Consider the following 243,589-nt stretch of genomic DNA (forward strand, 5'->3'; position numbering starts at 1 on the left):
AAACTTCTCACTTGGGGGTACAATTAGCCTCTGGCTCCTTTAGAATGAGTTGCCAGTGACTAATGGTGCCCTCAAGGAAGCATTTGTAAGTACAGTTAATTGTGTGCAAAATTGAACCCACAAATACTTGCGAGCATAAAAATTATTCCCACAAAAACAGTTTGTTCAAAATCCAGCCCTTGGTTTTTAAAGAAGAGCCCTGTGGCTGGTTCCATAGACCCAGGAAGACGTTGGAGGCCTGCGTGGGGGGCCGTCCTCCCCTGCACCAGGGTCACCCGAGGGCAGAGGCTCCAGGAGGCAGAAACTCAGGCAGTCACACAGCAGAGCAGGGTGTTGTGCAGAATCCGTAAGGAATTAATGAGAAGTTATGGGAAAGAGCTGAGCAGGATAAAGCAAGATTTAAGGGCAAACCTCCTGCTTTGTTCTTTCGAACTTCTCAGCCAAAGCCAAAACCCTCCGAAGTCAGGAGACTGGGTACCGGCTTCTTGTTCTCTCCGTCACCTGAAATACCCCTGTCTGTGGATGCTTTCCAGCATCCTGCCACAAAGAGTATGAGATGGGCACTGCACCTGCTCTGGGCACATCACTCTCTTACTCATCAGTGATGCTCCGGGACTCACAGTCATGGTCCTGAGTCCTCAGGTGGTCTCCAAGGAGCAAAAAAACTCAACTCCTCTCACCATCTGTTACCAACACCTCTTGCTCAATATCCCACAATGTCCACTCCCAGCCTTATGCCCACACCACCTGCTGTTTCCTCTGCCCAACATGCCCTCCCAGATACTCACAATGCACACATGTATAGACTGAGCTCACAGACACATATAGATGCACATGAACAGACAGGTCTAAGGCAGTGCACATTTATATGAATGCATGTTCATACATACACGGAAACACACATGCTCATAGTCATACAAGTAGCTACATATTCACAATGCCACATGTATATACTAAACCACAAATAAATGCATATAAACAGACATATGTTTGATGCATGTGTTTGAAACAGTAAACATGTACATACATATTGCATACTCATGCTGTGTGCTCATATACATACATGCCAAGCTCCCAATATACACATACTTATGACACACACATATATACTGAACACAGAGCATATATAAATGCATATGAATAGATATGTATAAGCTAGTGCATACTTATGCATGATCATACAAACATAAACACTTATGCTCATAATAATACTTGCAAACCCTTACATACATATATTTACAATGCACATATATATAAACATAGCATACACATATATATACACACACATAATCTGGTACCCAAATATACGGACACATAAATATGCATTCAGACATCCATTCTTACTACACACACACACCCTGATACACATATGTACAGATACATAAATATGTATTAGCCAGGCAGGACATTTGCACACATGTAAAATAAACAGGGTCACTTGAGTACAGAAGTCACACTTATATACACACATTTGTCACATGTGTGACTTCCTCTTTTCTCAGATGGTACACCAATTTCCAAGGCTGCAAGCTTTTCCTAACCACCCTCTCCCCTTAGATAAGTTCTCTCTCTCCCCTGGGCCACTCTCAGACCCATCTTCCTGTGACCGACTGACTGCCCTCTTGTTTAGAAGCCCTTCATGACAGGGTCTGGGGCCATCCCTTTGTAGCCAGTGGCATCACAGTGCCCAACACGTAGCAAATGTCCCTTATATTTAGGGGCATAAATGACAAGAGAACAAGGAAGGATCTTGGGCCTGTGTGCCTGTGAAGAATCCACGTGGGCTTACTCTAGAACAGTGCCACAGGAAACACCTTGGCAGGAGTCACCTTCTGGAACTGCCCTCTTGAAGGCACAAAGCAAGGGAAACCTTCGTTCGTTCCCCTCATTCAAGGACAGGTCTGCTCATAGTTCTCAGAAGACAGAAGCCACAGCCCTCAGCTCTGAGAATAGAGGAGTTTTTTCAGACAATTCACACTTCCATGAACAGCATCCTAAGCTGTGTGCATAGGGTCTGCCAGGCCAACAGACAGCCCCAGAGAGGGGACAAAACAGAAAGAACGTGGGGGCTGGAGAGATGGCTCAGCGGTTAAGAGCACTGCCTGCTCTTCCAAAGGTCCTGAGTTCAATTCCCAGCAACCACATGGTGGCTCACAACCATCTGTAATGAGGTCTGGTGCCCTCTTCTGACCTTCAGGCATATATACAGAACATTGTATGCATAATAAATATTTTTTTAAAAAAAAGCACCGGATGTTTTCCAGAGGACCCGGCTTCGATTCCCAGCACCTACATGACAGCTCATAACCATCTATAACTCCAGTTCCGAGGGATCTGATACCTTCTGACCACAGAGGGCACCGGGTATACAGGTAAAATACCCATAGACATAAAAATAAACAATTTGTTTAAGGATGGATATGGAGGAAGTAAGAGATGGCAATAGATTCAGGGAGGTCATTATATTGTGTATGGCCTCGACGGCACGTGAGAGAGGTTTTGTCACAGCCTGGTAGAATTGAACTGGGGAGCCAATGCAGACTCCAAAGGAGAGGAACACAGGCCAGAAGTTCCTCAACTCCAGCAGAGAAACTTGGACTCTGTCTGCTAGGGACCAGTAAGTACTTGACATTCTGTGTGTGCTCTTGTTATGCTGTGGAACCCTATCAGCCCTTCCAAATCTCACTCTGATGGCATGGCCTGGAAGAAGCCTATTTCCCACCAGGAACAAACATCACACCACTAGGAGGCATCTTAGAGCCTTTGGCTGTCCTGTCCTCACCTCAGGCACAGATTCCTTCACTATCTGTCCCAGGCCAATCAACATTTGGTGCCAGCAAGGGTAAGGAGAAAATGTGGGGCCCAGGATGGCATTTGCTCTGCCTGCAACCTCATGCCCAAAGAAGTGATAGGCCATTTCACACTCCCAGATGCTTGGTCCTGCTTTTTGTCATGCTGCTTCTGGAAGACAGGCATCCCTGGGGACACAAACATGTGTCCTGGGTCTCTGGTTAGAAGTCTGCATTCCTGGCTGGGCGGTGGTGGCGCACGCCTTTAATCCCAGCACTTGGGAGGCAGAGGCAGGCAGATCTCTGTGAGTTCGAGACCAGCCTGGTCTACAAGAGCTAGTTCCAGGACAGGCTCCAAAACCACAGAGAAACCCTGTCTCAAAAAAAAAAAAAAAAGAAGAAGAAGTCTGCATTCCTTTATCTGTTTTCTTCTTGACAGTTTCTCAGAGTGTTACCCCATTGTCTTCTGATGCGGGGTGGGGGGGGTCCTAAGCATCTAGAAGCCCCTGGGAAGTCACGGCAGGGCAAAGCATCAGCGCTGTCTCTCGGTGGAAGATTCAGAACTTGAAGAAATTTTAATGAGTCCCAAGGAGGGGCTCAATTGCGAAATAAAACCAGTCGCTTAAGAAAGCCTGATACTTGGTCTGGGGGAGTTCTGTCCATTAAAATTTTGCCTTGCAAGCACAAGGAATTGAGTTCAATCTCCTGAGACTATGTGTGGTAATTTGAATGCAATTGGCCCCTCATAAGCTAATAAGGAGTGGTACCTGTTAGGAGGTGTGGCCTTGTTGGAGGAAGTGTGTCACTATGGAGGTGGGCACTGAGGTCTCAAATATGTTCAAGGCACAGCCAGTGAGACAGTTCACTTCCTGTGGATCAAGATGTAGGACTCTCAGCCCCTTCTCCAGCACCATGTCTGCCTGCGTGCCCCCATGTCCCATTATGACAACAATGGGAAAAAAACAACTCTGAGATTGTAAACACCCCATTAAATGTGTTCCTTTATAAGAGCTGCCATGGTCACAGGGTGTCTGCACAGCAATAGAAACCCTAACTAAGGCAAACACACACACACACACAAAGCTAGCCATGGTGGCAAGCCCTAGTAATCCCAGCATCTGTGAGGGACAGAAAGAATGTAAGAGCTGGAGGAGGCTATGAATGGTTGTCTTCTGGATGTGGCATAGCCATTGCATCCTGCACTCACAGCAGCTACGGTTCCCTGCACCAGACCCATGTAATGTCGAGCCAGCCGACATTCCAGGATGGATGGGGAGGGGCTCATATGGCCCCACTCCTAGCTGAGGACCAAACTTGGGTCTTCTGTAAGAACGGGGAAACACTGCTAACCACTGGGCTGCCTCCAGCCCTCTTCTCTACTTTTCATAGCATGTGTTCTACCATCCCTTCCTCACTTAAGATGTCCCACAGCTCTTGTGAACAGAGCAAATGAGGCTTCACGGGCACAGGTGAGCGCCATTTGTCTGTGCCATGCTCCTGGCCTGGGTGACATGGTACAGATCAGTGCATTTTCCTGTCTGACCCTCCACATCTCAATTCTGAGTCTGTGTTGAAAGTCCTCCCTAATTAGGAGTCTCCCTGCTCCCTGTTGGGATGACCTTTTGGGCCATGTTTCTAATTAGAGTCTTGGGCTGGCATTCTATTAACTGTAAAAATGGTGATTCTTAGATTGAGTTAATTGCTGGTATCTGTGTGCAATGGTCCCCGAAGATACTATACATTACAGTAAATAAACCTCGGGTCCGAATCCCGTGCTCACAGGCTTGATAAATGCTCTGTCATACCGATGGAAGCCTCAGTCATCTAGGTCCTCCCAAGCCCCCTCCGGGCAAGCTTTTCCAAAGGAAACTTATTAGAAGTAGCCTCCTGGTTCTCTTTTTTTTGTTTGTTTGTATTATTTTAAATTATGTATAGGGTGTGTGTGTACTCACATATGTGGATATGTGCACCAGAATACAGGTACCCGGGAGGCCAGAGACCATGGATACCTAAGAGTTGGAGCTGCAGACCATTGTGAACAGCCTAACATGTGTGCCAGGTCCTCTGGAAGAGTAGTACATTTTTTTTTTTTATTGCGAGGATGGGGGGTTCAAGACAGGGTTTCTCTGCTGCTTTGGCTCCTGTCCTGCAACTAGCTCTTGTAGACTCTAGGCTGGTCTCGAACTCACAGAGGTCTGCCTGCCTTTGCCTCCCAAGTGCTGGGATTAAAGGCGTGCATCACCACTGCCTGTCTGTTGTACATGGTCTTAACTGCTGAATCATCTGTCTATCTATCCAGCCAGCCTCTCTTTTGATTTTTCAAGAAAATAAACCAGCCAGGCGGATACGGTGATGCACATCTTTAATGCCAGAATATGGGAGTCAGAAACAGAAATAAGTAGATATCTGAATTCAAAGCCAGCTTTATCGGTTAATGAGTTCAAGGCAAGCAAGGGCTACACACACACACACACACACACAATGAGGATGTGTATAAAAAAAATAAGAGAGAGAGAGAGAAGAAAAGCAACCAAAGGAAAAGAAAGAAAGAAAGAAAGAAAGAAAGAAAGAAAGAAAGAAAGAAAGAAAGAAAGAAAGAGAAGAAAAGCAACCATCAGACCTCCCAGCCAAGACTCCTCTTTGCAGACACATGTCAAGAAACCAAGTAAGATATTGCAAATGATTTCCTCTGATCATGATGGAAATGGCCACACATTGATAGTGGAGTGACTCTAACCCATCCAAACCACTGTGAAGTATTTGGTAATAGAGTCAAGAACCTTAAAAATGTCCACCTTGGTTTTTTCATAAAGTAAATGTTGTCTTAGTTACCTTTTGTTTGTTTGTTTGTTTGTTTGTTTTGATTTTTCAAGACAGGGTTTCTCCGTAGCTTTTTGGTTCCTGTCCTGGAACTAGCTCTTGTAGACCAGGCTGGTCTCGAACTCACAGAGATCCACCTGCCTCTGCCTCCCAAGTGCTGGGATTAAAGGCGTGTGCCACCACCGCCCGGCTCTTAGTTACCTTTCTTGTTGTTGCAGAGGATCTGAGTTTGAGTCTCAGCACCCACGTCTTATAATTTACACCCTATAACTCTCTTCTGGCTTCCGAGGGCTCCTGAACTCATGCACATACTCACAAGCAAACATACACATACATACATGTAATTAAAAAATTATAAGCAGGACAGTAGTGGCACATGTCTTTAATCCCAGCACTCAGGAGACAGAGGCAGGTGTATCTCTGTGAGTTGGCCAGCCTGGTTTACAGAACGAGTTCCAGGACATCTAGGGTTGTTACACAGAGAAACATTGTCTTGAAAAACCCAAAATAATAATAAAAGGGCATGGTGGCATACACCTTTAATCCCAGCACTCAGGAGGAAGAGGCAGGTGGATCTCAGTGAGTCAAAGCCAGCCTGGTCTACAGAGTGAGTACCAGGACAGCCAGAGCTGTTACACAGAGAAACCCTGTCTTCACAAAAGAAAGGAAGGAAGGAAAGAAGAAAAAAGAATGAAAGAAAAGATAATGGCATTATGAATTTGATGTGGCAAATTAAACTCCAAGTTAAAAATAGACCTTCCCTGTCTCAAACTTCCTTCAGAATGATCACAGTCATTTTTTCCACAGACTTGAAGTTTCTGCAATATCTACCAGGGGATCCGGGCTCTGTGCTCCATTGTAGAAGCCGGGATTGACTGCTTGTGAGGGAGCAGGCTTCTCTTCAAGTGTGTTGACAATGCAGTTATTCTCAGACAATACAGACGATTCCTTGGGCGCTCTCGGGCAGCACTCCAAGCCCAGTACCTCCTCTGTCAAAGCAGAAGCATCACCCCGCCTTCTCTGCTACTGAATTGAGTCTGGAGTCTGAAAATGGACAGTCGTGCCCACTTGCGGGAGAGGGTTCCCACTCAAGTGCATTGCCCTCTTCTGTCTGAAACATCAGGCACGCTGTCTTTTTGGGCCTCACTCCCCAAGTACGGACTCCAAGAGCCCCTGCTCCTCCTCTGGTCATGAGCTCAGCTCACATCCTCTCTGGCTGTGGGATGGCACGACCAAACACCCTGCATCCCCCAGAGCTAGGGGCTTCAAATGAGAAGGGCTTCCAGCCTGCCCTGCTGATGGGCGCTTCCTATTGATTCTCTTAAAAGCCAGGATCCTAAAAAGACATCTGGTGGGAGTGACTTAGGGAAAGGGTTGACAGTAACTATGCAATTTGCTTTGACTTTGCTCTCCTCTTTCAGTTATAAGAGTAGTATGTGTTAAAGGTTCTTGTTTGTTTGTTTTTAATGAAAAATGGCTGGCAAGATGGCTCAGTATGTAAGTGCAACTGCTGCCAAGACCAATGACCCCAGTTCAGCCCTGGGGACTCGCATAGTAGAAGAAGAGAACTGAGACGCGTGGGTTGTAGTCTGGCCTCCGTAAGCAGGACAAGTGCGCTCACATGTACAGGCTCACACACCCCATCCCAAACACAAAAGTAACATATTATTTTAAAATTGCCGAAAGCTCTGGGAGGTGGTGGCGCACGCCTTTAATCCCAGCACTGGGGAGGCAGAGGCAGGAAGATCTCCGTGAGTTCAAGGCCAGCCTGGTCTACAGAGTGAGTTCCAGGACAGGACAGACTCCAAAGTTACAGAAAAACAAACAAACAAACAAAAGTGGAAGCTACTCAGCTTTCCCAGTGTCACTCGCAGAGTGTGGTGCTGATGGAATCTACTTGAGTATTTGCTTTTATTATTCTCGTTATTCTCTCCTTTAAAGTTTGTTATTTCCGGGGGCTGGAGAGATGGCTCAGAGGTTAAGAGCACTGGCTGCTCTTCCAGAGGTCCTGAGTTCAATTCCCAGCAACCACATGGTGGCTCACAACCATCTGTAATGAGATCTGGCGCCGTCTTCTGATGTGCGGGCATACATCGAGGCAGAATGTTGTATACATAATAAATAAATCTTTAAAAAAAAAAAAGTTTGTTATTTCCTGGCTGGGTATGATGGGTCATGTCATGTCTACAGTATCAGCGCTCACGAAGCAGAGGCAGGAGGATCTCAAATTTGAAGACACCTTGCCATGGCTTCATAGCGAATTTTGAGGCCAGGCTAGATAGTGAGGCCTTGTCTGGGGAAAAAAAAAATAGAAAAAAAAAAAACATTGCTTTATGGTCAGCAAGATGGTTCAGCAAGGTAAAGTACCTATCACCGAGTCTGACCATCTGAGTTTGACTGTTGGGATGTACATGGTAAAAGGAAAGAAAAGACTCCCAGAAACTGTCAACTGATGCACACACATGCACACACACAACTGTGACAATAACTTAATCACTTATTTACATTACAAAACTGGTATGAATTTATCTTAGAAAATAGAGACAAACACACAAGAATATATAAAGCTTAGTTCTAACCTGGATGCCCTTGTTCGTTTTCCATATAAGCCTTCCAGTTTTCACTCTGTATGCACACACATGAAGCATTCAAAGTTGGAACCACATTAGAATTCTGAGTTCCAATGTGTCTTTTCTTCTTTAATTTTGTTTATCATTTATTTTTATTTTATGTGTGTGAGTGTTTTGCCCACATGCCTGGTACCTTCACAGGTCAGAGGAGGGCATCAGGAACCCCAGGAACTAGAGCTACAGCTGGTTGTGAGGTGCCATGTGGATGCTGGAGACCAAACCCAGGTCCTCAGCAAGAGCATTCGGTGCACTTCACCCCTGAGCCATCCTTCCAGCCCCAAACTTAGCCATCTTTTAGGAATAAATTTATCCCACCGAACATCAGTGATGTTTCTCCTTTTTCCTGTCTTCTGTTAGCGGATGTGTTACGTTTTTTGCTTGTGTAACCTTGAGATGCCTTGTACAAGTAGAATTATATGGTGTTAGTTCCCCTGGGACTGACATATTTCACTTAATGTCTTCTCGGTCCATCCACATTGTCACGAATTACAGTATCTCCTCTTCCTTCTCATCCTTCATCCCTTCTATCTCCCCCTCCTCTAGTCCCATGGTTTTCCTTTTCTCCCTTCTTCTGTCCTCCTCCTCTTTCTCTCCCTCACGCTCCCTTCTCATCTTCTTCTACCTCACCTCCTCTTCTCTTTTTTCCCTGTCCATCCATCTCCTCCCTTTTTACCTCAGCCGTCGCCCCCATCTTTTTTTTTTTTTTTTTTTTTTTTTTTTTCGAGACAGGGTTTCTCCATAGCTTTTGGTTCCTGTCCTGGAACTAGCTCTTGTAGACCAGGCTGGACTCGAACTCACAGAGATCCGCCTGCCTCTGCCTCCCGAGTGCTGGGATTAAAGGCATGCGCCACCACTGCCCGGCTAGCCCCCCATCTTTTCCTTTTCCTCCAGCTCCTCCTCCTCTTCCTCCATCTCCACTTCATCTTTCCTCTCCTCCTTCAACTAGGCTCTGTACAGCCCGAACTGGCCTGAGGTCATGATCTACCTTCTTCTGCCCCCTTCGCAATGCTGTGCCACCATGCCCAGCTTGGATTTCCTACCTTTTAAAGACTTCTTGATCTTTTGTTGCGTGTTTAATACCACATTCTGTTTATCTCTTAATCTGTCCACGGCCATTTGGGTTGTTTCCACTCCCTTGGCTATGGTGGAAAATCCTACAGTGAGCACACACATGTATACAAATAGCTCTTGGAATACTGCTTTGAATTTCCTTAGCTATATACCCAGAAGCTGGAGTTCTGGATCATAACATAATTTTATTTTTAATCTTTTGAGAAGCCTCCATCCTGTTTCTGTGGAGGCTGCACCATTTGGCACTTCCACCCACAGTGCACTGGGGTTCCCTACAGTTTCTCCACATTGTCAGCGCTTTTTCCCCCCTAGTTCTTTTGATGGGTGTTGGGGAAGAAATCTGAGTAGTTTTTTTGTCTCATTGTTTTTAATTTGTGAAACATTCTGTAGCCCTGGGTGATGTGGAACTCTATATATCCCTTACTGGCCTTCATGGTAATCTCCCTGCCTCTACCTCTTGAGTGCCAGGATTATGCTGACCTTACTATAGTTTGCATTTGCATTTTATTGGTGGTTTTTACTGATGCTGAGCATACTTTCATTGGTTGGCTGACCATTTCTCAGCCTCTTTTTTTTTCTTTGCAGGTACATGTGATGTGGGTGTGGGTGTAGTGTCCATATGCATGCTGGAGTGGGGAGGCTCATGTGTGTATGCAGGTATGTGTGGAGGGTGTCCTCCTGGATCACTTGTACACCGAGCTCATCAATTCAACTAGTCTAGCTGGCCAACTTGCTGAGGGGGTTTCCTGTCTCCACTTCCAAGTGCTGGAAGTACAGGTGGGTTGGCACACCTGCTTGGCATTGCCATGGGTGCTAGACTAGAACTCAGGTCCTCAACAAGTGTTGTGCAAATGGAGCCATCTCCCCAGCCCTGAGCTCTTACTGTTTTTCTTCTCTTGTTGTTCTTTCCTGAGACAGGGTCTTATGGACCACCCCCGTGCCTGATTATAGTTTCCTTTTTAGAAAGAAATTTACTATATTATCCAGGCTGTTCTCTAATTTTTAGGCTCCAGCTATCCTTTTGCCTCTGCCTCCCAAGTGGCTGGGACTGCAAGTGCTCAACATCACCTCAAAACTCAAATGTTTTTTTTGTTTGTTTGTTTGTTTGTTTAATTGGTTTTTTGAGGCGGGGTTTCTCTATGTAGCCCTGGCTATCCCAGAACTCGCTTTGTAGACCAGGCTGGCCTCAAACTCACAGAAACCCACCTGCCTCTGTTTCCCAAGTGTTGAGATGTAAGGCATGTGCCACCAGGCCAGACTATTTTATAGTTTTTCTGTTCTAAATAACTGCCTTGCTTCTGAGTTTTACCGTTAAGATTTAAATGATCTTTGGATCTGGCAGAAGCAAATGGCTGAGGAGCCCTCGTTTCCTTTCTCCATGTTCCTCTGCCTCCAACGAAGCCCATTGTCTTCCTCTGCTATTCCTGCTAGCTCTTCCAGAATACAGTGAGAAACGGACCTTAAGTAATAGGAGGTTATTTGCAAGTGTTGTTCTGTTTCCCTGAGCACAACTGTTTCCTGTGAATAAATGAAACTGATTGAAAACTCTTTGGGAACCCTCAGGAGTAGGCAGAGTTGGACTGTCTGTTCCCAGCCACCAGTGGTGACTAATGAAAGGAAGAAAATGGCCCCTTGTCAGCCTGACAGCCCTCCTAGGGGGCGCTCTTTGAAAAGTGAGGATTTCATCGTTCCTCCATGTGTGCCTGCCCATGAGATGAAAAGTTGTGACCACCTTGAAGCCCAGCCATACACAGAGAGCTGCTTCAACCTTCTCGTCAGTGAGCCACTCTCCAAGCGGAACCACCAGGCCTTCCCTGATGACACTTCAGAAGTGACAAGGACTGGCGAGGTCGCAAGTCCTCATGAGTGGTTCTTTTTACTTTTTTAAATATTTTACTTTTGGTTGGGCGGTGGTGGCACACGCCTTTAATCCCAGCACTTGGGAGGCAGAGGCAGGCGGATTTCTGTGAGTTCGAGACCAGCCTGGTCTACAAGAGCTAGTTCCAGGACAGGCTCCAAAACCCCAGAGAAACCCTGTCTCGGAAAAAAAAAAATTTACTTTTATGTACCGGTGTTTTTTGCCATGAGTGTTAGGTCCCCTGAAACTGGAGTTACAGGCAGGCATGAGCTGTCATGTGGATGCTGGATATTGAACCTAGGCCCTCTGGAAGAGCAGACAGTGCTCTCAATCGCTGAACATTTCTTCAGCCCCTCTTGGTTTTGTTTGTTTGTTTTTAAATGTATGCATTTGGGGGAGGGGCAGACTGCCACAGTGCGTGTGTGGAAGTCAGAAGACAACTTCAACTTATGGGAGTTGGGTTTTTGTTTGTTTGTTTGTTTTTCAAGACAGGGTTATATATATTTTCAAGACAGGGTTATATAGCCCTGAGTGTTCTTCTGGAACTCATTCTGTAGACCAGGCTGGCCTTGAACTCAGTGATCTGCCTGTCTCTGCAGCCCAAGCACTGGGATAAAAGGCTCATGCCACCACTGCTGACCAAGCAATGGGCTTGAGGAGGACCACCCCTCAATGCGTTGTTATTAGCAGACCTACTTCGTGTCTGGTTTAGTCCAAATTTATTATGAAAAAGCATATAAACTGTATTATGGATATTCTTACAAAATATACACCACGTGTGAGGAATTGGGTGTCACGAAGGACCCCAATAGGATACAAAGACAAACCCCAAACGGAATACTCTGAAGAGAAAAAAAATCACCACAAGGTAGCCTGTGGCTATGCTCACTCTTAGGGCCCAAGGGCAAGAAAAGACTTTCCGGGACTCCAGAAAGGCCTGTAGGTAGTGTCAAAAGAATGCCTGAAGGAATGGATTCAGTCTCCTGCAACCAGAGGGGTGAACCTTGAGAACAGGTGAGGAAGTTAAAAGGCCAAGTGTTGTGCTTTCATTCATACAAAAGGCAAAGGGACAGTCGGGCCAGGCAGTGGTGGCGCACGCCTTTAATCCCAGCATTTAGGAGGCAGAGGCAGGCAGATCTCCGTGCGTTCAAGGCCAGCCTGGTCTACAAGAGCTAGTTTCAGGACAGGCTCCAAAGCTATGGAGAAACCCTGTCTCGAAAAAACCAGAAGAAAAAAAAAAGCAAAGGGACAAAAGGTAGATTCATGGATGCTGGGAGATATGGAAAAAGGAAGGCTAGGGACTTCTGACAAGTTCTTTGAGGGTGACAAAAATGTCCTGGAATTGGGACTGGAGAGATGACTTGGTGGTTAAGAGCACTTGCTGCTCTTGCAGAAGACGAGCTCAGTTGCCAGCTTCCACATAGCCGTTCACAACATCAATGCTCAAGTGCCAGGGATTCTGACACCCTCTTCTGACATATAAGGGCACTATACACATACAGCGCCGTTGTGGGTTTGTTTTTTGTTTTGTTTGCATTTTGTTTTTTGTTTTTTCAAGGCAGTGCTACTATGTGTAACAGCCCTAGCTATCCTGGAACTACCTCTGTAGATCAGGCTGGCCTCGAACTCACAGAGATCACCTGCCTCTGCCTCCCGAGTGCTAGGATTAAAGGCATGCGCCACCACTGCCTGACTCCTTTCTTCCTTCTTTTATTTGGTTCAGTTTGGTCTTTTGGGACAAGATCTTGCTATGTGGCCCTAAATGGCCTAGAACTTGCTGTGTAGACCAGGCTGGACTCCTCAAACTTGTAACAATCCTCCTACCTCTCTCTCTAGAGTGTTAGAATTTCAGGGCTGTACTACCATGTTTGATTAAGCTGTAGTTTCTACATCTGTAAAATGGGAACAGTTTTCAGCTGGACATAGCAGTACACATGTTTGATCCCAGCACTTGGGAAGCAGTGGCGGCAGGATCTCTGTGAGTTCAAGGCTATCCTGGTCTACCTAGCAAGTTCGAGAACAGCCACAGTTACATGAGACCCTGTCTCAAAAACAAACAACCAAAAAGAAAAGAAAAGGTCTAGTTTTCTTTTTTAATCTTGGATTTCACGTATCCCAGGTTTGCTTCGAACCCACTATGTAGCCAACCATCGTGTCTCTACCTCCCAGGTGCTTGGATGACAGGCATGCACCACCACACCCAGCTTATGTTTCTATACCAGGTACTGAACCCGAGACCATGCACTGTGAGCAGGCACCCGTCCCCCTGAACTCCATTTCCAATCCCTCCATCCTCTCATTTCATTTGCTCAATTTAAATGTAGTTATTTATTATTATGGTGTCTACATATGCATGCTGTGGGAGGTGGCACACACGAAGGCTCACACGTGGCGGTTAGAAACCACTTCGTGGAATCAGTTCTCTCCTCCCACATTTTCGTGGGTTCTGGCGATTGGTCTCAGGCCACCAGGCATGCACAGCAAATGCTTTCTCCTGCTGAGCCTCATCATTAGCTCATCCTTACAGAGAAAGAGAGGGAGGCCCGCAGGGAGAGCCATGAACCACGTGGTCAGAAGAAAACCGGGTGACTCAGGAAAAGATCTCAGTTTGCCGCCCTAGTGCCCCCACGGAAGCGTTCGGCAGTGGCTCCTGTGTTTATGTCTGCCTTGGGCAGCCCAATCAGATTACAGATGGGACGAGAGCAAAGGCCTCAAAACCAGGTTGTGCTATGCATACAGCAGGTGTTAATAAGTGCTCCTGGGTGCACTTGTGAGTTACTGCCTTTGCCTAATGGACCAGGAGTTCCTCGGGGGCTAAGTCTGTACCGGATTCCTCTTTGCTTTGCCAGTGCCTGGCATAGGCGCCGAGCATAAATAAAGTGTTTAATAAATGTTTTATATGTATTAATAATTAACACCTGAGGCTATTTATAAATATCCCTGTGGGAAAAGCCCAGTTGGGATTGTGGCCTGTATCAAAAGTTAAATTCTCAGCTCATTTACCAAAGGCTGTGTCAACACAGGCTTAGGATCTCCCCGAGAAGCCTAGCTTTGTTTAGAGTGATACAGTAGTGTCAATATTGTCCATTAAGGTAACCATTTTATTTTAAGTAATTTTCATTTTTTATGTCTGGTGAGCAGAATGCGGTGAGGGTCAGGTTCTAACACCTGGCCCATATTTGGAAACAGAGTCTTGGCAGCAGTAACCAAGTTCAGGTGAGGTATTTCTGAATTAGTAGGGAACCTCAAGCTGGAACTGGTGATCATCTAAGGGGAGAAAAACAAGACGCCAACACAAACCCGGGTAAGTGGTCACGTGACACAGGCAGGTACTGGAACAGTGTGTCCACAAGCCGCAAGGGCACGAAGGATGGATGGACGAAGGCAGGAAAAATCTTCCCTGGGCTTTCAAAAGGAGAACCATAGAGACCTCCGACAGTGTTTCTTGCTTCGGGAACTGGGAGATAATAAAGATCTGTTGATTTAGGCACAGGGTTTTGCTAATTCGTTACCCAGGAATAAGCACACGAACCCTAGGGCTAGACTATGCTGAGAGTTCCAAGAAGTGCACAGAACACATTCCAGAACCATCTCTCTAAAGGGCGAGAGCCCCCCAACCCCCCACCTTTTCTCATGGGCTTCCCTCCTATCCATTACCTCCCTGTGCTTCAAGACAGTCAGAGGGGTGAGTGGGTGGCATCATCTGGCACTGGAGGTGGATAAAGCCAAACGGAGAATGTGGGGCTACCCTATGCTACAGGTATCTGCTGAGGTGTGAAGAAGGTGAGCTTCCACCCAGCTGTTCACTGCACCTGCTGCGGAGATCACAAGTAGGCCAGACAGTTACGGAGGGGAGCAGCAGCCACAGAGTTACAGAGTCAACAGCAAAAGAAAATACAAGACTCTTTTAGTAACTATTAATCATTTTTGTCTAGGAGGGAAATATTGAGACAGGCTCTCCCTAAGTAGCCCCGGTTATCCTTCTATTTGCCAGGTAGTCTAGGTTAGCCTCACATTTATGTGCCTGCTTCTGCCTCCCATGTGGGGGAATTACCACCGCCCGACTAAGAATTTCAAGACAGTAGTTGCAGAGCATTAAAGCAAACATGGAGTATGGGGTATTTCTAAGAATGGCGCTCCGTGCACTTACATAGGCAGAGCCCAGGGGAGCTTGCTCTAAGCACCATGCACCCCACGCCATGCTGATGCTTCACACGTGCAGTGAATGGTGGCATTACCAGCTGGAGCCTAGCTTGTACACTGTTCCTCTGCAGTAGGAATGGATTTGGAGAGGTGGATGTTGCTTCTCCGCTAAGGAGACCCCAGACTGACACTGGGACTTGTATGTAATAGCTGAGAATCACCTGGAACCTAAATTATACAGCATTCAAATTATTTTTGTTTTTTTGAGACTCTTTATATAGTCATGGCTGTCTTGGAACTCACTATGCAGACCTGGCTGACCTCAAATTTACTGAGACCCGCTTGCCTCTGCCTCCCAAGTGCTGGCATGAAAGGCGTGGAACACCATGCCCAGCTCACAGTACTCAATTATTGTGCTAGGGGTTTCCCCAAAACCTCAGTTTTGTGTGAACACAGAGGCTCAACCTTCCTGCCCGTCCCCTCTGACATCCATGCTCACAGACCTGACAAGCAGCTGGTATTTAGCATGGGCTCAGCTTCTGCTGCCTTATTCAATACACGTCTGTCCAAATGCTACATTTATCTTATAATGTCTTTTTTCCATTCATAGGAAATTTGAAATGAATGGTCTGGGGACTGGGGCTGTAGCTCAGTGGACAGAATGCATAGCTAGCATGCACCACACAAATCAGACTTAGCAGCATACTCATTGGAATCCCTGCTCTTGGGATGTGGAGGCAGAAGAATCAGAAATCCAGGTCAGTCTATTAAGAAATGTGTTTAAAAATGATGAGGCCAGGGGGCTAGAGAGATGGCTCAGAGGTTAAGAGCACTGGCTGCTCTTCCAGAGGTCCTGAGTTCAATTCCCAGCAACCACATGGTGGCTCACAACCATCTGTACTGAGATCTGGTGCCTGGGCATACATCGAGGCAGAATGTTGTATACATAATAAATAAATAAATCTTAAAAAAAAATGATGAGGCCAAAGAGAAGGCTCAGTGGTTAGGAGCACTTGTTGCTTTCACAGAGGACCAAGGTTCCAGCCACATGGCAGTTTATAAACATCTGTAACTCCACTTCTAGAGGACCTGACACACTCTTTTGACCTCCACAGGCACCAAGCATTTACACGGTGTACTTATATACCTGTAGACATAGGCACCAGACATGCATGTAGTGTGCATGCACACACACAGACAAAACGCTAACAAACAAGGAGAGGAGGACAGGGGAATAAGCTTTCAGATTGCTGACTTTGCATTTTTCCTCTTGCCCAGGCAGTACTTTCTATGGGGCCTGGAGAAGGGCAACTCCATTCCTGAACTCTTGGCTCAGAACTAGAGCCACCTACATCTTGCAAAGAAAAGTAAGAAGAAGGCACAAGGCTGCTCGGCAGTGGTGGCGTATGCCTTTAATCCTAGCACACGGGGGACAGAGGCAGGTGGATCTCTATGAGTTCAAGGCCAGCCTGGTCTACAGAGCAAGTTTCAGGACAGCCAGAGCTATTACACAGAGAAACTTTGTCTCTATGGGACACTGAGAAAGGCATTCAGAAGTCTATTTTATCTAGTATTTAAACTCAATTCTCAAACCAGCTGAGGTGCAAGAACTTGAAAGGATTAAGGACTTCTGTCCATAGCAGGTCTACCCTCTGTGGCTGAGAGATCATAGGCAAAACACTTCACGCTTTAAACCAGACATGGTGGCACAGGCCTGTCATCCCAGTACTCAGAAAGTAGACATGAATAATTCTTCTTCGAACGCATTAAGAACTTTAGGGGTGCCAGGCGGTGGTGGCACATGCCTTTAATCCCAGCACTTGGGAGGCAGAGGCAGGCAGATCCCAGTGAGTTTGACTACAAAGCAAGTTGCAGGACAGCCAGGACTGTAACACAGAGAAATCCTGTCTCAAAAAACAAACAAACAAAACAAAAACAAAAAAATAAATAAATAAAAGGGAAGAAAAAGAAAAGAAAAGAAAAGAAAAGAAAGAAAGAAAGAAAGAAAGAAAGAAAGAAAGAAAGAAAGAATTTTAGGGAGCTGGAGAGATGGCTCTGCAGTTAAGAGCACTGGCTGCCCTTCCAATAGGACCCGGTTCAATTCCCAGCACTCACAAGGTAGCTAACACCTCCTAGGGATCCAGCACCTCTTTCTGGCCCCCATGGAAACCAGTCATATACACGGTATACAGGTAGACATTCAGGCAAAACACTGTACACATAAATACAAATAAATCTTTAAAAATAACAAAACAATTTAGGGGTTAGGAATGTAGCTCAGTTGGTAGACTGTTTGCCCATCATGCATGAAAGCCCGAGTCTAAGCCTCAGCACTGCATAAACTGGTTATGGTGGTTTATGCCTATAATCCCAGCACTAGGGGGTGACAGAGGCAGGAGGATCAGAATTCAGAGTTCATCCTCAGCCACACAAGTTAAAGGCCGGCCTAGGCTACGTGAGACCTTGTCCCGGCAACAGCAGAATCAAATGGGGACCTTCTGAAGCATGCATTACTAGGTCTCACGTGTTAGTATGCATGCAGGCATCTGTACTGGCCTGCCCTTAAGATCTCTTAGTTTGAGGCCAGCATGGTCTACAGAGTGAGTTCCAAGGCAACCAGGGCTGCACAGAGAAACCTTTTCTCTACCCCTCCCCCTGACGAAGGAAAGAAAGAAAGAAAGAAAGAAAGAAAGAAAGAAAGAAAGAAAGAAAGAAAGAAAGAAAGAGCCGGGCGGTGGTGGCGCACGCCTTTAATCCCAGCACTCGGGAGGCAGAGGCAGGCGGATCTCTGTGAGTTCGAGACCAGCCTGGTCTACAAAGGGAGTTCCAGGACAGGCTCCAAAGCTACAGAGAAACCCTGTCTCGAAAAAACCAAAAAAAAAAAAAAAAAAAAAAAGAAAGAAAGAAAGAAAGAGTCCAGCCTGGGTCCGACACAGAGCTGGCAGGCCCGTCAATGTGCTGTGTTATATAGCAGTGTTTAAGTGCGTCTATTTTTCTGCAAGTTACACTACAGATTCATTCATGTCTGTGGATCTGCGTGGTTGTTTTTTGTTTGTTTGTTTGCTTTTGGTTTTTCGAGACAGGGTTTCTCTATGTAATCTTGACTGTTCTAGAACTCACTCTGTAGAACAGGTTGGCCTTGAACTCACAGAGATCCACCTGCCTCTGCCTCCAGAGTGCTGGGACTGAAGACGTGCACCACTGCCACACCTGGCCTGTGTGTTTGTTTTTATTTACAAATGATTTATGTAGTATGTGCTGAATAACTTGAATCTTCTTTCATATATGATTTTTTTTAATAACTTGGTTCTTATGGGTTTTTTTTTTTCTTTTTGTTTTTTTGAGACAGGGTTTCTCAGTAGCTAAGAAGCCAGTCCTGGAACTCACTCTGTAGACCAGGCTGGCCTCGAACTCACAGAGATTCGCTTGCCTCTGCCTATCGAGTTCTGGGATTAAAGGCATGCGCCACCACTGCCTGCCTGGTTTGGATCTCACATTCAATGAGTGATATACCCTTTTACACAATCTATCTTTCCAAACATCCATCTACCCATCCAGCCAGCCCATTCACTCATCCATCCACTTACCCATCTATCTGCCCTCTCCTCTACCCTTCTACCCATGCATCAGCCATCCATCCATCTATCCATCTACTCATCTGTCTATCCCTCTGCCTTTTCTTATACCCACACATCCATCAACCGTCCCACCCACCCACCCATCCAAGCAATATCCCAAGTGCCTCTAAGGGGCCAGACCTGCTAACAGATGAAATCATCATAGTATTTCATGCTTGCAAAACACTGGGAACTGGGAAGAAGGCTCAGTAGGTAAAACACAAGTGTGAAGACATGAGTTCAGATCTCTAGCAGCCACAAAAAACAGCCAGACATGGTAGTGTGTGTCTGTAATCCTGGTGCTGTTATACCAAGAAGAGAAGACACAAGAGTCCCTGGAAGCCATGGGCCAGGCTGCCTAAACAACATGAGATCATACTTTAGTGCTGCCCCCTAAAAATGTTTTTTTTTAATATAATTATATATTACAATGTATATTACAGTTGTATATTTACAATGCCTTTTTTTGGTTTTTCGAGACAGGATTTCTCTGTGGTTTTGGAGCCTGTCCTGGAACTAGCTCTTGTAGACCAGGCTGGTCTCGAACTCACAGAGATCCGCCTGCCTCTGCCTCCCAAGTGCTGGGATTAAAGGTGTGCGCCACCACCGCCCGGCTACAATGCCTTTCCAAATACCACTAACCATCCCTCTCCCACAGCAAGTACAGAAAGGGTTTGTGGCTTCATTGAAAATAGTACTCCACAGAGAAACCCTGTCTCAAAAAACCAAAAGAAAATAGTACTAAGCCGGGCGGTGGTGGCGCACGCCTTTAATCCCAGTACTCGGGAGGCAGAGGCAGGCGGATCTCTGTGAGTTCGAGACCAGCCTGGTCTACAAGAGCTAGTGCCAGGACAGGCTCCAAAACCACAGAGAAACCCTGTCTCGAAAAAACTAAAAAAAAAGAAAAAAAAGAAAATAGTACTAGAAGGCGGGTGGTGGTGGTACATGCCTTTAATTCTGGCACTTGGAGCCGGGCGGTGGTGGCGCACTCCTTTAATCCCAGCACTCGGGAGGCAGAAGCAGGCGGATCTCTGTGAGTTCGAGACCAGCCTGGTCTACAAGAGCTAGTTCCAGGACAGGCTCCAAAACCACAGAGAAACCCTGTCTCGAAAAACCAAAAAAAAAAAAAAAAAAAATTCTGGCACTTGGGAGGCAGAGGCAGACGGATCTCTGATTTCAAAGCCAGCCTGGTCTACAGAGTGAATTCCAGGACAATCAGGGCGAAAAACTAAAACCAAAAGTAATAATAAACAGAAAAGAAAAAGAAAAAGAAAAAGAAAGGATTAAAGACAGACAGATGGAAAGAAAAAGATAGAAAGAAAGAAGGGAGGGAGGGAGGGAGGGAGGGAGGGAGGGAGGGAGGGAGGGAGGGAGGGAGAAAATAGTACTAGAATGGAATGACTGGCATCCTTAAGCACTGAATTTAATTTTGAACTTCCTGTGAGTCCATGTAACAATGAATCTGGGTGAAGGATCTGTTAGAAAGCAAATTCATTAACTCTTCAAGAGAGATGCACTTTGTTTTGTTGGCTTTTGTTTGTGAGACAGGGCCTCTCTCTACATAGATTGGGTTGTCCTGGAACTCACTATGTAGGCTAGACTTGCCTCTGACTCACTGAGATCAGCCTGCTGGTGCCTCTCGACTGCCTGAGTCAACCCCGTCTACACTTTGTTCTCTTGTAGGCAGCAACGCAGAACAGAGGTTACCGACACTCACCAGCAAGTGACTGGTTTTGATTGTTTTGATTTTTTTTTTCCGGACAGGGTTTATCTGTGTAGCTTTGGCGCCTGTCCTGAAACTCGCTCGGTAGGCCAGGCTAGCCTCGAACTTACAGAGATCCACCTGCCTCTGCCTCCCATGTGCTGGGATTAAAGACATGTGCCACCACGGCCCAGCTGGTTGTTTTGATTTTTTTTTTTTTTGGTCAGTGTCTTAGGTAGCCTAGGCTGGGTTTGAACTCCCTATGCAGCTGAAGATGACCTTGAAATTCTGATCCTCCTGGAGGAGGAGTGTGGGATTATGGGTGTGCACCACCTCCTTTTATGCCAGGTGTTGACAAGCCTAGCCTAGTGCTCACTGCCCCTCCTTCCCTTGGATACCAGCAGGGAATGCAAAAGCATGATCTAATGGCAAACCGTGAGAACGTTCCCATCCCCACTCCCTTTCATTGAGGCCAGATGGACCCCAAGGTTGAAAGGAATAGAATAGGCACTGCAGAATAAGAAGATGGCGCCACCAACGGTGTTGGTGACGGCAGCAGGCACAATGCTTCCTTCCACCTAGTCTAGGCACACCTGCCTTCATCTCGGAGCCATGGGCCTCTACCAGACCAGACCTCTTCATGCAAAGCTAGAACCCTTTCTCCTGAGCCCCCAAAAGGAGAGGGAATGGATAGCCCTGTAACAAGGAAAGAAACTTTGGACGGGGAGTCTGAACCACGTGCAACCAACCAAGAAAGGTGGAGGTCAACCAGGAAAGATGGAAGCCAGGGGAATGGAGAGTCCTTGGCAAAAGAGCTGAAGCCCACAGTATAACCAGTGCCCTGTGGGCATTACAAGTTCTCAGAAGCCTGGTTAATGACATGGCCTGAGAAAAAGCAACAGTCTTGATTTAACTCAGACCATTAGGAAAAAGAGAATAGAGAGTCTGCCTACTGAGGTAAGATTTTATTTTCCAGTCCTTGCTTGCCTGGAAGGCCAGGCTGCTCCACAACTTACAGTCACGCCTTGCTCCACTCTCTCAAGCGCTGCACTTACAACTGCGAGCCACCAGGCCTAGCCTGATCATAAATACTACGAGGGGGAAAAAATGTTTGCTGTAACCTTTGTGAACTCATGTTACTTCCTCTTAAATATGAAAGCACACAGAGCCCTTATTTCCAGTCTGTCAGAATTCACCTCTGGCTTTCTCATCAGCATGACTTTGCCAGTATGCAGAAACTGCGCCTCAGGAGCCGCCCTTCCGTACCTAACTTTGTCTCCTCAACTTCTTTTTTCCATTTCACGGCAGTGTCTCACTCTGCCGCTCAGGATGGACTAGAAATCATGGCGAGCCTCCTGTCCCAGCTAGAACTGCACATGTGAGCCATATCTGCCTGTCTTTCCTGCCCTGTAAAAAAAAATATATATATATATTGTAATTATCAGTGGGTATGCATGTGGTACTGGGGCTCCAACCCAGGTCCCCAGGCTTGCAGGGCTGCAAGTGCCTCACATGCTGAACAATAATGCCAACACTCTCTCCCTTCAGTTCCCAGTCGCCACCGCTCTGCTTTTTCTGGTTTTGCTTCTTTACTTACCACATGTAAACGGAGTTAAACATTATTTGTCCTTTGCTTCACTAAGCCTTTTTTTCAACATTCGTCTATACTATGACAATTCAGAATTTCCTTTTTAGTGACGTGCATGCATATGTGTGTGTGTGTGTGTGTGTGTGTGTGTACGGCTGGGCATGCCCACGCCACTGCATAGGCCAGGAGAGGATGAGGGTGTCCAGCTCGGTCACTCTTCACTTTTACTGAACTGGGGGCATTTTTTTTTCTCCTAGACTAGTTGGTTATCAAACTCTAGTGACTCTCTCATCTCTTGCCCCACTATACCCCACTCCAGTGCTAGGCAGCTATGCCTGGCTTTCTATCCGGATGCTTTGGATCTGAACTCAGGTCTTCATGTTTGTGCAGCAAGTGTTCTTACCCACTGAGCCATCTCCCTAGCCCTTCATTCCTTGGTTTGAGACAGGGTCCCACTATGTGTTCCTGGCTGTCCTGGAACTCATTATGTAGACCAGGATAGCCTTGTACTCACTGGGATCCACCTAACTCTGCTTTCCGTGTGCTGAGATTAAAGGTGTGCAGCACCCTGTGCGGCCCTTTATTCGTTTTTAAAGGCTGACTAATAAATAGTCCATATTTCATTTAGTCATCTGTTACTAATAGACACTGTGCTGTTTTCACCTTTTGCTTGTTGGGGATAATGTTACTATGAATATGGGTATATTCACAACCATTTAAGCCTCTACTTTCAGTTCGTTGGGGACATACAGTTAGAGATGACATTGCTGGATCATATAGCAATTCTATGTTAACTTTCTGAGGAGCCGCCACTCCCACAGTGGGGAACCAGTCACACCCCCATCAGCACTTCACAGGGGCTCCCATTTCTCCACATCATTTCCCCTTCTGCTGATGACAGTCATCCCAGTGGATAATTAGTGCTATCTTACTGTGGTTTTCATTTGTAGTTCCCTAATGACTGAGGCTGAACATTTTGAGAGCATGCTTCTTGGCAATTCACACATCATCCTCAGAGAAGTATCTATTAGATTCTCTTTATATTTTTAAAATTTAAAAGGGGCTAGAGAGATGGCTTAGCGGTTAAGAGCATTGGGCTGCTCTTCCAAAGGACCCTGGTTCAATTCCCAGCGCTTACATGGCAGCTCACAACTCAAGTTCCAGTGGATTTGACTCCCTCACACAGACATACACACAGGCCAAAATACCAACACATGTTAATAAATAATTTAACATTTAAAGATTTCTTATTTGAGTGTGTATGTATGCACATACACGTGGGCACCCTTGTAGATCAGAAGAGGGCATCAGATCCCTCAGAGCTGGAGTTGGGAGTGGCTGTGAGCCACCCTATGTGGTTACTGGGAACTGAGATCAGATCCCTCTGGAAGAGCTGCAAGTGCTCTTAGCTGCTTAGCCATCTCTCCAGCACTGGGTTTTTGTTTATTTTTATTTTGTGTGGTGGGCATGTCATTCATGATACATGCATGGTGACCAAGGGACAGCCTGGAGGAGTCAGTTTGCCCTTTCTAGGTCGTCAGGCTTGGGGGCAAGAGCTTTACACACCAAGCCATTGTGCCAGCGCCAAAGTATTACCTGCGTCAACACCATCTCGGTGGCTGCCAGATTCGCCTGTCCCAAGGAGCAAGGGATGAACCTGGGACTTCATCTAAGCCAGTCCAGTGTTCTGCCCATTGCGCTGCTTCCCCCAGCCTGGGCTCCATATTTTAGAAAGCAGGCTGCCAGGCAGAAGTTTGGAATAATTTTTAGCTCTGAAATCTTAAGAAGGTCGCGTTTTCCCTTGGTTGTGTGAATTGTGATACATGTGCAGGGGTCTGAGAGGACAACTTCGTCCACTCTTTCCTTTTCCTAGGCATTGGGGATCGAACTCAGATCCTTGGGCTTGGCAGCTCCTTTGTAGACTCAGCCAGCCCGCAGGGTCCACCATAGTATTTTTTTCTAAAATGGAATTCAAAGTTAGACTGGAGGAAAGCTGAACAAGCAATAGGAAAAGCCAGCTGGCCGCGGTTTCTCAGGAAGAATAAAAGACCACCGAGGGCAAAGATCTGAGAAACAAAGAAGCAGGAGCTTTCACGACCACAGGACCAAGCAACTCATAAGGCAGGAACTGGTGGCACAGAAGCCTGGGGTATGCCGCAAGGTCAGTTTACAAGCAGGTCTTGGGCCCCACAACCTTGAAGTGAAGCTGCTGGAGATAGCAGTGAACTCTTTAGAGGAATCCCTGAGAACACAAAGCCCTGAAAGACGGAGGGGTGAGGGGTGAGTGCACACCTGTGAATTCTCTCACCGAACACTGGGATGGTGAGTTACTTCGTGATTGACCAGCCCCAGGTCTATTAGGAGCACGTAAAACCAAGACAGGTATGTTTAAAAGGGACCGTTCCCGTGCTGCCATTCAGAAAAGGTTTGTAAACTAGTTTTAAAACCAGTAGGACTATAAAACAATCACAGAAACCCTCCACATTGCCGGTCTTGCGGGCGGCATCTGGGTGTGCACTTTAGCAAACAGGTCGAGATAAAGTGCTCTCCAGAACGCACAGCGCTGGGTTCAAGGACTCAGAGGCCTCACTCGGCCCATGTCCGCTATAAATTTCTCCGGTCCGTAAGCCACACCGCTAGAAGTGGTTCTCTGAATTGCGGTCCCTGTGACCTTCAAAGTTGTGACATTAGACCCCTCCTCTCGAACGTACACCCAACACCTCAATCCACTCGCTAGCACCCCAAAAGATTGAAAAACAATTGCACCCAAGGGCTCTGCTCAGCGCCGCAGGGTTTCTTAGAAGCTGCGCGCCTAAAGACTGGGTAGTGTAAGCTTGGGAGGCCCTGGGCGCAAGGAGCTGGCTCCCTTCCGGGGATATCGCTCGGATGTCGCGGGTCACGGCCAAAGAATCCAGCCCAGATGTTGTCTAGGCTCTCGCGGCCGCAGTGTCCCATCCTCGTTGGGAGTCCATATTCCAACCGCAGAAAACCGAGACACTTGTGGACTCGTGAAAGGGCATCGCGCAAAGCGACCCTCGGGACCCCAAGGCCTCAGAGAGGCTGGGGATCCGACCCAAGGCAAGGCTTTCAAAACAGCCCCAGCGACATCCAGACAGCAGAAAGACAAAATTTTTAAATGTGTAAAAACATTTGGCTTCTCGTAGCGAACACACCGCGACAAGTTCCAGCACACAGATCGGTCTCCGCGCGCACCCGCAGCCGGCACGGTCTCCCGGATCTGGGATCGGGGAACGCAAGTGCCCCCTGTGGCCGGCCCGCGCCTGACCTCGCGGGCCTGGGACGGCACCGGTGGCCTGCGCAGGGCCCAAGAGGAAGTTGGAGCCTCGGGGCCGAGTAGAGGGCAGGTCGGCTGCGCGGGCGTGGTGGGGGCCCTACCGAGCCGGGGCCACCCGGGGGACCGCGGCGAGGCCCGCCGGAGCTCGCGTCTCCCCACGTGGCGGGCCCCACGTGGAAGGGGCGGAGGAGGAAGGAAAGCGAGGGCGGGTGGAGTCACCGCACCGGCTTCGGGACCCCCACGCCTCCCCAGAACCTCTAGGGTGGCGTGGGGTTGGGCCGGGGAGTGTCTGCCTTGCCCGGCCCCCTTGGCTGCCCGCTGAGCCAGTGTGCACTTTCGCGTAGCCGCTAATCCCTGGAGAGAGCCGATTTGTAGTGAGAAGTATCTGTAGGGGCGAGACCGGACCATGTGGGGTTGTGTCATTGGTTTGCAAAGAGAGACCCCGCCTTTGAAAAAAAAAAAAAGCGAGCGAGCGGAGACCCTCACCTCGCCTCCCGCCTCGCTCCTGCACAGCCAGAGGGCACCGGAGCAGCGGCCCGCGCAGCTTCCGTCCTTCCCTTTCCTTTTCTCTGCGCTTTCCTCCTCCTTCCCGGGAGGAGAAAACAAATAAAGAAGAGCAAATAGCCGGGAGGCGCTCGGCTTCTAGGACCTTCCCTCCCCGGATCCAAGTTGCAGCCAGCATCCTCTGGGGGGTGAGAGCGGCGCGGCGCGGGCCGGGGACCCCCAGCGCAGCCCCCGCCTGGCCGCGGGGCTGGCGAGAGGACGCGCGGCCGGGATGGGGGGGTGATTGGGAGCCGGTGGGCGGGGGAAGGGGGTGGGGTGGGTGGGGAAGTAGGAAGAGGCTCGGCGGCGACGGGAGGAGGAGGAAGGGAAGGGAAGGAAGGGAGGGAAGGGAAGGGAAAGGAAGGGAGGGGAGGGCGGGAGGGGGTGGGGCGCGGAGCTGGAGAGATTAAGTTTTTGTGTGTGTGTGTCTCTGTGTGCGTGTGTCATTTTAAGGTGGCTCGGGAGCTGACCAGAGGAGCCAGTGGCGGCCGGAGGAGCGGGAGACCGAGCTGGGAGCCATGCCGCGCTGAGGGGGGGCCTCATCGCCAGCGCCACCACCACCACCACCGCCGCCGCCGGGTGGGGTGGGAGGGGCGGGAGCCGCCGCTACCGCCGCCGCCTCCCGGGTGGGCGCCCTTCTCCGTGGACGCCGGCGACCCAGGACGAGGTAAGGGGGGGGGGTGTCCTCGGAGAGGGCTGGGGCTGCTGCCGCCCCCGCCTCACCTGCGGCCGCTGGCCGTGCCCGCGCCTCACTGCGCCACTCCGGGAGGAGGAGGAGGGCGAAGGACACCGGGCCAGCATCCGAGGACATCTTTGGTCAGCGCCCCCGGCCCCGTGTCCGCACGCTGCGCTCGGGGGTGGACGCCCGCCTGGGGGGGTATCGCCCGCCGCCCCTCGCTACCGATTGCGCCTGCTGCCCGCCCTTTGCGCCAGGATTTTTGTTGTTGTGATGAGAGTTGATGAATGCGAAGTAGGCGGTCACCTTCCTTCCCATCAGGATTGGGAAAAAAAAAAAGGAAAGAAAAACCCGGAGCGCAGCGGCGTCCGGAGGGCAGCGGCGGCGGCGTCTGGCGACGGTTTCCTAGGCGCCCCCGGCTTGCTCCTGGAGCCCGGTGGGTACGCGCGCGGGGGCCGCTGGCGATCTTGGACGAGCGCGCGGCGCGCCGCGGGGACAATACGGCCGGATCCCTGGGGACCAGGAGTCCGAGCATACCGGGGTGCGGCAGGCCTTGCGCCTGTGAGGCGGGCGGGGGTGGGGGAGAGGAGAGACCGGGGTCAGCGGGGACAAGTCGGGGCGCGCGTGGCTCTGGGCCCCTGGGGGTGCGGCCCCTGTCGGCCCGGGATCCCGCGCGGCTCCCCGAGAGTGTAAGTGAGAGGCCGGGAAGGAGGCGAAGCGGATCCCTTTTGTTTTGCCGGCCCGGCATTGTTGGCTCGTTGGGGCAGCCGGGGCCACATCTGCCGCCGCCGCCGCCAGTGGCGCGCGGGGCTCGGCCCGCCAAAGTCGCGGCGGGGCGGGGGGCCGGGGCGGGCTGCAAGGGCGGGGGCGGGCGGCGCGGGCATTTCCTCTGCCCGGCCGCGCTCCCGCGGGCACCACTTCCTCCTCGCCCTCCGCGGGCTGTCCTCGGCGCCCTCGCCCGGGCCGCACTTTTCGGGTGGGGCGAAGCAAAAAAGAAACTTTAGTAGAAGGGGCTGACTGGGGCGCGCCTTGGGCACCAGGCACCCAGCGTAGCGTGGGTACGGCCGGGCCGTCGCGGTCGCCTCCTGCTCTTGGTTATGCTCCGCGGAGCCGGACCGACCCGCGGGAAGAGCCTTTCTTCTCCGCCTCGCGCCCTCCCCAGTGCCTCGGGCGACCGGGGCTAGGCAGCGCGGGAGTGCCGGCGCGCCCAGGCCTTGCTCCTGCGGGAGGCCCCGCGGCGTGGCCGGTCGCCTGCAGCCCATGCTGCGCCCAGGGGCTCGGAGGCCGCGGGCCCGAGAGCTTGGCGCGGTCACCGCGGGCACACACTCGCGCGCGCACACTCCCTCCGGTGGCTTGCTTTCCGCTGGCGACGATGGTCGCGGACACCAAGGGTGCGAGTGCGCGCGTGTTTGTGGTATCCCCTACCGAGCCCCCAGCCCCTACTTTTCCCAGAGGCGGTCCAAGCAGCAGTTGGCTCTAGGGAACCCCCACGTTTGGGGTTTTGTAGAGGAGCGGGGAAATAATTTATGAAATCTCTGCGTGCTTGGAGACTGCTGGCCTACGTTGCCACGCCAGGCTCCCCAACCTCTGGCAAACAGATCTTCCTGGATATTTGCCATTTTTTTTTTAAATCAGAAATGGGGGGATCTTCTTAGAGAGTCCTCCCTCGGTTGTGAGTGACTTGAAGGGTAGGTAAGAGAACTCGATACATTGGAAATTTAAAATGCTCAACACCTTTATTTGCGATTCTTTGGGATGTGAGCGTTTTTATCTGAGGTGGGTGATTTTTGAGGGAACATTGCATTGGGGTGGGGGGTTACAAAAGTGGTTCTGCTTTTTTTTTTTTTTAACTTTGTCGGGATGCATCAACTATGGGACCTCTTTTCGAAGGAGATGGATACCGCCTTCTCTCCTCGTGCTGGGTTCAAAGACAGTTTAGAATTACCTCGCGTTCGGCTCCTGGGGCTGCTGTTTGCCTTCAGATAGGTTCTTAAAGAACTAGTTTCCATCTTCTTCGGAGAGTTCTGGTTTGAAACATTTTTCAAAATACATCTTTTACATCTTGAGTAATGGGATTTTAAAAGGATCTTGTTTTTCCAGTCACCTGATTTTAAAGAGTACTTCTTAATAGCAATTACAAAGTAATATTTTAAATTCTAATTCAACATTTTTCAGCCCCAACAACTTTAATGAAAAAACAAGGTTTCCTTTTTACTTTTCTAAATAGCAACTGTATCTTAAAGTTGGAACGTTGAATATCCTTTTGTCTGGCTCTGACACACTCCTGGAAAAACCCCCAGTGCCCTTTTTATAGCCCCCCAAAGAAAAGTTAATGAGCTGGTAGGTTTCAAGCAAGAAGGAGGTCCTCCCTCTTGCAAAATATGCTTATAGTCGCCATTGAAGTTGAATGTTAGCCGTGAATGTACTAGCCTGTAATGAAACCAGTTTAATCGTTCACACTTGATCAAGTATAACATGACCAAACAAAGGAAATAAGCCAGCATATTTCTGTAGAGCATTGAAGGGTTTAGTGTAAGTGTTGATGTTGGGTCGCCCCTCCCCCACCCGCCCCAGTTCAAGAGAGAGAGAGGGTTGAAAGCTAGGGGGATTTATGACACTGATTGGTTTTTCTGTGCCCCAGGGGTTGGGGACCAGGGTACGTCTCTGTGGAAAGCAGCCATTAGAGGGAATTAAAAGATAGCAGGTTTGGAGCTAGTTCCAAACCTGACAAGGTGTGTTTTGGTTTCTTATTTGGGGGAAGATACCTAAGGTCAAGGAGTGTGTATATCCACCCTCCCTCCACACACACCTTGTAATGGCACGTTAATAAGGGGGAGTGGAGGGCAGTGCGGTGTGCCCTGCTGAGGGGAGCTTACTACCACGTGAGTTATTTACGGTTTCACTTGGGAGCTTTGAAACTGGCCCTTGAATGGGTGTTCTTGTGGGGGAGGGGCAGGGTAAATTACCTTTTCTTTGCTGTGATTAAAAAAAAAAAAGCCTTTGTCCCTCACATGCATTTCCTTGCTAAGCTTGAGTTGCAGTTTGTGTGGGATTTAGTCATCAATTTAAGTGAAGAAATTGAAAAATGCAAGAGTGTCACTTTAGAGTTAAGAAAGTTAAAAAGTTTAGACACCAAAAAAATAAAAAACCACTGCCACTGTAAAAAAACAAAACCCAGCACCGGTGACATACTTTGTGAAATATTTTGGCCTTTTAAGACTCAGGCACACCTGTTCCTGTCCCCGCTGAGTGGTTTGCTTTCCCTGGCATTGTTAATCTGTCCCTTGTACACAAGATGAAACAGTAAAACTGGCTAGTGGAATAATTATTAACTTTTCCATCCGTTACCCTTTCAGGGAATAATCAATAACTTCACTCTTGACTTGAAAAACTCCAAACAGAAATTCTACTCCTGTACGTCTAGAAAGTGCTTTAAAGAAAAATTGAATTAGCCAAGCAAACGAGTGGCAGCAGCAAAAACCATGAAAAGCTACACGTACCGTTTTTCCTTGTTCTGAGAAAGCAGTCGGTAAACGTTGGTATACTGAACCAGCAACGTGTTGAATTTAGAAAAATATTGTCACTGGGAAGCTTTAAAGCAGTAAGGAAAGTGAGTCCAGGATGGCTTGTTTTGTTAACCTTTTTTTTTTTTTTTTTTTTTGAGACAAGGTCTCTACATAGCCCTGGGTGTTACGCTGTTACCAGGCTTAGAACTCACAGAGAGACCTGCTGGCTTTTTCCCTCCCACATCCTGGGATTAAAGGCTTGTGCCACCACACCCTGCCTTTCCTATTCTTATTATTGATTTTTTTAAAGGACATCCAAAAGGACACCTTTCAGGGAGGGCTCCTGCTGCATTGTGGGGTGTGTGTGTGACCCTGGCATCTGAGTCATTTTCGAAGGCAAAGTTATCTCCCACCCCCTCCCCCACCCCTGTATTCAGTGCTCTGAGTGGAAAAAGAAATTTAAAGTGTTCACAGCATTGCTAGAATGGTGGCCCCAGCTGTCATTTTTTTTTTTTTTTTAAAACCACCGTCACTTCAGTACAGAGGGACTGTCATGTATGTGAGTTCAATCAGGGTCCCACTGGTAATAATCTATCAGCTGAAAGCAGCAGGCCAAGTGTGGCAGGTGCCTGATGCAGGCCACATGGCAATGTAAGCATTCACACAGCACAGGGTTGGGAAGGGATACTGCCCACCGTGCTGGGTATGAACAACTCAGGTAAATTTCCATGTCCAGCTGATAACACACTTTTTTTAGTCTTCTAGAAAGCATAGTGAGCTGGGCGGTGGTCTTGCACACCTTTAATCCCAGTACTGGACAGAGGCCGGTGGATCTCTGAGTTCAAGGTCAGCCAGGTCCACTTCTAGAAACCCCTGCTCCTCCCAAAAAGAAAACAAATAGTGTACTTTGACCCTTTGCTAAGAAGTCCTTGTCTTTAATAGAGGTGACACCTTTTGGTGACATCTTGGGGTATCTTACTAATAGTCTTTGTGTGGACTAGTAGTTCAGGGATGCTTGGGAAGTTTGTGCTGTAAAGTTTTTGGGGTACAGGAATGCTGGGTGGGTAACTTGTGGATGTGCAGGTGAGCGTGTCCTTATTTACTTCGGCTGCAATTTCAAGTTACAGCCCCCTTGGAAAGCAGGGAAAATTTGAGGCTTTCCCCATCCTTATCTTTTGAAGCTAATTTTTATCCCCGTCTGGATTTAATGGAATATGTGTCATAGAGTCATGAAAGGTTTTTTTTTAAAGCCCTATCTCCTCGTTTAGAAAATTATATTTAATAATCGCCCAAAACTTCAGAGCCATTTTTAAAGGTTTTCAGTGGCTCTTTTGATCATGGTTTAATGAAGAGTATCCAAAAGCCAGCAGTGTGATGCTAATGATGGTCACAAATGAATGTTTGGGCCCAGTCTGGAGTTTGCTCTTAGATGTCATTATTAATGCTGAGGCCTAAATTATGGTTGCAGTTGGGCATTCAGAACCTCTCCTATGAAAAGAAGGGCTGTGCTCATTGTGGAGAGGGGGGATTCACAGATGAATATAGAGTGTACAGTGCGAGAGAGCCAGGCCATTGTTGGTGTGGAATGCTGACAATGGGAGCCAAGGGGCAGTTTTGCCTTCTGCAGGAGAAGGGAACGAGATGGGAACCAGCCTGGCATTCATCTGCCTTGGTCAGGCATGGAAATTTGGCCAGCTTCCCTTCCTGAGTTTTTCTTAGAAGGTGGTCCTACTGGACTCCTAGGGAATGCATGCTTTGGCTTCTTAGCAATCTACATTCTTTTTTAGGAAAGATTACAAAAGCAAATAGCGTTTCCAAGAAAAACGTTAAGAATCCAAACTTTTTCTCCCCCCCCCCCTTTCAGATTTGGTATTAGGAGAACAATATATATGCCAGACACTGAGGCTACTGAAGTCCTAGGAAGGAGCTGTGTTTATTTTTAATTCCTCCCTGTACCTTTAGGGATAGTCACTGTAGGGCCCGTTGGTAGCTCCTATTCTTTCTTAAGGTCTACTTGCGTTCTTCATTTTCAAAGCTTTCCCTCCTCCCACTTCCATGTGGGGCCCATGATGGCTCAGGTGACAGGCATCCCTGGTACCTCGTAAAAGCCTCCATCCAAACTGTAATCGTGTGGGTAATTGTCTATTCCCAGGGCTGCTTCTATTTGGTGTTTAGCAATGCGCCGTCAGAACTTGGAGGCCCCTTGGCAGTTTCCATCCATACCTAACTAGGTCTCTAGTGGGTGCTTAGAAATGCCCTGCTTTAGCTGTGACCTAACTCAGATTGAACAGATGACTCCTAGAGTGGACTGAAATGCCATAGAAATTGTGGTAAAACGGTTGGCTTCTGACTAAAGGGGACAGCAGGCACGTTAGTTTTATAGGAATTATGACTTCTGTCCTAAAGTAATAATAGCACTTTTTTCCCCATCCCCCAAGCTGGGTGGTGGTGGTGGGGATGTTAACCCTGAATACCTGGTGGCTACGTTTTTTGCCTTGGTCAGTGGCCAGGAGAAGCCCTGGTAAAGGGAGGGAGGTGCTTTTTATTCATTCTGCTTATAAAAATTATTTTTACTTGTAAATTACAGAAGGAAATACACTTTATTTACCCTATGCTATATTTTGGGGTCTTGGCTCATGTAGCACAGGCTAGACTTGAATCCACACCTGGTTTATGCTGTTGGTTTTATTTATTTATTTTTCTGGATTCTGGTCAGCAGAAGTGTGCTTCTTGCATTACAACATCCTGACTCAAGACTGAAATTGCCTGGTTTAAAGACTTTGCTAGGAGAGAGAGCGCCCGTGTCTCTGTGTATTATGGGAGGCCCTCCCTCTCAGAGGATGTGGAATACAGCGCCAGGCCTTGTAAGTTCATCCTCATTGTGGCTCTCTGCTCCTCTCATGCTTGAAATTTGGCCTCCAGCTATCTCGCCAAGCTCAGGACAAACAAAACCTTTATTATTGGAGTCATGGAATCCTAGGAAGTTTGTCTGGAAGGAACTAAGAGTCCTGGCTTATGACCTAGTGGGGTACTTTGTTGTACTTCTTGGTCCTATTATGACAGTTTAAAAAAAAGAAACATCTTTATGGAAGCAAGCGGGCATAATAGAACCTGGAAGTGTATTTACTGTGCCTCATCTCAGAGCCCAGAGGAGAGTACTGGGAGGGGTAGGAGGAGCAGGTGAAAATGACTCGCTGGAAAGAGGGTCTCTGCACCTTCCCTTTAAGTGAACCCTAGTTGCTGATGGAGAACTTTAGTGTGGTCTGCCCAGTAGTCCAAACAAAGCGTGCTTCTCCACTGCTAGTTCCGGCCCAGCTGGGCCCGAGGAAAGGTGGGAGTAATGCCCCTCGCACCCTGAAACTCTAGCGTCCCACCTGAAAGCCAGGTGAGCAGGGCCGAGAGAGCTCCGAAAACCAAGTCTCAGGGATGGTTGAAGGAAAGAAGTTAACATTCTGAACCCTCAACCCCCACTTCCAGCCCAACAGTGCCCTCGGCGATCACGTGGCCTGGTATTGCTCAGGAACCCAGCTAATTCCACGAGAGAGGGGGTGCCGTTGTTGGAGCTGGCAGACCAGATGGGACCGGACCGTGGAGGGCTGCCGGCAATGGCAAAACTTCAGTGACCACTGGGGTCCGAGTTTGGCTACTAGTTTCCAAACACCGGAGACCCAGGTGGAGGCCGCGGCTAATAGGATTCCTTAGGAAGATGCCATTTCATTTTCTTGACGAGTGTGGTGGATGACAGGTATTTTCAAAGTTTTGTTTTCCCTGCCTTCTCCAAAAGTTCTATCAGTCTGTGCCGCTGGCTGGATAGCTTGCCTGCCTTTTGGGGGAGGCTGGAGCAGGTGGCTCGTGTGGGTGCCATGGTCAGATACTGGTGATGAAAGTCATTTGAGAAAAGTGGTATGGAGTGCATCGGACATCCATATATGCATATGAGTGTCTACAAGTAAGAATATTTTTTTATCTTAAAAAGTTTACAGCCATTAGTCTTAACGAGGCTTCTGCGAACTGGGTAGATACAGTAATTTCTGTGTATTTGTGAGAAAGGACTACTGAGTCGCTTCCTCCAAGTCACGAAGGGGTTGTTTTGTTTTTTCTTTCTCCCTTAGTTCCTGCTGCGCAGAGTTGGGGAGGTGGGTCGGGCCACCCGGGACTCTGCCTTGTGCCCAGCCGGACACCGGGACGACTTCCGGTGTCCCGCGCGACCTTCCAGGCGTTGAAGAGGGGCTGGGTCTGAGAGAGCAAGGCCTCGGCCACACCTGGCCCCGCCCCTGGGAGGGGGCGGGGTCTGGCTGGGGACCCAGGGGAAGAGGGAGGGAGCCTCTTCACGGTTTGGCTTTCTGGGATCCCAGGACCCGAATCGCACGCAGGTGGCTGCTGGTCCCCGGGGTGCGTGCACCTGGAGGCCCGCCCGCCTGTCTCTGCGCCCGGGATGGGGCGCCTGACACCCGGAAAACTACCTTTGCCCACGCCTTTCACTTGCTAATCCGAACAGCAGGGAAGTCCTTAGGTGATGGACGTGGACTCTGTTTCCCAGCCCCCACTTCCTTCCTGCTGGCTTCCCTCTCACCAGATGGCCTCCCTGGCGGGGATGGAGCTGCCTAGTGACTTTGAGAGACTTTGAGGCGGGGAGGACGCCCAATTGGGCCTCCACCTTCAGCTCTACTGAGCCAGGTGCGTGGCAGGACCCGACCCCACTTCTGCCCACAGTGATCCTGGCCTTTTAATGTCCCGGACTTGGATCGTGGTGTCTCTGGCTCCTCCAGTGGGGTTACAGGGAGGTTCGTTGATAGACTGCTGGAGGGCGAACGCCCCCAGGGGCACTATGCTTACAATGGGCTTGTGGTGTTTTTCAGTGCTGTTTTATTTGTACCACAAACAGGAAAATAGGGCTTGACACAAGTTAACTGCCGGGACCGAGGTCTACCATTACCCCAACATCTGGGGTGTTCATTATGGTGACAGTTCTGGGGCCCCGAGGCTTATGGTTGGAGGTGCCTGGGCATTAAGAGGCAGCAGGATTTTTTTATTTATTTATTTATTTATTTATTTATTTATTTATTTATTGTGTATACAGTATTCTACCTACATGCATGCCTGCAGGCCAGAAGAGGGCACCAGATCTCATTACAGATGGTTGTGAGCCACCATGTGGTTGCTGGGAATTGAACTCAGGACCTTTAGACGAGCAGGTAGTGCTCTTAACCTCTGAGCTATCTCTCCAGCCCCGCAGCAGGATTTTTGAATTGGGGCTTATCCCTGGTGAAACAGTCTGAATGCTTGGCCTTCTGTCTTTGAAGACTTCATAACCTCAGAACTCCTTGCAGCATTGTTTCTTTTGGTAGAGTAACAATTAGATAGTGAACATCTGTTAAATCCTCACTTGTATCTGGCTGTGACTGGTCTACACCAGCCTTTGAGTCTCCCAGGGTGAAATGATGGCTGAGGAAGTGCTTTGAGGTGACTTGCCTGTGATCTGCCCACAGAGCTGGGACCCTGAAGTATGGAAAGTTCACACTTCCTGGTCGGAGGATCTTCCTTCTCCCTGGGTGGAGCCTCCTCCCACCCCCCTTTGCTCTCTGCCTTCAGAGCAGAGGGGAGGAGCAGGTTCTATGTTCTTCCAGAATTCAGACAGACTTCACAGAAATAATTCCATCTCACCCTGCCTCCACCACACAGGTTTCCCAGAGCTCATGGAACTGAGACGATCGGCCTGTTTCCATTTTGTTCTTTGGATGATCTTTTCGTTAGAGAAGCACAGTCTAAAACAGGGGGTGCTTTCTGTAGGCTCTCCAGGCCTTTAAAAGTTTATTGCACTTAAAGACATTTTAAATCATTGTATTTGTGTGGGTGCGGGGTGGGGGAGAATCAAAGTGTGTAAGTGTGCATCACCACCTGCTGGTGGTTCATTGCACTTTTGTGCTGGAGATCTAACCTAGGGCCTCACACCAGCTAGGCAAGCACACCCACCCCTTTTCTCCCTAAGATGCTCAGGCTGGCCGTAATACTCACTCTGCAGCTCGAGTCGGCTGAGTATCTAGGGTTCCAGCTGCTCAGTCTCCTCTGTACTTTATTTTTTTTTGTTGTTTTTTTTTTTTTTTTTTTTTTTTTTTTTGTTTTTCAAGACAGGGTTTCTCTGTAGCTACGGAGCCTATCCTGGAACTAGCTCTGTAGACCAGGCTGGCCTCGAACTCACAGAGATCCGCCTGCCTCTGTCTCCCGAGTGCTGGGATTAAAGGCGTGCGCCACCACCGCCCGGCACTCCTCTGTACTTTAAAAATAACACTTATTTTTATTTCATGTGTATGGGTGTTTTGCCTGCATGAAAGTCTGTGCCCACAATACATGCAGAGGCCAGAAGAGGGCATCTGACCCCCTGGAACTGGAGTTAATGGATGAGGTTTGTAGCTATATATTACCTGTGAGTGCTGGGAATTAAACCTAGGTCCTCTGGAAGAGCAAGCAGCCTCTTAACCATTGAACCATCTCTTCAGCCACTCTTTGCTGTAATTTGAAAGTGACTCTTCAGGCCTGGGAGGTCTCTGGGAGCTTGTGTCTGTGTGGATAGAATTCTCTCTGGATTGTAGACTCACTGTGGACCTGTGTCTGCCCCACTCTGCTAAACATGCCCCCCAGGATGACAACTAACTGCTGGTACTTAAGGACAGGCCTCCCTCTGTCAGTAGTTAAGACTTGAATTCCCATTTTGTAGGCTGGGTTAGGATGGTCTCAAGTCTCCTCAAAGCAGCCACTACCATTCTAGGGAGTACCCTTGGGGGGTGGCTTGATTGGCATGAACCTGACACTCCACTGTTGCTCAATTTCTGCACATAGATACCTGGAAGAAGCTGGGCAGGGGTCTACCCTCTCCCCTCCTGGAGGATGGGATGGTCTTTCTGCTCAACTCCTGTAAAACCAGTGCAAACTTCTTTCAAGGAAGTTCTAGGTTACAGCCTTGGATTTGTGTAAAGCTGGCCTTAGTCAGGAATCTGAGTGAATTCTCCAGAACAAAAGGATTAGTCTTCTTTTCAATGTGGCTACCAGAACTGAAAGGGAATGGCACGAAGTTGGGTGTGTCCTAAAAAAAAAAAAATCCAGAGCCTAGCCCCGCCCCTGTGGTGATGAACTCACCTCAAAGGCACCCAAGGCAGGAGCTCTGGACCTAAGGTCCCCGTATGGTGGGGATTTTCCTGAAAAACAGGCTTTCATTCAAAGAGTACCTTCCTGCTCTGCAGCCCTTTCTACCCTGTGGAGAACAGGTGTGGGCCTGTGAGCCGGGGAAATCCCTTTAGTTATGCTGGGGAGGGGTATGAGCCTCAAAGAGTTGGGGCTGGGGACACAACACATTAGGTTGGACCCTGACTGAGGGTGACCTGTTGGAAGGTGTCTCTTAACAAATTGCTCTCTTACCCTGGTGCCCTGGCTCTGCTCCAGCTTGGGTAATGATTATATTACTGTCTGTTTTAAGGTCCCCTTCCCCCCAGTTTTCAGACAGACCTCCATTGTGCTTTTACAGAAGAGGTCAGTTGCAGGTTGGGAGGAGTGCGGATCCTGTGTTGGCTTTAACTGTACAGGTAGAGGTGATGGATGGGGCGTGAGAGGATAACAGCCCCCTCTTTAGACAGTTTGCCTGGAAGGTGGTTACAGCTGAGTCTGGCAGATAGCTGAGCACGAGTATGTTCCCCTGACTTCTGTGGTTCTCCCAGCCTTTGCTGGCTGGCTACTGCATGTAATTTTGTGGGTGGCCATTCCCCGACAGCCACAGTTTCAGGTGGGTCTGGGGTGCAGGAAGTACGAACCCCTGGCTTGCTTCAAGGCATCAGGAGTCCTTTGCCCTGCAGAAAAGCCACTGAGGCTGGCACCTATGTTAACTCCTTCACCACAGGGGAGGTGCAAGGGGCACCCTAGTCTCCTAGTCCTCTGTCTGGTTTTTCCATCCTGTGTGTGTACAGTTCCTTTTGTTTTCTTTGGTCTTTCACAGTGTTTTTGATTTGGGGATGAAGACCCCTATCCCTTACCCTTGAAGCATCTTTTCATTTCTCAACTAAATGGAGGATTAAGAATGTGATGTAAACCGTGGGCCACACACCTTTATATCCCAGCGTTCAAGAGGCAGAGGCAGGCAAATCTCTATGAGTTCCAAGGCTAGCCTGCTGTACAGAGCAAGTTCAAGGACAGCCAGGGCTGTTACATAGAGAAACCCTGTAATGGTCTGTCCTGTCTCTTTAAGAGACAAGCCCTGCCCACTCCCTCCCAATGAGGCTGGCAGATCTTCCTGCCCTCCCCCAGAAGCAGTTTCTGCCTTGTTCCCTTCTCTCCACTCTTCCCCTCTCCCCCCCCTCCTTTTGCTCTTCCCCACCTCCCTTTCTCCCCTTTTCCCTTACCTGTCCATAACCCACTAAATAAATACCCTCGGGCCTACCCGTCCCGGTCTCTCACCCACCACGCGGCTCCCTGCCTGGGACTTGCTCCCTGCCCTTGACAAGCTGCCTTCGGGGACCTGCTGCCTGGTCTCATGGCCCACTGCCCACTGATGCCCCTTGGGGAACCTGCAGCATTTTACTTAAACCATGACAAACCCTGTCTTCAAACACAGACAAGTGAGATTCTCTCTTCTTGAGTACACCGGTCATTCCTTTCCTTCTTAAAGTGGTCAGGAGTACCACACAAATTACTCTGACAAACTCACTTGAGGCTGCTTCTGTTTTTGTTTTTTGTTCCCACCTTAATGACTGGGAACTTCTCATAGCTGAGTTTGCTGTGGACAGGGATCATGGGGATATAGTAATCCCCAGTTGACTGGGATCTGTTCATGTATGAGAGGCCTGTGAACTTTAAAATGTGAGTTCATAGCTGTTAATGCAAAAGGAAGCTTAGAAAGCGACTCCCTAACTCATATCATCTAGAGCAGGGTCAGGCTTGAAGCTTGCATTCCAGGAGGTTTTCAAACTGGTGATGCATGAACTCGGCCCCCGGGACCCAGCAGCCCACGTGGCGATCACGGCCTTGTACTGTATGGAGGACAGTGGTTCTCAACCTGTGGGTCAGGACCCCTTTGACAAACATTTCTCCAGAAATACTTACGTTAGGATTCATAGCAGTAGCAAAATTACAGTTACGAAGTAGCAACGAAAATAATGGTTGGGGCTCATCACAACGTGAGAAACTGTATTAAAGGGTCGAAGCGTTAGGAAGGTTGAGAACCCCTGAGCTAGCAGGATGGTTTAACTTTCTCTAGAAGACATGCAGTTGGAAAGGAGAGAGACACTCTTCTACAACCTAATAGAAGCATCAAGATACACAGAGGTAGACTGTTCTAGAAGGTGTGGCATAGATGAGACGGAAAATGCTCCAGCCCTTCCGGAATTTACATTTACTGAGCCCTAAAAGGCTTTGGTTTCTGAGTATGTAGACTAGATGTATTGTTACACCACCCCGTGAGGTAATGTTTGTAAGTGCTCAGAACAGACTGGAACGTTGGCTTGTTATATCAAAAAAAAAAAAAAAAATACTGTAAACTAGCGAACCTGAACCTGCTGCTGGTCTTGTGCCAAGGAAGCCCATTGTGCCCTTCAGAGGGTGGATGTTGTCCCCACCAGGTATCCAGGGGGTGGAAAGGTCTGGAACAGCGGAGAGAATCCATGGGCTCAGGACTGACTGGGGGCCATTATAGGAGGATACTGACCAGCCTAGGGAAGGCCCCTTGGTTTGGTTTGCTTCTCATTGATTCCTGGGGTCAAAGTGAAAGAACACGTTTTTAGACAGTGACATGTTACTGTGTATTTGTTAAGTCAAGAAATGCCTAGTAAAATATTCATGTGTAATTGGAGACCGATTCCTTTTCCATGGGAAATAAATTGGCAGTCCCGGACAGTCAACATGGGGGCCATGCCTGGTATAGCCTGCTGAGAGACACGTCCCCGGGTTGGATTGTTTCCCCTGGGAGCCTAGATCCCCACTACATAGAGCTGGCATCCACAGCATGGGCGGGGCAGAAAAAAACTACTTTCTCTGCTCCTTCCCTTGTGGACTGGCCTTTCTTAGCTCATATTCCTGGTCCCCAGGAAGGAGGGTCTGTGCTGCCCGTGGGAAGACAGGTGATGTGGAGGGAAAGGAGAAACACTCTGCTACAACTTAGTAGAAACCACCAAGATACACAGAGGTTCTAGAAGGTGTGGTGCAGATGAGACAGAAAATGCTCAAGTGGTCCTCATGGAGTCTTTTGTGGGTCATCCTCCTGGCACGTGGGAATGGGTTTGGGTTGGTGAGGAACAGCTTTGGTAACTGGATCAGATTTACTGGGGTAGCAGATTGGCTTTGCATGTCTAAGCGGGTTTCTGATCTAGGGCCTTCTGATCTAGGGCCTTCAGACCCTGGACATGGCCCCTAGGGCATCTCTCTGTACACTACCAGGTACTGACAAAGCACCCATTCAGTATGAGCCAGGCTGAGCATGCATGTCTTTATGAAGTGAGTAGTGATAATCCTTTCTCTCTCTCTCTCTCTCGTTTTTTTTTGTTTGTTTGTTTTTTTGTTTTTTAAGACAGAGTCTTGCTGCTTAACCCAGTCTGGCCTTGAACTCTTGACCTGCCTGCCTCAACCTTTTGAATGCCAAGTTCACTAGGCTGATTCCAGTTTTAGCATGAGCTACTCCCTCTAGGCAGTACCACTCCTGTGTTGCCCGTCAGGTTCCAGGTGTGAGCAGTAAGGGTGTGTGTGCATGTGCTACTGTGGAAGACACTCTGTTACCTCCAAGGATCCTTGCCTGGTCATTTCATGGACCGACAGTTTCTTTGTGCTTATCAGTTCATGACATTGAGAATTTCATTTGGAGAGATAGTCCTTGAAGATGAACTTGGAAAACTGGCGTTTGCAGTGCAAGAGTGAGTGTGTGTGTGTTTGTGTGTGTGTTTGTGTGTGTGTGTTTCTCTGTGTATGTGTGTGTGTTTCTCTGTGTGTGTGCTTGTGTGTCTGTGTGTGTTTCTCTCTGTGTGTGTGTGTGTGTGTGTGTGTGTGTGTATTTAAGCCATGCATGAGTCAGAAGGTCCTTCAGCAGATTATGAGAGTGTGGGTAAGCTCCTATGATGCTGATGCCTGTGGCATTTGTATAGTTGGTTCTATTGCCACTGTGGTTTTGGCGGTAGCCCCAGAGGGAGGAACATCGAAGTTACAGCAGCACTAATAGAACTGAGAATGATAAGTTGATTTCTTACCTGCCTTGCTTGGGTTTCATGTAGTATTCTAGTTCCCTTCTCCCTCTGCATTGCAGACTGGCATGGGGGTAGAGTTAGGGGTCTCCCAGGAGCACAGAGAGGCCCCCTGGGTGAGTGTCAGGAGCTTTTAACCAAGGAGCCCTTGCTTTCCAGGTTGACCTATGCATGTTGGGTTAAGAAACTGGCTGTGGGTTTGGTGGTTTTCACATGAGTGACTCCTGCAGTCCCCAGAGAGGACCTGATGGCTGGGTGGTTCCAGAGAGGCCGGCTGCCAGAGCAGGGGGATCCCCGGGGCACCCCTTCTAGGAGTCCGTCTTCCTGGGCCCTGCACGCCATCGTGTTGGACAACCCCCAACATCTGTATTTTTAGCAAACTCCTCCAGGTGGTTCTCCCTGTAGTCAGCCCAGAACCTGCCAACCACACACAGTCTGTCTTTCTTTAAACACAAACCACTCCCCCAGCGCTACACCCACACACTTGAGTCTGGTTATTGAACATTTGGCATGCAAACGTGGTTGAAAGAAGGTTTTATATAGCTTGAATAACCCCCAGATTGAATGAATACATTTGAAGTTTGAAGCATGTATTTGTGCCTTTCTGTCTTCTTTTTAAACGCCTCTAGAACATCACCAGACATTCCTAGGAACCTGAGAGGAAGTTGTGTGTGTGTGTGTGTGTGTGTGTGTGTCAGTCAGTCTGTTACTCTTGGGGCTGGTTTCACAGGCAGATGGACTTGACATTGAACTGTATCTGTGCGCAGCAGTGTTTATTCAGATGAGCCTGCACTGAGAGTCATGCCACAGCATGCCAGCAAGGAAAGAAACTTAAAGGCTTGGCTTGGCAAAGCCCACCACGAGTATCACCCATCAAAGATGGATGCATGAAGTCAGCTTGTTTGTTTTGAGACAGGGTCTCACTAGCCCAGACTGGCCTGGAACTTGTGGCAGTCCTCCTGCCTGCATTACACCCCCACCTCCACCCCAGGATAGATAAAAGCCACCATGCCCTGTTTGGAAGTTGATATGCTTACTCCTAGCTGATGTCAGTGTTAACATGTATGAATTATAGGCACTTTCGCCTCTGCCTACAAACCAAAACTACCTTTACCTACCTACCCGTGCAGATAGCACTGCCTGGTAATAATACCATGCAGTAAGCAGGTTTGGGAACAATACCTTCTATTTAGAAAGGACACCCCAGCACGGGAGGCAGAGGCAGGTAAATCTCTGAGTTTGAGGCCAGCCTGGGTTACACAGAAAATTTTTGTCTCAAATGCATTTTTATTTTTTTATTTTTTTCATGAGACAGTCTCACTGTGTAGGACAGAATTCCTTCTGTAACAGAGACTGAATTTAGTGTTTCCAAGGCTAGTTTGGATCTCCCCCCCCCCCCCCAGCAAGGTCTCATGTAGTCCAAGCTGGCCTTTTAATTCAGTATTTAACTGAGGTTGGCTTTAAACAGATTCTCATAAATGCTGGGTTAAAAACATATCGGTACACCCAGCTGCCTGCCTTGCATCTTTCTTTTCTTCTTTGAAAGATTTATTTATTCTGCTTTATGTGAATGAGTGTTTTGCCTGCCTGCATGTATGTGCATCATGTGTATGCTTTTTAGATCTCCTAGAACTGGGGTTACGGGTGGTTGTGACCCACCATATGAGTGCTGGGAATTGAACCCAGATCCTCTGGAAGAGCAGCCAGTGCTCTTAACTGCTGAGTCTCTGGTCCCTACCTTGCTTTCTGTTTGGACAGTTGGGCAAATGCCTTGTCACCTTATTTTTTACTGACAGCCCTGTGTGACGTAGCAAGGGACGGTGGTTATTTCCCACTTTCCACCCTGTCGAAGCTTCCACCCTGGCCTCACAGTTCTGGAAAAAGTGAGACCTTGAGGTGGGTACTCCACTGGGGCCACGCTGTATAATATAGAGTGGCTGTACTATAGATAATGTGGGTCTAGGCATGGGTTAGTGCATATTTGAAGGCGCGCATATGTGTGTGCATGTGCGCTTGCATGTTGAGTTTATCTAGTTGAGTCTCGAGCCTCTAGTGATAATTTCCTGAATTCGCAGGGGACATGAACTTAATTAAAAGGGTGCTCGTAGGTGTCTTGAGATGAGGGATAGCATAAGGGACCTCAGCTTGCTAGTGTACAAGGTTGGTAACTGGGACCTTGGAGGGAAAGTGCAGGTAGCGGCTTTCTGGGTGCTGACTGAGAGCCGTTGTAGCCATGACCTGAACTCTTGTTGCCTGACTCACTCACTGAGGCTTGGCTACATTAGGGACACCCAAAGAAAAAACAAAGGGCTAGCCTGCTTGATTATCTGGAAAGTGCAATTTTTGGGGCGGGGGCTGCTTTTGTTCCACCAAAACAATGACTTCGTGGTTTATGGTGTTTATGAAGTCTGGCACACCTATCCGCTCTCATCGGGACATCTTAATAGAGATTAAGTACAGAATAAAGCCAATGTGTGAGCAGAGCTACTCTCATAAGCAATATTGTAGTTTTAGATAGTCTAATTATGTTTAGTACACGTCCCACTTAAACAGTTAGGCATCATTGTGGGCAAAGCTTTATAATTTAGTAAATCAGACAAAGATGTCCAGTGTCGGGTGTCACATAAGGTTACTGAACATGCCTATCTGACCCATTGAAAACCAGGCAGAGCTCCTACCGTGTGCTTTAGCTCCAGGAGGGCAGATGGAATTGGGACAAAAGGTTGGGTCATCCCCAGGCCCAGAGCTGTAGGGGGTAGGCACACTGGGAGAAAAGGACATACTTGGTTGTCTTCTGCAGTGTTGTGGCCAGGACCATCATCTCCAGGTGTGTGCTCCAGGTACTTGCAGGCTGGGCCAAAGACCCCACCTCCCTGGCATTAGGTTTCATGCACGGGGTGTGTGAGTCTCTGGAGTGTAAGGAAGGAGCTTTGAGAAGGGATGCCTGGGAATTTTGACTTCATTTGAAGATGATGGCAGGCTGCTGAGACATAACTGTCCCTAGGGCTTGGGAATGTAGCTCAGTTGATAAAGTGCTTGCTTAGCATGCGTGAAGCTCTGGATCCGATCCCCAGCACCACACAAACACCAGAAAGGTTGGCACATGCTTGCTGTTGCAGCACTTGGGAGATGGAGGCAGAAGGATCAATCCTCACCTACATAGCGAGTATGTCAGACAGCCTGGGCTGGCCTCACACCTAGGACTCCTCACTCTGCCTCTACCTCAGTCCTGGAATTAAAGGCATGTGCTTCCAAACCCAGCTGAAGTTATTTCATATAAAAGCCATTGCTGTGCCTGGGAAAATGAATCAGTGGGCTTCCTTACAGGGTGCAAATCTAACGTGGAAAAGCCATAAGTAAGCACTGGTGTGCAGCTTGTTGTCAGGGCAGACAGGGGAAAGAACACTGGGATGCACCTGGCTGTAGTTGTGGGGTGGGCAGAGAGGGTGAACTTGTCTTTTGACTCATTTGTACTTAAGGTGTCTTCCTGCTTACAAGTGGAATTGCAGTGTGAGGTATCTGGAATCCCAGGGGCGATTGGTACCCTTAGGTGCAGGGCATCCCTGGGAGGCTGTGACACTCTTTGGCCATTTTGCTTCTGGAACAGTGGTTGGATTGTGTGGCACAGGACTTCAGGGCATTCTAGTTGTCAGGTGGTGCCTGACTTATGCTCACTGGCCATGATGTTGGATCCATGATGTAGGTCCATGATGTTGGATACTGAGGGTAATGTCTTCTAAGAGAGGACTGCTGTATGTCAGGTGCCATTCTGGGCCTTTTGAGCCGTGTCCTGTGTCAGAGATGAGGACCCTGAGAGCAGAGAGAGGTGTGGTGTGTGGTCCAGTTCAGAACATGGTTAAGTCGTGGCTGAAGATCTCTGAAGCCCAGGTTCATCCCATGGCCCTATTGCATCCTGCCAAGAAAGGGCTGACCTGAGAACCTCCGCTCAGGTAACTCAGGGGCTGGTGGATTTTACCTCTTGCATGCTTTTTCTAGATGTCCACAGAAGGGACATCGTTGGATTTTCCAGTGGAAGTTTACTGAGGGTCCTAATAACAGTCACGCTTTTTTAGTGGAGGGAGTAGGTGGTTCCTGCAGCAACTTGGACCAGCCAAGAAAGTGAGGCTTAACTAGACACCACTGGTTTGGAGTGAGGCTAAAAAGGGGGTGTGGATTCGTGGAGAGTTCTTTTCTCATTTCCCTGGCCATGAAATTACCAGAGTTAGCCAAAAGATTTCCCCCACTAAGTTGTTTGTAGCATCACTGTCAGTCTGCGAAGAATCTGCAAGTGTCTTCCAAACCCCTGCTTCTGTGGTTGGGCTCCCCTTAAGTGCTTTCCAGGGAGCTAGCTGGGCGGGGTTGAGAAGGTGGGGGGGGTTAGATGGTTGCAGGCCCAGACTTCAAGGCCACTGCTGAGTTAATGAGCTTTTAGTTGATCCCACAAAGTCATTGCTGTTACTCATTTTTTTAGAGGGTACCAACTCCCTGCAATGTCATGTAGATATACTTGTAGACAGTAGAACTTACTTGTAGTGTGCAGTTCTGCAAGGTTTGCAAAATGAGATTGGTTGCAAAAATAGTTCTGTGCTTTGGAAAACACTGTTTTTCCCTGTTTGCCTCCCTGCAGACATGTGGAGGTCAGAAGACAATTTTCAGGACTCAGTTCTTGCCTTCCACCATCTGAGATTGAACTAAAGTAGTCAGGCTTGGCTGCAAGCAGGTACCCTTGTCCATTGAGCCATCTTCCTGAGCCAAGTCGCTTCTTTTTGTTAGCAGAAAGGCTTAGGAAGTTAACAGAAGTTGGTAGAGATTCATGCAAAATAGGCTGGAAGTTTCTGGGTCCTTTATAATGACCAAGGATCGTGCATGCCCACAAGGATAGCCCAGGCACAGCAGATGGACATGTCTGGGTGACCTCCCACTGGTGCCATGCCAGGCATGCCTAAGACTTAAGGACAGACTTGTCTCATACTAGACAACTAGTATTAAAGCCTGCCACTGAAACCCGAGTCTTGTGTGCCACATTAAGCCACCTGTCACCTCAGAGTACCCTCCCATCTCAGATGAGCAGTTCTGGGTTCTCACACTTGAGAGCCCGGTGCATCTAAGGCCATGCCATGATCCTTGGGCTCCCTGGGGACACAAAACAGCTGCTCACTGCCTTTCCGCAACCTCTCCACAATGTCCCGCCAGCCCCTCTTGGAAGGGCCCGGGAACACGTGTCTGTTCTGTCTTCCATGGCTGCAGGTCCAGAGGGAACTGCCACTGATTGCCCTCTCCTTTTCTCTTTGTCCTTCCTTGGTTTTGGAGATAGCTGGGTTGTGCCTTGCTCACAGTCCTGGGGCTGCTTGCCTTCCCAGGACTCCCTGGGTGGCTCTCCGGTCATGATTTGTTTATTGACAGTAAAGGCCAGCTGGGCCAGCTGCCTCCTGTGGTCAAGGAGTGTGGTTTGTGAAAAGCCCAGGGAACTGGAGAACTTCCCAGGTGGGAAGGTCAGCCAGCCACATTGATCCTTTGCAGGTAGTAGAGTACTGAGTACCTGAGTCTCCATGAGTCCCCGGTGTCCAGCCCTAAGCCCCTCATCGCTGGTCCCCGTGTGTATACGGACCCATTTTTAAGAAGGAGAAAGGAGTCTGTGCTCTTGAAGCAGGTGCTGGAGGAAGCCAGCACAGCGAGACCCTGGGTCACTTGCCCTGTGCACTCTGGGGTGTGAGATAGTTTTAAATATATTCTCTTACTTCCATCTGTTTGGGAAACATCTCTGGGATTTTTGTTTATTTTTCAAGACAGGGTTTCTTTCTCTGTGTAGTACTTATTGTTCTGGAACTCGACCATGCTGGTCTTAATCACAGAGATCTGCTTGCCTCGGCCTCCTGAATGCTGGGGTTAAAGATATGTGCCACCACTGCTTGGCTATGAGTTTTTTTTTTTTTTAATATTTATTTATTTAGTATACAATATATGCCTTCAGGCCAGAAGAGGGCACCTGACCTCATTATAGATGGTTGTGAGCCACCATGTGGTTGCTGGGAATTGAACTCAGGACCTTTGGAATAGCAGGCAATTCTCTTAACCACTGAGCCATCTCTCCAGCCCTGGCTATGAGTTTTTAAGATGGGTGGGAATCACTGGCTATTGCCGGAGCCGTCTTTTTAAGGCTTGTGACCGTTTCCCCTCTTCACAGGAATCAGACCAGTCCAGGACTGGGTAGCTACCTCTCACTGACCCAGTGTTACCCTTTGATGGGCGGGGAGCTGAGACCAAAAGTGACCTGGACTCCTGCCTTGGACTAATGCCTGTACCTCCTTGAGTTCTTGGGGTGGTCGTTTGAGGCGCTCTGCAGGGAAGGTACAGAGACACGGCTTAGAGAATTCAGGGTTTGGAGCCTGAGACTAAGGTGAAGGGGAATCTGGGTTAGTAGCTAATGGTGGACATGGCACATATAGCTCTCAAGACTCTTAGGCATGGGACAAGGACTGTTCATGAAGCGATGTGCCAGACCCAGCAGGAGTCCGCTTCCTCACAGGCCTTAGCTTGAGAGGGACCGTAGGGAGAAATCAACCCATTGTCTAGCCGAGTCCACACCCCTGCCCACCCCTTCCATGGCAGTTCTGTCCTCCATCCTTGGACAGCCTGAATGTTGGGGTTTCTTATGGGGCAGGTTCAGTACTGGATTTTAATCCAACATAAGGGGCGGCAGCTGGGAGCTTTGGGAGAGGGATGCGTTTATCTCCATAGTTGTGGCAATAGGTTCACAGATGTATACATCTCTTTTTAAATTATACCTTAACTCGGCATGAAGACTTTTGACAAACTTACTTTTTTTGGTTTGTTTCTCTGTCGCTTTGTCCTGGAACTCTAGACCAGACTGGCCCCGAACTCACAATGTAGTGGCATTTCATTTGTATTTGAATAAATAAAGCTTGCCTGAAGATCAGAAAAGTTACACACTGGCCAGCCTTACAGACCAGGCAGCAGTGACACACACCTTAAACCCCAGTAGCCACAGTGGCACACCTTTAATCTTAGTAGTCACACTAGTTTGCCATAGAAACCAGGTGCTAGTGATGCATGCCCTTAATCCCAGCACTAGAGAGGATTATAAAACAGGAGGAGACAGCTCTCAAACTCAGTCTCATTCTGAGATTCCTGGAGGCAGGGTCACCAGTTTCGAATTGAGGTAGAGGTAAGAGCCAGTGACTGGCTGGTCTGCTTTTCTGAACTTGAGGTTGTTCTGTCTCTGGGTTTAATCGTACTTCATTTGGTGCCCAACAAGCGATCCCTCCCGAGTGCTGGAACTAAAGGCGAGCATCACCACCTCCTGGCTTTGACAAACTTATTTAGAACCATCATCTCCAACAGGAAGCAGCCCACAGACCTCATCGGCCAGAATCCTTGTCCTGTGGAAGGGTGGGGGTGGGGCACAGCAAAGCCTCAGGGCTCAGCGGCCACAGGGACAGGGCACAGGCTGTTCTGTCTCCACTTTTGGGTAGGAGTGTTCCTTGTGACTTGGAAAACCCCAGCTGGCTTCTAGGAGAAGGGGGGACAGCTGTGCTCATCAGGGAACCCCAGTGCCTGATCTGGGCTTGTAGCTTCAACTGCAAGTTCCCACCCATTGTGTCTGCAGTGGAGAAAAGCAACAGTGTTAGGTAGAGGATGGAGCCGTCGGAAGGCGCCTCTTCAGAAAGGCCTCTTGTTGGATGTACATTAAGAAATAGCACCAGTTATTGTTTATAGCGAGCTTCCTTCGAGGGAGGAGGTGGAAATGTATTTGGTGGGTCCCTCAGCATAGGTTGAGAACCGCTTATCTGAAATGCTTGGGACAGGAGTGTTTCATTCGGTCTTGGAAATTTTTAATTTGGGGAATATTTGCTTATACATAATGAGATTTTTGTTTGTTTGTTTGTTTGTTTGCTTGTTTTTTCCAGAGACAGGGTTTCAATGTAACAGTCCTAGCTGTCCTGGAACTCACTTTGTAGGCCAGGCTGGCCTTGAACTCAGAGATCCACTTGCCTCTGCCTCTCAAGTGCTGGGATTAAAGCCACCACTGCCTGGCTGATGGAAGGCGTATTAGTCAGGGATCTCTGGAGAAACAGAACCATCTATAAATGAATGAAATCTATAAAATATATTTATTTAAACATTTAATTATATGCCATGTTGAGGTAGTGTGAGTCTTTAATCCCAGCAGATGCTTGGCAGATCTCTGATTTGAAAGCCAGCCTGGTCTACAGGTTTCAGGACAGCCAGTGCTGCAGAGAGAACCCTGTCTTGAAAAAGCTAAAAAGGAAAAATAAAATATTACTTTACTTTATGTTCACAAGTATTTGCATGCATGCAGTGCCTGTGGAGGTCAGAAGAGCATATTGGATCCCCTGGAACTGGGGATGGTACTGGGGATGGTCCTATGGAAGATGGTCCAGGTCCTATGGAAGAGCAGCCAGTGCTTTTAACCACTGCGCCGTCTTTCCAGCTCCTCTCTCCATGAGACCTTTTGCATATACATAGTGAGATCCTGAGTCTAAATGCAGAGCTGATTAATGTTTTACCTCTCCCCGGCGCACATATGTAAGTGGTGAGCTTTTCAGTGTTAGCAGCTTGGCACATAGAACTTTTTACCTGTGCTGTGCCAACATGCAAAAAGATTTTGAAACATTTTCACATTGGTGATGCTCAGCATATAAATGTCACACCCTACAGGCTGGGCTCTATTACCCAGCAGGCATCAGTGAAGCATGGTTAGCTATACAGAGATCACGCTGGGTCTTTTTTTTGGTGTTATGTGGGAGCCTCGGTGGACCCTAAAATTCACTTACTTGTTCAGCTAAGCATGAGGGGAGAGATGTCCACGGACAAGTCTATTCTGCTTGCTGAAGCTGTGCATCTAGCACCCGAGTCAGGGTCTTGAGGTGACTGGTGTGTTGCAGTTTTAAGTCTGAGCCTGGCTGAAAATACATATTTAGTCACTTGTGGATAGTAGTTAGCTGGGCTGAATTTCTTTGTAACCTTTTGGCTTGGAGAACCGTCCCCTTTAGTCATGGTAATTACCCTTCTGTGTGATATGTAAATCGATTACTGCAGCTCTTTCTAGGGTGCAGTTTGATTATCCACCAGGCTTCCTTTTGCCTCTTATTTAAACTTATTTTTAGCACAGTCCTTGGAGCCTCTGTGTGAGACTGTCCATCTTCTTGGGTTCTGAACTTCGAAGGTCATTCTCATCAGACCCACTACAACCTTGCTTCAGGACCTCTCCTATTTCCCAGTTGTTTCCAGAACCTTACCGGTATAAGAACAAGCAAGTGTGTGGTTCTCAGTTTGCTTTGTTTGTAAGTAGTTAAATACAGAGGCAGGAGGGCCAGGAATGTGTGCTGGAGGTGATTGCTCAAGGCCGCCAGGGAGTTATTTACAGATTTTTTTTTTTTTTTTTTTTTTTTTTGCTGACACTCCTTGTTTAAAGGAATTCCCTGTAAGATTTATGAAGCCTTTCCAATTTATTGTCTTCCCAAGTAAGGTAAGCAAATAAATAAGTTATTCTATTTTATTATAAACATAGCCAGTGTAAGATTAAAAAATAAGAGGAAGCAGGGCTCCATTTTTCCATCCAGTGTGTTTCAGGAATTTGGAAAGTGTCCTGGAAAGGCCTTTTGTTTTGTTTTTGGCCCAAGCACATCGTGCATTTAGAAGATAAAGTCTGACCCTTGATGTTGGAATGCACAGCTCCCCATCCGTGAAGAGAACCGGCTGCAGCTAACTGGGGCAGGGCAGGATGGCGAGGGCAGGATGGGGTGTTGGTCCTGAGAATAGCAGCTCACTATAGTCACTGGGCCACAGCAGCCTAAGGGACTAGAGCCTTCGTGCTTGGTTTTTGAAAACTCACCTTCTACACTTCTCTTTCTGTCACCCCGATTTCTTTGTTTTCTCTTCCGTGTAAACTGTTCTTCAGAATTGCTAGTGTTTTCCCTTATATTTTGGTGAATCGTGGTTTGGGTGACCAATGTGTGAAGCCCCAGCTGGAAAATGTAGATTTTTAAGTAAAAGAGTATATAGACATAAATTTAAAAAGGATACATAGACTATAGTAAAGACATGAGGCTGTAATAAATGGACAGTTCTCTTCCTGGTGGCAATGTCAGGCTAAGGGCTTGGCCTTCCCTCTGCCTTCCCAGAGTCCCATCTGAAATCCCCTGGCACTTTTCAAACCAGAGACTACACCATCCGGTTACCATTCTGGGAGGATGTATGCTCTGTCTTTGCTCCTGCTTGTCGCTGGGGGAGGGGGTCTAATAGTGTTCTGGATGACATCTTGGAACACAGATGGGTTCAAGTTCCTCAAGCCCTGGCATGTAGGGTATGCAGCGAGGCCAAGCGAACGCATTCCCTTCAGGAGTTTGTTTTGGAGCAGGTCAGTCCTAAGTGGGAGGCTTGGGAGGTGTTAAGGGCTCAGTGCCCACAAGAGCAGGCTTGTGGGCTTCATTTCTTGTCCTTTCTTCTCTCCTGCGTTAGAGAGGTGGGTCTTTAATTCCTGCTGAGTCATGAGGAAGCGGGTAGCACATCCTTTGCAGGGCTCTGGGGTGGTGGCCTGAGCAAGCCTGACCGAGCCCTGCTGGCAAGGATCCCATCACCCTCCCAGAGGGCAGCTGGCAATCCAAACTCAGCCCCAGGAACTTGGGAGTCCTGTGGGGAGGGGTCCCACCCATATATGACATCGAGGTCACAGACTGCAAGGGTAGGGACGAGGCTACAGCCTCTTTTATTTGATCTTCTGCCCAGGCTGTCTCTCTCACTCCATTCTCCTCACCCTCATCTCCGAGGACCCAAGAATCATCTGGGGAACTTCAAAGACTCGGTCTTAGCCCCGCCCTCTCAAACTGTTAGGGAGAGAGACCTGCCTTGGCTAGTTTAAAAGTTTCAGGTGAGCCTGGCGGTGGTGGCGCACGCCTTTAATCCCAGCACTTGGGAGGCAGAGGCAGGTAGATCTCTGTGAGTTCGAGACCGGCCTGGTCTACTAGAGCTAGTTCCAGGACAGGCTCCAAAACCACAGAGAAACCCTGTCTCGAAAAACCAAAAAAAAAAAAAAAAAAGTTTCAGGTGATTCTAATGGACCTCCAGCACAACCATGGCATTGTTCCACCTGCAACGCTCAGTTTCACCTCGGGGCCGGAAGGCACAATCCCAGAGAAGACTAACTTTGCAGCCTCCAGGCTCGGTGGAGTCTGAGCACAGGGGCTAAGGGCTGCTCTTGGCACACTACTTGAATAAGGTATGGATCTTTTTCTTGGGGCAGGCTACACAGTAGGGCAGGACCGCGGAAACCCCTCCGCTTTACCCTGCAAAGGGATGCCTGGCTTCCCATCAGCAGGGCGAGGGGCATCTTGTGTAGCTTTGTCATTTTGTTACACACCCCGCCCCTCCAACAGGGAGATACTTTCCAGGATGAGATTGTTGTTGATGTCGTAGCCAGGGCCTTGACCCGGGAGTCTCCAAGTGAAGCAGCCATTTCTTCTGTCCTTGTGCAGTGGATCTGCGAGCAGGGACTCCCTGGGAAGCTGAAAAAGAAAGCAGCTGTTGCCTAGGAAACAACTTTAGTGCTGGACTCAGGTCAGGCACCTTAAGGACCTCCAGTGCGCCAGCTTAGGTGGAGGGGGTGAACTTCATAAAGACACAAGTCAAGGGTGATGGGTGGGGGAAGAGTCATGTGCATTCTCATAGCTAAAGGGCCACTTTCCCCAGGCTGGAGTCCCAGGAAGTAATGTTCTTGGGTGGGGAGTAAATGCGGGTACAGATAGCTGGCAAGTAAGTTGGCTGGACCCTGACACTGACGCCCTGCAGACAGGGGTGCTGGGAACATTGTACTAGTGTGTCAGGAAGCTGTTCCTCAGAGGAGTCCTTCAAGTGCAAGCCTAGTAATGTGGTCCCTGCCTGAGCTTACCTGGGTCAGCCCCAAACTCAGTTAAAGCCACTCCCTGATTGCCAGTCTTGGGGGGTGGGGGGATGCAGAGGGTCCTGCATTCCCTGCCATGTGGTCCACTTGGGTTGGGGTACCACTGAGTAAGGCATAGGTGGGCTTTGAGCCTTCAGAGTCACAGCATTTTAGTACTTGGGGACAGTCTCTTTCTCGCAGCAGGTGGGAAATGTTCCGTGACCCAGGGCACAGCTTTGGTGCGACTTTCTAGTCTTACCTAGAAGTGGGGTTTTTAGTTTCTCATTTGATGTCATCGTACCTTTGAACTTCTTCATGGTTTTGCGGCTTTCTCTTTGGAGCCAGACTTCCAGGCATGCAGAATGAGCTCTAGTTTTGAGAATGTGGTGGGTGCTCGCCATCCAGGACAGTTTCTTGGGTATTGCTTTCCATACAGTGGGCTCCACAGGAATGGGGCACCCTTGTCCCCAAGGCTCCCAGGCTGGGCAAGAAATGCTATGCTTCTGTTTTCTGGAAGTGGTCAGGCTTAAGAATTTTTTGTGAAAACAACTGGTGGAATTTGTTACCTTACTTAGAAGGCTGAAAATGTTTCAGTAGATGGGTTTCGTGGTCACATATTGATGGACAGGTGTTGTACGGTCATATTCAGATGTGTTCTGATTAGTCTCTAAACCAAAGCCTCTGTTCTCAGATGGAGGGCCTCAGCTTAAAGAACTTCCAGCCTGCATTCCTCTAACTATAGACTGGAGAGCCTGTGGCAGGACTTCAGTGTTTTTCCCTGGCTCTTGTTTTAATCCAGTCTGCTAATTGCATACTTGTGGTCAGTTTGTTCAGCTCTGGGATTTGAACTTGGGTGCTTTTAGCATAGCAGATACAGCAAGGTGAGTCGTCTGGGGCTACCTTGGCCTTCATCGCAACACCTCCATGTTCTTTGCAACTGCCGTGATGCTGCCCAGCGGTCCTCACTTGATGCTGATGGTCCTAGCGAGGCGGATGCCGTCTGTGTTGATTGGCATGCTGACCCACCTGCTGTGCTCATAGCTACACATACCAGACACCTGTTACCAGAGCATGCCTCAGTCGGGGTCAAGGGGTCTCAGGACTCTGGTGTTGATGTACAAGCACACATCAGACATTCATTCTCCACCTCTTCTGAGACCGGGTCCCTTATTGAACGCGGAGCTCACCGATTGAGAGTGTTAGGATCCACCTATCCTCCCCCCTCCCTTTGAGTGCCCCCATCCAGTTGTACCAAGGTTTTAAGTCTTTTCAAGGGACTCTGAACTCGGATTCCCCTGGCAAGCACTCTACTGTCTGAGGCATCTCCCTCCTCCTGGGTCTCAAAGTCCTTGCGCGTCAGCCACTGTCCAGACAAGCCAGCTCAGAGCCAAGTTCACGTACACAGACCATGAGGGAAACCTTTGAACAGAATCATCCCTTAAAGTTTTTTTTTTGTTGTTGTTTTCTTTGAGCTGGCATTCTGAGTTTCATTTTGCACCGTACCACTGTAATTTTGAGAGTGACTGCTTGATTTGTGTTTATTAGAATGTGAAAATAACACTCAACAGTTTACCAAATTGGATTCTTATTTTTTTGATATTTTTGTACATCATCCATTCTCACTTGAATATCATGGAATTTTGTTGGTGAAGTGTTACGCAGATGAAAACTCATGTTTTAGTGGCTTTTTTTTTAATTCAAGAGTTGATAATAATATTCTCTACAGAAAGAAGTGCTTGGTTTGCCATTGTGGCGGAGTCTGGATTTCTGAGGTCTTGGAGTTTGTGTGGCAGGAGGCAGCTGTGTGGAATATAACCCTGCTCCAGGCACCTATTCAGAGGCTGGCTGGAAACTCCCTCCCACTTCTGCCAGTGGAGTGACAGGCGTGTCGCCTAACTCCGCGCAGCCCCAGGTTTATCTGTGAGCTGGGGATTCCTGTGTTCTTACCCTTATTGGAGGTCTTCAATTAGAGTACTTGTATTTCACTGGTTGGCGACATTTTAACATGTCTGAATCAAATGGTCATTAAATAAATCCCATGCCATATCTTGACAGCGACTTTTCCTTGTTTGTGGTTTATAAAGTAATGCTGGTCTAGGTTTTGTTTTATGGTTGAGTCTCGTGCCAGGCAATTTGGTTCCACTAGATTTCTTTTTTTTTTTTTTTGGAGACAGGGTCTCAACTAAGTTTGTATCCTATCTTAGCCTCCTCAGCTCTCCTGCCATCTCTGGACCACACTGCATAGATAGCCATTTCTCTCTGCCTACCAGGTCCTCTAGCTTCCCCCAGGAGTCAGTTGGTTTGGCTTCTGTGTGTGGAAGAGCCTGCGTCTAACACACATCTGTTTACAATCAAGTGGGTTAGACCGCCCGAGACCAGGAGGCCAGTTCCATCCCTAGGATGCCTCCCTCTAACATGAGCCCCCACCAGGTGATTTCAGGATCTTCCCCGGTGAGTGAGAGCTAACTAGGGTCACGACAGATGAGCTTTTTATCGAAGTGTGTGCTTTTATCCTGCCACCCGGCAATGAAAATGGAACGGATGCCGCCTCGACCTTCTAGAGTGTCTGCACTATATTTTAACTGGGAAGTTAGGTGTATTTTCTCTGCTTAATACTTTAAAAGGCCTCTTGGGTACTAAGAGGCTTGTAAGAACAGCTGCACATGACCTACCCTGGAAAGGGAACTTCAAATTGAAAAGTCACTTTATTTAATGGCCCGCCTCGTTAGAGTCACGTGCTGTCTGGCAGCATCCTTCCAAAGGGCCCCGGCAGAAATAGTTACGCTCTTCCAGAGGTGTCGCGCCAGGAAGGCTGCCCTGTCCTGGACAAGGCTTGGAATGTGAGAGTCAGGTGCCCCGTGGTGTGGGTTGGCTTTCACAAGCCTCAAAGCCATGTGGGAACCTGTGTGTTGCCACGCTCACATTCTGGTCCTTTTCTGGGACGAGATGTCAAGTTTGACTTTTTACCCCATGTATTATGTGTATGTAGGGTGTGTGTGGGGGCGTATGCACATAGGTGAATTCGGGCGCGCGTGCGTGCGTGTGTGTGTGTGTGTGTACACATGAGTGTGTGTGCGCGCGCACGTGTGTGTGTGTACATGAGTGAAGCAGAGTATCTTTCTCCACTGCTTTCCACCCAGTTTCTTGCCAGTTCCGCTGGCTAATCATTTCTCTTGGAGAGAGTCCCTTCTCTGTCTCCCCAGCCCTGGGAACTCGCATTTTACTGGCCTGCATTTGTACGGCCTTCAGCGTTTCTCCAGGAGCCCCTGAGTGAAAGTCATGGGTCTGTTCATCACAGTGTGCTGCTGCTGGCCCTTGATTGTTGCAGGGGTCTTCTTTGTTCTCGAGACAATCCCTGCTCTGATGAGTGAGTGGTTCACCTAGCTGCTGATATTCTTAGTGACTGTTTTTGACCTTTGCCTGCAAGTGTCAATCTACAGCAAGCGCAGCCCAGCCACCTGAGGCTCTCCCACCAGCAGTGCACACACCACCCCTGCTCTCGGTGCCAGCTTTTGGTCTTGGTCACATTAGTCGGGCTGCATTTCAGGGCGCAGCTTCATCTAGAATTGTTCAGCTTCCTGTCATGTAAAGAAAGTATTAGCGGGCTGCAGTGGGGATTGGTTGGGAAAGAACAGTCACATGACCTGTGTTGGTCATCAGTGTGCCAACCATGAGTTCTGGAAGGTGCACTTGCATCTTGGACCCCATTCTAACTGCTCTGTCTGGAAAGTTCCCTCATAGCCTTGTCTGAACCATGTCCTCTACCATCTCCGAGTTCGCCACAGGCAATCACTATCTTTTTGTTTGGTTGATTGGCTGGTTGGTAGGTTTAGCTTGGGTTTCCCTACATGGTTAGTCCTAATTGTTCTAGAATTTTCCATATAATACTGCATATATATATTATATGCAGTGTACACACACATTATGATGTACATTGGCATGGTGTATACTTTATTCTTCAATCAACACATTTTCAAGTTGTAAAACACGTGGGGTGTGACAGCACGTGCCTATAATTACAACATTTGGTAGTGAAGATCACTGTGTGGTCTCAGGCTGAGCTATGATATCAGGATATATCAAAAAAAATCAGGTATTTTGTAACCCACTTACCAAAACTTTGGCTTTCTGCTTGGCTAGACTTGGAGAGCAAGTCCAGGACTCTGACTTACTCCTTGGTTCACCCTTAATAAGATGGTTTTAGGGTTTGCACCCTTTTTTCTGTTGTAACTAGCATGTGAGTCCTGCTGGAGGAGAGCACACTTCACTTCCTCCTTAAAAGTGTGCCATGACGAACCTCCCTGCTGCCCCCACCCCCACCCTCTAGCCTCTTCCAAATGCCAGGCTTCCCAGGGAAACTCCCTAGAGGAAGCGTGACAGTCTTCTTCCTGAGGTCTGTCTGTCTGGGGCCTTTTCTGAGGCGTGTTTTATAGAGTTACCAGAGTGTCCTTGAGTAGATTGATTCCATTTTGCTTATTTATAGCCTTCCTCTTTCCAGAAACCACTTTGAGGACCTAACATCCAATGCTAGGTGGGTGTGGTGGTCCAGACCTGTGATTCCCCACTGAGGTGGAGACGTGTGATTGGTGTTCTGAGGTATTCTCCTGATCGCCGGAACCCCTCCACCCCCAAAGTGTTGCCCCACAGCCCACGACGTTCTTTGCCCCCAGGCACTTATTCATGGGTGCATTTCCACGACTTTGGCTTGTGTCTGGGACCTCAAAAAGTGAGAATCACAATATCGAGGGAAGGAGTGTGGTGAGGAACCCCTCGATTTGAGAATAGTTCAGTTGATGATTCCATTTGCTGTTCCAGCAAGCCAGGTAGGTGCTCCAGCTGCTACCTTAACAGAAGGCTATAGCACGCATCACTGGCCTGGGGAAAGGTCAAGATTCAAGCATTCCAAGCACAGTTTGTTTCCACTGAAGGTGTGTCACACCATGTTAAGGTCAAAGCATCCCATGAACACATGGCTTATGTGCTGTGTGTGAACGTTAGACACCGTCTGATTCGTGAGTTGATATAAGGGTCAAGTATTGGAATGCCTGTGCCTGGGAGGGGAGATGGTGACCTCTGCAGGGCCAAGGCAAGCACTGGAGTCTTCCATAGGGAAGGATCAAATGCAGGGCTTGTGGATTGGGCTGATGGTGCTCGTGCACAACTCTATGCAGCTGCCGATGTACCAAACACCAGTTCAAGCTGTAGTCACCTGTTGTAAAAAGGAGCGGCGGTGGTGCTGCATCCCGCCACCCGGCTAGCTTTATACCCGAAATAATTACACGGAGACTGTATTAAACACTGCCTGGCCCATTAGTTTCAGCCTCTTATTGGCTAGCTCTTACATATTGATCTAACCCATTTTTAATATTTTGTGTAACACCACGAGCTGGCTTATCAGGAAAGATCTTAACCTGCGTCTGTCTGGAGTGAGAGAATCATGGCAACTCCCTGACTCGGCTTCTTTCTCCCAGCATTCTGTTCTGTCTACTCCACCCACCTAAGGGTTGGCCTATCAAATGGGCCTAGGTAGTTTATTAATTAACCAATGAAAGCAACAGATTAGAAAGAAATCACTCCCACATCAGTCACCTTTGCCATGAGAGGGCCTTGCCACCCAGGAAAGGGAATTTGCCTGAATGAGAAAGACAGAGACAGACAGCGCAACCGCCTGACATTTGTACATGCTGGATTTCTTCAAGCCCTAGTGACTGGAATCAGCTCGGATTGTTAAGTTATATGACTGCTGGTTTAGAACCTGAGTAAGAAAGAATTATGGTGGTAGGCGCTCCTGTTCTTTCCTCCCTCATTTCCCCTCCTTTCCTTCCTCCTTGTCCTCCCTCCTTTCTTTTAGAGTAAAAATTCTTACTATTGGTATTCTGATATGTATATACAACCTGATTATCCCATCCCTCCCCCCCCCCCAGCATTGCCACATATCCTGTGAGGTTCTTTGCTACTAGGCAAAGTATATCATTCATATTGACCTCCAATTCTTGATCCTCTTGCCTCAGTCTCTCTCCTGAGTGCTAGCATCACAAGTCTGCGCCACTACTACCAACTAAATCCTGTTATCTTCAAGATGACTGTTTGCTGCTTGTGATTGGTTAGTTCCCATTCAGGGTTGAGTGATTGGTTTCCCCTGGCTCTACCTGAGTTCTATAAGGAAGTGTGTCTACCTGGCTCCTCCCCCTCCAGACTAGTCTATGTGACTGGCTCTTCTGAAGTTGTGCAATCCTGTAAGAGCCACCCCAAGTGCTGCTTTTCCTTAAGAGGTGAAGGTATCTGCTTCTGGGTTGGAGGGTTGGGTGCCTTCCCTGTTTGGTTTTTCAGGCACTCTGCTGGGCCACGTCACATTGCCCATAGGCAATAATCATTTGCCGACTGAGGCCACCTGCGTTCCTGGCGAAACTTGGGGTGGAAAACGCTAAGAGATGGTAGCCCCTGAGCTGTGGTTCCCACCTGGTCTTTCCTCCTTCCGTCTCTTGTGGTACAAGATAACTCAGCTGTGCTGTGCGCTTTTGTGACCGTGCTTGTCACCTGTGTTGAACTAACCTCAAGACGTGTGACCCCCCGAGCACTTAACTCTGAGCCAGGCGCAAGGGAACCTGGTTGCTTTTGCTGATTTTGCGGCGGGAGAGTTGCTGCTTAGGGAAAAGATGGGTCCCGAAACGCTTGGTGCCGACAAGAGGAAGAAGGCCGGAGCATAAGGCTTATTTGTCTCTAAGCATTTTAGAAAAAAAGATATAGCTGTGCTGTGTTTAAATATAGCACGGTGTTTGCTACCGGGATGACAAATAAGCAATTGGATATGTAGGTCATCGACTTAGGAGAATGAGTTGGGAGTTTTCCTTGCATCTGATTAACAGTGTCTTACAATTGGGCCATCAACGCTATGCCAAAATTGGGTTACACAGAGTTCAGCGAGCCATCTGGGTGGGGGAAGAACAGACTCCGCAGAGGACACCTTTGCCCTCTTAAGGTATGAGGAGCGTGGCTTGGTGTCCAGCCCTGTGGTTTGTAGCCAACCGCTGTGGCACTTACCGACAGAGCCTGTCCTGGGGAGGGACGTCTCCGTGGGGCTTCTAAGCACACCCAGCAGAGAAGCCCATCCACCCGGAGAGAGGAGGAAAGGGCGCTACTTAAGTCGGGATAAATGCCAGCAGTGTATTTTAATACAGTCTTGATTCAGAGCACACTGTTTGGAATTGCATATTTAAAAGGAAACTGCCATCTCCTTTTGAAGGTATGTGACATTTAAAAGATCTGTAGCAGAAGATTGGTTTGACAGCTTCGAATTATATTTGAAAGAGTTTTTCTTAAAAAAAAAAAAAGAAAATGATTACTTCTATTTTAAATGTCATCACAAAGACATAAACATGTTTAATCAAATTATATATTTAATTTATGTAGAATGTAATTTTTATTCATGTGGAAGATTCATGAGTGTTTTTCTCCCCCAGCAGCTTTGGAGCCAAGTGATGCTGGTGGCTTGAAAGTGACTCCCTTATTGAAGGAAACAGCCATTTAAGGTTTCATAAAAACCTAAGGGGGGAAGGAGTATTAGTATTGAAATCCTTTTTTGGTCCACACACTGTACGTCACCAAGCATTTTGGGGACAGAGGTATTTTCATGATGTTGCTTGGTGATAGTAAGGATAAACCCTGGAGGGATGGGTTGAGAACAGCACAAGCCCCAAGACAATGAAGGCGGAAATAGCAGGGGCGCTCCTGTGATTTTCTTCTTTTGGATTCTTTGAATCAGCAGGGAAGTTACTGTGAGTGCTAGCTGCAGAGCCAGCGCTCCGCTCCTTAAAAGGGAGGCAGCGAGGATGTGGGAGGACAGACCCAGTGCCTGGTATAAAAGGCCAACAGAGAGTCTAAGGCCACCAACTGGGTCCCCGAGTTGCTTGAGGAACAGGGGCATAACCGTGGGTCTGCTCTGGGCCAGGCAGCTTCACTGACCCTGGCGATCTGTTGGAACACTCCAGTTCCAGAACTTTCTTTGAGCGAGCCGGGCATTGGAAGCCAGCCAGCCCAGCGTACACGACGTGGCTGGGGCAATTGTAGCCCATTCCAGCCTGCTGCCAGTACTTTCGATTCAACCCGGCTGGACCAGGGACTTCTGATCTTCCCCCCACTGGGGGGTTGGGCTTATTCTCTTCCTAGGCCCCAGGTCAGCTGCCTGACCTATCAGGTGTGGCTTGGGGTGCCTGGGAAGTAACATCTGGAGAAAACAAAGCCAGGCTGGGAAGTACCAGCTCTAGCAGAAGGTCAGGGTTTAGGGAGCTGTGTGTTCTTAAGGCCAGGTGCCAGAGGGAGGGTGACTCCCTCATCCAGTGCCTATGTTTGTCAACAGGAACCTCCCTGGTTTCTCCTGTGTCTGCCTCTCATCACAGTCGTCAGAGTAGTAGAATTTAATTCTTGCTACCTCCCTGGCTTTATTTTGCTTCTGGGAATTTAAACTTAGGTCTTCACATGCATGGCAGGATTGTTTTTTTTTTTTAACTCACCGAACCATCTTTCCAGCCCTATTATCTTGTTAGACTTACATAGGTGTAACGGAAGTAATACAATGAGATGTCAAATTACTCCCTCCCTCCTCTTCTCTCTCCTTTGGTAGCAGTAACCTAGCCTGGAGATAGACACAGGTATAACACACATCCTTTGTGGGTTTCTCAGTGGGACTTGCAGGTGCCCAGGGGAACTGGACCATCTTTATAGCCCCTGCACACCATGTCCCATTTCTCGGATGCCCCAGTGGGGCTTTTGTGTCACCAATGATTTGGATGGAAGAGCCCATCAGTCCCCTTGTCAGTTTTCTATCACACAGTGACAAGTAAGAAACAGAGCCCATCAGAAGGATTGTTAGGTTTGGACATCGTGTATTAGTAGTTATGCTCTGAGAATAGCAAGGGTTGCCAGCCCGATGCACAGGTCCAGCAGGGGCTGCTGTGTCTGTTGTGGTTCGTCAAGTAGAAGCCACACCGGCCTCTGGCTTTCACGTGCTTTGGCGAGAATGACAATTCCTGGGAATCTAATTTCACATAAAATATTTGAGTACTGTTTGTTTTGAAACCCTATTATGTATAGCTGAGGCTACTCTTGAATTTGCTATTTGGCTCCAGTTAGTCATTCTGAACTAACCAACCCCTGACAAAGACTCGGACAAATGTTCAAATTACAGGGGTGTACCACCATACCTGGCTCAAGCTGTTTTTGAGACATGCATGCATTGACACATTGCAGAGTGAGGGTAACATTTAGCATTTACAAATGACTGTCCTTATGAATGCCAGTGTCCCAAGGCAGTCTCTCCCTACCTTGGATAATTGTCTGCTGCGATTTTGACTTCTGAACTGAGGTTTTCAAGAGGGTGGCATCGTTTGTAGTAGCTTGAACTCCGTGAAGGCCGCCCTGTTTCTTTTCTAATTTATTCTGTGTGGTAGTGCAGCTATTTTAAGGGCTCACATCCCAAGTCTGGATCCAGGTGACTGGAAAATGAGACAGGGGCAGCCTGGGAAGCATCCCATCTCTGTCCCTAGCTTCAGTCCTGTCCCTCCTGACCTGGCAACTTGCAGAATTTTCCTTATATCAGGAAACACATGTTCTTTGAAGAATATGGAAGCATCATATATTTTAGAAAATCACTTTTAATCGTAGCATGGAGAAATAACGCTTTAGATTTTTTTCTGTCTCACACGTATATGTATACATTAAAAGACAATTCACTAGGGAATATTTTTTTTAAAAAAATTCTGAATGTTTTGTATTTCATTTTCCATTTGGCCTGTAGGTATTACTATGTCTTTTGTATTTTTGGAGTGTTTGAAATCTGTCTCATAACATATGGTATAAGTCACACAGTATCCCTAATGTTACCTAACCCCCATGCAGTGACGTTTTACTGTTCTGTAAGTATTGACCACTTGTCCCATTGTTCCTCAATAACAGGGATAGCGTGTCAAGATTTCAGAGATGGTTCCAGGGACTAAATGACCAGGACTTCCCCAACTGCTGTGCGAAGACTCTGCCCTGCAGACTCTTCAGAGCTGTGAACACCCACTTTCCCATCGTGCCTTCCCATCTTTCAGCCTTAACACTGAAGCTTTTGATGTTGTCCAGGTTCCATCTTGTTATAATACTTGTCTTATCCCAAACATCTGGAGACAGCTGTGCTGACTCCGCCCTGTGCTCCTTGTCCTTTGCTCAGCTGACTGTCGTGGCTGCTGAGGACCCAGGCTCTCGGATAGCATCCCACTGTCTCTGGATAGGGTGCCTAACTGGCTCAGTCACTGCCAGTTTGATCTAGGCTCTTCTTGTATCTACGTTTTTCAGAAAGTTTCCGAATCCCTCAAAAAGGTGCTTGCCCCTCATTGCTCATTTTAGCCTGGATGCAGTTTGAAATGATAGGCCAGAGGGGAGACATTGTTCACTGGTGTTTGGGTGGAGATTGAAAGGTGTCCCGATGAGTTCTTACTGAAGACTTTGGGTGTGAGTAGGTCAGGCTTCTGTGGTTGAGCTGGGCTGGTTCTTGGGGAATCCTGATCTCCTAACTGGCATTCCTCACCTCCCTGTTCCCAGTGAAGGTAGATGTACCATCTATGGACCACCTAGTGCCTATAGACACTGCCTCCCAGCCCGTCCCTGGGAGCCTGTGCTCAGATTGCTCAAGGCAGCTGCCTTCTCTTTCCTTATAAGCTGGGCAGTTTTGGGTGTTTTGGAAACTCAGCTTGAGGTCACAAAATGACATCACTGTGTGTGTTGTTGCTCATGGATCTAACTTTGATTCCTTGTAAAACTTGGCCATCATCAGCCATTGAGTAGCTGTCCCCAAAATCAAGGGACATTTCTTGTTTCCAGTGACGGCCAAAACTCCCCTCCCGTTATCCCCATAACTTCAATTAGCCAATGAGATTGTGGTGCTCCTGCCACCCAGTGTCCACCAACGCTCTCAGGATGGTGCTTCCTGCCACCTAGTCAGTGTAGACACAGCTGAGGTGTGGGCATCTTCTTCCCCTTTTTCCGTTGCTTCCAAAGCTTGCCCGACAGTTTTCTGTAATTGAAAGCAGTTCTCAAGTCATGGCTGTTGAGACTATTCACGTTCTTTTTTCTTTTGGTTTTTCAAGATAGGATTTCTTCTTTGTATAGCTCCCTGTCCTGGAACTTGCTCTGTAGACCAGGCTGACCTCAAACCTGTTTCTGCCTCTAGAGTGCTGAGATTAAAGGTGCACTCCACCACTGCCCAGCTAGCTTTTCACATTCTAAACAACCTAAAGCCTGCTGAACTTCCTGTTCCTTAATTTGCTTACGCCTCCCGAACTGTAAAGTACTTACTGCCCAGAGGGTGTTGGTTGTTCTCACAGCTGACACTGTTGGACCTCCCAGCTAGGATAAGGCCTTGGACCTTACATGTGCTGTGACAGGCAACAGAAGAATTAGGTTTTTTGTTTTTTGTTTTTTTTAGATTTATTTACTTATTGTGTACATAGTGTTCAGCCTCCTTGTATGCCTGCAGGCTAGAAGATGGTTGTGAGCCACCAAGTGGTTGCTGGGAATTGAACTCAGGACCTCTGGAAGATCAGCCAGTTCTCTTAACCTCTGAGCTCTCTCTCCAGACCCGAAGAATTAGTTTTCAAGATCATTTTCATTCTTGGTGAAGGGAGCTTGTTTCCAAGTTAATTAATGTGTTTTATTTATTACAAAGGTAGTAGTCAATGGAATGGAGACCTTCCTTCTCGAAAAGTGACAGCATCCCAGAACCTCCCAGATGGCACATGTTGGCACATGTACCCCATGTCTGATGTGGGTTACTTATTCTGCCATGCAGGGACATTGTTGTGTGCGTGGTTCTCACCATGGAGCAACCAAAGCACGTTTTCCATACCAGTGAGCCAGGCCTTCCTGGAGTAGGCTTGTACTTAGTGGGCCAGCTACATGATACTCAACTGATGCAGGAACCGAGACAGCCCCAGGTCTTAGATCACCATGGGACCCAGAAAGTAGAGCCCGATAGAAGAAGCTGCACCCCTCCAGCTGCTGTCCCTCGTGCTACGTTCATCTTTGAATGTGTGGTCAGACAGCCCCCAGTATGCACATCTCTTCCCCCTGCTTACTCAGCTGGCACGATCTGCACAGTGCCTACTGTTCAGTTTATGTCTGCAGCTCAGTGTGTAGCATCATACGCTGTCCCTGTCCCCAAGGGGAGGAAGAGATGGTAGGTGAGGGTTAGGCTGCCCCTCCCAGGTGACAGACCTTGCTGAGAGTAGACAGCAGAAAAAGAAAAAAAGGCGGAGGACAGGCCGCTAGGCAATTCCGTACTGAGGCTGCTTGGGATCCTGTGGTCCCCGAGTTAGAACCGGTGGTGATCTTAATCAGCTAAGTCATTTCTGTGTCTGCCTGTATACTCCTGGAAGTTCTTAGAGAAACCTGCCAAGACAATTTCCCCTGGTGCATCCTCGGGGCACCGCTCCACGGCACACTGTCAGCAAGTATCTGCTGAGACAAGTATCTGAATTTAAAGTTAGGTGTTCTGTAGCCCCGCGCTCTGTAAGGACCTCCTCCAACCTTGGTTTGCGATTGAGAAACAGTGCAGCCCAAGTGCACATTACCACTCAGTTTCTCTCCCCCCACCCATGTCTAAAAGGGTCAGTTTTGTCAATCATGCGGGCAGGTAATTTTCTTGTCATTTGGGAGTTGTTTTCTTAGGAGACATTTCCACTTTGCAGCCTAGAATTCACAGAGGTCCAGAGAACCACCTGCCTCAGTATCCCGAGTGCTGGGATAAAAAGATACGTACCGCCACACTTGGAAATTTTTTTAATGTGTGTGTCTGTGTTAGAAAGAGAGACAACCATTTTCTTCTACTGAGCAAATCATTGAAAATGGGAAAAGGGATCCTATAACACTTTAGGACAAGCCACCCTACACGGGAGTTCAGCTGTGTTGATAATTAAATCTCAGTTCCTAAGAGTATTGAACGCTCACTAAACGTCAGGAGGGAAGGCACTGGGGAAGGTGCCTATGAGATGGACTTTTAAAAGCTTATAGGAGTTTGTCAGACAAGCACCACTACCTCAGAAGGGTGGCTCTCTGGATGTGCCGTATGCTTCTGCCATTGGAGGCTCTAGACCACTCAGGCTGTGCATGTCCCTCTGTTCCTGACCCTTGAGAGCCTGGAATGTCTGCATTATACCACCTTTCTTACAGTGGGGAGTTTGAGCTGTAAGGTCGCGGAGGCGTGCAGTGGGCAGAGACTTTCTGCCTGTTAGGAAGCTAGGGCATCTTAGATCTGAGTGTCTGGGCCTGGACACTCCTGCCTATATTTAATCCTAGCACTCTGGAGGCAGAGGCGGTGGGAGCTCTGTGACTTCAAGGCCATCCAGGGCTACTCAGTGAGATCCATGTCCCTCTCTGGCTCCTGAAATTGTATGGCTGGAAAAGTCGTGGCTAGTTAGGAAGTTGGGAAGCTAGTAAGCGATTTCATGGCTTTTGTAGGTATGTGGATTTTGTTTTCTTTGGTTGGTTGGTTGGTTGGTTGGTTGGTTGTGGTAATGGTGATGAAGTTTTTTAATTTTTTTGTTTTTATTGAGCCATATGTGTTTCTCTGCTCCTATCCTTTCCTCCCCTCACCCTTTCTGTCCTTTCCCATGATCCCCGTGCTCCCAGTTAACTCAGAAGATCTTATCTTTTTCTCCTTCCTATGTAGTTCTTTGTATACCTCTCTTAAGGTCCTCTTTGTTGTCTGGGTTCTCTGGGGTTTATGGACTGTAGGCTGGGTTTTCTTTGCTTTGTGTCTAAAAGCCACACATGAGTGAGCGTATGTGATATTTGTCTTTCTGGGTCTGGGTTACCTCGCTTGATACTGTTTTTTCTAGATCCATCCATTTGCCTGCAAATTTCATGATGTCATTTTTTTTTAACCACTGTGTAGTACTCAGTTGTATAAATGTACCACATTTTTTAAAAATCCATTCTTCAGTTGAGGGGCATGTAGGTTGTTTCTAGGTTCTGGCTATTATGAATAATACTGCTATGAACATGGCTGAGCACATGTCTGTAGTGGCATTTCAATTGAATTTTTTAGAATAAAGACTGCCTGAAGATCTGAGAGTAAAACAGTCCTACTGGTCAGCCTTACAGGCCAGGTTATGGTAACACACACCTTTAATCCTAGTAGCCACAATGACATGCACTTTTAAGCCCAGTAGCCACACTAGTTGCAATAGAAATTGGGTGGTGCATTCCTTTAATCCTAGCCCTAGAAAGGAATATAAACCGGGGAGGGGCAGGGCCCATCAGGGAAGGGAGGCAGGAGAGACAGCTCTCAGACAGTCTCATTCTGAGATTCTGGGAGACAGAATAGTGATTTCAGACTAAGGTCAAAGTTGAGAACCAGTGGCTGGCTGTTTTGCTTTTCAGATCTTGTTGAACTCCAATTTCTCTCTGAGTTTTATTAATTGTGCTTCATATGTCCTTGTGGAATGATTGAGCATCCTTTGGGTATATACCCAAAAGTGGTTTTACTGGGTCTTGAGGTAGATTGTTTCCTAATTTCCTGGGAAATTACCATATTGACATCCAAAGGGGCTGTACAAGTTTGCACTCCCACCAGCAATGGAGGAGTGTTCCCTTTATCCCACATGGTAAGGATATATGTTAACCAAATGTTGGAATCCAGGTTAACTGGTGAGATTTTGGGAGGGCAGGTTTGTGATGATATTTTGTTTGTGAGCTAACAAATAAAGCTTGCCAGAAAAAGTCAGAGTGCGGAGCTACCTAGTCCAATAGTTAGCCAAAGAGGCCAGGCAGTGGTGGCACACACCTTTCTCTAATCCCAGCAGAGGCAGAGGGATCTCTGAGATCCCTGGGCTCCACGAAACTGATCCAGTCTAAAAGAGAAACAGCCAGGGGGTGATGAATTACAGTACGCGGGAGTCACACACTTTTAATTCCAGTACTAGGGAGGTAGAGACAAGAAGGGCTATAGCTGGGCAGAGAGGAATATAAGGCTGGAGGAGACAGGAGTTGAGGTCATTCATCTGAGGATGTGTAGAATCAGAATACCCCACTCGGTCTGAGGATTTCATAGAGGTGGCTGGCTGCTCTGCTTCTCTGATCTTTAGGCTTTCAAACACCCCCCCCCCCCATATCTGACTCCAGGTTTTTGTTGTTGTTTGTTTTTTTTTTTTGGTTTTGGTTTTAGCTTTGGAGCCTGCCCTGGAACTAGCTCTTGTAGACCAGGCTGATCTTGAACTCACAGAGATCCGCCTGCCTCTGCCTCTGGAGTGCTGGGAATAAAGGCGTCCACCACCACCGCCCGTCGTGACTCCGTGTTTTTATATTATTAAGACCTATCAGAAATTGCACTACACAGATTGGAGGCAGCAGTTCATTAGTGTCAAGTGTGTCTCTCGCCTTCCTAGTGGGGTGTCTTCCTATGTGGGCTCTGTAGTGGCATAGCAATCCCCACTGGTGGAATTCCATCTTCATGGGAAAGCCAAAGAAAGTTGGCTTTCTCTCTCTCGGCCACAGGACTGACTTCACTGCCCAGCTCTGCTGCTGCTCTGCCTCTATGAGAAGCAGGTCAGGTGACTGGAAAGATACCGTCTATTTCCCCCAACCTGGGTTTAAATGAATGTGAGTGCTGTTTAATGCAGTACCTAGCCTCATATTGCATTTGCCAAGAAAGTGCGATTTTTATTGAACATTAGGATTGAATTCTTAACTGGGTAATCAATTTCAGTAGTGAGTTAAAATGCCTTCTATTAATGGATAGCTGCAGCCGTTCCTCAGACTTGCAGGAGACCAGCACTTGTCAGCATTTATGCTAATAGCACGCATAACCCAGGAGCTTATGAAATGCACTTTATAATCCAGTATTTCTTAGAACACTTGCTAATACTTTTTGCTTGAAGGTATTGATTGTTTGGTCTCTTGGTGTGCTGTGTGGCCCTGTGAAAGAAGCCAAGTGACATTTTCACGCCGATGACACTTATCACCTTCCTGGTTTTGCACTCTTGGCTTCATGTCAGAGTGGATGGAAAGGGTCCATTTGTTCTGGTGCTCCGCTGTTTAATTTGATCTGCCGTGCAGCTACAGCAAGACAAATAGTATTTTTAATGAAACCATTTAATAACCTGGTCGCTTCGAGTTGAAAGCATTGGAAAAACGCAATTAAAGGATGGCTGGATGTAAACAGAATCGGCGCTTCATCCTCACTGACTCTGTTCATTGTGTTTCCAGGGTTTCCTCACCGTAAATGGTTGTGAACCGATGAAGCTGCACCCCCTCAAAAAGACGGACATCCCCTCAAGTGAGGTGTAGTGTTTGTGGACGCATTTATATCGGTGAGTTACTGTAAAATATCTCCAGGTAAAAGCTGAGTTTTCTAAAATCCCTTTTGGAAGGTGTTTTCAATTAGCAGATGACTATGGATCGCTGGCAGCCTCTGGATGCTTCCCTGGGATGTCTCATGGCCGGATCATATTGATTGTCTTTCAATTAATTGCATCTGGTATTTTCATTTATCAAAGCAAAATACATGTAATTAACTCTGAAGCAATACAGTCCAGTGGCAAGAGATTCGTGCTGCTGCTGCTCTGGAGATAAGTCAGCAGAAATGATCCTACAAGGAAACGGGAGTCAGGATGGAAATAGTAGTAAGACTTCTCGACATATTAATTAAAAAGAATAAAAATGAATTAGGGAGATGGTTTCTTGCCATTCAGTTACTTTGTAGGATGGTAGATGGCTGTCCTTAAAAAGGAAGCGGCTGGCTGGCAGTGGTGCTTATCCTCCTGGAGTTCCAGCCCTCAGGGATGTCTTGTGAGCTAATGATTTTTTTTTCTTCTCCCCTGAGGGAGTCAATGGGAGACTGTGGGTGGAGGTGGAGGAGGTATGTGGCAAAGAGCATTCTGATTGGGCATGGTTCACTCCTGCACTAGCAGCGAGGTTTGGGGTTCTTTATTCTTAACATGCCTTTTGCCGCCGTACACTAAATATGGGTCTTTCCCGGAAGGCTTCCAATTGTCAACTTCTTTGACGGGATTGATTCCTGCCGGGCCCCACCATCCCTGCGCTTTTAAAAAATACATATTTCCCCCTTGAACTGACAGTGTCGTTCAGAAATGGAGAGTCAGTTGTGAGCCTAGCTTATTCTTCCTGTATAGTTTAGAGATTCGAGCTGTGGTAAAGACGGTCACAGTTGGGCCACAGCTGGCATGCCCTGTGGCCTCTAGCCTGACTTCTCAGCTCCTAGGAACAGAGAGTGGTGGTGACTCTCGGGACCAAGCTGAGTCTCAAGTGGGAACAAAATGGCAGAGGGAGATTATAGGGTTATAGATGGGAATGGTTCTATTTAGGTGGCTCCTTTGCTTTCTCCTGGAGCAAGGTCAGTGGGAGCGAGGTCAGTGGGAGCACAAGGTCAGTGGGAGCGAGGCTTGTGGGTGCCTCCCCTGCTTATTGCCTATCAACAAAGAGCTTCATTTTGGGGTATTGAAGGAAGAGAGTATGTGGGCTGAGATTCACCTCTCTCCCCACCCTGTGTGCCCTCTCAAGGTTCAGTTTCACTGACTGTGGAGACCTTCCCCAGGTTAAGTTGGTGATCACTCACATTGGTGACTTAATGTAGGAGTGCTTTGTGGCTTTTAGACAGTTACCAGTCTTTGTGCGTGTGTAGGGGTTAGTGGTTGGTGGACTTGGAATACCCATGAACCTTCTGTAGGGGAGGACATATGAGGAAAGCCTCTGCTCTGGCTAGCTTTATGTCACCTTGAAACCAGCTAGGGTCCTTTGGAAGGAAAGGACAAGCCTGTGGGATATTTTAATTAGTGATTGATGTGGGAGGGGCTATCAACCTCTGGTTGGTAGTGCTGGATGCAATAAGAAAGCAGGCTAAATAAACCACGAAGAACAAGCCAGTGAACAGCACTCGTCCATGGCCTCTGTGTTGGTTCCTGCCTCCAGGTTCCTGTCCTGCCTGCTTCTGAATGATGGACCGTGATGTGGAAGTGTAAGCTGAGATATTATCTTCCCCAGGTTGCTTATCGTCGGGTTTAAAACAGCAATAGAAACCCTAGCTAAGACAGCCTCTTTCAATTTTTTCTTGACTTCCGCCTTTCAAGTCCTCATTTCACTATTCCCTTAGGGCAGTGGTTTTCAACCTTCCTAATGTTGTGATCCTTTAATATTTCATGCTGTGGTGACTCATCCCTATGAAATTAGTCCAGTGCTACTTCATAACTGAAATTTTGCTACTGTTACTAACTGTAATGTAAATATCTGATGTGAGACCCACAGAGGTTGAGAACCATTACCTAGGGAGGCCTGTGCCAGTGTCTGCTGGCTCAGGAGATCACAGTCCTTATGGGACGGGGCTGGTGTGCAATCAGTTACTACCGAGAGCTTGACTGTGTCTGGTCCTACTACAGATGGACACCCAGCCTTACCTGGGTCAGGGAGCCCCTGGGCTGGGGAGCAGTTCCTCAGAGGGACTCTTGAGAGAAGAAAACACTTTTGTAAATGTCTGTAAAAGAATGGGAGTCACATCAGAGCTCTTACAGATGTTTTTACATGGAACGATGGTGTAATCCTGGAGGTGCAGTTTTGTGGGAAGTGGGTCTGGACCTTAAGCACACTGCTTTTCTCTTGTTTACCCTTTCCTTCCCTTCTTTTCTCTTCTTCCTTTTCTTTCCTTCCTTCCCTCTCTTCCTCTTTTCTGTTCTTTTTTTTTCTTTTCTTTTCCTTTTTGTTTATGGGTGTTTGCCTGGTGGCTTCAGAGGCCAGAAGAGTAAACCTGATCCCCTGGTTCAAGAGTTAAAGATAGTCGTGATTTGCTGTGGGTACTTGGAACACACCCTGGCCCCCTCTACTAGAGCAGAAAGTGCTCACAACCACTGAAGCGTCTCTCCAGCCCCACACTGCATGTAACAGACAGATCTTGATAGAGATTTGGATCCCTGGAGAGTCCATCAGAGGTGATAGTACCCACTGCTGGTCACTCGATGTGGTAGAAGACGGCCTTGCCATGGTCTGTCATGCAAACCAGGCCAGGCTGACGACCTGAGCTGGATTTCAGCTGTCCAATAGAACCAGGTGAGGTTACCATTCTAGACACTGGACTGCTAATCTGTTTCTGGCAGGAAGTTACCTTTCTTTCACGAAAAACAGAAAAGAACAGTCTTGCCTTATTAGAAACGAATGCCCATACTTGGGATCCGATGGTATGGGTTGAGGTGTCAGTGTGTTAGACATCAGGATCCTGACCTTTGACCTCCTGGGGGCTAGTGCTCTTGAAGAGGGCTTGTGATCCTGCTTCAGTTATGTCAGGCTACCGGGGTGAAAAAAGCCAAAAGCCAAAAAGAAAACTGGTTTCTGCTATAACTTGATTTCCCCAGCAGAAGCCAAGCACATGATAACACTCCAGCGTCTTGAGAATAAATGGGAGCGTTAGTGGGCCCACACTTCTTCTCCTGAGAACTTCAGAGTCCAACTGGGACTTGCTCTGGGAGCCCTCTCTGCTTCCTCAAGTGCAGGGCTCCCCACTCCTGCTCCTCCCGGTGGGTTTGGCTGCCTGCTATGTTGTCGGTGCTCTCTACCTCCTGCCCCATCCCATTCTTGGCTTTCTTCAAGACTGAAGAGGATACAAATGAGACAGCCTCAATTTTCACTTGGGCACTCGCGGGACAGTTTGTCTGTTTTCCAGGGTTCTCCGCCAGCGTGGGATTCCTTCTGCAGGGCCCTCCTTTGTAAGATGTCTTCCAGCAGACTTAATTTAGCATTGTCAGAGAACCCACAGTCTTTAGGGTTATATGCAATCTACACTGGTAGATACAGAGATACAGTCACCTCTTTTCCCTAATGACCAGGACTGAGACTCTGCTGTGGGTGGGCTCTGGCCCTCTATATCCAGGTGCTTGGAGACCTGATCAGGCCAGACAGGGTGATTGGTCACACAAGTTCATGATCCACTTGAGGTCTCCCCAGTAAGTAGGTTGAGGAACCACAGACAACCTTCTGGGGGAATGCTAGATGCAAACATCAGTGATGCCGCCTCCCTACCCTTCTGTCTGAGGCATGGAGTAGAAAGGAGAGGGTCTGACTTGTTGGGAGACACGATGCTTTGTTGTCCGAGTCCTTGGCTGTGGTTATGTATGTGTATAGTGAGGAGGCAGGAGGAGGAGCTTTCCTATTAAAATTGTAGCTGGATTTCAAATTAAGATAGAGCATTTAATTTTATGTACATTGGTGTGAGGCTGTCAGATTCTTGAGTTACAGACAGTTGTGAGCTGTCATGTGGGTGCTGGGAATTGAACCTGTGACCTCTGGAAGAACAGTCAGTGCTCTTAACCACTGAGCCATCTCTCCAGCCCCACAAGATTATTTCTCGTGGACAGTTTAACATCTAAGTGTTACCGTTGCTGGCTTTTTGACTATTCATAAATGCGTGAGACTGGTAACACCTACTTTAAAAGCCTGCTTTTATTTTTAATTTTGGATATACATGTGTGTTTTAAGTGTGTGTGGGTTTGTACGGAAGTCAGAAGCGAGTGTAGGATTCCCTGGAGATGGAGTCTCAGGCATTTGTGAGCCACCTGACATGGGTGCCGAGAGCCAAATGGGCTCTTACCTGCGAACCATCTCCCTACCTCTTTCTTTTTTTCCTTCCCTGCCTTAACCATGCCCTCAGGTCAAGTCACTTTGATTTTTATGGCAGGACCTCCTCCATGATATGCTTGGTCGTGCCTGGCTTAGGGAGCAGGAGGGCCGAAATTTGAAGTTGCAGTGCTTGGCAACGCTAATGAAGTCCTAACAGTGGCTCTAGCTTCAGATGGCCTCAGAGATGGTAGCTATGAGGGAGCTTACAGGGTTTTTGTTTGCTTGTTTGTACATCAGTTTTAGGCCCTTCCAAAGCAGTGCTGCAGGAGCCACCAGGAATCCCGTGCCCTCCTAGAGCTGGGCTCCAGCTGGTGTTTTATCAGGGTCCAGAAGAAGGATGCTCTTGGCCCATGGCTCCGCCCTTCCCCTTGGCATTGGTCTAACCCCAGTCTAAAACACTCACTCTCCCTATTGATTGACTCGTTTATTTTTGGCAAACTTGGAGACTCCCACCTGGCCCCAAGCTGCTTCCAAATAAAGTCTGAAAGCATTTTGCAATTCACTCTTTCCACATGGCAATTAAGATAGTTTTCCTAGACTTATATCAGCTAAGGATAAATAGCCAGCTTTTAAAAAGAAAACGCCATGCAGCTTGCCTTTTCGGGGTACAGCAGTCCATGAGACTGTCTTCTGTGAGTGACCATTTGTGAAAGGAAGGGAAGCGGGACCTACCTCTGAACTCTTTCTGAGAAGTAGCGACATTTACACCTCTTTCATAGTGTGGTTTCTTTTAGCACAAGGAGTGGACAAATCAACCTCTCAGCAGTGGACCGTTGAAAAGAAATGGTGACAACATGTGGGGTTAAGTTGCAGAGGCTGTTTTTAATCATATGTCTGAAAAAAAAAAAGAAAAGAACATTAGTGAAAAATGCTAATGGGCAAGGATTAAAAAAAAAAAAAAAGAAAAAGAACCCTTGGCCGGAGAGCCATTTGAGTGCCTGGTAGAGGTATCTGATTCCCATTTTCCATAGATGTATTTGCTGTCAGCAGTGTCTCTCTCATGGGATTCTTCCCGGCCATCCTCCTGTCTGGACTATTGGTTCTGGCATCCCTGTGAGGTTCCCGTTGGATCTGCTTAGAGAAAGACTCTCCCAATGCCCCGTGCTATGTGTTGGTGTTTTTGGGATGAGAATGTAGGTGAAGCTCCCTGCCTCCTGTGTCCTGTAACCATTTGGCTTAGTCTCTCACGGCTCACACTTTAGAGAAGTGTCCCAGAGTCCAAGTTAGGTTTGTTCTTTTCTCGAGCATCCAGTCACATTGTGTCTGGCTCCAGGTGTTGACCAAAGACACAATCCACTTCCGTATAAGTCAGGGATTTGGTAATAAGCTTAGGCAGGAGTCACAGGAGATGGGTGGGACCTTACATCCCATGGAGACCTTGACCATGTGTCTCCAGGAGTGTTGGCTGGCAGCCCTTGGGTTGGCCTTCTTGGGGACATGACTTGGGATGTTCACTGCCGAAGAACCCCTGTCTAAGTACATTGCTTGTATTAGCGATACTTCCTTGAATGCAGGAAGGTAGCCGATTATGTGGCGTGGTCACTGCTGGAGCAGTAGCCAAGGATGCTAGTCTCCTCTGATGGAGCCTCTCTCTGTCCTTTTTGATGATTCTAGTGGGGAGTGAGACTATTCAAAAGGGAGGTAGGGTAGAGAACCTGAGCCCTGTGTGGCTTAGGAGCCTGCCTATGCTCTCCTATCCCTTGGGAGTGCTGGAACCTCACAGATAACAGGGGTTATGATTCCGCTGCCAGGACTAGATCCAAGTAGTGACCATGAGGACAGCACAAGAGCTTAAGTGGCTTTCTCAGTCCCTTGGTAGCCAAACTCAGATGGCTATCAAATTCCTTCAGGGACCAGCATGGCAGCTGCCTGTGTTGCTGCTATCCCCGGCCTGGAAGCTTGTGTTTCCTGTGTAACTGACAGCCCCAGTCGCACAATTGTTTGAAACCTTCCCTTGGATGAGCACACAGTACCCAGGCTTTCTCATGATCCAGTTGCTACCCACTGCCGCTCCCTAATTACAACCAAGGATGACCTCCAAGCCGCAGCGCCGGGCTGCAGCTTCCTCTAGGAACATCCATATTGATTGGTGCCCTGCACTCCCCTGGGCTTCTGGAGCAGCACTGTAGGGCATGATTCAAGCCAGAAAGCCTTCTGTTACACAGAGCAGATTGACGCGGCACTAGACTTGGCCAGGAGACAGCTCAGCGCTTTGTGGAATTGCACCCAAGCAGTCTTTCTCCAGCAGCCTTGGGGACTTTGACTGCTCTCTCTTGTGTTTGCAAAGGAAGGTATAAAATTCCAGGGCCTCGGTGAGGGGTGGAGGGGCAGAGTCCTGATACCTATCCAAGAAACTGGACCTTGACTTGCTCTGATGACAGTGGCCTTTGGGTAAAATTAAGCCATCTTGAGCTTAATTCCTGAGATCCCATTCTGATGTCAAATGGAGTTAATAGTGTTTAATCTCATGCAGTTAGGTTTCCATGAAAGCGTATCAAAGAGGACTTAGTGAGTACCTGGTACACTTAAAGAAATCATTGTCATCGCCAGGAGCAGCCATAGTGCATGCCAGAACCCTGGGTTCATCATGGGAGGGGCTTCCCCATCTAGAGACATAACTCTCCAAGGTGCCACACCTGTGGTCAAATTGTAATGAAAACTCGGCAGACAAAAGAATAATAGAATGCTTATTTTTTTGACTACAACATTTTCAGTGAGTTCATGGCTGTGTGTTTTCTTCCTGGGACTTACTGGATGGGTTGCATCCTCCCTTTGCATCAGCAGAGGCAGGTTCGGGGTGTCCCCAGATTCACGTCTAATTCTTGCTCACTTTTGTGGGGATGTGCGGCAACCGTGTTGCATCCGTCGCCTTAGCCACCTGCTCCTGTGACAACAAGCGTATACAGTAGAGTTGACTCCTACCTGCTAATAACGTGCATTCATTGTGTCCCAGTTGATAGCTTGAGACCCCACAATTTACCTGAAACTTCTGTCTGTCTACTGCAGGCTGTTGGCTTACAAAAAAAGCAATTCCTTGGGGTCCAGGATCTTGGAAACCCAGCCATCTCATGCAGGCCACCTTGTGTGTCATAAGGCCATGAGACATTCACATAGGGCGTGCAGCCATCCACACCATCGCAGGCCTCCGTCCTCACAGACTCAGCAGTTTTTGCTTATCCCCCCAAAGACTACATCTCCAAATACATAAGCACATCTGAATGTGGGGTCAGGCCTCCCAACACTTGAACTACTTGAACTTCATCTCATACATAGCAGGACCCGAGGCCCACTGCAGCCTCTCTCTGTCTCTGTCTCTGTCTCTGTCTGTCTGTCTCTCTCTCTCTCTCTCTCTCTCTCTCTCCAGCCTGGGAGAGAAGTACATGATAGGGCTTTATCTGGGAGCCACGCGGGGAAGAACTGGTGAGCACCCACCACTTCACATGAATGGCTGTTAGATTCAGGTCACTGGGTTTGGACTCCTGCATTTTATGGCAAAGTCTAAAAATGCAGATTTGTAACAACGAACGTTAATGAATTCAGACTGTTTGAATTTCACGCTGAATAATGGCTGGAGTTATCAGAGCCCACAGCTTTTGAGATCTGGGATCATGCAATCTTTTCTCAAGATTAAATTGATAGAATGATGTAATCCCGAGTTACTTTTAACAACGGTATTGGCCGTAAAAAAGAAACACACTTATTAAGAGAAGAATTTAGTAAAAACAGTAATATCTAGACAATCTGGCGTATATAATCTATTCAGTAACTTTGAAAATGCCACATCTCATTTTGAATGCAATGTTGCGCCCATAGGTACCGAATGAAATACCTTGTACCCTAGGGCTTCCTCTTTTCTACATTAAAAATATTCTATTTAAATGCAGATTTTGATTTGCAATCTAGGATGAGAACTCTAGAAGAATACGGAAGGACAACTCTGCATGTAATAACTTAATTTTGGTTTCACATCTTACTCTTGTTCTTTCTTCTTGTCCTCTCCTCCCCCCACTTCCCCCAAAGGGTCATGTCGAAACACACAAGTAAGGAGAGAGCTTGAAGTTTCGGAGAATAATAATGTTATTATACCTTTGTCTGTCTTAGCATTATCCTCTGTCCTTTCTCCCTCCCCCACACACAGTCAAGTTGAGGAAACACAAAAGGCTTTGGATTTTCTCACATGACAGGAGCCTGAGAATTTCTCTTTTTACACTGAGTTAATTGCCACAGTAGGGGATGGACGCACATCCTCGAATCCTGTTAATGTTTATATTCTGTGTGTATTAAAGCCCATTTTAATTTTCAAATTTTATGCTCTGAATTTTGTGTTATTAGCTGCTTACCCTATGCTCCCTCTTTCCTCCCCTCTGTGTGTATGCTCATACATGTTTGTGCAAGCACAGGCACATGTGTGCATGCATGCGTGCTTGCGTTCCAAAAGACAGCCCCTGCTGTTCTACACCTCTTTTCTATTTGTGTGTGAGTCTCTCTCTGTCTGTCTCTGTCTCTCTCTCACTCACTCTCACTCTCAACTTCCCAGGTATGCTAGGCTGGCTGGTCAGCAAGCCCACTGATCTCCCTGTTTCTGCCTCATTGATGCTTACACCCCAGATTACAGACACATGCCACTATGCCCGGTTATTTCCACGTCAATTTGGGGGGTGGGGTCTAACTTTGGTCCTCTTGCTTGGCAAGGCAAACCGCTTACTAGCTGAGCTACTTCCCATTCCCTCCCTTTACTTTTCTATAGACATTCCCAAGAGCTTACCTGGAAAGCCAGTGGAACAGCCTCCAGGCAAATGTTAGGGAGCGTGTCAGGGCTCCCCTTCACACAGCGCAAGTGACTTGTTTGATGTTGAGCTCCAGTAACCAAAGACATGCATGTATAGCTTTTGACATTCTACTCTTAGAATTAATTAGGTGTCTAATCATTATAAATACCGTTTTCTTTCGCTGCTGTCGGCTGCTAATCCTGCCTCTCTTGCTATATACACTTGTCAGTTTCAAACTGAGCATTGTGTTTTGGCTTTTATGATCTGTCAAGGGAAATGGAAGTAAATTCTTTCTAATATGCTAATTGGTCTATTTGGGGATTTTAGAAACAGACATCAGCGTGTGCCAGTAACACAGTTGATAGCCTCTGCTCATCAGCAGGCAAAGCTTTGCTTTGTTCACGTCGTCTCGGGGAGGCTTGCTATGTCTTTTCAGGGCTGCCCTGCCACATTTGAGGTCCCTTCTGCTGGTGCCTAAGACCTGGGCCTATGACCTTGGGGAATATGTTGAAGAGGCTGCTGGCCAGGGTGGGCTGGGTTGTTGGTCCTAAGAAGAACCTCTGGGCTCAGAGCGACTGTGGACCAATGTAGTTCTTGGGATGCGTTCCTTTTCCTCTTATTCTCCGTTATTGATTTAGCTGGGGGCTTTTGGACAATCCAGAAGCCCTTGTTTCATGCAGACCCTTTAATGGCCCCCCTAGGCAGCGAGGCTTGGCCTTCTTTGTTGGAGATGAGGGGCCTCACTGTTGGAGAAGGACATTTTCCTCCTCAGATGGTTGGTATAGGGCTTAGTGGAGATGGTGGTACAGGGGATGGTGTAGAACAGCTCAGTCAGAGTTAGAGATGTGTGTGCTCGTCAATAAAGGTCAAGTGTTGGGTTTCCTTTGCTTTTCTTGGTCCACAAAGCAGAGTAGGAAGGGAAATTTTCAAACTTTCACTTTTTTGCAGGGCCTGAGTGGTCCTACCAGTGGCCCTGGAAAGTCAGTTGTGTGCTCTGTGTGAGCTGGAAACACACGTGGCCAGTGCATGTGGTGCAGCCTGCAAGGCTGGGGTCACAGCCTTATGCAGTCCTGTTAGCCAGCAGAACGCTGAGGCGTGCTGACTCCATGGCACATGGCAGGAGCAGAGGTGGGATTTGAACCAGGTCTAGGTTCGGGCTGAACACCTAGCACATTCTGGTCTTCTACCTTCCTCTGAAAGATGGACTTTGAGTGTGGTATGGGATTGGAAGCTGGGGACCACATGTTTGTGGGTGGTTTTTCTCTAGCCTGCCTCTGAGGTACCCCACATTTGTCAAATGATCTTTTGTGCTTGTGGCTCCTACTGCATGAAGTTTCAACCTTGTTTTTCACAAATTTAGCCTGGTAGGGGTGACGACAAGCCAGGAGAAGCCTTGGATTTGCCTGCTATTGCCAGAGCCTTAGGTGGACCAGTGTAAAAGGACAGCTCACAGGCTGTGCTGTCCCCCACCCCACCCCCATCTACTTCTTAGCTCCAGAACAACTCTGTGGGCATAGCCTCTCTCTTCCTCCAGGTCTTGACTTTCATTACGGGCACCCAGGAGGCACAGTGAGGGTCACCCATCCATAGTCTAACTGCTCAGCCTGTATGCGCGTTCTTCGACTGTTATTAATGTTCAGCCACATTGGGAAGGGGGGTGGAGGGCACATATTGACATATCCCCATGAACACACAAGAGGAAATGGACTACAGGTTCCCAGGCCCAGAACTCAGCATTCTGTGGTTCATAGCAGTGGGTTTTCATCAGTGTGTCTTCCTTAGTGTGGAGTTTGGGGTCCGTTTAAAAGATTGAGATGGGGACTATGGAAATGACTCAGTGGGTAGTAGTAGGATTTACAACCATGAGGACGTGACTTAGATAGAGTCCTCAGCACCTACATTAAAAAAAAAAAAAAAGCCAGGTGTGGTTATGAATGCCTGTGACCCAGTGTTGAAGGACGCACAGAAGGACCAGTTGTGGTATCCAAAATGGTGACATTCTGGTTCAGTGGGAGAGTCTGTATCTCAAAGTAGAAAGTAATAGAGGAAAACCTTGCATGTCCTGCTCTGGCCACTGCATACACACACAAAGGTGCATTCCCACACAAAGGTGCATGCACACACACATACACCACACACATACACCACACACACAAAGACAGTTAAAAAAATAAAGGTTCACATGGCAGGTCTTTTATGAATAGTGACTAGGATTCTCTCCCCCCCCTCCCCAATCCCTTCCTTTCTTTGCATCTAGATCTCTTGGCAGTAACAAGGGAAGCTTGACCGAGATTGGATCTTCAGTGCTTCTGACCTGTTATTTCTGTCTGACTCCCGCAGGCGCATCGAGATTCACTCATGTGTAAACACTCAGACACATATTCAACATGGCTGCATGCTCATATGCCCACGAATGCACATAGCCAAAATTTTGGTTCGACCTCGCTTATGCAGGCAGAGATAACACAGCACGCACGCATGCACACACACACACACACACACACACTCAGTATCAAATAACACGAAACAGACACACATGTGCACACCCCAGCACACCTGGACGTGCCCGGTGTGAACTAGGTGGCATTTGCCTGTGGTAGTGTACCTGAGGAGTTTGTGGTGCTGAACATAGCAGTTCCTATTTCTGGGGCCTTTGCAGCCTCTGAGGGTTGGGTGCAAAGAGCCGCCATGCATTTTGTTTCTGTGCCACAGAGAATTCTTGGACAAGCAGCTGTCCATCCTAACGGTTTACTGAGATGCTTCTAGAAATGGTCCCTGGTGATAATTCCACCAGGCCTCTTGCTTCTCCTCTTCCTCCAGGTTGATGAGTAGGGCCAGTTTAAAATTTTATAATTGGATGTAAACAAGTCAAGTGTAGAACCCTGCTTTACACGTTACCTCCAGCAGCCCGGCCACGGAAGAGATCCGATCTGGAGCAGATGATTTTATTACCCAACGTGAAAATCAGGAGCACACACATAACCAGGGAGTCAGCAGGTTCATACACTACTATCTCATTAAATTTTCAGGCAAAAGCTGCAAAAATTAATTGGAGGCGTGTAATAGTTTAGAATGTGAGCTGGCTTACGGTGATATAAATTACGGGAGGAGAAGACAGCTTTATATACTGAGAGAGGCGAAACTGGTTTCCTTTAATGAGAAGAGATAGGACGCGGAGCTGTTTTTTCATTACCGATGCGCTCTAAAGTGTTTGGACTTCGCTGATGAATAGAGTTAATTCGCCGCTACACTTCCAATAATTCATGTTGCACAGTTTAATGACTTCTAGATAAAAACAGGATTGAAATGTTAATTTCTCTGAAGAAATCGGGGGCACTCTTGTATATCAGACGGCCTCCCTCGCCCCTGTGCGTGCCTTAAAACACTAGTTCATTCCACTAAACAAGTGTCTTGGACATGTTTCTTGCCATAGAGATGTTGGCGTTTCTTAACCGTGTCCGTGCCCCCTTTCTGCAGCTCAGCTGATGTGTAATTGACTGTCTTAGGCAAGAATCTGTCAGAGGAGCTGGGTCAACATAACTTGACCTGTCAGTGACCACAGGCCGCCACCTCCCTTCTCAGGACAGGGAACTTATTTTTAGACTTGATGTGGCTGTTGTTAGCCCTGGGTTTGATCGAATAGATTAGTGTCTCTACTTCCCAGCTGGGAAGTAAGAGGTTGGGATTGGTCGATACTGGACTTGGGGCAGTTTGGTCTCAACGTGAAGAATTATTTTACATTTATTTAATAATTGTGTGTGTGTGTGTGTGTGTGTGTGTGCGCGCGTGTTTGTGCAGGCTTGAGCCACAGCATGTGGCTTGCGGGTGTCCATTCTCTCCTATCCAGGTGGGTTCCTGGGATGAAAAGCTCAGATCATGAGGTTTAGCAGCAACTGCCTTTACCCCCTAAGTCACCCCCGCCAGCTCTGATGGAGAACCGTTTTATCATTGTTGATGATTTTTGTGTCTGTGTGGTTTTCTTCCACCGAGGATAGATGAACACTGAGTCCTGTGTGTCCTTTTCTCAGATGAGAGGGAAATGCCAAGTGTAGCACTGTTAACCTGCTGCTACGGTCAGGCGCTCAGATCTCCTTCCCTCCCTCCCACTATCTGGCCGTTCCTCCTCCCCCTCTATTTTGGAGACAGGGTTTCATGTATCCTAGGCTGGATCCGAAGTTTTGATGTACAGAGGATGACCTTTGAACTCCCAAGGCTCCTCCCATGTGCCACCTCACGGACTGTTACCACGTCCTCTCTCCCTGCCCCTACCACTACAGAAACAGTTGATTCTTTCCTTGGTTTTATCTCCCCTTGCCCTTACCCCCCCCCCCCCCCCCTTTTCCACCAGGCGCCTTCAAGTTAGCACGCCCTGGTGTCCCACATTGAATTCCTTAGGAATTTCATGATTCTCTTAAGGCAACCCTTCTTGACTTTGGGGTCATTGACATTTTGGGACAGACATTATCTCCGTGTGGGTTCTGTTGTGGGCACTGTCCCTAGTTGGCAGCCCCACAATGCAGTCAGTTGTCTATAGACACTGTCCCCTGGGAGAAACTAGCCCCTGCTTGAGTACCACTGGGCTGAGGGCTGTGGGAATGTATCATGAGCCCGTTTTCACACCCTGCTTAAACTTGAGCAGCTCCTTCCACACCGGAACTCACTTTTGTGGCACAGCAGTCAGCTCCCGGCCTTCTGCAGGATGGACTGGTGCTGTGGCCAGAGGCTCACATCTGCTCCCTTACACCTCCATGGCCGACTCAGGCCCCCGTGAGGGAGGAAGCCTCTTCGACAGAGACCCTGCCTCTGACATGGCCTCATGCCTGGTGCCTGGCTCCTTTACTCTCACGAGACTGATCGTGGCAGTGCCTTTGACAGACAGATTTATTTGTCACCTTGTCATGGTGACATGTTGGGATGGCTTCACCGCTCCTGTGCCATTGACACTTGGCTGTCTGAAGCCGGATGCCGCATCCCTCAGCCGGAGTGGAGGCTTATCAGCAGCAGGCATAACCTCACCGCCTGCTTCCCTGTTTCTTTAACTTTTAATTGAAACCGCTTAGTTACCACCCCTGCTGTTAGGAATCTGGGGACAATTAGGAAAGTCCCATCTGTCCTTTGAACCATATTATATTGCTGTTTCCCCCCCTTCACTGTCTCGAAGATGGCGAATCTTTGCAGCAACGTCTTTTCGTGGTCCTCTCGTTTCCCCACTGGCTGGGTTTTATCTCAGTTGAACGAGTTATGGCAACTCTTTAATTCAATTATTTTCTGTCGTAGGCTTGAAGATGATTTAGTCGAATCAAATGCTGGGCTTCTCTACCGCAAAACGGTGACTTCCCACAACGCTGGGGGTGGATTTTCGTTTTCACTTGCAGCCACTGTGGCAGGCGTTTGTGCTGCTTGCCCCCTCCCCCTCCCTTCTTTGGCACAGGCACCTAGTTAGTGTTCCTAAGCATAGATTGGAAACGGCAGATGCCATGGGCTTTGCCAGTCTTTCCCCAAGGCAAGGAATTATCTGTCCAATGATATTAGGTCAGTGAATTCCCGCCCAGCTGTGTTGAGGGGAGGCGGGGGCGGGGCAGCCAGGGTGACCGGAAGGCCCGGTGTAAGCCTCCATGCATGCCATAAACAATCTCTCTTGCTTTGGCATTTGACTCTGCATTTTAAAATGTGTCTGGAATGGCGATCCATTGCTCCAGCATCTTTAACCTTTGTGCCCTTTTAATGCGGGAAGTCTGCTGAAAATAGGACTTGCCACAGTCAGTGGCTGTCCCAAGTACACGGAGGTGGGCCAAATAGTCACCCAGGCAGGAGGTAGGGTTAGAAAGAACATTTAGCCCCTAGCCTTCTTAAGGGTTAAGTACTTTCCTGATAGGCCTGGAACCTTGGGTAAGGACACAGCTAAGATACTTGCAGGCATTTAACAGTTGCAGGTGAAGAACCTGGGCCGAGGCAGGAGAAAGTGGACAGGGGCTACCTGGTGTTTGGTCACCTCAGCTGCTGAGTACCGGGCACCATTCAAGGCCTTTATATGTATATGCTAGTGTTGGTAGCACTGAGGTGACCTGTGAGCCCTGTTAAACTTGGGGAGCACATGCTGTCCCCTGAGGAACAGGTCACACCAACGCTGCCACCCCTTTGGGTGTCACTGACCCCATGTGCTGTGTGAATACCTCTGTCGCTGGAGTATATATAAGGTGAGTTGTTTTGCACGTACCCTGGCTCCTGAGTGTATGTCCATGTTCACATTTGGTGCTTTGCAAAAGAAGCAGCAGCCTCCTCCATCCTCTTGGGACTTACCTGGACATAGATGCTGGCTGCGCAGTGACGAGAGCCATCTCTGTTCTACTCCAGGGCTGTGCTGAACCTGACTTGTACTTACTAGATAAGTCCAGGGGGCTGAGATGGCTGTGCATGACAAGCCTGCGTCTCTGGGTCTAGTCCAGCACTTGCGAGGCAGGCTGGAAGAAGATGAATAAGATGCTATGTCCGGGGGTCAATCCCTCAGAAACTTTAAGCAGACGTGGAAGCTGGTATCCACTTCCAAACAAACTTCTGGTCTAATTTCTCACCCACTCTCAGCCCTTAAAATAAGGAAAGAAGGAGTGCGCCCCCCCCCCCCCCCCGCCCCGGCTTGTTAACTTGTCTGTAGTAAGTCAACTTTGCTTTGCGATAAGGCAGTTGTACAGGGCTATCTTTGGGGTGCTCCCCATTTCCCAAAGGAAGCCATCATCCAGAAGTGGCTGGTTGAGCGTTGAGCATGAGCCGGCAGAGGACAACACTGTCATCTTTTCTGCCACTCGATCCCCTCGCTATGAGCTCCCCCTTAGTAGCTGGATTGCTAGGAGTGGTTTCTCCGGTTGGGCATTTATGAAGAGCTTACTATGTGTCGGGGATTTCACTGGGGGGGGGGGGGGGGGGGGCTTGGCCCTTCTTTAAGTACCCAATTGTTCCTTAGCTGTTCCGCTCCTGGGGCTGTGTCTACATCTGCTCTGGCTTGTCTGGAGTTCACATTGTCCTCTCTAGGTCAGCTACACTGTTCCTTGCAAGGTGTAGCTGTCACTATAGTTGGTCAACTTTTCAGAGAAAAATTCAGGCTTTGTTAGCCCGGTTCGAAGTTTTTATTTCAATTCAGATTCTTTTGTGTCTGCGGGTGTTTAGAAGCAGGATACCGTTAGGAGTGTTTCTTTTCCTTCTCCATCCTTTTGTGGTCAAGTACCGCTTTGGGGTGTTGTGTGTGTGTGCGGATTGTGGAAGATCTGTCAAAGGCAGATCTGTTAAAGCGCTATACGTCATGTTATCAATCAGGCACGGACGTATTCTATGTAGGTTTCAGCCTGTTTTGAGGTGTAGGTAACAGTGCCCCATGAGTGCTGCGACTCACTTGCAGGGAAGCTGCAGTGAGACTGGTCCAACCTTTTATGAAATGTGCAGTTCTGTGTGACGCAGCAGACTGCAGCAGAAAACAAGTTTGGGGCAGGAAAGTGAAGAGGCTCAGTTCAGCATTTTACCATTCAGCTTTTGATAATCAGACTCCTGGGGGGAGAGCTGAGAGGGCTCAGGAGGGCCTCTGCCATCTCCCCTCCGTCTCAAGCAGCTTGTTTGGGTGGCTGGCTTACACAGAACAGTGGTGAAAGTGGGGGTTCTGACCGGGAGAGAGGGGGAGCACGCGTGTGTGCCGGGGCTCAGTTGCTCTTCATTTTGTACAGAGGCAGGGTCTCACTTGAACAGGGAACTTCGCTAACTAGCCAGCGTGCCTTGGGAATTCCCTGTTTTCCCCTTTCATGAGTTGAGTTACAAGTTGGCCCATGGAGGTGCCAGGATTCAATCTCCAGTCTTCCCACTTACGTGGCAAGCAGTTTACCCACTGAGCAGTTTCTGGTTTTACTGCCAGGCAACATTGTGAGGTCATGGGCAGGGCTGCTGACTTCTGGAGACTGGAAGCACTAAGGTATTTCCAGGATAGCCGTTCTGCCACTGTTGACTCATCTCATACAGCGTGGAGACAGTGGGCAGCTCCCGGTCATTGGAGTGACTTAGATATCCCCCACCGAGTCACTTGTAACACCGGTTGTGTGGTGCCAGTCTCAGGAGCTCTCAACTTTGCAACGGAGGGTCCAGAAGGGGCTGCACTCCTGCCCCCAGCCAGTCGTCGGGTGGTAAAGAGACATTATTTGCATGTTTCTCCAAATTATGGTTTATAACTTGCTCCTTCCCTGTTTGTTCTTCATAACCGCACTAGCAGTCCAGCCCACGCCTGTGGCAGGCTGACTTCTTATTCAGCACATCAACGGTTCACTCCTTCTACTAAGTAGCTGTTGCCATTCTGTGTGCTGCATCTCTGACACGTAGTAGGTCCTTCTGTCTTTGTCTCAGTGGCATTTTGTTTCTCTCTTCCAGCTCTTGGGTTTGGTTTTCTTTTCCTCATGGCATCTGGAGCCAAAGGGGAGCACCATGTTGTTCTCAATATTATAGTGCATAGAGTCCAGGGCTGGGTGTCCACAGCACCTGGATCCTTGCAGAGTGAAGAGTTCCCTTAAGGTCTGGTACAGGAATCCCAGAGGAAAGAACACTTGTCCCCAGTAGTACAGCTGGGTGGGGGGCCAGGAAGAATGACTAGTTCAGAGGTAGACACTGAGAGCCATACTAATCTACTCTTGAGATAGCTTCTGGTGTGCTGAAACTGGTGGATTGTGGGACAGGCCACCAGGCCTCACTTGAATGAATCACTGAACATCCTGGAATCTTGTATGGAAGAAACATGGAGGTCTTGAGTATTCAAATGAATTAGGTGTGTTCCTAGGTGGGAGCTCTTAACTTCATCACCAAGCCAAAAGACTCCCGGAGAAATATGTTAAGAAAGGGATTGTGAGAGGCCTGTGGATGGAGAGGTGGTGGATCAGTGGGAGGACCAAAGTGGCCTGCAACAGGGAGTCCCAGTAGGACCTCCTGCCACTGTTCCGTTTCCATAGATTCATCTTGCTGACTGTTTAGGACCAGCCTAGGGTAAGATGGTGACTGGCCCTCATGTCTTTAGGGTGGGTGGAGATTGGGGTTGAAGGACAAAGCTGTGTCCTTACTACATATGCATTCATTCAGAAATGTGTGCGCTCATGCACGTGCACTCATGCTTGCCTGCCTGCCTATGTAGTCCTCTCACAGGCTCATACGTGTTCATGTGCACACAGCTGTGTTCTTGCAGCAGCCGTGGACTAAGCTGTCGTGATTTGGCTTTAGAGGCAAAGCCCTCCTCCAGGGTGCATTGCTTCCCTGCTGGCTTGGTGTCAAGTTGATGATAGGTTGCTTCACTCGGACTTGCTGGGCTCTGATAGGAAACCGTCACAACCACACAGCTTGTAGACAACAGAAATCTGAATGCCTTGGAAGACCAAAGCCAGCGGGATCCTGGCTTGATGGATGGTGCAGGTCTATAGTTATAATCCCTTATCCTCCTGAGGCTGAGGCAGGAGTCTGTAAGATTGAAACCTCTCTGCATTAGAGCGAGTTCAAGCCAAGCCCAAACAATTTACTGTGATCTTGTAAGAAAATAAAAGGGTGGGGGGGAACAGACTGGGAATTTAGTTTAGTGGTTCAGCATTTGCCTAACACTGGGGTTCTGGGTTCAACTCTCAGCGTTGCTAAGTAAATAGGAAATAATAAAGAGATAAGCGGACCCTGTGTCTGCTGAAGACCGCCTTACCATATGCTCAGATAGCGGGCCAAAAGGAGCTCTCTGGGGAGAGCCTTCATCCCATCCTGAGGGCTTCATACCCATCTTGGGGCTAGCGACTGCCACTTGGGCCTGGTACTTTCTCCATTGGAACTTGAGAGTATCTAAGCATGCTTGCCAGGACATACACCTTGGGCCAGGATCATGGGCCTCTGAAGGGAACACTAGATCAGAGCTACAGGAGACATGTTGGACAGATCTGGGGACGGAGCCCCTGGGAAGAGCAGGAAGAGACAGTGAACAGATTGCAGGTGTTTATGGCCCTGCGCAGGGGCGAGCTGGCTGAAAGCATGAGGGTGCCGGACAGCAGACTAAATCTTTATGTTGCCGTCAAGGTGTATCGAGGTGTCTTTAATGAATGGCTAGGTCAGCATGATGGGGGCGGGGCAGGGTCCCTTGTAGGAAATAGAGCAAAGAAAGAGATGATTGATGAGATACATGATAGATTAGGGCCATCTCAGGTCCTAGCACTCTAGGGTTTGAGACAAGAAGCTCTTAGTTCAAAACCAGCCTGGACCACACACACAGCAAGACACTTTAGAGCTAGAATGGGTGAGAGGTAGGGAGGAGAATGAATGAATGAGAAAGAGAATAAGAACAGTACTGGACGGGACCAGTACTGCATCCTGGAGCATTGTTGGTGCCCTCGGAGCAGAGCACTCGATCAATACTGCTATTGGAGGCTCTTTGCCCTGATTTCGGAAGGAAAGCTTCCGCCTCTCCCTGGAGCCTGAGATGGAAATTGTCTCTGGCTAATAGGATCTTTACAAGAGCTAAATCCTCGACTAAACACTTTATGTAACTGCTGTTGCACCCGGGGTAGCTCCCAACCCATATGTCTCGAAGCTCTTTGACTGTCATTAAAGAGAGTCAGCCCTGTGCACGAGGAGACGGGATCCTGCTGGAGTGACTGTCTACACATCTTTTCTCAGCTGCTTAAATTGCCGTCAGGGCAGCGCAGGAATCTTAGAGGAGGGAGCATATATAATTATGCTGTTAGCAAAAATGTTGGTGGCTCTTTGCCCCCCCCCCCAAAAAAAAAAAACCTCTTGATCTCGACTGGGTGTCTGTTTGCGGTCCCCCCCCCCCCCCCCCCGTTGACAGATTAGTGTGAAGGCTTAGGTGATGGGTGGTGGCCTGAGGGCTGAAGGTGCTTTTTGTTGTCTCCAGCCAGGACTTGAGCTGTTGGAGGAGCTCCAGGTTGGGCTGTCATTCCTGGGTCGGATGTCCCTGGTTGTGCCGTTGCTAAGAAGTGGGCTTTGTTTGCATGGATCCTGGGGACTGTCCAAGGACAGATATACTTTGGTGAAGATTTGCTGATGTGGGGGAGACGGAGCTCAGGTGTTGACCAGCAGCAACAGGTGGCCAAGGTCAACATCCCTGGGGTGGCTCGGGGTAGCAGAGAAGGGATCATTAGTGGGGAATCACAAGATACTTGGGTGGGGAAGGATTAACAAGGATCAAGGAGGCCAAAGTGAAGGAAGTGTAGGTGGGGCCCGGAGGGTGAGTACAGCATCCTGAGTGGGTCTGACCTGCCCGATCTACTGTACACGTGGCCAGGGAACAAAGGATGGGTGGGTGAGTATCTGAGGTGCTTCTGAGAGCCTCCCCTAGTGGAGACAGCCAATGAGGGCCTTTGGGCCTGACGTTGAGGGGCCAGGGAGGTTGTTTCCAGAGTACCACTTCTCAATGTCTACCCTTCCCAGATAGGAGGAGTGTGATGGGTTGCTACTGGATGTAGGGGCTCTACTTCAGAAGGTGGCACCTCGGGCAAGCAAGGGTGGCCTCTCCATCACCTCCTGCTGAGTCACACACTTACTCATTCTGTCAGTCACCGTTCCTTGGCTGCTGTGGGCTCAAAATAGAAGGATGACTGGGCCCGTCTCCCCAGCCGCATTGCTCCTATGTCGCAGGAGGTAGCTTCAGAGCTGTGGGCTGGCATGTGTTCTCAGGCTGGAGAATAAGTGCAGCCAGTGGGCCCTGGATCCTGCTCAGAGCACACCACCTTCTATCTCATTAGTCATAGTTTAGATGGCATAGCCTTAGGAACGTGGCGTCGTTTTCTTCCTGCGGATGAGGAAACTGAGTATGGGCTGGGCCCAGCTCTTGTCCAGCTTGGTACAAGTGTGTTGAGTATGTGTACCGCCCTGACTGCCTCGTGGGTGGATTTGGTGTCAGAGTTAGACTTAGAACCTGATAGGTAAAATATTAGGCCTACATTATTTAGACTTAAGGGTGCCGAGTATCAACAGAAGTAATCAGGGGAATCCCCTGGGCCCCTTGACCATCTTAGAGGTGCCCTCCAGTCTAGCTCAGCCTGACACCAAGCCGACCTCTCCCGGTTCACTGACCTCTGAGCTAAATATTGTAGTAGAGGCTAACTAAATCACCTGACTGGGGCACAGCGATCACGGAGGCGGTCTGCAGATGTGACTTGAGCAGTCACCATAGTCTAATCACAGGGAACTGCCCGAATTAACCGGAAATGGTATCTTGAGACGAAGGACATTTTATTAATTCTTATAAGGATCAATTATATTGCAAAATTAAAAATAGAGAAGAAGGAAGTCCTCCACAGGGTGCTACTGTTTCCATCTGCTTACTTGACCAAAGGGGCTGAGGTTTTTGTTTGTGTGCTTGGCTGTTTGGTTTGATGAGGATTTTGTTTTGTTTTGAGACAGGGTCTCACTATGCAGCTCTGACTGTCTAGGAACTCACTTTGTAGACCAGGCTGGCCTCGAACTCACAGAGATCTGTCTCCCAAACGCTGGGATTAAAAGGCATGTGACCTATTTCCCTAAATTCCCAAACCCCTCTAGGACCTGAATTTGAATAGGGAAAAGGTGTTGGGCAAGCCTTGTCCCTGGTTCCACCTTGTAAGCTGTGTGTTCCACTTGGTCTGATTACTGGAGAGCTTGACTTGGATCACATGGTAAATATGATGTCTCACTGTTTTCTCGGCTGTAGAGCTCTGGGACTGTACCACAATTTTACAGGACGTCCCTCAGCCTCCAGCACACCAGTCTCAACATTGGTCCTGCTTGTTCTGTAGTTACGGTGATTGCTAAATGGATGGATATTGCTATGCTGTTTGGTCTACTTTTATTTTTTCCTTTAACTGGGGCACACACTTTATCTGTGGGGATTCCTGGCATCTCTGTCTAGTTGGTGTTTTATATCTAGGTCTTGTCATTCTGTTTTGGCTTTCAGATTGGTTCGGATTTGACCAATGGCTTTCTTCAGATGGGCTGTGTTGTCCTGAGTCTTTGTCATGCCTTAACTCTTTAACCAGAGAGGAAGAAGATGTGCAGTGCCCCTCGTTGCTGTCATCTGTTGTGTCACACTGCAGCATCCGGATAGGGAGGGGATGCATGGATGGAGAAGGCCGTGTTGAGTGTTTCTTGCGGGTGGGCGTGACACACATGGGATCGCCTGCTGTGGACACAGCAAGCCATAGTTAGCAGTGAATTCAGAGGGTCTTCACTTCTCAGACTGGAGCCCCTGCTGTGTCGACCTTTGGGCCGCAGCTTGAGACCCACGTCAGGCCCCTTCCAGATGGGCCATGGCTAACATTCCCTCATTCTGTGAATAATTTATGACTTCAGCTGCTGTGGGCATGAATTTCTTCTTTTGCCTTCTTTATCCCTTTCTATATCGCTTGTGTGCATCTGGGGACCTTTTGGCTTTAGGGCATTGAGTTCACTTTAGAAAAAGCCAGAGGGGATTGTGTTTCCAAATGGGACAGACACTCAAGACAGCCCAGATGTCTGCCCTCGGTGATGCTGGGATGTCTCCAGGCCCCTGTGATCAATCAGTCCACATCATTCTCTAGTGAGGAGGACAGTACTCAGACGGGTAGGGAGAGGAGAGGTGTGCTGTGAAGACCCAGGCGCGCGCGCGCGCGCGCACACACACACACACACACACACACGTCCTGCTGGACCGCTCTGTGCTTGGTTAGAGTCTCTTGGTGGAGGATTCCGGGCACATGTTTGCTTCCTAATCCACAGAGACTGGTATATTTCTAAGTTTTGACTTCTGTTTCCTTAAGTAGACTTTTGGAAGCCTGATTTACCTGCCCCTTAGTGAAGTTAAGCAGAGTGTAAAATGCCTTCATGGTAGTTGAATTTACACTCTGTTAAAATGATTTGTGCACTTTGCAGAAAGCTGTGATATTAGATGCATAAATACTCAGCGATGTTAACTTGGGGGAAGATTTTATTTGACAGGATCATGGCAAGTGCTGAGGTACCGTTTAGTGTGGTGACCAGCAATGGACATACATACTGCCAGCTCGGGTTTTAAAATTCTGCCTGTACATTCGAAATCAACAGCAACAGAAAGAGGGTCTAAGAGTGCGTTCACTGGTGTCCCGTCCCCCCCACCCCCCATGGTGGAAGCAGTTTTCAGCAAGAAGGAGCTTGTGGTTTCTAGGCTGGTCTCACTGTTTCATTCGGGAGAATGCCCAGTTAATAAAATCATCGCTGTGATAGTCCCTTGCCCTGATTTTGGAGCTGATTCTATGCAGATGAGGAACATTGACAGTTATTTGGATCTTTGTCAATGGGAAGACACGATCTTCTGTGGATGGGCCAGTAAGTCCTTACTGGGACATTTTAGGAAAATTAATGGTTAATAGACTACTGTTCTTAACCCATCTTGGTGTTCACATCTAAATATGATTTTTTTAAAAATTTTTTTTTTTTTTGTGGACTGTTTCAAGAAGGCATTTTCTTGTTTTTTTTTTTTGTTTTTTTTTTTTTTTTTTTTTTTGGTTTTTCGAGACAGGGTTTCTCTGTGGTTTTGGAGCCTGTCCTGGAACTAGCTCTTGTAGACCAGGCTGGTCTCGAACTCACAGAGATCCGCCTGCCTCTGCCTCCCAAGTGCTGGGATTAAAGGCGTGCGTCACCACGCCCGGCTTCCTGTTTCTTTATCTCGAGAAAAGCCAGTCACTGTTTGTGCATCTCAGACTGGGTAAATGTAACCTGTTGGCATAGCGTCCTCGGTCCTGAGAGGACTATAGCTTTAAACCAGGAAGGTCACCCAAGTAGATAAGAGACCATTTGACAGTAGTTGCAAGCATGCTTCTCTGTCCTGGAGGTGCACATGCCCTACTAGCCTCAGAGTCGAAAGGTGTGCAAGGTGAACTTACGATTACTGCAGGCCAAGTGATCAGATGAACCAGGAACCTGCCCAGAGCGCCAGGGACGTTTAAGAGGACTCAGTCACTGAGGGCAGGTGCCTAGCGCATGCTATCTCCCCCAGTCTCCTCTTTTACTTATTTATTTTTAATAATGAATTTATTATTACTTTATGTGCATTGGTGTTTTGTCTGTGTGAGGATGTCAGGTCCCCTGGAACTGTTGTCACAGACAGGCGTAAGCTGCCATGTTGGATACTGGGAATACATGGCGTAAGCTGCCATGTTGGATACTCTGGAAGAGCAGCCTGTGCTGTTAACCGCTGAGCCATCTCTCCAGGCCCTCAGTCCCCTCTTTTAAATTGGTCTATAAGATCCACACTTTCCATGATTAGAAAACAGGTAGAAAAGAAACATTTCCATTGATGAGGCTCAGTCGTGGGGAGCCAGGGCACCCGTAGGTATCTATAGGTCCTCATGAGGGGGCCTGTCTTTGCAACGTGCTATGTGGGCTCTGCCTGTCTTTGCCTCTCAGTTACCTCGGAGCCTGGCCTGTTTACCACCTTCTGCCCACTCATAGTGGCATATCCCGAAGTCAGAGTTTGGAGGGGTGGTTTTGGGTTTAAAAATATGGTAGAAGTTTGGAGTATCTTGGGGTGGTTATAGGGCCAGTGGTTCTCAGAATTGGGGTGGCCTCGAGTAGACTGGTCAGTGGAGTTCACTTGAAAAGAATGTGTGTAGTAGTGAAAATACCAGCTTGAATGGCTGAGAGCACTTAGGGAGGACCGGGTTTGGTTTCCAGCACCCACCTGGTAGCTCAGTAAGTCTAGTTCAGGATATTTGGGGCCCTCTTCTGGCCTGCTTTGGCACCAGGTGTGTTACACAGTGCACATATAACCATTCTGGCTGGCAAGATGCTCATTCATAGATAAAAGAGAAATAATTAAATAAAAATTATAAAAAGATAATTGGGACCAAGATCTGGATCCTGAATAATTTTTTTTTAAAAAACCAGTTTTCTCAGTTTATTAGAAACCAGTGGCCCCATAGGAAGCCTTTCTGAGATGTTCCCTCCGTCGTCCGTCTTGGTATCCAAGCCCGTGGCACCTCTTGAGAATGGTCTGCTTGCATGTGGAGGAGCTGTCAGGCTCACAGCACGGCGAACCGTGGCAGCAGGTGGTTCCTTCCCCACTGGTGCCTGTCTCCAAAGTCAGCCTTGGTTCTTGTTCCCCGTTGGCCAAGGTGACTGATGCCAAAAGACAGACTCGGCTGTAACCCTCTTTGGACTCACGGCTCGAGGAGAGAGAATCTATAGTACACGGTTCCCAGCGTCACCACAGCCATTTCAAGGTAGATTTCATCAACTAGCCCGGGTTCTTCTATTCTTCTGGGCAAGTTCCTGTTTGTCTGCCCCAGAGAAAGCCCTTTTTGTTGAAAAGCCCAAGCATAGGGCTTTCCAGAACATGCTCTTGGGCGCAGCTTTATTCTTTGATCCCTTCAGAAGATTAAACTCTGGTTGGCATTGGCTGCCAGGTCAGGTGCGGGGGGGGGGGGGGGGGCTGAGTAAAGCTATTTTTTGAGCCCAGGCAGCTTGGAGCCTGGCACTTGCCCTTCCTTCCCTGTCTCTAGCTCCTCCTCTTACTCTAGGAACATGGCTAAGAAAAAGAAAGCCTGTCTTTGTGTCTGCTAGTCACCCATAGCTGCCTTCGTGGCCCTGCAGGTAAAGGTAAAGGGACTAGCTCTCCTCAATTCAAAAGTACCAGGAACTGATGGTATTTTATCTCATGCGCTACGAAAGTTGACGTGTGTGTGTGTACACTTCTGTGCCCACCTCCACATGATCAGTGTCTTTTCTTGGTGGTGCCTTGTGTGCACATGTGTATGAATATACGTGTGGTGTGATACAAGAGTGCATGTAAGTGCACATGCATGTGGAGACCGCGTGATTACTTATATTGCTCTGCCTTTTGGGTAAGTGTGTTGTAATCGTGCTTATGGAAGAGTCACAGTAGTCCAGCGGTTCTCAACCTTCCTAACACCACGACCCCCTTTAAGACCCCTGTTCCCCAACCAGAAAATTATTTTCTTTGCTACTGTTACGAATCATAATGTAAATATCTGGTATGTAACCCCTGTGGATGGGTTATGCAGCCACCTCAAGGAGTGTGACCCACAGGTTGAGAACCACAGTTGTAGCCTGTGCATAGAGACCAGAGGGGCATAGTGAGTGCCTTTCTCTACGACTCTCCACTTTATTCCCTTGGGAGGGTCTCACTGTATGGATATGGAAATAGGCTGGCGGAGCATCCCCTAGTGATCCAGTGCTGTGGTTGCTCTCTCTCCACCACACGCACAGACTCACACATTTGCCGAATGCTGAAGATTCAAACTCAGGTCCTGCGGCTTGTACTGCAGGCTTTACCAAATGAGCCATTACACAATCCCGCACACCTCATTTTCTGTGTGAGTTAGAAAACCTTCAGAATGCCTCTGTAAACAGAGCTTTCATGGCATATGTGAGCCGTCAGTTTGGTTTCCTTCCAAAATGGAGGCATGATGCATTCTGGGCATGGCTGTTGGCCCGTCCTGTTCATTCATTCACTACAGGAAGTGAAAGTTTGCATGACATCACCGTGGGGTTATTTCACGTTGTTGTAATTAGTGGGCTAGCAGGAAGTAGCTGGACGGATGATTCTTGGCAGAACAGACCATTTTGGGGGGGGGGGGGGAGGCCAAGAGGGAGGTCTGGAGAGCAAATAGCATTTTGCAAGTTCACACTCCTCAGGGGAAGAAATCTGGAGGGTCACGGACGGACGGACGTGCCTGGGAACAGAACTGCCTCTGACTCCTCCCCATGGCCACCCCATAGCCACACTGCCTGCCCTGATTGACAATGGTGTCAGATATGTCTGTACCATACCGTTGCTCAGTGAGCTGTGCTTTGGGAGCAGGCTCTGCCTCTCAGGTCCTAGGTGCCGGGCAAGTGCAGAGGGGAGAGGCATGGTGGGAATGAGGTGCTCGCTGAACGAGGCTCTTAGATGAATCCAAGGCTTCCAAGACCAAAAAGCAGCATTGGCGAATCTTTTAGGTCAAGCTGTATGGGGTGTGGGGGACCTCCTGAGTTGAGAGAGGGGATCCTTGTTAGGGAAACTGGAGTCTGGTTAACTGCCTTTTCTTCCGTCAGGAATAATATGGTGTTCACCCGACCTGTGTGGAGGAAGTAGGCCTAGCGTCTGAAACATACGTGCTTGAGGCAGATTCTGATCCCGGGAAGATAGATAAAGTGCCAGCGGCGGTTGGCTGTGTTCCTTCCTATTCACAAGGTTGTCTGGTTTATGGAGCTCCTGAATGTGGGAACAGAAAGGGAGGTGGGCAGACTTGTGGGCTGTTTGGTTTGGAGGTGGATCTGGTCTACAGAGAGTTCTGTCTAGAACAGCCAAGGCTACACAGAGAGACCGTGTCTTGAAAAACCAAGAAAAAAAAGGGGGGGGGTGGACAAATGTTTGCTGGTCATTTTAACTGTATCTCTGTGGCTGTATTAATTACCATTAGTATTTCCATTCTGTTCTGTGGAGTTGGCTTTGAGGCACTAGTGCCCAGAAGAATTCTTTCACAACTTTTGCCACCTACACATGGGAGTTTTTGTCCATAGCCTCCTTCCTCTTAGCACTCCTGCCGTTGTTGTAGTGATTCTGCTGCGTCTGTAGCAGTGTTTGAAGGCATTTTTGGTTGTCTTTCCCTCATGCTATTAGGCCCTGTTTTATGGCCTAATTGACTGCGTTGGCATTCTCCTGAACAGTACCCGCCAAACCTCAGTCTGTGTTAGAAATCGGTTTGCTGAAATTTTTCTTACTGTGCCATCATCTGCTCTGTGTTGCTACGGTTGAATGGCGCAAGCTTAGAACTTAGAGTGAAGAGAAATTCACTGGCCAGTAATTCTGAAGGCTGTCAAGTCCAGGCCATAGGGCCCAGGATGATGAGGGTCACTTGGCCATCCCACATCAGAAAATGAAGAAAGGGCAGGAAAGTGGATAAAAGGGGCTAGAGGTTCCCACCCTTTCTTTCCTTGCCTTTCCCTACAGTAGGACGCAGATCTTTGTGAGGTCACAGCTATTTGACCTTATCTGTCCTTGGATTGTCCTCCCAACTATTGGACTGCAGGAAACCCTCTGTACACTTGTGTTTAGGAAGACATTCCAATCGTACCATCCTAGAAATGGAGGGATTCCTGGTCGATTCTGCCTACAGGCTTATGCTGGGTGGTTTTGTTAAAATATTCTTCTCTTTTGCATTCTCACTGTCTTAAAATAGTTTTGATTTTTTTTTTGTTTTCTTTGAAAGATTATTTTAAATTATGCATAATGTGTGAGTATAGGCATGGGAGTCCAGGTGCCTGCAGAACCATTGGATCCCTCTTGAGCTGGAGTTACAGGTGGTTGTGAGCCACCCAGTGTGGGAATGGGAATCAACTTGGAGCCTCTGGACAATAACTGCTGAGCCCAATCTGTTGTTCTAAACCAAATCTGTTGTCACGTTTTGTGGTCAGTGCCTTTACGTGTAAGTTCGGTTCAGCGATGGGTCCACCTGAGATGGTCCATCATCAGTTCTTGGTTTCACATAGAAATCTGGTGGTTTAAGCCGGGCGGTGGTGGCGCACGCCTTTAATCCCAGCACTCGGGAGGCAGAGGCAGGCGGATCTCTGTGAGTTCGAGACCAGCCTGGTCTACAAGAGCTAGTTCCAGGACAGGCTCCAAAGCCACAGAGAAACCCTGTCTCGAAAAAAAAAAAAAAAAAAAAAGAAAAAAAAGAAAAAAAAGAAAAAAAAAAAGAAATCTGGTGGTTTAACGTTCTGGACATCAGAGTCCACTTCAGGCGAGCGAGTGGTAGGGGGAGGGTCCAGGTTCTTCAGTTTCACGGGCTCATTTGGTGGTAGTCAAAGCCAGACAATTTCCTGATTCTGTAGACAACTCTGGTTCTTGGAGCACACGGGTAGACAGGCCTCTCATGCCTCGGCAGATGTGTTAGAAAGCAAGTCAGAGTCTGGGGGAGAACCTCCAGGTGTTGAAGGAAAGGGCAGGCAGACTCAGCTTCAAATCAGCATGTCATTCCCAGACAGAGGCTAGTCCTGTTTGGCTTAACTCTAGCTGTGAGGCTATGACACCTTCCCTACTTAGATCTCTCTATCTTGTTGAATCAGCAACTGTTGAGGAAGAATAGCCCCAGGGTGATGTGCAATACCTGGTAGAAAGGCTAAGGCAGCAGGAAGTAGCATGCAAGGTTCTTAAAGGGCCAGCAAGCAATTACTGGAGGATGGGAAAGAAATTAGTGCTTTGATTTCACAACGTACCCTGACCCACAGTTATTTTGGCGTCGAAATGGCAGTGGTTGCTGTAAGGATAGCTTCCAGCATGGTCTTTAGGGTCTTAAACCTGCCAGCAAGATTCCTCTAATAGGTTATGTGCAGGGAATCCTTTGTCACCCCAAGTCTGTCTCTCTCACACACATACACACCTTGAACTGCTGATCCAGCTGTTTTATACATCCCCAAGTGCAGGAGTCACAGGCGCACACCACCACACCTGGTTTATGGCGTCAGCACATCCAGAGTTGGGGCTGCTGCTGGCATCTAGGGCGTGTGGGTCAGGAATGCTAACAGACTAGAACGTAGAACAGTCTCTACCATAAGGGATTGTCCAGCCCAGCTCATCAGCAGGGCTTAAGTTGGGAGAGCCTTTGGTACTTAGGGTGCTTAGAAAATCCGTCAGCATCTTAGCCAGGAGGTCCACATCTAGACTGTCGGGTTAAGAGCCTCCTGTCATTAAGGCTCAATGAAATGGCATCACGCAGCATCCAGCGCAGCCCTGACCATGGTGAATGAGTCTTTTGTTCTAACCACTCACACGTCCTCATGTGTGGCCCCTCGTGCCTGGTAGCAAGTCTGAACACAGGCTGTTTTATATGTCTGGTCCCGGCAAACCTGTATTATCTAAGAACGTTCTTGATGAAATCTGCCAAGCCTTCATTTTACGTCCAAATCCTTATATGAATCCAGGTCGTTTGCTTTGCTTCATAAAGTATTTGCTGGACTGGAGAAATGGCTCAATAGGTAAGCCACACAAGTGTGAGGACCTAAGTTTGGATCCACAAAACCCATATAAAGTACCGTGTCTCTGATCACAGTGATCTTAACAGTGAGATAGATGAGAGGCGGAGATGGGAGACTCCCAGGAACATCACAGCCCAACTGGCTGGGGTGGTGTATGTAGCAGCAAGGATCAACGGATGCCCTGGGTGGGTTTTCCTCATGCATGCTTGCACATGCTCACATGGGTACACATGTATGAACACACACATGCACACACACAAATAGAATTTCTTAGTCTTTCCTGTCTCCGTTTTGTGTGAAATGCTCGTTGGTAAGCAATGTGGAGCCCATAGAAGAAATCGGTTATATTTGAGCTTTTCTAGAGTGAGCATCACCAATATTAAGATGTATTTGCAAATCTGTACAAATAGCAGTGGCCTCTGCAGTTTGTCAGTGAGGGGAAAAAAGATCTTGAGACTGACCCTCAGCCAGGTTCACTTTAAGATGCAGTGAGCCCGTTTGGATCCACTGTGGCCGTGCTCCTTGCCTAGATGTGTGGTCTCTGAAAGTAGACTCTCAGCTGTTTGCCATTCATTCTGTTGTATCCATCTATTGTATCCATCACTTTAAGTAATGGCCTAAATAATTACTGCCTGAATGGTAATCAGCGTTTTTGTTAATGATTTGGGGCCCTGAAAGATAATTAGTCCTGAAGCTCAGTGTGCTGCATAGGGTCAGGTGCATGCTGAGTTTCAGAGAGCAATCTTTTCTCTGGTTTACCTTTTGCAGCACTGCAGAGCCTGCTACCCCGGGCCTCTTCCCTGTTGCCTTGGGCTTGTTCCTGTGCTTCTGCAGAAACCTACAGGTGGTTGGGGGTGGGGCACACACCCCTTGGTAGTCAGTGGTCCATAGCTTTGGGCTCTCCCCCTGCTTGCTGGGAACAACCAGAAATTGGTATCTGGTGCTTTCTTGTCCTTCCTTGCTTTTTTTTTTTTTTTTTTTTTTTTTTTTTTTTTTTGCATGGGCTGAATTTGGGTGGGGGCTGGTGTAGCATATGGGATTGTAACCTCACAACTCAGAAGGAACACATCCTAACCTCTGGTCTACTTGCACAGCTTCTGCTGTGTCTGTCACATCTGTGAGCTGCTGACTGCACTGAACCCCCCCCACACACACACACCCCAACCCCACCCCCACCCCCGCCTAGTCACCAGATTCCTTCTCCTGCCTTCACTCTGGTCTGGCCTAGTAGCTTGGAGTGGCCGCCGTCTCTGCAGAGGAGTTTTGGAGCCATTTTGGTATGGTGGTCTGCGTTTCTGTAATTTGTTAAGTTGAGTTAGTTTGCTGATCTTTCATTCTCGGGAGGAAGCCTCTGGTTCTGTTGGCTAGAGGTTTTATTTGCCGTCATTTTGCTCAGCCACCCTAGTGAGCCTACTTTTCTTGTTTCCTCTTGAAACCTGGCCCACTTGTCCATTCTTGGGCTCATTGGCCGGCTGCTGTGACCTTTTGCTCCGTTTTCCTCTGAATCTTGGGATTTTTACTGCTGTCTTCTGTTTGCTTCCATCTCGGCACCTTGTCCCAACAGTTGGAGTCTTGGCGTGCTGGATTGATTTTCCTGTTTGCTTGAGCTGGGGCCAACCACACAAGTGGCTGACTTTTGCTTGCGGACTGCCCCTTCCTCAGACAGCAGTTCACACAGCCTATGTGGTGTCTGCTTCCTGGTTTCTCCAGAGAGTTCCAAATCCCTGGACCTCTAGTGCCGTGCCCGTACTGCCAGCCCAGCTATTCCCTCACACCAGGGCCTCCTGCGAGTCTACAAACTACCTACGGGACTTAGAGACCTCTCCTGGGACCCTGAGCATTTGAGTGTGGAGGGAATAGCCTCTGCACAAAGTGAGCTGAGGGAAGAAATCTCAGGCAGACAGTGGGAGGAAACTCAGCTTTGAGGCTAGCCGGGCGGTGGCGGCACACATCTTCTTTAGTCCCATTTCTCAGGAGGCAGAGACAGGCTTTGTGAGCTCACAGCCAGCCTGGCCTACCTAAAGATTACTTCAAAATACTTGTTTTTTAAAGGCAGTTTGAGACTTGGTAGGGAAAGAAATGAGAAACTGGCGTGTGTGTGTGTGTGTGTGTGTGTGTGTGTCCCCTACTCTTCTCATTATTAACCTCTTAAGTTATTGACATGTTTGTTTCAATTAATGAAACAACCTTCACATTGTTAATAACTAAAGGCAATATTTGGTAGCTTTTTCTGTCAGCATGGGTCAGTTCCTCTGTGGGGGGCGCTGTGGGGGGCGCTGTGAGGAAAAGGAAATAAATTTCACATCTTTGGTTTCTCTTCAGCCTCCTGTTTTGCAGGGAGGAGTAGCTCCTGCGGGGTGATCCTCATGAACCGGGCAGTGACCAAACTGACTGGAGTGCCCAGCCTTGGGAGTCTCACTCTGGAGTCAGTGGGAAAACTCGGAACAGTGGCTTTTGGTTTTCCTAGATGCTTTGAGGGCTAGACCTCCCTGACTCGGAGTTTAGAATTTTCAACCTGAGAATTGCTGCCAAAGTTGGTTTTCAATGATAATTAAATCAGCAGAAGGGGCCGTTGGCCACCATGGACTGTCCTGAGGCAGGATGGGTACTCCCTTGGCAAGATTTGGGGTTAGGCGGACATCGGGTGGGAGTGAGCAGCAGCCTTCAGGCTATCCCAGAAGGATGGTGTTCAGGGAGGGCACCTGCTCTGTGCCAGGCTCTTCCTGCATATTGATACTTTCCTCTAAGTTTATCTCCCAGCTATAGACCCAAGAGACAGGGGATTAAAGGCTGCATGAGGTCACAGTGTGCCGGGCAGGATTTGAGAGCCCACGGGGTCCGCCCCAGGTGAAACGCTCTCGGACATGCTGCTTACTATGTTTCTTGTTCCATTGCAGCCCGCAGCCTGTCATTCGGGGAAAAACATTCTCAATTTCATTGTCCACTGATCTAACACCGGCTTTCGGCCCAGGCTCTCAACTCACGTGCTAGACAAACACCACTGAGTTACCTCATATTTGAGCTGTCCCTGTGTTTGAGAAGGCCTTGAACTTGCTATTCTCCTACGACAGCCTCCTGAGGAGCTAGGATTACAGGCTTCCACCACCCTGCCCACCTGCTTTTCTAGGTTTTGGCACGTTGCTATTTTGAGAGCCAGAGGATGTATTAGTTGATGTTTTCCTTAGGTTTAGGTGAGTAGCAGTCCCCCTTGATGTAAGACTTCTGGATGAGTGGTAACTAGAAACAGTCCATCTGGTCAGAGGAGCCATGGCCTCCACAGTTGGGGAAGGTCATTGGAGCAGAACTCTGGATCTACCTTAACCCTTCTCAGAATCCTCTGGAGTTGGGGTGAGCAGGGCTTATTGCCTAGCAACAAAATTCACCTACAGTGTCACATCTTCCTCTCCCCGGGGCTTCTTCTCATTGTATATGCCAGCCGAGGTGAGGACCTTCCGGCTATATGGGGTGCTGGGTACCACCACTGGATGGCCTTCTGAAGTGACAGCCTTCTGTAAAATGGAGATGTTTTCATAGGATGCACAGTGGACTCCTACAGGTAGCTAGTACTTAGGGGCTGGCCCTTGAGGACAGGCACAGGTATCTACAGACAAAGAGGGCAAGGAAGATGCCTTCATCTTCGGGCTTCATGTTGGATCCAGCAGAGGGACAAAGTCAGGGCCTTCTTTCAACTAAGTTGGCTAACAAGACTGCGGCAGCCATCACAATCAGAGCTAGATGGCAACATTTGAATGGTTTGAGAATTATAAAAGAGGTCTGGAGAGATGGCTCAGGGTTAAGAGCACTGGCTGCTCTTCCAGAGGTCATGAGTTCAATTCCCAGCAACCACATGGTGGCTCACAACCATCTGTAATGAGATCTGGTGCCCTCTTCCGGCATGTGGGCATACATGAAGGCAGAATGTTGTATACATAATAAATAAATCTTTTTTTAAAAAAAAGAATTATAAAAGAGCTGAAGATGGCTCAATAAATAATATTATTTCTCTTCACCCAGTTTCCCACAGGTAGCATTTCCCAGTGGCCCGCTGCTTCTGTGAACATGTGTCTGTTCCCTGAAGTCTGGAGTTTGGGCGGTCGAGGCTTTAAGTACAGCCATTTAGTATTTAGTCTCCGGGTGTTCTGTATTTTGTCCGAGGTCTCATGATTAGCCGGGGCAGTGGTGTGGGTTTTAGAGGAGACAGTTTTCCTGTGAGAAAAAACTCAGTAATTGGCCAGCTGATGCCAAGTTGCCTCTGTAACAGATATTCTCAGGGATGTGTTGGTGCTACTGAGAGGGGCTGTCTCTGCATTAAAGCTTGAGCTTTAGGAACTTGGTTGGCCTCATCATTGGCCAGTTCTTTATACAGACGCCAAGGAAGTCTGTGGGAGCTGATAGGAAAAGGTTAAGTCATGCTGTCCTGGATCCTGTTCATCTCAAGGAATTAATAACCAAGGGATACTACGCTGGTCTCTTTGTTGGGCCACATTTAGAAATCTTGGTGAAGTAATTCTTATTACAGCTCAGGATTCCCAAATGTAATGGTTCAGATGATGCCCAGCATCTTGTGGCCAGAGCACAATGTTATGTCTAATGCATAACTATTGCCCTCTTCCACAACCTAGACTCAATCTTTTCTTTGCAAAGATGCTGCCTGGGGGTCACCAGCATTGCCTGTCCGTCTTGCCAGTCTCTCTACTATCCATCCCTCCTGGTTTCACACGCATAATGGTATCCCTGCATGTGTGATTCCATGCATTTTCCTTTCTTATTAAAGTATGTATACCTTGTGTCGCCTACCTGGCATTCCCCTTGCACCTTTTGAAACATCGAACTTCTGTTGGTCCCGATGTGCACGGCTCCACTTTCTACAGAGTCTTACTCTGAAGTTGGTTTTAGGGATGCATGTGCTGGCAAGGCTCAGTAGAGGAGTGGCCACTGGGCCTTGCCTCCACCATGGTAATGGGAGCTGAAGTGAGGGGTTGGGGCAAGTTCTTATCTCCTTCCGCCAGCGCCTTGGCCCTTCAGGTGGCATGAAGGACTGTGATGGCCGAGTTTCTACTTTGTCCGAAGTCCTCATTTGTCCCTCCAAGACCCAGGTCTACAGGAACAAACCCTCTCCCAGGAGCCTGCTCTGTTTGGCCAGAAGTATCTCTGCTTTGAGAGGAAGGGACTAAGCAGCCAGGTGATTCCTGGGATTCTCTGCAATATTTAAAACCCTATCACATCCCAGAAATGCACACCAACCACAAGGAAGCGCAGCATACTGCATTATCACAGTGTAAACAGGCCTTTATTGGGTGGGCCTCACTGCTTCCCTTGGGTTCTAGTTGAAGACCTCCCCAGGGATTCTGTCTGTCTGAAGCAGCCACCTGACCCCAGGTTATGCTGGAGGGAGCCCATGGGGCGGTTGTTCTCTGCAAAGTCATTGCTGGATTGTTGGTTAGCTGCAGGTGCACTGGAGATCACTCAGTAATAGTCCCTGCTCATCAAGTAGTAAAACCAAGGGGTGGGGAACCTTAGGAAACTGAACCGGTATAGTGTAAAACTCCACCAAGAAAGAAGAAAAGAACAAACCATCTTCGAGGTAAACAACCAAACCAGAAAGGTCTTGCTTCCTCTGGCCCAAGGCAGAATCCTTCCTTACCTCCCCATTCTGTGGGCATAGGGGAGTTGAGGTTAACAAAGGGACAAGTTGAAGTGGCCAAGAGATGGAAAAAAACAGCATGTGGTTAGTAACATGTGACCAAGGGGACATTCAGTTGTTCCCAGCTTGAGAAGAGGACCACAAGGTCCTGGGGCCAGTGGGGCAACCCCGGAAGTGAAGGTGAGGTGCCCACTGAGACTGTTGACTGACCCACGTGGTAAGATGGGAAGCCGACTCTGGCAAGTTATCTGTGACCTCCACGTGCACAGCCCCCACACAATAAATAAATGTAATAAAAACTTGAATTAAAAAGAGGTGGTTAGATGATTCAGTGGGAAAAGATGCTTACATCAAATCTGGAAATCCTGAGTTTAATCCCACAGAACCCAAACGAAGGACAGAGAAAATCTACCCCCATGAGTTCCCTTCTGACCTCTACAGGTAGACTAGCATGCATGGGTACCTACTTCCTATATGTAAATATAGATGTGTTTTTAATTAAAGAACATAATTTTGTAAAGCATAGCTCTTCAGTGTGAGATTCTCCAGCTCACAGCTGGTCTCCTTGGAGCCAGAGAGAGCTATTTAATGTCTTCTCCAGGACAACCTTTAGAATCGTCATTCTGAGGTCTGGGTTTTGAGAGGGTCTTGCAAAATCGTTTCTCTCTAAAGGCTTGCGTTTGCTGAGCTGGGAAGAAGGTGGTTGCTTTGTTCCGAGGGATACAGTGGAGGGGTCTGGATCAGGTTCTTTTTCCCTGCCAGGTAGAAGGCAGGAAAAGCCTGAAATTCAACAGGTAGCCGCAGAGAAAATCGCAAGCACTGCAAACAGAATCAGCAGCTGAAGAAGGGCATTTATTAGGGGTGAGGAGACACACTTGCAATAGGCACACAGAGAAAAGGGGGTGGGGTAGCTGAAGAATCTAGTGTCTTCTTGAGGGCTGGGCCTGTAGAGTCTCTGAAGAGACTTCATCCCCTAATTTAGGGCTGGTCAGTGCGAAGGGACAAAGGGTCTTGATTGGCCCACAACTGTGGGACATGGACTGATTGGGCCTTGAACTTTTTGAGCCTGTAAGAAGCTGGCCTTGGAGATTCCTTATGTATCTACCTACCAGGGAATAGTAGCTCCTAGTCTTTCACAATGACTGGAAATGGGGGAGGGGAATGGAACACGCGTGCCCATGCTTGGGCATGTTCGCAGCAGAAAAAGAATGGCCCTCTGACGCCATAACAGGAAGGGGGCAGAGGACTGCATAAAGGGAAATAGTCCAGGAGATGACTGTGCTGCCCCCACTCTTAAACAGGTATGTCTAGATATTTATATTTATATAAATAAAATACTTATAGTCATTGCCCAAGCTATTGCAGTGAAAGTATCTGGATTTCTCTACAAAGGGAACAGTGAGCTGTTTGAGGCTGAGGAATTGAGTCACCCGAGGACAGCATCCCTGTGCAGGGTGAGTGTGCCTCCTGGGAAGTGGCCAGTGCCTCTTGCAGATGGGCCCCATGGGTCCCCCACCTTTGGGGATTTTGCCAGAGAAGGCTCTGAGAGGAATCTAGCTTTGAGAGTCCTGTGACAAATCCACAAGCAAGCCCTAGCCACAGACTGTCTGTTTACTTTGGGAGTGAGTGAATGAATGAATTCACAATACTTGACACTCCTAGACACCAAAGTATTTCAGGTCATGATGCAGTTAAGCCACTACTATTGAGTTTCTGTGAGTTGGTACATTGTATAGCTTCATTTGGTGGGAACCAGCAGTTGTATGTGACAATTAATGTTTTCCTACTGGACAGAAGCCAGAGGGTGAGAATTTTGTCTCATCTTTGCGCTTATTGAGAACTCAGAAGTTCTTGAGTAAGGAGTGTCCTGCGAGTTTCCGGGTTTCCGTGATGTGGCCTCCCTGGTGGCCTGGTGTGCTCCGTGGCAGTGAGTGATGAAGTTCACTCCTTTGACTTGGGCTTTGTGGCACACATGTACTCTGTGGCTTGCAGATTTCCTCAGTAAGATGTGCACAAGATAAGTGTTATTCTCTTTCCACCAAGCTTTGTATAAAGGACAGTGTGGCTGTTAGCTCGTGGGGCTTTCTGGAGCTATAGTGGTAGTTGCGCAGCATAGTGGGCCACGGCAGCCTAGGTCTGTCAGGACAGGCGTTCCCGTGCTGAGCACTGCTTCCCAGGTCATTACTGGGGGCCCTGCACATACTCTGCAGAGGCCTGGTCCAGAAAGGCATCTGAGCTCAGCCAGCTTTCCAGGGGCCCAGCAGGATCGTGTGGGTACTCAGCTCTTGCCTGGGCCTCAGTATGGGTATCTCCCACCAGAGCGCTTAGGTCGCTTTGCTAGAAGCTTCACTGTACAGGGAGAGCTGTGCCTGCCCCCAGGGTCTTCCTAGCAGTTGTACAGACACTCTCCCCATTTCACAGATGGGTGGTTTTATTTGGGGAGGGGGGGCAGGTGTGTGTGTGTGTGTTCATTCATGTTTGTTCATGAATATGTTTTGAGCCAAGAGGATAACTTACCCTCTCAGGTTTTGTTCCTCAAGCACCACCCCTAGGCACCCCACCTCCTACTCGCACCCCTGAGATAGTTTCTTATTGGCCTGAAACTTACCAAACAGGCTATACTGGTCCGCTAGCTGACCTTGGAATCCACAGGTTACCCTGGGATTGCAAGGGCATGCAAGCCACACCTGGCTCTTCTGAGAATCAAAGTATTGGTCCTCGTGGCTTGCAAGGGAGGTGCTTCACCAACAGATCCCTCCCCCTAGCCCATGGATGGACAGTTTTGTTTGTGGAAGCATTCGAACAGACCAAGGACGACCTCCATGTAACAAACTCCTCCTTCCCCGCAGATCTTAACCAGCCTCACTATAGCTGTTTCACGTTGTAAATTATTAGAAGACAAGGACGGCCTCCTTTGGTTAAATAAATACACACCATGAGTCTTGAGTGTCTTTAGAACTCAGGGTACAGAATGCAAGCCTCAGCTAGCCCCTTTGTGCCTCTTGCAGGCTCACTTGCTCTTGCCTCCCTAGTGGTGTAAAGCCCTTTGTCTTAGCATTTAAAATAAGTGAAGTGCAATGTCTGGGAGTCTAGGTCCTGTAAGGCTGCAGCCTAGACACAGCCAGATCTCCTAGGTTTGGGGGTTTCTATCTCCACTCCCACCCCTAGGCTACTGAGTAAGTTCTACCATTGTGGAAAGGATAACAACACCTACTCTTAAGTTTCTAGGAACTAATGAGTACATTTCAGGGGCTCAGGACTCTCTGGGCTCTGGAATGTTCCTACTGCCACACCTGTTGCCCTCAGGCTGTTAGGGTTGAGAGTAGCCTGGTTACTGAATGAGCTGGGGTGGAAAAAAAGTCACTCACTCTGCCCCTAGGGAGTGCCCTGAGCCTGCCCTTGTTGCCAGCTGCTCCAGCAGAGGGGGCAGCTCCACCCCAGCCACCAAAGAAGCCTTTTTTTTTTTTTTTTAACAGCAGAGAAAAAAGATGTTTGCTATAGTGAACTGTTGAGATTCCTCAAGACATTCCCGGACACAGCCAAGACCTTCTCTGAGAACAGTGCGCTAGCTCGGCTAGTTGGGTCAGCTCCAGGAAGGATGTTTTGAGCACAAATAAAATGATCCATACCAGGGTTGTTTGCCTCTGCAGGAATCCAGTAAGAGGCCAGCATTGCAAGGCCAAGGTCTAATAGGGGCTGGCTGTGAGGTGCCCTCAGGCATACCTCCTGGGCCAGCTAGAAGATTCCAGAACAGCATAAATCATGCACAGATGTCACACTTCATGCCCTTCTTCCCTTCCCTTTGCTTGAGCAGGTTTTCTATCTCCTGTGGGAAAGTGGGTTAGTTTGGTTTTTGTGACTCCATAAAACTAATGTGCCACTCTATGGCCATTTCTTGTTATCTCCTCCTGGTCACATGGTAATCCAGCATCTCTCCGTGGAAGTCTCCAGTAGGCAGAAATAAAGTAGAGGCTCTGGAATGTCCTCTGCTGAAGCCTCAGCACAGGCATTTCCTCTAGGACCATGATTGTTCGACACATCGTGGAGGAGTTATCACGGCAAACAGGGCGAGAATTGGTGTTTTCATTAAAAACACCCATTGACCTTGTCTTGTCTTGTCTTAGATTTCAGTAGTGCCGAGTGAGCCCTTCCTGAGACAAAGGACCGGGGAGCGTGGCATGACGAGTTGGTTGTTCAGTGGAAGTGTAAAGTGGAGTAGCGCGAGAGGCGCAGCCTTTGTTTTCCTGTGTGGATTTCCTTGGCAGTGTTTCTGTGGAGGGTAAAAATAGTGCCTTGTGCCTTAAATTAACACTGTGGGGAATGCTTGCATGGATCCACGGCACAGCCACATGTGTTCACAGTCTCTATGGTTCACTCAGAATGACGCGGGTGGCAGGTTCCCATCCACCCATCCTACAAGTTCAGTTCCAAAGAAGAGGCCTGGAGTCTTGGCTCCCCTGGGTGAGGTGATCCCAGGACGGGGCAGTGGGCCTTGCCTGACCTCATCACCGAATTGTGAAGTAAAGTCCTGAAGGTGAGTCTGTCTTCCTTCTTGTCTTGGTGTCCAACAGATCAGCAAAGCCAAATCCTGCACAAGCTCTCAAATACACACCAACTCTTTCCTGTCCCCTCAGCAAGCTCAGGCAAAAAAAAACTGGCGAAGGCGCCTGTGAGCCACTGCTCCGGTGCTCCAACTCCCCACGAGTTTGCTCCCAAGGTCAAGGTTGAATGTAAAGCTGAGTTTATGGACTGCCCACTAGGGAAGGGTGTGATGGTATCTGGCCCAGCTTCTTCCTATGTGTCCAGAGGGGTAGATGTGAATCAGAATAAATCCTGGCACTTCTTAGGTCCGAGTCCTCTGAATGCTGTGACTTAACATCCTACAGCCTGTGCTCTCCCTCTCTACATTGCTAGAAACAGTTTTCCTCTTGCCTGACATTAAATGTTACCCGTGTGTAGCTTTCTGCAGTTGTCCTCCTGCATGCGCCAGCAGAAGAGCCCACTAGTGTCTTGTCAGTTTCTGACAGCGTCTGGCCTTTTCCGTGCATTCCGTCATCTCCCTTCTGTCCATCTATCCATAAACCATCTATCCTCCATCCTCTGTATGTGGTGTGTCTTGGTGTCACGTTGTTGAAAAGGAAGCACCGTCCTTTACAAGACAGCAGGGTTAGTGTTGTAGCTCAGTTGGTAGGGTGCCCTCCATGCACCCAGTACCGCATAAATTGCATGCCTGCGCTTACAGGACTCAGGAGGATCAGTTCAAGGTTAGGTCTTGCTTGGTAACAGATTAAATTTGGGGGCCGCCTAGCCTACCTGAGATCCTGCTCCTCCCCGCCCCTCTTCCAGAATTGAAAGCACCACATAAATACGAAAGACCCCTTGAGAGCACTAGACAGTTGGGCCGCAGGCAGGAGCGCATACAAAGTACTGCACAGGAGCATCTTGCAAGGGACCAGTCATTGTATGTGAAGTGTTCAGACCATCAGGGGAAGCATCTCCGTATTTCATTGGGTGCTTGTGTCCCTTAAAGCGAGAACCCTTGGGAAGAATAGAGGCCATTCCCTTCTCTTTCCTGCATAGCCTTTCAGATGTACCCAGCTTTGCCCACTGCGTGCTAGTTTGTCCACAAAGACGTGTGTCCTTTTATTATTTTTTTTCTCCCTGAGACAGGGTTTCTGTCTGTAGCCTTGACTGTCCCGGAATTCACTATATAGACCAGGCTGTCCTCTTAACTCAGAGATCCACCTGCCTCTGCCTCCCAAATGCTGGGATTAAAGGTGTGCGTCCCCACTGTCCAGCTGAGACCCATGTTTTTCTCAGCCAGGCTTATGTAAAAACCTCAAGACCCCAGAGAGAACAGTCAGTCACTGATAACAGAAGGCCCTTAATGGGAATCACGGTTTATGGAAAGTGCCAGGCCTGATCCCTGCTGTGGGGCTGGCCTGACTTCCCTTGAGACTGTTTTGGGGCTTGTGAACAGGAAACAAAAAGGGCCAGGGGTTGATTGTAACAAAGACCAGGCCCCCTGAGCCCTGGGGGTGGGGCGGGGGGATAGCCTGGGTTCCTGCAAGAACACTGAGAGGTGAGCTGGCTCTGAGACTACGGCTTTGTCAGCAGATGCAGTGAGCCCTATTTTAAGCCATGCGCTGTACCAGGACTTCCTGTTATTCCAAAGGAACCTCTTGTTTTGGTTTTCGTGGGGATGGATTTATTGAAACATGCTAGTGGGGTGACCCAACCGTGTTCTAGGACAAAATGAAGCTGGAGATCCCGGGCCCAACAGGGAGGGCACGCCTTCCAGTTGCCACACCCCAAAGCCTGGGAGCCTTTGTAGTCCCAGTGGTTGTCTTTGGGTGAGCAAAGACTGCTGCCTGCCAGGGTCCCAGACAGGGGACCCCAGAGGCGGAGCTGGTCAGAGGACAATTGAAAGGGGTTCTGTTGGCCCTCTAGGGCTAAGTTAAGCCATGTGTGATACTCTCTCCAGGAGTATCAGTCCAGCCAATCAGAGCCATGTAAACCCCACTCACTTCCTGCCGACCTTTTGACGCTGCCAGATGTTTTTTCTTAACAACTGTCATTAGGCTTCCATACTCGCTGACCTCATCAAATTGTATCGAAGCCATTTTCATCCATTTTGTTCTTAAAACCCATTTAACCCTTCCTGAGTTCCCTCTGATTGCCTTGCCTTCTGAGTTAGCCGCTTTGCTTCTTACCCCACTGGGTCTCGTCTGGTCCGTGTCCCGTAGCATGCTACTCCCTAAGCTGAATAGAGGGTTACTGGTGTTTCCCACAATGGGGTAAGCTACAGAATGACAAACACAGAATATAATAAGGGCCAGGAGAAAAACCTCCCTGAACTCAACGTGTTGGGGGGTGTGACCCGGGATTTGGGGCCCTCGTGGCTAGGTCATGTGGTTCCTTAGGAACTTAGCTTAGAGTTCCTGAGCCCACAAGAGTTGGTTTGGCTCGCACCTGTCTAGCCAGGTGTCAAAACTTAGAAGACAGAGTTGCTTTTCAGCCTTCCTGTAAAATGAGCCACGAGACTCATTAAGTAAATCTCTCCAACTTAAAGTCAGTAGCCTAGTCTTAGGATCTCTGGGGTAGGGGTCGGGGTGCCTGTGCTTTGCGGGCACCTGAAATTTTGGAGGGGAACTCAGCTAGCGAGGTGATGACCCAGACCATCATTGTGTTGGGTGGTCTTCTGTGTGCTGTAGGTGCCTCAGATGTTGAGGATCGTCAGCACGGTGCCTGTGGCCTACTACTGCGCATGTGTAACCCAGAACCATTCGGACTGTCTCTGCACATGTGCAGATAATGTTTCCCTGTATAAAGCAGTCCAACCACTGGGAGCTCCCCCTTGTCCCACAGTCCTGTCCCTCAGAGAGAGCTCTTGCCCATGTCAGGTCTGTGTACCCCTGGCCGCCTTTGTCTTTTCTGTCTCAAGCCTTTTCAAACCAGTCCAGCAGGTTCTAGAGAGCGTGGTCTAGGAGTGGTTCTAAGCCATAGGGTGGGGCTCCATGGGAAGTAGCTGTTCCCTGGGGTTGGATCTCACTATGTTGATTGCTTCCAGGCTTTTGCACCAGTAAGCGTCTGCAGAGCTGTCCTCGGAGAGGTGGGGTCAGGGGAAAGCACAGACTGGGTAATCAGGCCATTTGAAGATAGCCAGCTGTTGGATTTAGTAACTTGTGAGAGGGACCAGGCTTCGGGGATGCCACGCCTCTAAAAAGTCAGGAAAGAGCCCACCTGCAGTGGTGAAGCCCGAGATTGTGACTTGGCACAGGGAACGCTTGTGCACATGACCACAAAGTACCCTTCCTGCTTCTTTGTTCATCCTGGGTTTTGGGCAGGGCTTTCATCACATCTAACCTCACACCTATGGTTTCCCATCCCAAGAACAGTCATGTTTATGACAGCACGCTTTCAGGCTACCTTGAATGTTACCCTGTGTCTGCTCTGACTCTGGGAGTTGACATTTGGTAATAGCTGTAGTTCAAGGGAGTCGGGGGGGGGGGGTCCTGTTTACCCAGTGACATGCGTTCTTAATGTGGGGCCCAGGCTCTGCTAGATCTTTCTAATGTCCTCCAGATTTATGGGTGTGCATGAGTCAGTGTGGAGACCCCAGGGTGCCCTAGTACATGTGGAGGGTAGCCCCAGAATTCATTCTAAGTGTCCGTGGTAAGTGCAAATAGCAGCAGATGTTGCAGTCTTGGGGCCGCTGGGTATCGCTGATGGGGTTCACCCCAGGAGTTCATGGAGTGGGTGTATCACAGACCCAGTGTCAGCACAGGCAGCTGGGATTTACAGCCTTCGGTAGGTTAGTGTTCTCCAGCCTGTGGGTGCTCGCAGCTTGGTGTCAGGCATTACAAATGGACCCGTGACTTTGTCTCTCTGGTTGAACTGCACTCCATCAGTGACCATAGTAAATTTGATGGGCTGCATAAAGGGTTCTGCTACTTAATCTATTGTGGTGTGACAAATTACCTCAGAATGTGGAGATTTAAACCACAAAGCGCGTCATCTTTATTTCTGGGGGTCAGAATCTGCCCAGCTTAACTGGGTACCTGTGGCTAGGGTGTTCTCCTCCATGCTACTGCAGCCTGGATATTTATTGACCATGGTTCCTCGCCGACGGTTGATTGCTGGTGACCTTCCAAGAGTGCCAACAAGAGCCTGGCCATGCTTGAAACCACAGTTGTCTTTCATCTGGTGTCTGAAGCGATTTGCCGATCTGATTCTTATGAGCAGAGACTGCAAAAGCATGTGAGTGCCAGGCTTGGGGTCTCAGTTTTCTTTTTTAATAGAGTTTGGTTTGTAAAATTATTTGAAATGCAGGGCTTCGTTGTGCAAATTCGCCATCCCATGATACAGATCTCTTATGGTGGTCCAGTAATTTGAATCTCTATATTTAAAAAAAAGACTTATCATTATTTCATATGCGTGTAGATGTATATGTGTATGCTGTGTGTATGTATGTATGTATGTATGCATATGCATGTCTGTTGCCTGCGGAAGCCCCAGAAGAGGGCGTTGGGTACTATGGAATTGGAGTCACAAATGCTAAGTCACCATACAAGCGCCGGGAACCCTGGTTCTCTAAAACAGCCAGTGCTCTTAACCTCTGAGCCATTTTACCAGCCTAGGATCTCACTTACTTTCTGTTGGTTTGTTTTGTTTCTTTGGAAACTTACAGGAAAATTGGAGTCTGCCTCAGGCAGGGGAAGGGTTTGGTCATCAAGCTAAGATACAGGTTTTGTCTTTCCCTATGTCTTTGTGTATATGGGCTTCTGGTCTGGCAGAATATGTAACAAGAGCTGGATTAGTGAATGAGTTCTTGTCCCTGGAACCTCAGCACGGTCCCCTAAGAGGAAGCAGATCCTCTGCTGGCATGATGCAGCCTCTGACCAGTGCCCTGCTGCCCCAAACTAACACTGTGCGTCTACTTCCACTTTGATTGTTCCTCCTTCAGAGTTCCCCACCGTATCCAGTCCCCAGGCTGACTCCAGAGCCTGGTGGTAGGGATGAGAGAAGAAGCGCTCTCTTTCCTTCCATCCTCTCACTGGGTACCACCTTCTGAGATGCTCGCGTACAGGTCACCTGGGATGTCAGCCCTGTAGCCCAGTTCTAACACTGGCCATTTCTTTGCTCCTTTCTGTCCTCTGAAGCAGAAACTTGGGATTTCAGGCAGCCATTGGACTCTGGGAATCACACATGGCTGTGGACCCTACCCTGGGTGAAACTTGGGAAGGTCACTGTAGGCATCTTTCATGGAGTGACATAGTAGCTACTGGGCAGACTGCTCTGGGGAGCAGTTTCCCTTTTTGTCCCTTTGGGATAAGGGAGAGAGTAGAGAAAAGCCTTTAATAGGTTCCCTGAGCGCCATTGCCTTCCTGAAGACCCTACTGTCACAGAACTGTCACCCCAGCTATTCTGGACCTTGAAGACTGTTCCTTGATGGTTGGAATCATGCCACTTGGTTCTTTTTGTTTCTCTGTGTCAGGGTTTCTCCACACAGCCCTGGTTGTCCTAGAACTCACTTTGTAGACCAGGCTGGCCTTGAATTTAGAGATCCACCTACCCTTGCCTCCAATGCCTGGATTAAAGGTGTGTGTCACCACACCTGGCTCAATTGGTTCCTGTCACCAGCAACTCTTGATGTGAGAGCCTTGGCAAAGGAGATAGGAGTTTTTCCTTTGGAGGTTGCCTGGGGATGAAATCAGGGCTCCTTGGGACCCTTTGGCATTACCCACATTTTAAAGCATTTTAGTTGTGTCGTCTAAATGGCATCTCGTTGTCACAGCAACCGTGTTTGTGGTAATGGTCAGAGAAGGTAGTTGTCCTATGGAGAATACAGGGTTGGTTGAGACATGTTGTCCCTCCTGTATCATCACTAGGTTAAACAACCCCTTTTCATCACTGGGGGCTCCCGACCGGAAAAGCTGGTGAGTTAGGCTGGCAGGTGGAAGCTCTGCTAGCCTCATACCTCCCCATGTAGGATCGGGAAATCTAGGCCAGTGATGTAACCGGAGACTGCTTGTTCGTTTTCTGGCTGCCCAGACCCAAATAATCACACAGAGGCTATATTAAATACAACACTGTTTGGCCAATGACTTGGTCATATTCCTAGCTAGCTCTTACATCTTAAATTAACTCATTTCTATGAGTATATCACCACAAGGCTGTGGCTCCACCAGTAAAGTTCTGGCTGCTACATGGTATCTCCCTGACTCCGCCTTCTCTCTCTCTCTCTCTCTCTCTCTCTCTCTCTCTCTCTCTCTCTCTCTCTCTCTCTCTCTCTCTCTCTCTCTCTCTCTCTCTGTTCGGATTTCCTGCCTGACTTTACTCTGCTAAGTCATTGGCCAAAACAGCTTTATCCATTAACCAATAAAAGCAACACATACACAGAAGGACTCCCCATACCCTGGATCTAAAGGTACTTGCCTCCAGGGTTGACATATGGAGTTTTCAACCCAGGATTCAAATAGTTGGAACAGGAGAACCCAACTCCCAGAAGTTGTTCTTTGATTTTCACATACACTAGTGGTATATGCTCCTCCCCAAAATAAACTAATAAAATATCATTTTAAAACGGGAAGTTCCTTCCCCTACTTAGCTTCTGCTGGGGGGTGGGGCTGGGGATCGACTCTGAAGTCTTACAGGAAAGGGACCTTAGGGTCAAGGAACAATTGCTCGCTTGTGCAAGTCCTCCAGTCCCGAGTTTCAGTCTGAAAACTCTCATTGGGCTTTAGCAGAACTGCACAGCCTCTCACCTCCACTATCCTGTCTTACAGATCCTGGCACTGTCAGGGTCCCCTCAACCATCACTGTGGGTCACACATCTTTGGATGAGAATTGCAAGCATAATGGAAAATCACCCCAGAGGGCAGCTCATGCCCCTCTGTGGGTCAAAACCCCACACACCGGGTCCGGAACCTCATTCATTGCTCCTTGTGAACGGCCACCTTTTGTCAGGCTGAACTGTGAAAGGGGAACCTTGGCTCCAGGTGAGGGCTTGGCACACACAGCATTTTCTTCTTTTCTAGTCACATTCCCACCCTTCAGCATCCATTCATGGCCAGGACGGAGGCCGGGTACCTTCAGTTTCTCTTGCTTCCCAAGACATGGAGTTCAAGGGTAGCCGACAGTATTTTCTCCCGGTTCTTAGTGGAGTCTACATGAGACCCAGGCAAAGCTACCCAGTCTTTGCAGCCTGGGGTGGCCAGGCAGGGTGAGCAGTGCCCTCTGCTGGCTGAAGAGCTACATTGCTGGGCACTGTGCTTCCTCTAGGCTGTTCTTGCTCCCAGCAAGACCAAGGTTGACACAGGGCAGGAGTGGGGGTGGGAGCATGTCTTCTTTTCCATTGCTTTTGTGAGAAGCAGGTATAGACAGTAAGATGCAAGTATTAGGACATGTGTTTTGGCCCTCACAAATCAAGAAGTAAGCCCCTGGGGTCTCTTAAGGGACAATGTACTACCAAGTTGCAGTTTTTTTTTTTTTAAGCATTTTTACCGTTGTAATTTGTGACCTTAAAATTGCCTTTTATATATTTTTAAATACAGATATAATTCATAAGTATTCAGTTGAGCCAAATCAAAGTTACATTAGAACTAATAATATTTCCATAGACAAATTGTCCAACATTTAAGAATAAGCCCAAGTATTTGTTTATTTGATTATAATGATTTGTGTTCACAATATATTTTAATATGTAACTTTGTTATCTAGTTTGTTGTAATTTAGTAAGTAGCTTCATGTGTGTAGCCTGTAATCTCCATGCTTTTCTCAAAGCTACATACGTGGGCTGCTGGGTCCAGGCTGCTGTTGGCCATCCACCCTGTGTTTGTACACAGCGCTGGACCTGGGAGATACATTCATTGTGTGTGTGCATTTTTGTCATGGGCTGTAGACTCGGCCCTTGGTGATCTTTGGGGTTCTGACCCACCATCTCCTTCCAGCAGCTGTATGGTGATTCCTCTGCAGACATTCTGTCGGAACTTCAAAGATGGGTGGCATCGTCTCCTTGTTCAAATGAAAACATTCTGCATCGTGTCTTGCATTAAATATGTCACCTGAGACGAGCTATTCTGTCCCATAGAATGTGAGCTTGCTGATCCCATTACATTGCTTAGCCAGGCTCCTTGGCTACGGAGCATGTATCCCACACCTGGGTGAGGGACCCGCTAGAGACTCCTCGGACCAAGCCGCTAGAGTGCAAGTCGTCATTTTTATGCCTCTTAATTTGAGTGGACATTCACTTGTTTGCTTTTTATCCTCTCTGTTCTGTCTCTATTATTAACTAAAATATTTATTTTCAAGGCATATTTGGAGGACAAGGGCTTTTAAATTAAACGTGTGAAAATTCTAGAGAGCTTCTGTAGAATGTGAAGACCCACAGTAGATTCCCGGCATGACCGAAATAAAAACAACCAATTAGGAACATTAAAAATTCTCTCTGCCTGAATCCTTGTGCCTCGGGTATCACTTAGCAAGCGAAATATTCAGAAGTCTCGAGGCTTGCTTGCATTTAACACTGGGAAATGTATGTGTATGGACCAAGAATCCCAGCACAAAGCAGGATCGTGCTACCTCCCTAGGGAAATCATTGTTTTAAAGTTAAAGCACCTCTCCCTGAACTGGGGAAGCCTTTGGCCTGGTGGATTTTCCATGGCACAGTGAAAAAACTGTAAGTTCTGTTCTCCAACTTCTGCTGCAGCTCAAACCTAGAGTCACATAAAAGTTAATAGAGGCCAGCCTTGTGTCGCTGAGTGCCCTCCAGATTCTATGAAACCCTGACAGCGGCAGAATCTGGCCACTAAATTATTGACAGTATACTTGGTTTTTACACCTGGATTAGTCTGGTGGAGTCCATATGACCACATGATATGAGATTTTTGTCTTTATTTTTCTGGTGTGTAACTGTCACAGTCAGCCAGAGAACAGGCAAGTAAAAGGCAATAAAAGTAACGAGTCTTGTACATGATGGAGCTGCTCAGATTGGAAAGAGGCTGTGGCGGAACCACAGCTGCCTGTGTGTGCATTGCAGGCGCCTTTGGAGGGTGGAGATGGGTCTCCGACCTGTTGGGGTTATATGACTAGCGATGGACCCGGTCACCCAACATTGGGCTGTAACTGCTCTGTTCTTACTGTACTGGCCCGTCCCTGGGCTCCATGTGAACTGTGTGTGTCTCACGAAGGGCTCTAGTAGGTTAGTTACCTCCAGGGCCTCAATGGACAGCCCTGGGAAAGGGAGGCTTTCTCTTCTCACCCCCTCACCCACACCAGAAAGAGAAAGGAAGGGGACATTTGCAGAATGAATCTTACTCTGTGCTGGGGAGTGACAATCCTCTCTCACCATTGGCAGTCACTCCAGGCTAGGGGCACTCAGAAGGCTCAGAAAAATGGTACCTAGTGAGGAGCTACTTCCAACATGAAAGGATTTAGGGAACACGTAAACATTCTGTCCATGGGAATCATTTTAGAAATTGATTTGTAATTTCTTAGCAAACGGAGTAATTTTTGTTAGCCATCTTTGGTTGTGCTTGGCTCCTAAATGAAGCCCATGGAATGGCTTTGCTGGATAAAACAAGGGGTAGAGTTAGCTTATCCTTTTTTCTGGATAAAACAAGGAGCGTTGCAGATGTTCTTGTTCAGCATTGAGAGGCCCAAAGCCTACACCCATGCCTCGTAACAGCAGGGTCCTTCTTTTCCTTCTTTCCAAGGTCCTTGTTGTGCCTCACCTGGATTATGTGTGCAAGAAGGTCTGGTAAAGGAGGGTCCCAGCTGCTGAAGGTGCATGAACACACACCCCGATGCTGCTTTCTGGGTGTGTGGACCCTTATTCTACCTGCATCAGATCTCCTCAGCACTGAGCTTTTAAGTCTGCACCTGGTTTGTGGTTAACAAGGAGGTGTGTCCACGTAACTGCAGTGATGCTAATCCTTTAAACTGTTGTGTGAGTAGATTCCCGTAAAGGAGGGATGCCATCTGTGGTGTTAAATGGTTTCCGGAAGCTCCGAGAGACAATGTTGAAGATGCACACTTGCGCTGCAGCCTACTTGCTCCATCCGGTCTCTGTAGAGTCTGAAGTAGAATGAAGACACAGAGTCCCTGGGATTCTTGTGGTACAACTGCATGGTGGCTTGGTTTGGCCAAGAGGTAGCCATTGATGGCAATTGGTGAAAAATGCTTACCTGCCCAAACCTAGACTTTGAAGAACAAGTGGTTTCTTTTGCCGTTAAAATCCTGGATGGTTTTCTTTTTATAGTTTAGTTTCAGAGTGGATAATTTTAAAATGTGTTGGTCTTTCATTTTTTGTCCTTTTCTTGAATCTCTTTGACACCGCCATGAAACGGTGTCCCATGCAAGCTTTCTTATCTAAACGTCTCTTTGGCTTACTTTGGTTATCACCCACTTCTTCCAGGGCTGTGTATCTCTGGGCCAGCAGATGCCTGATGAGTAGAGAGTACCAGATCTTATTATAGAAAATGTGTTTTTTCCTCTTACACATACGCACCTGTGATAAGCACCAACATTTACCTTCTGCCAGGAGAAGGCATTTTTGTCTTTTCTTTGGTATAACCAAATTGCCAGCTTTGTGATTCTTGTTCTTTGGCCATTAAGCAAAATTGTTACTGAAACACATGGATTTTAGCACTGTAATCAACTGGATATCAAAAACTAGTTACTGAGGTCTGGAGAGATGATGGCTCAGAGGTTAAGAGCACTGGCAGCTCTTCAGAGATCCTGAGTTCAATTCCCAGCAACCACATGGTCGCTCACAGCCATCTGTAACGAGATTTGGTGCCCTCTTCTGGCCTGCAGGCATACATGCAGACAGAGCACTGTGCACACAATAAATAATCTCTTAAACAACAAAAAACTAGTTGCTGAGTAACTAATGGTCAGATGGCACATGGCATACACAGTATGGATACACTTGACAACAGGATGGTTTCAGCCCTGGCCAGATGCTGCAGGTTGGCATAGGATTTAGCTTGCTGCTCGGTAGTATCATGAGTAATTTGAAATGTAGTGATTTTGAGTTTGGTAAATTTTTAGGGTTCTATAGATCAAGGGTAACTGCAGCTGTGGGAAACACCTTAGTTTGGGAAGACGACTATACGTTAAATTTCACTTTGATCAAATAGAACTTTGAGGTTACTTTTATCTCTGGGTTGGGATTTGACCTGGTGTTCCTTTGGTTCCCTCCTGTGAGGTATCACTTCATGCTGCCGCCTCCTCCATGAAAAGACCACACACACACACACCACGCGTGCAACAAGGTTTCTATGTACAACAGCCCTAGCTGTCCAGGAATTAACTCTTCAGACCAGGCTGACCTCGAACTCACAGAGATCCGTCTGCCTCTGCCTTCTGAGTGCTGGGATTAAAGGTGTGCGCCACCATTGCCCAACTTGACTTTGAATTTTACTGGCATTTGCTCTCTGACTTAGGCCAGGTATACTATTGGAACTTTGTGAAAAAATGTCAAGAGCAAGCCCAGGGCTGGTGAGATAAGTCCTTAGGTTTTCCCTCTCTGTCTTAGACTTGGTGGCATACAAGGAATGCCCTTTCTGCTGCACAGGCAAGGAGCCCAAGTCTCCAGGACTGCCCTCACCAGGTCGCTCTGTAGCGGAGTTCCTGAACCCCATTCTGCCTCCGGCTTTCCTCCTGCTGTGATTCAAGTTGTGATTTCAGCAAAGAAATAATAGACCCACAGCATTTCCGCTTTTTATTCTTTATGTGTACTTTTGTATTCTTGAACATCTTGACCGATGATATCAGTAGATGACTGTGACAAATTCCTCTGACTGGAAGATTATTATGACTTGGGAATGAGGACTGACATAAAATAAAGGACAAGCTTGGTTTTCATAGCAAACCCAAGAGGGCTATCTGTGATGGATGCCTGGGAACCCAGAGCCAGTGTAGCTGGTGTGGTGTGGGCATTACTGGTATGACATAAGCCTGAGGCCACCGTGCATAGCTCCATCATAGGGCATGTTTTGTGTCTAATGTTTGTACAGTGCCTATGTTAGTCTTCATAAATAGCTTGCTTCTTGGAAGGAAAAATAGGAAAAATGTCTATTTCATACTTTTTTTTTAAAGGCAGTGTTGTGTGGGGGGGTGGTAGCTGTCACTGCCCCCAGTCTGGGCAACACTTTAACTCGCTGACCCACAAGTCTCTTCTCTGCTGATGGGGTGGGTGGGTACCCGGGTAGGTACCCCTTTTCAGTCGGTCTGCACTGGACCGCACAGAAGAGCCCCAGAAAAGCTAGGCATGGGAACCAGTCCCAGTAGAAGATACAGACGTTTGTGTAATCTGTTGGCTGATCTCTGATTGCACGAATAAGATTCAGCTTATCAATTTTTCAAGAAGCCATCTAATTATACAAATTAAAATTCAAAGGAAAGCAAAAAGAATGATTACGCCTCACTGGAGGAGGAGGGTGCAAAGCCCATCTTGTGGCCGATGAGAACGCTGGCGTTTTTTCATCTCCATAGCACTTCACTAATATTAACTCAGCCTTTGGGTGAGGTAGATAATGAGGCTTGTGTTTTTCCCAGGAGCTGCTACACTGTAGTGTGGACATTAGAGCCTCAGCCTCAGTAAAGTAGAAGGACTAGCCCAGGCTCTCCGATGTGAGCGTGGGCTTGGGCCACGTTTCCTGTATGCATTTGTGGCTGGCGTTGGTAGGTCCTGGTCCTTCTGTGCCATCTCTCTTTTCCCTGAGTTAGGGGCTTGCTCACACATGGCTACCTTTATGAACAAGCCCAGCAACAATGCCACCAAGAGTTGTATAAGCTGTCCATGTGGGGACCGGCTCGTTCCAGGCAGCTTGAGTCGGATGTCTTTTGGATACTGCGGTCATTATTGAACTTAAAGAGAGGGTCCTTTGGATCAGGGCAGTTCAGGCCCTTCTCTCCTGGATCCCGAATCATTGGGGGAATTCCCAGAAAGGTTCAACCAGAGCTACCAGTCCAGGAATATGAGAGTAAATGCAAAGTCAGTCATCTGCAGCCCCCTCTGAGTTAAAGGAAGGTTCTAGAAGATGGCATGGGCAAGCTCATTTTTACACAGTGTAGCAGGGAGCTTGTGTTGTGTTGTTGTGCAGTGTGTGCTACGTTGTGGTTTTGGTGCCTGGCCCCTGCAAGCCCATCATGGAAAGGAAGCACTCTTACAAACTGCCTAGTGGAGGCCAGAGGGCGCGTCTGGGATAGTAGGCTCAGTGGTGCATGGGCACCCCATGCCATTGTAGTGCCCGCAGCCCAGTGTTCCAGAGCTGTCTGTGAGGCTGTTTCCGTGGTGGAGTAGCACTTCTGTGGCTCAAAGAAATAAATGACAGATCCAGCCAGCTTTCTCTTGGTCTCTGGCCTTGGAGTTGAAATAATAACTGAGGTTGTTTTGTAATTGGTGTCCGTAGCTGAGAAGCCTGTGCACTGCCATTTGCTGTTTTCAGCAACGCGTGTGGCAAAGGTCCTCTCTGCCCGCTTGCTTTCTGACGGATCCAAGGTAGAAAGCAGGAGTTTGTGTAGGCTCGTGAAGCAGCCCCCTCCCGTGTTCCGGGAGGAGAGCCAGCCCCGCATGTCAGAGCAGCAGGTCCCCTCTTAGAGAGTGGCAGGAAGTCACGAATGACCTTGTGTCCTGGAGGTCTCCAGAGAGTTAAGGATTCTTTTCTCCTTGTTTCAGGGTTCATAGTGGCGCAATGCACGCAGACTCCTGCGAGTTCCCCTAAGTTCTTAGCGGACTGCTTTGCCTTTTGAATCAGAGAGTTGCAAAGTTCGATAAAGAATGGCCCTTGTGGATAAGCACAGAGTCAAGCGACAGCGATTGGACAGAATTTGTGAAGGTAAGAGCCAGCGTGGCTGGCGGGTTTTCATGAAAGACACGCAGCCCCTCACGCAGATCCTCTCCGTCCTACTCATTTGAGATAGCTTGGCCTGACCAACACTCGAGATTCCCTTCCTGCCTGACCTTTTTAGGCATTGGCCACACCACTTCCTTGGCAAGTCCTTTGGCCTTTCCATAGGGTCTGTCTTGTGTGGGGGTTGGGCAGACAGGAAGGGAGGGCTGTAGGCTGCGAGGTGCCTTGCTTCCATATACCTAGGGCTATTTTGCATATGAAAGACACCACATATCAGGACCAGCTTTTTTAACTTCCTAAAGTTTCTAGACTTGCTATCTGTTTTTCATTAAGATATTTACAACAATGAATTCCAAGATAGTTCCGAGGAGCCCACTCTTGCCCCTCTTGATGTTTTCAAGTCCTCGGTATCTTTGAAAATGTCTGGAAGTGTTTTATTCATGAAAGGAAAAATAAACATAATTAAAATCTAATGGAAACCTGGGGATAAAACTCTGAAGCATTGATTAAGCACTGTCATTTCCTAATTAGTAGCAAAGAACCCCAAGCCTGCAGCTGTGTCAGCCCAGAATCAGTGCTTCAGGAGTCACCTTGTCTAGGGGTTCTTGGGAGTGTGTGCAGGGCTAGCCTCGGTGCCTGGTGTGGTAGGTGCATTCCCTGTCGAGCCTGTCACAGGGTGCCTGGTGTGCTAGGTGCATTCCCTATCGAGCCTGTCACAGGGCGCACATGTAATAGCTGCCCTACCAGCTCCCCGGCAAGCACACGCGCCCCCACGCTCTTTCCCCTGCAGCCACCCATATGGAATTGCTTGTCCTTTAAATAGATGTAGCTCAAGCCACATGGGATGGGGACATCAAAGCCACTTTACTTGAGACAGCCCTTGAGCACTGTGCAAAGTATACAAGAATCCCACCCCCTACCCAACCCAACCGTGTCCCTTGGCTTCTGCTACAGTTCATTTCATGGAACTCTGCATTTAACGGACTTTTAAAAGTAAACATTAAAAATATTAAATTTCTGCTTTTGGTATCTGACAACACGTTTTAGGCCCTACAGAAAGATTGATGGGCCAGTGTCATGAATGCCTGTACTTTTTTCAGCTGCATTTCCTGACAGAACATTTGATTGCCTTTTATGAGGGTGTGTGTGTGTGTGTGTGTGTGTGTGTGTGTGTGTCCAGTTTGCTGTGTGAATTGCTTCCAGAAGCATCTGAAACAAGCTTGTAGATGGCAGTGGTTTCCTGTCACCCCCCTGTGGCATGTGTCTCCTGTTAGGATAGTTTCCTACATAACCACAACAGCGTAATCGTCCCCTAAGATACCATCCGATGCAGATTACACAGTCGTGTCTCCCACATGGGTCTGTTTGTAGCTACCTTGTTTTTATCATGTTCATTGGTGTGTAGCCATCCGGGGTTGTACATTGCCTTTGGGTGTCATGTCTCTTTAGTCTGAAGAGACAGACTCTCAAATACTGGCCTTTTATAGACTTGGATGGCATTGTTGTGACAGAAATTGAAGATTTGGGACTTCACAGAACACTCCACAGTCTGAACTCACCTGGTTGTAGAAACTGACTTGAACTTCTAGCAGAAAGGGGCTTCATGGAGGCTGGTTGCCAGAAAGCCTCAGTAAGTTGACTTGGCGAGGTTAGCATCCTGTAAGATGCCACCCAGAACTCTTCCGCTACAGATGACAAGTGAGAACCAAGAACAGGAGTGAGGTGCTCCTGTGACCCACTGGAACCGACTTGGGCCAGCCATTGACCATGTCCTCTGTCCTGACTTTCGTTCACCACGCTCTCACTCGTCCCCGTGTCTGTCACCGGCGCTGCTTTATAACCGAAAGTTCAGTTGCATCTTCATCCGCGTGTGCACGGTTTTGCAGAACGAGGAGCAGTTGTGTTTCAAAGTTTGTGATCCTGTTTGCCCAAGGTCTAAGGAAGTCACAACTGTTGCAGGTGTGAACCGAATGTCCTAGCCACGCGTTCAGCGGTCTGGATAGGTAGCGCCCATTTTGCTGGTGATTTGTGCCTGGTTCCCAAGGCAGCTCTTCTTCTTTCTTCAGCTATTCCCAGAGTTCAGGTCTCGTATAGCTGCTGCACAGCACACAGAGCTTTGCCTTCTCACCCTGTCTGTTTAGCATAGATTTCCAGAGAGCCTGTCAAACTATTCTGCTCTTTCCTGTACTACTAAACCCCATGGATAATTCCTCCCTGTGCCTTAGGGACATTGGGTGGGTGGGCTGGTTGGCTTGCTGTTTTTTAAAATCAGGTTTTATTGTGTGTATGAGGCTGTCCTTGAGCGATCCTCTTGCCTCAGCTTTTTTAGTACTGGGTTTTTCAGTGTGTGCCACCATGTCTGGCTTGGTTTTGTTATTGAATGAATGAACACATGTGTCCTGGGTTTTGGAGAACTGCCTTCAATCACACACCTGCTGCCCACCTACCTGATTCTGGGATCCCTTGCCAGAGTTCGGTAAGACTCTCAGTGCCTTGGGAACTGGTCAGATAAAATCTTAGCTTCTTCCCTGTGAGGATTCTTCCTTCAGAACTCTCCACTGAAACCTGTTGGCCCTTTCCAGTCTCTCTTTGGGATACCCACGTGTTCTGCCAGGTACAATGTCCAGGAACTCCATCTTTCTTTATACCCAGACTTGGGCTGTGGACCCCCTCGCTCACATACACACCCAGAGAACATCTCTGCTCCATGTTGAAGGGGCAGCCAGAGTCATTGGGACTCCATCCAAATCAACTGGAATAATAAAATCTTTCAGGCTAACTTAAAAGCCAGATTTGAATGTGCTTTTGTAATCGACCCTTTTTGATATCTGTAATTTGTTCTCGGCTGGTTTTCTTGATGCCTGCTCTCAGACAATCCTGGAGTACGTTGTATGGAATAATTATGGAACTGCCTTTGATCACATGGGCTGTTCATCCCTAGATTGCAACCTGCTTTCCCTCTGATGTATAATTTAGGCGCTGGCTTTCTTCTCTCTGGTTTGCTGACATAATTGACGCAGTCCATTTGTGGATTGTACTAACGGGTGCATTTGAATACCCTATTCGATCATGCCAGCGCTACTTTGGTTTCCCCCAAATATTTGTGGGTCACAGACCATGCAGAGCTAACCCAGGGTTTGGGTTTGGAGAACTGCGGCACTCCACTGCTGCTTTGCCCGTGACCTTCATTAGGCCTTCTCACAGTGGCTTAGGGTAGAGTCACACCCTGGGTGCATTCCTTTGCCTGTAGCTGTTGAGGATGCTATTTGGAAAACAATATAACGAAGTAGGTATTTCATTGTGTTTTTAATTTATTTATTTTACTTTATTGTGTTCAAGTGTTTCTTTGGAATTGTGGAAAACGGGTTCCAAGAACGTTACCAGCTGAGTTATGATAAGCAACACAAATACATGAATAATTAAATACAAGGAAGTCCTATGAACTGCTTTTGCGTAAAATTTCGGCCCCCCACCCCCACCCCGACCCGAATAGTCTCATGAGCACAGAGGAAAAGAAAGAAGCATGGCTTTTCTGTGTCTGCTTGGTCACCAAGGCCACAGAGCAGGTGGTGCAGATGTGGGGGCAGCTTGCCTTCACAGGCAGTGCTTTTCCACTCCTGAGTTGCACCTGATGGTGTTGCGGAGCACATCAGCACAGCCTTCACCCAAGAAGGCGCTTGTGTGGTCTTCGCGTCCCTAAGATCCCTAAGATGCTTCTGGATTGTTGAGGGTGCCTGAGTAGCAAAATGACCAAACCCAGCTGAGGGCCTGGCTAGTATGGGTCAGCTGATGGAACTTCTCCAGCTGCAAGTCTTGCCAGGAGGGGCCCCTCAGAGCCCACGCCACCTGTACAAGGTCCAGGACCAGGACCATTTTTGTTCTGTTTGGTGTTCTTGTTTGGAGTTGTGCATCGAAGGATGCTGTTTGATTGCTTTGTCCTGTCCTTTTTTAACTGAATCCGTTATGCATTTGTGACTTGTTCGGTTTTGCTTAGAACCAGGCTCAGACACTGTTGTCCACAAAGTTCTCCTGATCATTTTTTAATATGCTGTCTTTCGGAGGCCCCCCAAACCTACGTCTTAAAAATGGGATTCATAATGTTGCTATACATTTTAATTATATGTTGAGATCAGGCAATTATGCACATTTCCAGTAATTAAGTGATTAGCTGCAATTACGTTAGCTGTGTAAATAAATATACAATAGTCAACTAGATGTGGCTCAAAACTCTACAATACAAACAAATGTTCCAGATAATGCTTGGCATTGTAAAGAAATGCTTGGATAGGAAAGCCAAGCCGTAGTCTGCACGCGATAAGAGTCCCGTTTTGTCTTATTTGAGCAAATGAACTGGAGCAGTGACCCTGCCTGTTCACTGACACCTGGGGAGTAGTAGGTGCATAGTCTTCTCTGCCCAGGACTTCCACTTTGCTGCTAAGAATCAAGTTGCATGCCATATTCACTCTCCCTTAATCATTTGCCCACTACAAATGCAACTCTCTCTTTGTCCCTGTCAGCTTGTTCCTGGACCGCTGTCTGTGCCTCATCATATCTCTAGTTGAGTGTGGGATGCTTAGGTTCTCTGGGGCTTAGGGACGTGTGGTGCCATTGGAGGCCCTGGCAGAGGATGCTCTGCTGTTTTCTGGTTTGGTCTTTTAGCTGCTGCTTTCACCGTCCCCAGGTTCCATTGCTACTTCAGCTTAGGCTCCCTGATGGGGCTTTACTGCCACCTGGTCGTCTTCCCAGCCTGGTTTCTTATTGGTGCATTTCCTTCTTCTTGGTCATAATTAGGGCAGTGATTTCCTGCAGATCATGGACTGTGGAGAATCAGAAGCCCAAGACACACTTGACCCGCTGCATCTTGCCCTTCTTCCCTTTCAGAAGCTGCAAGTGTTAGGGTGTCCGTCAAAACCTCTGCAGTTTGGCTTACGTCATACTGCTCAGACTGTTGACATGCTCTGAGTAGTGACTGGATCTCTTGCTAATGAGCTTACCTGCTTTGGCTGTGTTCCTGTCCCTTCTGTCTACAGAGAACGTCCGTGTGCCTTTCTGATCCTGTGGCTTCCTTTTTATGTCCATCAACACCCAGCACTAGGCTGCGAAAGAGTCCGTGACTATGGAATGCGCTCATGCATGGTGGCTCTCCACACCCTGCATCCCTCTTCTGTGTGCCCCTCGGAGTCTGGAGCAAGTGCTGGCTCCCTTCTCCACATCCTGGTTGGAGAGGCCATGATGCTTCTTCCCTTCCCGCTGGCACCTAGAGCGTGAGAAGCGGATTCTCCCAAGGTCCACGAAGAGGGTGGACGCTCATTCTTCCAGGTAAATGGAAGATCTTTGCAGCCCATGCCCTGCCTATACACCAGTTCCACCTCCCCAACCCGCTGTCTGTCCTGAGCAGGGTGACTATGCTCCCAGGCCTGTAAGCAGAGAGAATGCCACCATGTTGAAAGCTGTGCGCTTTATGCTTGACAACTAAACTGACCTGGCCCGCAGTTCTGTTCGTGCAGTCCCGTCGTTTGAATAACCACGGCCTCAAACCCCGCAACACGTCCTGTGGCTGTTTTCAAAGTGCGTTGTAGAGCTACACCTTACATTTTAAGATGTAAAGGACATTTCTCACAAGAGAAAAGGCCACCCTCACCCAAGTTAGAGAGCTGCATTTCAACACAAACTCTAGATCGCTGGTCTACACAGAAAAAGGGTTGTTTGTTGTTTTCCCACAAAAGCCAAGCACAGTCTGGCCACATTGAAAAGTAGGAAGTAGGCAAGGCCTGGGCTTGTTTTTACTCTGTCTCAGCTGGAAGGCAACCCTGGGAAGCTGCTGGCCCTAGGACCATGGCCATGGTGTCATCCTGGTATCCAGCGGTGACAAGGAGACCCTGTTTCCCTCAGCTTCGTGGGTGTCTTTCAGAGCTTCGCATGGCCCAGGTGGGAGAGGAGCGCCGGGCCTGGATGCCTGGTGTTGGTGCTCCCCCATACCGCAGGTGGCTCCACGGTGTTCCAGATGCGTCATGCCACAGGTGGGCAGTGACCTGCGTGGGCACCTGGACAAGGGCTAACTGGCCTTTATATTCATTTGCTGAATGCACCGCCGGATCTTGTCTCTTTGGCAGTTAGACTCTCGGTCAGCCTTCTGAGAGTGTTAAAGTGTTTGCACATCTGACCAGTTATGCGGTGCTTTGAGGAGGGGAGATTCTTTTTGAGGACTGCCTGTGGGATGCCTTGACCCTCATCTGCCAGTTTCCCCTGAGCTTCTGAAACTGTCCTCATACTTTGAGAATCACGCCCCATGTTGCACAGAATTTAAGAACAAATTTCTAGCAAACACTGCTTGAAGCCCTGAGTTGGCAAGCTCTGTTCTTTTTCACATTGAATTCTTTTTTTTTTTTTAAAGATTTTATTTATTTTATGTATACAAGTGCTCTATCTACCTGTATACCTTTATTCCAGAAGAGGGTATCAGATCGTACTATAGATGGTTGTGAGCCACCATGTGATTGTTGGGAATCGAACTCAGACCCCTGGAAGAGCAGCTAAGTGCTCTTAACCACTGAACGGTCTCTCAAGCCCCCACAATGAACTCTTTCGTCAGGTTTATTTCGTCTCCAGAGCATGGGTTGTTTCTTACTTTAGACAAGCATCATGGTTTTTGCTTTTTGTTCTTTGTGGGGGGAGGTTCTCTATAGCTTTGGAGCCTGTAGACCAGGCTGGCCTCAAACTCACAGAGATCTACCTGCCTCTGCCTCCCGAGTGCTGGGATTAAAGGTTACCACTGCCCAGCAAGCATCATGGTTTTACTTTATATGATCTTCTATGGAGGGGATTCTTATAGGGTTAAGAAAGTTATATCCATGAAACTCATTGCCTCTCAGAAACGGGACCCATCCTGCCTCTTTTAGGCAGATTGCTCGGGAAATCAGTACTTTCTCAAATGCTGTGGGGGGTGGGGATGGGGCAACCTCCAGAGTGCTTGGAAAAGCCTGTGTCCAGGTACAGGTGTTTCTCTCACAGAAGGAAACATCTGTCATAATATTTGGTGAGTTGCAGAGCCAAGGCTTTGAGAGTTTGGTTGGCTTCCAGAGAGAACCAGCTGGAGGTTGTTGAGAACGGAATCTGGGCCTCCTGGTTTTCCTGCAGCGGGGACACCAGGCCTGAGCCTGTCTTCCACTGCCCCCCCGCCCGTCCTTGTGATCGTACCTTCACACTGTGTGTGGGGGGGGGCTGCCTAAGAGTCGGTGCTGGTTTCTGGCAAATTCCCCAGTTAGCAGTTTTCTCAACTTGACTATTACAAAACTCCTGGCAGTGAACTGGTAAGATACCCTGAGTGTGACTGACACCCCCTCTCCAGTAGGGTAGGGACTAGTTCTCAGACCAGATTATTCTAGCTATGCCTGGTGGAGCCTGGCCACACTACGGGTCGAGCCTCTTGGAATTAATGCTGTATCATGTCACAATCGAGGCTGATGCCCAAGCACCGAGCAGTTGTTTCCTCTGAAGGCTACAGACCCTGTGTGACAAGCCTCCCCAGCTTATCTTCTCCAGACCCTGATAGACTGTTAAGTACTATTTACTTCATTGAGCTGGTGTGTGTGTGTGGTGCATGTCCCTAGCTTGGCACTGTTTGCTGGCTATTTTTTATTTTTTGGTATGTCATATTCTCAGTGAGCCTGCTTAGCGGTCAAGAGTCGTAAATCCTGGCTTAGGTGTGTCCCCTTAGCTTCCTTACCTGTTGTCCTGTCCTTGCCTGTTATCTTGAAGTGTGGTGTGGATCAGTTCCAGACAGTGTCCAGAGAAGGCGTCTTTCATTTGTGGGAATCTGATGCTATGCAGTCTTTGCCTTTCTCAGCTCTTCACTGGCTTCTCGAGTCCTAGGACATGGGAGCCGGAACAGGATTTTGGTCTCTTTGTCACTAAGTATGACATTTAGGTCAGGAATGGGGGCAATGGTATTAGCATGATTGTCTGTAATCTTTGGGTCCCATGGTCGGTGTAGCATTGGTCACAGCTGCTCTGGGCATGTTTGGAGGGATAAGAACTCCTTAGGGAGCATCAGCTGTTTCCAGAATTTGATATGATTTGACTGGGCATGGAAAGGGTGAGAGCATGGCACCCCCATAAACCTGCTTCATAGAAATGGTGCATTATCCAGACTCCTACCCCACGGGAAGTTCTCCATACTGCTCACATAGGAACTGTTTCATTTAAATGGCTGGTCTTTATCTAGTTGAAGGTTCCAGTTAAATCTTAGATTAAAGGAGAAATGGGTGAAGGAACGCCTTTGGTCTCCTGCCTGCATGTAGTTGTATTATCTCATTCAAATACACTTCTTGATCACTTCCTTGGTTTATTTTTGTGATACAGAGGTCTTGGGGGGGGCTGTGAGGATTGGGGCTCTGCACATGCCCCTCAGAGTGAGAAGGGAAGGCTTGCTTCCCTAGTTTTCTTCTTTGGTGGCCGACCCTCCGCTCAGCCTGGCCCTTGTTGTCTTATACTGATGAAATCCAGGTCTTAACCCACACTCTATCTTCTTCCCTGGTGGAATGAAAGAATCTGTCTTACGATCTTACAGTGAGGATTTGATCAGTGTAACCTAAAAGCCAGGGACTTAGAGGCCTGCTTCTCGGAACACCCCTCATTCTGGAATCAGCCGCACGGCTTCTCCCGTATGCCTCCATTTGATCTGTTCTAGCCGCGCTATGGATTAATGTCGTGTGCAGTGGGATTAGGACTGGATGGACAGCTAAGCAGTTCTAGTTTGTTTCTCTGGCCATCAGCGGAGAGGGCCTGGTCAGGAGCTCCCCCAAGAGAGATGGGGAAAAAAAAACGGGACAAGAGATGGAAGGGATTCAGACTCAGGGGAGAAGCCACGTGGGAGCTTACCCAGCTGCCTGTTAGGCCTGGCTAAAGCAGGCAGCCAGCTTCATCAGTCTGAGATGTCACATGGGACAAAAGCTTTAGGGGTTTTATTTAGCTCCTAATCCTCATGCTGCAAGAGCTGAGGACTATGCGAGCACAGCCACCGGAAAGGGGGCCCCGCAGGCTGGAGTCCAGCCTCCTGTCTGGGCTAGACGCACAGGACAGACCTTGCAGGCTACCATTGCGGAGTGAGGCAAAGTTACCGTGAGTCCGCTTTTTGCCTACTAAGGTTTCAGAGGATTAATAATTTAAGTCGTACCTTGAAACAGAAACCCCCAGTTGGTCGTTCCTGCCGTCTCGGAAGAGCTCGCGTGCGGCCAGGTCTGGTTTTGATGTATGTAATTGAAGATTTATCAAGAAAGGCTTCCTCCCTGTGCCTTTGCTTGTAGTCATTGGCTCTGCCAATGCCGGTTCCCAGCAGGAACATCAATATCGGCCGTTCTCAGAGCTGGGATGCTGCTGGCTGGTATGAGGTCCCTTGGGAGAATGCTGGGCCTCCAGGGAGGAGAAGTTCTCTGCCGTATGGCCCTGGAGAAGGGACCTGGTGTGAGCTGCTAAGCCACTGCGCACAGGACACAGAGCCTTACCCATCCAGAGAGGCGTTCTATAGCCCACTGTCATCAAGAAAGGGCTGCGGGCCTGACTTCGCCTTCTACGACAGCAGACAGGCAGTGATGTCTGGCCGTGGCTCCATGCTGCCACAAGACGACTATGGCGACCCATCCAGGGGTACCAGGGCACCCAAGGAACCTCCCTTCTATCGGGACCCAGGAGCCAGCAGGCCGGTGCCCAGCTATGGAGTGCTTGGCGGCAGAGTGCCATGGGAGCAGGTACAAGGCCAGCTGCCTGCTCTGCAGGATACTGGCTTCCTGTACCGGGAACCTGGGGGTAAAACCATCCCGCATGGGCAAAGGACGCATGGCAGGGCTCCATCTCCTGGGAGGTATGGAAGAGAACAGCCTAATCCAAGGTTAGGGACAGAGGTGCCCATGTACTCCCCGACCCCCAGTCAAGTCTACAATGATGTGTGTGAAAGAACTGTTGATTCTACCCCTGCCAGACAGGCAGCCCCAACGTGCCTGGTTGTGGACCCCAGCCCAGCCGCTCCGACGGAGAACAGCACCGGGGTGGCCCCAGGTTCCCTGAATAGAGGCTATGGGCCTACCCCGGAAAACATCCACTCCAAACTGACTTACGAGAATTATGAAGCTGACTCGTCTACGTTCCAGGGGCCTGGGAGCAAGAGGACCGTGCACCCTGAGTTTCTGGCCCTGTTGCGGGCAGAGGGTGTGGCAGAGGCCACTCTGGCAGCTCTGTTACAGCAAGGCTTTGACTCCCCGGCCGTCTTGGCCACCCTGGAGGATGCTGACATCAAATCCGTGGCACCCAACCTGGGCCAGGCCCGTGTCCTGAGCCGCCTAGCCAGCAGCTGCAGGACAGAGATGCAGTTTCGGAGACAGGACCGGACAGGCCCTCCACCCCGCCCTCGGTCCAGTAGCTTCAGCCACCGAAGCGAGCTGCTATCCAACGACTTGGCCTCGCTGGGTACCACAGGCCCGCAGTTTCATCCCGCTGGACCTCTGCCGACTTCACCTTCCCGAGCTGGGGATCTAGCTCGCCGCCCCTCCAGTGCACCTTCCCAGCACCTCCTGGAGACGGCAGCTACTTACTCTGCCCCGGTGGTGGCGGGGGCCCAACCCCCACACTTGCCCTCCAACTCTGGGTATAGCTCTCCTACCCCTTGTACCCTAACAGCACGGCTGGCTCCCTCATACCCTTCACAAGCTGGAGTGGCCTTGACTAATCCAGGCCCTTCTGTCCCCCTTCACTCAAGTCCCAGAACAGCCTACTCCACCTCGTACACGGTGCCCATGGAATTGCTGAAGAGGGAGCGCAGTATGGCCGCTTCTCCACTGCCCAGCCCCCACAGCAGCCCCCAGCTCCTACGGAAGCCTGGGGCAGCCTCCATGGAGCCATCTGCCCTGCCACCAGTCAGCCAGAGCCTCCACACACCTCATTCTCCGTACCAGAAGGTGGCCCGGCGGACAGGGGCCCCCATCATCGTTTCAACTATGCTAACTCCAGAACCAAGTAACTTACCCTTCTTGGCTGGGAATTTACAAGGGGTCAGGGGAGGGTATAGTTTGAGAAGGGAATAGTTTGTTCCCCACTGGTCATGCTGAAAGTGCAGATAATGTGTCTGTCTGTACCCTGCCCCCCCCCCCCCCCCCAACCCTAACAGAGCACCAGGGTGAGTGCTGGGGTCAGTTCCCTCCTCCCGTGGGCTATTCTTGAGTTCTGCAGATTTATGTAGCAAGTTAAGCCCCGCATATTTCCTCTTCCTGATAGTGAAACGTAGCTGCTTTCCCAAGAAACTGTTCTGAGGGTCTATCCCATTTTTATACAAGAGGCGGGTGGTTCTCTAGTTCCATCGGATAGCTTTGGAAAAGTCAGGAGTGCCTGATGGAACGTCTCCTGTAAATTGTGCGTGGATAATTTGCTGGTAAACGTGCCTGGCAGTGTGGACGGCACACTGTAGCAAAGGCAGAGACTCTACACTGCCGATAAGGACGCATGTGTTTCCACAGTTGTGGGCTAAACAAAGCAACATGTTGAAATCCCTTAGAACCGTTTGGAAAAAAAAACAGATTTAGCCTCTTATTTTATAAAATACGGTTGGGAATTCTGCTTGTTTGTCGGGAAGACGCTGCTTCCACGTTGAAGGGCTGGAAGCTAGGTGAAACCAGTCAAAGCAGAAGCCGCGCGTGATTGACTCATTGCGTGCTTTTCATAGGGTGCTGTGCTGGAACTTCTCGGAGGCCGTCCTCTGAACAATTGGTGTCTCACCCTAGGGTCTTGACTGCAAAGGTCGGTCAGTTTTCCTCTTTGCGCCTTTGCCCTCCAACATGTATAATTTGGAAAACCACACTTTTCTAGTAATTTTTGTTTTGTTTTGAGTATATGGATGAGTGCCTGCATGCATGTATGTGCCAGGACTCCCAGGAGCCAGAAGAGGGCTCCCTGGGAGCAGAGTTCCAGGTGGAAGTTAGCTGCCCGATCTCGGTGCTAGGAGTTGAACCCCGATCCTCTGCAAGAGTAGCAAGGGCTCGTAACTACCGAGCCCTCAAAAAGTTGTAAGATACATTTAAAAATATCTAGTGTATAGGACAGGATAGTGGAGTAGGAAATGCTGCACTTTTTTTTTTTTAAAGTCTGATTATATACTTTGTCTTTGAAATGTGTGCCAGGAGCGGAGTTGGTAAGTTTGAGGGCCTGTGCCTTCTTTCTCTCTCAGCCCAACATTCTTTCTTTGCAACCAACTAATTTGCATGGCGATGACATTTGTTGCTCCAGTAATTTCATCTGATAATGGCTGGGCTTGCAAAGCGGATCTGAAAACATATTCCTTAATTATGTGTTGCTAAGCAACGGAAGGGTTTGGTCATAATCACAGAAAGATTATCTCCTCATTGAAGTCCTGGAAAGGTTTTGCTGAAGGAGGAGGTCCTGCAGAATTGCTGTCTGCATGCAACACAACCCCCCTCCCCACCCTTTTCTGTTTATTTTATGCTGCATTTGAACAAAACACTCTCCACTATCCGGGTACGGGGTGAGGGACGTTATAGAAGTTGTTTGGAGTGTGATTGTTGACACACTGTTTTACAGACCCAAGGATATTGATTTTTTTATTTCATTTGCATGGCAGCGCGCCAGTGCCGAGCAAGCCTGCAATCGGAAGTCTGCCAGCAAATAAATTTCTCTGTCAAATGATCCATCCCAGAGCAGCAGTTGCCATCCCTGTTCCTTATCGTACATTCTGTGTGGCATTATGACTACCCTGTCGGGGCAGGGGGGGGGGGGGGCAGGGCCTCGGCTTCCTGGCTGCTTTTCCGCTCTGTGAATGGCATTTGGGTGACAGGTCTGTTTCATGGAGTCTGCAGCGGGATCTGGGTATGCCGAAGGCAGCGGGAGACTTCGTGGTGTGTCTGTAAGGCATGGCTTCAGGCAGAGGTGCCGAGCCCCAGAGAGGACAGACTTAGACCAAGGGAAAAGCGTCGGAGACCTAAGGCACATTGCTGGGCAGCTGCCTTGCCTCTGGGCACAGATGGCAACTTCCCATCTTGAGGTAGAGTCGTGTGTGTTGCCCATTAGTGGCAGGGTCAGCCTCACTGATTCTTCATTTTGATTTCACCAAACTGTTTCCGCCCAGTGTGGAGGTCCTGGAATGCCCGGGTAGTAATTGACACCCCCCTCCCCGTCTTCCTGCAGTATTGGTGGGGTGATGTCAAATACTTGCAGGAGCATTGTTTGAGAGATTTTTTTTTTAGGGGTCTCTTTTGGCTCTTTAGACAGAGTGTGGATACTAGTGTTTGCTTTGTTAGATGTATGTACACAGTCGGCTTCTGTTTGCCAGGCCTGCCCCCACCCCATCAACCAAGCAGTTCCGAACAGCAAGGCATGGCAGCCCGATGCACAGGATTAGGGCTTCTGGGCAGAGAGCTTCATGAGGGATGGCACCTGGTGGGTTGGCTCTCCATCCCGCACTGACGTGGCGACTGACCCAGTGGCTGTCACATGTTGTCACCCGTGGCCGAGAGGCTGAGCCTCTCTCTACCAGATGCCAAGGAGTATCAAGCAAACACCAGTGTGACAGCGAGCGTTTTCCATCCCGTCCTCCCTGAGTCCAGCAAAGCACAGCTTGCCCCACGCTCAGCCTGAGGTGTGTGAGAAGCTCAGTCTCCCACACTCACACCCACCTCCCAGATTCCCTGCTTATTTTTCTTGATGTAGGTGCACTGATGAAGGCTCCATTCTAGGATCTCATTGCCAGGGCTGTTACTAAAGATTCTTAAGGTCAGTTGGAAAAATCTATGGCTATTTATCCAGCGATGATGTGCCATTGCCTAATTCTAATGCCATGGGAACATACGATCCTGATAGTAATCGGAATCCTGTTGAGGACCGCTCCCACAGGGCTCCCGTGATTCCCTCAAATGCCTACATCCTTTGAAGCTCTTCCTGCATGCTGAGGATGGCTCTTTGGTTGTAAGGATACTGTACATGGCCTCCTTGAAGTTCCCAAGTTCCAGGTTGGACCCACTCACCTCTTAGGTAGAGCAAGCACAAGGAGGACCCCTGTGTGACTCCATAGACCCCTGTTGGGTGTTTGGTCAGTCCCTGTTTGGTGCCTGAGTCAGGGCTACACTTGTGCACCCCCCCCCCCCCAGCTGCTCTGACCACATGACCAAACTCTTTACTCTATATGAGCTGAGGACTTTCATCCTTACAGCTCAGAGCATTTTCCTTTGGTTCAATGGAATGCAAGCTATTCTTTGGTCCCTAGAGGACCAAGGGCCAAGCTATCCGCAGCTATAACAAGGACAAGGTTAAATAGACAAAAGGGGGGGAAAACCCTATGAAGCTGGGGAACAGGCAGTCCAGAACTCGGAGAGCTTTCCTGGTGAGCCTGTGCACACAAGGAGAAACAGAAGATGCTGGGGGCTTCCTAACATTGCACTGAGGACTGAACCAGGAGCTTTTATTGCTGGGGAGCTTCTTCTAAATGACCCTGCTGTGTCCTCTTGACTGCCGAGCTAAGGGATCGCTGGCTTTAGGGTAAAGGTTATACTTCGTTGTAACCCCGCTCCTGTTGCATTTTTTTGCCTTCCCTGTGTTAGAGCAGCTGCCTATATTTTTATTATCTTGTCATTTTCATTCAAGTTCATCAAAGCCTCATTCCATCTGAAGCTGCTTGACTCGTCTATAGAGCTTTGGGCCCCGGAGAGCGACTTCCCCCTATGTAGTTCCCCATGCCCAGGCTGGAATGGACAGTGGAACTCTTATCTGGAGAATTGAGTGCCGAGTTCTGTGGTCCATTTTCCTGGATCTATATTTTTCAATGCTGGCCTCGTGTCCTAGCCACTTGCCCTGCTTAAGGACTTTTCTGTCAGATGCCTTTAATACAGAGCTGGAGAAATGTGACGTGGTGTGTTCTAGTGTTTCTCTGCATGTGGGAATTTGAACCTGGAACGCTTAGAAAAAGAGACTTTGGAAAGGAGTTGGTGGGGGACCCTGACCAGCTGCAACACTCCAGGAAGTCTGCCTGCTGGCCTCACAGATGACAAGCCTACGGAACGGTCCTCAAGAGTCACCTTCTTTGTGGGCCTTAAAAACTCATGCAGAATGAAGAAAGTTGAGCAGATGGGGCCCTCTCGTTCTCCTGCTGGCCCTCAGGGGCTGCCCTAGCTTCAGAATGGCAGTGATATCTGTGCTCAAGGGCGTTTGGCCTTGGTGATGTGGGGAGAGTGCTGAGCCAGGTCTGCTAGGCACCAGCCCCCTTCGGAGGGGCAAGGTAACGTGTATTTTATTCCCAGGGATGAGGTTGCTTGGTTCCAGTGGACACAAAGTGCCCACAGCCCAGTCCTTGGGCATGAGTCAGCTGTGGCTCTCGCTGTGCCCTTGTGATGTGCGCACATGGGGTTCTCAAGCCTCTGCTATCCCAGTTGCTGCTGCCTGCTGGTTTTTGCACAAAAGGCCCTGCAAGGGCCAAAAGAGACTGGATATCCTCACGGATCCCTCAGGCTGGCCAAGGCTTCCTCTTCCCCTTTATCCCCTAGCTTGGATTGAAGCCCCTGTGTTGAGTATGGGGACCCCAGGTACTTGAATGCAGTAGGCGCTCTCAGCCTTCATTAGGAGAGTCTGAGCATGAAGGCCACAAGTTCTGGCCTAGCCTGAGCTATATAGTTCCAGACCAGTTAGGACCAAATAGTGAAAACTGTCCCAGGCGACTTTGACATCAGGGCGAGATAGGGTAGATAGGCCTCTCATGTTCTCGGACTACCTGTGGGCTCTATCTATGTTCCCGTGTAGGTCCTGTCCACTTCCAGATTCCTCAGGCAGGTTTCTTTTCTGTTCCCATCTGGCATCCTCTTGTTGCCATGGACACGGTTTTAGCATCTGAGCACTACTCCCATCCTGTCAGGATGCACCTTCTTATAAGCATCCAGGGCTGCAAGGCAGTAACTGGAGACCAGAGCAAAGCCACCAGGTTCTAGCGGCATGGGTGACTTGGGAGACTGGAATTTTGCGTCCTTGCATTTCTTTTAAGGCCAGGAAGGATGTGCCTCTGATCCACCCAGGCATCCTGGCTCCAGGGCAACACGGGGCATAGGCTGTACTCAGGGGACGGTCTTTGGTTCTTGCCCGCTGTCCTCAGCAGTGCTGGTCTCCCCTGGCCTCTGCAGAGGTGTGTGGTTCTCTCGAGCAAGAGTGGTTTATTACTTGGCTGCCTTGTTCCATTCATCAAAATCTGGTAGGTCTCATGACAGGAAAGGGGAGAGAGGTGTCTTGGGACACAAGTCCCAGGCTGCTCTTTTCTCTAGAAGACTCAGCTAGTGTGTTGGAGGGAGGTGGAGCACATCTTTCTTCCCTGGCCTGATTGAAAGTGGAAGAAACAGATGTGCAGTAAGGAAACCCTGTGTGCCACAAGGAATTACTAGCAGAAAGACTCTGGGAGCTTTGATTGACAGGGACTCACTTTGGGTTCTATCCTCTGTCGCCCTCCTTCGTCATGTTCTTTTACCAGTTACTGTGTGGAAGGGTCACCCTACCTAGGCTGCTGGTGGGTGGCTATGGGAGGCCCCAAAGCAGGCCAGTCTGCTCCCCGGCCCTCCTGACCTCGCTCATTATGGCTGAAGTGCAGTTCTGTCTCTGCCTGAGGCTTTCTGGGAGGGTATTCCTGAGTCAGTGCCTCGGCAGAAGCCCAAGAGTCCCTCGCTCTCTCATGGTTTCGTCACCCGGGGTCTGGCCCATGGGCCGTGCATGCAAAGCTCAGGGCATCTGAGACACCAGCCGCAGGCCACTTCAAGGCTGTTCCTGCAGAGAAAGTCACACACACGTGGCTTTGTGGAGTCCTGTTTTCACGTCCAGGCCAGGGTGTGTCTTATCTGACATGTCCATCGGCACGTGTTGCCTCACAAGCCACCGTGAAGAGTGACCAGGTATCCCCAGTAAAGCACACGCCCACACCCGTCACAGCCTCTCTCCCCCAGGCTATGGTGCTGAGGACTGGGGAGGCAGGGACAACCAGCCGCCAAGCCCCAGGCATAGGTCTCAGACCCCTTGTCAAACAAAGGGGAGTTTGGAGTTTTTCCTCTTCCTTGGTGCTACAGAATGACATTGGGTGATGGCCACTATTGTGATAGTTTTTTACTTCGACCTCCGGGGAGGGAGGCACCAACCCTGCCTGGTGAGATCCTTGGCCCTGTGCAGTTCTTGACTAGGGAGTCTTTGATTGACGGGTGGGTCTGCACAGTGAGCACAGACTCTGAAGACCAACCTTCCCCGCTAAGGTAGCAATAGAGCAAAGTGCTTTGGTATTGTGTCTAGAAGGCTTGATGTGTCTTCTTGGATTCATCCCTGGCCCAGCCTGGTGTTTAGGTCACTGTTGCAGTGCCTTTGAATGGGGGCTGTGGGCCAGCCTGTGAGCCCCAGATGCTCGCTCTAGCTCTAGGGTCAGGAGAACTGAATCAAGCCCTTCTCTGTGACCTCGAGAGAATTCAGCATGCCCTTTGGGCTCACTTTCTGCGTTGGAAAAGCAGAACCTGCTTTTAGCATCAGCCATGCAAATGTTTAGAGCGGGGTGGAGGTGGGTCCTGTGACATATATAGTTGTGACCGTGGTACAAGGCCACTGTTTCTTGCACGTCCTGACTTGTGGATGTGTGATTTCACTACTTCACTACAATGTTGAAGAGCTGGGTATGGGTGTACGTGTCTGCAATCGTAGCACTCTGGGATAGCAAGTGTGAGGCCAAGTTGAGCTATACAGCAGGTTCCAGGCTAGCCTGGGCTATAATATAGTGAGACCCAGTCTCAAAAATCAAGGGATTTTGTTGTTGTTAACATGTATTGAAAACCAGTAATGGAAAAGTGGCTAGGGACTGGTTTACTATTCTCTACCTTTATGCCAGACCCTGAGTCTGGGAAGTATTCTGTAAGCAGTCTGATTGAATGTACTTCGCATGGGGATGGGGGCCATGCCTAGGGGGAGGTACCCAGGGGACCCTAGAGCTGCACAGCAGAGGGAGGCACTCTCCATGGGCTTGACCTCACAGGGGTCACAGCAGCTGAGCAGGCAAAGTGAGTCAGCGGGACCCGCGTTGATTTAGTGCCCAACCTTGAACAGGAAGTTACCGAGGTCTGGTAACTAGTTACCAGGAAGCACCCCCTTCTAACTTGAGATTTGTGCATTTTAAGATTTGAAGATTCATCTCTGACCAAGTCCTGGATTTTATTCTGCAGCTGCGAGCTGGGTGTCACAGCCACATGAGCAAGAAGCTGAGGCAGAGTTGGGTGTCATGGCCACCTGTTTAAGAGGCTGCGGCAGCACAGGTTCAGATGTGAGGGACTGTGACGGGATCTCAGAGCAAGGTTGCCGAGAAACCAGCTGATTGAAGTAGGCTCATAGACAAATGTTCCTCCCAGAGGGCAGATGAGGGGTCTCCAGGGCCCTGTGTGCCATGCTGGGAAGTGGGAAAGTCCATGACTAAGCATCTAACTCATTAGAGACTAACTGGGTCCACACGCCCAAATGTCCATCTTCTGTCCTTGGTGCTCAAGGACCACCCCGGTGAGGCAGGCCACCAGGGAAATAGGAGATGGAGCCCATCTTAGCAAAAACACCAGCGGAGCCTGTGCCCTTCCTTGGCTGTGTGTTTTGACACAACTTCCTCCTTCAGTTTCTGGTAATGTTCTTCAGGGACCCACTTTGAGTCTGTGGTCGGCAGAGATGTGCTCCGTACTAGCTGGCTTCTCGTGACACGGAGTTCGTTAGGAGACATCTCATTTTGGAGATCCCACAGCTGCTGGAGACTGGCAGTTGACAGATCCCCAGTCCCAGATCTGCGCAGGCGAGGCTGTCATGGAAAAAGTACATGTCGTTTTCCTTGTCCAGGCACTCTGGACAAGCTGCAGAGATGTCTTTCCCGGGGTTCTGGGCAAAGCCAGTTGAAGTAACAGCAGATGCTGGTCTCTTTGTGGAAGCCGGGTAGTTTTGAGTTTGTTCTCCTGTTGCTGAGCTAGAAACATAACAATGTTCCCACCAGAGTAGGGGACTCTACTTGCATTCTGCAATGCATCGCACTCAAACACAGGCTGGGTTAGCTGAAGTCACAGGAAGCCTGCAGGGCCCACAGCTAATGACCCATTTGGAGCAGCAATCTGCATGCACCTGGTGACTGGTCATGAGGGCCTGGACACTTTTCACTGGAGCTGGAACCCAGTAAGATACAAGATGCGTTGAGCAAACCAACCTGGTTAGTGGGACATTCTTGTGACCCTCCTAGAGTCTCACCCAGAGAGCGCTGTAGCTCCTGAGTTAAGAAGGCCTCAGCTTCTCCTGGGAAAGCCTGGTGACAAGCTAGCTCCTCGGGGCTTATACCGCAGCAGTGGGCCAGTCCTTTATCAACCATCTCTGCCTGTTCATGGGGCCTTGCCCTTCCGGGGTGCGTTTGTTAGTGTTTGTTCCCCAGCATTATTTTAGAAATACTGGTGACCTCTCAGCCAATGAGACTCCATCCTAGGCGTTTTACAGTACGCCTGTCTCAGAATCCCGCACAGCTCAGTCCTCGGATTTGAGGGGATTATGGGATCTTCTAAGCAGGCCACCGCCCTGCGCGTGGTGCAGCTGTTGTGGTGCCTTATGCATGTGCTGGTCCTTGCGTCCTCCTGGGACTGTCCCCACACGGCCTTGCTTTATTCCAGGCTCACCTTATTTAGTGGTGGGTAAACCTTGATGCTCCTTTTCCTCATTACACGAGGAGTCGAGGTCACTAGTGCCTGGCAGGGAGAGCTCAGAGCTGTGCCTACGACAGCTGAGCTTCCTAATCACAGTGGTCTTCTCTGACCTTTCAGAGGGTGTGACATAAAGTAGTGACTCTTAGCAAGACATCCCATCTGAATGGTTGCCTTTAAGTTTCTTCCAGGCTTCCCAGCAAGGAGCAGGGTGCTGTTGTCTGCTCCCAGTACCTCTTGCTACTGTGTGTATCCCCACTCTGGCAGGTTGGAGATGGCTCTACAAGGTGCTTACATGTGTTGGCATCTTCCTCTCCACTCAGTCATATGCCGGGTGCTTTAAGGCTAAGCCACATGTTGGAGCTTGTTTGACCCTTGACCCCCACCTTGAACCTGGGCCTCAATTTTGGTTTTGCATTGTAAAACCCAAGCCTCTAGTATACACACTCACACGCATCACATCTTAGTTCTGGTTTCTCACCTGACTTTCTAGAAATTAAGAAACTGTGCCGGGCCAGGATGGTTAGGTCCCACTGGAAAGTGGCTATATAATAGCGGGCGCTGCCTCCGTTCCCATAACGATCCTAGTTGTTGCGAGACTGTGGAGGGGTAGAGGGACTCGTAATTATTTTGCATAGTTACTGCACACTTCTTACCAGGTGTTTCCCCGGTGAGTGGGAGGCTGGCGGCTTGCCAGGTCCTTGTCCGTCTTAGGGTTTGGCTGTGTGGAAAAGCCGTGAGCAGTGTCTGGTAACTGGGATCCGGAACTCCATTTCGGAAGGAATCCTCATTGAGTACTGTGCCTTGGGCTTCCTTCCCAAATTTCCCTAGCTACTGAAGGAATGAGCCGTGGTTCCAGGCCAGGGGCCAGCCTGAAGACTGATCCCCTCCTATGAGGGTCATGCGTGTGTCATGTTAATGTCATGTTAATGTAATGAGATGCACCCGCGCACCTAAAAAGGGTGCATTTTGTCCGAAGTGCTGAAAGAGGCAGGAGAGAGGCCTGCTGGGAGCTGACTGTGTATTGAGACCATCAAGGCTCTAGCTCTGATTTTGTGGTCCCCGATATGCAGTGGACAGGTTCCCAGCCCCCCTCCTCATACCCAGTACCAGGTGGTTCCTACAGAGCTGGTCCTCAGCGACCCTGTGCCAGGTTCCATGCTATCACTGCTCCCTACCCTGCCCCCCCATCCAGCATCCTTCCCTAGCCAACAGGTCTCTGTTGCCCCCCACCACTTCCCCTTTTGCCTTGCTATCAGAGGTTTCTCAACTGGGATTCATACCTCAGGCCTTGACTGAGGTGTCCTGAGGGTACTGTGTACCCTCCTCAGCCAAGGGAAAGAACCAAGGATGGGATTCACCAAAGAGAAAGAAAACCAGTCAGGAGGGAACTGATCACTAGGCAACCTGGAGTCTGTTACCCGGGTAACAGATAACATGCTCTGGTACTGTGGATGGACATCTTAAATGGTAGCTCTCAGCCACTCCAGATGTACTGGATAGCTCTAGATCTCTGGCTTGTTCCTGGCACCATGTTCCTTGGCAAGGTGGGGTAAATCAATACTTACTTAAAACCCGAACTTCTCGCTCAGTACAATTTAACCACCCTGCTAGCAGCTTCCAAAGCCAAGCTTCCTGGGAGGACTAGGGAAGGAGTTCTGACCTGTGTGGTTCGATACTGCCAGACCCTGAACCCCTGTTTTTGGAATTTGGCCACTTTACCCCCTTTCCTTAGTAAAAAGAAGGCAGGCTTGTATCGGGATCTTCTATACCTCAGCTCGAGTTTGAATGTGGTTAGCAGATGGCGCTCTGGAACTGATTGGCAGGATGAATATGCAAACAACTGTCTCCTCACTTCCCCTTCTGTGACCTGGGGACAGTGGCCATCTTCAGGATCTCACCTGGACCTTCTAAGGGTCGAGGGAATATTGAGGCCAGTTGTTTCCTCATAGAACCAACCCCCGGACCAGTGAAGACTTGGGGTGTACCCTGTTCACTACCTTGCCATCGCCAGTGGGACCACTCAGGCACCCTACTGTATCCATCAGTCTCAGGCAGGTAGCAGGTGCATACCAGGAATGCATCATAATCTGGCCACACTTCCGTCAGGGATGACCCATGATTCCCTGTCAGTGTGGCTTGTTCTCATAAGATCAGGACAGAAACATTCTCTCTGCCCTGGGCTCACTGTCCGTACTGACTGTGCAGGTATAGTGTGAGGATATCACCACATTCAGTGGCGGTGAGCGAACTGAGGGAAGATGGGCACAGCTCTCACGAGAGCGTGTCCTTCCTCAGCTACTCATTACAGTGTGTGACTAGCTACCTGAGCCTGTGTGATGCAAGAGGGATTGCCCAGGCCTCTAAGACCGCAGAGCTTTGGTTGGGAGGGTTGTCTTGGAGTTCAGTTTCTGTGAAGAAACGTTACTATAAATAACTTGGGGAGGAAAGGGTTTATTTTCTCTCACAACTCTGAGATCACAGTCCATTGCTGACGGAAACCAGGGTAGGAGCTCGAGCAAAAGCCATAGAAGAGTGCCGCTTGCTGGCTTGCTCCCACGAACTGAGCCTGCCTTCCTCATAGCATCCAGGACCACCATCCCGGTGGTGCTCCAGCCTGTAGTGAGCTGGGCCCTCCTCCCAGATCAATCATCAGTCAAGGAAATGCTCAACAGCAAGGAGGTGGAGCCTGAAAGTGAGCACACTTGTGCAGAAGGCTCCCGTTTTAGGTACCTAATGGTCACGTGTAAAGGCCGTGTGGTTCCAACAGTCCGTGTTCCCTATAGCATCTGAGAGGGTTCCCCTGGCAGGAACTGCCACAGTCTACCATACCTTGGGCACCCTGTGTGAGAGAGGATGACTGACTAGGAGGAAGGAGATGATAGCCCAGCTTCAAATAATGGCCCGAACTGCCCAAGCCTCAGCACCAGGAGGGAGAGGCAACGGCCCTGGCCAGAGACCTCCCTCTGCATGGTGTATGGCCTTTGGCTTGATGTCTCCAAACTATTGAAGCAAGTAACGGTTCTAGTTGTCCTTTGTATCATGTTAAAGCTTGTCTTCTTCCCCCTTCTGTATTGGGGTATAAACGTGTATGGAAAATCAAACACAGGGAACTCAGAAGTCAAAAGAAAAATTCAGCATTCAGTATTCGCTGAGTGGCCCTCCCGACACTATCCTGTGTCTCTGTGACTCTTTCTTATCTCTGTTCCGCCTACCTAACATTTGTAGTTCTCACACCCCTACCCTGAAATGTACGAACCTGCCGCAGCTAGGGTCACAACAGAAGTCACCCCAAAAAGGTGGCATACGACATGACAGCTCAATGTGGTGCAGCTCACGACACCGTGGGAGTCAGAATCCGCCCTATCTGCTGTTTAGACAGTTGAGGAACAGTGCCCGAGCTGGGATGCATCCTGCAGGACCAGCAGACTTCAACAGAGAATCATATGCACTTGGGTACCATAGTGATGGACTAGGACCATCCCTATCCCATTTCCATAATGGCCTGGTGGGGAAGTGACCAGGGTGCCTAACCTATGTTCCTTTTGGAGATTTGTTCTTACCTATTGAGCCATCTCACTGGCCCAGAATTTGACTTAATGGAGCAATTCAAGTGAGCCACACCATTGCGCCTCTGGGTCTTAGAGTGAAGTGAGTTCACATCAGAGCCTTGCATGTCACCTATAGTCATTAAACCTGTGATCTAGGAACGTCACCACCACCCCTACACCCTATGCCCTTAGCTGGTGATGCTGTATCGTGTCCTGCCTTGGGCATCACAGTTGGCTCCACCAGGCTTGTGTGACCTCTGCTTGACTTGACATTGACCGCTGAGATGGTCAGGGTGTCCCCTCACGCCCTCCCCACACTATACTCACCACGCTTTTCCTCTCTCCTTATAGGTATCCGCCCCCAGATCATGAACGGCCCCCTGCACCCCCGCCCCCTCGTGGCACTGCTGGATGGCAGAGACTGTACTGTGGAAATGCCCATCCTGAAGGACCTGGCCACTGTGGCCTTCTGCGATGCACAGTCCACTCAGGAAATCCATGAGAAGGTGGGTGACACCCCACCCCACCCGGGTCCCTCCAGGCCATCTGATGTCATTAAACATTGTCATACACAGGAATGCCATGTTTGGAGCTCCTGATGCCCCTAGCCCGCTGTGCCACTCTCAGGCACTTACTCAATCACGTCTCCACCTTATAATTCTGCTCACAGAAGCTCTGTGGGTACTCAGGGGCTCTGATCCGTGACTCCTGTCCCTGCCCACAGGTATTGAATGAGGCCGTGGGTGCCATGATGTACCACACTATCACCCTCACCCGGGAAGACCTGGAGAAGTTCAAGGCTCTGCGAGTGATCGTGCGAATTGGCAGTGGCTATGATAACGTGGATATCAAGGCTGCTGGTGAGCTCGGTGAGTCACAGAGCCGTGCTGGCCGCCTGGGAGCCGTGCTCAGTGGGCAGGGGATGGGCAGAAGGCTGAAGGCAGGGCAGCTGTCCTCGGCTGCTTCCTGAGGGAGGCTCATGTTTCCACGTCTCCGACTTTGCCCAGCCTTAGAGATCCAAGCAGGTTCAGGGACTGGAAGATCTTGACAAGATAGCAGACAATTGAACTCCTCTCACAGAGCAAACCAAAACAGAGATCATTACCCACCTCCCCGTGCCTGGGGTCTTCCCAGCGGAACCACAGTGGCCGGTAGGAAGCCCAGCAGGAAGGCGGAGTACCTGAATGGCACAGGGGGATTCCCTGTCCACCCCTGAGAATTGCTGTACACTGTCAGCAGAGGCTGTGCTTAGGGGGTCATTGGGAGAGGCCTCAGAGTCAGGGTATTTGGTCTGTTCCTGAAGTGTGCCACCTCTTTATTCATGAGGCTTAGAAATTTGAAATACTTCAGAGGAACTGGAAACCCAAGTGCTGATGGATCAGAGCAGCCTGGCCTGGTAATGCTCCTAGCATGGGCCTGGGCCTGCCCCCCGCTGTTGGCTCGCTGCAAGGGCTCTGAAAATCTTCCTTGGACAGGAAGGCATGTGTGTGCAATGGCCGACACAGTCCTCTCTGCAGCAGGCCTGAATGAAGCTAGACTTGACAGCTCTGCCCATCGCCCAGGGGTATGCCCGCCATGCTGGCTATTGAGGCAGCCCTGATACGATCTGACTTCCCTTCACAGTCTGAGCCCGCGGCTCTGAGAGAGGTGGGCGCTCGTTTTAGTTTTCAGTTTCTTTACATTTAGGGCAGCAGTTACGGGCCTGAGCCCCAGGGTGAGAAAGGGGCAAAGGAAGCTGTACCCTGGCAGTACCAGTCTGTGTCTCCGGTGTATTTGTTGGGACAGCCTCACCGGGGAAGGTAGACATCTCAGGTAAAGGAAAAGAAGTCAAATTCAGTCCAGGCTTTTCTTAAGGGTCCTGGGTGATGGTGGCTTCCTATGCCCCCAGCCTGGCCAGCCATGTTCATTGCTAGTTACAGCTCCTCTGAGCCCCTCTTTGGCAGCAAAGAAACTTGGTGTGACAGTTGGAGACCACATACTTGAGTTTAATAATTATAAAATAAACACGACCCGGTGTGGTGGTGTGCACCTTTAATCCCAGCATGGGGGAGGAAGAGGCAGGCGGATCTCTGAGTTCGAGGTCACCCTGGTCTGCATGGCAAGTTTGAGGCTGACCTTAGCTCTTAGTGAGACACTGTCTTTAAAAAGAGAAAAGTTTTGGAGACATGAGCTGGGTGGTGGTGGGTGTCACACACCTTTAATCCCAGCACTCTGGGAGGCAGAAGCAGGTGGGTCTCTGTGAGTTCAAGGTTAGGGCTGTTGCAAAGAGAAACCCTAGAAAACAAACTTACAAGCAAAAAGAAATACATATTTGAATTCACGGAGTTAGGAAGACACATGGCTGTCTAGCCAGCCCATGGCCCTCACACACAGTTTCTCTCTGTGGTCAGCCCATCTTCTCCAGCCCAAGAAACAGACTGCCTGGGGCCAGAAAGAAAGGAGCCTTTTCTAGAGTGCTGTGGCCCAGAGCTTTGAAAAGTGCAAATGGGACTGAGTGTTAGCACTACCTGTCACTGTCATGGTCCCCTGGGATTGGGTGGCTGCTCAGAAGACAGCTGCTAGAGAATGACCCTTCCTTTATCTCTAAATATATATGACCCCTATCAGACAGCCAGCAGACCCCTTGGGGTAGTCAGACCAGAACGGCAGGTGGCTGGTGTGCCCTGTCCCTGGAAGGGCACAGTCTACAGTGGACCTAGCAGGTAATAGCAGAGGTCTCATGTGAACCCCTCTGTAAACTGTAGGTACAGCCCGTCATCGGCTCGACACAGGGTGGGGCAGGCTCAGAAACCCATTTTTAACCCCGGTGCTGCAGAAAACATGCATTAAGACAGGTAGAGGAGCACCCTTGGTCTCCCCTCAGAAACTTGTTCCGCTATTTGGAGCCGCTTATAGTGCCTCCTTCATATCCTCATTGCAAACTTAAGCTGCTCTTGTTCTGTGGACGTCAGAACCATATGGGAATCGGCACTTGAGGGCTACCCGGGGGAGGACATGTCCACAGAACTCTTCCACACTCACCACCTCAGTGATCAGTGGCAAGATGGTCCCTCTTATTGTCCAGTTATTATGATGCCCTTTTATAATTACACTTGCTTGCAGATGTGGGTTCTGCCTGTCCACGTGGGTGCTAGAGCCAAGAAGCTACTTATCCACACTGGTTTGGGTTGAGCAAACCTCCTGCCTGTATAAGGAACTCTCCCATCCCCCCCCCCGCCTTTATCATGGGGACCTGCCTGCACTGCTTGTCCTTGGTCAGCTAAGCTGTGACAGCACCGAGCCACTGTTGGGCTCACAGCAGACTCTGACTTACCTTCCACAGGGCTTTTTCTCAGAGGACTGGAAATTGTCCCTAGTGCCTAAGGTTTCTTACGTGTCATTCCAATCTAATAACAGCCTGAGATCCTGTGCTGAGTCATTCCAGATGAGCGGGCCCCTCTGTTCATGTCATAAGAAAGATAGCTCCCGTAACCGAGGTCCCTTAGCAAATGCCTGCAGCCCAGGAAAGCCCTCTGCAGCCAGGCAGCGAGGATGACCCGATCATGCTGTCTGTTCTCCTGTGAGGCAGTCACTCGTCGCTGGACCCCAGGGCAGCCATGGTAGCGGAGTGAGACTTAACACTACAGATTTAAGGCTATTTAGGGGACTATCGATCTCTTCCCTGTCTAGCTGATTATCGTCCTATTCCCCAGTCTTGGAAAGCTAACTGAGCCTGAGGCCACCTTGACGGTAGCTGCACCTTGCTGTCCAGCTGGCAGCTGTAGCAGCAGGGTGGCCAATGCCTGCCCCACTGCTTAGAGAGCACCCTGTCTGGTCCAGGCCACCTTTGAGCCTGCTTAGGGCTTCACATTCTTCTCAGGGCCTCTGCTTTCTCCTAAGAACTGGTCCCCCGACTTGGCCCGAAGTGGCAGGAAAGCTGCTATCCTTTCTCAGTGCCCTCAGTGCCCACACCCCTCCTGACCCCCTCCTGACGGCTCAGGTTTGTTCTCTGAGGAGTAGAAGGTGGCCTCAGCCCCCTCAGGCCAAAGGCTCATTAGCAAGTTCCCCTAGTTGCCTCCCTGTTTTCTGCCAGAATCTGATAAACCATGAGCTTTAAGGACCGTGGATGACTCTAAAATTGAGGTCCTCCAGCCGTCAGAGTTAGGGTTAACGGTGTGTGTCAGCATGTTTGCCTTGTATGTGTGAACAGTTAATAGTGAGTAGGGTATTAGTGTTTACGTTAGGGTGTATAAGGTGCAACCAGTTTCTGACCCATACAGCTCCAGAGTGAGCCTGGAAAAGAGTCTGGGGTTCCGGTTCCTCCACCCTTCAGTCCTGCCAGAGTAGAGATGGGGCTGAAGCACCCACCGGCTTTCTGCCTGCTCTTTGGACCTCACACCAGGGCTGGAAAGAAAGGGGAGTTTGACTAAGCTAAGACTTAAACCTAAAAGCCGTGTTGGGTCTGGGTTTAGTGGCAAGGGCTCCTGAGCATGAGAGATGACCTCCCGAACCTTTGCCCCGGCCCTGGACCCTGGCGTACTTCTCCATTTCTAAGCAGGGGACTTGGGAAACCCAGGGCTTTGCTCATCTCTGGACCTGGCCATTTGCTCTTTCAGGGATCGCTGTTTGCAACATCCCATCTGCTGCAGTGGAAGAGACAGCCGATTCCACCGTCTGCCACATCCTCAATCTGTATCGGCGGAACACGTGGCTGTACCAAGCCCTACGAGAAGGCACACGGGTACAAAGTGTGGAACAGATCCGTGAGGTTGCCTCGGGAGCTGCTCGCATCCGAGGGGAAACACTGGGCCTCATCGGCTTTGGTATGTGCCTCTTGAGACAGATGTGGTGCGTGCGGGGTAGGGGTGGCCAGGAGGGGTCGAGAAGAATCAGAGAACTTGCTGGAGGTGAGATCGGGGCCTGTTCTACAAGTGTGTCTGTTGCTGGCCCGTGGCACGGCAGGAGTGCACCCTCTGCTGTCCCGGGGAAGGCGTGCACCTGGGAAACCTTGAGGCAGAGGAAGTGTTTGGCTGTGTACTGTGTATCACTAGTGGTTGAGCCGGCAACCTGGGTCATAGGTCCTGAAAGCTCTTGAATACAGATGCCACCCCACAGCAGTAACGTGAAGTCACTTAAAGATTCAAGCCTGAGGGTAATGCCGGGCTGTGGGCTTGGAAATCTCCTGTGAGAATGGGACATGACGTGATCTTTTTTCGGACCTGGTCGTTGCTATGGAGATACTTGAGCAGAGGCCCTGGGAGTCCCCAGCAAGTGTGGTAAGGGACCAAGGAAAGTTTAAGCGGTGATAGACACGGGCTTAGGAGGTAGACACAAGCCACTGCTGTTAGCCACATGGGCTCCAATAGGGCCCCTAGCTGGTTGCCACCACTTAACTAACGCCATAACCTTCAGGGAACTGTTTGGTTTCTCTGCCTCCATTTCTGGCTCTGTAACTAGACCTTGAGATGGGAGCAGGGGATACATGGTTGCTGCCTCTTTAGACTCAAAGACCCCATGAGGAACACACGGGATAGTTCGATTCTGGCTTCTAGAAAATTTCCCAATTTGCATCACCTTTAGCTCAGAGCTGACTGAGTGAGGGCCGGGGCTTCGGAGAGGCAGTTTGGAAAGAGCAAAAATTTGTTGGGTGACTCCAGGGTTGCTAATCGTGCTGCAGACCACCCCACCACCACCACCACCCGCCTCTGGGGCAGGCAGGGTCTGAGTTCGAGCAATCAGATGCTGGGGACACCTCTGTGGTGTTTTCACGTGGTGTTCCACTTCAGAAATGCAGGCACCATATGTGAACACTACAACACCCTCTGCTGGTACCCACCTGTGCTTCCTGGCCCTCCTAAGTGACCACTTGCTCTTAGAAGCCCTTCTTGTGACCTGGGATAGTCTCTGATCAGGCAGCCAACAGGTGGGAACACCCCCCCACCCCCCATTCTAGGGCCTTCAGATAGGCCCATCATATGTGCTTCCTACGTGAATGCAGTTGGGCTGAATGCTGTGTTTATGCTTTCCCGCACCCCCTACTGGCTCCCCTGCCTTCATGGCTGCTGTAGTCTCTTTGGCTGCCTGCACAGGTCTAAGGCTGCTTGCCCATCCCCTGACCTCCCCCACTGTAGTGGACAGACAGGAGAAAGGCTGTTTGCAGCTGACCACAGCTGCTGCCAGCCTGATGGGGACCAAGAACATCCTCCTTAGCTCTGTTGAAAAGCAGCAGGGGAACCCGAAGCTGGGACTGAACAGAGGGCTCTTAGGCTGCTTATCACATTGAAAAAAAAAAGTCAAGATATTTGTCTGTCACTGATTGCTTTTGTTTTTAATTTGGCATACAAGGGTTTAGGTATGGCATTGAAAGAAAAGTGCTTTATTAAAGTCCGGAACGTTTCACACCGTGTCACTTCTGCACGGGGGCCACACTGGTCTGCGTGAACTGTTGTTTTATATGTGGCCTGTGCCCTTGGGCTTTTCATCTACGGGGACTGGGATGTTGATGGCGTTTTAGGCAGAAGCGCTCTGGGTCAGGGTAGAAGGCAGTGAGAAGTTGTGTGTGATTGATGAACACACTCCCACCAAGAATGGCTGAGTCCGCATGGTGTGTTAGGATCTGATTTGCTGCTCCAGGCACCTCTGCCGCCTTCTGTGACCCTGGACCTTCGCAGGCTTCGGATCCCAGTATATCAGAGGCCGCACTCCCAGTTAGAAGGACTCGCTTATCCGATTGGGTATGGGCCACGTGATGGGGTCCTCAGTCCCTGTCACTGCCACGCTCCCTGCCTCCTCCCACTGCCCGTCCTGCTTGCTCCTCTGCCACACATACACGTGGCTAGTCCAGCTCCTGGTCAGCTGTGTCCTCAGTGACATTAAGGGAGATGACATTGACACCGCAGCTGTCCCTCTCTGTCAGAGTGGCCTCGTTAGAGCACACATCACAGAGAGAAAGAGAAGGCATCTTCCCTTCTAACCTTCCTCATTTTCAGAACATTTTATTATGTGGGTGTGTACCTCCCACGGAGTATACTTCACCCACTGAGCTGTCCCACCAAACCCTGCCCACACATCTGAATGGGTTTTGTTGTTTTTGATTCTGGTTTTGTTTTTTTATTTTTTGTTTTTGTTTTTCAAGACAGGGTTTCATTGTGGCTTTGGGGCCTGTCCTGGAACTAGCTTTTGTAGAGTAGGCTGGTCTCGAACTCACAGAGATCCGCCTGCCTCTGCCTCCTAATGTGTGTTCTGCCACCCAGCTTGGTTTTAGGTTTTGAGAAAGGGTTTCTCTGTTTAGCTTTGGAGCCTACCCTGAACTTGTTCTGTAACTGGCCTTGAACTCACAGAGCTCCACCTGCCTCTGCTGGGATTAAAGGTGTGCACCATGCCACCTGACTTGAACAGCGTTTTAGATGAGGTATACTTTGTAGTCTGCCTAGTTGATTTCCAATCCAAAATCCCTCAAACCATTTTGTTTCTGAGAAGAAAAAAAACTCATAAAACAGGAAGTGCTGCTGGGATCAGTGACTTGAGCAAAAGAATGACCATTTGGAGTTCGGATTCCTTTCCTGTCCTGCTGTCCTTTATAATATGGAGAGTCCTGGACCCCATGCTGGGGCTGGGCTTCAGAGTCCGTCAGGCCTTAAGGGCAATGATGTTTAGACCATCATACCCCGTAAAGGCAAATCCAGCAGACTCTAGGCTAAAACATTTACGTTCACATTCTGAGCATCAAGGAAGGACAGGCATGTTCAGAAGCCTACCACATAAACAAACATGAGAGAAATAACAGGACCGGGGGCATATTGGCGGTGTCTGGACCTGAGGAAAGGGCACATGGCATCCATTAGAACATTCTAACTGGGTATTGGTTTGAAAATGTCCATGGTACTTAAAAGAATCCTTTGGGGCTGGAGAGGTGGCTCAACACCTAAGGGTGTGTGCTGCTCCTTCAGAGGAGAGGGCCCAGGAGCGGCTCCCAGCCGACACTGGGCAGCTCGCAATACCTCTAGCTCCAGCTCCAGGGAGGCTTTTCTCAATTGAGGCTCCCCCTTCAGATAACTACAGCCTGTATCAAGTTGACATGAGACTAGCCAGCACAAGTGACCCACTCCACTGCTGCCGCTGTTTTTGGTGGCTCTCCCGTGGTATTGGCATCTCCAGAACGCTGGGGTCTTCTGCTGCAGCTGGGCTTTCACCGACAGTCTCTCGTAGTTCTCACTTCATGGTGCCAAACCTCAACTTCTCTCCATGACCCCCCTTCAGCCCATGAGCCTTCACCTGCCCCTGAGGCTGCACCTTCAGCAATGGCCGCTCACAGTGCCAAGTCTAAACTGCCAGTGTGAGATACAACCCTGGCCACTTCTAAAACACAGCTTCTGTGTGCTGGCTCGTAGGAAACACTTCCCAGAAGATTTCACCTTCATGATGCTGGTCTCAACCACCACCCATTTCTTAGCTGTAGGTAAGCAGCATCAGTTTTCCCGGCAAAGCAAAGGTTTCACTTCAGTGATTTCTTGTTCATCACAGCTGACTTCATTCCAAATAGCAAACAGCCCTCACAAAGCCAGGTCTCCGTCATCTGCACTGCTCTTAGAGATCCCCCTGCCTCAGGTGTGCATCACCATTGCCAGGCTCCTCACTCTCAACATTCTTATCTCCCAAGCTCCTACAAAATGGCTCACTGAGTTCTCAACAGTCGATGGTTTTTCTAACCCAAACTTCCAAAGTCCATCCACAGTCCTCCCCAAAACAATATGGTCAGGTCTGCCACAACAGTCCCACACTGTCCTGGTACCAACCTGTCCTAGTTAGGATTCCTGTTGCTGTGACAACACCACGACCAAAAAGCAAAGTAAAGATGGGGCTTAGACTTCTGACAATGCTCAGCATCAGCGGAAGTCAGAGCAGGAGGCAGGAGATGATTCAGAGGCTATTAAGTCATGCTGCTTACTGGCATCTCACCCTGGACTACCTGCCCAGGGATGGGACCACCCATAATATGCTGGGTCCTCCCCCATCAATCACAAATTAAGAAAATACTTTACAGTTGGATCTTAATGGAGGCATTTTCTCAATTGAAAATGTTCCCTCCCTTCAGATAACTCTAGCTTGTGTCAAGTTAACATAAGACTAGACGGAACAGACAGACATATAATTCAAAAAAAATACTTTTTAAAAATATTTATTTATTGCCGGGCGGTGGTGGCGCACGCCTTTAATCCCAGCACTTGGGAGGCAGAGGCAGGCGGATCTCTGTGAGTTCGAGACCAGCCTGGTCTACAAGAGCTAGTTCCAGGATAGGCTCCAAAAACCACAGAGAAACCCTGTCTCGAAAAACCAAAAAAAAAAAAAAAAAAAAAAAAAAAATTATTTATTATATATACAATGTTTTGTCTGTGCGTATGCCTGCAGGCCAGAAGAGGGCACCAGACCTCATTACAGATGGTTGTGAGCCACCACATGGTTGCTGGGAATTGAACTCAGGACCTTTGGAAGAGCAGGCAATGCTCTTAACTGCTGAGCCATCTCTCCAGCCCCCTCAAAAAAATATTTTTTAAAAGCCACCTTGGCATGGAAACTTGGTAGCACTTGCCCAGCAAGGACGATAATACCTCAGGTCACTGGGTAGAGTTAGGGGGACAGCACACAGGATCTGCAGGCCTTACTCAACCGAATATTCTGTTTCCGCACAGGTCGCACGGGGCAGGCAGTTGCTGTTCGAGCCAAGGCCTTTGGATTCAGCGTCATATTTTATGACCCCTACTTACAGGATGGGATAGAGCGGTCTCTGGGCGTGCAAAGGGTCTACACCCTGCAGGACTTGCTGTATCAGAGCGACTGTGTCTCCCTGCACTGCAACCTGAATGAGCATAACCACCACCTCATCAACGACTTCACTATTAAGCAGGTAACCAGAAAGCAGATTTGTCAGACCCAGCTTACACTCTGACAGTTTGCCAGCACCTGCCTTGGGCACAGGAAGGGATGGACGCAGGTTCATGGGCACAGTGGTGTGCAGAGAAGAGTCTCTGGGACAAAGCAGAAATGGGGGCTGTGGCCCAGCTGGGCTCCCATTCATTCCTTCAGGCAGCCAAAGGACTTTACTGGTACAGCTCCAACCTGCCATACCCGTAGCCCCGTGAAGAAAGGAAACATCCTGGCCTCCATTTCTTCCCAGCCCCGTTCCCTGAACTCCCTGAACTGCCACTCATACATTTATTTTAAGCCTCCGTTTCAGAGATTCCCACCGTATGACCAGTTCCTTTCCTTCCGCAGATGAGGCAAGGTGCATTCCTTGTGAACGCAGCCCGAGGAGGTCTGGTGGATGAGAAAGCCTTAGCTCAGGCCCTCAAAGAGGGAAGGATACGAGGAGCAGCCCTCGATGTGCACGAATCTGAGCCCTTCAGGTATGTGGGTGGCTGTGCATGCTTCCAGCTTCCTACTAGGAACCCAGCCCAGCGCTTGGAAGTGACACACTTTGCAGCACAAGTAACCTGGGTAGGGAATTCTGCGAGTGATGTGTAGTGGACTCACTGTCGAGACGCTGCGGTGTTGTGAAAAGATCCCCAGAGGATGTTAGAGAGGGCTGAGGCAAAAGAGCAAGGTGGCGGTGTGTTCATTCTGAACGGAAGGGATCCGTAAAGTGGCTTTTTCTTTTTCTGTCTGGCACACCTGCTCTCATAGTTGTGACTTGTTCAGCAATTCCCTTTATAATGAAATCTGACACAGGGCTTCCCTGCTCTCTGCTGACATACACAGCTCTTGTTCCGAATGGCCTCAGGGCCTCCCATAATGAATAGTAATTGTATTAAACTTCTCCCATTTTTTACTGAATACATTTCCATTCACCCAGCTTCGCTCAGGGCCCATTGAAAGATGCACCAAATCTCATCTGCACGCCACACACAGCCTGGTACAGTGAACAAGCATCACTAGAGATGAGGGAAGCAGCTGCCACTGAGATCCGCCGAGCAATCACAGGTGAGCCGCCTCCACCCCCTCTTAAAACGGTGCCGTTGTCTCTAGTCCTGCTAGGTGAAAGTATCTGCTGAATTAGTTTTTATATGAACTAAGAGCTAAGCGTCAAAGAGGAATCCAGCTCCTCAATTACAGAGGGTAGCAGCAGACAGACAGGAAGAAGGCCCTTTTAGTGGCTTGGGCAGAAACCACTAAGTAGGAAAGTCTTGTGGCCTGAAATATATATATTGCTCAAGCTGCTAAAGGAACATGCTTCCAAACTGAGTTCAGTCACAAGAACTCCCACAGAGTTGTCCTCTGACTGCCAGGCATGTGCCATGGCGTGCACACAACACTTAACACATGCTTGTAAAATAATGCGTATAATTAATCATAACCCGCTTACTCCAGGTCGCATCCCAGAAAGCTTGCGAAACTGTGTCAACAAAGAATTCTTCGTTACTTCAGCTCCTTGGTCAGTGATTGACCAGCAAGCAATTCATCCCGAGCTCAATGGTGCCACATACAGGTGAGAAGGAGAACTGACGTTTTCTGGGCCTAGTAGCATCACGTCCTTAGGGAGAAAAGGAGGCAAGAAAAGCCCAGACCTGGGTAGTTGACATAACCTGGGTCCTCAGATTGGCCTTTCCAGTGTATATTGTATTCTGTTCTCAGTACCTTAAATCCCTGGAATAAATGACTTCTCCAGGGCGTTTTGCGGGGAGGAGCTGCTTTTTGTTAGGTCTGGTTTTTGAAACAGTACATTTGTGTTACCCAAACTGGCTTCAAACCTGTGACTTTCCTTCCTTAGCCTCCTGGGTGTTGGGATTATATGTGCACTCATAGCCCCATGACCAGCCCAGCAAACCCCATGCAGAAAGTATACACGAGAAGCTACATAGTATTGTCTAGAGTTTAAGGTGATAACCCCATTGAAGCCCCCTGCAAACTGAGCTTCCTCTTGAATAATGATACCAAGTCTGAAGGCAACTGCTTTCAGGTTTGATTCTTCTGACCAAAGAAAACGTAATATGGAACAGGTACCCTTAAAGGAAGCAACAGTGTCATTTGTGGGGTGTCCCAGGTTCGCCCTTCTAGGGAAATGAACTCCACTGATCATACAAGGGAAAGAAGTTACAGCCTGCCTCTGTGAACATTTGGCAACATTTCCATCTGGAGCCAAATGATCCTTTATCATGGCTGATCTCTATGCACTGTAATGTTGAGTCCCACTTCCAACCAGAACAGCTAGAAATATGGCAGGACATTGTCACCTGTTCCCTGTTCTAATCCTAGTACTTGAACAAGTTAGGGAAAGACAGGATCTGGCTTATATATATGTAAGAAAGCTCTGAAGAAGCTATGTATATGCGCATAGATCTCATGGATCTCAATATTCGTCTATCTCAGGGGGTTTCGTTGTTTGGTGGCATAGTCCCACTCTAATCCAGGTTAGCCTCGTGAAAACCTCATGTGCCCCTGCCTTGAGTCTGGTGAGCCACCAGGACACTCTTAGCTTCTGACCTCACATGGACTTTGTGCACATTACAGTACCATGAACCCTTGTTCATTCATGTTTGTACGTACCCCTAAGAACCACTCTCAATTCTTTTAACTAGTAAGACTTTTTGACCCTCTAGAATCTTCCATGTATGGCAAAGGGTCAGAGATTAGAAGGCTCTTAACAAAGGCCTAGAGAGGTGTGAGATGCCATCCTTGTTGCCTCAGTTACTCAAGGATGGGTCTTAGGAGTTTGTGTTCACATTGTACCTGTAAGCACGCTCTGTATGCAGCTCATTCTCGTGCCTCATGCCTGCACATTCAGAGAGGCACAGGACCAGACAGCCTTGGGAGCCACTGTCTTGTGACTTCAACCATCACATCAGTTTCTTCAGTGGCTAACAAACCACATGGTTTTCTCAGTTCTGGAAGCAGAAGTCTGAGGAAAAGCCATGGCGGTTGTAGAGGAGACAGACTGGCCATTCTCCCAATTTACTATAGAGATGAGGACTTGGGAATTTAGGGAGAAAGCAAACCTTTAGCCTGTAGAACTTGGAGAACTTTGTGAAATCTGCAGGGAAACCAATCATGGTTACCTCACTTGACTGGCATTTTCCAAAATGCAACCTTGAGTCCAACCTATACAGAGAGTTGGTATTTCTAGGTTTTTGTTATTTTAAACAGAATCCACAAATGTTAGTAATTAATATGTGCAGATAGATACCTTCTCCGTGGTCCAAACGCTGCAAAACCAACCCAGCTGTGATTAAAACAGTTTTTAAAATTAACTAGGTTCTACAGTTCTATATAAAAACCTAGTTTGACCTTACTTTGGGGAAGGACTAACAAACGTTTGTGTGATATCTGATTGGAAGTGGGGAAAGGCTAAGAATTTTAGTAAATCTAGCCTGGACTTAAGGCCTTGTTTCCATGTGCCCCTCAGGTATCCACCAGGCATCGTTGGGGTGGCTCCAGGAGGACTTCCTGCAGCAATGGAAGGGATCATCCCTGGAGGCATCCCGGTGACTCACAACCTCCCCACAGTGGCACATCCTTCCCAAGCTCCCTCCCCCAATCAGCCCACAAAACATGGGGACAATCGAGAGCACCCCAACGAGCAATAGCAGAGAATGCTGAAGGTAATCAATCAGATAAACTTGGGACCAAGAGACAGTAGCAAACAGATTAACTAAGGAAAGGAATTTGGCGGTCTTTAAAACTGATCCTGGACATCACTGATACAGTGTTAAAGCTACAAGAGCTAGAATACTGAAGATGGTATCTGCTTCTGGAAGTGTGGAAAGACTAGGACGTGACTTATTAACGACCAACTTCTGTTATTGTGTGTTAAGTTTTTCATCTGTGCATCAAATCACAAAGAATAAATAGAGCTCTCCTTCATCAGTCCCTTGGGCACAGCAAGCCCTGAGCAACTTGCTCTTGATGTTGCATCAAAAGCTCGAATATTAATAAAAAAAAAATTGAGAGGAATTCCCCATGAAGACTAGTCCCTTTGGTCTACAGGGGCTGGTTGCCTCCTTTGCTGTAGGAAGATTAATTTTGACAAGATGGGGAGGACATTGTGTGCCTGTGCAGACATCTACATACACAGGATTGAAGAAGTAAAAGCTCCTGTACAGAAGTTCTCTCAACTCTGAGCAAGCAAAGCTGGTTGTGAGTTCAGTAAAACCCTCTGATGATACAAAAACAAAACAAAAAAAAAAAAAGGAAAAGAACAAAAAGAAAAAAAGTATTAAGTTTCACAAGCTGTTTGTACTCAAATATATTTTCTCAGTTTCAGATCCTCAGCTATTTTATTGAGTGGAAAGTCTTGGACGAGAAGGGTTCAAGAAGAATAATGTTGCATTTCCTTATGTCTCAGGAAACACTTTTTATGGTAACTTGTCAGATTGTCTATGAACAAACCCACTTTTTTAGACATTGATAAATTCTTTTCTTCACGTGATATTTTATACAAGAACACTTCAGATGTGCTATTAGATGTGACTGATTTTAACAAATCCTATTAGATTTGTATCAGCTAGTTACATGTTCTATTCATAGTCTTTTGTGAATCATTGCCTTTTTGTTTTTAAAGATGGCCTATTTCGAGCCTTTGTATAGGTACATTCCTGTTTTTGTGACAAAAGAAAAACTTTAAAGTTGTCCCAAACAGAAAAATAATGGCTATCAGAAGTATGTTTTGTTTAGTGTGAGTTACCGTTACTGTATTTGTTTATTGTAAAGGTGGACATTTAGCGTTCAGTGCAGTTTTCAATAAAAAGTAATTAAAATTTCTGTTAAGTCCTGACATTTAAGTACATCTCACCTATATAAAAGCCCTTGAGATGTCATCACATGGTCAATCAGCCAGTTTCCAACTCTTGTGGTGACAGTGTCTGACCTCAGAGAAGTCCAAATTAGGTAGGCTATCCTAAAGATGAGGCAGTGCTTTAGAGTGAAGTAAATTCTATAGAAACAAACTGGTTAATTTTTCAGTTTTTTACTTTAATATGCCCGAAAGTAGGATGTGAGTCTTCTTATCTTTTGGGGGCTTGGGGGGGTTACAAGATAATTATCACTGTGACCACAGACTGAGAACTTCAAAGTTCTACTTAAGTTTTAAAATAGCTTTTAAGTCCCACAATTCCAAGTTTATACTCCCTCAAACTTCTTTTCAGGTGGGTCCTTCCCCATCCTAACTTCCCTATGAAATGACCACACGTGGAAAGCAGAAAGGTAGTAAGAACACACCCTTGACAATCATGTGTCTTGTCAAAAACATGCATGATGAAATGTGGATGAAAAAGAGGTCCCAACTGTCTACACAGCAGTATTGACCTTCTTTATGTCTGGCACAGTATGCCTAAAGGTTAGAAACAGAAAAAGTCAAATCTGAATCCATGGTGTGCCTAGGTTTTGTTTAATTAGAGCATGGTTGTTCAAACAGTCCTTAGAAATAATTATATATAAACTGACTCCAAAGAACAACAACATCAGAATAAAAACAAAGTACTGGTTTCAGCCTAGAAAAAGAACCAAAGTCCACACAGTTATAAAAGTATTACTGCTCAGAGTCAGTCTAAAGATACCTATACCTGTCACCCAGCCACGTTTAGTCTTTGACAAAATGTATACACTTTTTTGGGACAATAATTATGGCTGTTGGTTTAGTTCAAGAGCTTTAACATAGCACTGATTTTCCAAATGTGTGGCCTCTCACAGCCATCCAGGCTGCTACAGAAAGAAACAGCGTAAAGTCCCATTCCGGTCTAGTGCCTAAGAAATGGAGCCATCTCTTATCTTTCTCACAGGGAAGAATGTGATACCCATCAAATTATATGCGGTCAGAGTCGCTGGTCATAAATAAATAAACACAGAGGGAACTTAAGGAAAGGATACTCACAAAACCACAGTACATGGGACAAGGCTCAGTCCTGAGCCTGACTCTGCACCACGAGGTTTGGGTGCAAAGCAAATCCACCCGGAGACCAGTTTTCCCTTCTGTACTCCGTTGCTTCTTCATTTGGAAGAGGAGGTTTTGCTTAACTGGATCTCTGCCTCCTGAAAATTCAGCTGTACACATGTACAGATGCTGCAGAAGCTAAGTACACAGAACAGCAGCCTTCTAGAGACTTGGTTATCATTCACTGACCAAAATGAAAACCAAATAGTCAACTTCTAGGAAAACACTGACCACTCGAACAGTAACATTTACCATTTTTGATACCACAGTTCATTTATATGGGGTCACCGACAATGAAAACTACTTTCCCAGTTTTGGCATGCAGCATCAATGACCTTTCATCTTGGGAACACCTTACTGAATGTTCACAAGGGAAAGAACTAAAGACATAACAGCTTATAGGTACTTTTTTTAGAATTCCAGCAAACTGAAGGTTGTGTATACTTCAATACCATCTCATCAGAAAACAAGATTAAAAGGTTTCACAGCCTTTTCAATAAAGGGGAGGAAAAGAGGAAGTGTGTGTATTCGCTATTGCAGCAACTGCTTGCCACGTCAGTCTTAAGTGCTTAGCAGGACACTATGTGCCGTGATCCTGAGATAGGTCAAAAATATTTACCCAGTACTAATACATACCTGAAGTGGTCAAATAAGTCCATAAAGTTTTTCTAAGATTATAGTTTTAAGTTTAAATAATGGCTACAACTAACCAACATGCAAAAAGTCTTGAACTACACAGAGAAATTGATGATTCAATGCATTGACCACCTTACTGCATTTAAAAAAATCTTTATTCTGTTTGTAGTGAACTGCATTCCCAATCAGCCTGAGCAAAGGTATGCCCTTATACAGCTTTTGCTTTAGAGCAGAGGTGACAGTAAAGACAGGACAATTCTGAAGACCCTCTGCATGGCCACCTGGGAGCAGAACAGGTTTGAGTCCACACAATTGGACACCCAGTGGCAAGTTGAGCCTGCTTCTGTTCCATCCCTCCAGGGAATAAGTGCACAAACGCACCTGCCCAGAGTCTAGTAAGAACCCCCTTTACAGGGCACTCATCCAAATAAATAAATATTTAAATAACGAATGGGGTAAATCAGGAAACTTAAAGAGAAACCAAAACAAGACAATTTCTATGTAAAAGTTCACTCAAAAAATTGCTAGTTTTTCTTGCAGTTTGTTCCTAAGGATTTGATTTTTATTTTATTGGGCACAATAGGAACTAAATTATTAATAAAAATAAAGGCTTGTTTATTTTTATCTTGCCGTGGATAATTTGTACAAAGTTTCCAAATCTCTGAAACAATGGAAAACGGGTCTTTTACGGTGGGAGCAGGATGCCAGGTTCTAATGAGAATATTTCAACAAGGTTATCTGCCATGTGCTTTTTATGAGTGCCCATGCTGGGGAAATGTTCTCAGTAACATGAAGATGCTGGTGCACTTTTCCTAGTACATGACTTCTTACACAACCACATGCTTTACATTCATAGACAGATTTACAATTTGAAAGAAAAAGTTCTGTCAATAAAATTAGGGTTTGGTGAGGGGTTTTTTTTGTTTGTAAAACAAACTGTAGTTCTACCAAAGTTCTCCATCTCATGCAGATGCACTTGTTATCTCCAGTGGGTGTTGAGCAGAAAGATACTGGGGAGCAGATCCTGCAGGGTGTGGCTCACTCCATGCTGTATATTCTGCTCAGAATACCACACTAATTTTGGAAACATCTCATATCTGAGATGGTCTTGGTCTTTTTGCTCCTTAGGCGTGTTTCTTTTCATTCATCCTCCTCATCCTCATCTTCCTCTCCATCAGACAGGGATGTACAAGGCCGGATCTGTCTGTAGCGATCAAGCCATTTTTCTACCATTTGTGTGACCAACGGGTGATTTCTCCTCCGAGAGCTTTTCTGCATAGCCACTAGAACTCCCCCCTCAGTCACACAGCAGTCCAACCATTCTCTGAGCAGTTTTTCTTGCTGCTCCTCATTACCTAGCTTTTAGAGGAAAATGAAGAAAAGGCAAAGTTAACACAGCAGGTCAGATACTTGGTAGAAATAACCTGAAGCTGCAGTGATAATGAAAAAGCGAACAACCGTTGCAGCCTAACTTCAACCTTTTGTTAGTTTATCATTAAAAAACAGGAGTTTTTTTTGTGTGTGTGTGTGTGTGGTTACAATTAAATAAGGAAACAGCCTCCTCCCAAACACATTTATTTGACATGACTCTTGTACAAAGTACCAAGAAAGGTATGAGCTTCAGACATAACAAGGTAAGTTTCCTGGGTAAATTACATTTGGGCTAGAATTGTACAAGTTATAGTCTATGATTCTTTTCCTCGGTACTGTACTGTTTTGTGGTCAGTCCATTACTAGAATATAAAATAAATTTTTTAAAATGTGTGCTTTATGGGTATTATTTTATATATCCTTACTGCCTGGTTTACACTGTTGCCTCTCCCATAGATCTCTATGTTTCTGGACTCCCTAGCTCACTCAGACGAAAGGTCATGTCTCCCCCTCATCTCCTTGCCCCATGCCTTCTCAATGCCTTTTTAAAAAAAAAAAAAAATACTCTACTGATCCCAGCACTTGGGAGACAAAGGCAGGTAGATCTCTGACATTCAAAGCCAACCTGGTCTATAAGAGTTCCAGGATGAGCCAGGGGTACACAGAAACACTTGTCTCCCACCCCCAAAATTGTAGAAATCAAAAGCCACAACATGCTCCTTCTAACTCTCTATTTGAAGTCCAGTAACTAGCTTGCTGCCTTTCCAATTTTTGAACAGGTTGGTTTTAGTTTCTGACTGGTGTTTACAGAAGAAAAAACAAAAAGCGGTTCCTATCACATTTCACACACAACTGGAAGGCACAGGAGGTTGGTTCCTGAGATGACAATATGCTACTCACCTCCTGAGCAGAAAGGAAGTGCACATGAAGAAGCTTCCTCTCGCTGTCAACCAGAGGCAGAAATGTGATGGTGACATCATCATCTGTGTTGAGATTAGCACCAGCACCTCGGTTGCCATACCCATCATTCTCCATGGCAACCAAAGCAGAGAAGTGGCCCCTTGTATAGCCCAGAGCAATTGGACTTTTCCAACAAAAACTCTGTTCCCACAACAAAGGCAGATAAACTCCTAGAAAAAAAGCACAAGAGCACAAGGAGCAAGTGCCTATCTACCACCCAACCCCCCTCCCACTGCTTTTGAAACCCAGGGGCTACTGTGACCCTTTTCTACATAAATGAGTGCTTTGAAGCTACAACTACAAACAAGACAGTGCTGTTGAGGAATGGCTTACCTTGAAACCGAGTATATCCTAAAGTTTCTCCCCGGAAACTCTTATAGTATTTTACTCCATAAACTATAATTGGTCGTCTAAGAATATGTGCGAGTACAAAAATGTGTGTCTGTTCCAAACTTGCTCCGGGCTGTATAGACCACAAAAAGAAAAGACAATTTCTCTTTAAAGTATTTATTACCACTCCTGGAAGACTGCTATGTAAAAATCAATACTATCTCAATCCATTTCCAAGAAGAAAACCTTGTCATAGAGGTTGACTCTCCAAATTGCAAAGTCCGACAGAATTTTAATAGCATCCTCCAGTATCTATGCATAAGTATCATTCATATCCAAACTTACCAACAATTATCTCAAGATATCTCTTGCTATCCAATCTTAGATGTACTCTCCAACCAATATCAGAAAAAGGTTCAGATAGCAAGGGACATTTCATAAAATGACATTTAACTTTACTGATAAAGTCCTGCCTACAACCAAGTTGTGAAAACAACTTTACTGTGCACAAATTCAAATGGCAATTATCACCAACTTAGGTCCATCCTCCCCAACTCTAGCCATGTGGTACATCATTTCATAAGTTAGTCACTGTGGACCCTTCTCAATGGCTATTTGTTCAAAGTAAGCCAGACTGCGCTTTGCCCTTAACACATAAATGCAGTCATGAGGGAACAGTATAATGTCAAATTCTCCCTCTAAGCTAGACAGCTCAGTTCCATCCTATCTGAACCCAACAACTGGAACTACTGTAGAGGAAAGTAAAACAGACATAAAGCTTAGAAGTCCTCGGTAGGTCTTTGTTTTGGACAGTTGTTACCCTTAATTAAGCAGCAGAGTCCTGCAGATACAGAGCTCTGTAGTCGGTACCTAGAGCCCAAGTTGACTGACTGCCAGCAGGGAGAAAGCATCTTTCCTTCACATCACATTGCTTTCAGCATGGTCAGATCAGACTGACTGAACAACTTCAGAGCATGTGGATTACCTCTCAAAAAAAAAAAAAAAAAATCAAAGCTTGGTACAACCTTACCTGACTAGCTAGAGAGAGTATAAATGCCCAGTCTTCTTGCCATTGTTCTTCCCTCAGTGAAAAATGTAAACCGAAGCTCTGGGAATACCACGATTCCCAGTCTTTCCAGCGTGTGTAAAACCTACCAAGTAAATGTCAAATGGAATCATGGTAAGTAAGCTTTGAACCAGCAGTACAGTGCTCCAAATCTTTAGTGTAGGGTTGGGGGTTTGTTTTTTGCTTTTTTTTTTTTTTTTTGGCAATTCCTGTCAAGAAATTAATGCCTGCATTATGGAAACAGACATCTTTAGCATATCTCCAACCAGAATCTCTGTTAGTTTAATAAACCACTCAAAGCCAGCCATGGTGCTGTACATCTATAATCTCAACACTGCAGAATTTACAGCCAGCCTGGGCTATGCAGTGAGTCTGTCTCTAAAACAAAGAATGTGTTCAAAATGTCATTTGCAGTATTAAACACAAAGATACCATATTTTTCCAGTGATGTAACACTATATGTACACACAATGCCTTGAAATATTCCATCATGTTCTTAAGAATATCAAGATCACATGAATTCTAGTAGGATAAACCTATAATCCTAACATTTGGGAGGTAGACGTAGCGGACTCAGGAGCTCAAGAATCATCAGCTATGTAGAGACGTTTAGGCTAGCCTATAATAAGACCCCTTATCAGAAAAACAAAACTATAAATGTCACCAGCTTTATACCAATAAAATCTCATGATTAAGTACTAATCCAAAAGTTACTCTTAACTAGAAAAACAATTCCTTCTTTATATTTAACATCCTTTAAAATGCTTTCATATAATAAACTAGGCAAACACAAATTTCACTAAAATCATGCAGCATAACAAAACAAAAAACAAAGACCTCTGAAGAAAGACATTTAAATTTGAATGATCACATTTTCCTCCAATACATTTAAATTCTGTGGGGGGTAAGAAAAGACAAGTAAAGCTGCAGCAGCAAAAAGTTTACCATATCTTTAATTTAATAAAAGGTTCTGTAAAAACTAAACTTACAAACTTCAGAGTTTCTAAAGTATAACATTTCAGAGATTTAATCTTTAATTGATTAAAAATATTTCCAGGCTCAATGGTTAAGAGTACTTGTTTTGCAGAAGACAAATTAAATTCCTAGAACCCACACAACATCTCACAACTGTCTGTAACACCAGTTCCAGGGGAATACCATGACCTCTTCTGACCTCTGTGGGCACCAGGTACACATGTGCTGCATGGACGTACATGTAAGAAAAACACTCATATACATAAAATGAAAAAAATCTAAAAATAAGTTTTAAGCGTTTTTATGTTCAAAACCTTCTAACATAACATTTTTAAAAAAGAAATATAAGCACTTCTCTTTCACAATTGCTTAGTGTTCACAGAATTCCATTTGAATGTTTGAAGGGCAATAAATACACAGTTTTGCTAAGCTTAAGAAAAATATTTTTTTTGCCGGGCGGTGGTGGCGCACGCCTTTAATCCCAGCACTCGGGAGGCAAAAGCAGGTGGATCTTTGTGAGTTCGAGGACAGCCTGGTCTACAAGAGCTAGTTCCAGGAGAGGTTCCAAAGCTACAGAGAAACCCTGCCTCGAAAAACCAAATAGGGAGGGAGGGAGGGAGGGAGGGAGGGAGGGAGGGAGGGAGGGAGGGAGGGAAAGAAAGAAAGAAAATATATTTTTTCAAAGTGAAGATGTATAGTTAGAAATACTTTTAAAATTTATGTCTATTAGTGTGTGGGTGTATAGAACCATAGTATATACAGTCAAAAAACACTTGCAGGAGTTAGTTCTTTCCTTCCATCATGGGTCCCAGCCCAAGACAAAATTCTCAATACCTGAAGCTAATGGGCCCATAAGGACAACCTAAACCTAACGTATAACCAAGCTGCACCATGCGAGTTTAGATTAATATCTAAAAAATTAAATCCCTGTCCATGGATTCGAGGATTCAATACTATCAAGCCATTAATATACACATTCAATAGAATTACAATCAAAATCCTGGCTGGCGTTTTGTAAAAATTGTTAAACAGATCCTAAAGTTTATATCAGAAAATATAATTTTAAAAAGCTACAGGACTCCTTCATACAAGCACTAAGTCAAAAGATTCACACTTCTGACAGAAAAAACCAAGAGTCTAGGAAAAAATAAGTTATTTTTTAGTAAAAATAGAGAACAATCTTTTCAGTATACTGTACAATTAGATTTCTACAGAACTAAGTTAGGTCATGATAAACGATCAAAGCACTAGATTCCAAAAATTAAAACTATAAAATTCTAAAGATAAAACAGAGGATCAAATCTTTGTGACCTTGTCTTAGTTTGAGTTTTGGGTTTCTATTGCTGTGATAAAACAGCATGGCCAAAGGTGACTTGGGAAGGAAAGGGTTTCCCTTCATCTTTTAACTCTTGGTCACATTTTATCAGGGGTGGGAGTGGGGTCCCAGACTGAAACTCAAGTCAGGAACTGAGGCAGAAGCCAATGAGCATTAAGGCCTACTGGCTTGCTCAGTCTTTTGTGTGTGTGTGTGTGTGGTTTTTCGAGACAGGGTTTCTCTGTAGCTTTGGAGCCTATCCTGGAACTAGCTTTTGTAGACCAGGCTGGCCTCGAACTCACAGAGATCCACCTGCCTCTGCCTCCCAAGTGCAGGGATTAAAGGCGTGCATCACCATCACCCAGCTTCAGTCTGCTTTCTTATTGCATCCAAGAGCACCTGCCCAGAGGTGGCACTACCCATATTAATCTTTAATCAAGAAAATGCCTCACAGGCCACTCTGGCATGGACATTCTTTCAAATGAAATTTTCAATTGAAATAACTATCTTGTATCAAGCTGACAAAACACTAACCATGAAGGACCAACTACAAAAGATGTTAGCCGTGACAACAACAGCATGTATAATTAAAAAATAGCGACAAACAAGACTTATTAAAACCATAACTTGATGGGCGGTAGTGGCACATGCCTTTAATCCCAACACTCAGGAGTCAGAGGCAGGCAGATCTCTGTGAGTTCGAGGTCAGCGGGCCTATAGAAAAAGTTCCAGGACAGGTTCCAAAGCTACCCAGAGAAACCCTGTGTCGAAAACACCAAACCAAATAAAACAAAAACAAAAAAACAACCAAAAAAGAAAAAAAACCCTTTAGAGCTAGAGTGGGCTGAATGGTTAAGAACATTGGCTGCTCTTCCAGAGTATCCAGATGGGACCTTCTGCACCCCATCATAACCATCTGTAATTCTAGTCCCAGGGGATCTGAAACCCTCTTCTGGCCTCCAAGCTGTGTGTGGTATACAGACATGCATGCAGCAAAACACCCATACACACAAAATAATAAATTTACATTTAAAAAATGACTAAACCTTATCTCAATAAACAAAAAAAAAAAGACTTCTGTCACTCAAAGATATCATTAATCAGAAAATGAAAGCCATGGATGGAAGAAAACATTCACAGATCATGACTCTAAACAGGGACTTGAAACATAAAGTATATCTACAGCAGAAAACATAACTCTTGAAGATTGAGCATACAAAGAATGCTGGGGCCTAGTTTGGTAGGAAATTTGCTTAGCATGCCTGAAGTCCTGATCTGAGCACCAAACACCAAGGCATTAGAAAAAGCAGGGAAATGAGAGAGATTTCACCAAAGATTTATGAACACTAAGTACATGAAAAAAAACATTCCGTACCATCAACCATGAAATAAATACAAATCAAGTGACAGTGAAGATAGCACTTCATGTGCACAAGAATGACTATAATCAAAACAATAAAGTATTAGTGAGGATGTGAAAAAAGCATGCTTTTCATATAATATATATGTTGATAGAAATTTAAAAGGGTCCAGACACGATGAAATATAGTTTGGCCATTTCTTAAAATGTTAAATATATATTTACTATATGCCCCAACAATTTCATTCCTGGGTATCTACACAAGCAGACAAAAATATACTGTTCCACAGAGGCGTATACATATCACAGCAGAACTATCTACAAGAGCCAACCTGAAAACAACCTAATCTTCCATTGTTAAACAGATGAATAAAAATAGTTTGAGGCCAGCCTGGTCTACAAGAGCTAGTTCCAGGACAGGAACCAAAAGCTACAGAGAAACCCTGTCTCGAAAAATCAAAAAAAAAAAAAAAAAATACGATGGAATATACCTTAGACATAGACCACATTATTTTGAGATTCCATTTATATGAAATATCCAAAAAAGAGAAAAATATAGGTATAAAGTAGATTAATAATTCCATGCAGCTGGAGATTGAGAAACAGAAGGAAATTTTTAAAAGAGATATGAATTCTCTTTTGAGGTGATAAATCCTCTATAATTCTGCTGCAGTGGTGGGTGTTACATCTATAAATTAAATAATAAGCAGTGAACAATATGCTTTAAACATTGAGGGCAAAAAGTACTTCAGTAAAGCTACTGTTTTAGAAAATGTATTATAAATTGAAATTTCTAGATATTTTAGTCTTGCTTTTTAGCATTTTGACTGAAATATTCATGAAAGCCCAGTATTAACTATATGTATCCAGAGAGGGCATAGCCATATATACATCTATACTTCCAACAGCATTTGCAGCAGTCTACACTGAAAAATATAACTCAAAATGACTACCAAATAAACAGCAATGACTCTAAAAGATCTATAATGATTTTTCTGTTTATTGACCAATTACCCCTATTTGTTTCTCTGAGAAACTGGATAAGACATTTCAATGAAATAATTAATAGTTTTAACTGCCCATTAGACACAATCTATAATTTCCTAGAAAGGGAGTCTCACTCAATGAGGGATTCTCAAGGCTGGCCTACATGGAATTATATTGATTGTGTTAACAGGGTTGGGAAGACCCTTCCCTGGGCAGGACAGCAGGACTGTAGAGAGTACAGAATGAGTACAGATGAGTACTAGCATGCATGCAGATTCACTGTTCTCTGCTCTTGACTATGAATAATGTGACCTGTTGCTTCAAGCTCCTGCCACCCTGACTTTCCTACAGTGATTAACTTTAATCTGTAATTATGAACCAAATAAATACTTCAAATTGCTTTTGTCTAGGTGCTGTGCAGCACTTACCTCTGTAATGAACGACCTTTCATCTTGGAGGGTAGGTGAAACAACAGGATGTTCTAAGGAGAGGTGAAATACTATTGGGAAGCTATTAAGACAGGTAGTTAACTCAAAATAGCTTTAGAAAGTCCCTGAAACTGACTAGATTCATTAGGCAAACTGACTAGATTCATTAGGCCCTGTCTCCCAAGAGTATATAAACAGTAAAGATTGCTAAGAGAAGAAGAGAAGACTTACCAATCTTTAAGAATCTCTAAGAAGCAGAGACCAGGCAAACTGCTGTAAGAGGCTCAGACCAACTGAGCCTCCTGGAAAAGACCTGCTGAGATGCCTATAGGCTGTTCAGTGTGCTTCAGGTTTCATTTCCATGAGCTGACACCCGTGCTGGGCTGGGTTTTGTTCATTTCTGGTCCTATAAGTAATTCCTCACCCATATTCCTAAAAGTAACTCTCCCTCCACCCCAATAAAACTCTTTGGTTCATCAAGCTGGACTGTCCATTGTTCTGTTGTGGGCTCCTTTTCTGAAGTGAATAGACAAGGTGTTATCTCCCCAGGAAAATTCCATCACACAACACCGGGTTATTTGTTCGAAATAACAGGAAAGTAAGATAAAAGCAAGGATAATACTGTCTATTCAGTCTTGAGAACATTAACCAGCTCAGATCACAGATATCCAATAGAACTGCACAGCTACAAACACATAAAGACATAAAAACAGCCTAACCCAAAAGTAATACAAGTCACATAATAGAACACTGCTTTCTAGGCTCTCACTAGGAATTTTAAAGGACTGAAGACAATATTCCCTGGTTGATTTGGAGTATGCAAATTAGCAACTCAGTAAAGAACAGCTTTAAAGAGGGAGAGCTATCCAAGTGTTAGGTTGGCCCCTCCTCTCCTGACCTAGATCAGGACCCAAGTTTGTCCTCCAGTCTCATTCTGCCATGTAATAGTCATGTGTTGAGTTTAAAGAGCAAACTAGTCACTGAACCCCAAATCAAGAGCAGTCCATTATAACCTTTATCCCCGTCCTGTTCCCAAGACATCAGAAGGAGATTCTATAATCTGTGCTTTCAACTCAGCTTTCAATATGAACTCTAAAACACCAAGCAAAGGTATCGGATGGCAGATTCTAGAAGATGGCATCAAGGCATGATTTATATCAGGAGTCCTATGCACCTAACAGCTCCAGGTTTTCACCTTAAAGCATCCATTAGAATCAAGACTACTTGAGAGTTCTGCTGCAATGACACAATGCTAAGCATCTCATGCTGTCTTATTCAAATGAAATGCACCTCCCTAGCTCATTTCTGTGCTCTCTTATTACCTCTTCCCACCCTTGCAACAGAACTTGACTCAGTCCAGTTAAAATATAAATATCAGAAGATCACTTGTCAATATTAAGAAACAGGCAAAATAAGCCCCAAAGCTACTATTATTAGCCTCAAATGTCTTTTAAAAATTAAAGAGTTAAAAAAGCTTCACAATTAGAGAAAGGAGTAAATCAACTACTAAAATTCACAATTTATTTTCAGTTATATGAGATAAGTCAATTACTATCAAAGGAAAATTCCCAAGCTTCCTTGGGTGATGTGTTTGATTTTATATGGGGCAAAATTTTTTGAGACAGGGTCTTCATACACAGCTGAGAGGTAGCCTTGAACTCAGTCCTCCTGTCACTTCCATCCAAGGTACTGGGGTTACAGGAATACCACTATAACCTAATCCAGGCTGCTTTTCAAAGCAGATTTTGCAAGGTGGTAGATTCAGTTCAGATTTGACTTTCCAGCTAAGAAGCTAAAATCGACACTAGAAAATCTACCCACCTTACAGAGCAATCACATTAAACTTACAAGGCAGACCTATACAGACCTATTTAAACACACACACACACACACACCCCAAAAACCCTGCCATCACAAAATCCAACCAACCACACCCCCTCTGTATAGGCAGACACACATTCTTTCTCTCTCCCCCTCCTTCTTTCTCTCTCCCTCCCCATTCCTGACCTCATTAAAAATAAAGCTTTTAAAATTTTTTATTTAAGATATGGTTCAATAGTTTTTTGGTTGGTTGGGATTTTTTTGTTTTTGTTTTTCAAGATAGGGTTTTTCTATGTAACCCTGGCTGTCCTGGAACCCACTATATAGACCAAGCTAGCCTAGAACTCAGAAATCCACCTGCCTCTGTGTTCCAAGTGCTGGGATTAAGGATGAGAACCACCACTGTCAGTAGCTGAGATGGCTCAATAGTTAAAAGTACTTGCTGCTCTTTCAGAGGACCTGAGTGCAACTCCTAGTACCCGCATGACAATTCAAACTGATCCAAGGAGTCCAATAGCCTGGCTTCCTTGTGTACCAGACACACACACAGTCCTAAAAAGAAAATTATATATGAGCAGAAAAGTAACCCACTACTATAAGGAAATGATCCAGCAAAAGCAATTCTAAACTGAAACAGAAAAGGGTGCCAGCTCACCAATGTGAACAATCATGCAGGCTGTCATGCAGGGCTTTCCGAAGCACCGAGTCTTTGTCATAAATGCCCCAGGTAGCTTGTAGTACTGAGTCAAGTAAACAATCTCCGGCAGTCCGGTTCCAAAGTGCATACAATCGACTGTCCAAACGTGTAGCCAACTCCAAAGACCAGTTTATAATTGGAGATTCTTCCTCTAGCTCTAGAAGGAATTTAAATAATAACGTTCATTTTCATGCCTACATAATTAATGTAAACTTTCTAAAAATGTCAAGCATATTGTGGTTCTGGAATAATTATTTAACTTTCAAATCCTTTACAATCTTTTTTAACAAAAATACTTTAATACAAAATTATATTCATTCTAGAGTAAGTAGTAGAAAACCAAGGTTTTGGAGTTTTAATTAATTTATATACTTGTTCACTCTATCACAGTCCAAGGCTGTGAGTGTCTTTTCTGTTTTGCACTGTTGGTTTCAGGGTTGCAGGTCAAATCCAGGACCTTGCATATGAGACCACTATGACACTGCTCTTAAGGACTCTACATTTTTAATTTAAAACAAGGCAAGACAACTACAAAATGAACCACTTCCTACACTTTAAAAAAAAATGAAACGGGCTGGAGAGATGGCTCAGGGTCTAAGAGCACTTCACTGGCTGTTCTTCCAGAGGTCCTGAGTTCAATTCCCAGCAACCACACAGTGGCTCACAACCATCTATAATGAGATTTGGTGCCCTCTTCTGGCTTGCAGGCATACATGCAAGCAGAACACTGTATACATAATAAATAAATAAATTATAAAATAAATAAAAATGAAACAGGTAACTGATTTGGTAAAGGGTAAATTACACTATTCATCATTTACTTACCTTTTTGAACATCTCTATCAAGCACCTCATCAAATAATTTTTCTTGAACTGTTGGAGGCAAATCTTCAATATCTGCACAGAAAAATCAGGCTTAAAAGCAGTTCTCATATTTAATAACAATTTAAATGCTAGTTTCTAATAAAAACACCTCTTTTCTACTGAAGCTGTCAGATATTTATGTTTAATGTTGTATGTAACATGACATATATATATATAATTTTATAATTTTCCTTTTTGAGTTTCATTACTAATATTCTTAAAGTTAATATAAAAAATAATGTGTAGACAAATACTTATAGATTTTTATTTTTTCTTTCTCTTCATATGGGGTATTTTTTTGTAGAAACCTTCCCCCCCCCCAGTTTTTTGAGATAGGGTTTCTCTGTGTACCCCTGCTTGTCCTGCAACTGCAACTTGCTCTGTAGACCAGGCTGGCCTTGAACTCAAGAGATCTGCTGATCTCTGACTCCCAAGTACTGGGATTAAAGGTGTGCACTACCATGCCAGTCTTAAACCTGTTATTTGCAAATTTAAGAATTTCTCATAAAAGTTAATGAGCCATGCACTTTGACCCACAATATTTTTGTAACCTTCCTCAAGTACTCTAGGTTCTATTTAGGTTACTTAATAGAGCACTCTACTGTATAAAAAGCATTACCTTTAAAAGCCTCTGGGGGGTGAGGAGTGGCCCAATGATTAAGACAACTGGTTGCTCTTGCAAAGGACCCTAGGTTCAAGTCACAACACCTACATGATGGATTATAGTCATCCTTAACTCCAGTTCCAAGGAAACTGATGCCCTCTTCTGACCTCTGAGGCACACACTTATAGTGTACATGTACACATGCAAGGAAAATATTCATACTTATACATTAAATATATTTTTTAATTTTAAAGGTTTTTCTGTTTTTTTTTTTTTTAAGTTTAATTTTTTAAATGGTATTTTCAATTCTTTAAAAAAAACCAACCTATGTATGGTTTGGTAAGATGGCTTAGAAGGAAAAGTCACATGTCAAGTCTGATTGTCTGAGTTCAAATCCCCAAGACCCATAGGATGGAAGGAGAGAACCAATTCAGGTAAGTAGTACTCTACCCTCAATTACATACCATGACTAGCACATGCACACAATAAGAAAATATAATAATGATTTTTTAAGTCAATACCTTGAGATAAGCTTAATATACAATATATTATATGAAATTTACTGATTCTAAAAGGCTTCATTAGCCAGGCATGGTGGCACAAACCTTTAATCCAGCACTCAGGAGGCAGAGGCAGGAGGATATCTGTGAGTTGAGGCCAGCCTGATCTACAGATCAAGTTTCATGACAGCCAGAGGTACAGAGAAACCATCTCAAAAAACAAAACCAAACAAAGGCTTCATTATTAACCCTTTCCACATATAAATACTTCTGATTACAAAAGATTGAAAACACTCGGGTACTAGATAGAACCTTTACTTGAAAAAAGAAAAAGTTCTTTGTTGTATTTATTCAATATCAATTCACAAAAGGCAATCTCCAGACATTTTCAACTATGAGAAAATTAAAAACATTAACAAATGCTTCATAAATACAGCAGAAATTAATGGATGAAAAACAGTGGCATACTCAAAGGTTCCATTATTTTTAATTCAAATAACCTAACATGTGTGAGTATATATGTATGTATGTATGTATGTATGATGTATGTATGTATGTATGAATGTATCCCAATCCTTAGTAGTAGCCAATGGGTATATATAGTTTCAAAGCAGAAAGATATGAAAATTAAAAATAGGAAACTAAAGAATATTCTTAAATAAAAGGAGAAGATGAATGGATAATATATATGTATGTCTGTATGTATATTATATATGTATGTTTGTTTGTTTTTAATATGCCAGATGTGGTGGCATATTCCTTTAATCCTAGTACTCAAGAGGGAGATATGAGTTCAAGGCTAGCCTGGTCTACATTGAAAGGTCAAGGCCTAGTCAGAATTACACAATGAGATTCTGTCTCAAGAAAAGAACACATAAGAAATGGAAAATGGTGGTTTCACACCTATAATCCCAGCACTCATGTAGATGAAACAAGAGATCTGTGCAAGTTCTAGATAACATGAACTACAAAGAACTTATCTTCAAATTAAACTAAAGCCAACAACAATAACAAAAATCATTTACTGTCTTCTAATCATCAAAGTATTTGCTTAGAAACATGACTGACTTCAAGCAGAAACAGAACAGTCAAATCTTAAGATCCTAACTTATGGGGCTAGCGAGATAGCTCAGCAGTTATGAGCACTGGCTGCTCTTCTAGAGGACACAGACTTGATCCTCAGCATTTATATGGCAGCTCACCATTGTCTCTAACTCCAGTTCCAGTGATCTAATATCCTTTTCTGGCCTCCGTGGGTGCCAGATATACATGCAGGCAAAACACTCGTACACATAAAATATAAAAATGTTAAAAAACCCAACTTATTTGCTTTCTCACAAAAACATATTTTTACCTCTACATAAAAAAATAACTGTAAGAAAACAGAGACTGCTTTTCATAATAAATTTTGGGGTTACCTGCGGGCAATGTAAATGTTACAAGGTCAGTCAGAAAATAGCAAGCAAAATCTCCCTTTCTCTGGTGAAGAGAAGCAGCTATTTCTCTCCGGATTTGTTCTGTCAGTTCAGGACACACCATTGCTGGAATACATTTTGCTGCTTGTTGAGACACCTTAAATACAGAAAGAAACTTCCTTCTGTATCTTATTTATCATGAATAGAAACAAAACATTAACAGCACTTAAATTAGCAAAATTCCCCCAATTCAATTTTTTTAATCTTAAATATACTAGGTATTATTTCCTTGCCAGTAGACATTTATATCAATGGGACAACTATTCAAAACAGTTATGAAATGTGGAATGGCAACAAATGGTACAGATTCCAACTAGCATTCCAGCTGCATCTAGTGTGTGGAACAAGGAATGATGGTGCACGCTTGTAATCATGATCACTAGAAAGTCTGAGGTGGGAAGACCAGGAATTAAGAGGGCATCCAGGGATAGATCGCAACACCCCCCCCCCCCCAAAAAAAAACCATTTCTAGGGAAACTCTTTAAATCACTGAAAGGATATGTTAGTAAGTGGAAGTGGACACTCAGTGAGCCAATCAGCTCTGTTCTCTGCTGTTACAAATCTGATGAGAACAAGCTTACTAAAAACCTCATTCCAACCATAAGTGTGACCTGGAACAGCATGCCTTATAGTAACCTACTGAAAGTGTATTTTTCTAACGATGTCGTCTATGCATTACTGCTGCTAAAGTGAGGAGCCAGAGTTGTTAGCTCAGCAGAATTACCACAGCTACAAGACTCCTTATTTTGATTTTATCACTGATTTCACTGACTGCCGGTAACTATGAAAAATTTTACTACATTCTAGCTCCATGAACCCAGAAACTCAAAGTTCAAGTAAATGAGAGGAAAAAAAAAAAAAAAAAAAAAAAAAAAACAGGAACCAATTATCAGGTACTTTCCGAATTACTATTTGTCAGGAACACTCACTGCTAACACGAATGAATACTCCAAATTCTTTTTTAAAAAACTTAGAATGAACCTTGAATACATTTCAAGAGAAACATGAAACATTCCCTTCACCACCATTCTCAAACCTCAAACCATCCTCCCTTAGGCCAGTTGTACTTAACCTGGAGTCCAAGGACTGGAAAAGATTCATGGAGTTTACTACAAAAGAACCTTTTATTTTTCCTAAGCTAGTGGCCTAAACTAGAAGAAATTTTCTTGCAATGTCTTTAATTTTTAGCACTCAGGAAATGGAGGATTGTAAATTCTAAGCCAGCATCAGCTACTCATGCACACACACGTGCACGCTCACTCTCTCCCCCCCTCCTTTCCTCCCCTCTCATTTCTGTTCCCTCCCCCTTGCGAGGCAGGGCTGCTCTGTGTAACAGCCCTGGCTGTCATGGAACTTGCTTTGTAGACCAAGCTGGTCTCCAACTCACAGAGATCCACCTGCCTCTGCCTCCTGAGTGCTGGGATTGAAGTCATGTGCCACCACCACTTGGCCAACACACACACAAATCTTACAAGTCACAAATACGGTTAACTATTCTGATAGCTGTATTTCAATAACTAGACTTCCATTGTTATTTTTTTCTTCACTAAAATGCCATTTTTCCAGGAGTTCTTAAGTCCATGACAAAAAAACTCAGTGAAAATCTTGACCCATATCTTACAATCAACATTTTCTTCTCATTCCAAAAGAACTTGGTTCGGTGCTTTTTTTATAGACATACCCTCTTATGTCAGATTCACACCCTACCTTTCTACCCTCCCTTATGGTAAACTTCCCTTCTCTGAGTCTACCCAACCTCTTCCCCTGATGTCAATGGAATCTTACTACAGTAAACATAATGGCTAGCCAATAAAATCAAATTTTCACCTACAGGGCATATTTTTTAATCTCCATACAGTATCTGTATATAATGGTTCCCAGATACTAATAAACTTGAAGCTTCAATTTATATACTTATATAAAGCATACCCAGATGTGTACTGACAAAAATTTAATCCACATTATCTGACTTTCTGTACTTTTATTCTATTTCTCTTATTGTGAAACAAAGTCTCTTATACAAATAATAAAGTCATATCCCTGGGATCACAGTCACATGGATATAATCGCTTATACCTTCATAAATAGTTTATTTAAATCAATTCTCCACCAAGCTTACTTCACATGCTAACTTCTATTCCTCCTCCAGAAATCTGATGAAATGGGGTTTGGGGTATAGCTCTGTTGGCAGACTGCTTGCCTTGTATTCTGCACAAGATCCATCCCATGCACAGTACAAACTAGGTGCAGCAGAGCAAGGAGGTGGAAGAAGGGTTAAAAAGTCAAGGTTATCCTCAGTTTCATAGCAAGTTGCGAGCTAGCCTAGGATACTTGCAATCCTGTGATGGAAAGAAGGCAAGGCCAAAGGAAGAGCAAGAGCGAGGGAGAGGGAAACTTGATGAAATGTGACTTGCTAAGCAGGAAGTGAAGATACCTCCCAAGTTCTTTCCTAAGTACTCAAATGGTCATTTACTCACACTATACAGAAATACCCGTTCATTTATCCACTTCTCTAGAAACTTAATAAAGGAAGAGTCAACACCCTTACAATTCTATCTTCTCAGCCACAGAGCTTGGGATGTAGCATAGGCACTAAATAAGTATTTCTTAGTTGAATGAACAAATAAAAGTAAATTCCTATGTGTTTCAATCAAACCTAATGACTCAAATATTATGGAAAAAAAGTCCTGCTTCAAAAGGCTATATTGCAAGGAGCAGTGGTGTACATCAGTAGCTCCATCAACTCAGGAAACTGTATGAATATACATTTCAAGGCTATGTTCTATGTATAGGGATCATGGCTAGTCTAGGCAACACATAATTCTCATCATAAAAGGGAAAGAGAGCCGGATGGTGGCATCTTCTGCCTTTAATCCCAGAACTCGGGTGGCAGAGGCAGGCAGATCTCTCAGAGTTCCAGGCCAGCCTGGTCTACAAAGCAAGTTTCAGGACAGTCAGAGCTGGTAAACCCTGTCCTGGACTCCCCTACACCTTCCCCACCCCTCCCCACCAAAAACAGATGTTGGGGTGTGTGTGTGGTAAAACAGGCCTACAATCTAAGCAATTGAGAAACGGACAGAAGGATTGATTAGTGGTTCAAGGAGTAGTCCTTGGCTACCTACAATGTTCATCCTGATTTAATGAGATCCTATCTTTTAAACAAACAAACAAAACAATAAAGCACCTACCACATCAGGGAAGGAATGCTCTTTAAAATACAATTGAAGGGGCTAGAGTGTGAGATGGCTCTGTGGTTAAGAACACTGGCTATTCCTGCTGAGTATGACATGAGTTTGGTTTCTGGCACCCATGTGACATCTTGCAATTAACTATAACTCCAACTCCAAAGGGATGAGACACCATCTCCTGACCTCCAAGGTCACTGCACTCAAATTATACACACATATACAAAAAGCAGGCAAAACACACACTAAAAATAAAAATAAATCTTGAAATCATTAAAAATCTCTTTTAAAAATTAAAATGATTTTTAACAACAAGTAAAAAAGTTTAAAACATTTAAGAATTTGAGCTGGAAGCCGGGCGGTGGTGGCGCACGCCTTTAATCCCAGCACTCGGGAGGCAGAGGCAGGCGGATCTCTGTGAGTTCGAGACCAGCCTGGTCTACAAGAGCTAGTTCCAGGACAGGCTCCAAAACCACAGAGAAACCCTGTCTCGAAAAACCAAAAAAAAAAAAAAAAAAAAAAAGAATTTGAGCTGGAGATATGGCTCAGAGGTTGGAGTGCTGACTGCTCTTCCAGAGGTCCTGAATTCAATTCCCAGCAACCACAAGATGGCTCACAAGAACCATTAATGGCATCTGGTGCCCTCTTCTGGCCTGCAGGGACATATACAGGCAGAACAGTGTATACATAATAAATAAATCCTTTAAAAATCATTTAAGAATATGGAGAAATGCTGTGACATTAAAAATAAAAAATTAGGGCTGAGGATACAGCTCAGCAGTGAAACACTTGCCTAGTATGTACAAGGTCCTACATTCAACCCACAGTATAGCGATAAAAAAATAGAATTAAAAAGAAAACTAAAGAACCTATTTCTTCAATATAAAAGAACATTACCAAACACATACAAGCCCTGGTTTCAATAAACAAAATGCCACACTTACCTCTGTAAGTAATATTGCTAACATATCCTGCCTCTGAAAGCGTATGGCCAGGTGTACCAGAGTGTAGCCAACGTCAAAAGCAGAAGGACGGTTCAGCAAACGTACTTCATCTGCAGTGAGCTGACGTGCAATGTCTCCTCCTGATGACTTGTATGATTCTATGGCTGCTAAATCACCTTCCACCACCCCTAAAACAAGCACCAAGATAGAAAAAGCACTTAAACCTGTTTTTCTTCAAAAGGCATATACAGGTGAAGTAACCACACTAAATTCTTTAACATTCCTTTGTACTTCCTGGATCCTGGAACATCATTTACATGTCCTAAAGAAAATAAGGAAAATTAGTATTTCCCTACCATTTTAAATTTTCTTTCTGGAACTAGAACTGTCTAGTTTGGCACTTACCTCACCATCATGGCTAGGCTCCATACTCTGGCAGACTTTAAAGAACTGTTAGAATACAGTAAATGGATTAAAAAATGAATAAGGACAACACAGTTTGAGAAACTAGACTTCACAGAAAAAAATGAGCCATTATTGTCTTGCATTCATCCTGATGGCAGCAAAACCCAGAGATACACATGTGCTTCCATTTAGTGTATGGCTATTTCTACCCTTTACCCTGAATTTTTAAAGCAGAATAAAACAAAAACTGAGCTTTCTACACTGCTGTGTAGCTCTAAAATAATTTTCATTTTAAGTAAAAATTGACAGCATTTTGAATTAAGAATCTCCCACAGTCAAGACTTCCTTATACACATTACAAATTGTTCATAAATGGCTGCATGTGTCAGTTCACAACTGTGTTGCAGCTCTCCATCTGGGAGTTAAAGGCAGGAGGACTTGCGTTCACGACAAGCCCAGGCTACACAGTGAATTCCACTGTGTTAGAGAGCAATATCGCTAAAGAAAGTGGGTCGTATACATCTTTAATCCCAGGGCGTGGGAGGCGGAGGCAACCAGATCTCTGTAAGGCGAGCCTGTTCTATACACTAAGAGAAAGGGGGAGAATGATAACTGTTAAAACTTATACTACATGATTTTAAATATGCTAAAACAATTAGGAACAGGAACAGAAAACAACACTTTTTCAAAGCCATAAACCTTCCATTCCCATTAAATCATTTTATTAATCTTAACACAAATTAATGTTATGATAGTGATTACTTAACAATATGGATAATAAACAGCCTGGGGGAGGGGATGAGAGTATACATTAGCTTTCAATAAATACAGTAAAATGAATTATCAGACCAACTATTTTTCAGCGCTTCCTAAGTTATATCAGAAAAATAAAGTCCATCTTCTAAGTAAAATGCTAAGATTAACTAAAAATATTCTTAGTATATTTTTAAAAAGGCATTTTAATGCCTTTTTGAATTAGGAATTGAGATAAAGACACTTCTTATACCTAGTACAATGAAACAGTCCTCTATTAAAGACAACCAATCTTAAAATTGACCATTTAATTCCCACACTCACTGCATGTTTGTTGCATCCTGGATACTGTGCTACAGCAATAAGAGCACAAAAGACACTAAGCACATGATGCTTATTCTCCCCCAAATCCTTTTAAATCACATCTGTGAGGAATGAAGGTCAGCTTTAAAAGTTTTCAAACTCCTAAGAGTTAGGGATCTTTTCTGCAAATCTAAATCCCCACCCACACCCAACATGCACATACAAATTTTTCAAGTTAAGGGCTCATGAGAAAGTAGAAATGATGCTGTAGACTATGTAGTCCCTGTTCTTAGGTGTCTCAGACAGGAAGATCCTGTGATTCTAAGAGTATAACAAGTCTAAGTAACAAGAGTGCAGCTTTCCAACTCAAACAAATAAATAAAAGCCCACTATAGTGGGGCTGGGAGTAAAGCTTGCTCCATGGTAGACCCTTTTTTTGCCTAGCGTATATGAAGACCTAGGTTCAATCTCAACAACATAAAAACAAAACCAGCCGAAACCCTCATGTTATTAACTAAGAATGCTTCTTACAGAAATTTTAGTTTATATTTTGGGTCAATACATTTTAACTATAAAAAATCGGCCCTCATCTACTTTAAACATAAAGGCTTTCAAAACATCCTTGTGAAGAAAAGTGCCCTAGAAGTCACTAGGACCAAACTGTAGTAGAGTTAGCATGAGACAACATAACATCTTCCTGAATCACAAAGCTCAAGAACAGACATAAGTAGTGCTGCTTATTAAAATCATCTATCATTAAAGAGTTTCCTATTTCTAATTATATTCATGTATACAAAAAAGTCTAAAAATAATTTAATGCAATTTGCAATATTTAGAACTAGTTATACTCACCCTATCTCCTTTTGTTTCTATAGGTGTTTTAGCTTATTTTGTTTGCTAGGGCCTCACAGTGCAGCCCAAGTCTAGAAACTATGTACCAAAGAATGACCTCTAACTTGAGACAATTCCCCTACCCCAGTCTCCCAAGTGATGGAACTACTATAGATGGCATGTGCCACTATACCCCACCCTACAATGCTTCTTTACAAAGACAACGGTTTTCTCCTTCAGTCCTATCAGAGACAGAACCAGGACTGGAGTTAATTCAGTGGTACAGCACATAGCTAGCAATCGAAAGGCACTGAGTTTGATCCCCGACATGGGAAGGAAAACACTGCATCTCTGAACCTCTACAGATTTTTGGCTTAAAACCTAAAAATATTACCTATTTATAAAATACATATTAAACATGAAATGCTCCAAATTCTAAAAGTAACCCAAGAGCTTGATCAATTTATCTGAAAAGACAAAGAGGAAGATTTGTGCATATGTATTCAGATGTACAGACATGTATGAAATTGCTGTGTGTTAAAATACTTTTTCCCCCCAAGGCACAAATGTGAGGCAATCTAAAGCTAAATATCAAGTGACTACTTTCTTTGGTTTAAAAGAAGAAAATATCCTCTAAATAACTGCCTTCACACTTTAGCTAAGTCTCTGTAAAGCTGATGTCTTAGAAGTTCTTAAGAATTCATTTCCTCACTAATATTTCTGAAGAATGTCTGAAATTAGCACTAGCACATGGGGTGGGGAGATCAGACCAACCAGCACACTGAACTGTGCAAACTAAGCCTGGGACTACAATTGACACTACTACTGCCTGCCTGTCTTCTAAGTATCCAGAATTTCAAATGCTGAACGCCATGTTATACGTATCATACCTTAGAAAGTTGAGTCACATACACAGAACCAGTCAGAATTTTCATTTGACTTGAACATCAAAAATACTGAATTCTCTCCTCCCAATTTGTTAAACTCAAGCAGGACTATGTTGTTGTTCTGCAAAACACAAACTGGAGAAGGAGGAGGCAAAAGAATAAGACTCCAACCTTCCCAACACAAAAAGGAACAAAATACCTCTTTTTAATAACGTTTACTGTCTAATGCTTTGGGAATATATGTATATACATACATATGTGTGTGTGCGTGCGTATATATATAGCATTCACTAACCTTAAGAGCTCACAGCTTCAAGAACTGGTAAATTTATTACAGATCAAAGTTCATGAGAACATGAAACTGTCCAAGTTTTGTTAAATTTTATTAGTGTTCAGAAAGAGCTACTAATCAAGTTTAGAGTTTCTTACATGAGTTTTCACTGTAGGTTTGAGATTTAGAAGGACCTAACTTGTGTCATGAAATTAAACTTTAGCTACCACATTTTTTTTTCTTAGGGCGGGGGAAGGTATCACAATCACAAAGATGTCCCCAAGTTCTTTACATTTTTAGCAACTTCTAACATCAAGGATAAAAGTAAGAAAAAACAGAAGCACAGTAAGGCAGAAAAGGGCAGCAAATAAATGTTAAGTGTTAAAACCTAACTTTACAGAACAAAGGCTGTGGGTGGTGGAGTTGATCAATTCTAAAATCTACACCTGTTCTTTAGGCTTCTGATCACTCACAATGTCTCCAAAAGTAACTGAAGCCTCAGTATTCTTTAATTTAACAAACTTACATTGTGTGTTCTGTCTTGCTCCTCCTCCTTTGTATTATTATAAAGGCAAATAAAGACAACTAGAAGCACTCTGAGACTAACTCCAAACCAACCAGCAGCCTAAAACTGACCCCCAGTTTCATTATACATTCAACTACTGGCAATTAGAGATAAGGAAAATGTTAATGAAAATTTTAATTTATGTAGTCTTTAAGTAAATGAAAGCATATAATGTATTACTAGCTACCAAATAAAATCTTTAAGAGGCAGCTACAGCAGGAAAGCTTACATCATGTTGTCCTATAACTGGGCCAGAGTGAGCTTAACAGATTTTGAAGCCACAGGTCAAAAACTCACTGGGGACTTCACAGCTACTATGGAACTCCATTGGTTAGCATCTGGAGCTGGCTCATTAGATGTTTAAATAATAGACTTGTTTTTCCCCCATATATGGCACAGTTTTCAAAGTTTTGCCTTATTTTCCTTTATGATATAAAATCATAATGGTAACTAACTTTGAAAAAAATGCCAAATGGTAAAAAAAAAAGCCAGGACTTACCTGAACCCACATGGGCCAGCTCAACACTACCCTGGAGTTCTATGGTAGCTGTGTAACATCACAGCATGGTTTATGCTGTGGGGTCAGGGTGGACCTGGAGACAGCAGGCACAATTTCAGGAACCCTTAAAGAGAAAAGTTAGTTTTAAATGGTAGTGTTCAGAATGTCCTAGAGAATGGTCAGTAGAAAGATGCAGACGTGGCTGGCTGTATTGTCTAGGCAGTTCCTCTACCTAAGGCTTAAATTATTTAATTGATTTGCGTATTAACAAGAAACGCTCCCATCCAGTAACCATGTTTATATATATAAGATATAGTTTAATCATAAACCTGGGCTCAAATATTTGCAAGGAACTCTTTTAATACTCAAATAAGAGTTGCATTTTTTGTGAGTATGCATGTGTGTGTTTACGTATACGTATGCCTACAGAAGCCATAAGAAAATGTCATCGAGTGCCCTGCTCTATTGCTCTCCACCTTATTCCTTTGAGACAAGGTCCCTCACTGAACCTGGAGATAGGTTCATTAAGACAGGAAGCCCACAATCCTGAGTTATACAGAAGACAGGTTACACATTGTGGCCACTCCTAGCTTTTTCCATGGGTGCTGGGATCTGAACTCAGGTCCTCACACTCTCACACAGGAAGCACTTTTGCCCACTGAGCCATATCTCCAAGATGAAAAGCTGAATTTTATTTTAAAGCCCATTATATTTTTAACCGTGCCTTCAAACAGGCACAAACAGTGACAACTACAGAAATAATTTGAGCAGACCAAACAAACTGCCTCCTAGTTGTATTTTTCACATGTATAACCAAAGGTAACAAGCTCAGACCAGCCATTTCTACTCCAAGAATAGTATCTCAGAACAGGCATCTTCAAGAGAGAGACAGAGACAGAGAGAGGAAATCAGAAATTGAAACAAATTAATTTTAATTATTCATTTGTATTTTATGTGTATATAAGTGTTTCACCTGCATGCCTAATGTATATATCCTATGTGCATGCCTGCTGCCAGAGGCCAGAAGGTATTGAATCCCTTGGAACTGGGGTTACAGATGGTAGTAAGCTACAATGTAAGTATTGGGAACTAAACCTAGCAAATGCAGCAAAAGCTCTTAACCACTAAGTCATCTCTCCAACTCTGAAAATAATTTCTTAAATCTAATTATAATCAAGACTAACTTCTTTTCAATCCCAATGTTCATTAAAACATACTCTTTAGAAAAATAGAAGGTTCAATGAAGTAAGGAAATCAAAAAGTTCCTGATATCTTTTAAGTGATCTATTAACAATTATAGAACTGGGGGGCTGGAGAGACGGCTCAGAGGTTAAGAGCATTGCCTGCTCTTCCAAAGGTCCTGAGTTCAATTTCCAGCAACCACATGGTGGCTCACAACCATCTGTAATGGGGGTCTGGCGCCCTCTTCTGGCCTGCAGGTATATACACAGACAGAATATTGTATACATAATAAATAAATAAATATTTTAAAAAAAATATAGAACTGTATTAAATAAACTATATTCAGATTATTAACCCAACTATTGTGAAAATATAAATCCCAAAGTCATGGGTAAATATATGAACTCACAGATACTTTCATAAGAAAGGGGATCTTGATGGGCAGAAACAATTGCTACAAAAATGCAAAAATGGAAGAATTTAAAGGAACAAATTACGAAATCATCTTTGGGACAAGTCATCAGAAGTGCATACAAATATTACTAAGTTAGAGAAATGAACATGACTTCCAATTTTAAGATAACCTAAAACATTATTGAACTAAACAAACTGGAGTTTTTTTTTTAAACAGAGAATTCTTAAAGCATCCTTTTAAAAATTATATGAAGAGATATATGCCAAACCCATATTCACCACTGCAGTCAAATCCAAAAGTTCTCTGACTTTCAAACAACAAAAATTTCATCCCAGGCATGATGGCACATGCACTTGGGAAGCAACAGAAGTGGATTTCTGAGTTCAAGGCCAGTCTGATCTACAAAGTGAGTTCCAGGACGACCAGTGCTACACAGAAAAACCCTGTCTCAAAAATAAAACAAAACAACAACAACAACAAAAATTGATTCCATACACCCTCATGGTATCTTGACTTTGTTTAAAATTATACCATTTTAGAAAGGTCTGGCAGTTGTATCCTACCTTCTGACGCTAGGATACAGCACTGTCATCTACAAAGTTCAAGCAGCTTATAAACCGTGTAATCAAGTTGGGGGATATGGGGAAAGAAATAACACAAAAAAAAATTTCTGAATGTTTTTAGATTGCAATTTGTGTTGGGCCACATTCATAGGTATCCTTAGTGATATATGATGTGAGGGCTATGAATTGGTAATCCAGTAAAACAGTGAATCATCAAGTGAGGAAGCATGTTATAAAATATTGAGTTCATCTAGAAGAGCACAAAGCTAGCTATTTCTCAGTCAATAACACCAAACAGCAAAGTCCCCATCATTTCCTGCTGCAGGAGAAGGTTCCACAGCTTAACTCACGGTTGCCCAATATAACCATTCATGTAAAACTAAATGGTATATTCTGCCCAATAGTTTCAGGCCCTTATACACAATATATACATGAGACATCCTCATATGTCTAAAATTACCCTGTTCTTTCTTACATTCTAGATATACTACTATCCAAACCAAAAACCTGGCTATTTTAACTCCTCTTCGTCTCAGTACGATATAAAGTCTTCCAACTTTTGCCAGTTCTACCTCTGGCCTGCTCCCAAGGGTTGGTCCCACTTACTTTTCCCTATATTGTGGCCAGAACCATCAATTAGATGGAGGCACTCCATTCAGAGGTTTCAAAGGTTTGCTGCTGCCCTGACACTGAGAACTCAATTTCCTTATCCAGGTGAACAGGCCTCAAATAGTTCAGCCTTTCCTACAGATTATCTCTCTCATGTTTTATTCTACAGTACAACTATAATGGATTCTTTCACTCTGTGCTTTGACTCTTTTTTTAAGATTTATTTATTTATTTATTGTACACTGGTGTTTTGCCTGTATATATATTCTGTGTGAGGGTGTCGGATTCCCCAGAACTAGAATTACAGAGAGGTGTGAACTGTCATGTGGGTGTTGGGAATTGAACTCAGGTCCTTTGGAAGAGCAGTTAGTGCTCTTAACCACTGAGCCATCTCTCCAGCCCCTGTGCTTTGACTCTTAACAAGTTTTATGTGTGTACATGTGATAACCTGAGTATTGCAGAATATTTGTTTAACTATGCAAAGTCCAAATGGATCAAAGAAATCAACATAAAGCCACACTGAACCTCATAGAAGAGAAAGTGGGAAGTACACTTGAACCCATTGGCACAGGAGACTACTTCCTAAATATAACCCCAGCACCACAGACACTGAGAGATACAATTAATAAATGGGACCTCCTGAAACTGAAAAGCTTCTGTAAAGCAAAGAACGCGGTCAACAAGACAAAACGACAGCCTACAAAATGGGAAAAGATCTTCACTAACCCCATATCAGACAGAGGTCTAATCTCCAAAATATATAAAGAACTCAAGAAATTGGACACCAAAAGATCACATAATCCAATAAAAAAAAATGGAATACAGACCTAAACAGAGAACTCTCAACAGAGGAATCTAAAATGGCTGAAAGACACTTAAGGAAATGTTCAACATCTTTAGTCATCAGAGAAATGCAAATCAAAACAACTCTGAGATTCTATCTTACACCTGTAAGAATGGTCAACATCAAAAACACTGATGACAACTTATGCTGGAGAGGTTGTGAGGAAAAGGGAGCATTCCCACATTGCTGGTGGGAATGCAAGCTGCTACAGCCCCTTTGGATGTCAGTGTGGTGATTTCTCAGAAAATTAGAAAACAACCTTCCTCAAGACCCAGTAATATCACTTTTGAGAATATATCCAAAGGATGCTCAACCATGCCACAAGTACATATGCTCAGCTATGCTTAGAGCAGCTTTGTTTGTCATAGCCAGAACCTGGAAACAACCTAAATGCCCCTCGACCAAAGAATGGATAAGGAAAATGTGGTACGTTTACACAATGGAGTACTACACAGCAGAAAAAAATAACAATGTCTTGAAATTTTCAGGCAAATGGATGGAGCTAGAAAATATCATTTTGAGTGAGGTAACCCAGATCCAGAATGACTCACTAATAAGTGGTTTTTAAACATAAAGCAAAGAAAACCAGCCTATGAATCACAATCCCAGAGAATTTAGACAACAATGAGGACCCCAAGAGAAACATACATGGATCTAATCTACATGGGAAGTAGAAAAAGACAAGATCTCTTGCATAAATTGGAAGCATGGGAACCTTGGGAGAGGGCTGAAGGGGAGGGGACAGGCAGGGAGGGGAGCAGAGTAAAATGTAGAACTCAATAAAAATCAATAATATATATATAATAAAAACAGTATTGCAGAATATTTTTGTTTAACTATGCAAAGATATGTTGCATTTGTTCAGCTATGTTAAGGTATGTCGCATTTGTTTATGTTGCAGAATATTTGTTTAACTACGTAAAGATGTGTTGCATTTGTTTAATTATATAAAAATGTGTTGATGGTTTACCTTGCCTGCTAAGGCACCTGGCTGATCTGATAAAAAGCTTAATGGTCAATAGTGAAGGAGGAGGTTTAGGTGGGAATTCCTAGCAGGGAGCACAAGTAGGAAGAACTTAGGCAGAGAGAGAGAGAGAGAGAGAGAGAGAGAGAGAGAGAGAGAGAGAGAGAGAGAGAGAGAGAGAGAGAGATTGAGATTTAGTTCTTTTTAAAATCTTAAAATCCTCATGTTGTATGGCCCACAGGCACATGCACACACATATACACAAAAATATATAAAGCAATTAAAAAATTAAGGAAGGAAACTGACACATGCCACAACATATGAACCTTAAAAGACACTGTGCTAAGTGAAATGGGCTAGTTACCAAAGACCAAATCACCTTATGATTCCACTCATATGCAGTTCTTAGGGTAGTTAAGTTCACAGACTGTAGAATGCAGTTGCTGGATGGGAAAAATAGAGTCACAGTTTTATGTAATGAAAGATGAAAGCAGTCCTGGAGGTGGAAACGGGTGGGTGGGTGGCTGCATAGCAATGTAAAACCAACACCACTATGAGTGAGACAAGGGGTAGTTCAGTACAGACTGTGTGTCCAGAATACACCAGGATTCAACTCCCAGCACCAAAAACTAAATTAGATTAAAATGGTAAAATGTTTATGTACTTTATCCTTTATCACAATTAAATTCTTATTTTTGTTTTGTTTTGGTTTTGTTTTTAAGACAATGAGGGGCTGGAGAGATGGCTCAAGGTTAAGAGCACTGACTGGTCTTCCAGAAGGCCTGGGTTCATTTAGTCCCAGCATTCACATGGCAAGTCACAATCACCTATAACTCCAGTTCCAGTGGACTCAAAATCAATTTCTGGTCTCCTTGTGCACCACACACATATGGTATAAACATATAAGCAGGCACAACACTCATATAGACAAATAAATAAATCTCAAAATATAAAGACAATGATACACAGACATTACTCAGAGATATCAGAAGCACAGCAAAAATAACTTCACCTCTGTAGTACTCTTTTTTTTTTTAAGATTTTTATTTATTATGTATACAGTGTTCTGTCTGCATATATGCCTATTCGCCAGAGAGGGCACCAGATCTCATTACAGATGGTTGTGAGCCACCATGTGGTTGCTGGGAATTGAACTCAGGACCTCAGGAAGAGCAGTCAGTGCTCTTAACCTCTGAGCCATCTCTCCAGCCCCCTGTAGTACTCTTCCCTCTCCAAGAAGCAATACCTAACTAATCTATATTATAGAAAAACCGAAAAGTCCAAATTGAGAGTCATTCTACAAAACTGAAATTTTCAAAAATGTTAATGTCATGAAAGAATAATAATAAAAAAAAACTGGCACTGCTGTAAACTAAAAAACTGAACAGACAAAACAACTGAACACAATGTCATCTGCCTTGATTCAACAGGGTGGAGCAAAGCATTCAGAGGAACTGGTGAATGTGGACTTCAGTACTCCATTTCCTGCATAATATCCTGTAACTATGTAGGAAAAACATCCTTGTTATTGAGAAATACATGCTAAAAGATTGAGGAGCAAAGTGTCATATGTCGTTGGCTAATTCAAGTGTTTTGGGAGAAACAGGCCAGTGAAAGAGAGGATAAGCACCAAATGCTAACAAAGTAGACAATGAAAAACCAAGGCACAGCTATGTAACCCTGGGCTCTGCTTGTAACTTTCATACAGACTGTAAAGTTTTTCAGAAAAAGCTGATGATGAAAGGTAGCTGTCTTAAAGTAAGACTAGGAATAAGGAGAGAAAATAAGAACAATGATTTTTTTTAAAAGAAGCTCAATTATCAATGCTTTGGGTTTTGCCCACAATATATACAATTTACTTTAATAAAGCTTTTTAATTTTGTTTTAGATTAACAGTGACTCTAAGCACATCCTTTTACAGTCCATTATGTAGCTCAGCCTATCCTCCAACTTGTGGCAACCTTCCTGCCTCCGATTCCTAAGTGCTGGGACTACAAGTACATACTACTACATCCAGTTACTGTCCTTTTTTTTTTTTTTAAAAAAATCTTTATTATTTTAATGACACATATAGTATATTGTATAATCATACATATAGTGTATTGTCAAGAATCACCAGCACAAAGCCCTGAAACAGCAGAAAGAAGGTACTGTACCCATAAAATGGCCAGTGACATTTCCTTTCTCATCATGGGAGGTACAAGTTGTTAGTTGGCAAGCCTATGTAATCAATCATTTCTGAAAGCCAGAAAACATATCTCAAACATACGAGAAAAAACGAGAAGAAAACTGATTGAGCTCTATGTCTGCCAGCACCAACCATCAATCTGCCATACATACTCCATCCCTGGAAGTTGTGTTTTGTTTGTTTTTTAATCCTCAGCGTCAAGAAGTATTCAAATATCAAAATAAACTGCCCAGCATCAATTAACAGTGGAAAGGAAACAGGTGTTGTGCATGCCTACACATGTATGTGTTCCCTAATTCTTTAATTAGGACCTTTTATATTGCTGACTAACAGCTCAGTGATTAAGAGCAGAACAGAAGACCCAAATCGAGCTTCCAGGACACACTCTGGGAAACACACAATTACCTCCTGTAACTCCAGCTCCAGGACAGCTTACACCTCTGGCCTCTGTGAGCATCTGCACTCATATGCAAATACCACACACAGACATACAATGGAAATGAAAATAAGCCATGCATTGTGGATCACACCTTTAATCCCAGCACTTGTGAGGTCTAGGCCATCCTGATCTAAACAGTGACTTTGAGGAAAGCCAGACCTCTGTAGTAAGACCGTCATGGGGAACATGGGGGACAAAATAAAATAAAAATAAATCTTGACTTAAAGTAATGGAGAAATAGGAGAGAATATGGTATAGGAGAATAAAGGGCTAACCAAAGCTTCTGGAAAATGAACTGTCATTGATCAAGATGAGAGACTGAGGGCTGGGGATGTACATCAGTTGAAAGAGTACTTTTCTAGCATGAACAAAGTTCCACATAAACCAGATATGGTGAACACTTATCATCATCTCGGATCCATGAGGGAGAGGCAGAAGGATCAGCATTTCAGTCAGATCCTGTCTCAAAGAAAAAGAGTAAGGAGGATCCCTCACTGGCTTTGCAGTGAGTTTAAAATAGTAAAACACTCTAGGGGAGATTTTAGTAGGTAGATAATGTAAGTCTAGGGTTCAAGTACATGTGCTATAAGCACAGATTTAACTTAGGAATTGTATGAAACTTTGCATCTTTTGACACGAATCACAAATTAGAGCACAATTTCACCAAGATCAGTCTCAACACAGCTCCAGAACAAATCTGTGGACTAATTAGGTATTCTGTTCTATTCTCTAAGTACATGCTATCTAGCAAGAAAAACAAGAGAACTCTGCTTTTACCATCCAGGCAGCCCCAGGTAACACTTTTACTGACAGCACATTTGGGCACTGTCACCCCCCAACATCCTCTCGCAACATAACATGACTTACGTGAAATTTATGTCCAATAACCACAGAAGCTTGTTTGCTCAACACTGTTGATGCTTTTACAATAAGTCAACTTTCCTCAATTTTATTTTATCAACTTCAAAGCTAGCCTGACTTTGAGAATCTTTTTCAATTTTATGTGAGAACATCTCATAATTTACATTCAGAATATAATTTTATCCCTGCTTTAAACACACACACACACACATTTTGAGACAGGGTCTCATTGTGTAGTCCTAGATGATCTGGAGCTCACAGGAACCCACCTACCTCTGGCCTGAGTGCTGGGATGAAAAGTTGAGTCACCATGCCTGGTCTAGAGATGATTTTTGATACAAAATATCAGTAACTCATAATATACCCACATCTAATAAAACCTGGGGAACATGCAGGACAGTGGGAGCACAAGTCTTTAATCCCAGCACTTGGAGAGCAGAGGAAGGAAGATCTCTGAGTTCAAGGCCACCCTGGACTACAGAGTTAGTTCCAGACAGCAAGGGTTACACAGAGAAACTCTGTCTCGAACAAAACAAAACAACCTTTTTCAGTACATGCCACCACCTTTCTATTAGCCTTACTGCTTAGGTGGTTTTGTCTTCTTAATTAATCTAACATAATGTAAACAAGCTTTTTAAAAAGTAAAAGTAGTTGAATGATATTTACACTTCAGGCTATGACTATCCAACAGACACAGGGTTAAAAACATTATTCAGCTAACAGGTCAGACAGAATCTACCTTACCAAGAGCCATACACAAAGACCAATACAACTTAACAACAAAGTGGTGCAGGACAATTGTCTATATTCTGTCAATTATATTTTAAATAAACGCTGATTGGCCAGTAGCCAGGCAGGAAGTATAGGCAGGACAACCATACAGGAAATAGAGGCAGGTCAATGAGAACAGGAGAATTCTGGGAAGGAGGAAGCCCATTCCTCTGGAGTCCTGTCCAGACATAGAAGAAGGAAGACATGATCTGCCCCCACTGAAAAAGGTACCGAGCCATATGGCTAACATAGATAAGAATAATAGGTTAATATAAGTTCTAAGAGTTAATAAGAAGCCTGAGCTAATGGGCCAAATCAGTTTATAACTTATGGAGACCTCTGTGTCATTTTCTTTGGGACCTAATGACTGTGCGAACCAGGCAGGACAGAAACCCCAACAAGCAGACCTTCATGTTCCTACAAAGGAACCTGTAAATGAATTAAGATCAGATCATACTGGCCATACATTTTGCTCTATCATTTAAAAATGAGCTCATAGCTGTTAAAATGCAGAAATCGGGACAGTAATTCAAAAGAATTAAGAATATGTAAAATAAATGGAAGTAGCAAGCAGAGTGAATAGCTGTAAAGACATGAAATACTAGCAAACATGCTGATTGTTCTACCTTGTGTTTACAGAGAGAAAACAACAACAACACATTTAAATACATTTTTTATCCTGGGATCCTCTAACGTAAGACACTGTAAAGTCCTGATTCCTAAAAGAATTCTATAACCTCAAACAGGTAAAGAAGTTAGTTCATTTCCATCTGTAAATTTATATACACTAGGGCTGGAGAGATGGTTCAGAGGTTAAGAGCACTGACTGCTCTTCCAGAGGTCCTGAGTTCAAGTCCCAGCAACCACATGATGGCTCACAACCATCTATGAGATCTGGTGCCCTCTTCTGGCCTGCAGGTGTACATGCAGGCAGAACACTGTATACATAATAAAAAAAAAATTAAATACACTATTTGTATTGTAACCATACGATTAAAATACAGATAGCAACTACCACTGAAAATGTGATTTTAAGTATTACAAAGGCATACAAGTAATTAAGACAATTACACTTAACATAAAAGGTCATAATTCATTAATATGAATGACACATTCTAAAGGTCAATAATATAATGCTAACCCAACTTCCTGAAGTCACATTTTTGTGATATTTTTAACAGAAAGCAGATTGGTGGGATGGGAAGGAGGTATTAACTTCCTAATGGGTAAAAGGTTCCCTTTAGGTGACAAAAATGTTTTAGGGCAAAGCAAAGATGACTGTATAACATTACAAATGTATTAATAGGTACCAAATACATAAATCTAACCCCAAGTGGAAAAAAGTAGTAAAGAACCCCCAAGAAAAGGAATGAATTAAGACAGTGAAGTCAAAAGAACATGTTTCATGGCTCAATGGGTAAAAAATTAGACTAGTTGCTAAGTGCTACTATGACTAAAATCCAGAGGCTAAACTGCTAGAACATACATTTTGACAGTATAAATTTAAAAACAAAAAAAAAAACAAAACAAACCTTCAGATTTCAGAGCTGAAGAGATGGGTTAAGAGCACTGGCTGCTCTTCCAGAGGACCCAGGTTCAATCCCCAGCACTCACGGCAACTCACAATTCTCTGTAATTCCAGTCCCAAGGAATTCATTGCCTTTCTGGCTTGCCCAAGGAACTGCACACATGTTGTGCACAGACATAAAAGCAGGCAAACCAAACGTGAGATTTTTTAAAAATAAAAAAAAAACCTACACATTTCTTTTGTTTTTAAGATTTATTTTTCTTATGCTTAATTTTGTGTGTGTGTGTGTGTGTGTGTGTGTGTGTGTGTGTGTGTGTGTAGCTATTTACACCTGGGTGGAGGTGCCCCTGAAAGTCAGAGGCATTGAACCCCCTGGAGCTGGAGTTAGGTATGGTTGTAAGCCATTTGATATGGGTACTGGGAACCAAACTCAGTACCTCTGGAAAAAAACAAGTGCTCCAGTACTGAGTCATGTCTCCAACCCTGAGAAACCTTAGATTTCTTGAGAATCTATTTCTTAGATTTCTACATTTTCCATACTCATGGGACTACTTCCAGAAGGATAAATCACATGAGAGATGCTATTGTTCCACACCAAGTTTAACCTTACAAATTACTTAAACATTTCTAAACAAAAGTAAATGTCAAAGTAAGTAACCCACATAAATAATTTAAATGAAATCCAAACACCTAATCTACTGGGGGAAGGGGATGTGGAAAAAAAAAAAAACTTTTAAGAATCAAGTAACACTTTCTGATGGGTAGATCTCTGTGAGTTTGAGGCCAGCCTAGTCTACATAATGAGTTCCAGGACAGTCAGGGCTGTGTAGAGACCCTGTCTCAAAACAAAACAGAACTAAGTAACACCTTTATGAATAAACCACAAATTATTAATTCATCAAGTTAGTAGTTGGAGAAAATCTTCCTCCCACCTATCTCTGTCCTTTAACATCTCTGAACAAACATCGCACTCAATATTATGTGTTTCTTCAGGAAAACACTGAAAACACAATATACATAAAATCATAATCTGAATTATGGAATTAGCTGGCTATGTGAAATCAGTTCCACCAAGTGTGTAAATATTTACTACATGACATTTGTCATGTTAACATCAACAATTTCAAGGTCAGTTTCAACTTCTTGGAGTCACACATTTTTGTGATATTTTTAACTTCTGACTAAAGCCTCTATCATCACAAGATGCTCACACTGTTTACAAACATTCAGAAACAGCAGCTGGTGTTCCTCTGTCACATCTTGTTACAATAAATAAGAGCAATAATTTTAAACTTCAGGTATATACTTTCTCGCTGATGTGCTAACAGGCTTTTTTACTTAAAAGCTTTCTCTGAAGTTGATAGAGGCATGTACACAACTGTGCACTTTGGTACAAGGCAGACAAGGTGAAAAAAATACAGACCTTTATATGTGTATACTTGAACTATCATGCCAAATGAGTTAAATGCTAAGTAATACTGACCCTTCTTTATTTTTCAAGCCATTTCCTATCTCACTCAAAATAATGCAAAAAAACAGAAACTTACCCACACAGGCATTGAGGAATAGCCAATCAGTCTTTTTCATCCTATTTTTAATCTGCTTTAGCTTTTTAAAATCCACTTCAAGTTCCTCCTTGCTACCAACAGCACCAGCCAATTCAATCCTCTGAAAATCCATTTTCACTTCAGAGTCCCGTTTTGTAGTTGGAGGCGATCTTCTTTGGCTATTACCACTACTGCAGCTTCCCCGCCACCGAGCTCTGTCTTGTTCATTTATTATTGAAGAAGCTTCTTCAGTCTCTGCCAACTCTATTGCTTCAATGTTATTAGGTCTGGGATGATCACAAACAACACATTTTTTAGCCTTAGCCCAGTTTTCATATGTGCAAACAGAACAAGTCCAATGCTGGGTCCTTGTATTCAGTTTATTTCTATCATTATATTCTTCACAGGGATCAACAGAAAAAGCAACTGGTCTTGAACCAGATCCTGAGGATTGAGGAGATTCTGTGGGACTCCTGGTCCTACGTTGGGATAAGCACTGGGTACATCTGATTGCTCTTGGCCAGTTCAAATATGTACACATGTGGCATGACCATTTATTTGCATTCTCCATGCTGTATGAAGACTTAACCCTTGGTCTTGCACTAGAGTCTGGACATATCAAAGGACTACTTCCACCTTCAGTACTGGAAGGATCCCAATCTCTACCAACATCACTTGAACCACTTTTAAATGGATCTTCTGTAATAATTGTTCCACTGGGTCTCTGGGCACGACACATAGTACACTTGATTGCAGACGGCCAATTTTCATACGTACAATATTCACAGGCCCACTTAATCCCATGTTCTGACATTGTGTACTTCTTGAAGTGAGTTATGTCAGGCAGGAAGCTATAAATAATTAGGACACTGTTATTAAAGTAATAGTTACATAATTCCACTTCTGAAAATATGCCCAAAAATAAAAAAATTAACATAGAAAATAATTATTTCTTAAAAGACACATTAAAAATTTCTTATTGGATTAATCGACTTTTGTAGAATTCTTTTTGTAGCTACTTTTGTAGTTCTCTTCCAGAGAGCTATTGGCGATAAATTCCCAAAAAAGCTCTTAGACTTCAAGACTTAAGGAAAGCTTATTTTGGACTACTTAAAGTGATAAGAGGAGATAAATACAGACTTGTTCTACAGGGGAAGAAGATAAAAATAGGTAAGTCACTAATAGAAATTACTCAATTTCAGCTCAGCTGCCACCATTAATTTAGAAGTTAAAAAGACCTGTAGGCAAGGGAAAGAACACAAACCAAATAGTACCTTAAACACATAACCACTCTCAACTTACAAACAGTGTGGATCATGCTATTTATAGTATATCTGATCCATTAATTTAGAAGATCAAAGTCCTACCCAATTATCTTTGCTAAGGGAGAAAAATAGCTTGAAAGTGTTAATTATTCACTGTTTTTAATTAGCAAAGAAAGATGTTGAAAAGCACTGATCACAATTAACAAAATAGCATGATAAACTAGAAATATTCTATATTCTCAAAATCTAATTACATTTGGAGCAAAAAAAAAGAAAAAAAGAAAAACTTCATATCATCTATACGCTCAGGAAATTCAAATGGACAAATATCTTTAAAAAAAACTATTAGCATAATCGTATCAATCTATTTTTGAATGTTCATATTTGATATTTGAAAAATATACACTAAAAGTTAATATTAAAAACATACTTGCTATCTAAAAGGTCCTAGAAGCTGGGAGTGCTGACACATGCCTGTAATTCTAGCACCTAAAAGGCTGAAGCAGAAGGATCTTTTTTTTTTTTTTTTTTTTTTTTTTTTTGGTTTTTCGAGACAGGGTTTCTCTGTGGTTTTGGAGCCTGTCCTGAAACTAGCTCTTGTAGACCAGGCTGGTCTCGAACTCACAGAGATCCGCCTGCCTCTGCCTCCCAAGTGCTGGGATTAAAGGCGTGCGCCACCACTGCCCGGCCCAGAAGGATCTTGAGATTGAAGATAGCTTGGGCTACACAGTGAGAGACAAGTAAGTCAAATATTCCCAGGGCTCTACAGTGGGCATACTAACAGTGCACTATAATGAAGACTTTATTGTTTAATGACAACTAATTAATAAGTGAAACAGTTTATATGGCAAACTTAATGATATTTTAATGACTTAAATTACACTATACAACCTCTCAATTTTTCAATCTGTTCTAAATTTAGTGCCTCCCCCATAACCTATTTTAACCAGGAAAGAGAAAAGATTCCTAGGCAGGATGATAGGTATTTTTCCTTCTATCTAAACCTTAGAAAGCCAAATTACTTTATAAGTATATTATTCTGTTCCTGTCTATCAAATCTACACCCCATATATAGAGTGACCTTTGCTAAGAGGACAACTTCACCATAGAAAGGATGCTATTTAATAGCTAAAACAAAAATCACACTTACTAAGATTTTAGTTTCCATGCTATAACCTCCACCTTGCACATGGTTACAATAAAGATAAATCAGACCAAAGACAAGAGTCAATCTTCATGCTGGCTCAGACTCTGACTTCCTCAGGAGATACTGCAAAACGTGTAAGTGGTTCTGTCTGACTGTGAATAGCTATTCCTGTAAAGGAGACCAAAACTGAATTTCACTTATAGCCTTCTATATTCAAAAGTATTTTTAGAAAGCCAAAATTTTAACCAATTGTGTTTTAATTACACTTACTTATTTTAACAATGGACTACTATATTTAGAATTTTACTTTAACACGGCAATAAAAGCAGCTAGTTTACTGAGTTGGTCAGTCAAATTAAACATGAGAAAGTTTTCTACATAATGTGCTGTGTATGGGCACAGGCACATGTGCGCATGCATGTCTCCTCATTTTTTGGACCCAGGGTCTCCACATACAGGCCAGTTTAGCCTCAAACTTGCAGTTCTGCCTCAGTTTCCCAAATGCCTGTGGTTGTAGACATATACCAATACAACCAACAATATTATCATGAGTATGAGCAGTGCTAAATCAATTCTAATCTGTACTACTGTAAAGGAAAAGGTAAGATGATCCAAATAAGTAAAAAAAAAAAAAAAGTAATTACTTATAATTTATTTTGAAATCTTTTTCTCTTGTAATTGTATTTGTTTGGGTTTTTCAACCCTTACTTCATAACCAGGTAATTTAAATCATCTTGCTTGGGCATTTTTAAAGTGTGTGTGTGTGTAATGCCATCTATTTCCTTAAAGGCAGGCTCTCTTACTGGCCTGGAGCTCCCCAACTTGGCTAAATTTGGTCAGTGAGACACAGATCCTCCTGTCTCAGTCTCCCCAGCACTGGGGTTCCAAAAGCACACCAATACTGCCTTTTTACTTGGGTGCAGGGACCAAACTCAGGTCCTTGTGCTTGTAAAGTAAATGCTTTACCAATTGAGGCATCTTCCCAGCCCCTTGCTTAGATTTTTAAATTTTTATACACACTGACTGTACACAATCTAACAGCAATCTGAAAGTGTGTTCAATGGCAGGGAACTATAATCATACAAGCATACATAAAGTGGACAATAGAAATTTAGTGGCAGTATTCATATGTATTAGGCATTTCCTTCCTTTATTTTTCAGAAATGAAATGTAAATAAATTACTTATTCACGCCAAATTGGAAATTACAGTGAGCATGCAGAAAGTTACCATAATAAGCATATACTAAAGCAATTATGGTGTTTCATTTTAAATGTTTACATTCAAAATCCGTGCTTGCTTTAACGTATGTGCTTGTACTGCATGTTCAACTAACAACCAGTTATCTTACTTTAACTAATCTCCATGGAATGAGGGCACTGTTATAACATACTTAAACTTTCAAAACTGACAAAAAAAAAAAAACTGTCACTGACACATATTGGAGCAATATGGCTCAGCAGGTAAAGATGCCTGCTGCCAATCTTGACAACCTGAGCTTATTCCTGGGATCCACATGGTAGATGGAGAGAACTCTCCAAGCTGTCCTCTGCCTCCCCGTCCCATGCTAGCCAAAGTATACAACTCACAAAGGCACACAAAATGAAATTTTTAATGTAATAAAATTCAAAAATAGTAATAATCACATCAAGACTACCCTGGAAGCAGAGTTCAGTGGAGGGCATATCACCCATACGCAAGGCCCTGAGTTAAATTTCAGCACTATATAATTATCATCATGACTGTTCATCATAAATGCTATCATAAATGAAGAACAAACAGCAATTTAATATCCCTGACCATTCTGAAAATACAGGTAACTGTGCAATTCCAAATTGAAATTCAAGGAAGATAAGAGACGCTACGCTACTTTTTATAGAAATACATACTCCAGGGAGTTGAATTAACAGAAAGTATCCTTTTTCTTCCAGATTTGTCACATGAGGCATATAAAATTATTTAAGGCAAATAGTTCTAAGAGGGTTTTTGTAAAACAGTTTTTTTTTTAATTTGTTTATCTGTGTGTCTGTGTGGGTGTGTGTGCACATAAGTGCAGGTGCCTGCAGAGGCCAGAAGAGGAATTACAGAGTGGTTGAAAGTTGGAAACCAAATTCAAGTACTCTACAAAACAGTACATGCTCTAAACCACTAAACTATCTTCCAGCCCCCTAGCTCTTAAGAGTTAATGCTATATTTGAAAAAGGACTGTAATTAAATATCATGGTAACATATTATAGCGAAGTCATTTAACTTAGTAAATCTAATTCTGCATGCAATCTAGGTTTTCAAATTCTATTCAAGGACTCATTTCAATAAACTGGTACAATAAAATCTGCATAACAGGATTTTTAAGGATTTTTTTTTAGCTCTTGGATTCTTTTCTCCACAGAACTGTATGTGTTGCACTTGAACCAAGTAACATTTGTCTTAAGAGTCACAATTATGCCCATTTCTTCTTAAGAAGTCTTTAATTGGGACTAGAGAGAGCATTCACTGGCTAAGAGTCATTGGTGCTTTCACAGAAGACTCAGGCTCAGTTCCCAGCATCTACATGGTGTCTCACAACCATCGTAAACCAAGTTCCAGGGAATCCAACGCCTTCTGACCTTCACAGGCACCAAGCAAACATGTGGCACATATATGTACGTACAGGCAAAACACACCTACAATAATTTAAAATTATATTATTCTGCTTAGTGATTAAGTATTATTTATGAAGTATTAGTAAGCACTTAAGAAACAAAGTCACATCTAATTTATGCCTCAAAACGAAAGGTACTATACTACAAATCTCAACCCTCTATTAAAAGCCTTATAAAATGGGATGGTGGTGTAGTTTAGTGCTGAAGTGCTGGCCTGGTATGCCCAAAAACTCCAGATTTGGTCACCTGCACCACTGTAAAGAAAAAAAAAAGGAAAAAACTTGTGAATAACCCTCATCAAGCACAAACTCTTTAAGAATATAAGCTCAGTTGCCAGTAGTTTCAAATAAACTATTCAAAAGGATTAACTTTCTTAACATAAACCACACATATGTAGTTATTAATATGAATCTGTGGAGATTTATAAATGCTCATGAGGCATCTTAAAGGACTAGAGAAAACAAAAGACGGCACTCCATACACACCATTTTCAAGTTCTCTTAAAATATTACAAAGTAATTCTAAATTACAAAATTTATTTAAATTAAAAAAATTAAAAACATTGCTTGAGCCAGGCAGTGGTGGCACTCACCTTTAACCCTAGCACTTGAGAGGCAGAGGCAGGTGAATCTCTGAGTTTGAGTCCAGCCTGGTCTACAGAGTGAGTTCCAGGATAGCCAGGGCTACACAGAAAAACTCTGTGTATGAATGAATGAATGAACGAGAAAGGGGAAAAAAACACTGCCTGACTCCCACTCAATTTCTCTTTTCTCGTCTTTCTAAATCACTATCTTCCTCACAATCATCAGGAAAAACGGTGCTACAGCAGGATCCTGATGACATGGAGAACCCACTAACCACAAATCTAATCCCATTCCAAGGCTCAGATAACTTATCAAATCCCCATTAAACCTTCCCTTCTTCTCATTAGGCAATCCTATCGCAACTTTGCCGGTTTCTACAAATGATACCATTCATTATCCCTAAGCCCAGCTGAGAATCTCAGAATTACCTCAAAATCTGCCTTCTACGCAATTTTTTTTCCCAATGGTTTCCATCTGATCAGCTTTTTGCTTCCATCCCACGGGCATCAATCCTTCCTAGGTTCAGATCAGAACTACCGTAATAGCCTCCTAAGCATTATTGTTTTCTAAATACATCCATCTGACTGTTATAATAGCAATCCTCTTTTCTGAAGCTTTCTCTAATATAAGCTCTCAGTTCCCTCCTGTAAGACACACAAGTCCACTCACTCACTTTCAAATACAATACATGTACCCTCAACTTATAGACATGTTACCACTCCCAAAGATACATACATGAGTCATTGCCTTAGATATGCTCATCCTTAAAACTCAGTTACCTGTGATCATAGGAAACTCTCAGATGACTCCAAGGACATTTCAAGCAATCATGCTTTGATTGATATTTGGTCTTACTGTATTTCCTCTTAGGATTAATTTCTGGAAGTTTTTCTTACATCATTCACTCCCACCAATTTTCAATCAGGGCAGCAAACGTTTCAAAAACTCCATCTCAGGGATTTTAGAAACAAAGCCTACAGACCAGTACACTGTGTTTTATAAGACCAACAAAATACAGATAACATCACAGTCAGTGACCTAGAAAAAAGCTGAACAAGATAGTCCATATCTATAATCACAGCAGTTGGACTCAAAAGGCACAATGATAGCAAGCACAAGACCAACCTGAGCCACAGTCAAACTGTGCCTCAAAATCCCAACTACTGGGGACATAACTGAGTAATAGAACATATACTCGGCATGTTCCAAGGCCAAGTTTAATTTCCAGCATCCAGCACTATTAGGAGGAGGAAGTTCCAAGCCACAGGCACTGGGAGCCCACAGCTGGTAGCAGAACCAGGGAAACCAGAAGGAACCAAACGGAATACAACGAAAAACAACACTTCACCTAGAAAAGGTAAAATATGCAATGCCAAAAGGTAAAGTACACGATGCCAAAGTTTAAAAACAAAAAAAGAACTGAGGTTGACATTCATATCAAGATTTCAAAGTTCAAATCAAGCTGATTTAAACAAAGCAAATGAAGTACCACCTTTCTACCTGAGCTTTTAGGCTGGGGTTCATATTTGATACATCTGAGATATATTCCTAGCTAGCTAGCCAGATTATAAACTGACAAAAGCTAGCTATACCTATTTCCCCCTTCCCACAAAAGTTATGTATGTATCACGAAATATCTAAAATGTTTCACTGAAAATCATGGGCTTTTCTGTGTCATCCTCCCATTCTATCCCCCATCAAAATATAAACAATGGGCTGGAGAAATGGCTCAGCAATCAAGAGCACTGCTGCTCTTCTAGAGGACCTGGGTTTCATTCCCAACACTCCATGGTGATTCACAACCAACTGTTACTCCAGTTTTAGGGGATTCAAATTCCCCTTCTGGACTCCTCAAGCACCATGCACACAAGTGGTGAACAGATATATGATATACATGCAGGCAAAACTTTATTTATACACATAAAATAACTTTTAATTTATAAAAATATAACTATTGACCAGGTGTGCAGACACATGCCTAGGAAAAGTACAAACAGGAGGTTGTCAACTTTTAGACCAGCCTGTGCTACAGAGACAGTTTTTTTCTCAAAAAAAAAAAAAACTAAATGCATAAAATGTAATTTGTAATAGAAACAAAATTTCCATAATAAAATTATAAAACATTGTGACCCTACTTTGATACATGGAATATGAATAACTTAAGGGAAAAATAAAACAACCATAAAATTTGTCAAATAGCTTAATCTGAAGCCTTGAGGCCCTGTGACCCACAACTAAGCACACTGTTCTCACTAGACTACAAGACATGCCTTTGGCTTTCTGTATTTCTCATTAGCTATTCTCCCTCAATCTTTGCTGACTTCTTTTTACTTCTGATTTCAGAGTTTCACTTAGAGTTCCTTGACACGGCTCTAACCACCAACTTACTCTCTTGGGAATTTCAATCGATCTGTGGGGTTTTTTTTACACTTTTACGTTTATTATATATTGTTTGTTTGTATAGTACACATGTAGGTCAGAGAACAACTTTCAGAAGTCAGTTCTCTTTCCACTTGGGTGTTACAGATATCAAATTCAGGTCATCAGCTTTGGCAGCTAATGCCTATGCCTGAGCCATCTCACTGGCCCCAGTCTGTGGGTTTTAAAAACTACCTATATCTGATGATTCCCAAATTCTATTTCCAGTCTGACACTCTACCCAACTTCAGATTGATGAATCCAGCTACCTACAGAACATCTATTCAACTATTTAACATACACTGCAAACTTATCATATCCAAAACTAAATTCTACATCAGAATTTCATGTTTTTAAGCCCCAGTTTAACTATCAACAGTTAAAAGGGACTAGACTACTAAGAATAAACTGTTCATTAAATACTTATTTCATCCCTTGATACCTGAAAGTATGTCATTCTACACCAGACTTCTGTATTAAAAACCTGAACTACTATGGCAACCCATGAGCTGATTATTTGGGTAGTGCTACATAATTGGTATAAGTACAATTTTTTTTACAATTCACTAATTTTTAGTAGTGGTTCTGAAGAATAAAACCCAGGGCTTCCCACATGCTGACAAGTACTCTGGGCTATATATAGTCCCAGTATCTTCTAAAAATACTTCATACATGTAAAAACAATATATATAGATCTCAGAAAGAGCTGCCCTTCCTCAATGTAAGTCATTGTTACCTAAGGCAGAGTCACCTGTTAAGACTAAATAAACGTGCTAAAAGTTCTCTCAAGAGTGTGAAAAGTAGTATAAAATAAATCTGTGTTAAGTCTAACAGCTCACAGGCCAGGTGTGGTGGTGCATACTTTTGAATCTCTCTGAGTTCGAGATCAGCCTAGTCTACAGAGCGAGTTCCAGGACAACTAGGGTTGTTACACAGAGAAACCCTATCTCAGAAAAATAAAAACAAAACAAAAAACAGCTATCAGAATGACACTGGCCATACCAGCACTATGCCAGTACTTAACTGAGGCAATTACCCCAACTACAACTAGAATATCTATCTTCATTCCAGAAAACCTTTTTCTTTTAAATATTTTATTTATGCAAGTATACTTGTTGAGTGTTGGTGCCCTTGGGAGCCAGATGTGTCCCCTGAAACTGGAGTTACAGGCAGTTGTAAGCTACCTATTGTGGGTGCTAGGAATACAACTCCTGTCCTCTTGCAAGAGCAGTACATGGTCTTAACCACTGAGCCATCTCTCCAGCCCCATTAAAATTTACCATTTCAATCTGGTAAGAATGCATTACTATGAGCTGGAGAGATGGCTACACAGGCTGCTCTTTCAGAGGACCCAGGCTCAATTCCTAGTACCCACACGGCAGTTCACAACTGTCTGTAACTATAGTTCCAGAGGATCTGGCACCCTCACACAGACATACATGCAGGCAAAACATCAACGCACATAAAAATAAATAATCTTTAAAAAAAAAAAAAAGAATGCATTAACTAGGGGAGGAAACATAATCATTATGACAGGCTCCCCCTCTTAATTAAATAGGAGTTAGCATCCACTGATGAGAATAAAAAGACCTAGAAGACACAGCTATTTACAACTGTATCCAATCTAGCTTCTAACAACAGTGACATTTCTTTTCATCCATTTCCTAGCCATTTCAGAAATTCTCTTTACATACCAACTTTGTCTCTTTAAATACAAAATCAACTTTCTCTAAGCATTTCAATTGTAGATAGTGTAAGAAAAAAGGTAAGGAATACTACATATATGTACCTCAGCTATAGTAAAATCAATGTTACCATAACTAGAGTCATGCATCCCAAATTACAATCTCAAACAAAATTAATTTATAACTCAGAAATAGTGGACAGATTTAACTAGATAAAACATTCTCTTTGTACTCAGGGAAACTATAGGAATAAAAATGACAGGTTTCTTAGATGTGTATAGGAATGGACAATTGACCTTTAGCACACACTGCCAACTCAGCATTTAAAAATAAAGGAGGATACACATGCCTTTGATCCCAATACTCTGGAGACAGAGGCAGGTCGACCACTGTGAGTTCAAGTCTAGCCTGGGGGACAGACTGAATTCCAGGACTACTGAGAGAAACTCTGTCTCTAAAATAAAAATAAATAAGTAAAAATAAAAGCAGGATGGTAGTTAATTCAGTCTAGCATTCCTGAAATCCTGGCTCCCATCCCAAGAATTATAAAATAATGAGGCTTTTCTAAGAACTATGAACAGGCTTAAAATGTTCAAAACTTCTTTCATTATTCTATTCTCTGTTGAGATTGAAAACAGAATACTCCTAAATTACAAAGCACCCAGAGGAAGGGCACTGAAAAGTATATCTAGCTCACTAAATAGCATTTTTTTATCAGACACTAAAGGGACTGTTTGATAGGGGAAGGAGGTAGAAAGCTGGAACTTTCACATAAAAGTATATGAAAAAAGGCTGTGAAAAGGTGGCAGAAACAAACATCTGAAATACTCCAAGGCAATGCCAACTCAGATTTACCATCTGGTTCAAAAGTACCAATCTCTCAAACCAATTCAACTTCTGTTATTCATTTGAAACATAAAAGTAACAATTGGGATTGGTATGTAAAATAAAATTGTTTTTAAAATAAAAAATAAAAAAAATATGGTGTAGTGGCACATATTTTTACACCCAACACTCAGGCAGAAGCTGGCAGACCTTCGTGAGTTCAAGGCCAGTCTGGTGTATATAGTAGATCAGTGAGTGCCAACCAGGGATTATATAATGAGACTGTATCTCAAAAAGAAAAAAAAATTACTTTAAATTTGTTGCTTAATAATGTACTCTAAACCCAGGCAGTAGTGACACATGCCTTTATATCCTAGCGCTCAGGAGACAGAGGTAGGTGGATCTCTGTGAGTTGGAGGCCAGCAATGGTCTACAGAATGAGTTCCAGGACAGCCAGGACTGTTACACAGAGAAACCCTGTCTTTAAAAATAAATTTAAAAAAAAAAAAAAAAAGATTTCTATAGTATGATAAGTAGTAAGAACAGAATGAAGTTTTTTTTTTTTTTCACTGTAAAGACAGCAAAGGGCATCATGCAGGAAGTGCAAAAAGAACAACAGACTGAAAGCACTGTTTGTTCCAATCGTTAGAAGTGGGTAAATAGCTAGGCCAACTTTGTCTATTTCACAATTCTGCCAAAGTTAGCCCCGTTTAACAAGTAAACAGTAATAGTTAATAACCCTTACTAAGCATTTTTTGAAACATTTTACATATATTAACCAATCACTCCTCAGAACTATTATTGTGTCCAATTTTAAAAACTGAAGACATGGCACATTAACTACCTTAAAAAAAAAATCATGCCAGGTGATGGTGGCACATGCCTTTTAATCCCAGCACTCAGGAGGCAGAAGTAGGTGGATCTCCAGTCTGGCCTACAGAGTCAGTTCCAAGACAGCCATGGCGTTACACAGAGAAACCCTATCTCAAAAAACAAAAAAAATAAATAAATAATAACAATAATAATAATCACAAACTGCTAAGTGATAGAGGCAGATTTTGAATCCAGGCCTTCTGTATCCAAGCATACACACTCAGTTGCATGTTCCTATCTGAAACTTGTACACTATTAACTTGCCTGAGTTTCTTGTGGAGACTATCAACAGCAATACCTAAAAAAACATTTTGAAAAACAAAAACTTGGTGACACATTTTATTCACAGTATTTCCTTTTTAGATTGAGAATTATGAAAAAGATGTCTAAAAAGTTGAAGTAAGCAAAACCTAAAATTTATTTTTAAAAAAATACACTAAATTTAGCATGGCGGGTGGGGGACACTAGAGGCAGTTTGACTTTAGACTAATCTATTAAACAGTCCAGATTGGAGAAGAAAAACAAAAAGAAAGAAAGAAGAATCAGACTCAGGAGGCCAAGGCAGGCAGATCTCTGTGAGTTCCAGGACAGCCAGAACTACATAGTAAGACCCTGCTTGTCTCAAAAAACAACAAAAACAAGCATGCTATATTAATAAAAATTTTAAAAGCCTCTGTTTTCATTCAATCAAGTGAAAAAAAAGTCTAACTAAATGACATATATAGACATTACAGAACCTAGAGATGACCACACTTTAAAGAAAAGCATTGACTGCCTATGTGATTAGTAAGCATATCCAACATATTTATTGCAGTCCAAATCCTCTTACTTGTAAAAATAACAGGTAGCTAAATAATGTGCTCTCCAGCATGGTAACACACTAATTAGCAAAGCCTCTGCTCTTCTGGATAAAACTCACTTTAGAAAACTAATAAATTTTGCAAAGACCTATTTCCAAAGATAATGGAAAAAAATAAATTTTTCTGTTTCCACTGTAATACACCGAGTTAACACTCAAATTTTAAAACTCAACTAGCTGGGGCAATGGTAGCACACGCCTTTAACCCTGTATTTGCAAGGCATAGGTAGTTGGATCTCTGTAGTTCAAAACTAGCCTACAGAGTAACTTCCAAGACAGCCAGGGCTACACAAAAAGACCCTGTTTCAAAAAACAAAAAGCAGGGTCTGGAGAGATGGCTCAGTGGTTAAGAGCACTGCCTGCTCTTCCAAGGGTCCTGAGTTCAATTCCCAACAACCACCTGTAATGAGATCTGGTGCCCTCTTCTGGCCTGCATGCATGCCTGCAGGCAGACCACTGTATACTTAATAAATAAATCTTTAAAAAAATAAAAAAGCAAACAAAAAAACATTAACTAATATTTAATTTGTTACTACATGACAGCCCAGAGCAATATCAAAACCTGTCTCTAACGCTGTCATATGCCCACAAACTATACTACCATGAATTAAATGTACCAAATAATATAAAATGGTAAAAGAAACAGAATGTGATCAAGCTTCTGATATGACTGCCAAGTTATAGGATGTAGACACAGAGGCACAAGCCTGCTGTCACTGGATAGTTCCAGTGGAAGAAGGAAATCAGCACTGAAATATTTACAGTATATATCTTTTTTTTAATATTTATTTATTATGTATACAATATTCTGTCTGCGTGTATGCCTGAAGGCCAGAAGAGGGCACCAGACCTCATTACAGATGGTTGTGAGCCACCATGTGGTTGCTGGGAATTGAACTCAGGACCTTTGGAAGAACAGGCAATGCTCTTAACCTCTGAGCCATCTCTCCAGCCCCCAGTATATATCTTCAAATAATCCCCAAGGATGAGGTAGAAAAACTAGAAACAAAACAATGTAGGCCATGAGGTTACGAACACATGAGAAGTCATTGTTCTGTTCTCTATCTGTATGTTTGAAAATTTGCATAAGTTTTTAAAGACTGTAGGTGTAGTTCAGTGATAGACCACACTTACCTAGTATGTACCAGTCCCTGGATCCCCAGCATAAGGAGCTGGGATGGTTAAATAGATCAAAAAGCTAGTCTAGAGTGAGAATTAAAGGGACGGAGGGAGAAAGAGGGAGAGAGAGAGAGAGAGGGAGGGAGGGAGGGAGGGAGGGAGGGAGGGAGGGAGGGAGGGAGGGAGGGAGGGAGGGAGAAAGGAAATTTATACATATTTTGGAGATTATTAATACAATCCTACTGAAAATCATGGCCCAGGGACTTAACACTGATCTATAAACTGTTTACTAGATTGTAAACAAATTCAAAGTAAATGTTTAAAAAACTGTTCTTTCAATTTTACAGATTATTTTTAGGTGTTGACTATAGTGACATAAATATTCAGTTTGGGTTTAGAAATTAAATTAAATTATGTTTAAAGCTTAATATAGTTGAGAGTAGTAGCATATGTCTAACAAAGCTCAGAAAGCTAAGATAGGGAGATCACTACCCACAAGTTCTAGTCAGCCTGAAAAGTATTTACCAAACCAGCCTGGAATACACAATGAGACCCTGTCTTCTAAAGAAAAGAAAAAACAATTTATTCTACAACTTACAAGTATGGTTTAAAAGTGAGAAATACAAAAAAAAAAAAAAAAAAACCAACCACAAACCAAAGTTTCTTTCATCCTAACCTTCCACAGATGAGGATATTTCAGAAAAATGAAGTAGTAAAATATTGTCTTCTCAACAGCTGTGTACTACAGGGCTGGGTATGTAGCTTAATTGATATAGGGCTCACCTAACATTAACAGGTCATGGGTTACATCTCCAGCACAGTATAAACTGGGCATGATGGCACATTCCTGTAATTCCAGCAATGGGAAGGTAAGAGGCAGATCAGAAATCCACCTTGCCAAATTTTAGGGCAACCTGGGCTACATGAGAACCATCTCAAAGAAGAAAGGAAGAGGAAGAGAAGAAGAAAAAGAAAAAGGGTTCATGAATATAGAAACACAAATCTACAAAATACACTGAGCCAGGCATAGTGTACACAACTTTAATCTCAGCAGTCAGGAGGTAGAGGCAGACAGACTTCTTTGAGGTCAAGGCTGGCCTGGTCTACACAGTAAGTTCTGGGCTTGCTGTAAAACACTAAGACCCTCTCAAACGAAAACAAAAACAAACAGGTGGGCTTTATTCCCAGCACTAGGAGTCAAAGGCAAGTGAATCTCTGAATTCAAGGCCAGCCTCGTCTACAGAGTGAGCTCCAGGACAGCCAAGGCTACAGAGAGAAACCCTGTCTTAAAAAACCAAAATGATAGATAGATAGATAGATAGATAGATAGATAGATAGATAGATAGATAGATAGATAGATAGATAGATAGATAGATAGATAGATAGATAGATAGATAGATAAAAAGAATTAAAAATACAAGTGAGATAAATAATTGAACCAACAACCTGGTTCAAAGAATTAATGTAACCTCATCAAGTCAATAGGCTACTTGGATTTGTAAAAAGCACTTTCATAGACGAATACCAGTAATGAGACTGAAACCTAGACAAGCTAGCGTTCCTAGTATAATTAAGTTGAATCCCTTACTTCATATCATTTATAAACTTTTTTCTTTTTTGACACAAGGCTTTTCTATGTAGCCCTTACTGTCCTCAAATTCACTCTGCTGACTAGGCAGGCCTCAAACTCACAGAGATCCACCTGCCTTTGCCTCCCAAGTGTTAAGATTAAAGGCATGAGCCCACCACCACCTGGCTGACCATAAATAAAAATTTAAGAGCTAAACTATAGGGCTGGAGAGATGGCTCAGAGATTAAGAACACTGGCTGCTCTTCCAGGGTCCTGAGTTCAATTCCCATCAACCTCATAGGGGTTTACAACCACCCATAATGAGATCTGGTGCCCTTTTCTGGCCTGCAGGTATATATTGTGTATAAAATAAATAAATAAATAATTTTTTAAAGAAAGAGCTAAACTATAAAAATATTAGATGAATCAGAGTAATTTAATTTTTTTGAAATATAGCTATCCATTTCTCCTACTATATGTTGAAATTTACTGAACTTTAAATCTAATTATTCTCAACTATAAGCTCATTATTTTGAGACAGTATTCTTTAAATGTATGCCAAAATCCCTGTTGTATAGATGAAGGAAAGGGTCCTTATTTAGTGCTACATTAAGCTGTAATAACACACTTGCAATTGGAATTCAGAAGACACTATATAATGGCTGTGATTTTATTGTTGTTTTGCTTTAAATAAACCACTTCTTTGCTTTCTTGTTTAGGACATATAATTAACTTCCTTCTATTTCTCTTTGTATTTAATGAAGCTAAAGTTTATCTATCTTTTTATTATTTTTATAGTGTTAGAAATCAAATCTAGGGTCCTGTACTGTTAGGTAAGCTCTGAACAATATTCCCCAGGATCACTAGCCTTTTGATCAAATACACATACCAGCATGTCAGTTTAGAAATGCAAACTGAGACTAGAGATTATTGCTCCTTCCGAAATCATCTGCAAAAAAATACAGAATGACTACCCTTCTTGTCACTAGTACCAAATCCAAAGCCAAGTATCTGCCTCAGACTCAGTGAAGGAAACCAGAGATTTTCGTTTGAATAATATAACATAGTCACTGGAAAAATACCAACAACTTGTACTCGTAAAAGAAAAAAAAAGTGTGATGTAAGCATACCGACCAAAGGTTTTTTTTAGTACATGACCATAGTCTCAAATATTTTGTCTAATAAGTCACCAAAAATCCCAGAAACTCCAATAGTAGAAAGCATATAAACTGTATATCCTGGAATACCCTATAACAAGAAATACTTTACTAGACCATATTTTCAGGGCCAACTACACTGTCTCCATAGATAAACTCATATGACCTTTAATTTAAAAATACAGACTAAAAAAAAAAAGTTGAAAGTTTTACACAAGAAAGGAGCAAATGCCAGGCGGTGGTGGCGCACACCTTTAATCCCAGCACTCGGGAGGCAGAGGCAGGCAGATCTCTGTGAGTTCGAGTCCAGCCTGGTCTACAAGAGCTAGTGCCAGGACAGAAACCAAAAGCTACAGAGAAACCCTGTCCCGAAAAGAAAAAAAAAAAAGAAGAAAGGAGCAAATATATCCCTCCAGGTCAAGTTCTCAAGGGGATTCTTTTTGTTGTTGTTATTTTGTTTTTCAAGACAAGGTTTCTCTTTGTAGCCCTGGCTGTCCTGAAACTCACTTTGTAGACTAGGCTGGCCTCTGCCTCTGTGCTGGATAAAAGGCAGGTGCTACCACTGCCAGCTTCAAGAGAGTTCTTAGCACTTAAGTTGGCCCACAGTGAGAACCATGAATACAAAAAGGGTGGATTAAATAAAGATCAACAGGAGAGACTTCACAGGAAAAAACAAGTTTGGCTGGACAAAGATTCCAAAGGGAAGAAAAAAATAAGACTAAAGGATATAACAAAACCAGACTGAGAAATTTGAACACTGTAAGGAGTTTGAATTTTTTTCACGCATTTCTGTAGGTTTATATATTCTGGTAAGAGGTGAGTGTGTTTAAATACACACACACACACAAAATAAAAATACCCAAGGCATAAGCAGAACACAGATATTCCAAATAAACCACCACAAACTGGGAGAACAAGCATTCAAACAAGAGGGTATTTCTCGGGAAGAGGGGAAAGCCATCACAATGCTCAAATAAAACCGAACCAAGTTACATAAAAAGTTAGCATCCTAGCCGGGCGGTGGTGGCGCATGCCTTTAATCCCAGCACTCAGGAGGCAGAGGCAGGTAGATCTCTGTGAGTTCGAGGCCAGCCTGGTCTACAGAGCGAGTTCCAGGACTGCCTCCATAGCTACAGAGAAACCCTGTCTCGAAAAACCATAAAAAAAAAAAAAAAAGTTAGCATCCTACTTTTGAAACTACATTTAAAGTTTAAACTTTATAAAATCAATATAAATATAAAATACATGAAATGGCTCTCACTGTATCAATTACACATGAATCAAGATGAATCAAGTTACCTCAAACGTTGTACAACTGATTTATGTTAATCCTCAGACTTTATTTATTTATTTTTATTCTGGGGCGACAGGTTTTCTCTGTGTAGTCCTGACTGTCTTGAAACTCAATCTGTAGACCAAGCTGGCCCAGAACTCAGAGATCCACCTGCCTCTGCCTCTTGAGTGCTGAGACTTGAGTGCACCACCATGCCCAGCTTAATCCTCAGACTTTAAAAACGATATGCAGTACACTGATCTGGATCAAGGCCATTATCTTAAAATACACTACCAAGAATGAGTTCATCATACTATCCCAAATACATTTCAAGAGTAAATAAAATGGTGTCCCAACGCTCAACAGCACTAATAAATGGTGTTAAAATAGCAACAAGTAAAAATCTCTCAAGGCATTCAAATAACATCCTTTCCAGAAAAAGTAAAATGTCTCATGACAAACGTTTTAACCCCTCACAAACCAATTTAAAAATAGGTACAAAATTAAATGAGACTATTTTAAGAGCCCTAAAATCGAGAAAGCAGGCTTCTAAATATACTTTATAGTTACTGCGTTTAATTAAAACTAATAACAGGATCCAGCTTTACTTTTCCCAAGTTTAGTTCAGACGACTTTCTAATGGCCCCTGTCAAACCAAGATCCTCCGGTCTCTCCTGGCTTCTCTACGTATACCAAGTGAACCACGTTTGATCAACAAGAGTACCATGGATGCTGCAAAAGTTGACAGAAAGTCAACTAAAGGAGAGACCGCGGGGCACAGGAGCCACCCATTATATAACACTTCTAAGTACTTGTACATCATCACAGGTCAAACGTATGGTGACAGCAAACACTGGGAGCAATAGGAGGCACTAATAACAGTGAGTCGGCGGTAACCAAAAGGGGAAATCGAGGGCTGAGGTACGAAATTCTAAACAAGGTGGTTTCAAAACACTAGTGTGTCTCCAAGATAATGGGCGGGTTCAAACTTCCTGCTTAACCTAAACTGCCTATCCCCGGCGTTTAAAGCAAGCTCTTTTGTCTGTGCAATGACCGACCAAATCTGAGCAAAACACAAAACAACAACAACAAAAACATAAGGTGGTTGCACTGAGAGATCATTACCAGGAGCGGAGTTCAGGTGCCCTACGCCACCCGAAGCTTCAACTCTCACCCTGATTTGCTTAAAAATGGCAACAACGGGAGGCCACTGTACGAGGAGGAGAGAAAGCGGACAAGGGACCAAAATACAAGTTTGGAGACCAGCACCAACTTATAGCGACGAATCCGGGTGTTTACGGCCTACTGATGAGTGGAACAAGAGACCCACACACTCGGAATCGGGAGGAATCCCAGTTGCCGGAATGCGGCGGGCAGAAGGGCAGCGCCAGCCAGGCAGCCGACCGCGGCCAACTCAGGTCGGTAAACAACCCGGGCGGGCCACTCGCCCTCAGCCTCCGGGGCTGTCCCCGCTCCGGGAAGCCCAAAATGGACGCGCGGCAGCCGGCAGTCCCCGGCCTGCGACGCGCTCTCCCGCAACGCTGCCGCCCGGAGGCTCGGCAGCCTGGGTCCCGCGAGGCCCCGTCAGGCCGCGGCTACCCCGCGAGGGGCCTGTGGCGCGGCGCCCCCCGCCCTAGCCCGGTTACCTGGCGGCCGTGGCTCCTCCTCCCCGTCTGATGCGCGGCGCCCGGCGGCCGCGGCGGCGGCGGCGGCGACTCCCGCACGGCCCGCGGCGACGAGCCGAGCCCGGCCCCTCTCCGCCTCCCTCGGCGCCGCCGCCCACCCCGCTGCTGCCGCCTCCGCCCTCCCGCCTCAGTCAGGACATGTTCTCCGCGGGCCCGCGCGCGGCTCCCAGCGGCCAGAGGGGCGGAGAAGCGGCGCGGAGGCGGGGGCCGCGGCTCGGGGACAGGGGCGGAGCGGACGAGGGACAGCCTCGGGCGCTGAGGACTTCGAATGGCGGCGGTCAGGACCCTAGAGCTAAATAAACCCCGCGGCGACCGCACAACGTCAGGGACTGAACCTTGCTGCTCGCCGTCCTGTGATTGGTCCCGAGGCCGCCACAGGCCCAGCCAATAGACGGCCGCCTCTTTCCCGGCTCAGGGGGCTGACCGCGGCCGCTGACGTCAGCAGCGTGCGTCTGATTGTGAGGCCGCGGCGCGCGGGGGCCCGCGACGCGTGCTTGGCGGTGGCGAGTGCCCTGGATGCCGGTGCGGGATGCCTTAGGGAGGTGGGCGGCAGGTACACGGGGCCGCCGCGGGCTCGTCTCAGCGGCAGAGTCACCAGAGCTTTGGGTCAAGCGCGAATCTTGCATCTCAGAAGTGAGCTGCTTGCCACTGGGAGGCTGCTTCGCGCTTTCTTACGCGGTTTAAAACTTTTTTCTTTTGAGTTTCAGTATTTTGAGACAGGTTCTCATGCTGTAGCTCAGGCTGACCTGGAACTCCTAATAATCTAATAATCTTCCTGCCTCAGCCTTCCCGAGAGTACTGGGATGACAAGCTCTGCTTTGCATTTTGTTTGTTTGTTTGTTTTTGATACGGGGGTCATTTTAGCCCAGTCGGCTTGTAACACCACTGAATAGCTGAGACTGGCCCTGAACGCCTGAACCGCCTGCCTCCGCCTCCCGAGTGGTGGACTTAATAGGTGTGCCACCACCATGCTCGGCTTCACCTAGCATTTTTTTATACTCAAACTTTTTAAAGTGTAAATTGCTTTAGAAGTAGTTGACAACCAAAGAGATGGTTCGGTGGGTAAAAAGTGCCAGGCTTGACGACCTGAGTTCCGTTCCCAGTACCCACAGAGTGAAACAAGAGAACTCCCCAGTTGTACCCTGGTCTACACACACTATAAGTAAATGTGCTTTAAAAAATATATATACTATGGGGATTGCAGAAATGGGCCGGCATTTAAGAGCCCTTTCTGCTCTTTCAAAGAACTAGAGTTCAGTTCCCAGCAGCCACTTCAGTGGGCCACAACCACCTATAACTCCAGTTCCAGGGGGAGCGCCCTCCACTACCCACACTCGCTTGCACACACACACACACATAATTAAAAATAAAGATGTTTAAATATTATGTTGAAGGAAATTTACAACATTCTGGGAGGACATTTGGTAGTTGTTTTGGATATATCAGGTACAAGAGGGTGACCATGTTACTTGAAGTCTGATGTTTCCAAACTTGGGTGGAAACTCACTTTGTAAAGCTATCTATGGTATTCTGAGTTCTTTGCATAAATGATATAAGATATATGTACAGCTGCACAGTGGCCAGCAAAGAATGTCTTGTATAGCTTCCACTCCCCCACGTCTTCCACAACCATTACAGTGCTTCCTTTCCCATCGCTTTCAACAACTCCCGTCTTACTCAAGAACTTACCATAAACTCAGTTTAAACGGAAATAGCCTTTTTCCTATAATACACCACATTCTGAGGATATAATTAACTCATTTATAGATAGAATCACACCACCACGTTCTTATGTAAGAACAATAGTTCAGCTAACACTTTGGAAATAGTTCCTTTAAGCACTTTCCCCGAAGGAAAGCTTCATAGCATTTTACCTACAAATGAGCATCGCTCACATGATGAGGGGTCTGAGCTGTATGTTATTTTAGTAAGAAAAAGCCATATGATTTGGAGGACGTTTTTAAATTCAATCTAGTAAATGTCTAGTAAAAATCTGTGCACCAAGGAATAAGCACACAAGAAAGGCTCAGCCTAGTGGCAAGAAGTATAGCACAGAAAGAGGCTAAGTCAAAAATAAGTACATTTACAAAATGGAATTGCTAAATATATTAAAGTGAAAATTATAATTGAAAAGAAGAACAAAGTCAAAAAGACTACTTTAAAGACAAAAAGACACTTGATAGGAATCTCGTAGTTCTCAGAACTGAGGAGATGGACCAGTATGTAAAGTGTTTAGAGTTCAGGCCCCTGAGTCCATGTAAGAGTCAAAGTGTGAGCCAGAAAGAAGGAGACAAGGATCCCAGGGCTCCCACGGCTAGCCGGTCAAAACTAATTCCAGGTCAGTTCCAGGCCACTAAGAAATCCTGTCTCAAAAGACAGAGGTGGATGTTCCTGAAGAATGGCATCTAGGTTGACCTTTGCCCCGAGGCCTGCACATACCCACAAGAACATACACAAAAGGGAATGTGTTAGTTTTCAACCCTGGCAACACCTAATGATGCAGCTTTTTAAATGGATGTTGGCTCCACCTGTTGAGTCCCATTGAGAGGCTCCCTAATAGGAGAATCTAGGCATCGATAGGTCTTTAATATCCTTCAGCTACTCTAACGTGCATCCAGGTTTGGAAACTACTCATGGAATCCTTCCCCCAAAGTCTGCGCATGGGACCCCGTACCTATAGAAAGTAAGTGATTCAACATGCTAACAGAAAAACAAAGAAAAACAATTTGGAGGCTTGTGAGTTGGCTCTAGTGGTAAACATACAAGTCTGATGGCCTGAGTTTGGTCCCTGAGACTCACATGGTAGAAGAAGAGAACCAACCCCCATGGGTTGTCCTGTTCCACATGTGTGCCAAGACAGGCATCTATCTACACATGCAGTCTTGTACATGTAATTTAAAAATTGAAAAAGACTGCTTTGTGCTATTTGGCAAAGATCAAACTGCCATTTTCTTAGGTATATTTGTGGTTTGAGAAATAATTTAAAAAATGAAATAATATATTTCTTAGAACCACCATTGGTAATGAATAGTGTTAATACTGTTTACTGTACCTTTTCTGTTGAGCTAACGGTAGAACATACAATCCCATCATGTTTGGCTTGTTTTCCATTTGAGGATTTCTAAATTCTACTAATAGTAGAAAGCCTAGACTGGAGAGGTGGCTCCAAAGTTAAGAGGACTGGAGTCCAGTTCCCAGCACACACGCTGGGCAGCTCACAGCCACCTGTAACTCCAGCTCTGCCTTCTGGGCTCCAGGAATACCTGTACTCATGTGTATATGCCCACACACATACACATATAATTAGAAATAAGGTAATTTTATTGTTTTGAGACAAGGTCTCGCTTTGTAGCCCTGACTGACCTAGAATTTGCTATTTAGACCAGGCTGGCCTCTTAACTCACAGGGACCCACTTTGCCTCCCATGTGCTAGGATTAAAGGCATACACCACCATGACCAGCTTAAAGTATTGTTTAATAGCCACCAAAAGGGTTTTGCATGACAAGGTGCCATGTGAGAACTACCTTCCTGGAATGTCTGTGTTACAAATGAGGGGAAAACTATAGAAACAGGGAGAGAAAAAAACAATTGAGAGACAAGGAGCTAAAACCTGAGTAGCCTTGGGAGTGGAAAGGAGGGACAGAAGTGGAATACAATGAATAATGAGGCTCACTAGAAAAGGTCTTTTTTAAGAATCTTTCTATTTATAGTTTGCCAGTACCTTAAACTGGAGCAACAGAAAGAATCAGAAGTCAGAGAACCGCATGACTGTGGTATGAACATCGGGGTTCATAGGAGGAACTAGATGTGGGGAGACGCCCTCCTCAGATCAGCTTTATACAGATCCAGCACTCAGAAGAGTGTGGCAGGGGCTTGTTAGAAGCAAGGAAATAACTAGGCTGATCCTGAACACAAACAGCAGAGTTGTCTAGGGAGTAGTTACTGTGAAGTCCCAGAGGTAGGGGAAAAAGGACACTTCAGCAGAAAAAAAAGGAATAGTCAGAAAGGTGGACGTTGCAGAATGTGCTACATTCTGGAAGCTGCAGATATGGTGAGCCTCAATACGTGGCTCCCAATACAGGATTAAGTATGCAGATTTTGAAAATTGGAACCATGAAAAGGTCAGTGTACTTGACAAACAGCTTCACTGACCTTATAGGGAACAATTCTCAGTAGGATGATGAGAGATGCCAAGTTTCAAAAGCTAAAGCCATGTGTGGGTTTACAGACCACCATCCTGAGAGGAAGGCAGGGGACACCCATGGTGAGGGACCTGGCCCAGGGAAAGGTTTTGTTTTCAGCATATCTTTGCACTTTTGCAAACAAAGGAGAGAAGGTGGAGGGGGATTATTGGAAGCCGGGAGGGAAGTCAAATTCAGAACAGTCTTTTGTTGAGTGTTGGCATCTGTAACAAAAGAGCCTGCATTTTGGGAAACTGGTACCTTCCTGGATGCCAGAAAATAAAGTCTCCTTTGAGCAGACAAAATAAACTTGTGAAACATCAGACAAAATGTAGCTCGCCTGAGGCTGGGCAAATGGTTTGGTGGGTAATAAAAGCACTTGTCAGGCAAGCATGATGACCTGAGTTCAGATCCCCAGAAACTAACTAAAGCTGGATGTAGTATCACACATCTGTAATCACAGTGCTTTCAAGGCAAGATGGGAGGAAGAGACAGACAAGAGAATCCCCAAGAAGTTCATAGGCCGGTTAGCCTGGCTACGGCAGAGGCAGACAAAGGGCCCCTCAAAGTGGAAGGTGAAAGCCAACACCTGATGTTTTTGTCTAACCTCCACTTGAGTCATGACCTGTACATTCCTTTCCTCGGGTGAATGTGCATACATTTACATACATCATGCATACCCCTTCCTACCGGTCCCTGGGACTGCCTCCACCTGTACTGCGGCAGGTCTCACCTAATAGGAGGAAATTATTAGCCATAGTGTGGTAGGGGGAAACAGAAGCCCTAGAGGACTGGGAGAAAGAACCTTAAGAAACAGCCGTGTGAACTGGTCGAGGTCCAGCCCAGGCATATGGCATGTACTCTCATGCATAAAGATTGACCATATGTCTCCCTTGGAGCCCTCCCTTTGCCGCCTCTTTTCTCTTTCTAGCCGTCACTGTCTAGTGGTTTAAAGCACCCAGGCGCAGGGTATGTAATTATGTGGAAAGAGGACCCAAATTCTTCACATATAAAACCCCAGTCTTGGGGTACTAGGAGGAGCGACCTGCTTTTGAACTCGTGTCCTCTGAGGCTTATTGAATATATCCAATAAAACAGCTTCCTGGCATGCCGCTTTGGTGTGTCTTCCCTGGGTTTTCTGTAGCAGTAAGAACAAAGCACCTTGCTCTAGACTAAGAACGCTTCTAATAACCCTGTGGCCAGGTGTCCATAGAAGCTAGACTCACTGAGCTGTGAGAGAATCTTTGCTATTTTATTGATTCTGCTTAAGTGAGCACAACTCAATAGATGATCTCTTGTCTACCACTGTTCATGAAAACCTGAGGTTGATTGCCAGCACAGCGTGAAGAGGAAGAGGACAGGAAGAAACGACAAAACATGCCAGGGTCTGAAATACCTTCATCTGTGTTAGCATCTGAACCTAGAGCTGTGAGTGGCACAAGCACAGGCTTTGGAGACAAACAGTTCTGAGTTCGAATTACACTCTTCTGTATCTGTTCCCTGGTCTCTTGAGTCCCAGCTTCTTCCACAGAGAGGCACAAAGTGTGGCCGGCCATAGTGGTGCATGCTTTTAATCCCAGCGCTCGAGAAGCAAGGCAGGTGGATCTCTGAGTCTGAGGCCAGCCTGATCTACAGAGTGAATTCCAGGATAGCTACATTCAGCCTGTCTGTCTTGAAGAGAGAAAGAGTGGGGAAGGGGAGGGGGGGGGAAGGAAGGAAAGAAACACAAAATACAATTTCCCTGACAGTTACTGAAGATGTGGTGAGGTAAGAAACAAAATCTTTGCAGTCCTCACAAGTATTTGGTTAGCACCACTTTGTTTTCTTTGTTCTGTTTAATCAGACAATGATTACTGGAGAATGAATCTATCTATACCAGACACTGTATCAAGAATTGGCAGTGTAGGGGCCTGGAGAGGTGGCTCAGTGGTTAACAGCATTAACTGCTCTTCCAGAGGACCCGGGTTCAATTCTCAGCACCCACATGGTGGCTCAGAACTGTCTGTACTAGGGTCCCTCACATATGCATACATGCAGACAAAACACCAATGCACTTAAAATAAATTTTTAAAAAAAGAATTGGCAATGTAGAGACAAATAAGGCTGTCTCTTTCAGGGAGCTAGATAGAGGGTACATTGCCTAACCCAAGGGTCTTCATCCCTCTAGTGGACCCTGAACTTGAATGGGAAGAAAATATATCTTGATTAATCAAGATCTAATATTTACATCACTTATCAGCACAATCATCTACCTAAGACTTTGGCACACCTATGACTTTGGCACCTAGAAGCATAGATTCTGTCTGGAATTACCTTATGGTTGTGACCATCTCAAAATATGATTTATTTTCAAAGCTGCAAAGCCATGGTAGCCGTATGACCTGCCCCTGGGTCTTGTCATTTGAAAATTCATTGAGGCATATGAATGAATAATTTAGGATTTTTAAAACATTTTGATAACTAATATTTCCATTTAGGCAGTTTCCCTGTAATGTCTTTTTTCTTTTTGGCAGAGGGGCTTTCAAGGCAAGATTTTCCTGTGTAACAGCCCTTGCTGTTCTGGAACTCGCTTTGTTCAAGGCTAGGCTCAAACCCACAGATATCTAGCTGCCTTTGTTTCCTAAAGTGCTAGGATTAAAGGCATGTGTCACCACTGTCCAGCATGCCCAATTGTTTTTAATAAACCTTTTTTTATTTCACTACTGACAAGCTGGCATCTCTCATCCCAAGCACATATTCATGCTTACACACATACACACACATACTAAGAGCACATACAAAATATTGAGCTGGGTGTGATAGTTCACACTTTTAATCCCAGCACTTAGGAGGCAGAGGCAGATAAAGCTCTGTGAGTTCAAGGCAAGCTTGGTCTACAAAGTAAGTTTCCAGGACAGCCAGGGCTACACAGAGAAACCCTGTCTCAAAAAACCAAAAAGAGTAAAAGTATTGATTTATAGTGTGATCCTTCATCACATGTCTTATCATGTAACACTTATGGAAATGAAAAATTCTGCCATTTGCCAAATGACGCAGTGACAAATTAGCTAAAAGTAATTCCAAAGCAGGGCAGTTAGGAAATCTTGGCTATTTTTCATCCCCTTCCTTTCAGTCATTTGAGAAATAATGCAGGCTAAAGCTGTCTCAAAATATTTGGAGCAATATATGATGTCATTCCAGTATTTCTTAGGTTAACTAAAATGACTCATGCAAATGATTTCATTTGCTTCAGAAACAGTATGCACATTCAAACAGTGGGCCAAAGAGAAGGGCCTGCCTAGTAGCCTCAGGGTTACTATGGAATCATGAAAACCAGAATTTTGTGACCTTTGATATGGCAGATTTATAATGGCTATAAATATTTGTTGAATGCACCTTTCTGTCCAGCACAGCTCACTCAGTTGTTCACATAAATAAAGCATGACTTGTTCTATAGTGAACTCCAGCCTACAAGTCTTCACACAACATTTAGAACTTATTGTTGATGAAATAAAAATGCCTTCCCCCTCGGTTAGCTGTTTTGATGATTACTGATATTTCCTGGACATTTAGGATGGTACATACAGGTATTAAAAAAAATTATTAAATAAGCAAATGAACTTATTTTTTTTTCCTGAAACAAGGTCTAACTGTTGCTTTGACCAGCCTCAATCTGATGTAGTCCAGGCTAGCCTCAAACTTCCAATCAATAAAATTTTTGTAACATTTTATTTATTTGTGTATTTGTGGATGTATGTGGCATGTGCATATTTGCCTGGTGCATTCATTTGTGCGCACTTGTGCAGAGAGAAGAGAGGAAGGCATCGGGTGTAGTCCTCAGTCACACCCTGCCACTCCTCTAAGGGAGGAAAGAGAAGAATCAGCCAATAAAGAGGCAAACCCATGAGCGCTAGGGGTCCGTTACTTGGAGACTCACATTTAAGCACATCCTTTGAGGACATTATCCCTGTTCTCTCCCCAACACAGCAGGCTGTAGAGACAGCCTGCTGTTGTTTGGCAGATTTTGAGGTCAAATCAAATCTGTACTAGGTAATCAGCTTAGTGGAGAATAAACCAAGAACTCACATGTGCCTGCTGTCAGCTGTCCTGATGCAAAGGATTTACTCCATCTCCTTGTATCATCATTGCTGGAAAATAGTGTGTGCCCGGTAATGTGTGTGTGTGTACATATATATACATATGTATGTATGTATATATATATAATGGATAAAATTGAAATAACCACATGAGCAGTCTTTAAAATGATGGTGCATTCACTCTAAAAGCCAGTCGTAGGCCTAAATTTTTGTTTGAATATATAATTTCATATATTAAAAAGAATATGCTGCCCTGTGGTGGTGGGACACACCTTTAATCCCAGCACTCAGGAAGGCAGAGGCAGGTGGATCTCTGTGATTTCAAGGCCAGCCTGGTCTACATAGTGAGTTCCAGTACAGCCAAAGCTATACAAAGAAACCCTGTCTCGAAAAACAAAGCAAAACTGTTGGGGACTGTGAACCCCAGATGCTGAGCTTTTTGCAAACAACGTGTTTTTCTGTGCTTGCAGCTACTCTGAACACGAGGCAGGGGAGTGGTTTCTGGTGTGCTTGCAGCTGAGCGTTAGGGCATGGCCATTGGTCAGGGAGATCCTATATAAGCTGCCCTGAAACACAATAAAGTTGGCATTCTTTTTTTTTTTTAATTTTTTTTTTTATTTTTATTTTTCGAGACAGGGTTTCTCCGTAGCTTCTTGGTTTCTGTCCTGGAACTAGCTCTTGTAGACCAGGCAGGCCTCGAACTCACAAAGATCCGCCTGCCTCTGCCTCCCGAGTGCTGGGATTAAAGGCGTGTGCCACCACTGCCCGGCCTTAAAGTTGGCATTCTTGATTCAAGGGGGCATTCTTGGTGTTCTTGTTTCAAGGATGATCCATGTCTCTGTCTCTGTGTGTGTTTCAATTTCCAGCCCCTTGCCTGGCTCTCAAACTGTACTGTAGCGTGTTGCGTTACACAAAACAAAGAAAAGTCTGTTATTCACAATGACTTCTGAGATTATCAACACTAACCCAGATAATCCCTGTCCAAAGATTGCTGCTGTGTCTGTGCCCTGTGGAAAAAGATTTGGAATTTTGTTTCCATTTGAAAATAAATCAGCTAACGTTGAAAAGTAGACAAGAAAATCAGGAAACACTTTCATCACAAGAGCTGTTGAATCTAAACATTAGTAAGCCACATTTCATATCCAAATATGTCAAGGAAAAGTTCCAGATGACAGAGAAAGAAGTACTTATCTCTGTGTGGAATGTGGCTTCATAATTCCAACATGCTAACAGAATTCCAAAAGTTGATGTCCGACTTTTACTTAGTAAAAATAACTGATGGGAGGGCAGTGCTGGAGAGCACTGACTGCTCTTCCAGGGAACTTGGGTTCAATTCCCAGCACCCACACATGGTGGTTCACAACCATCTATGACTCCAATTCCAAGGAATCCAATCCAGTGCCACCACTAGATACAAGTGGTAAAGACATATGTGCAGGCAAACACCCATACATAATAAAAATAAATCATTAAACAAAAATCATTGATGGGGCTGGGGAGGTGGCACACTAGGGAGAAGTTTGCCACACAAGCTCGAAGACCAGAATTTGAATCTCCAGAACCCATGTCTGGTAGACATGGCAACTCACTTGTAATTTCAAGGCAAAGTGACTAGCCAGACTAGCCAAAATAGCAAGCTCTGGGTTCATCCTGAAACCCTGCACAATATGTAAGATAGAAAATAATCAAGAAAAACATACAACACCCTCCAAATACACATGCAAACATGCGCGCACACACACACACACATAACACACCATATAGATTGTAAGCAGCGATCAGCCGATGAGACAAAATGCAAAAATGTAAAATCACTATTACATAAAAGCAAATGGTCTCTGAGTTCTGATGAAGAATGTAGGAAGACCTGGCTAGCTTTTCAGTAAGCCATTATCAGGCCCAGCCTTCATCTGCAGTGGCTGAACTGAAGTGTTACTAGAATAAACCATCACTAGATGATAGATGCCAACATAGACATCTTAGAGAGAGATGGGCAGCATAAGGACTCCTGTGCCTCAGACTTCAAGTCACATCCTATCCCATGATCTGCTTCCTACACCATTTTTGTGAGCACCCAGATGTAGGGGCATTTCATTTGTATTTTAATAAATAAAGCTTGGTCATCTTTACAGACCAGACAGTGGTAACACAGATTTTTAATCCCAGTAGCCACACTAGTTGCCATAGAAACTGGGAGGTGTATTCCTTTAATCCCAGTGGTGTACACCTTTAATCCCAGCCCTAGAGAGGATTATAAAATGGGAGGAGCCGGGCGGTGGTGGCGCACGCCTTTAATCCCAGCACTCGGGAGGCAGAGGCAGGCGGATCTCTGTGAGTTCGAGACCAGCCTGGTCTACAAGAGCTAGTTCCAGGACAGGCTCCAAAAACACAGAGAAACCCTGTCTCGAAAAAACAAAAAAACAACAACAAATAAAATGGGAGGAAACGCTCTCAGGCTCATTCTGAGATTCCTGGAGACAGGATCGCCATTTTGGATTGAGGTCAAGGTAAGAGCCAGTAGCTGGCTGCTTTGCTTTGCTGGTCTTCAGGTTGAACCCCAGTTTCTGCCTCTGAGTTTTTATCAATTGTGCTTCACCCAGACATTTTCTTTAGGGGTTAATCTTATTTACTTTTAAAGACAAGTGTTTTGTGACTGGAGAGATGGCTCACTGGTTAAGAGCACTTACTGTGCTTCCAGAGGACCTGGATTTGGTTCACAACACTTATACAACTGCTCACATCTGCATTTAACTCCAGGGCCAGACAATCTGACACCTTCTTTTGACTTCTGTAGGCTTCTGCATGCCCATGGTGCACATACATTATATTCAGGCACACAGGTATACACATAAAATTGAAAAAGACGGATGCTTCCGTTTCAAACTCTAGTCAGGATATTGGGAGACCAGATGCACTTCCTGGAGGAAAGGTGGGAAGATGCTCCCAATGGCTTTATTCCTCCTTTCACGGTTAGAGCTTGTGTAACAGGAAGGAGTAACAGAGAGCCTGACTCTGGTTCCCCACATAACACCGGCTTGCGGTACTAAGCCAGACACTAGATTTTGGGTGACCTCTGTTTATTCAGATGTGAAATGAGAACAGTAGTATACTTGTACATTTATTGTGAAGACCAATGTGTGTGTGTGTGTGTGTGTGTGTGTGTGGAAAGAGAGAGAGAGAGAGGCCTTTGCCTTGTAGCCTAACAAGGTAAAACAGGATTGAGCTTCAGAAAATGTCCTTCCAGTTAGGCATCAGCTTCCTACTCCTCTGCTCAAGCCTACCAGCCACTTACCTCAAGTCTTCTTTCCCTGGGGTAGACAGAAGGGAAGGGGAGGGAGGAAGAGAAACGGGAACGAACATATTTCCTTCCTGGCACATAGGTCTTTTAACCCTTGCAAAATGATTGACCCACCAAAAAACAGTGTGTAAACCCCGTCAGTAGGTGAAACCGATCAAATGTTCTGGAATTTGCCCCTTCCTCCGTGATCAGTCCACATGTGGAAAAGTCACGTGCAGGGCTCTAAGATGAGCCCTCCTAGCAAGAGTAGAGTCCTGAGGACAGACTTTGAGTATATGAAACCACAAAGACTTATTCATTTTTACTCAGTGGTGAGGCATTTTTACAGGAATTAATGCGACTTCTTTTTTAAATTTTTTTTTATTATTTTTATTTTATGTGCATTGGTGTTTTTGCCTTCATGTATGTCTCGGTGAGGGTGTTAGGTCCCCTGGAACTGGAGTTACAGACAGCTGTGAGCTCTATGCATGCTATGTGGATGCTGGAACTATGAACCCAGATCCTCTGGAAGAGCAGTCAGTGCTCTTAACCTGAGCCATCTCTCCAGTCCCACAGTGTGACTTCTTTTTTTTTTTTTTTTGGTTTTTTTTTTTTTTTTTGGTTTTTCGAGACAGGGTTTCTCTGTAGCTTTGGTACCCATCCCGGAACTAGCGCTTGTAGACCAGGCTGGCCTCGCCCGGCTCCACAGTGTGACTTCTTAAAGCCCGTTATGCTCACTTTTGTATGTGGACTCAGCCCTTCTGGGCATGAAGTGGTAAATCACATACATATTAGCCTTTATTTCCATCACATTAGGCTGCTGGAAACTATTGACATGGCTGTTACCTTATATCCTAATGGACTACGTAAAACCCTAGCAATTTCATAGGATCCACTTTATCATGAATCAATCCTTATCATGAATCAATGAATAAATTCTTTTCTAGAAACTCCAACTCTTCTGGAGACCCTGAGTGCCTCTGCTCCAGCAAAGTTGAAGCACCTCCCCAGACAGTGGTAGTGCACACCTTTAATCCCAGCACTTGGAAGGTGGAGGCAGACAGTTAACTGTGAGTTCGAGGCCAGCCTGTTGGTCTATCTACATGATGAGTTTCAGAACAGCCAAACCTACACAGAGAAACCCTGTCTCAAAACAACAAAAAGTTGAAGTACCTCAACTGGGGGATCCACAAAAAAAATCATATAACTGTTGAGAAATCTTTTCCACCGGCATTGTTGAATTGTGTGTGTGTACACAAACACAAGATATATATTCCATTAGGTTTAAAATAGGCGTTTTTCAGGGCTGTAGAAATGGCTCTGTTGGTAAAAGTGCTTGACATGCAATTATAAAGACCAAGTTTGGATCTCCAACACACACATGAAAGAGCTTGGCATAGGCTGGCAAAATGATTCAGAGAGTAGAGGCACCTGCTGCCAAGCCTAACAACCTGAGTTCAATTCCCAGGACTCACATAAAGAGAGAACCAACTCCCAAAAGTTGTCCTCTGACCCCCTCCACACACACAAACAAAACTGGGCATGGTGGTGTATAGCTATAATCTAAGAAGGTAGAGATAGGAGGGTCCCTGGGGCATACTGCCATTCTCTACAAACTGATGAGCTTCCGGATCAGTGAGAAACCCTATCTTAAAATGTAAGGTGAAGACTGACTGAGGAAGACACCCAGCACTAAATCTGGCCTCAACATGTGCCCAATGTGCCTGCATGCACACATGCATATGTATCCACACACAAACAAATGGACATTATTTCTTTCATTTAATGTCACTTAACTTGAGATGCATTTTTCACTGTGAGACTCAGCTTTCTTAATTTCACAAGCAAGGTTGAATGGTGTCCCCACAAAATTTATATCTATCTGTAACCACAGAATGTGACTACTAAGCAATAGGGACTTAGCAGATACAATCAGTAAATGTAATTAGTAGGGTGTACTCTAAAGCCAGTGAGTGGTGTCTTTACAAGAGGAAGAGAGGACACAGAAAGACATAGAGGAGACACAAATGGCCATGTGACAAGGTAAGCAGAGGTTGAAGTGATTGGCCTAGAAGCTGAAGAACCCCAAGGATGGCAAATGCCAAAACCTAGGAACAAGTAAGGACACCTCCTCCCCAGAGCCTTGAAAGGAGCATGGCCCTGCCCAAGACTTGATTCCCAACTCTCAACCTCTTAATCTGTGAGAGAAGATGCCTTTCTATTGTGCAAAGCCCTTAAGGTGGTATGTTATGATAGCCCAAAGAGATGAAGGCACACGCCTTGTAAAGTGTGAGCACATAGGAATGTTTACACACTGTGTGCATACAAGTAGGGCTGGTTTTCATTCTTATCCCCTTGTTCATAGGGGAAGGAACAAAGAAGGAAGGTCTCCCAAACTACCAAACACATATTGTGTTCTATGCCACAATAAACACCAGCTCATGGAATGTACTCAGTGGTCAGCACCCATTAACAGAAGAGGATCTAGCAACGCAGAGGCTAAGCTGGGCCTGATTACAGGTCCCATGAACCTCAGAGGTAGTATCCTTATTTAGCTTCTAAGTAACCCCCTATGTCTAAAATGAATGTATTTACCTTCATTATGCCACCAACAAATGACTGCCTAGCTAACTTGTGGGTAAAGTACCAGGGTAGAAAGTGAGGCACTCCTGTTGTGGAATATTACTTCAACTATGTAAAGGTGTGTTACATTTGTTTATGTTGCATTTGTTTAATTATGTAAAGGTGTGTTGCTGTTTTACCTTGCTTGCCTAAGGCACCTGACTGGTCTATCAAAAAACCAAATGGCCAATTGCTAGGCAGTAGAGGGTTAAGTGGGGCTGGTGGGCAGAGGAGAATAAGTAGGAGGAGTCTAGGCTCCAAAGAAGAAGAGAGAAAAGAGAATGAGAGAGAAAGAGAGGGAGAAGCCTGGGACCAGCCAGTCAGCCTCCAAACAGAGAGAAAGACAGACACAGAGTAGGACATATAGGATGAAAGAAAAGTAAAAGACCCCAAGGCAAAATGTAGATGAAGAGAAACAGGTTAAATTAAGTTATAAGAGCTAGGAAGAAACAAGCATAAAGCCAAGCATTCTTAACTAAATAATAAGTCTCTGTGTCATTATTTGGGAGCTGGTTGGTGGCCCAAAAGAAAGCCTGCTACAGGCTCCAGAGCATCTTTCATAGGATGCATACATCTTCGAAGACCTGGGGTAGACTCTGCCTCCCAAACACGGGTATCATGCTGAACATGACTGATAATGGAGTCAAGAGACCACCGCTGTCAAATGTGGTGACTCGTGCCTTTAATCCCAGCACCCTGGAGGCAGAGGCTGAGGCAAAGGCAGGTATCTCTGTGAATTTAAGGTCAGTTTGGTCTATATCATGAGTTTTAGACCAGGACTACATAGTAAAACCTTTATTTATTTGTTTGTTTGTTTGTTTGTTTTGGTGGGGGGAGTTCTCTATGTAGCGCTGACTGTCCTTGAATTTGCTTTGTGCTAGAATTAAAAGTGTGGACACCACCAGGCTAAGACCCATCTTTGAAAAAGAAAACAAAACCTGCTGCTGGGAGGAGCAGACAAATGGATGGATGTCTGAGCTAAGCAGGAGGCAGTACATCAGAGGAGATTTTTTTTTTATCTAGTGATAAAGAGCATGCGTTCACATTTTAATAAATGTTTTCAACATTTATAAAATATGTGTAAATCTATTTTTTAAAAAAATATGCTTCTCTTATGTCAAAAAAATGTACATTTTTCTTCTCATTTGTGACAATATAACCCATTGTAAATATTATGTATATTGATCCTTCTAACAATATTCTTAAGGGGTATTATTAGACCATGGGAAATCTACTTTTTAGCTTTCTCTCCTTCCCCTGAGGAGATTTCTAATCACCAGAAACGCTCCTTGGCTGACTCCATTCATGGGTACCATGAATGATCAAGGCAAGAAGTACTTCATCTGGCAGCTGTGGTTCAGCATCCTTCTATCAAGTGATTTATTTTGGCTGTTTGAACCATCCATTGCAAATCAGTCAATTAAGAGTCAGGAAAATGATCAAATTAGGATCTAAAGATGCTGTCTGGAGGGTGGTCTCTAATGTCAGTCACTCAGTGGATAAATCTTCACATAACCCCAATCCTTATGTAGCAACATCGTGAACTCCTCGAGGGTCTAGTGCAATCACAGCGTTTCAGCATTTACAAATCGTTTGCAGTGCCATGGCAACAGAGACTGTACAACATCTCCCATGGCAACAGAGACTGTACAACATCTCCCACAGGAGATTCTAAAGCCTGAGTCAGGGGCCCAAAGGAAAAGAAGTTTCTGTAGCATTTGGATGGCACACCACTCATCTAAGAAACTAAAATCATGAAGTAAATTATGAAGACTTGATAAGATATTGGCATAGAATCTTCTCTCCTACAGTCTAGAAGAGGAAACAAAACAGAACATACCATGTGTCTGATCTTTATTTTGACCAACAACAGATTGACTGATTTGCAGGAAAGAAAATGGCATCATTTTGAGAGCTAGCAGGAGGGGTAGAGATGCTAAGCCTGGACAACTGGATGGTCCCCCTGAACCCAAGGGAGCCACTTTCAAGATGTGTAGAGAAAAGAGACATGTGAGGGTGTAATGTTTGCCTAGTATTTGCGAAACTCTGTGTTAGCAGTGCGTAAATCCAGTATGGCGGCACTGTATCCATAATTCCCAAATTCAGGAGGTAGAGGCAAAAGGATTAGAAGTTTAAGTCATCCTTGGCTACATAATGAGTTTATTGCTGTGAGGAGACACCATGACCACAGCAACTCTTATAAAGAAAAACATTTAATTGAGGTGGCAGCTTACATTTCAGAGGTTCCATTCATTATGATCATGATGGGAGCATGGCAGTGCAGGGTGACATGGTGCTGGCTACATCTTGAGAAGGCAACAGCACATGGTGAGATTGAAGCTAGCCTGGGATTCATGAGAGCCTGTCCAAAAGGAAAGAGAGGGAGGAGAGGGAGAGGGAGCAAGAGAGGAAGGGATGGGAGGAAGAATCGACAGGCATCTAGGGAAGCATTCTGACTCAGCTCTTACAGGCTCCAGATGCAGAACAATGGAGTCCAATGAAGTGTTGCCACACAGGAATGAGGTGTCATCAACAGGAGGAATGGGTCCAGGAAGTTCAGAGGGGTTATGACGAGGCTCTGCATGCCTGGACTAGCACCAGGCTTGGGCCACCAAAGGGTAAACACAGAGCTCTCTGCTGGGCCCCTGAGTCCTGGGTGGCTTGAGATCTTTGTCCTATAGCCACGGCTGCCACCTTCAAGATCTCCCCATCCCTCGCTGGCCTTGAGTTTGTACTACTGTATCCTGCCAATCTGTGGCTCATTGAGGCCATGGCTCCTGCTGTGGTCACTGATGCTGGTCTCAGGGTTTACAGAGTTTGCCAAGAACATGGTACCTTATAGGGTAGCAGGCAGAGCTGTCTGTCAGTCCAAAGAAGAGCAATGGCTCCTGTGATTTCATTTGCCCAGTATTCCTGTGATTGTAAGCGCTGTACCAGTCAAGACAGCACATTAACAACTCCTTTCGTGTGCACACATGGGGCTTAGTTAATCATGTGTGGCCAAGGCCAATAGCATCCCCACACCCCCATGTGCCCAAGGGAGTGGTCCTTTGCTTACTTCCCCTGTGGACTCTGTCAGGTTTCAGGATTTCCTACTCTGACTGTTCTTCTTGTCGGCCTAGTCCAGACAATAACATACTGGCAGTGTTTCTGGTTTTCTGCTAGCACATTCCTGGTACCTGGCCTTTCAAATTGGATCTAGGGTCCAGGAAAACAGCCCATCCAACCCTGGCTTCTCAGGACCACTACTTCCCACTCAGGGCTCACTGTCTAGAGCTCTGTTCTTTTTTAAATATTTATTTATTTATTATGTATACAATATTCTTTCTGCGGCCAGAAGAGGGCACCAGACCTCATTACAGATGGTTGTGAGCCACCATGTGGTTGCTGGGAATTGAACTCAGGACCTTTGGAAGAACAGGCAATGCTCTTAACCGCTGAGCCATCACTCCAGCCCTAGAGCTCTGTTCTTGTAGGGGAACAAAGAAAAAGACTATTAATTTCTTAGGCTGGAGACATAACTCAGTGATAGAGCACTTGCCTCAAAGGTCTTGAGTTCACTCCTTCATATCACACACACACATAAAAAGAAAAATATTCATTTCTTTCTTTTGTTAAAAGAAGAAAAAAAACCCAAAGTCTTTCTCACTGAATGTAAGTCTGGCTGATCAGCAAACCCAGGGACCCTTCTGTCTGTCTGTCTGTCTATCTATCTATCTATCTATCTATCTATCTATCTATCTATCTATCGATCTATCTGCTAAATGAAGATAGATATGCAGGTGTATGTGTATATGTGTGTAGCATAACAGGAGGACACTTCTCTTCACCTGATTGCCTTGAGACAGGAAACTCAATGAGCCAGAAGCTCACAATCTCGGCTAGGTCCAGAAGCTTGCCATTTTGTCTAGGTTGGCTGGCCAGGGAGCCCCTGGAATCTACCTGTCTCCGGCCTTCAATACTGATTTTATAGGCATGCATAGCTGTGCCTAGCATTTTATATGAATGCCAGGGATTTGAACTTAGGTCCTCATGCTTACAAAGCAAACACTTGCCCATTGAACTATTTCCCTAGTCTGCTCAGCCAGCTTTTTACATGGGTTCTGGGGATTTGAACTCAGGCCCTCATGTTTACAGAGCAAACACTGTCTACTAAACCTTACACCACCCCCACTATTCATTTCTTAATAAAAAGATTTAGAAAAACAATGAATAAAAAATAATTATCAATGTATGGCAAAAACAAGAGAGATAATTACAGATAAGATTTTAAGATATTTCCACAAATACATCATTTTTAATATATCATTATTAGACTGAGTTTTTCTTTTTTCTTGTTGTTAGTTTTTAGGTTTTGTTTTGTTTTTGCTTGTTTTTGTTTTGTTTTGTTTTGGAGATATTGTGTAACTTTATCTGCCTTGAAAACACTCCCTCTTCTTGCCTCTGGGACATTCTGATGAGTACCATGGTGTCACAGAAGTTCACGTAGAATTTGGAAGCAGGATTTCTGAGGTGGCTTTGATAGCAACACTCCTACTTCCTGTGACTTGAACATATTGCTTAATCTCTTTGAGCTCAGTTTCTTCATCTATAAAATTTAAATTAAGGTAATAATAACATCTGCCAGGCCTCTTGTACATACGGGATTATATGCTTCTGCACATGGGCTAATGTGATCATGAATGTGATTAGTAAGCTCATTATATTTCAAAAGAGCATTGTATACATTTTTTTTTTAACTCGGGCTTTTGGTTTCTCAGAAAGGCATGAGAGAAAAGCTGAGATGGGAAATTACCCCCTCCATGCTGACATTTCAGTGAGCATCTGTACTCCTGGAGCTCAAATGCTGAGATGGCAAGACCTTGACTTCCAAGCCCGTCTGGGCTGTATGGTGAGACTGTCTCAAAGAAGGAGGTCAGCGGCGGAAGAGACAGCTCACTGGTCAAGTGTTGTCTGAGCCAGCAGGAAGACCATGCCAACATAAAAGCCAGGCATAACAGTGTGCATCTGTAACCACAGCACTGGATCAGCAAAGTCAGCACAATTGGAGAACTCCAAGTTCAGTGAAACAGCTCTCAAAAAATAAGGTAGAGAGTGAAAGAAGACACTAGACATCCATCTCCGACCTTCACACATACACACACACACACACACACACACAGTATGGTGGCCTCCAGCCTTCATACACACACACACAGACGTACACGCAGTATGGTAGCCTCCGACCTTCAAACACACACACAGATGTACAAGCAGTATGGTGGCCTCCGACCTTCATACACACACACACACACACAGTATGGTGGCCTCCGACCTTCACACACACACACACACACACAGTATGGTGGCCTCCGACCTTCACACACACACAGACGCACACACAGTATGGTGACGTATAGCTATAATCTTTATATTTGGCACATGGAAATAAGAGGATCAGAAGTTCAAGGCATAGCCTTGATATGTGAAACTCATCTCAAAACCAAACAAATAAACAGAAGAGAATGTGGAACTGGAGAGATGGCTCATCAGTAAAGAGGACCCAGACTCAGAACTCAGCATCCGCTTGGCAACTCACCGCCATCTGTAACTCCAGTTCCAGAGGACCTGATGTCCTCCTCTGGCCTCTGAGACCTCTGCCTACAGACAGACAAAACTCCCATACAAAAACTAAAATAGAGTAAATCTTGAAAGGATGAAATAGAAAAGAATTGTCCCCTTTAGTTCACAGGGCAATGCTGGACTATCTATTTACAAAAGGATGCTTCTGATAAAGGGAATGGACTTAAGAAACCCAATGCATCTGTGCTCTTCCTCACAGGAGCTATTTTTTTTTTTTTTTTTTTTTTACTAAATGTCCGTCTTCTGAAGAACTCTTGCCAACAGGCCCTGACTTTGATTTAGAACTAACAGTAGGGTCTTAGCCATAAATACTGCATTTTTCCTAACAAGAAACTGTCAGAAAAGTATTCTTCCTCTTTAGCTGATAGCCATGGGTAGAGTTCTTTCTTCTTTTTAGGCTATTTTGATGGTAATGAAAGTACAAAAAAAAAAGTTCATTTACAGTCTTAGGTCTTAATTTGACAATCAGTCAAATCCAGTTGTAAGTGTTTCACCAGACAAAATGTAGAGACAAGTGTCATTGTTGTTCTCGTAGAGTTTATCTTGGGGTGATTCTCACCTAGACCTGCTGTCTTCCTTTCTTTTCATTCTTTACCTTGACAGAAGCATCTCAGTGTGGTCAGCACTGGAGAAAGAGGTGGCCTTTGCTGTGGAAGCCTTTGGAGTCCGGATAAACCACACATTATAGAGGTGAGCATGGAACCGGGCAGGAAGGCCCTCAGAGAAGGACACTCTAAATTGAATTCTGGCGGAAAAATAAGAACTAAAGAGCCTTCTGGAACTGCCTTCTTTTCCCCTCTCCCCCTCTTCCTTCTCTCTCTCTCTCTCTGGAGACAGTGTCTCGTGTAGCCCAGGCCCCCTCCACCTTGCTCTTGCTCTGTATTGTCTTAGTTATCTTTCTGCTGCTGTGATCAATTGCCATGACCAAACGTAACTAGGAACAGAGATATTATTTTGACTTACAATTCCCGAGTCCGTGATGGTGGAGCAAAGGCAAGGCATCAAGTGGCAGGAACGGCAGTAGAAACAGGAAGCTGAGAGCTCTCGTACCGAGCCACAGGCACGAAGCAGGGAAAGTGAACTGGAAGCGGTGGCAGGTTTTTGCTCTCAAAGTCCAGCCCTAGCAACATACTTAGGGACCAAGTATTCAAATGCCTGAAACTATGGGGAATATTTGTCATTCAAACTTCCACACCCAACATGACCTTTGACCATTTATCTGATCCTCCTTCCTCCACTTCCCAGATGTTGGGATTACAGTTGTGCACATCTTCATGACAAGCAACCTTTTCTCTTTTTTTCTATCCTTTCTTCTTTTCTTCCCCATTTCTTTTCTTTTTTTTTTTTTTTCTTTTTTTTCTTTTCTTTTGCAACTGGGCTTGTGTAGTCCAGGCTGTTGCTGAATTTGCTATTAGTCAAGCCTCAACTCCTCTACCGCCCATGTGCTGGAATTACAGGCCACCGTGCCTGATTCATTCAGTGCTGGCTGGGTATCCTACTTGGGGGTTTCTGTACGCTAAGCAAGCACTCCACCAACTGAGCCACACCCTCAGGCCTTCAGCGTTCTTAACCTTGCAGCAAGTATACCGCAGGTCTGGCTGCACCCGAGAGCCCTCCACACACACACACACACACACCTGTGCAGAGCTCCTCTGCCTGTTCTCCCCTCCCAGATGACACTTAGCACATCCCACACACTCCCAGTGGTTTTTTTAGGTGTTGAGCCATAGCTCTCATTTTAAGTAATAAAGAACATGCTTCAAGATGAACCATAACCCCGTGCTACACTGAAGCTTCCCCCGAGGAAAGCTGGAGGAGCTGAGGTGCATCTTCTCTGTCCTACGCATCCCATCCTCATCCCCACTGGCTAGCTGCTACCTGCAGCACCTCCCACTCTGGGACAGGAACAAGGACGGTCAGTAAAAGAGCAAAGGCATGGTGTCACAAACCTGACCTGTAGTCCCAGCAAGCAAGAGGCAGAGGCAGGAGAATTTCAAGTCCTGAACTGGGCCAGCCTATGTAGCAAGACCCCATCTCAAACCCAAACCAAAACAAGCTAACAACAACAAAGGTGCATTCTTACTTAGCTCTGCAATCACGGCTTTGTTACTGCCCTCCTGGGACAGCAGGTTTGTCTCCCTCGGTACACACTGAAGCTAGGATAAAGGGTAAGGACCCAGGCACCCCTCCAAAGCTCACTTCTCCTGACATCACACAGGCCCCGATGGAGGTGAGTCACTTTAGGCTGGCCTCACCTAGTACCTCCAGCTCCTGTGTCACCAGCATACTCCTCCAGGGATGGCATCCAGCCGACTCTGACTTACCTCAGAGCTTTCCCGAGTTCATCAGCAGTGGCTCTGTTGGGGAACTCTTCAGGCCAGCATGAGATGGGCTACCAGTCTTCCCTCTGCCTAGGGTTGTAGGCAGCTTGGGGAGGGAAGAGGCACCACAGCACCAGGCCTCCCAGTCCACAGCCCTTCCCTGCCCATTCTCTCTCGTGGCAGGGGTGGGTAGTGAGGCAGCCTGAACAACCAGTTTGTTTTATTCAGCCACTGTTGATATGACTGTCCCATTCCTTTGTCTGGTAAGGGAGACAAGAGTCACCTGTCTCTCTTCAGAGACAGAAGTTACATAAAACAAGACAGGACCTGTGACAGAAAGGGACTTGGCTTTGTTGTCCCCTTAATGCAGAGATTCATCATTGGTCATTGCACTGAGATGAAGAACCTGTTGAGTACTCAGTCCTAAACAAGACATGACACGTATATCACCTCTCCTGGACTCAGGGATCCTCTGCAGGTAGGGCAGAAGGGATATAAGAGCTGGAGGGTGGGAAGAGGTCTCGGGGAACACTATCTTCAGAAGGTTACACCCATGACCTCATAGCAGCTGAACACAGGAAAGCAACTAGAGGTCCAACTGACTCCATGGTCACCAGCCCCAAATGCTGTTTTGAGCATTAAGGATGTGTAAGAAGCCAGGTAGGCAGGATTGAACAAGAGACCTGTCCCACAGGTACAGCTGGTCTGTGAGAGCTGGCTGGTGATAACCAAGAGCCTTTGGGCCAAAAATCAAGGAGGCAGGGCCTTCAAGGAGTACCTGTGGAAGGGCAGGGCCGGTCTACAGACGGAAGAATCGGCACAAGTTTCAGGCTAGCTCAATCTTCATAGCAGACCCTCTCTCTCTCTCTCTCTCTCTCTCTCTATATATATATATATATATATATATATATATATATATATATATTTTTTTTTTACAAAAAGGAGACCTTTTTTGAGACAGGGTTTCAGTGTGTAACAGCTCTGGCTGTCCTGGAACTAGCTCTGTAGACCAGGCTTGTCTGGAACTCACAGAGATCCACCTGCCTCTGCCTCCCAAGTGCTGGGATTAAAGTCATGCACCACTACCATCCAGCTCAAAGAAGACATTTTAAAAAGGTTTATTTGCTGGGTGTGGTGGTGCATGCCACTCTGTTTCAACCCCACCCCAAAAATTTATCCATTTTCTTTTATGTGTACATACTCATTTTCTTTTATGTGTATGTATGTGTACCTGAATGTATGTATTCTCATTCTGTGTGCACAGTTTCATTTATTCATTGTATTTTATGTGTATGTATGTGTACCTGAATGTATGTGTGCTCACTGTGTGTGCACAGGAGCTCACAGAAGCCAGAGAAGGGTGTCAGAGCCTCTGGAACCGGAATCCTAACTCAGCTTCTCTGTGAAGACAACACTGAGCCATCTCCCCAGCCCAGAGAAGAAAAATTACACTGCTACTTTGCAAATGAAATAAGGCTCTTTTCATAGAAAATTCTTCTAAAATGAATTTTGGGTTTTGGGGGAGCTTGTCTGTTTTTGAGACCAGGTCTCACTATGTCTTACCTATCTTTTATGGCTGCCTACATGAGCATGGGTGTGGGGTTATTTACTTGAGCAAGGACAACTTAGCAGTGACCACACCACTGAGGATTATGACTCCTCCCCAGGAGCCGTTATTAACTATCTCTAGCTCCTCAGAAGGGCGGACTCCACAATGTTATTATGCAGGTAACCATAGCTGCTGTGAGCTCGTAGATGCATCAGCCATGTCACCCTCAGAAGGGAATTTCCCCCAAGATCTCTCCCCATCCCACCCCCCAACTCTTCTATCCTTTCTGCCCTCTCTTCAGAGGCTCCCTGAGTCCTGGAGAGATGACATCGATGCCCTGTCTTGTTTAGGACTGAGCACTCAAGAGGCACTTGTTCTCAGCACTATGACCAATGACAAATCTCTGTGCTAACCTCGCCTGCTGTGAAAAGCGTCTATGACCAAGGCTGAGAGCATCGCTAATCTAGGGGTGTGAACAGAGATAGCTTTAAAGACTGGATTGTTGTGGCGCTTTAATCCCAGCACTCAGGAGGCAGAGGCGGGTGGATCTCTAAATTGGAGACCAGACTGGTCTACATGGTGAGTGAGTTACAGGACAGCTGGGGCTGCAGAGTGAAACCCTGTCTCAAAAACAAAACAGCAGAAACAAAACAAAAAGACATTGTAACAACATGCCTATTTAGCAAAGCAATAGTAGTGGGTTCCTCCCTAGGCCTAGTACCTCTCAAGGCATGAGCTTTTGACTAGATTTATAGCACTGAGCATTAATTCCACCCTCAACTCACCCAATCTCCTCTGTCTCCACCCCTTAAGTGCTAGAATTATAGGCCTGCCCCACCACAGCAGGCAATATCTCTTTAAATTATAAAATTGAATTTCATTTACCATGTATCAATAGAAGAAACAATACATTTTATTTTATCCCTCTGCCTTTATTTTTTTTTTCATTTTTTTTTTTTTTAATTTTTGGTTTTTTTTGAGACAGGGTTTCTCTATAGCTTTGGAGCCTATCCTAGAACTAGCTCTGGTAGACCAGGCTGGCCTCTAACTCACAGAGATCCACCTGCCTCTACCTCCTGAGTGCTGGCATTAAAGGCATGCACCACCACTGCCCAGCTTTTTTTATATATTATTATTTAAAGACAGGCTCTTTATAGTCCAAGTGAAGAAGAGGAAGAGAGAACGGTGAGGAATGGGGAAAACAAAAGAGGAACTAGAAGATGCCACAGCCCCCAGTTAAGGGCCTGTGACTGAAAAGGATCCTCTCCCCCTGCCCATTGCCATTATCTGCCATAGCAGGACACTCCGAAAGTCCCAGCCCTTGTCACAGAGTCTCATCCCTGAATCCACAGCCTATGGTGTCAGGCCACTTTGGTTCACTGGGTGAAACATGGAGGGGCTGTAGAGTTTCTGTTCTCACACTTGTTCTCTCTGAGGTCAATCCCCAGTGTCAGGAGGAATGTATGAGTTGTTTCTGTGATCAGCTACCTGTCTAGAAGTAGCTTAAGGAAGAAAAGGTTTAGTTTGGCTTTTGGTTTGAGGTGACACGCCATCATAATGAGGAATTCTCGGTGGCAGGACCCTGAGGTAGCGGGTCACATTGCACCCACAGAAGCCACAGTCAGGCAAACGGGAGCACGAGTGCTGGTGCTGCGCTCGTTTTTCTTTCTTTCTTTTTTTTTCCCACGGACCCACAGTAAAGGCAGGTTTTCTTTCCAACTTCAATTAACCCAACCAACGACGCCTTATAGGTATCCCGGAGGCTTGTCTCCTGTGTGATTCAAGATTCTGTCAAGCGGCAATCAATATAAACCATCACAGATCAATATAAACCATTTCAGAGATCAATATAAGCCATCATAGATCAATATAAACCATCACAGATCAATATAAACCATTGCAGAGATCAATATAAACCGGGGCTGGAGAGATGGCTCAGAGGTTGGGAGCGCTGATTGCTCTTC

The 243,589-nt window shown here is 45.8% G+C and overlaps 2 protein-coding genes across 12 annotated transcripts; one reads left to right on the forward strand and one right to left on the reverse strand.

Moving 5' to 3' along the window:
- Positions 1-26,129: 26,129 nt before the first annotated feature.
- Positions 26,130-162,122, forward strand: Ctbp2 (C-terminal binding protein 2). Of its 8 annotated transcripts, XM_057777052.1 has the most exons (12): positions 26,130-26,205; positions 26,510-26,723; positions 69,611-69,714; positions 123,600-123,759; positions 147,386-147,540; positions 147,759-147,903; positions 151,630-151,836; positions 156,703-156,917; positions 157,286-157,416; positions 157,863-157,990; positions 158,378-158,495; positions 160,410-162,122. In XM_057777052.1, exons 4-12 carry the CDS (start codon positions 123,702-123,704, stop codon positions 160,588-160,590), a joined length of 1,338 nt encoding a protein of 445 aa, XP_057633035.1. In that variant the 5' UTR covers positions 26,130-26,205; positions 26,510-26,723; positions 69,611-69,714; positions 123,600-123,701; the 3' UTR covers positions 160,591-162,122. The 8 variants fall into 8 exon arrangements, with proteins under 8 accessions (XP_057633035.1, XP_057633039.1, XP_057633036.1 ...); XM_057777056.1 differs by lacking the exon at positions 123,600-123,759; XM_057777053.1 differs by lacking the exon at positions 26,130-26,205 and having other exon boundaries at positions 26,459-26,723.
- A 1,189-nt stretch (positions 162,123-163,311) lies between these two features.
- Zranb1 (zinc finger RANBP2-type containing 1) lies at positions 163,312-218,267 on the reverse strand. 4 transcript variants are annotated; one of them, XM_057777060.1, is made up of 11 exons: positions 217,938-218,267; positions 201,291-201,455; positions 198,876-199,726; positions 182,451-182,638; positions 178,265-178,418; positions 175,704-175,775; positions 174,837-175,035; positions 167,260-167,380; positions 166,233-166,362; positions 165,840-166,069; positions 163,312-164,927 (listed from the first exon to the last, which is right to left on the reverse strand). In XM_057777060.1, the coding sequence occupies exons 2-11, from the start codon at positions 201,329-201,331 to the stop codon at positions 164,709-164,711; spliced, it is 2,205 nt and encodes a 734-aa protein (XP_057633043.1). In that variant the 5' UTR covers positions 201,332-201,455; positions 217,938-218,267; the 3' UTR covers positions 163,312-164,708. The 4 variants fall into 4 exon arrangements, with proteins under 4 accessions (XP_057633043.1, XP_057633044.1, XP_057633046.1 ...); XM_057777061.1 differs by lacking the exon at positions 201,291-201,455; XM_057777063.1 differs by lacking the exons at positions 201,291-201,455; positions 217,938-218,267 and adding an exon at positions 186,965-187,088 and having other exon boundaries at positions 198,876-198,934.
- Between the last annotated feature and the right edge of the window lie 25,322 nt (positions 218,268-243,589).

This window comes from Chionomys nivalis, chromosome 8 (genome assembly GCF_950005125.1).
Source record: "Chionomys nivalis chromosome 8, mChiNiv1.1, whole genome shotgun sequence".
Lineage (NCBI taxonomy): Eukaryota > Metazoa > Chordata > Mammalia > Rodentia > Cricetidae > Chionomys > Chionomys nivalis.

Bases quoted from the DNA above. Each gene is read 5' to 3' on its own strand.
- Ctbp2 (XM_057777051.1), top strand. From the start codon at position 133,095: ATGCCGGTTCCCAGCAGGAACATCAATATCGGCCGTTCTCAGAGCTGG. The intron at 151,837-156,702 runs GTATGTGCCTCT...GTTTCCGCACAG, and splicing joins ACTGGGCCTCATCGGCTTTG to GTCGCACGGGGCAGGCAGTT. The intron at 157,417-157,862 runs GTATGTGGGTGG...CCATTCACCCAG, and splicing joins CACGAATCTGAGCCCTTCAG to CTTCGCTCAGGGCCCATTGA.
- Zranb1 (XM_057777060.1), bottom strand. From the start codon at position 201,331: ATGTGCAAGGTGGAGGTTATAGCATGGAAACTAAAATCTTA. The intron at 167,381-174,836 runs GTGAGCTGGCAC...TTTACTTGGTAG, and splicing joins CTGCATGATTGTTCACATTG to GTTTTACACACGCTGGAAAG. The intron at 166,070-166,232 runs GTAAGCCATTCC...CTTTTTTTCTAG, and splicing joins AGGATATACTCGGTTTCAAG to GAGTTTATCTGCCTTTGTTG.